Here is a 243,793-nt window from a genome sequence, read left to right as displayed (position 1 = left end):
CATCTTGATCAAGGCAGCGTGGGGCAATCCGCCTTGATAAACCTGACTTTGCAAGCATTTCTCTGGCTGCCATCCTGTGCACACTTACTTGGGAGTAAGTCCCAAGTGGGGCTTGCTTCTGAGTAAGGCTTGTGCTCTCCAGCCCCCCTTCTTTCCGGGGCGGTCACTATCACCTAACGAGGCAGGGCTGTCGAGGGTGCAGTCCTGACCACACTTTCCTAGGAGTAAGCCCTACGGCTTGTAATGGGACTGACTTCCGAGGAGACGTGCCTGGGCTCGGGCTCTGAACGGGTTGCTTTTAATTGGGAAGGAAGGGGGGCGACTTCTGCTCGCAATGCTCTGGTCCGCGTGCAGCAGCGGCAGCAGACGCTCCCAGCAGCCAGGAGCCTCCGCCCCCTCGGCGCGTTCCCTCCCCCGCCGGGTGGCAGGCAGGATGGGAGCGAGTGCATGAGCGAGCGAGCTGCGGATGAGGGTTAAAGGTGCTGCCGGCGGCTGCGGAGAAGTTGGAAGAAGGTCGCCGCCGCTGCTCAGTGCGCTCCAGCAGCATCAGTATCATGGCGGAGCCGGGCGAGTCGCCTGTCCACGTCCAGCAGCCGCCGCTTCCCGCTGCTGCTCCTCCAGCTGCTGCACCGCCTCCTCCCCCGGCGCCCGCGCCCCAAGCCGCCGGCTGGCCCATCTGCCGGGACGCCTATGAACTGCAGGAGGTGATCGGTCAGTGGCAGCCCCGGGCTGGGCTGGGCTGGGCTGGGTGGGGATGCAGCGCGCTTCGGGGCCTACCGGCGTTTTGGGTGGCTGGAGCCCAGCGGCTTGCATTGCGGCGGAGGCGCCCACACTGCAGTGCCCGCCGCCGCTGCCGCGAACTTGACTTCCTCCCGCTCCAGGCACCGGGCGGCCTGCTGCTTGGAACCTTCTCTTGCAGCGTTGGGGGGGGGGGGGCGGCGGGCGCGGCGGCGTTCTAGAGCGCTCGGGCTCGGCTCGTTCTGGAACGCGCAAGGCCACCTCCTTGGAGGGGCGCGGCGGCAGCGCTCCAGAAGTCCCCCCGCCCCCGCTCCGCTTCCTCTGCCTCCCCAGAGTTTTCTCCCAACTGCGGTGCTTGATGCTGCCATGAACCAGGTAGCCTCCAAGTGGCTGGGGGGCTTCTTTTTAATCTTGCCGGACCCCCACTCCTCTTGTTCCTGCAGGTAGGAGCATGTTGGAGTGGGATTCTTGCTGGACTCCCACTTCCCTTCTCCTGCCATCATCATCTTCATCAGTATGATTATCATGTTGGAGTGGGAATCTTGCTGAACTCCCACCTCCCTTCTCCTGCCATCATCATCTTCAGTATGATTATCATGTTGGAGTGGGAATCTTACTGGACTGCCACCTCCCTTCTCCTGCCATCATCATCATCTTCATCATCATCTTCATCAGTATGATTATCATGATGGAGTGGGAATCTTGCTGGACTCCCACCTCTCTTCTCCTGCCATCATCATCTTCATCATCATCAGTATGATTATCATGTCGGCGTGGGAAGATGTACTTGACCCCCCAGCCCTTCTTTTTTTCTATTCTCTGCCCTCACCCCTTGTAATACCATTTTTTAAAACACAGCTGCACCGTCTCGTTTATATATTAAAAAGAAAAAAAAATCCCAGATCTGTTTTAGATTACAATTTTCTGCAAATCTCCCTACCCACAGACTTCTGTTATGGCTCTCATCTCCCCCCCGCCCCATCAAATCTTTTAATCCCCACCCTGTCCTCTTGGTTTAATTTTATATTCCTACACTCTCGAATAGGATTCTCTTAACTAGATCATTGTTGCCATGTCTTAATTTACTCTTTGCAGTGCCATCTCTGCCCCCCTCCCCCAATTAAGCCATTTCTGCCCAGCAGAACACAACAGGGATCAAATATGTACACCTTTGGGCTGGGCAAAAATGGGTTAAGGTAGGGATACTGGAGTAGTCCACAACACTGATTTATGGCAAAGTGGCATTAACAAAGGACAATGTGGTTTATTTCTTGAATGTTACTTGGAGGAGGTATGATGGATGTTAAGTAAAATGACAAGTTGGGGGGGAAGGGTTATTTGGATGCAGTCTTGTTGGGCATGAATTGGTTTGCAAGCAAGCTTATAGGCAACTCAGCCAAAAACCTGCCAAGACAGCAGAAACTCAGGGCTAAATCCAGAACTCTTAATTGCTTTGCAAGCTAGGCCTCAACCACCAGCGGCAGTAACTCCGGCTGGGTCATATTGCCTTGGGTTCATCTTGCAGTTTTAATATTGATGGCTACCAACTGCTGAAGCTCTAAAAAGGCTAGACAGAAAACTGGAGCTGACTTTCCCTGCATTGCTTTGACCTGGGCACATGCAAAGTGGTATGCATTCCATGTGGTCTCCCTAGGAAGATACAGCTGTTCTTATTCTCAGACTAACAGCTATTAAAGCAAAACCCCATCTTGCCCTACCTTGTACTCCTTAGCATTTTATCATGCTGTCTCATTATTCTCTTTATTTGCCTTTCCACAGTGACATTAAAATAGCTGGAGGATGCTATGTGAGGTGTCTAAACCATCCCATTTTCTGCAGTGATAGAGATCTGCAGCACACTTCTTACTTGGAGTGTGGTGTTCTGTAGATGCACCTGTGGATTGGCAGCAGCTGCAGGATTGTAAAGGGACAATGACAGCAGAACACCTTGGAGAATGGTTTGCTGGCTTGTGTGTTCATCTTCACATTTAATTCACAAAATTGGTCTTTCTGATGCAGCTGTACTGCACTCTGTTTTTTACAGTTAGGTTAGAACTTAAGAACTGAGCATTTTATTGAAGTCCTTTTGTTGAAGCACAGGGAGGAGCCCCCTTTGGAAATGCAAAATCAGAAATCTCTGGTCTCTAGTTACAGTTTTTTTGTAGGGTAGACAGTTGAGTTTGTACATTAAGAGTTGGCAAACTACGTACATTAATGGTTGTACAATTTGCAGCCATTGGATTGCACACTCCAAAGGACTAACCGACACCTTGCAGCACAATTAAGTATGCTAACTTAGAAATAAGTTTCACTGTGGTCAATTATTCATTCTCTAAATCAGTAGTTCTCAAACTTCCTGGGAATTTTACTCCTGGGGTAAGTCCTTGTGGGGGAAGGAGTGAGGGCAGCAACGCAACAGAGCAACGGTCTCCAGGATAATGGGTGTGGAAGGGAAGTTTCTTACAGGTGGCTGCAGGACTGTGTGGAGCTCTGCAGCCCTCCACAGGCTCCCTGATACTTAAAACATTAAAAAAAGGGGGCACAAGCACTTCCTCTTTGCGTTTGCAAAGGGCTTTGTGCCCACATTTTTCAACATTCTAAGCATCAGGGAGCTCTGTGGAGAGCTCCCTGCACCGTCCTGCAGTCATGTGTAAGTAAAAGCACTCCCCTTCCACCCCTGTAGCTGCCCTCGCCCCCTCCCCATCCCTTAAAGGGGATGGGGGACCTTTTACATGAACTGGTGGGTTGCAACCCACCAGTTTGTGAACCACTGCTCTAGATCAGGAATGCCCAAACCCTGGCCCTGGGACCACATGCGGCCCTTGAGGCCTCTCAATGAGGCCCTCAGGGAGCCCCTAGTCTCCAATGAGCCTCTGGCCCTTTGGAGATTTGTTGGAACCCGAACTGGCTCAATGCAACTGCTCTCAGTGTGCGGGTGACTGTTTGACCTCTCGCGTGAGCTGTGGGATGAGGGCTCCCTCCACTGCTTGCTGTTTCACTGCTTGCTTGCATCAGGAAAGGCCGGCCTCTCTTTGTGCAAGGTCTTTTATAGGCCTTGAGCTATTGCAAGACCTTCATTCATTCGTATAAGTTCATCTTTAATATATTCATTTATGTAAACTTATGTAAACTTATTCAAATTTTAAATGTAAATTAATTTTTTTCCCCACCACAGTGTCAGAGAGCTGACTTTGCCCTCCTGCCAAAAACTTTGAACGCCCTTGCTCTAGATAGACAATGTGCTTGGGATTGCAACTCCTCACTGATAATACTTGCAGAACTTTATGAATTAAGTCAGCATAAGGCTGACTGAAGTTCATTGGTACAGCATATACTTTGCATGAAAATGGTCCCATGCTCAGACCCTGGTATCTCCAGCTACCACTGGGAAAGAGCTTTGGAGAGTTGGTGCCACTTGGCACCGATATCTGAGCTAGACGATTTTAATGATTGAACTTGGATTTCTCTGTTCCTATAGCTAAGCATTCCTAAGTCTTTATGGGACTTATTTTACAGACAAGGAAGGGCCTACCTAGACTTTCAGTCTGACAAGTTTCAACTTTTCTGACACAAGGAGTTTTTAGTGCTGAATGTATTCAATTCTTAAAGGAGAAGAACCTAGTGCAAGAAATCCTGAGCCTCCTGAAATAGATCAGCTCCTGTTGATCTCTTGTTGGCCTAGCCCTAGGAGATTCCATAATGATATTTCTTCTAATGCTTCATGAATTGCATTGTACCATACTGATGTTACGATAGACATTGAAGCTGAAAGCATTAATTGGTGTGATTAATCAGTTCATTAATTGCAGATCAGACACGTGACTTTTAATTGGAGCTTAATTGAAGCAGCATCTTGTGAAAGGATGCTTGGTGCTAATGGAATTATCTTAAATGATCCATGTATATCTCCTTAGGTTTGTGTTTGAAAGGATTTTCCAGAACGATCTTAATTGAATTCAGAAGGATAGTCCTTTGAAGTAGCCTTGCACACATTACAAAGCACTGACCAGCCCAAAAAGCTTAAATAAAAGGCCTCTTAACTAGTGCAAACTTATGCATAGCAAAATAGTTAAAGCAGTTAGTCTAGTGAATTGTTTTTCTCCCAGGCCAAAATAGCTGCAAGTTGGCATTCAAAGCATGATTAAATTGCATAGAACAGTCCTGTTTCTTAACAGGAGCACATTTAAAATGTGCATATATAAGAAGTATGAAATTTTAACTGCTGCAGGTTATAACCAGGTAGTACTTGCTATCATTGCAGTCTTATGTTTATGTAATGACTGGGCATGGACATAGCCTTCTGTTTCTGGGGATGATGTTGAGAGGAGATGATGTTGATTGGCACCTGGATTGGGTCTTCAAAAATCAACCAATGAAAATAATTGTGTGTGTGTGTGTAAATGTAAAAATATGCAGCATATGCACACTGTAGTGGAGGACAACTTACCCTGGCCATACGTTTTCCCTGGGCAGCATTAGCTATGACAGTGGCACACATGCCTACTGGTACAGACTTTTGAAGTCTCAAAACCTGTACAAGTGCTTGTCTTATTGAGACTGAACTGGAATTGGGCAGGGGTGGGAAGCAGATAAGGGAGCTCAGTCTTGGTTCCACAACTCTTTACATTTTAAAGTACTTCCGGAAGCTGCTAAGCACTGTATAGGAGATTCAGCAGAACAGCCCAATTATATCCCCTTCTGGCTTAGAGTGTGTAGCACTGCTGATGCAACCTCCACTGCATGCTATGGGCCAGCACTTTGGCTGGTGTCTGAAGGGCCTTGGAGAGGGGAGTGCAGATCCAGGATGGGAAAGGGGGAGAAATCCAGTGTGTGGGGCTGAAGCTAAGGTCCATCCATCCTGCTCCAGGCCCAGTCCAATCTTTGATCTGTCCCTGCTGCTGACCTACATGCCCTGGTGGAGGTTCTATGCAGAGGTGTCAAACATGTCTCATACAGTGGGCCGAATAGCATTTACCTTGCCTGCTGAGGGCCAGAAGTGATGTCATTAAGCAGTTGACCAAAAGTAAGTACTTTTTCCACTTAAGAACTCATTAGCTGCAAATGACAAGATATGGGAGAGCTCAATTATCATGTGGACTGCCCTTTCAGTGATGACAGCTCAGCATCTGAGAGTGGCTGATGGTGGTGCTGGGAGAGCCTGAGGACCAAATAAGGAGTTTCCATAGGCTGCATTTGGCTCATGGGCCTTATAATTGACACTCCTGAACTATACCATGCTGCTGCCAACACAAGCTTACTGGCTTCTGTGATGTCCGAAGAACAGGCCAAAGAACAACGGAGTGGCAACGGTGCCAGCAGCCCTTGTTTTATGCTGGCAGATTGTGAGGCCCGCCTAGGATTGGGGCCGAATGCTCCTAAAACCAGAAAGGTGTTTCTTGTGGCTAGTGCCTTGCTTGAGAGATCAGTAATGGCAAAGAAGACTGTAGCACTTAGGAGTCTGTGCCCCTGGCTGCATGCTAAAGTTCTGTAACTTGTTTTTCCCTCTGCCCCTATAGTAGTCTGGAAAATGTATATGGTTTCTAAAATGCCATGGTCAGCTGTACTCCAGATGCCAGGAGTTGGCTGTACAACAGAATTCTGTGCTATTGTATCCAACTTGAGCCCAGGCACACAGAAGGCTTTCTTTCATAAGTTATATTAGAATGGCTGCTTGTAGTTCACTATAGTTACTTGAAGAGTTGGTGATTTCTCTTGCGGATTAAAATGTGTCTCCTTGGGAGCTGTTAATACAGTTAGCAGACTGGTAGGTTACTTACAGCTTAAATAAGAGGTAACTGCACTTTGCTATTTTTGGCTTTGGTTGAACACACGGGAATGACATGGGGAGGGGGGGGAAATGATTCAGCCACCTGTGTTCAAGCTGAGGCTAGAAGCTTCCCTCTTCACCAGTATGTTACGACTTGCATGTATATCCCAGGCAACCTGCTTGATAACTATCATTAGGATTTCAGCCCTGAAAGTACCATCTGCTTAAACTTTTACACAAGTGAATATCCATTGGAGTTCTTCGCATGCAGGTAACATCAATCCAGTTACTTTTTACGAGTGTGCAGTTCAGGTGGACTTCTTGAAAAAGTTGGCTTGTTTGCTAGTATGAAATGTGTTGCTATAACTAACGGTGTTTTTATGTTTGCAGATATCTTCTAGCTGGAGTCTTTCTGTAGTGTTTTCTCAAGTTGTTGAGGCTGTGTTCATAGAAACAAAGGGATATGGCATTATGTACCTCTATAGGAGCTATTCAGGAGAGATTTTTCTTACCATTGTGTGCTCTGGTGCTACTTTTGGACAAGAATAAATTTCCTAGCTTCCTCCAAGGGAGGCTTCTGTTTCATTATGAAGCCATATAAAGAGGTTCCAGAATTCTTCTCTGCTTTCTGTAGAGGATGTATTCTTTCTTTTGTAAATGACAGAGGCATCCAAGGAATGGAGCAAGTCCTATTCTTGTAAACATGTCATATGAAGTAGAGATGTGTTTCTCTCTCTCTCCCTCCCCCCCTTAGCAATTTATGAGATTGCAAGCATGGTTGGAGGATTGTAGTACGTTACCTTGGTGTAATTATTTGCATGGGCTGCAAATCTTGCGATGTCTGATGTAACCATTAAGGACCCAATTCTTTGGTGCCTTAGTTAAACAATGGCCTTTAAAATCTGGTTTTGCAGATACTTGTATAGAATTTTGCTACTTAACTTTGCTTAGAGCAGTGTTTATCAAACTGAGTTGGGAACCATGCGGTGGGTTGCGAGCCAATTTCCGGTGGCTCCCCATTCATTTCAGTATTTTATTTTCAAAGTGTGTTAGACTTGATACTACCCTGTTATGTGACTACATTTGGGGAAATGTTATAGACCTGTACTTTTAACAAGCTACTATGTATATTTTAACAATGATAGTAAATGTGGCTTACTCCTGGGTAAGTGTGAGTAGGATTGCAGCCTAGGATTGTAAAAAATGGTCCTGCTTAATGATGTCACTTCTGGGCATGACATCAATGACATCACTTCTGGGGGGTCCTGACAGATTCTCATTCTAAAAAGTGGGCCCTGGTGCTAAAAGTGTGAGAACCACTGCCTTAGAGGTTTGTAGGGCCCCACTGTGCTCCTGTTATTTCCTTTGCCATTTAGAGCTGATTGAGGGAAGGGAGTCATGGAGCAGTTATCACAATACTGCAAATTCTCTTGCTAGCAGAAATGGTACTGATTAGCTTGAAGTGACATAGAGGATAGCATAGTTGTAAAAAGGTGAGTCAGTACAGTCTAAGTACAGTTTTGATCTCTGTTTCAGGCACACATTGTGGCTGTGCTGCATCTACAGCTCACATCGTTTGTGAAGAAAAATTGGATGTGTATTTGAGAGATTGAAATAGTAGGAAGATGATCCTGCTGTATACTTGAGATGCAATATTTTGTTCGTCAGTTGGATGCAACTTCTTTCAAAAGGGATTGTTGCAGTAATACCGCCAATAATACGGGTTCATTAAAGCGTTCTTTGTCCTGGGTTCGTTGGCTATAATCACTGTCAATGAGAGCAGTGCATTCTGGTCTGTTGGCACCAGTTTCCTTAAATGTTGTCTCCTGTAGCTCTTTAAGACAGTGCTCAGCTTTTTAGGAACAGACCTCTAGCATTATTGGAAGTACGTATTTCAGTTGGATGCTGGTATCAGCAGATTTGACTTACCACAGATGCCAGTGGATACTGGGGTCCAAGTTCAAATACCTTTAAAAACAAAAAAGAGATGAAAATCGGGTTTTCTACCTTTTTCCAGCCACTGTGCTATTTCCAAGTCTGAGGAGTTGGAAACTGAAAGTACTGAAAGGCCCAATTCCAGATCACTTTGAGGTTCCTTTCTTTTTCATGGCTTGCTCCAGATTGCATCACAATTTTTGTTTTTAAAGGCATTTAAACTTGGACCCCCTTATCAGTGTATTTCAGTGTCTGACTGTACTGTATTTTATAATGCCTTCTAACTTTATTGAGAAGTTTAATTGGAATACAACTTCTCTCTTTCACTCAGTGTTGAAAAAGAAATGTCATTTGTAGTTTTCAGATGGTGATCCTTTAGCAAGCCAACCTACAGTAAGTTTGCTAAATCATAATGTGGAGAAGCAGGCAGTGGAATTGTTCCCTTAGTAACTTGTAATAATGCGGCTTTCTGTAATGGCTCTCAATATACTGCCCAAGACCAAGTGTTCTTTTCTTTCCTGAGAGTAACTGTGTTTTTTTTGGTGTTTTTTTTTTTTTTTTGCCCTGTGTAACTTGGTCAGTTTGGATTGAGTTGGTTTAGGGGAATTTGTAGTGTGAGGACTATCAAAATTACAAGAGTTCCCCTTCCCTTTTGGTTGGCAACCTTCAGTCTTGAAAGACTGTGGTATAAGCCTACAGCCCCCAGTATTCCCAGGCAGTCTCCCATCCAAGTAGTAACCAGGCCTGACCCTGCTTAGCTTCCAAGATCAGATGAATTTGGGCATGTGCAAGGTAATAGTTGCTGTTCTTCCCTATAGCTTGTGAATCTCAGTAGAAACTGAAACTGATAGGTAGCTGGAATCCTCTTCCCAGGTTCGCTTAGGAAAATACATGCTGTACATACTAGAGGTTTGTGTAAAAACCAAAGAGAAATATACTGCATGAAGTAGTAGATTCCACCTTAAGTAAGTGTGCGCTTTAAGTAACGCAGCACAATTTTAACACGAGCCACTGCTGGTGCAGCAGTCCCTACGCCGGCTGAAGGTGTTGCAAACATACTGTAAAGCATGTTCACGACACTGTGTGAGTAGGTAGCACTGTATCCAGAGCCCTGCTGGTGGTGAAGGTAAATATGCTGCTGAGCTGTGCTGGGATCGGGAAAGGGTGATGGGAGGGTGGACTGGAGGTGGGGAGGGGGTGTTTTGGGGGTAGGGGAGGGTGGAATGGGGACAGACTGGGCCTGGGAGGGGGCAGGATCGGTGAACGCCTCCTCTGCCACTTCTTAACCCCCTCCTGGCCCAGCTGGCAATACATGGTGCTGCTTGAACTTCCACTAGCTATATAGCTTGTGGGGGGGGGGATATCAGCATAGTCCCACAGGGCAGGCTGGAACATTATTCAGGGTACGGGGGAAAATATCCCATTATGCTGAAGAGACTTCCAGTCACCTCCTAGCCTGCTCTGGATACATTGCAGGCCACACAGCCTGGCTTCGTCAGTGTAGGTGAGGATCCGGCTGCCAAGTCCATAGTTTCCAAGGACCAGTGCCTGAGACAGTAATTAATAGTACTGAAATATAATTATTTAACGAAAGCCTTGGTTTTTGCTTTGGTATACTTTTCAGTGTAGGCTTGGTCAGTGCTGGCTTTGCAAGGTGTAGCACTGGGCAGCACGACAAGATTTGTCTTCCGGACAGCTGCATTTGTAACCAGCTGCAGAATCCTTACTGATTGCATTGTTTGAGGAAACTGTGGCCAGATGGCACTGGCTTTGGACAGACAATTGAATATCCAGCGACACAGTGGGCAGGAAGGGTCAGCTCTCTTAGGATAATGGCTTTCCTGGATGCTTTTTGCCTCAAAATGCTTGTGTTTTCTTGGCATTTTATATGCAGTAGTGCTTCAGATGATTCAAAAGAGCTTTACAAGTAGTATCCTGGAAGTTCTTGCAACAGGCCTGCAGACCAGGCCAGTGAGTCACAAATGAGCACAGAGGAAGTCTGAAGTGGCTTGCTGAGGTGAATTCATAGCAGAGGTGTGATTGGAACCAGGAATCCGTAACTCAGTCAGTTAACCTCTGTGCTCCGTGACTAAGTTGATGGTGCATACGGGTGTCACTGGAACGGGAGGAAGTGCAGCCTCAAACTGCCCACGTAACTTTCTCTGGACTGAATGCTACTTTCTAATTTCCTCCACTTCAGGTTGGGACAGTTAAAAAGGAAAAAAAAAACTACCCTGCATGTTCATCTGATTGAGAAGTTGCGTTGATGCCATGCTCAAAAGTGATCTTTAACCTTTGAACATCTGCTCAATGAAGGGATCATGCCAGTGGTTAGGGCCAATCAGCGTGCCAGTGAGCTCTGCCCACTGGCCCTTTAGCTGCAAACTGAATGAGCAGGTTTTGCACTGAGCTCAATTGGATGGGTTGGACAGAGACTATATCTCTGACACGCAAGTCATGCTCCTTGCTAAACATGCAAGTGGGCTCCTCACTAAAATGATGTACTGTATGTCTTTATGCACCTTGAATTTAGGTTGACGTTCTCTGTAAGATAGGTGCACTTTTCTCGTCTCTTTGTTTCTCCCTTGTTCAAAACGGCAATTGGTAGTTTGTAGGTGGAAGTCACAGTGTAAACCAAAGAAACACAATGATTTAAAATGGTTGGTTTTAATCAACCAAGTGGTTTTAATCACTTGGTTTAATCACAAGTGGTTTTAATCACTTGGTTCTTGTGAAACAGTTTATACTTGTGCATGGGTACCAAAGTGCAAAATATGTGCACTTCATGTCTGTGTCTAGCATGCATATGTTTACATTTAATGCTTTTCTCAGTAATGCACAGGGGTCAGGCACTAAGTGCCCTTGCCCATCAGAAGGCCCAACTGGTCAGACAGGCACTGAATTCTTTGCACTGGTGGGTAGTACTCAGTGCACCATCAGGAGATATTGGGTAGGGACCCAGTGCAGAGTTTGTCTTCAATTACCAGGGCCTTATAGAAAGCCCAGTTATTACTGCTGTATTTTTTTTGAGAGAAGCAGTGATTTAAATACAGTTATGCAATACTATTTGCCTGTTGTGCAAGGAGAAATCTATGTGTGTATATCTCACAAGATATAAATTTGTGATTTGTGTATTTAAAATCTATATCTCTTTTATTTTCACATTTTTATACCACTCTTCCTCCAAGGAGCTCAGGGTGGTGTACATAGTTCCTCCCTTCCTTTTGTTCTCACTGCAACCCTATGACTTAGGTGAGGCTTAGAGATAGCGACTGATCCAGTCACCCAGGAAGCTTCATGGCAAAGCTGGAATTTGAACCTGGGTTTTCCAGATCTTAAGTCCAACTCCCAAACCACCCTGGCGTTCGACCCTAGATATTCATGTACAGCTGTAAAATAAAAAATCATTTGATAAAGAGCCCTAGAATTCAATGTAGGCAGAAGTTGCTATCTCAGAATTAGTTATTATCTTAATGGTGTTGTAAATGGCTTAATAAGCCCTTGCTGGAGTGGAATGTGTTGTGAATCGCAGTGTTTAGGTAAGAGATAAAAGTGAACTTTTAACTGGGCAGTGGTGAAGTTGAAGTTCTGTGATCTTATGAGGAAGCCAGTGGGGTTGATAGGTAGAGGCAACTGCAGATTCAGGATGGGAGCAAAGATCTTAGGCTTCAGAAAAGCTCATCTAGTTTCAAATAACTGTTCAAAGTGATGCAAGGATCACAACACATTGTCTGCACTGAGGTATTGATGTAAATGAGTATAGCCATTTGGCTGTCAGGTAGCTTTGGTGATGGCCGTGTCCAGCATAGGACTTTGCTTGTGAAGGGGAAATTGCAAAGTTTGTATGAGGTCCACCTTGCTGCTCTTTAAAATGCCAACCTTGTAACTGAAACACCTGAACGCTTTTTACAGGGGCAGAAAGGTTTGTCCAGAACACCCTGGAAGTGGTAAACTCTGAATCTGAGTGAAGATTTCCATAATCAATTACTCATTAATGAGATGGTAGATTAATCTTTATGGCATCAATGGGGTTAACATTTCCACACTTGATTCCCTGGGTGTTTGATCTGACATGAGTCGTTGGAGCATCCTGTATGCTGAATTAATATTGTTTTTATTCCTGTTGGATGATGATTAGTGCCAACCTGTGAATAATCTCATTAGATTAATTATGCTTAGTTCTCTGTGGACAGATGCTGCCTTGTGAACTTTCTGATCGTATATGAAAAGCAGTGAATTCAGGAGAAATGTGCTTGATGCCAGGAGGGAAGCTTATCTCAAGGGCCTCTTCCAGGCAATGATAAAATGGTCTCTGAGTTGCCGTAGATGCAATTCACCTTCCTGCCAAAAAACCCACCATCTTGTGTCCCTGTCTTTTGTGCTTGCGCTGATCTAATGCCAGTAGCACATAATTCCCATATAACAGGGGGTGGAAGAAAAGCAACTTGCAAAGTGAGACATTGACATTACTGTATGCAATCTCTGGGTTTTGGCGTTAGCCAATCTCTGAATGCAAGATGCAAGGGAGTGGGAACAGGATGCCTGTATCCTGTTGAGTGTTCCCAGAGGCATCTGGTGGGCCACTGTGAGATAACAGGAAGTGGAACTAGATGGACCCTTGACCTGATCCAGATGGGCTGCTCTTAAGGTTGTCCAGCATCTTACAGTATCTTAAATATGGTTAAGGATGGCAGTAGGGTGGCACCATGAAATTCTTCTCTTCAAACATCACTTGAATGAATGAGCAGTACTGTACTGCTTTTTCCACTGCTCTCATTCATTTCACAAGGACTTGCTCAGGAGTAATTTGTTCTTGTTAACTAGCAAACTTGTAAAGTGACTTGGATCTGTCCTGTGCTGGTGCAACTTCACTACTGTTACCTTTTCCCCTTCTCCCACCATCTAGCTTGGATTGTAGGCAGGAACTCTATTGCTCCACTATTGTTTTTCATAGTGTCTGCGATACTGTTTACATTAACTAGTAGCTGCTACAAGTAGAACTTGCATGAGGATATGAGGCAGTACCCATGTATGGCCATAAAACATGTGATCGGGTTTTGTCTTTGGTGTCACTATAAAGATACAGGTTTAAGCATATAAGTCACATATATATTTACATCATACTTTGAATAGTATGATCTTGTTTAGATTTACTCAGAAGTGTGCACAGGATTGCATTCTAGGCAGTTGAAGATAGCATGTTGAAATCTTTTGCTGAAAATTGTCTCATTGTAACTTTCTTTGTGGGCTGTTTTCTCTCCCCCCCCCTTTTAAATTAAAAATGCTTCTTAACATAGGTATAGTTGAGCTTAAAATTCTCCTTTTAAGAGAATGAGAACCAAATGGCTATAGTTTCTATGGAACTTTTATTTAGGATATCTTCTAGATATCTGTATCTCCAGCATTTTAATAAATGAATATACTGTGCTGTCTAAAATTTTGATATTTCTTGATTATCTGAATGTAACTTAATAAGTCCCCAGAATGCAAAGGAGTCTGTTTGTTATGCTTAGTTTAAGATCAACTATGGTAGAATATCTCCTGGTTTAAGAGCACAATCCTATGCATGCCTACTGTAAAGTCCCACTGAATTAAATAGCATTTACTCTTAAGTAAGTGTGCATAGGATTGCAGCCTAAAGGCCCAATTGTATTCAACTTTCCAGAGCTGATGCAGCCCCAAAGAAGGGAACATTTACTTGCTTTGAGGAGGCCTCTGTGACTGCTTCCTTGCAGGATGCAGCACATGTCCCATAGGATTGGGCCCTAAGTGTCTTCAACTTTCCTGTCATGATTGAGTGCCTTTGTGTTGTGGCCTGCAAGCTTTGAGTTTGAATGGAAATGAAGTAAACAGTGATTGGTTTCAATACTTTGGTGGTTTTCCTTTTGGTTCCCTTTCCTCTTTTACTAAAGTCTTTTAACTCTTGCTCGGTTACATGGTAGAAAAGTTCTTATTCACATGTTCACTTGCAGGTTTGAAAGCATGCCTGAGTGTGTAATTCCTGTGCATAAAGACCTCATGTTTCATGTAGGACTGAACACTGCCTGGATGGGTGAATTAGCCCTCAGGCCGGATTTTGAGTTGGAGTGCCTGTGTTCTCTTCAGCAGAGGACAGGATCAGAGTGGCAGCACAGACAGCATTAAGTGCTGACCTGAAATGCTGGCAAACGGGGAGATGATGTTGCATTGTGCTGGTAGATGCATGCCTGCTAGCAAATGTTTTGCCACAGCTGCATAGAGAAGGAAGCACTTGTGCTGGAAGAGATGGCAGTTGTGGGGCTGTAGTGGTGCCCCTCTGTTGTACCCTCTTATGCCAGGAAAACATCACTAGCAAAGGGGTAGGAAAGTCACTTTTAAGAAGTGAGGTATGCCACAATAATCTCTGCTTACAAACTGTGTACTGGGCGCAAAGTGTGAGGTGCTGAGCCTTGAGTCCGCTTGGGAGTTGCACCCTCTGCCCCTGGAAACTTTCCATCATTCTAAGCTTGTGCATATGAGCTGCAGTTGCTCAGTACTGTGAAACTAGAATTGCATTGTGCGCCATCCTTTTTATTAACTACTTATTCTGAAATTTACCTTTGGTACTCTGATCCCAGACCCAACCCTGCTAGTGCTATGAGTTACAGGAAGGAGTAAGTTCAGACTACTCTTGCATCACTTTCAGTATTGGGATTATTCATGCCTTTTTTCCCCCCTCCCTAGGTTTGCTTGTCTCTGTTTAGCAGCTTATGCTCTCCGCTTTGTATCTTATGTGAAAATGTTAGCCATTAGTGGGGAAGGGAAGAGACTTTTAGGGCTTAAATGATCTATTTAGGCAGTTCTGAATTTTTAATGATAACTAATGTTTGTCTCGATGTTTCCCTCCCAGAAAACTCACATCTGTGGCTGTGTTGCATAAAGTAACTTGGGGTAAGAGTGATAAATTTTGATATTTATACCCCTCTGTATGATTCTGTGTGTTCCTTCCCTCAATTGGGAAGTGAAGGCAAACCTATTTGTTGGGGGAGATAATTTTTTAAGACGAACAGAAAATAAGGTAACATTTCTAGAAAATGCTGTTCCTTACCTCCTTAATGGTGCGTTTTATAACCTATAAGCCAAGACAGTGGAAAAAAAAGACAGGAGGTTTCTACTGGCAGTCAGCCTGGTCAGCTAATTAACTAGAGGCGGGGCTAGTATTTTTCCAGTATATGTCTCAGGGGAGTGGGGACAGAGCTACATTTAGTAGAAAATATATAAAAGAAACATTATTTCAAGATGGCTTTCCCAATAAAGCTTCTCTTCCTCATTCCATTTAGTGAACAGACTTTATAGCAAATAAGTGAGGCATGGATGTTTAATCTCCTAAAGAGATGAGAGTTTACTTTTTAATATGTATTTTTTTTATTCAGCTTTCATAACATTTGAGTGTATCTGTTTGATAGGTACAGTACTTCCTTAGTACTCTGTGTTCTTGTCTTGTACCTGTTACTGAAGCATGTTCAAAATTTAAATATCAGATATTTTTTTGGCATGAGACTTTTTGGCATGAGACTAATAACTTAGCTGTAATGCACTGAGGCTCGACAACTGGAAAATCATAAGTGTTGGGAGTTAATTCTGTATCATGGGCTGAAAATATGGGCACTTATTTATTTATTTTTTCTCCCCCAAAGTGCTAGGGCAATTTCTGGAAGCCAAGGTTTTGGAATAGGCCAGTTGTTGGAACTTGTGGAACTACAAAGCAAGAGGTTGTTTGTGCCTCTTGCTTTGTAGGTGACTTGGAGAAGTTGACTTAATGCCACCCCTTTCCAGAAGTTCTTTGTCTGACCAATGCTGGATGGTATGAGACTTAAAAGCACCTCCCTAAAATCTTGGGTAGTTAATAAGCTGGAACAGATATTTGGAATATAACAAGATCAAACACTGCTGTAAAAGACGAATGATAAGAGCTAACCCAGATGACCATGTCATTTCCATATTTTGACATCAAGGCTCTCTCCACTCCCAAAATCTTCCACTCCCCCCCCCCGTCTCTAAAGATGATTTTCCACATAAGAGCTATGTAGTGATTACTCAGAATTTTGCCAGTGCAGCTTGCATTGCCTGTCTCTCAAAAGTTGGTTGATCGTGGGGGGGGGGGGGAGTGGAAAACGTGTGTCTTGCTTGTGGGGCAGATGGTAAGAAGTATTTGTAATGGTCTGCTATACTGTTTAAAAATGAAATATGCTTATGTTACCAGCTTTCATTAGCCTTAACCTCTTTCTCATCTAATGCAATATAAATGGGCTGTGACCTTTTCTAATCTACTTGAGAACCATTAACAAGCATTGAAGAACTGTGGTGTTTAGACAGCCACAACAGGTTTAAATATGTAGAAACAGAAAGATTTTCTGTGTTTCTTTCTTCCTGCAATGCATTGCTCTATGTATTTAGCGAAATATACTTACAATCATATTTGTAGTTTTATTAAAGGATTAAATTTACCTATGTCCTTAATTGTTAAGGTATTAGAATCTCTACATCATGTTTTACTAAGATTTTTAAAAGTGAAAGGAAAATCCTGCCGTTTAATGCTCTGAAGAAATGTATTCATGCTTAGGTCATGTGGTGTAATAGCCCATTTTATACCTTAACCACCCTTTTATGCTCTTAGTGACAAAAGGTTCTGCTGGGCATTCAGTATATGGTTATGGGTTGGGTGAATGGAATTGACAAGTGAGGGTTAGAAATTATTCTGGTTGATTGCCATCTTTTAAAAAGTTGAGACTTGACCTCCTTGGATCAAGCAAAATTTTATTGGCCTGGCTTGTATGTTTGTTTGTCCCATTGCTTATAAGGAGTGAATGTGTTTGGTTTTTCTGCCACAATCAGAGAGGTGGGGGGCTTAGATATTGTCTTCCCCATTCCATTACTGTCTCTCCTATCCTACCTTGTGCCACTCTGTTGCTTGAAACATTTTTTTTTTCCATAGCAGGAACTGAGGTTGGGGAGGAAAATGCATTGAGCAGTAGGGGGGCTGTTTTGTGTTACTTCCTGTTCTGCCTTTGTTTCACCTGTTGGGCCACCCACAATATCATTCTTTAAAACAGCAATCAAGTAGAAAATCAGTGATTTTAAAAAAGCCAGGCAACCAAAACTGGAGAATCTGAGGCCATGAGAGTCCGGGGTTCCTAAGTTTTGTAGGCACCTGTAGCCACCCACCTGGATCCCTTTCTCTGTTATGTAGAGTTGGGAAAGATGGTCTGAACCTCTCAGGTCCTTCAAGATAAGAACTGATATTTCTTGAATTGCACTTGGAAACAAGCTGGTAGCAAGTGAAGTTCTCTTTAAATCCTGCAGATATGTGATCAGCTCTTTGAGATTAAGACAACAATCTGGCTGCTGATTTTTGGAGGTCTAGTATTGGGCAGCCTGTCCACAGTACACTGCAGCAGGTCTGACTGAGAAGTTAAAAAGTATGGTAGCAAGATCACTTTTCATCCACCAAGCCACCCTTTCAGAAGGATTGCACACTCACTGAAGTTTGTTGCTTCAGCAGCCTTCACCTGAGCAGACCTCTTTTTGTTTTTGTTTTTGTTATAACATTCAGACCTTTCTGCATTGTATGAACAACAAATGACCTATCATATCTAGTGTGTCCTGTAAGGCAGATTAAAACTTTCTAAGTTTAATTAGAATTTAAATTGGATCTTGGGAATTTTCTTTCACTGGGTCGTGCAATAACTGCTGGAACTGAACCATACAATAATTCTAGCTAAAAACTGACTACTAAGATTACAGATTACCATAAAACTAACTTGTAAATTGTGTTCTGTTTTAGTTAACCCATTCATTAATTTATTCACATTTTTATACCACCCTTCCTCCAACGAGCTCAGGGCAGTGTACACAGCTGCTCCCCTCCTTTTGTCCTCATAACAGCCCTGTGAGGTAGGTGAGGCTGTGAGAAAGTGCTTGTCCCAAGGTCACCCAGGAAGCTTCATGAGGGGGAATTCGAACATGGATCTTCCAGGTCTAAGTCAACCTCCCAAACCACTACACCACCCTGGTCTCCACCCCTACCCCAAGAATTAAACTGTGTCCTAGTTTTAATAAGAAATGTACAATATTGAAAAATAGTGTGATTTTTGTGACAAAATGTAGCAAGAGTTCTTGCATCTTAACTGACAAGTGAGGACTCTCCAGGATCCCACTTTCTATAAACACCTATCAACTATCCAACATTTTACTATAAACCTGCATCAGTTTGATCAGAAATTCTGACTATCTTGAAGTCTTCACCCCTTCCTTGAACTTCTGCAAATACAAGTATATGACTATTGTAGGACTGGCCTCTTGTATGTAAGAAAATCTCCAGGTACACAAAACCTAATTTTGTTTTAGCACTATGCTAATATTTCCTATATGAGTTTATGGGTCTCTCTGACACAAGAGAGAATGCTGAAAAGTCATGAGGGTAAGGAAGGTTATTGTTGTTCATGAGAACGTAAGAACAGCCCCACTGGATCAGGCCATAGGCCCATCTAGTCCAGCTTCCTGTATCTCACAGTGGCCCACCAAATGTCCCAGGGAGCACACCAGATAACAAGAGACCACATCCTGGTGCCCTCCCTTGCATCTGGCATTCTGACGTAGCCCATTTCTAAAATCAGGAGGTTGCACATACACATCATGGCTTGTAACCCATAATGGATTTTTCCTCCAGAAACTTGTCCAATCCCCTTTTAAAGGCATCCAGGCCAGACACCATCACCACATCCTGTGGCAAGGAGTTCCACAGACTAACCACACCCTGAGTAAAGAAATATTTTCTTTTGTCTGTCCTAACCCTCCCAACACTCAATTTTAGTGGATGTCCCCTGGTTCTGGTGTTATGTGACAGAGTCAGCTTCATGGCTGAGCAGGGATTTGAACTTGGGTCTTCTGGACTGAGTCCAGCAATCCAAACACTATACCACACTGCCTCTCAAACTGTATGTGAGGAGGACAATTAAAAAACAAACAAACAAAAAACCAAGCATTTGTTGACAAGCAATGGAAAATTGGAAAAGAATGTAGAACTTCAAAGACCGTGTAAATGAACAAGTAGCAAAAAATAAATGATGAGATTGAGAAGGCTTGCCTATGTTTTAAGAGCCTGATGAAATAAAATGACAAACTTTAGAAGGATTGGCAGTAGATCTGACTCAACAGATCTTGATGAAGGACTGGTTTTTTCTGTGATTTAAAACTACTCGTGTACATTTGCATGCTTCATACATTTATTCCCACCTATTATGTATTTCATGATAATGTGTATTTCGTTTCTTATGAGTAATGCAATATGTGCATGCTTCTCCACCCCTGCCCCAGTATGTGAGATTATCAGCTATAGAGATGGATGGAAGTGGAAGAAGCATACATGCTGACTTCATTGGATATTCCCTTCTTTATGTCAAACAAGACCAATTGATCTATGCTGGTGGTAGTGAAAGGATGGTAAACTGTTACACGTAAGTAGTGTGGGGAAAGTGGCACACTTGCATATTGGATCATAACATTCCTGAGAACAGAAGAATGAAGTGGTTGTAATAGTGAAGGCTTTTTTTCTTTAAGAATCCTATTTCCAAAAGTGCAGATGTGAGGGCTGGCTGTATTCTAATGCCTTCACACTTGAATACAAAGAGATGAGTGGTGAGGATTTTTAAAAATGGGTGGTTATAGGCCATGAGGGGAGTGACTAACATACTTCAAGGCTTCTAGAGGTTATCATCTCAGGTTAGCAAACCTGGAATAACCACCCCCAGCTGCACAAATGAATGGTAGTTCACGGTGTTACCCTTGCATCATTACTGACTCTTCTGAGTTGTTCACAGGTCATTGTATTTGTGTAACAATGAATTATGAAGAGCCTGCTATTAAAACAATTGTAGTATTTTTCCATCCTAGAATGATTCAAGAGCATCTCATCTCTTCTGGGTGGGTGGTTCTTTCAGCTGACTTGATTGTTTGATTCACCCCTTGAATGTATAAAGAGGCTGAGGTTCAGGTGTGGTTGTCTTGGGAAAATGGAGGTAGAAAGGAATGACTAAGAGTGGTAGCTGTTGCACTACTGGATAAGCTCTCTGGACATTCAAAGGATTTAGTTACCTCCCTGATGCATCCTGACATGCGTGTCTTGAAACTGCATTGGAGAAAAATGGGCATCCCGCCTTTGTGGCTTGCGTAGCCTAGGCCACTGTGAGTGAGTGTGGGTATGCATTATAATATCCTGCTAAGGAAGTGCAGTTGCTCTGTGTTGTTTGAGCACAATCTTTTTCCCTAGATTGCAGAAACTACTATGCACGCATGACTGTGCTTTCTCATCCCCAAAGCAGTTTTTCCACGACTTTAAAAAAAACAAAAACTTCTGCCTTAAAAGAAAGTTGTGGTAGGGGGACTAAACGTACATACAGACTCCATCTTAGGCACAGTTGACTTAAACAAATCCAACTTTGCATGGTTGACTATCCAAAAACAAAAACCAGCAGTTTACTGTAGGTGATTCTGTTTGCTATTCCTCTTACATGCCTAAGAATGAGCATGAGATCAGAGAATGAAGCTGCTGTTCCCTCCTGTTTCTGTTTTTACCTGTCTCTTGCAACTTTTAAAGAGATGGTTTGTCTTTTCCAAACATGTGGGTTTCTCATGGTAATTTTTTGTATACGCGATTTTAGCTTTATGCTCTGATTCTGGAACGTAATGCTTGCATAAGACGAGGGCAGCTGTATAGCACTCTGAAAATAAGTAAACAGCCTGCTTTAAAGCATGAGAAGAGGGGGTGAGACAGACTATTGAATTGGCATTCAAATTATTGGTCAGTTGTGTCTGTCAAAGGGTTGTGAGAGCAGGAGAACATCAACCTGAATTGCAGGAGGATAAGTCATGGTGACTCTTGATTATATTATGAACTTTTTATATGACTTCAATTGTGTTTCCAGAGCGGTTTTAGAAAATGGAGAATGAGCTATGAAGAAAATGTGTCGACAAACTATAACTGTTCAAAATGGTTATTAGAATACCTTTTTATTCTTCCAGGCTTTTGAAAGTTATCTTTGCGGTGCCAAAAAAGACAATACATATGCATATTACAGGAGTGAATTCTGCAACTGGAGTCCCTCACATAGAGAAGACCCTCTACAGACACCATTTGTCTTATTTCAAATAGAGGGCTTCTCTAGAGGAAGGCTTCTGATGAAAACATTGGTCTTCCATTGATGTGGAAGCTGTGTCAACACTTGTCATAGCAATCTCTTCCAATTTTACCCCTAAATGTGCATCTCTTCTTAGCAATAGCTTAGATTGGAGTGTGTAGAGCAGGAGTGTCAAACTAGTTTCATATGGCTGACCAGATAGCGTTAATGGTGCCTGCTGAGGGCCACAAGTGATATCATTAAGCAGGTGATGACCAGGAATATATCCTTTCCCCCCCCCTTCACTTATAAACTAGTTAGCTGCAAAAGACAAGAGAAAATACAGAAATCTTGATAATCTTTTCAGGATATAGGAGAGCCCAATTATCTTGTGGACCTCCAACTTTGCAGTGCAGAAGCAGCAGAGGCATCAATTTGCAGCTTAGCAGCTGAGAGGTGCTCTGCAAAGTAATGCGTCAGCAGAAGTAATGCTGTTGAAAGGACAGGCCATATGATAATTGGGCTCTTCCAGCACACCTGAAGCTTCTCCCTTTTCACCCTCTTGGTCAGTCTTTCCCCCCATACTGTTCTCAGCTTCTGAGGCCTCCTAAGAGCAGTTGATAGTCATGCTGGGGAGAGCTCAACTATTACACTGGCTTCCGCAAGCCAGATCCGCTCCACAGGCATTATGTTTAACACCCCTGTTATAGAGCATTATAATAACTACTTGAGGCCTGAGGTGTGGAAGTTAAAGCATATGTTCGAGCAAAATAAATTGATCCCAGTAAAATGGGAATGAGGTACAGTGTTGCATCTCCCTAACTGTAATAACAATCTAGACCAGGGGTGTCAATCGTAAGGCCCGCGGACCAAATGTGACCCCCTGGAAACAATTTATCCGTCACCTGTTATAATTGGGCTCTCCCAGTTTGATAGTTGGTCTCTCTCATATCTTGAAACTATGAACAAGATTTGCGCATTTTCTCTTCTGTCGTGTGCGGAAGAGTTTCTGTATGAGAACAAAGAGCTTACTTCTGGTCATCAACTGCTTAATGGTGTCACTTCAGGCCCTCAACAAGCATCATGAACGCAAACTTTGACCCTCTGTATGAAAAGAGTTTGACACCCCTGCTGTAGACTGAAGTACAAATAGAGCATACAGTTTACTTAAAAGAAAGTGCCAGAACTTTATTAGAGGCAACAAAAAAAGAGTGATAGATGTAAACAAGATTTTGCATTCCTCTGACGCTGTCTTCAGGCTGAATGTTAAGAAAGGCGGAAAGCAGGCCTGGTGAAATGTCCCCAAAGGTCTGAATTTTATAGAATGATGGAGATGGTTTTGTGCTTGACATTATGTCGGGATGCATCCAGGGTTTTTGGGGTGAATATTACTCTCGCCCCATTTTTAGAAAGTCTAGCAGTTTATTCTGTTCAGTTTCCAATGCTGCTTGAAGCATACAGTCCATTGTCAAGTAGGAAGCAGGAGATGCTGCCTCCTAGCTCCCTTGAGATTGGCTAGAACTAGGTTTGAGCACAAAATGTAAAACTGTCCTGAGTGGATTAACTTCCATCACAATGCAATAACTACCTTGAATGTTGGTTGATCAGAATGCATCATGTGTGTGAGAGAGATCTAATTGACTGACAGCCTAAGAAACCTGAATGCTGTGGGTAACTTTAAACTCAAAGCTTCACTTTCCAATTAACAAATAACTGGAGGCTCTGACCAATGAACAGTGTACTCATAGCCAATTCAGTGTCCTCCCAACAGGCATTTAGAACATGGAAAGTATTCGGTCCCAGCTGTCGTGAATGCTTCCTCTTCTGGACGGTGCTATGTTCATATGATTCCTGTTGCATCAAAGACTTGCATAATCTGTTACTAGATAGTGACCATGAGAAATTAAACGGTTCCCCTGCAGAGTGGAGGTCTGGAAAAAATACAGTGAACAAAGGCCTTTTGTTGCCATGATAGCAGCAGATGAAGAGTGAAATTTTGCACGTCTCAAAGCTGAAACAGGAAGGAGACATTGCAAGGAAGATGGTCAGATTGATGTTCTAACAGTAAAAGCAAATGCTTTTTGATCTCTTTACTCTCTGCTCTGTAAAATACAGGCATGTTCTGTTCTCCTTGCATGGCTGTGGATTAGCTCCAGAATAGTCCCCCATTTTAACAGTGTTGGTGTTGACTGTGTTAAGATATATATCTTTGTGCTAGGGAGTCATAATGTTCTCCCATATTTTCATCTCCCTTATGAAATTCTTGTGTCATTATCTGTGCAATCGTCCTACTTCCTCAGAGAAGAGGAAGACAGTGACTCAGCAAGCAACCAAGGGGGGTGGGGGGAGAGAGAGAGAGAGAATGTGTTGCCTCAGAAGATTGTCCTTTCTCTGTGCATGAAGCTGAAAATGACTTGGAGATAAGTGTTTGAGGGAAAGACTTCACAGGTGTATTGTTTGCACCTTAGTCACAAGCTGGCTCACTTGTGCCAGCTTCTGTGTACATAAAGCTCACCATTTTTACTAAGAGGTCAGTATTAAGACGCCTGTGCTTCCATCTGTGGAATCTGCTGTCACTTGTTGAGGGCGAGAGAGAGAAGCGTCTCTTCCCCCCTCAGAGAATAAATAAATTGCGAGAGTTGGCTCCACGTGTGTGTGGCTGTATGACAAATAGCTGGCTTGGACAAGTGTACTGGCCTAACATGTTTGTAGACCTGATAGCAAGGTGGTTGCATCCTTCCGTTTTTAGAATTCTAGTTCTTCTTATTTAGCCTCTCTGTTGCATCCTGTTGAGCATGCATTCTGGTGCATGTACTTGTTAGGAAATGCTAGCACCCATTCATGCAGAGGCTGCAGTAATCTACCCGGAGACATGCTTAGTAGTAGTATGAAGCTGTGGCTAGCCCTGCTAACAGTCTGCTATGCTTCATGTAGTGAAATTATTTACTTAGCTAGAAAAATTAGAAATGCATGTGTTTCATACAAAGTATCATTTGTTTGGCAACACCTGTTTTAAAGGTTAATCCAGTGATTTTCAACCTTTTTCATCTTACTGCACACTGACAAGGCACTAAAATGGTCAAGGCACAGTACCAGGTTTTTGACAATTGACAAGGCACACCATGCTGCCAGTGGACGTTCACATCTCTCATTGGCCCTATTAATAAATGACCTTCCCCCAAATTCCTGTGGCACAGCTGTGGACCACTCGCGGCACACCAGTGTGCCACGGCACAGTGGTTGAAAATGGCTGATCTTTCACAAAATTTGAAGAAATTGACATGTCCTCCCATTCTGAACCCTGCACTGGACAGAGGGAAAAGCTGAGATATTCCAAGAAGGGTTACTTGGACGATCCAATGTCTTGTCTTTAAATGGCTTCCCCATCCTGCCTCTCTCATCACCTTCTGGCTAAGTTTCATGTTGCAACCCACAGTAATCAGTGTTGTAGTGACTGTTTACTAGTCAAATAGCACCTTGATATGTGTGTGAACTGTTCACAAAAATGGATTCCGTGCATCTCTGCCATAATATGACCTTACAGGTGGTGGTCTTCAATACAGGAAGTATAAATGACAGGAGAGGAATGATTGAAAAAGGGAAACCTGGAATACTTGGAAATCTGTTTTATGTAAAATGCAGGGCTTAAAGTACAGCATTTGCCATTTTAGCTAGTGTTGAAAGATTAAAATCCAGCAGAATTCTTTCAGCTGAAGAGTGGCTGCAGCTTGTGATGTTGAGTTATGAGCACAGATTCTTAATTGAGTGAGGTGAAGGAAGGCATCCTTGTGGTCTATCAGAAATGGGAAATTTGCTTCAGATTTTTTATTGATAACTTTGTTTTGCATTCTATATATTGGTAAATTAATGCTCTTTTTAGGAGAACAAATCCAACAGAATATAGCACCAGAATTAAAAATGTAGCCTTGTGGCTATATAGGAAACCAGAAGCTTGCAGCTAGAGAACTTGCTGGTTAGTTCAAACTGTGTGAGACTCTTAGCTCTGTAGCTCACTGCATACTTTGTCCTATGTCTTTTGGAAATTCTGTATTGGCTTTCCTTGTACTCTTGGCTTTTCCTCAGGCCTCCCATTTCCATTGCCTACTCTGTGCCACTGGGTTTCCTCTTCTCCCCGTATTCCACATGAATATGATAGCACATGATGTTGTGCTAACTCAGGGCCCAATCCTACCCAGTTGCTGGTACAGCTGTACCAATGGGATGTGCACTGCATCCTGTGGTGGGAAGGCAGTCACAGAGGCCTCTTCAAGGTATGGGAACATTTCTTCCCTTACCTCGGGGTTGCATTGCAGCTACACTGGTGCTGGAAAGTTGGATAGGATTGGGCCCTCAGTCATTCGGTTTTAGATCAATAAAACTTGTGAATACAAGCGCAGTGCAATATCATAGACCAGGGATGTTAAACTTGTTTAATACAGAGGGTTTAACAGCATTTATGATACAGGCTGAGGGCTGGAACTGATGTCATTAGGCAGGAAGTGATGTCATTAAATAGGTCATAACCAGAAATGAGCACTTTTTTCTCACTTAGGAACACATTAGCGGCAAATAACAGAAGAGAAAATTCATAAATCGTGATCATTTCAAGATATGGGAGAGCCCAGTTATCATTCGGGCTTCCCATTAAGCAGTGACACCTCAGCACTGCTTAGTACTTGAGAGTCTGAGGACTGGATAAAAAGCTTCTGCAGGCTAAATTCAGCTTCCAGGTCTTATGTTTGACACCCCTGTCATAGATCCTGCCAACCTGTTCCTGTCTTCTGCTGCCACTCCTCTTCCCTCCCATGTCAGCTGATTGAGGCAGGGTTCAACACCCTGGACACAACAACTTTGGATCCCAACTTACTGCTCTGCTCTTGAGAGCTTCTTTGGTGGACAGAAGGTTTCTTCTGCTTTCTCATTTCTCACGTACAGAGAGCATTTGTGAGCAGAGCAGTAAGTTGGGATCCAAGCCAGTTTTATGTATTGGTCTCTGTTATAGCCCCCTTTCCCACACTTGGTGCTTCAGGATTAGATGCCAACTGACTGAGGCACTGTTGCGTCGGCTATGTCATGTCAATTCCTTTGATGTAGTAGGGAGTTTGCTTGGATCATAGTGCACTGGGCAAGCCAATACTGTTGCTGGTAGCACATGAGAGGTCCCCCTTTTCTAATGTCTCCTTGACATCTTCATTCTGCCGTTCATCTTCTTGGATGGTAGGAAAAGGCAAGTACGTATGGCATGTCTTTTGCAAGCAAAAGAAATAACTGTAAAGGGAAGCAGTGTGCATTTTAAAAAATGAAAGTGGTGAACCAAGTTAACTTCTACTTGGCAGTCAATGTAGTCCACTTCGAGTATGTGTAACTTGCAAATTGATAGGCACTATAGAAACTTGACTTGTTCATCATCCAAAACACACAAAGCTCCTTAATGTGTATCTGCAGGTTTCGCTATTCCAGTTTAATTCAACGAAGGACTGCTGCTTTGCCACTCCATGTGTAGGAAAAGGTATCCAGACCTGACCTGCTTGTCCCTCTTTTGTGAGGAGGGCCGGACTTGAAAGAAGAGACAAGAAGCGACATCCCCAGAGTGAATAAGCAGACTAATATGAACTTGAAGCAAGCTGGAACTGTGTTTTTTGTTTTCCAAAACTGATAAAGCAGCCTATTTAGGATGATTTTAGTTGTTGTTTCAAGAGCAGTAACTGTTAGACAAATGGGCTTTGTGTGCCAGCTTTAGAAGTGAAAGAACAGAATGTGACAGAATTGGAGCACCAAGTGCTCTCTGCCTCTTAGAACTTCAAAGCTTCAAGTCCTGGACCTTGTGTGACTTGCTCTGTGTGTGTGTGTGTGAGTGAAAGCTTTCACTCAGGTTGCACTGACATTTACCTGTGCTGGGGTCTATTCAGGCAAGCAGGCCTGATTATTCTTTAGGCTCTCCTGTTTTTCATGCTTTTTCTTTCTCCGATCACATCTAGTGAGCATATCCCAGACTTCTTCTTGGCCTTCCTTGCTGTCCTCTGATAATAGTACCTGCTGATGGGTAACTCCTCTCTTGCAATCAGAAGCATCCTTGGCAAGCTCAAGAGTTGTATTCATTAAAGAAGTCTTATATGTTCCTTGCTTATTTAAACATTCACTACAGAGAGCACAGTTGTAAGCATCTCGCTTGTTCATGTGAAGCTCTTATTGGTCCATCATAGTGCAGTATTGTTTTCTCCAGATAGCAGCTGGTCTGCAGGATCTTGAGCAGATGTAATTTGTTCTTTAAGGTAAAAAATACAGAGGTGTGACCTTCTGTGGTTTCAGCCTTTGATTCAAGGAGGGCAGAGGAGCAGTGACAGTGGAGAAGAGATGAGTGGCATCTGTCTGAATGGTTTATAAACTGGTGACTTACCTTGCATCTTTGTGAGAATAGGCGTGGCCTAAGAGAACATCTGTTGGCAGGATGTTGCCAACATTTTGTGGGAAGGGAAAGGACGGCAGCATCAGAAAGTCGAAACAAACCTTAAACTGGTGCCAGACAGTATTGAATTCTAATAAATTATTCCGCACAGCAATTCTTCAAGAGCAATTGTAAATGGCAATGGCTGCATCATCATAATCGATTATTATAAATAAATATCAATAGTACATAATGAATAAAATTAATAAATAAATTAGTAAATTAATACATTAAAAATAATTTAAATATTATTTCATCAAAATTTCAAAGGAAACAAAACAAAGAGCTAATGTTTGTAGTTGCCAGGACCGTTAACTTCCCTGTTCCTTGCAATTTTAGATTTCTTAGTTTGTATATACCTGAATCTCTTTTTAGAAGATTAATGGGATATGCATCCAACTAGCCTAGCCAATTGTGGTGGTGTTTTCTTGCATGCATTAATTGGGGGGGGGGGGAATAGCAACACTTCCTCACAGCTTATAGTATGTGCACCTATGTACATAGTGGTAGCAATTTTTCTGTGTTGGAAGGTAATGCAGGAGATGATTTTGGCAACTGAAATAAATGCTGAGTCGTGCAACCACTTTGGTTATTCGAAGACAACTGGCAGGATTAAATGTTGCAGTCCTGACTCTGGAAATAGTGAGCTTTGTGAGCGGAAGGTAGCCATGAGCCTTCCAATGTCCTTCACGCTCCATTTTTCCCCCTGTCTTCTAGAAGGCAAAACTGTGGGCTGCTTAATCTTGCAAGCAAATAGTGGAAAGCAAATATTGCTTGCAGGATGTTTACTTCTTAAGTGAAACTTCAAGAAACTATAGTGGCTGTTATGCCAATGTCTGAATAATGGATCACTGCAAGACAAACTTCAGTTTCAAAGAATGTTCCTCTGTGTGTGTGTGTGTGTGTGTGTGTGTGTGTGTGTGTGTGTGTGAGAGAGAGAGTAATAATGATCTATTGTTTTTGTTTGAATCTACTTAAGAGGCGGACTTGGCAAGCATTCTCTTCTGCCAGCCTTTTCCAAGGAAAGGGTCTGATGTTTTGGGGATAGAGTTACCTGTATGAATTTCTGCTGAATGGAGATGGCTGGCTGGAGCCACAGTCCTATGAACAGAGACTAAGGTTCAAAGGTTTCTGTAAGAGAGTAGTCTGGTTCAGATTGGCTATAATTCTAGACCACGGCTCTCCAAGTTCACAAGAATGTGAAATTGTGACTGACTTCCACTTTCAAGGCAAACTTTTCACTTGTCTTCATGCAGGAGGAGGATGCTTGTGAACTCATGGTTCTCTAAAGCAGTGATTTTCAGCCTGTTTCATCTCACAGCCACTGACAAGGCACTAAAATTTTCAGGGCACACTAGCCTTTTTTTTTGGGGGGGGGGTCAATTGACAAGGCACACTGCACTGCCGGTTTGTATTAGTGGGGCTCAGTCTCCCAATGGCCCTACGAATAAATGATTCTTCACTAAACTCCCATGATATACCTGCGGATCATAGTTTAGCATTTTGCTGCAGCTGGGTCAGTGTACTGAACTGTTGTTAAAAGTGCCATGTACAGGTGTGCCACTGTATCTGCAGGGGTTTTGTTCCACCCCCCCCCCAGATACCTGAATCTGCAGATAAGAGGGGATGCTTACCCCATCTTCCAGATAGGAGCTGTGCTCACTGAGGAGCACGCATGCAGAGGCCCCATGGACCCAGTCTGGGGTTCAGTGAATCTGTGGATACGGGATCCATGGATATGCCCCCCCCCAATATTTAGTTATTACCATGCCTTGACATTCATTGGTCAGCTGGTTTCAAGTATTTACTAAGCAATTGCGTACAACATTGTCTTGTACTTTCTTGTTTCTGTAAGTTAGACTGATTAAAAAAACGCACAAAAATTACTGCAGAATATCCTTAAAGTCTCTAGGCTCCACAGACACCCCTATTGCTACCACCCTGCTAATTTGCCCATGTACTTTTATTAGTATTAGATAGCCAGACTTGACTTGTGCTATGGATTATTTTCAGGTAGAGTGCAACATTTTCAGCTGTTTTTGACTATAGTTTTGTATCTCAGGCTTGCTTTTATCAAATAGAAAAGAATTATGCTTGCTTGTTTAGTTTTTGAACTCCTGGTCCTTAGTGTTGCGAGAATGTCAAACCCTGGGCTCCTGAGTTTGTCCCTCTCTTGCACATGCAGTGGATAGAACTGTGCAGTTCTGGTTAAGTGGCAAGCCATAAGTTCTGGCTTTTGCAAACCATTATATACCAGGTTCAGTTGGAACAGTAAACTGTATACATTGATTATAAAATGTGTATCCCAAATTTTTGTTATAAAATGCTTAAGATGTCTTGCTGCTAGAATAGAATTGGAAGTTCCTAATTGTTGCACAGAGAGGAAAGGACGAATGGAGTTCAGGATTCTGGAGCTTCCTGGGATTCCGTCTCATAATGCTAAGTCTGGATGTGGCCTCATTTGGTCTATGCATTGGCTGTGTCCAGGCTGGGCCATTGTAATTTCTCTGTAGAGCTGCTCTGAAGATGATTCAGAAGCCTCAACTAATATAGACTTCAACTGCCAGAATTCTGGTAGGAGCAACTGAAATGTGTTGCATTGTTTTGTTCCGGCTGCACTGGTTACCAGAATGCTTCCAGAGTCATTTTTAACGTGTTTGGCACTTGACCTCTTTGGCTAAAAACAATGTGGAATCAGGTTACCTATAGGACCATCTCCTCCTATCCAAATTTGCCTGGGATCAGCATAGGGAGCTTGTTCTCTGGCCCACTATTAACATTCATTTGCCTGGTACCAGAGATTGGGCAGGGACTTTCCTGTGATGGCACAACAATTGTGGAATTCCTTTCTCAGGAAGATTCAGACTTGTTCCCTCTCCTCATTTTTAGGCACATGATCAAAAATGTTTCAGTTCAAGAAAGCTTTTAATGCTTCTCTGATACTGTGTGTGTTTCAGTCTGCATCGCTTTGGCTATTTTATTGTGTGTTTATTATTTACAGTGGTTTCTGTAAGCCATTTTGTTACAGTTGGATTAAATGCAGGCTATAAATCAACTGGCTTAGCATTGCATCTGAATGCCATCTTCGTGTAATGTGATATCTGAAGAGAAACCTCTCTAGCTGTTGTGCTATGCTAGGCAAAGCAGGCAAGGAACTGAGAAAAAAATTAAGGTGTTGAACATTTGGTTCCTGTGGAGTTACGTTTCACCACCTCCTTGCAATAAAGAAAGTTGGCAGTCGAGAAAGTACTGACAAATGGTAAGGGGAAACTTAAGTTTTTGTGAGGGATTGTCAGAATATGATCCTTTAGTGGTGACAGGTGGAGGAAAGGTGGAGGAAAGGAGTTGGTAGTGAAACTTGGCATGTAGAATAACACTTTTTGGGGATGTTCAGAGCCTTTTACACAGTGTCTCAGCATCCTTAATCACTCTGTAAAGGAGGCTGGCATGTATTGAAATACTTGTACATCAAATTTCTTCATCCCTAGGAACACCAGTATTGACAACAATTAAAAAAAAATGCTTCAATATTGAAGGAATAAAACTCAAGCATAAGTAGCAGGTTTCATTTCAGGAAGCAGGGAATTTTAAGATGGAACAGGGGTGTTTTTGCTTGCATTGGTGCTCACTTTGATAGTGTTTTGGATTACATTCCCAGGACAGGGAGTTGCACAGTATGGATGCTATAGCAGAGCCAAAACTCTTGCATGTCCCGTGTGTGTGGAAGTCTTTGCCAGATGACCTCTAGGCTGGCAGGCGTCTGACCAAGGAGGCAATACTTTAGCTGCTTCTGGTGTCATACTGTTTAGAGGCTTTGACAGCCACAACCAGCATTTCTGAATTGAGCCTGAGAATTGCTCATTATTGTGGGAATTGAGCCTGGGAATTACTGGGAATTGTGGTATGGCAGATGTGGGTTCCTAGGCACCATGGCATGGCTAAAGCCGCTCATGGTTGAGATGAAACTGGGGGCTTTAGGTCAGCCTGGTATGGTGAAGTAGAACATATGTACAGCTTGGGAGTAGAGCATATGCTTTGCGTGCACGTCCCCAGGTTTGTGCTTGGGTTAAGAGACCAGGTAACGAGAGAGTCATCTGCCTTGGACATGTTCCTGGGCTTAGTGACCACTGATCTGACTTGGTACAAGGCAGCTTCGTATGTTCATGCAATGACTTTGCAACTCTTTTGTTGTCAAATGGAACACTTCTTTTGAAGTTTGTCTGTTTTGTTTTTAAATGTAGATAAATTTCCTTGTTCAGTTCTATTGCTGGCTTCTTCTTTTTCTTCCTTTCAAGCCAGAGAGCCGTAAGACTGTTTCCAAATCTATCTGATTCCAGATTTTAACCTATTAATATTAATCATGAACAGTTCTCTGGTGGGAGGAAGCCAGCAAGCGAATACAGGTAAATGAGAAGCAGCTTGTGTCTGTCTTTCACAGCACAGTTGTATCCTTTTACATCTAAGATCTGCTGTGTAAATACCTTTGGGATTGAACAGGAAGAACACTAGTATCTTTGTCAATGGATCATATGTTCCCCTGTCAATACTACATTCAGTTAGCAGGAAAGGAATACAGTAAACTATTGCAGAAGTTGGCTGGAGTACGCAAAATAAGAACACTGTGATGAGTGGCTGGCTTAAAGTCCATGCCATCAAATAAAGCAGTATCGGGAGATGGTCTAATGCTAACTAAGATGATTGTAGTACATCCCATTGTCACCTCAGCCCTGTAGACTTGGGCCTTGTTACTTAACCCATTTCTGCCCAGCCCACAGATGTACGCATTTGTTCCCTGTTGCATATATGCAATGTTGGGCAGAAATGGCCTAAGAGAGCCAGGATGGTGTTGGCAGGAGAGGAAGTCAGTTCTACAGTTGGGTTTGTATGTATTTAAAAAAGATATGTAAAATCTGTCCTCTTAAAGGACACTCAAAGCTTGCAAAAAAAAAAAAATACATTTTATAAAATAAGCAAAAATATAGCAGCAGAAGAGACTCCCTACACCCATACACAACAGCAAAAGCAAACAAATCAAACAGGCAAAGCAGCAAGCTAAACTAAGATGACCTAGGAAATGCCTGCTGAAAAAGCCAGTTGAAAAGCTGGCAGGGAGGTGGTGGTGGGGCATTTTTGGTGTGGGGGCCATTGCTGCGAAGGTCCTCTTGCATGTCACCTTCAGCCTAGCCTCAGAAGAACATGCAATCGAATCTTTTCTCTCAGGTCTTAATGGACGGGTAGATTCATATAGGGGAAAGTGTTCTTTCAGAAATCTAATCCTAATCTGTAAAGGGCTTTAAAGGGAGTAACCAACAACTTGAACTGAACCCAGAAACAAATAGGTAATCAATGCAGTTGATAACAAAATTATTAACTAAGACTAAATGTTCTCATAAGCCTCTCCCAAGCACCTGCTATTGGTACCAGTTAAAGCTTCTGGGGCCTTCAAGTGCAGCCATGTTTATAGCATGTACTACCACATCATATTGTAGCACCTGCTTGCAAGGCTTAACAATGTATATTGATGCAAAGACTAGGATCATTTAAAACACTTTTCAGGAATTGACCTGTCTGTTTTGTCCATCCACCACTCAGCAACTAGAGGTTGCAAGGATAATATAGTTGCAACCTCTAGTTGCTGAGTGGTGGATGGACAAAACAGACAGGTCAATTCCTGAAGGATAATATAGTCAGTTCCTGCCAACTCGCAAATCTGCTATTCAAAGGCATCAGGATTGTAATGTGCCTCTTCATTCACCTGATAGGTGTGTCATTATCAGCGGTCCCTGCAGCCTCAGAAAGGTCAAAGGTGCAGGAACCTTCAGAATGGCAGTCGTGACCAATGCAGACCCTTTAAAAATGCTGGCAGAAGCTTCACACAGGCATTTCAAAAGGTCGCAAATGCCATTTTTAAAGTCCCTTGCAGCAGGGAAGCAAAGCCCAACAGGTAAGGTACTCCTCTACCTAATCTCCTGCACCTAACCCAATTGATCCCATAGGCTCAGTGGTTTGTTATATGTGAATTCACTATCCAGTCGGGTTTCCAGGAACTTAACCCTAGTGGATAGCGAGAACTGACTGTATGCTATCCACTTGTAACAGCCTCTTAAAGTGTGTGCATGTTTAAACAAATGTCAGCTGCATTTGGAAGTATGACAAGGAAGAGGAGAAAACCTTCAGAAAATTGAAATGTGTCTTGTAACCTCTAGCTTGATCTCAAAGTTGGACAGAAGAATAAGTGGTTGACTTGTCAAATATTTGTTTCATCACTTATAAAATAGAATTTGTGTGTGTTTGTATATACATTGGCACACAGTTTGACTTTTGTTGTACAGTACTTGGTTACCCAACTTCCTCACCTTACCTACCCTTCCTTGGTTACCCAACCCAATTTCCTCCTTCTACCTTTGTCCTGGTAGCATGTAAAAGATGAAGTGAAAATCTGTTAGCAGGACACAAATTAAATATCTGCATCTTCTGATGACACTGTCTGGAGTTGAATTCCCCTTTCAGAATGAACTTTCTTTTTTGTGTGTGTTTCATGGTCCTGCATGTACATTATCTTAAAAAAAAAAAAGATTTTATACTTCTTATTCATGCAATATCAATGATTTGATTGAATTGCAATATCAAGCTACTCTTGAATTGCATATAGCTTGATTCATCTCTCCCACAGTTAATAAAACAAACAAAAAAACCCCAAACCAAAGGAGTAATTCAATAGAGCAATGGTTTTCAACCTTTTTTGTGCCACAACTCCAATAAATAAAGTATGAGACTGGGGACCCAACGCCTATCTAACCCCTTCCTGAGAGCTGATCCAACCCGTTGTCGCCCACCCTGCCTTCCCCTTTTCTCTTCACAACCTCTTTTGTCTTCACAACAATCCTGTGAGCAAGGCTGGCCTTAGGAGCTGTGGGGCAAGGCAGTGAGAAGAGGCTGTGCCAGATTAAATCAAGAACTCGGTTTCGATGAGGCAACACTATTATTGGATTGGATCCAAGCCCCCTCTTGTACAGGCTTTGAAAGGTTGCTGTGACCTCCCCCCAAATGAGTTTTTACAGCCCCCATCCCATTGTGAGCACAACCCATAAGTAGAAGAACAGTAGAGAAAAGTCTTTTATTTTGCCAGTAATTGAATACGTACATGATTTCCAGTTCTATACAAGCCTGTTACTTGCACCTTTCTTTTTTTTTTTAGTATTACAAATTTATGTAGCTTGTTTCCCCTCTCTTCTTATATTTGGTTGTTTCCAGTATTTTGCAGATTCTTGCTCTTACTATCATGAATTAGTATAGTTGTTTGTATTATTGCTGTATATATTGGAAGTAGATCATTCTATTTATTGAGATATTATCTAGAATGATAATGGAGACAATAGCTAACTTTATTCCAATATTCTTGAGTACACTGACATGTCAACCAGTTAGGAAAATAATGTCCTGTTCCTTTATAGCACTGCCAATAGTTATCATGTATTGTGTAAACTTCCGTTTATATCACTGGTGTCGTATACTACCTTATCATAACTTTGTGGCAGTAATTGTACATAATTTCTCAGTATCATCACTGAGAATGCCTTATTTCTCATCTCTGCTGGTGGTGTCACAGTCAGAAGGGATCCCTCTGATACCTTGAGAGGATGAGTAGGTTATTCAGACCATGAAGTTTTAAATGAATTTTAATCTCCCATTATGCATGCAAAATTTTGGATGCATAAATGGCACCATGTCCATAAAATTACACTTTTGAATTTCAAATGTCCCAAGTCTGTTTTCCTTCTTAAACTCCATATTGCAGATAATTGATGCAAATCCCATGCAAGACTATTCAGAAGTAAATATCGGTGAGTTCAATGGGACTTACCCCCAGGTAAGTGTGTATAGGATTGCGGCCTTAATCTTCCATATTTATCCCTTATTCTCAGTATATTCCTGCCCCAATTCTATGCCTCACCCTTGGTGCTGATGAAGCTGTGCAATGGAGGCACACACTGCATCCAGTTTCAGACCAGGAACCTTTGTTCCCTTAGCTCTGGGTAAGCCACCTGATGTCCTATGGGACTTCTCAGACCTATGCCAGCTCTATAGCTGGTATAAGTCTGAGCAGGAAAAAAGGGAGGGACTGGATGAAAGAGGGTGCTGCTGGGGTCTGCGTGCTATCCACTCACTGGATCCACCTAAAACTCCCCCTCTCCTCCCCCCCATAGCAGACCTCCCCCAGCATCTTACCAGGGCCAGCAGAGATCCAGCATCTGCAGCTGCTGTGTGTGCCGCACTGCTCACTGTTTATGGTGGCAGTGCATGACAGTGTGAAGCATTTTGTGACTTGGTAAAGCGTAGGGTGCTGCCACAATGTGAATTCTGGCAGTGCATGCAGCTCATAGGATTGGGCTGCCAGTTATATCATTCTCTTTTAAATCTCTTTTCTTTCTCTGTAAATGTCTGTAAACTTATGTCTGTATGTCATTGTCCATAAATTTGAGTTATCTGAGTTTCTATTATTGATTTTCTTTTAATTGTTCTGTTCCCCTTTGCAGATAATTAAAATACTGGTAGAACCGTAAATTTGTAGTTCCTAGAACACCTTTTTTCTTTTCATCTTGCATTAGTACTTCTTTCATTCTGGCAATTCTTTGCCCACACAATATTGCGTTATGTTCTGCGGACACCTTCTTTAATACAAGATAGATAATACAGGGGTTCCCCATATCCATGGATTCACTTATCCGTGGATCAGGTCTGTGGGGGCCCTGCAGGTTTTTTTAACCTTAAGGCTCAGTTTGAGCTGGAAAAGGCTGCTCAGAGGGTGTCATTTGCTGGGCTCCGAAGGACGGGGGGGGAGCGTTTGCTGTATCCGTAGTTTCACTTAACCATAGGGGGTTCTGAAAGGGAACCGCCACGAATACAGGGGCATACTGCTACTTGACATAGCAAATTAAACTGCAGAGGGATGGTCACTTTAACTGTGAAGAGCTTACAAAAATAGTAACTTCTGTCATTTTTCTGATTAAGTTTTATTCCTGTTTTCTCCTAATTGTTCTTTCACTTTTTATCAGAGGTACTCTGAGATATCTCAGTGATTTATCCCTACAATTATATCCTAGACTGTCTTCTGACTGATGTTGCTTTTGTTTTTGAAGATGAATAGCAATTAATTCCCTTTTTTTCTTCGTTCACTTTAAAGCCTGTCACTTTCGTGTAATCTTGTAACGCAACTTCTGCTGGCTTTAAATAATTAATTGGGTCCATCTTAGTAACCACAGCATCATCTGCATATAAATTTAGTTTACACTTTTTCCCTTTTCCTTGAACTCCTCTCAATTAGCAATTGCTAAAGATAAAGAAAAACAATTATGTTGACAAGAGACTGTCATGTTCCTTTCTGTCAATAAAAATGGGCAATATATTAAAAATATATGTAAGTCAGAGAGGGATGGTCATTTTCACTGTGAAGAGCTCCCTTCTGGGGAGAAAGGCAAGGTAAAAATACTGTAAATAAATAAAAAAGACCACTTTTGCATTGGTGCAAGTGGCCGGGGATAGGATTGGAGCACTAAACACTTAAACTGAATTTAAACTAAACAATTTAAATTCACTTTATCAACTTGGTGCTTTATAATCAGTATAACTGCGACCACTTCTGGTTTTGCAATCGAGAAACAGGAAGTGATCATGATGGCCTTCTGGAGGGGTCTGCGCTGCGTGGGGAGCCCTGCTGAGGCTGGTGCTGGGCTCCCCCAACCCCCGGGAGGCTGCTGCAGGCAGCAGTGAGTGGCAGCGCCCCCCTGCACCCCGATTAGAGACACGATGCTGGGCATTGCATCTCTGCTTTCCCCTCGCCCCCCTGCCTTCTGAGGCAAAGCCTGGCTTAGAGGACCATCCTCAAGATGGCTCATGCTCAGGTCTTACTTAGAGTTGTCATCTATGGGGGTGCAGGGCTGCTGTGTACAGAGTGCTCTGATGAGCTCCCATATCCTGGAATAATTTTGGTCATTTGGTATCACTCCTGCCAAGTGGTAAGGGGGACTTTTCTATGGGGTGGGTAAAAGCACGTAGTAAAATGCTTTCCTATGTCCGCTTGTTTGAACATGAGCCAAGTATGGTCTTCCTGAATTTGCTAATCAGCTAGGATAAAAATGTATTGGTATCTTATTCTCTGGGAACTTCCTTGTTAATTGAAATGTACTTGACAGAGGCTTTTGTGGCTTTTGGAACAATAGCCTATTGTTTATATAATGTTCTAATGACTTGCTGTTTCTGATGGTGTGCCAGGGCAGTCCCTTTGTACCCTGCAAGGTGGAATATGTAACCAGTTAAGCCTCTTGTAGCACCTGCAGGATTAGGTATGTGTTCTTTTCTGACAGTGCATTATATTGTTGCTTAAAAAAAATCTGGTGTTTTTCTCAGAAACTCTGGTATATTTCTCAGGAAAATGTCTCAAGCTGTTTAAAAATCACTCCATACCTGCTTTCTGTTTTGTCCGCTGAATCAATAAAATTGTGACGTATCTTTAAATGGCTTGGGGTGTATGCTTGTGAAATTTTTTACTTGAGCCCTTTTCTGTCATTGCTGACACCAGGTTTTGTGATCTTCTGAGCAAGATATCTGCCCCTTTGCCCATGCACTCCCCATAAGAGGCAAGACACAAATATGGGTGAATGGGCCACTTTGGTTAGTTACAGAGAGGAAACGTGAGAGCTGCAGCCATAAAGGACAGTCCATAGTGCAGAGGATGATTCAAAGAAGAGGTATTGGCTGATGCTTGGTCACTAGGCGGCGGTTCACATCCTGACTTCAAGCTGTGTCCCATGCCAGGGCCACATAAGCTTATCACAGTCAACCCCATAAGGGGGTAGAGTCAGTGGGGCTGCAAAAGCCCTACCCCAGGCTGGAAAGCATTTGAGACTGTTCCTACAATCCAGGGCAGGGACTACTCTCCAGTCCCTTGCACTGGCAGACAACTGAAGAGTGACAAGTAGGTTCCTTTGGTGACCTCAGGGTACACACCACACACAATTGTAATACAACCATTCCACCATATGAAGTCTTGCAACTTGGCAGAGAACCCTGGATTCACCAAGCAGGAGAATGTGTGACAATAAGAACATATACTGCCTGGGTTCTGATGTCATGCAAAGTCATGATTAAACCATGGCTTCCCCTGACATTTGCCAGCCCTGGGAGCATATGCTTCCCTCTACAAACTAGCTGATTGTGCCATCTAAATTTCTCAACAAGTTGTTAAGATCTTGGCTGGTTTTACAAGCCATAATAGTACGTAGGATTATTTTTCCTTTCCCTCACAGAGAGCATCTGGGCGCGTCTATTCCTGAGGCTAGTGGATGTCATGTAAAGTCATGGTTTAATTCCGGTTTTGTGTGATGTCTGAACACAACCTGTGTGTGAATTAAAGCAGACAATTGAACAACTACATAGAAGTTGCCATGTATTAAACTGTTCATCTGTACTGATGCCTTTCAACGATCTGGTATTGGTCAATGGTAGCAGGTTTTGCGCAAAAAAAAAGTGTACCAGTTCTGTTGGCAACCTTCAGTCTCGGAAGACTATGGTATCGCGCTCTGAATGGTGGTTCTGGCACAGCATCTAGTGTGGCTGAAAAGGCCGATTTGGGAGTGACAATCCCTTCCACACTGGGAGCAAGTGCAGTCTGTCCCTGGTCGGTCTCCCTGGCTATGGGCCTTCCTTCTTTGCCTATTTGCCTCAGTCTGTTGGCAAAGTGTCTCTTCAAACTGGGAAAAGCCATGCTATACAACCTGCCTCCAAGCAGAACGCTCAGAGGCCAAGGTTTCCCATCTGTTGAGGTTCATTCCTAAGGCTTTCAGATCCCTCTTGCAGATATCCTTGTAGCGCAGATGTAGTTTTCCCGTAGGGCGCTTTCCCTGCACATGTTCTCCATAGAGGAGATCCTTTGGGATCTGGCCATCATCCATTCTCACGACATGACCGAGCCAACGCAGGTGTCTCTGTTTCAACACTGTATACACGCTGGGGATTCCAGCTTGTTCCAGAACTGTGTTGTTTGGAACTTTGTCCTGCCAGGTGATGCCGAGAATGCGTCGGAGGCAGCGCATGTGGAAAGTGTTCAGCTTCTCCTGTTGCGAGCGAAGAGTCCATGACTTGCTGCAGTACAGAAGTGTACTCAAGACACAAGCACCTGGATCTTGGTATGTTCCGTCAGCTTCTTGTTGGACCAGACTCTGTGAGTCTGGAAAATGTAGCTGCTTTACCAATGTGTTTGTTTAGCTCGGTATTGAGAGAAAGAGTGTCGGAGATCGTTGAGCCAAGGTACACAAAGTCATGGACAACCTCCAGCTCATGCGCAGAGATTGCAATGCAGGGAGGCGAGTCCACATCCTGAACCATGACTTGTGTTTTCTTCAGGCTGATTGTCAGTCCAAAGTCTTGGCAGGCTTTACTAAAACAGTTCATGAGCTGCTGGAGATCTTTGGCAGAGTGGGCAGTGACAGCTGCATCGTCGGCAAAGAGGAAGTCATGCAGACATTTCAGCTGAACTTTGAACTTTGCTCTCAGTCTGGAGAGGTTGAAGAGCTTTCCGTCTGATCTGGTCCGAAGATAGATGCCTTCTGTTGCAGTTCCAAAGGCCTACTTCAGCAGGACAGCGAAGAAAATCCCAAACAAGGTCAACGTGAGAACATAGCCCTGCTTCACTCCGTTTTGGATGTTAAAGGGATCTGATGTGGAGCCATCGAAGACAACAGTGCCCTTCATGTCCTTGTGGAAGGATCTGATGATGCTGAGGAGCCTGGGTGGACATCCAATCTTGGGGAGAATCTTGAAGAGGCCATCCCTGCTGACCTGGTCGAAAACCTTCGTGAGATCTATGAAAGCTATAAAGAGTGGCTGTCATTGTTCTCTGCATTTCTCCTGCAGCTGTCTAAGGGAGAATACTATATCGGTGGTGGACCTGTTGGCTCGAACTCCGCACTGCGATTCTGGATAGACGCTCTCTGCAGGTACCTGGAGCCTCTTTAGTGCAACTCGGGCAAACAGCTTTCCTACAGCGCTAAGGAGAGAGATGCCGCGGTAGTTATTGCAGTCACCCCTGTCGCCTTTGTTCTTGTACAGCGTGACGATGTTTGCATCCCTCATGTCCTGTGGTACTCCACCTTCTCACCAGCAGAGGCAGAGGATTTCATGCAGCTCAGTGGCGATGATCTCTTTGCAGCACTTTAGGACTTCAGCAGGGATGCTGTCTTTCCCAGGTACCTTGCCAGAAACGAGGGAGTCCAGGGCCACGTGAAGTTCTTCTAGGGTTAGTTCGCTGTCAGGCTCCTCCAACACAGACAGGCACTCAATGTTGTTCAGTGCTTCCTCGGTTACTGCATTTTCTTGGGAATATAGCTCAGAGTAGTGCTGCACCCAGTGTCCCATCTGCTGCGCCTGGTGCAATACAGTACAGTTCGCCTGGTACAGTACAGCTGTACATTTAGCACAACCAGGCTCATAGTACCAGAACAGTTGGCTGACAGCATTTGCAGTGCCAAGTAATGATCCTCTACCATTCTGGGTACCGTACTAGTGAAGGTTGAAAGACAATGGACAGGCACCACATTTGAAACTAGGTCTAATACGTATATACTGTAAGAACAGCTAAGTGCTTGAATAAATGAAAATTGGTATATCGAACATCAGGGTGGTATGCCTATGTTTCCCTCAGTTGCCACTCAAAAGTAGCCAAGTCCTTTCATGAATACCTCCAACAGATTCTCCTTTGTTTTGGTTCATACTTCTGTGTAACTTTGGCAGCAATCCTGACAAAGCTGCTGCTGTTCTTGTTCTGTATGGGTGGGGATTAGGGTATATCTCACAGTCCTCTGCTTGGCTGTAAGAGGAAGGAAGTAGTGTATGGGGGGGGGGGAGATGATCAGTTAGGAATGATCAGGTAGGGCGTGTCTTCCTCTTATGGCTTGGAACTGTGAGATAAAGCAGGAGACATGAATGCTGCAAGTTTCCTGCTTTGGCTGTAGGATGATGTAATTACCACCCTTCCATCTGCAGATTTTAACTTCCCTAGTCTTGACTTCACTGCTGAAACTCAAATGCATGGTCCTAGCTTCAACTGTGGTGTGTTCAAACCATTCTGAAGTAGTTTTTCCCTTCTGGTTGCGATGAACATATGAAGCTGCCTTGTATTTATTCTGGCCCCTCTAGATCATATTGTCTGCATTGGCTGACCATCTGGAACTCTCCAACCCTACTTGGAGTTGCCAGGTATTTGCCCTTGGGAACTTTTGGTGTATGCTTCATTGCTGAGCTACTGTTCAGCACAGATCAACACATCACCTAATGTGTGGATTAGTGACATGCCTATTTTGTAGTTCATGGTTTTGGAGCAGTTCTCCTTTTGTTAAGCCTCTCTCTTTCCCTTCATAGTTACATACTTATTCCAGGGTGAGAGCCAGTGTTGTCTAAGTAAGCTATCTTGATGTTAAATTGAGAACTACTACCTTAGGTCTGTGACCCTGAATGCATTTATGTGATAGTGCCCTATTGATGTCTGTGGGACTTGTGCAAATGGTTGAGGCTTGAGATGTATGAAGTCATGCACCTGAATACAGTTGGAGCTGCAAAAAGAGTGCTCTTGAGTTGGGTTATCTATTAATCAATTTCATTTAAGATTATTGGACATTAGTTAGAGTGGACTGCAGCACTTGTTCTGATGGTGCTTTTTTTTGGTAATCTGTGTATTTTGATAATTGAGTGGATGTGCTGAGCTCAAAGCTTTGTTCTCAAAAGCATGACAGGGTGTAAATTGCATACAAAACATCCTATTCCTAAAGAAGTAAGCAAACATCAATTAAAACGCAAACAATAACTTCCAGTCATGAGGCATGGTGTCAGTTCTGTTGTCGGATGGGAGGGAAGAGCGCCCTATTGTTCTGCATTAGGCATGTAACTGTGTTCTCATTGTAAAGCTTTGTAACAAAAGGCCTTTTTGTGCACACGTTGTATTAGTCTGGGACATGCCAGTTTCACAGGCAGAGTTCAACTCCGGTATTTTGAGAAGGCCCATTGGGGTCTATAACGAGTGCATCCATTCAGTGATTTGATAGACCTTAAATCTATCTTTCTTTTTCCCCCTTTCTTTTCTTTCTTTCTAAATAAAATAAATAAAAGTGGCTTGCTGGAAACACTGCAAGATGTCATTCTGAGCCATGAATTAACCAACTGTTAAGTATGAGTATAGAAGATCATGTGCTTTTGTTAATGGCCCAATCTTATTGATCTATCCTAAAGATCTGAAACAGCCTTACTATCCTAGATCATTGATGAACCAATGCCAAATCCTATTGGGCCATTATGCTGTCGGAATGCATGTTCTGTTTATGACTTTATGGCTGTTGCAAGTGTGACTGTAACAGTGCATGCAGCCTGTCTGCCACTGAAAGCAGCTGGGTCTGCTTAAAGTTGGATGCCAGACACTTGCTGGAGCAGGTAAGCAGCACAGTGTCAGGAGGGAGGCGGGGAGATGGTGGAACAGGAATGAGATGGGTGTGGGGAGGAAGGTAGATCAGGCCTGGGAAGGCAGTGGTTGCAGCAATCCCCACTGAATCCTAACTCCCGTCTTGGGTCTAATCTGCATTCACAGGTCAACGTGGACCTGTGCCAGCTGTACAGCTGGTGCAGGTGTGGGTTGACTCATGGCAGCTGCTGGGTCTTATCCCGGGGCGAAGGAACAAATCTTCCTTTACCCTGAGGAGGCTTGCTTAAACTCCCCCGCAGGATGTAGTGGAAGTTGCATTGCCGTTGCTGCATTGCCAGGTGGCGAGTTAGGATTGGGCTGCCTGCTTTGTTTTGCTTTGTTCACAGCTGATGTAAAGAAAATGAGAAGTGCTTGCGTAGTGAGATATTCCCTTGTTTTGCTTCTGTGATGACCAACTCAAAGGGAGACATTCACTTGGAAGCCACTACTTTGGGATTTCTGCTTCTAGGGCTCACTCAGCCGAACACTGTTCCTTGGTTAATAACAAGTCCTGGATTTTAAACTCAATTAAGAGTATCTCTTGATAGCTTTATACAGTGTCTCCATATTTTACCGTTAAAGTAGTTTAAGAAGTCCACTTCTTACGCAGTATCTCAGGCTTTGAAGAGTGTGTCCTCACTGGCTCTTGAGTGTCTATTTGAAAGAATGCTTTGTCTCATCATCACCTCAAATGCCTACAATTAGGACTGTTGGTAAAACCACAGCACAGGAGTTCAGCATGTAATACTGTGCAAGAGACAGAAGTTAATACACCCTGAAGATGAGCACTTTCATTTGGGATAACCGAACAACTGTTCAGTGAGAGCCTGAAAAACTGCTGCAGAGATTAGAGCATACCAAAATACTCTCTGTGTAAACATTTCAGCTGAACTATTATTATTCTATTGTATTAGGTAGCATTTTATTGCAGCCCCCGTCTGTTTTGGAAGAAGAGTGAGACCAAACTATTTTTGGGTCTAGTGGTGGAGAAGGGTGGAAGAGCCTGAACCAACATATCAGCAGTGTGTTAGCTGTGAAACTTTCCAAATATTCCTGTTGGTTTATACTGTGTTTGAAGTGCCCCATGTATGCTTAAGTGTCTATGAAGACAAGATTCTTTAGCAGCTCTGTTGGTGTCTGATAACAAGGTTCTCAGCATTGCATATTTACAAACTATAACTCAGGGATGCTCACACTTTTTTGGCTCGAGAGCTACTTTGAAACCCAGCAAGGCCCGGAGATCTACCAGGGGGGAAGGAAGTGTCTGACAGACACCACCTTTGATGTATGGAGCCCCTGCTGGACCAGGTCAGAGGAGGCCCACCAAGTCCAGCTTCCTGTGCCCCACAGTGGCCCACCAGATGCTTCAGGAAGCACACGGGAAGCCTCTCCTCTCTCCCCACCCCACATACTTAGGGCAGCCACAGGTCCCCCCAAGAGGCACATGCCCAGCCTTGCTGCACTACGGGGGGGAGGAGCTCCCCACTCCCTGCCCCCCCAAATTCTTTGTGGCTGCGCCCCGAGACCAGCAGGGAGAGGGAGGCGTCGCAGTTCTTCCTCGGAAGGGGCGGGGGCTTCCCAGTTTCCATGGAGAGGGGCTGCGCATGCAGGCGGCAGGCGGGGGAGACACTGCTCCCACCGGCCCTTCTCCTGCAGCGGCGGGGGGGGCGGGGCGTCGTCTCACCTGTCAGCCCTGACCGAGAGCGGCAGCGGCCGCAGCACTTACCTCTGGGCTCCTACAGGGGCGGCTGGGCCGGGCATGGCCGGACCGGGCTGGGTTGGGCCGGACCTGACTGGAAGGGAAGGGGAGGGTCACTCAGGGCCTCCTGCGGCAACCGCCATCAGAGCGACTCCATCTCGAACTCCCGCCCCTCCCCCTTCCGCTACGGAGCCCCAGGAAGCGCCTCAGTCCAGTGCAGCCCAGCTCCCCCTCCCGCCGCCGCCCACTTTAGCTCCTGCTCTTCCGGCATGCAGCCCCACAAAACTGATGAAACTGACTAGAGTCTAGCCAGTTTCCTCAGTTCTGTTGCTGCATGCCTGAAGAGCAGCTAAAGTGTCAGTTTCAGTGTCAGTTTAGTGTCAGCTAAATATGTCAGTTTCCTCTAGTTGCTAGACGAAACTGACATATTAACAGTTTGGAGAGACAGGGCTCCGCCATCTACTCATTTTGCCTTGCAATCTACCGGTAGATCACGATCTACCTATTGAGCACCCCTGCTATAACTGGTTTTCAAACTTCTTAGTGTCCTGTGTAGGTCTGCAGTGAAACACTTGATTAATAGAAGTTTTGTTCTGTATTCATGAGAAGTGGGGTTGCCACTGATTTAAATATGTTGGTTGCATGAACTTCATACTGATGGTTCATGGTTTTTTCATCATGTGGAAAAAAGATCTGAAACAGCCTTACTATCCTAGATCATTGATGAACCAATGCCAAAATCTTGCATCAATTGGTTCCTGTTTTCTCCTCTTTCAAGGTGCTTATATCCAATTTCTGGTTTACCATCAGCCCAGCAAATTTTCTGTCCTTTGCTTGTTGATGATGTCCCGCTAGCCATAGTTGCAGAATGGATTGGATAATGTCCAGTGGTAGTTTTATACATAGAAGGGTGACATGAACAAACTTTACTGCTGCAAATTCAGGAACTTGACTTTCACGGTTGCTGAAAAAATGATGCTGTGTGGCTATCAGAAATTTTCTGTGGAAGTGAAGGAGGAATTGTATTGCCACTTATGACAGATGCCAGTTAACCAAGTTTTCTGGATATTGAATTGCTGGGTAAACGATGCTTGTACTGTGTATTGTAGAGGATTCTGTGAAGTTCTACACCAGGGTGTCAAACTTATTTTATAGAGGGCCAAAGTTGGCATTCATAGTGCCTGCTGAGGGCCACAAGTGACATCATTAAGCAGGAAGTGACTCATTAAGCAGATGATGGCCGGAAATAAGCACTTTGTTTTCTTGTAAAACTCATTAGTTGCAAATGACAGAAGAGAAAATGTGCAAATCTTGTTCAGATTTTCAAGATACAAGAGAGCCGAATTATCATGCTGGGAGATCCCCGTTATAATGGGGGCCAGATAAATTGCACCGGGGGGCCACATTTGGCCTTCAGGCCGTATGTTTGACATCCCTGTTCTAGGTTATGTTGTCGGTATAGGCCGGGGTGCCCAAACCCTGGCCCTGGGGCCACATGCGGCCCTCGAGGCCTCTCAATGTGGCCCTCAGGAAGCCCCCAGTCTCCAATGAGCCCCTGGCCCTCAAGAGATTTGTTGGAGCCCGCACTGGCCCGACGCAACTGCTCTCAGCGTGAGGGCGACTGTTTAACCTCTCACATGAGCTGTGGGATGAGGGCTCCCTCCATTTCTTGCTGTTTCACATCTGTGATGCAGTAGCGACAGCAAAGGAAAGGCCAGCCTTGCTTTGTGTAAGGCCTTTTATAGGCCTTGAGTGATTGCAAAACCTTCATTCATTCATATAAATTCGTCTTTAATATATTCATTTATGTAAACTTATGTAAATTTATTCAAATTTTAAATGTAAATCAATTCTTTTTTCCCCCGGCCCCTGACACAGTGTCAGAGAGCTGATGTGGCCCTCCTGCCAAAAACTTTGGACACCTCTGGTATAGGCAGAGTGCATTTCTTGCCGTAAATTCATGCACAGTTCTTATTGCTTTGTATGAACTGAGAGTGCACTATAGAGCAGGAAGAGACAGACTAACTTTATTTCTGTATGGTATTACTTTTTAAAAATTAATTTTAAGCTCCATTGTTCTAGTGTGTAAATTTATGAACCTTTATTGTGATCAGTTTAAAAGCATAGGTAATCTTTGTAGAGCAGTCCTGAATATGCAATCTTGCTTTAAAATATAAACACCTTCCTAAAAACGTCCCGCAAAGTGAGTGCTTTGCAAATATCCCAGTAACCAGTAGGAGCTAGATTGTCTGCTGGTGGATTGCCACCTGTCTTTTGCCCATCTTCATTTTGGAGCAGGGGAAAGTACACATGGAGAGCTTCCTGTTTCTTCACATTGTAGGGCAAACTGGGTAGTGATGGACAAGCCGGCTTTCAGGGAAGCTGGCTTACTGTTACTGATTTACATACAAACCCACAAGGGACCCAGATTTCTGCAACACATAATTTGTTTTCAATGTACTGCTTGCTTCTTTCTTTCAGGTAGTGGTGCCACAGCAGTAGTCCAAGCAGCGCTATGCAAACCCAGACAAGAACGTGTAGCAATAAAAAGAATCAATTTAGAAAAATGCCAGACCAGTATGGATGAATTGCTTGTAAGTAAACCAAGTGGAAAAACTTGCATGTAAATATATACATTTCTGTAGTATTTGAATTATATTCTGTTTTTAATAATCGTGCTAGTCCAATGTGCATTTGGCATTATTTCCTATTCTCAGATGTCATTTCCCTCCCACCACGTGCACATCCAAGCCATGCTGAAAAAGACTTGCAGATGACAGCATTAAAAAGGATTACAATGGGATCTATTATTTCCTTTGTTTCTCTGTATTTTATTATGAACCTGTAGGTTTCTAGCACGCTTGTCACTGTAGTTCCCACCCTGCCAAGGTTTAAATCTGAGATCGGGAAGTGGTCAGAAGATGAGGAAGTGCAACAGTGAGCACTCAAATGTTAACACTCTGGTTTCTGGAAGCCTTTTGCCCCACCCCTTCCCCAAATTTAATGACTGGATAACTCTTAGATTTCCTTTCAGCCTGCAATACTGTCTGCACATAGCTACCATATGGAGAAGGGAGAGGGCAAAGGGGATGGATATGCAGGGTATGGATAGAAGAATGTTCTTTTCCCTCTCGCACAACACCAGAACAGGGGACATACTCCCAACACTCAATTTTGGTGTATTAGAACAGACAAAAGAAAATATTTCTATACCTAGCATGTAATTAGTCTGTGGAACTCATTGCTGCAGGATGTGGCAGTTCTTTCAGTTACTAGCACAAATGGGAAAGCAAATGCAGCTTATGTTGATAACAGTGGAAGGGGAGTGTTCTTGTGATGGCTGCAGCCTAGCCTCTTTGCAAAATAGATCTCCACTATTTAAATCTCTTCCCTGCTTTGTTTGGATGGTAACCATTTGGAACTGCACCTAAAATGCCTGTCTTAAAAATTGACTAAAGTACTTTCCCCTCATCAGAAGCCCACATGGGTATCTTTGCTGGTAGATGCAACAAAAGTTTGGTTTTTAATGTGAATTTCCTCTCTGGTTTTGATTGTAATTGGGCACTGTATATCAGTTGCATGGCAGTTCAGCAGTGAGACGAAATGTATTTTTTTGAGGCTTTTGTTTGACAACAATAGTGACGAAACTTCGCAGTGTAACATTCCTGTGTTGCTAGGCTTTCTGTATACGTTGTGCAGGTGTATGGGTTTGCATTCAGTTCTGCCAACCTGTTTAAAACTCATTTTTGCTCAGCCCACAGGTGTACACATTTGGTCCCTGTTGTGTATATGCAATGTTGGGCCGAAATGGCTTCATTTGTGTGAGTTTCTGTGAAGGTTGGTTCCTGGGGAGGTTGCCCCTACTTTGTTTATGTAGATTTTTTGATGACAAGTTGTGTGTCTTTCTCAGTAGTCCTTTGCATATCAATATGCCTGTAAGCGCCAAGAATCAAGTACTCTGGCCTGATGTCTTGTTCTCTGTAAGTGAACCAGAAATTTTCTTTTTCTTTTTGTACCTCTGGCTAAGCTGTGGATTACTTGTGCTTAGTGTTTCATCTGAATGTCTTACCAAATTAATTCAAACTACCTGTCCTGCATTTTATTTCACAGCTGGGATGCCATGTGCCTGATATTGCCCTGCTAATTGGGCTCCTTTTGAAAGGGATGTTCTCTTATATTTGGAAGGGGAGCAATTATTCCACTTTATTCCAGCATGACGTCTTTACCAGTGGCTGTTACTGGTGTTGGTCTGCATCTTTTTTTTTTTTTTAATGGGTAGTGAGCCCTTTAGGGACAAGAAACATGTGTTTATCTTGGTTTTGCTGTGTAAACTGCTTCATCAACTACTTTTGTCAAAAAGTGGTATATAAATATCCTTAACATTTGGCATGATGTCTTAAAAGGAGATGCACTTGATAAGATGGCTTCTATTGAAGCTGCATGAAGAATCTAATTTGTCTATGGGGGCAAAAATGTTGTTTGCTATCAATCTCCCCCAAGTGGTTATGTAGCAACTTTTTTTTAAAAGCAATGTTTGTTTATTAGATTTATATACTGCTTTTCTAAACACCCAAAGCGGGAGTTGCCCCCTTATGCATTGATTATTCACTTTATAAAAATAAAACTTGAGAAAAAAAATCTTTCATATTGTTTTGGGGAGGGAAGGCAGGAAATTATCCTTGTGGATGTCAGTGAATCAGCACTGCATACCTTGCAGAACTGATGGTTTCAGAGCTTAATACTGGAGATGAAAAGCTGCATTCTGAATGGAATGTAGTAAGTCACTTCCAAATGGATCTTCTTCTCTCTAAATATTGTGGCTGACAATTGTCACCCTTGGAGATGTTACCAGTTCTCTGGGAGAGGATGATGTTGTGATAACTAAAGTACACTCATGGACTAGTTTTTCACCCTTCTTTGCAAGCAAAACGCAAATTGAACTTGAACTTGATTTAGTTATTTGATTTTTCTCTGTAAACCGCTTTGTGAACTTTTTGTTGAAAAGCGGTATATAAATACTGTTATAAATAATAATAATAATTTCAAAGTGTGCAAATGTTTGACTAACGTTTAGTTAGGCATACTTTGAACCAATATTTAAACCTAAATCAAAATCAAGACATTTATTGGGAAATGTGAAGGTTCTAATTAGTTGTACCACCTCAGACAGATTTATTTATGCATGTGTTGCAAAAAAAGTTAAATTTTTATATATAAAAGAATATCTTCGTAGTGTCTTAGAAATTGCTTCACCAGGAGAATGTTCAAATATTTTAAAATGACACACAAACAATTAATACTTTTGTCTGTCTTAATATGTCACAAAATTTAGAAGTCCTTTGCTCTGGCAATGGGGAGAGAATTTAAAAGTTGTCGTCATCTCCCCTTATTCATCAAACAATATTCTGTCTACTCCAGTGTTTCTCAAACTGTGGGTCGGGACTCACTAGGTGGGTCGCGAGCCAATTTCAGTTGGGTCCCCATTCATTTCAATATTTTATTTTTAATATATTAGACTTGATGCTACCATAGTATGTGACTGCATTTGGGGAAATGTTAAAGACCTGTACTTTTAGCAAGCTACTATGTATATTCTTTTAACAATGATAGTAAATTGGACTTATCTGGGTAAGTGTAGATAGGATTGCAGCCTAGGATTGTTAAAATTTTCCTGCTTGATGACATCACTTCCAGTCATGACATCACTTCTGGTGGGTCCTGACAGATTCTCATTCTAAAAAGTGGGTCCTGGTGCTAAATGTGTGAGAAGCACTGGTCTACTTGATAAAAAGTTGAGGAAAGTGATGTTCTTACACTCTTTTTTTGGTGTGGGTAAAAGCCTTTTAAAGTGCAATCCTATCCTGTGCTAGAACAGGCAAGCCAAGAGTGCAGGATAGCTGCCCAAAGGGGCTCAGCCAGAGGTACGGGGAAACATTTCCCTTACCTCCGAGTAAACCACCAATGTGTCCCCAATGTGTCTCCTTGGACTTGTGCCCGCCACCTGCTGAGGTGGCGTAAGTCCAAGGAGAGTGGAGCGGTTTGAAGCTGCTCCGAACTCCCCAGAAATGGGGGTTGGGATCCAGCATAACTGTCGGATCCCAGCCCCGCCTCCTGCTTCCCACCCCACCTCCCCTGGAGCTGCCCACCACCCACCCTCCCCCTGCCCCAGAACAGCTTCCTCCCACCTCCTCCCCGCCCACCCCAGAGTCTTTCGTCAGCCAAGCTCGGCCGATGCAAGACTCAGAGCCTTTGTTGGCACGGAGGCTTATTCCAGTCTCTGCAGGCTGGTGCATGGAGGTGCACCAGCCTAGCCAAGCCACAAGGAGGCGCCAGCCCCAGTGCAGCTCAAGTGGTGCAAGGAACTTGCACCAGCCCAAGTGCAGCTCAGGATTCCGCTGCGTGTGTGTTAGTATTTTAGATTTTAGTATTAGTTCTTCTTGGGTGATAGCCTTCCAAAAGTAAAGAGGTATGAGTTGGATGCCAGGAAGTAACAGTGAAGCTCTGCTTGTGTGTTGATGCTGCCCCCCCTTCCTTCTGCATCATCTGAAGATCTACTTTTCAATATTAATATAATAGTATTTTCACTAGTATACTAAATGTAATTTTATGTACAGCTTTTCATCCAGAGCTACAGATATGAAGCTTCTTAATGATGTCCATTGCAGACATTAGGAACCTAAGCGTGATATAGATATATAGCCTAGCTTATATATAGTAATTTGAATACTTAAATCTTTTATGGAATATTTTTTTGTTTTCATGCTCAAATACCATGTCTTATTTTACATTGCTTTATAGAAAGAAATTCAAGCAATGAGTCAGTGCAGTCACCCAAATATAGTTACATATTACACGTCTTTTGTGGTCAAGGATGAACTTTGGTTGGTTATGAAACTACTGAGTGGAGGTAAGTCTATGTAGTATAACAATGAGTTGATGTAGTACTGTGATTATTCATATTTTATATTCAACCATTTTAATTAAAGTGTTAGGTTTCCTCTGCAACTCTCTCTCTACCCCCAAGGTTGTCTTTGTGCTGCTAGCATTGCACATTTATTTGGAAATATTCAATACAGCAGTACTATAAACTCAATATTCATGGTGACCTTTTTAAAAGCTGTTCCTATGTTGAAAGAAAAGAATGTGTTACTTATTCCTATGGACGAGTTGATCTTTTCTCCTTTCAGAGTAAGAGTAGTGTTCATCCAAGGAAGTACTACCCTAATTCTTAATTGCTTTCATGACCATGCCATCTGGTTACATTTAAGCGCTGCTCATGCATTCATTACATGAATGTAGTGAACATATGGAGAAAGGACCAGGGACACCCCTGCTGGCCCCATCACCTGTTCTCTACATAGGTGTGAAAGGGGTTTCTTTGTGTAGCTCTTATGTGTAGATTTCCCAGTGTGGAAGGGATTGTCACTCCCGAATTGGACTTTTCAGCCACACCAGATGCTGTTCCAGAACTACGTTTCAGAGCACGATACCATAGTCTTCCGAGACTGAAGGAATGTGTAGATTTCATCGAAGAACCTACACATGCTCATATAGAGAGCTAGGTGGTGTTGTGGTTTGGGAGGTGGACTTAGACTGGAAGATCCAGGTTCAAATCCCCCATGAGCCATGAAGCTTCCTGGGTGACATTGGGCCAGTCACTTTCTCTCAGCCTACCTCACAGGGTTGTTGTGAGAACACAAGGAGGGGAGCAGCTGTGTACACTGCCCTGAGCTCTTTGGAGGAAGGGCAGTATAAAAATGTAAAAATATGGAAGGCCCTTTTGTTTCTATCCATATAAGTATGATGTTCAGGTGATGGCCATTCAGTGCAAACCCCCCCCCCCAACTCCTTGCATTCTGAATGAGTGAACAGTCCTATTGTTGTGGCATCCTCTTCCTTGTTCCCTGCTTGGGGCCATTCTTTCCTAGAAGAAGCAGTCCTAGTTTGTAAAAAGGGAAAAAATGGTTCAGAAGCAACTACCAAATGGGCAGCAAAAGGGTGACCCTGTATAGGTATTGGTCTGGCTTCCTCAAAGCCCCATTTTCAGACCCAAAATGTTCATGGGAGAACATTCAGCAGAGCCCTATTTTATTAAAAGTCCCTACATATTTGCAAGTTTGGATTGAGAACTGGAAAAAACCTCAAGTGTTAGTAATTGATCCTGTATTTCTGAATTGAGCACAAAGAACTGCAAGATGATTCCTGAAAGAGTACTTCCCCTTTTCTTCTGTCCTCTTTGATTTTAAATTCCAGGCTCAATGCTGGATATAATAAAGTATGTTGTCAACAGAGGAGAGCACAAAACTGGTGTCCTTGAAGAGTCGATAATAGCAACAATTCTGAAAGAGGTTTTGGAAGGCTTAGATTATCTACACAGGAATGGGCAAATTCACAGGTATGAGTATCCGTTTTGTACAAAATAGTTGTATTGCAGTATCTCATTCACACTGTAGCCCCTTTGTTTCTGGTAAGCCCCCTCCCCCCCCCGGGACTTTTTGTGGGGATGGGGAATGTTGTCAGTCTGGCATATTGGAAGGACTTGTGTTTCATATGTAGGTCACTTTGTTTTTGTACCTTTCATAAAATCTTCTGTAAAATTCTTAAGCTGGGGAAATTGCTGGGTCTGCTTCAGGATTGATTTGCTTTAGCAGGCTAGGTCCCTTGTGAAGGGCCATGGAGTCTTTCATGAATGGCAAAGAAGCTTTGTGCAAAGTTCTGTAGCATTGGAGACTTCCAATCTCTTATGTGACCTAAATGATGATGAAATAAGCTGAATAAGATCAGTGTTACACAATTTCTTTTTAAAGTGAGTATTTCTCTATTAATAAGAAATTTGTGGAATTGGCATGCTTTGAGTGGTTTTTAACTTATCCCATGGTGCATTTTCTCAATAAAAATTCCATTGAGTGTGATCATAGTCTCACCACCTGAACTTAAATGCTTTGTTTATTTTTATAGGGATTTAAAAGCTGGTAATATTCTTTTGGGTGAAGATGGCTCAGTACAAATAGCAGGTAATAACAATCAACACCTCAAAATGTACGTGGAAAATCAGAAACGTGCTGTGAAAACCAATTGAATTTTAATGTTGCTGAATGAATTTTAATGTTGCTGGATGTCAGCCTTCAAGTACATGTCAGTTAACCTTGCAAGGTGTAGAGCTGGTATAACTTAGGGTTTAAGCCTAACTCTGTTAGGCCAGCGCAAGTCCCTTGCACTGGCCCAGGAGGGTTGCAAACATGCCTTAAAGCACGTTTGCACCTCCTTGGGAGTTGGGAGCTGCATCTAGCCTCCATGGCGTCCTAGGGAGAGAGGGTTGTGTTGGCTGAGCTGTGCCAACGCAGTGGTCTGGGGAGGGCAGTGGTCTGGGGAGGGCAGGGAAGAGGTGGGAGGGAAGCGTTCTGGAGCAGGTAGAGGGCTTTCCAAGGGGCAGACGGGCAGGGAGCGGGGGGCGGGACTGGGAACCGGCAGTTAGGCTGGATCCCAACCACGTTCACTGAGCAGCATGGAGTGGCTCAAAGCTACTCCATTCTCCTTGAACTTTTGCCACCTCCTGAGGTGGTGCAAGTCTGAGGAGACCCACTGGGCCTGTGATGGCTTACCCAGGGTAAGGGGAAGAGTTTTCCCTTACCTCTGACTGAACTGATTCTGGCCCCAATCTAATGCTGGATACACCGCAGGCCTCCTGGTAGTATTGCACTGCACGCGGCTTAAAGCAGCAACTTTAGGCCCAAACTTTTTTTGACTAGTGGCTTCCTTGACCTATGGGACCATTGGTTGCAAATCCCCTTTAGGGCTATAATCCTATACATTGTATAGATCAGCAGGTTTTTGTGAGGTATCTGTGGCTCTCCTGTCTGGTTTCTGCAGCTTTCCAAAGAGCCATGGTTCACAGTTTGGGAACGACTGGCTTAAGGGTATGCACTCACAAGTACTTGGTTCCAATGATCCAAGCCATGAACTTGCAAGATCAGTGGTTCCCAAACTCCTACAGGGGAGTTGGGAACCAGGTAAGGGAGTTGGGAACAGGGGCAGGAAGGGTGGCAGAAATTAGGGCTCCATGGCCAAGGGGATTTTGGATTTTCTGGGGGGGATAGTGCTGGCTTTCTGCAGGGCACAGGGGGAACGCAGTCCCTTCTGCAGGCCCCCCACTGCTTTAAACAGTGCTTATCTCTGATCGGAAGCCACTTGTGCATGGCTGGCCAGAAACACCTATGGCAGGGACATAAGAAGAGGGGGAGGCACATCTATAACCCACACCAGCTGTTCCACAAAGCTACTCTCTGACCACCCAGCCACAGGAGAGCACAGGCAGAGAGCACTTAATCCAGCATTGAACAACTTGTTTCATCACAAATGGGCACACCTGGCTTGGAGGATGTAGCTTGTGGACTTAACAGCGGGAGCACTTCATGAGCCAATAATTGGGCTGGCATGTGTTTACTACAGTGGCGCATCCATCTAGCCACATCCACACAGACTTATGCCCTTGCAAAGAGCCAGCGAGACCCAAGAGACAGCAACAGTAAGGCTGCAATCACAGGCAGATAAGTCATTTGTGTGATAGGATTTTTGAATCACAAATAATTGGAACTGCAGTAACGGCAGGACACCAGTACACTTTGCTCTTACAAAAAACCTCCACCCTAAATTCTGTGCCAAAGTGTGTTAACTCTCCTAAGGTGAACTGAGGCGATAATTATTTACACACTGTCTTAGGAATAAATTACAGTGTATTGGATCTTGTGTCTTAAGAGATGTCATTAGTGATGCTAGTTTGGGTGTTTAAATTCTGTATGTTGCTATATAATGTGTGTGTATTTAGCATAATTTTTTTGCTGGGTAGGTAGAGTTCTAGATACATATGCTGCATTACATTGTGTGTGTGTGTGTGTGTGTGTAAATTCTGTTAAGAATTCTGAGAAATTTATTTTATTTCAAAGTCCCAAGGCTCAAATAGGAATATCTGCAACTAAGTAATTGTATGCCTTTTAAATTATCAGTAGGGCAACCCAGTCCTAAGCCACTGTGGTGCCCAGAGGAGCAGCATCATCAAAATGGCTGCCTCTGCATCTTATGGGGCCAGGGCAGCCGCTGGAGTCTCCTCAGGGTAAGGGAACATTTACTCCTTTACCCCAGGTAGAATGTAGCTGGGGGCACTGAGTTTCAGCGCTGCGCCAGCTGTTTAGCTGGGATGGAACCGAGGACGCCCATGTTGAGCTTTCAGGCCAGGGAGGAGACATAGGATTCAGCAGCAGACTCTGCCACTATCCCTGGCCTCCCAGCCCAGTTCTCCCTCTGACCTGCCCCGGAAAGCCTCACTGCCAGCCGGCACAGGGGCTTACTGCTGGAGCTACTCCAGCATCATCATCTCAGTGCTGAGGTCCAGTGCCAGCCCTTACTGGCACTGTAGGCTTACTGCTGGCACAGGAGTGCCTTACAGCACTTTTGTGACAGTGGTTGCTGGAGCAGCATGGCAGCTGCCGGTGCTGCCCCAGCATAGGATCAGGCCATTAGTTTTGTTGGTGAAAGTGTTTTGGGTTTTTTATGATTATGGGGTGCGTGGTGAGTCTTCCCCCTCCCAATCCTGGTATCTCTGGGCTTTGCTTTTTCTCCCACCATGCCAATCATTATAGCTACACTTAGAATTTTGTACTGGGCAGCACAGAAATGTGCTGGGCAGGAACTAGCTTATTTCAGTGAAATTCAGTGTCACTGTTTAAATTGTTTTTTGTTCCAAGAACCAGTGAGTTTGAACTGGTTGAAGTGGTTGCATAAGCAAAGCATTTTCGGTAGTGGAGTCTGAAAAGAAGCAGATACTGATAACAATTCAGTGCACCCAGTGAAAGTGAGTGCTGTTCTTTTAATCAGCGTCTCACAAAGAGTTTCTTGACAAAGCTGCTCTTTTTATCTTTTTGGAGGTTGCATTTTCCTCCTTTGCTATATGCTTGGAATCCCTGCATTCTCCTCTTACTGTTTTTTTGGTTCTGCTTGTAGGCTTTTTTTGGTACAAATCTCATTGAAGAAACCATGGCAGCTCAGGCAAAAATGAGGCATTCCCGTAACTTCATGTATGGTGGGATTTCCTCGTGCACACATCTTTTATGGAAACTCTCCCTAAGTTAATAGGTTTTTCTAACACTGAGCAGTGTCTGCATGCTGCACAAGCTCTGCTCACTGGGTAGTGACTTTAAACCAGTGTCCATGGTGGATGATGTTGCATTACTTGAGCAGTCAGCCAGAATTCCTGGCAGCTGTGATCTTGACCCTCCAGCAATAACATGGGGTGTGACCCTGTCGCTTTGAACTTGTGAAGTGCTTGGAATTCCCCTGAGGCACAGGGCTGCTGCAGGGATTAACTTGACCTCTCAGGTTGGCAGCCAGAAGGAAACTTGTCAATTTTCTGAGAGGTGACAAGGAGGAAAACTTCTAGAGCAGGCTGTAGGATTTTACTTGTTGGTAGCATTGTATAGTACCTTTTTCTTGTGACTGTCCAACTTCATTCTGCATGTGGGCAGTTTGTGTGATGGAGAGAGGCTTTCTAGCAAAGCCTCTTCCCTGATGCCTGTGAAAAAGCTAGTATGAAGATGTAATTCTGCATGCTACAGTCCCTGGGTTTGTACATATTATTGTGTGATAATTCTAAAAATATAGTTCAGCTCTCAGGAAAAATGTGTGGCATTTACCCCTTCAGCACTAGTTACCTTATATTGAATGGCTAGAAAGACTTTCAAGAGTGTACCCTTTTGTTGGGTAATAAAGGAAGCAGCTGTGTGTGTTTCAGCAAGACACTCTTTACTAGTCTCCTGGTTTGGTGGCAGGAATGAAAACCTGAGAATCAGTGAATGTCACAATTAATGGCTGAAAGTATTGTGGGTACATTTGTGACCAGAAAGTCGAGCCAACAGATAATAAATCCAGCCAACAGAGTTCAGTGAGACTCTCACTAGGTAAATATAGCTTCAGAGCTTCAGCATCATAGACTCGGGTTGTTGTGACAGCTTCAGTTTGGAAGTGAAAGTGTTTCCATTTTAATGAAGGGCAGCATTTCATATTATGACAGTGTCATTAGAGCTATTGAAGAAACTTCCTCTAATTTAATGAGACTAGAATTTGGGTTTATCAGGTCTGTGTGGCTGAGGTTTGATCCAAATTCCCAGATCGAAAAATGACTGGATTAAAGTGAGTGCTGCTTTAATATACTGGTAATAACAAACATACACAAAATAACTCATTAATGTATTGCACTCAGTTCATTAAAAGGTAATTGCCTCGGAAGACCATTTTAAGAATTATTGGCTTAATGCAATTCTTGTGGCAGTTCTTGTAGTAAATGGCATGCTGTTAAGACAAGGAAGTAATAAAACTTTCCTTAAGTTTAACAACAGGATGTGTTTGAGATGTACAGTTCTATTATTAATGGCTCATAATAAAGGGTTGTGAAATTACAGTTCACTTAAGATTTGTGGGTTGCACAGACTTGTAATCTGGCACATGTAGTCTTAACACGTGGGTTCACACTTGCAAGTCTCTCCTATGTTTTGAAGTGTATGTACATACAGTATAGTGTTGATGATCACATCTGTTGTCTTAAAAGGACAACTTCAGAGTTTTTTTTTTAGAGTACAGAATATGTACAGCATCAATTATGAAGGGTGCACATGTGCTCCCATCAATTTGACTGTCAAAGCCTGCTGAAGTGGGTGTCCACGCCTTGCCACGTGGACAAGAAATATCTATATTTCAAAGAGAGTGTGTTTCGAAGTACATGTGCAGCCTCCAAACTTGATTGAGTAGATGTATTTCAGGTATCTGTATCAGACTGCATTTCTCATAGTGGCCCTTACGCTTTCTTTTCAGTTGCACAGAAAGGAAAAAAGGCAAATCTGCATATTCCTGGCACTCAAGACTACAATTGAAACACAGCTGTGAATCCAAATGTATTCCAATATAAAGTGCCATATTTGTAGATTTGGGTCTGATTCAGAAATGTGTTTCTAGAACAGAATACAAATAATTACCCCTTATCTGGACATCCAAAATCTGAACTATTCTGAAATAGTCCAATACTTGTTAAAAAACTTTCTGTAGCGTGAACACTAGAAAATCTTGTGCTCCTTTCCATGTGGAGTGCAGGTACAGGCTGTAAGTTCTATTTTTCTGCCCTGTGGTGTGGATCTATACAGACGCTGGTGAAAAATGTCAGAGGCCAACCGACACCCGTATGAGTAATAATGAAAAGACCAAGAAGAAGCATTTCTCATTATAGTTATGCAATTTTTCCAAAATCCAGATAAATCCGAAATCCAGACACCTTCTCATCCCAAGCAGTCTGGATAAGGGATACTCAAACTCAGTCTGTACTTCATTGCTGAATGAATAGCAGCTGAATGTGTAAACTGGTTCAATTTGAAGAGCACTGGGGCTGAATGGAAGTTATTATTGATATAGAGGGAATATCCAAGCTCTGTCCGATTGTTTGTGTGTATCTTGGTCACCATACTACATCAGCTCTCTGCAATAATAATCAGAATTGTAAATCAGGCACTTCCCTGGTTTGAAACTTGCTTCTGTACGGAACTCATTAGGTTGATTTTATATCCTGTTTTCCATCTAATGGATGCTAAAGCATCTAACTGGCAATTCGACAAGTGCTTGTTAACATTACAATAGTTATTTTTTTTTTTAAAGCAGCCTTTCCAGTCAAAGACCATCTTAAAAACCAGGACCACAGTAAAAAAATCTCTTAAGCCATCAGTGGATTTAAAAGCCTTATGAAATGGGTTAGTTTCTACTTCATGGTAGGCCATGCACTTTCAGATACACGAGTCATTACGATGTGGAAGGGGTCTGTGGGGGCAGGAGGTCTGGTCTAGAGGGTAGAGCCTCCGTTTGCCTGAAGATAATATCCAAAGGTCGCCAGTTCGAGGCCACCGGCACCATGAACGGTGAGACCTTGAAGCAGCTGTCAAGCCTAGCTGAGTTATTCCACCTGCTCCTTGGCCGCTGTCAGTCTGTGTGGGAGGAAAATGGAGGCCAGAATGTGATACCAGATCATAAAAGATCCATCTGAAATGTTGTGGTTCTTGAAAGACAGAACCTTCTTCAATTGTAAAAAAATCCCTATAGGGATTTAGTATTGCCTGCCTATGTAAACCGCCTTGAAATAAAGTCTGAAGAGAAGTCTGACAACCAAGAAAGGTGGTATATAAATACCTGTATTATTATTGTTTTCACTTCACTTCACAACCTTTATTGGCATATAACAAATAAACAGGATAAACAAAACAAAATTATAACAATCACTAGAGAAAAACATAGTGAGGCAGGGAAGAGGGAAGTGGTCCAAAAATAGAAAAGGGAAAGAGAAAAAAAGAGATTTTTAGGAAGGGGGGGGGAATTTTAATTTGAGACAAAAAACTAGCAACTGCCTTAGTAATAGCCAATGGATGATAATAATAATAATAATAATAATAATAATATGTCATAGTTCATCACGTGATGAACATGCCTGTGTGAACCTGTGCTTGGTTTTGCTTAAATTCTTTTGAGCCCAATCCTAGCCTTGTCTACTCAGAAGTAAGCCCCATTATAGTCAATGGAGCTTACTCCCAGTTAACTGAGGATAGGATTGCAGCCCTTAGACACACAAATGGGCCACATCAAATTACTCAGACAATTCATAGAATTTTTTGTGTTTAGCATATACTGTCACTATAATAATAATAAATAATAATAATAATAATACAGGTATTTATATACCGCCTTTCTTGGTCTTTATTCAAGACTTTATTCAAGGCGGTTTACATAGGCAGGCTGATTAAATCCCCGTAGGGATTTTTACAATTGAAAGAAGGTTCTATCTTTCAAGAACCACAACAGTCCAGGTGTTTCACTCTGATCTGGTTTCACATTCTGGCCTCCATCCTCCCACGCTCAGAGCAGATGGAATAGCTCGGCTTCAGCTTGTCAGCTGCTTCAAGGTCGCACGGTGCCGGTGGCCTCGAACTGGTGACCTTGTGGATGTTATCTTCAGGCAGACGGAGGCTCTACTCTCTAGACCAGACCTCCTGCCCTATACATGAAATGTAATGTGGGCTTATGTATGGCATAGTTGATGGCCTTCCCTGAAATTGCTACATTTTTAAAGTCCTTAACTAGTTATCTCCCCCAACCCTCTTGTGGCTGTTGGCAGCTTTTCTCTGATGTTGCAAGTTCATAAGTAACTTGAAGCAGAATATGAAATAAGTTTGTGAACTGTTCCTTTCGCTCCTACTCTGAAGAATCTTTGATGCATACCTAAAATAACTTTTCTTAAATTCTCAATGGAACATGTGGAAATACTGGCTCAAAATGCCAGGTTTGAAAGAAACAGTCATCTTGTTTAGTGTCTGTGGGTATTTTACATTTTAATACTGAAGGGTAAACATTACTTTAAAGGTATGATTCATAAGGGGCAGAGGCATCTTGTGACTTATAACACTTCTATAAACTGCATAGTGCTACACCTACTAAGAAAACATTAGCTTCACAGCTTCACTTAAATAGTAGTTTTATAGTTTTAATGTAGAATTTGGTTAAAATAGCCTGACTGCCGCAATATACTAATCAAATACTAAAAGGATTTCTGTGTTGTCTCTCCCCTGTTTCTAGACTTTGGTGTTAGTGCATTTTTAGCCACAGGAGGTGATGTTACTCGTAACAAAGTGAGAAAGACATTTGTTGGTACTCCATGTTGGATGGCACCTGAAGTTATGGAACAGGTAAATGTAGGATTACATTTCTTTCCTGTGTGGAGGTAAGCATGTCAATGCTAAGTTAACTTGTTTGTGTTTTGGTTTCCTGTAGGTGAGAGGCTATGACTTCAAGGCTGATATTTGGAGCTTTGGGATAACAGCCATCGAATTAGCAACAGGAGCTGCTCCTTACCACAAATATCCTCCAATGAAAGTAATTAACAGTTGGAAAATTAAGCATATAGTCTGTTGCATTAAAAAGTAATTCAGGTCTTTTACATTGGCTTTACAACTATACAGTATTTGTGTTTTCGTTGGCTTCTTTGTTTTTTGTTTAAAGCGTGGTTCACATTTAGGCCAGGCTTCATGGGCAGGGAGAGCTGGTGTAAAAGCCAATGAAAAATAGGGAGTTTCTGATTTCTCCAACTCGAATAAGATGTCCTTTTATTCTTTTTTTAAAAAGGACTGCAAGCAAATTGCACAATCATAGTCTGTATTAAATTTCTTGCATTACCAAAAAAAGAGATCTTGTCAAGCTACCAAGCAAAACACTAGTTCTTCCTGAGGGGAGAAAAAAGAAAACAGAATGTGAAGGTTGAGCTTTGTGTTTTGTAGTTTGTATGGCATTGCTTGGTTTTTTGTTGCGTGGGACATACATGGTTGCCAAGCTTAATGCTATGCCAGCATGATGTTTGTTTTGACTTTGGTGCCAGAAAGTTATTTAAAAATAAATAAATAAGCACTGCTTTTAAAATGGCCAATGAACTCAGAGCAAATGGCTCCAGAGGCTGAACATGCCTTGTAGGTCAGCTTGGCATAGTAACTTCCTTGAGTTGGTCCCTCTTTCTTTCCAGACCCCACTTTTCACAAGGTTTCCTATGCCACTTGATGGTGTTCATTGCTGTCTCAATCCTGTGATTGTTCCAATCTATGGGGTAGACTTTAAGAGACAGCCTTGTATCATCTCAATACAAGCATCTTGAACATGTGAGTTCTATGCACACACATACAAGTAGAAACCATTAAAGATGTTCCACTAGACATCCATTATAACTGGAAGTGGAATGCCTACATAGTAACTAACTTTTTGAAATTTTTTGGAATTTATTCATCTGGGCTTCCCTACTGCATGCAGAGATGGGGTAAAAAAACCTGAAAGGATTTATTCTAAAGTCATGGATAATGCTTTAGTGGCGATTCATTGTCTAAAAGTGAGAAAGATTTATGTACTGAACTAAAAGGTAAAGTGGATCAAAGTTACATTGTTTGAAATAAAGACTAAGGCAGAATCTGCCTGTGAAGCAAAAAAATGTGGTAAGGTCATAAGAGAAGTTTGGAATTTTTTAATTCACTCATAATTGTAGAGGGGTGCTGAAAAGTCCTGCCAGGTGATGCCAAGGACGCGTCAGAAGCAGCGCATGTGGAAAGCGCTCAGTTTCCTCTCCTGTTGTGTGCGAAGAGTCCATGACTCGCTGCAGTACAGAAGTGTACTCAGGACGCAAGCTCTGTAGACCTGGATCTTGGTATGTTCCGTCAGCTTCTTGTTGGACCAGACTCCCTTTGTGAGTCTGAAAAATGTGGTAGCTGCTTTACCGATGCGCTTGGTTACAAAACCGATGTGCTTGGTTACGAAACAGTCCTGGAACGTGCTGGAATCCCTAGCATGTATTCACTGCTGAAACAGAGGCGCCTGCGTTGGCTCGGTCATGTCGTGAGAATGGATGATGGCCGGATCCCAAAGGATCTCCTCTATGGAGAACTCGTGCAAGGAAAGCGCCCTACAGGTAGACCACAGCTGCGATACAAGGACATCTGCAAGAGGGATCTGAAGGCCTTAGGGATGGACCTCAACAAGTGGGAAACCCTGGCCTCTGAGCGGCCCGCTTGGAGGCAGGCTGTGCAGCATGGCCTTTCCCAGTTTGAAGAGACACTTGGCCAACAGTCTGAGGCTAAGAGGCAAAGAAGGAAGGCCCATAGCCAGGGAGACAGACCAGGGACAGACTGCACTTGCTCCCAGTGTGGAAGGGATTGTCACTCCCGAATTGGCCTTTTCAGTCACACTAGACGCTGTGCCAGAACCACCTTTCAGAGCGCGATACCATAGTCTTTCGAGACTGAAGGTTGCCAATACAGCTGAAAAGTGCAGAAAATTATCCTGCACTTGGATTCTCTAATGAGAATAGCTGTCTATATATCACATTACAGTTGTGCTGATCTCTTGAATCAGATCTTGAAAGAATGGCAAACAAGAAAACAAAGTTAAGCCCAACTTTGCTTTGTCTTTCACAGGGCTGGGGAGAAAAGAAATTCCTAGGATCCAGTTTCAGATATTTTGAGCTGGCTCTGTAAAGAACTGAACATAGTAATTTGAAATCCTATAAGATGGCTTTAAATTTTTTGGTACCTTGAACAACCAATGTTTTCAGTCTTGGTTCTAATGGCTCATGATTTGTACGCTGGTATATATTTTTCCAAAATATCCCCGGTTTTTTCCCTGTTGCCGGGATTGCATGTATCATTTCCTCCAACCCTGTTCCACTTTGCACGAATTTTCCCCTGCTAGGTTTAAACCATGGGGAAGGTTTACATCTTCATAGACCTTAATTGGGGCCTGAAGCTGTCTTCCAAACCTTAATCAGAATTTGCTTGTTAAGTTAAATTCAGCAGGTGGCATTCACACTGGAGAAAGACTCTGCTATTCTTTGAGCCACTCCCAATTCCTGGTTAAGGGGTTAGAGCAGGGGTGTCAAACTCATTTCATACAGAGGGCCGAATAGCATTCATGATGCTGGCTGAGGGCCGGAAGTGAAGTTATTAGGCAGGAAGTGATGTCATTAAATAGGTCATGGCCAAAAATAAGCAGTTTTTCTCACCTGGGAATTCATTATCTTCAAATGATAGAAAATATACATATCTTGCTTGTATTCAAAATATGGGAAAGCTCAATTTTCAAATGGGCTGCCCTTTCAGCAGTAACACCTTAATGTGGCTCAGCAGCTGAGAGCCTGAGGGCCGGATAAAAAGCTTCCGCGGGCCACATCAGGCCCCCGGGCCTTATGTTTGACACCCCTGGATTAGAGCATTATAGTGCATTCCAGTCTTATTTTGTACACCTCCATGCTTGAGAAGGTGCTTTCTTGTGTATCTAGCTTAGGAAAATTCTTGACTGTTAATATCCACATTGCCTAATGGAACATATAATATGAGTTTTCAGCGCCTTCTTTCCCTACCCTTTCCCCATAGGTTTTATATGTATTCATGGCATAAAATTCAGTAATGGCTATCATTTTAACAATCATAATAGTATTTATATACCACCTTTCTGTTCATTCGATGGCTCCTTTGACTTTATTCAAGGCGGTTTACGCAGGCAGGCTTTCTCTAAACCCCCAAGGGTTTTTTTTACAATAAACAAAGAAGTTCTGTCTTTCAAGAACACACTACTCCCACGCTGACAAACAGCTACAACTGACTTCTTGTCTCTCACCCATCCTCAGTTTGTCAGCTTCTCAAGGTCTCACTGCACACAGAAGCTTCTGGTGATCTTGACATGGCAACCTTCAGGTGTTGTCTTAGTGCTTAACAGCAGCTTTACTCTCTAGATCAGACCTTCTGCCAGTATTTTAAAGCAGTGTTTGGTCTATTTGACAAAGATTAAAATTCTTCTCTTTTATTTTAATACAGGTGTTAATGCTGACACTGCAAAATGACCCTCCAATGTTGGAAACGGGTGTGGAAGATAAAGAAATGACAAAAAAGTATGGCAAGTCCTTTAGAAAACTAATTTCACTGTGTCTTCAGAAAGACCCTTCTAAAAGGTATGCTGTACTGTTTATTTGAGATGTCTTCCCTTTTTCTTTCTCATCAGAATTGTTTTGATTGTGCATATATAGGAAGATTGCTTCTTTAGGAACTCCCATCCATCTTGGGATCCTTTTCCCATTAAACTAATGGGAAAAGGAATCCAAGAAAAACCCATAAAATCCTACTTGACATTTCTCTGAGTTTATTATAATTAGCCTTCCTGAAATTTAAGGTACAGTTTCATAATACATTTCCTTAAGATTGAGAGTTCCAGCATTTCATGATCGCTTCTCCAAAGGTTCTTACTACTTTAGCCTCATTGACCAATTCTTCTCTATTGGTTAGGATCCAGGCAAGGATGGCCCCTCCAGTCATGCCTTCTTCCACCTTCTGTAGGAAGAAGTTATCATCCAGGCACAACAGGAATTTGTTGGAGCTCCATGCTTAGCTGAGTTAGTCTCCTAGTAGACATCCAGGTAGTTTGAAGTCCTCCATTATTGCTGACACATGTTTCATTGTAACATCTTTAAGTTGTTTCAGGAAAGCATCACTGATACCCTCCCTTTGAACTCATAGTCTGATAGATTCTGACCGCAATGGTTTTTCTAATTTCTTTTCCCCCAACTTACTCAGATGCTCTTCCCAGGGCTGCCTTGTCCATTCTGTTCGATTTCTCTGCAGGATTACACAGTATTGGAAAACACTGCTACCTCCTCCCCTTCTATCACATCTGTCCTTTTAGAAGAAGTGAAATCCTTCAATTCCTGCATTCCACTTGTGAATCATCACACCCACATTTGGTTGTACCAATCAAGTTAAATTTACCTTCATGTTGTAGAAGTTCAAGCTCATTGTGTTAACTTCCCATACACCTGCATTTATGTATATGCAATCTAAGTCTTAAAGACTATGAAACTACCTTCCTGTAGTTTGGGCGTTGCTGGGCACCTCCAAAGACTTGCTAGTTACAACCGTATCTCTAAAATTCCTATCTGGAGGGTTTACCTTTGAATTAAAGTTTCGGCTTATTTCTCCAACCCTTCCCTCGAAGCCTTCAGTTTAAAGCCCTTTTTATTAGGTTCGCTATACTTCTGCCGAAGACATTCTTCCCAGACCCTGTGCATGCAGCCCATCTCTTGCCAGTAGCCATTCATCCAGGAAGTGTTGTTGTTGTTGGCATCCTTCAGTCTCGGAAGACTATGGTGTCACGCTCTGAATGGTGGTTCTGGAACAAAGTGTCCTGTCCAGTGCGTGAAGCCTGGGTAAAGTAGGTATGGAGGATAGGCTGTTACCCATGCAGCAAATCCCCCCTCTCCACGTCGCTGAAATGGTCCAATGGAAAGGCAGAGGCCAATACGGTTGGTTCCAGCGGCGTCGCAGGAGTTGCCAGAACATGACTGTGTTCAGCCATGAACTGCCTCAGGGACTCCGGCTCCGGATTTTGCCTCGAGGTTGACTCCTGAAGCCTTTTCCATAACTGGATATAGCCACAAGGCAGTGGAGGTTTGGGATCAGAGTTTTCCTTCTCTCAGATGAGCTGCCTTCCCAGGCTGACGAGTCCCATCTACCCGGTGGCTGTTTAGTCGCCTCTTACGACAAGTACAGCCAAACTGAGGGCCTATTCTTATCCCCAGCCCCCAGGGGAAAGTGTACACAGAAAGTGTAGATCCCCAGGAAGTGTAGACCACTCTTAACAGCAAACTTCTTCAAGCTTGCTAGAAGAGATGCAGATGAGCTACCTCTCCCACATGCCTCTGCCTGCTGGTTGCTAGTGAAGAGTGAGGGGGTTGTTCAATGTATTTGTGAAAGTGTGCTAGAAACAAACTGTTAGAATTTTTGACAAGTGTGTCTGATTTTTTTTTCTCTTCCCCTCTGGGGACATTTGCAATCTCTCTTCAAAATCCTTGGCTTCTTGCAGTGTCTTATTAACTCTAAATCCCTAGGGCACATACATTAAGCTAAGGTCTGCCACTTGGCAGCAGATAAAAATTTGTTTAGTCCAAAATGCTTTAGAGGACCCATTTTTATTAAGCTGCCAACTGTGCACAAATGGCCTACTCTTCCAGTGTTGGATTAAAGTAAAGGAGGCAAGCAATTATGTCCATGAAGCACAATCAAGGCTACCTTTATCTTTTTTTTTTTTTAAAGCAGTACAGTTTTACAAATTGCTGATGTTATGGTCTTTATTTAAATGTGCAAAATTATAATCTACTGCCTTGAAAATAAGATGAAGTTTCTTCTTTACAGTCCATATTGAGCATGTTGTTGCCCAATAAGATGATATCCCTTGCCAGGAAATGGTCTTGTTTTCTCCCCAACAGTCAAGTACCTGAAAATGGTCTAGAACTTGGAACTTCTCCTGTATCTGGTTGCTGAGAATACAGCACTGATGGCTGCAATTAAAGAATGCTGCATTTATTTAACATACAAATACTCTGTCTTGCCTTTTTCCTGGAAGGTGCTCAAGTTTGGCCTGCACTATTTGTTTTTTATTCTACACCAGTGGTTCTCACATTTTTAGCATTGGGACTCACTTTTTAGAATAAGAATCTGTTGGGACCCACCAGAAGTGATGTCATGACCAGAAGTGACATGAAGCAGGAAAATTTTTAAACTATCCTAGGCTGCAATCCTACCCACATGTACCCAGGAGTAAGCCCCATTGACTATCATTGTTGAAAGCATATGCATAGTAGCCTGCTAAATGTACAGATCTGTAACATTTCCCTAAATGCAGTCACATATCATGGTAGCATCAAGTCTAAACTATTCAAAATAAAATATTGAAATGAATGGGAACCACCTGATTTGGTTTGTGACCCACCTAGTGGGTCCCGATCCACACTTTGAGAAACACTGCCCTACATATTAGTAGACTAGGTTTTTGAGTTGGTCCAGAGTTCCTCCTCTCATTCTGTCTGCAGGCTTTTGTCTTGTTGCTTTTAGTGATTTGCTGAAGACATGTAGATCCAAATAAGAAGAGTCTTTTGTATCTGATATATTCTGACTTTTTTCCTTTTAGGCCTACAGCAGCAGAACTTCTAAAAAGCAAATTCTTTCAAAAAGCAAAGGTAAAATCCTTAATTTGATAAGTAAGTCTGCTTATATGAATCATTCTGCTTCTTTGGGACGAGACTTAATTATAATAATGTTGGTTTTACAGACTAGAGAATTCTTGATTGAAAAGCTTCTTACAAAGACACCAGACATAGCACAAAGAGCAAAAAAGGTAAGTTTCTTCCCACTTTCCTATTCTTGGACAACGTAGGCTTACGTTCAGAGTCACAAATGCTAGTATGATTAGGGTTGATGTCTTAAATGCTGCTTTTAATTGGTGGTGGTAGTGTGGGGTCTTTAGATGGAGTTTCCTACCAGTAAAACTAGAAAACAAGTTTTTTGAAGTCTAAATCAGGGGTGGGCAAACTTGCTTAATGTAAGAGCCACATACAATAAACTTCAGATGTTGAGAGCTACAATATTTAAGAAGCATTTAAATCTAATACTTGCTCACCATGAACATTAAACTTGCATTTTAATCTGGTGAACTCTCAGTTTATACCTAGTAATAAAGACTAGTAATTATGAAACTTAATAACTTTTATTTACCTTATTATAATAATTGTTATACAAAAAGGAGCTTAGCTAACATATTTCCCACAAGCCACACAATATATGTCTGAGAGCTGCATGTGACTTGTGAGCTGCCATTTGGCCACTCCTGGTCTATAAAAAAGACACACTTTTTTCCTTTTCTGTTGAGATATTAAGCTTTTCTGTTAAGTAGATATTTTAAAAATGGAGCAAGTCTCTCTTGCCTTTTGTTGTCAGTTGCAAATCTCTCATGGGTTAGGAAATATGTTCTAGAGACTAGATCAACAAATTTTTACCTGACTTTACTAGCCGTTACTAGAGATTTCAACCAATTCTTTCTTCTTTCCAAGTTCTGTGCTATATGCAGAGCCCAGGAGGGTCTGCATTCTCTGCCCTTGTGCTGGGCTTCTGTAGAAGAGGTGTTACTACCATAAGCCCCACTGGATCAGGCCATAGGCCCATCTAGTCCAGCTTTCTGTATCGCACAGCAGCCCACCAAATGCCCCAGGGAGCACACCAGATAACAAGCGACCTGCATCCTGGTGCCCTCCCTTGCATCTGGCATTCTGACATAGCCCATTTCTAAAATCAGGAGGTTGCACATACACATCATGGCTTGTAACCCATAATGGATTTTTCCTCCAGAAACTTGTCCAATCCCCTTTTAAAGGCATCCAGGCCAGATGCCGTCACCACATCCTGCGGCAAGGAGTTCCACAGACTGACCACACACTGAGTAAAGAAATACTTTCTTTTATCTGTCCTAACTCTCCCAACACTCAATTTTAGTGGATGTCCCCTGGTTCTGGTGTTATGTACAGAAGCTCAACAGAAAGGAAGAAGAACTTGTTCTCCTAAGTTCCAAGCTCTCAAGTGAACTGAAGAAAACTGGGGAAAGGGAACTAATATCATCGGGGCTTAAGAATACGTGTAGCTACCATTAGGCATGATGCCTGATGTCTATAATTCATCAGTGACTGCAGCTTGTGACAGGTCTTGGTTACACAGCAGCTCAACCTGCCTCCTATCTACAGTGTGTAAGATTAATTTGCTTCATTGCATGCGCTCTTGACTTCTGTATCATTTATGCTTCAACCCTACTTATCTTGCATGACCTCATTTCTCTTCCTTCCCCCCCCTTAATTTAAATTTCCTTCTCATCAGACCATGTACTTGTGATGATTAAAGAAAATTCTAATTGGTCTTTAAAGACCTTTACTGATCTGCTGGTGATCAGACTTTCTGATTTTAGAAGTCCTGGTTGCTTCTCCCAATAACACACAATATGCTGGCTAGTCAGAGATGATTCTGCAATTCTTTGGAAATATTCAGAGAGGCAAATATAGGTGGAGTTGAGGGGTCTAATTTTAGATTAGTGAGAAAGTTTGTGTCTTCAGTAATTGTGATAGCAGATAATTTTTTTTTCTAAAATGGGGACAGCAATAATAATGGAATTATTGTGCTTATCTATATTGCTCCCTCATACCAGGATGATCAGAAAACAGCTTATTCTGAGTGTCTCCCCTGCTTCAAGGGTCTGTTACTTGTTCTGCTGTTCCCCTGACTTTTATACCTTGCTGTATGCTTGAACCTGGCCTGTTTAAACTTGGCACAGAGATGTTTGAGGGTGCTGCTTACCTGGCCTAATGCTCATCTTTGGAAATAGGTTTCTATATGGCAACTTAAATCTTACGGGTGCTGCATAGAGGCAATAAGAAGTACTAGTCTGTTTATGTACTTAAGTTAATAACAGATGAAAACACACCCTTTATCACATGGCAGTTATATAATTGGGAAGGCTGTTAGCTTGCCGACTGGCCCATAACACATGCAGGATTGGTGTGCCAGAATTCTGTGGCCTGGGCAGCACCTGTACTAGCATGCAAAAGCTTTACATATGCAGGATGGGGCAGGGACGGAGAACCTCAAACACTACTTCTGCCATGAGGCGCACCTGTGCTGGCACAAGCTAACTGGTAGCAATGACATTTTAAATTGAGTTCTGGTTGCATAATGTGAGACTGCAGCCTCCATCACCAGCATCACCTTGAATTAAACATCGTTGTAGTCGGAAATGTATTTATACAGGTGTTCTTAATCCCAGTGCTTTTTATCTTTTGTGACCCAAATCCTCCTAAATTTACTATGGTTTGAAAACCATTTGTTCTGCTGTAAGGAATTCTAAATGGCTATCCTTCCTCATCTTAGAAGGTTTTGTATTTCAGGGAGTGGGCTGGAGGAAATTGAAGTGACCAAGGCTAAGCCTAGCAAACAAGGCTTTGATTCTTTCTCAAATTGTCCTTATTTTTCAGGTTTTGGTTTCTTATCAGGCAACTATAGCTGCCTCAGTTTAAATTAAATTTCATGACAGTTAAAGTGTTCGTGTTTTACTGCTAGTGCTGATTTGGGCTAGGGATTTTATTTTTGGGCATAATTTACTATGAAGCACCTAACTTGTTATGAACTGCAAAACACCTTACTCAGTATTAATATAATACTGATTGTGTTGGTACAGGATCCAGAGGCACTCCAAGAGTGATGGTCCTCGTATTTAATGGAGGGATCCCTACTGATTCCAACATAGATCCCAGATCCCTGTTGATCTTTTTCAGCAGCTGTTTGCTGAAGTATCATTTTTTTTTAATAGTAAGCCCTTTCCCTAAAGGATTCTGCTGTATTATAGCACTTTGAAATTTCTTTGTGGAAAAGTGGTATATAAAAATTGTAATTAACCTAGTGATTGTGCTTTGTGTATTTCAATTATTGCTGACACAGTCTAAATGAACAGTCAATGTTTTATGTTGCATTGTATTTCTAGATTGCACTATTGATGCAATCACTTGTATTAAGAATATTTACATCAGCCATTTTCAACCACTGTGCCGTGGCACACTAGCGTGCCGCAAGTGATCCACAGGTGTGCCACAGGAATTTGGGGGAAGATCATTTCTTTGTAGGGCCAATGGGGATGTGAGCCCCCACTGGCAGCATGGTGTGCCTTGTCAATTGTCAAAAAGCTGGTGGTGTGCCTTGACAATTTTAGTGTCTTGTCAGTGTGCCGTGAGATGAAAAAGGTTGAAAAATGCTAATTTACATGCTACTTTTTAATAGGTCACAAGGTGATTTAGAGATAAAATAAATACATACGTGCCCCCTTATCCTGACCCAGAGACACTGACCTTCTTGGTCAATTTTTTACTAATGCCATTCCCTAGCATACAAAGGCTCTGTGAGACCTTGTAGGAGTTGGGGATGTTTTGCTTCTGGGTTCTCACCCCCTGAGTCTAGCTTGTCCTCTGATAATCTGGTGCACTTCCAAAATTTGAATTGGGAACAAAACAGTCAACACAGATTCTCAAACAAAACTGGGATTACTTACTAGGACAGGTTTGGCAGCAGTGTTTCTCTGTTGGTTCAGTAATGCGATCTGGCAATCATACAGCATTGTGCTATTATAGCTCTTCTCTTCCAACTCCGTCTTGCCACACAGAATGGCTAGGAGCTGGCCCATATTTACTGTTTGGGCTGCTTAGCTCCTCCCCCTTTTCAAGTGACCATTTGAGAGGGAATTTCAAACTGATCTGCCCTTCCTGCACTCTTTTAACTTAAAGGGCAGGAGATGTGGTCTGGAGGTTAAGCTGCTGCCTTGCATGAAGAAGCTAAACAAGGTCAACCTTGGCCTTGCTTTGGGTAGGCGACTGGAATGCCACTGAAAATATATGGTTGGTAACCTTCAGTTTCGAAAGATTATGGTATAAGCCTACAGCACCCGGTATTCCCAAACGGTCTCCCATCCAAGTACTAACCAGGCCTGACCCTGCTTAGCTTCCAAGATCAGACGAGATCAGGCATGTGCAGGGCAACAGTTGCTGCCAATGCCACTGACAAAGCTCCAGAATGGAGGATGTGGATAGTAGAGGTGCAGGCAGCAGGCGATAAATGGATAACGTCATGAGAACCCGTCTGAGACGTGATTTGCGGCTACCTGTGGAAGCTTGGAAGGCGAGAGCTGTGCAATCAGGATGAGACTGCACTGTGAAGAGAAACATTGAAGAAATGGAATGCGTTTCTCTCGTAGAAAAGAAAAAAAAGAATAGAATAGAAATAGAAAATAGAAATAGAATAGAAAATGTTTCCTTTACTTTTCACGTCAAGTTGGATTGCTGCAGGGCAGTCTATGGTGCTCTGGGAAGCCATTTTCTGATGGCGCCAACTTGAGGCTTTTCCCTATCCCTTGGCTCAGTTTCAAAGCATTCACACTGGACCTGGGGGAAAGTTGGCTGTTGCCTGCAATTGCTGCTGAAGGAAAGGAGAGAGGAGTGGTCAGATTTGGCATCCCCCTCCTTTGAGGAACTAGGTTTCATTGGATGTCTCCTGGTGATCTGTGGAAGCAAGGACAGGCCTGAAGCGCATGGCCTTTGCTTCTTCCATGTGGCCTTAGCAGCGCCACTTGGGGATGGGTATTTAAAGCACCCAGAGAGAGAGGAGAGTGAGGCAGAGGCAGGCCAGAGTAGGGAGGCAACTGATGCTGGAGTTCGATGTGTTTGCCCGTCTGCCCAGCCCACCCATTTTCTTCATTCTCGCCTCCAGGTTGTCCTTGTTTCACATCCTTGCTCCAGGGAAGCTGAAGCACTGCATGTGAGGGCAACTGGGACGGAGGATTTGATTTGAACTGGAAATGACGGAAAATGTCATTTCCGGTTCCGATTTGGGCATCCACAATGTGGGCGATTTGTGCATCCACTAATTTTCTCAGCCTTGGGTGTTTGGGGAACTAAACCCCTGTTGATAATCAAATTTGACCTGTAAATGGTTTAGGAAGGAAACTTGTAGTTTGAATTCTAATAGATGTCACACAAATGGAAAAGGAACCAGGAACCATGACACATCTGAGCTGGCTGATCGTCATTTTTTTTTTTTTTTTTGGTAATCCATTTTAGGGCAGTGTGTCTGGAAAGTGCAGCATTTAGACTTTGACTGTTTAGTCAATCTAGTAATGGCAGCTGGTTTAAACATGCATTGGACTCAGTTGAAATAGTAAATCCTCCATTCCAATCCTGTTTTGCCAGGCATGGTTGGAATGCAGAACAGTGAGATAGTAACATTGACCGTCTTCTCATTTGGCCACCACTCCATGGTGCACTTCAGTTTTGGTGTCTGACTCCTGAAAGTTTCAACTTTTTCCCATGTCAAATAGTTGTCAGCAGGCATTCTGAATGTTCAAAATGAGGGCCTAGCCTTACGTGTTTTCCACCAGTACTTGTAAACATAGGCGTATGTGACGGGTATTGGCTAGCATAGATAATTTAATGGACTAAAGCAGTGGTTCTCACACATTTAGCACCGGGACTCACTTTTTAGAATGAGAATCTTGTCAGGACCCACCGGAAGTGATGTCATGACCAGAAGTGACTCATCAAGCAGGAAAATTTTTAACAATCCTAGGCTAATTCCTACCCACACTTACACAGGAGCAAGTCCCATTTACTATAATTATTAAAAGAATATACATAGTAGCTTGTTAAAAGTACAGGTCTGTAACATTTTCCCAAATGCAGTCACATACCATGGTAGCATCAAGTCTAATATAAAATACTGAAATGAATGGGGACCCACCTGAAATTGGCTTGTGACCCACCTAGTGGGTCCTGACCCACAGTTTGAGAAACACTGGACTGAAGTGAACTCAGTTAATCTCAGATCACAAAAACCAATTTTGATTTGGCTGTGACTTACTGTTTTTCATACAGAGAAGCAATAGTAAAGTATGCCTTTCCCCCTGTGTTTTGGTCTTGAAACAGCAGAGGGCAGCAGTGTACTTTAGTGCTCTTTGGAGTGAATAAAGGATAAATAATAAAAGATTGCATTTTCTACACTGGAACTTAATTTTGTACCAATAACCTTTCCTTTGAAGTTTTTTAAATTCCCCCGTTCAAATTCTGGTTTATTGTATTCTGTTGAGCCTGCCACAATAAAGGCTATTCATATAGATAATTTAAAGGCACATTTAATTTGTTTAAATGAGTGCTGTGCAATATTGCAACAAAGCTTTCATTATAGGCTAAAAAATAAAGGCTGAGAAATCCTTTTTTAATTACAAACCACATTGATAAGCGCAGCTGTGTAGCTTGAAGGGCATCTCTAAGCGCGAGGAATCTGGTTGGTTGGTTTGCTTTTGTTCTGTCAGGAAAGCAGGAGATTTCCAAGTGCACGGGTTGCTTTAGTGCAGAATTTTTCTCCTGCCCTTGATGCATATGGTTGCATTTAGTCATTCGTAGTTGACCTGAGCCTAGAACTCTCTTCAACTTCTACTAGAGTAGTAGTTTTCAAACTGAGGGTCAGGACCCGCTGGTGGGTCTCAACCTGATTTTTGGTGTGTTACCAAAGGGTGATGGAAAGATCAGGTAATTGCCTTAATCTCTGAGGCTCTTGGAAAATCAGGTACTATAGCTACTCATGACCCTGCAATGAGCTCAACTGCTACAGTTTGCAAGATAGCTGCTAACTGCCCTGCAAGGAGCTGAGCTTCTAGATGTCCTTTTTAAAAAAGTCTGGTAAACCTGGCTGGGTCTCGATAGACTGTTTTTAAAAAGTGAGTCCTGGTGCTAAAAAGTTTGGGAACCACTGCTCTAGAGTTAAATGGAATATTATTTAAGTATTACCACAATACTTGGTTTCATAGCAGAGTGCTTTTATGTTCAATAGCTTGCTGAAATGTTCTTCAAAGATCAAACAGGTTTTAATAGTGTGACTTGGGCTGTGAGACTATATTAAGCATCTATATTTTAAATTTTCAAACCGCAGCACTGATCTTTACTGATGTAAGTTAGAGCAAATACTATTAATAGGGAATTCTAAAGAGTTTTGTTGTGGTGCTCTACTTTAGGTGAAGGAGAAATTATTAGGATATAATAATGCTGACCACTAGAGGGAGCAGTCAGAATGGATAATTTCAGACTCATGTTTGTACACTGTATGTTGTTCATTCTTTTCAGTTTTTGAGAACTTGCTGATACTGTATAGATGGAAAGTCTGATTCTCTGCGTATGTTCTGTTTCGGGTTCAGTGATTTCACCCAGACTTTGTGGGCTCCATTTAAAATTAATATTTTGTGGGCTGGTTTATTATGCATGCACAGTAATCCCTGTGAGGCATGTACATACCCACATACAGAGAGTGCCAGAAAGATAAATGGATAGACAGTTAAGGTCATTTTTATTCTATCTAATGGTGTGAGTGAAAAGGAGTCTTGGACAGAATCTCTGTTGAACGATAAATTCTTCTGCATACCTTGATATTGGAGTAAGTTATTTGTCAGACCTAACATTCAAGAGAATGAACACGTTAAGCTTTTGACTGCAGATATATCCAGGCTATTGAGCTTTGAGTCTGGCTCCCAACACAGAATTGCTGCCAGAAACACACCAGTGCTTCCTGCCTGCCCCCTTTTTGGAGGTATTTCACCCCACAGTTTGTGTTATTTTAAAAATTTGTCATGTTATGAATGAAACTTGCAGCATCTTGCACTAAGCCTGTGACCTGTGCACATTTACCTGGAAATAATCCTTATTGACTATAATTGAACTTAACTTCTAAGTAGACATGGCTAGGATTGGGCTGCAGAGAATTTAAGGTGGAAAAGCAGCAGCTTCCCAGTTGTGGAATTCCTTCTCTCAAAAGGCCCAGCTGACCCTGCCTATCTTCAATTAAGCAGTAAGAACCAGCTTGTTTTGCTTGACTATCCCCGGGCTTCCTTCTTAGTTTGCTTGCTTTTCTGTTTTGCCCAGTCTGCATGTGTTTGCTCATTTCTCTGTTTGTGATTGTTTCTAAACTGTTTCTTTTAGAACTGTTTTGCTGAAGTGTTATAAATTGCCTTGATAGTCTTGTCTTGCCTTCAGTGGGATCAAAAGATGGCCCAAGATTAAATATATCAAAACGGGGATATTCCTTGCACAGTCAGGCACCTCCTGTAGCTTGAGCAGGGCACTGTTGTCTATAATGATTCATTTCTCACTTTTTGGAGGTTTTCAGCTGACTGATGAAACTTGGTTGAGCTAATGGTTTGGAAACAGTCAAGAGGAAGAAGCTGGTAAAGTGAGGCTTCCTGTCCTGTAGCTAGGGGGAGTGCTGCACTGAGGCCTGAGTCATGAACGACTTCCATTTCCAGTTTCTCTGTCTAAAGTGAATTCCTTTATGTAATGCAGGTGTGCTAAATGTATATCTTTGGTTGTTGAATTGGCATTGTCCCCTTGAACAAAGCATCTTGATAGGTGCTTTCTTGTGACCTCATGACAGGCTATGCTCTTTTTGTTTGCTTGGATTATGGTGTACTGGCAATTGGTTATGAGATTGTCCTTATGAAGACTTCTCAGCTTGAAAGTGTTGACAGGATTCTAGGAGTGTGAGGTCAACCACCTGTATGTTTCGCACCTTATTCTGCATTGGGCTGTTGGTCTGTATAGCTAGCCTGTTATTGTCTCCACTTAATTGAGTAGCTCTCTGGCAGAGATTTTTGAACCCCGCTTTGTTTGAGTTCAGAAATATGAGCATACCACATCTGAACACCAAGAAAGAAACAAAATGCATGAAAGGTAGAGAAGCTGGTTTTGATCTTTTCAGACCTCAAGTTCTCTGAAACCTGTGGCGAGAAATATGAAAGTTCAGAATCGGAAGTGGTTTCTTAAGAAATGGATTCTAATTATGTGGCTTCAGATGGTAGTGTTCTTAGTTGTTTAAATAACAAGATGCAGGTTTCATGTGGCTAACTTTTATTTGCAGTTACTGAGAGAGATTTTCTGGGGTGATGGTTGATACATGACTGAAGAGTTTAGTGTCATTAAATTCTCACTTGACTTTTTAGAGGGAGTCGAAGCAGTTTGAAAGAGGGATTGTTACTTGTGGGATGCACACTCCTCCCACGGCTGTCTCTGGTCAATTCATGTTGCAGTGTTTTGAATTGTCTCTGGATGAAGATGACATTTTTTTTGAGAAGATTATTTCTCAGTCCAGATAAAATAGTTCATTTTGTTTATTGCAGTATTCACCGCCTCCCTTTTTACACCTGAAAAAACCTAAGATTTTGAGTACTTGATGTTGCATCCTGATTCTCTCTGAGTATATAGACAGTATTTGATGGTATTGTTTTATGTGAAGGCATTTAGTCTTGTATTGCATACAGATACATGCATGTAAAATTTTATGGGTTGTCTCCCAAGTGGTACTCAAGAAACTTCTGTTCATTTGAGGAGGGTACAGCTTTGTTTCTCTCTCAGTCCTGCTGCAACCCTCTACTTCGTACAGCCTTCTACTTCTACATGCTGTCCTGTTCTGCAGGGTCCCCAAGTAGCAGTTTTTCAGGTGCAAAGGGAGCCAAAGAGGGAACTGGCAAAATTCCCCCCTCCCAGCCCCAATCAAACCAAATGCCTTCCAATTGCAGAACAACTTCAGGTTCGGCCTTATGATGTCAACAAGTTTTTAGACATAGTAGGAAGTCAATCTATTGCATATGTTTCCCTTCCCCCATTGCTTCAACATTTTCTGGAAACTTTGCATCTCTAGACTAGACTACTTTTTTCTATAGCTAGTATTACTTAATTTCCAGCTCAGCATTTATGGTTCATTAAATTTTTTTTCTGTTTTGCTGGCTATTCTGCTATGACAGACATTTCTATGTATTTCTATCTTTGAAAAGGTCTTTGAAAAGGTCGACAGGCATGTGGATGCAGGACATTATATATCTGGACTTTCAGAAGGCGTTTGACACGGTCCCTCACCAAAGGCTACTGAAAAAACTCCACAGTCAGGGAATTAGAGGGCAGGTCCTCACCTGAATTGAGACCTGGTTGAAGACAAGGGAACAGAGAGTGGGTGTCAATGGGCAATTTTCACAATGGAGAGAGGTGAAATGCGGTGTGCCCCAAGGAACTGTCCTGGGACCGGTGCTTTTCAACCTCTTCATAAATGACCTGGAGACAGGGGTGAGCAGTGAGGTGGCAAAGTTTGCAGACGACACCAAACTTTTCGGAGTGGTGAAGACCAGGCGTGATTGTGAGAAACTCCAGAAGGATCTCTCCAAACTGGCAGAATGGACAACAAAATGGCAGATGCGTTTCAATGTCAGTAAGTGTAAGGTCATGCACATTGGGGCAAAAAATCAAAACTTCACATATAGGCTAATGGGTTCTGAGCTGTCTGTGACAGATCAGGAGAGAGATCTTGGGGTAGTGGTGAATAGGTTGATGAAAGTGTCGACCCAATGTGTGGCGGCAGTAAAGAAGGCCAATTCTATGCTTGGGATCATTAGAAAAGGTATTGAGAGCAGCTAATATTATAATGCCGTTGTACAAATCGATGGTAAGGCCACACCTGGAGTATTGTGTCCAGTTCTGGTCGCCATATCTCAAAAAGGACATAGTGGAAATGGAAAAGGTGCAAAAGAGAGCGACTAAGATCATTACTGGGCTGGGGCACCTTCCTTATGAGGAAAGGTTATGGCATTTGGGCCTTTTCAGCCTAGAAAAGAGACGCCTGAAGTGGGAACATGATTGAGACATACAAAATTATGCATGGAAAGGATAAAGTGGATAGGGAGATGCTCTTTACACTCTCACATAACACCAGAACCAGGGGACATCCACTAAAATTGAGTGTTGGGAGAGTTAGGACAGACGAAAGAAAATATTTCTTTACTTGGCGTGTGGTCAGTCTGTGGAACTCCTTGCCACAGGATATGGTGATGGCATCTGGCCTGGATGCCTTTAAAAGGGGATTGGACAAGTTTCTGGAGAAAAAATCCATTATGGGTTACAAGCCATGATGTGTATGTGCAACCTTCTGATTTTAGAAATGGGCTATGTATTAGAGTGCCAGATGCAAGGGAGGGCACCAGGATGCAGGTCTCTTGTTGTCTGGTGTGCTCCCTGGGGCATTTGGTGGGCCGCTGTGAGATATAGGAAGCTGGACTAGATGGGCCTATGGCATGATCCAGTGGGGCCATTCTTATATTCTTATGTTCTATGATTGTTGGCTGCCTTCTTAAGATTCATAGCAGATGGAAAAGTGGAACAGAAATATTGTAATAGTCCTTGGGGTAATGACTTATTAATTTTGGCAGTTCAGAGAGGGTACTATTTAATGAATATTATATTAGAATTGAATTCTTGCTCCCGGAGAACTAGGTTCAAGTCACACCTCATACTCAAACTTACTCAGGTTCCTTGAATTCTCCATTTCTTAACTGGAGATGTAATAACTTAACAGGTTGAAAGTGAATGTAACGAAGAATACTTCTTTCCTCTTTAATTTTTGGCCCATGGGATTTCGCTTAATGCTATGAGGCTGTTGTGACAGCAGATCTTGTGACAGCTGTTGTAGAGGCTGCAGCAGTGCTGTAAGTAGTGTGCTGCTGCTGCATCTGTCGAAGCCACCTGTGCAATCAGCTGGCAACTCATTGTGCCTGCCACTGATGGGCCCAGTTTGCCCCAGAACAGGTGGAGAAGGGAGAAGGTGGGCATGGTTTGGGGGATTGGAGGTGGTGGATCTCAGCAGCAATAGCATGAGCCAGGACCCTATCCTCACTTTCCCAGCGTGATACATCCCTTAATTCTTCTTGGACTTATGCCTGCACATAATAGTTAACACATGTCAGAGGACACCCATTAGTGATTTAGGTGGCTACTGTGAGGTAGATAAATAATTTTTGATACCTTTGTCAGACACTCTGATCACCCATCCACCATTTAATGCAGCATGCACTCCCGTCAGTGTGGCTGCATGATGGAAGATGATGAGGGATGGAATTGGGCTGTTAGGTGGCATTTTTTCATTCCCAAATTGAAAACCAAATTAGCGTGTTCAGATTATTAAATTCAATTTCACAATAAGGATTGCCAAATCAAGACTGTGAAATAGCAATTTGTATTTGTTCAGCTATTACTCTCCTTCTCTAGCACCTCCCCCCCCCTTTTTTTTTTAAAAAACTGCTGTTTGCAAGCAACCTATAACCCAATTCTGTCCAGGCCTTGTGCTGACAGAATTTGCATTGCATCAGCGCAAGTCCTAGAGTGACCCATAGGCCAAGGCTGCCAGCATAATCAGTTAGTGGCTGCGGGCACATGCCAATGACTTCCAGAGCCCCTGCTGGAGCGCGTAACTGATGGAGGGAGTGTTACAGGGGAAGATTAAGTTGGGGATCTGGACTTGCCAGGAGCACATGGGTGGGCTAGGGCTGGATATCCTCTGTCCCTGGCCCAGGCTCAACACACCCCTTTTGACCCACGGGTTTGCACCAGCCGAGGAGCTGGCACAGATCCAAGGAGGCCCATTGGGAAGAAGGCAGTGGTGGAGTTGGTAAGTAAAGTTTTTTTTTTACGTACCTCTCCACTGCTGCCTGGTCCCTGGCTGGGCCATAACATGTAGCAGAGGTGGCACCAGCACTACTATGTACTCTGGGCCGGCCCAGGATAGGATTGGACTGTAATCGACATAATCAGTAAAAGTGAAAATAGCTTTTTAAAGTACTTTTACCTCCTTCCCATAAATCCTCCTAATTGACTTAATTAAAAAGGACGCTATTCATTTTTTATAAACATCTTTTATGGTAATTAAATGTATTTAATTATAACTGAACAATGAATATTTGATGAGTTGCTTGTAGTGCAACAATGGCTCCAATTTGGGTATATTCTGAATTAAATTGCGGGGGTGTAAATTGAAATGAACCATGTTGTATAATCTCAATTGGTTTTTTTTAAATTAGAGATTATCCATCAAATTGCAGTATTCCTAGTCATGCACATTTAAAAAGAAATATATTGCCTGATACTCTTGAGCTGCTATTTTAGAATTCACAGTTTTATACTCTTTAATGGAGATAGGAAAATCTGAGTATTGGTTGACCTCTGTATCTGCAGATTCAGTTATGCATGTATCAGGTCCATGGGGCCCCTGCACAGGTGTTCTGAGCCCAAAAGAGGCCTGGGCCTCCTAATGCCTTATAAGACATTAAAAAATCACTTCTAGTTTCTCCTTGAAACCAGAAGTTTTGTTGTTTTACCTTCCGAGCTCAATCTGAGCCTGACAGAGGCTGCTGATGGATGTCCGCAGCCTCTCTTGGGCTCAGAGGACCCTCTGGTGGGTGGGGGAAGCAGGCATTTGCCTATATCCACAGTTTCAGGTAACCGTGGGGAGGGGGCATTCTGGATCAGAACTCCCACGGATATGGGGATACCCTTGTACTTATTTAGCCAGATACTGGAGATCAGCATTAAAAATAAGTAAGTATAGGTGTGTATTACTTAATGACAGGGATTACGTTCTCCTATCCCCGTTATGTGATTTGGTCATTAAGTAAGCATTCAGTCCAATCTAGTACCTTTGTGTAAACAGACACTCCCTGCCAGACACTAGCTGGCTACGTAGGCTACTGGAGATAGATTGCCTCTTCTTTGCATTAAGAGCCTCTCTGTTGTGTAAACAGACACTCTGCTGCAGGCTATGGGAGATGGGATTGCCTCATTAAGAGCATCTTTATTGTGCTTTGACCACCGTCATATATGTGGTCCATTGTTAAGTGAATGGTGAAGCGGCGCACGCCTATAAATAAATAAACTCCAAACACTGAAGAAATGTCTATGCCAAGGGCTTCTACCGAAAATGTGGCATGGACTCCTATCAGTTTTGTATTATGTAGACATATGGAATATTGCTTTACTGAACTTGGAGTGCCTGATTATTTTGCTTGTATACTTTAGGCAGGGTGAAAAAACAGCACTCTACCATTATAAACCCTGAACATTCGGCACACTATAAAATCAGGTCAATTTGCCATGCCCATAAAACATTTGGCTTGGAGAATCAACCGCATGAGGAATATAACCCAAAACATCCTTTTGTAACTTGCTGTCCTTTCTCTGGAAAGATCAGTGGATTTTGTCTCTGAGAATGTGCCTGAATTCTTTGTAGAAACTCATGCTGGAACACATGTGCTGAAGGGGACCTAAGCAGGTACTTGGTAAGAGGCAATATGTCATTCCTTGATGGACTGGACTCTGAGTTTGTAGTCTAGAATTTGTCTATTTTGCATTTGAGTGGTTTTACTGGTGTGTTCAGCCATGCTGGCAACAATGTGCCAGTTGAGAATACTGGATATACCTGGCTATTTTACTATAGCACATGGCATTTTGCAAATCACTATCCCTTCTAAAGAAGCATCAGGTATTCATATTGATCAGGTGCATCTCTAGCTAGTGGCTGGCAAAGCTTCATCCTTGGTTCAGGTGGGAGGGATGGACTGGAGATTGAGCTATTGCCTTGCCCAGAAAAGTTAAGCAAGATCAGTTCCTTGGATGGGAGATGGATTCCACTGTCTGTGCAGAGGAATGAAGTGTGGAGAAGACAACTGGCAAAAAAAACACAAAATTGATAATATCCTTGAAAAGGGTCTGAAGCTTGGTTTGCAGCTGCCTGTGAGAGTTTGGAAAGTGCCAGAACCAGAAGCCATGATGACAACTGTACTATGAAGGGAAACATCTGGAAATGGAGGGTTCTATGAGTTTCTCACATGGAATGATACCTGTGAAAACCTCATTGAAAAATGGATATATGTTCAGCCTGCTTATATAAACCACCTTGAGTCTATGGAGAAAGGCAGTATATAAATATTGTAATAAATAAATAAATCTTTGCCTGGATGCATCTTTCCCCAGTCCAGTGTTGAACTGAAAGATGAGTCAAGTGTGGGTGCATGGGGTAAATTAGTAAAGCCAACAGAACGTGCAAAGTCTTAGGTAGCAGGAAAATTAAGGCGACCACACTAAAAATTTCATTTTCTACAGTTTTGGGGAGAATGAGTGAAAATTGAAAGCACCTTCAATGTCATCTTAAACCTAAGGGTTTTTCTTGATGTTTCAATGTGAACAAATTTGAACCTGAAACCCTTATAACAAGCTTTGCTGCAGTGAGCGTCCCTGTTGTATTTCTCTTCAAGATGACAAGCCAGAACCATGTTTTTATGCATGTCTTGTCTCATTGGTTCCTGATAGCTTGCTGCATTGTTGTCTTGCATTTCTGGGTTAGTTTCTGACAGGCTGCCTAATGCTAAAGGTAAGACCACCTGTGGTATTCCTGCTGCCTGGAATTGTCTTCTCTTCATATTAGCAGGAGTCATCCAGTACCAGGTCTTCAAAAATGACCTTTTGGTTTAGAAATGTTCTGGTACCTTCTGGCACAAATGGCTTGTATACCAGCTGGGAGGCGGAAGCCACAAAAAATGGCCAGCCCTGTTCAGAGGCCTGTGTGTTGTATGGGTAACTTGCTTTTTGCCGTTTTCTGTCGTGGTGGTGTGTGTGCGTGTTCATGTCTTCCACCCTCTAATTTGTCCTGCATTCTCTGTTCCAGCTGACATTCATATTGTCTTTCACAGCTGTGGCAGTGTTGGCAATAGCTTGTTAGTTTTCTTTTTTCCTCCCCCTTTTTCCACAAACAGCTTTCTGTTTGCAGATTACAATGTGCTGAACTGCTTTAGCGCTAGATACAGTTTTAAATGCCAGCCATTCAGAGTTGGTTTTTATCACCTGTACAGGCTTTCTGATTCATGGGAATTGTATCCTCTAAGAGGTGTTAATTTGTCCTTGTGGAAAGATTGAAGGTTCTCATTGTTTTGTTCACGTTGCAAATAAGTTTGGCTTTCATGTTGGAAGCAGCCTTTGTTGGAACAGAATAGGACCAAAATTAGAAACTCTTTTTCTCCCCCTCTGCCAAAGTTGGGCTAATTATGCTGCATGGAATTAAGCAACATGTACATTTTCCAATACCAGAAGTACCTAAAATACGATATATGGAAAGGGTAACAAGTTTTCTAAGTGGTCCTAAGGTGTACAGTTGGACTTTGTGGAGACCTTAGCAATCTCAACAATCTGAGAGTCTGGAATTATCTAATGGAATTGTCAGCTTCTCGCCTTCCTCAACAGCCACTGGTGCCCTTTGAAGCAGTATGGTGTCTGAAATCACTGCAGGGTGAGACAAACAGCTTTTTGGGAGACTGAGAGGTGTGGCAAACACATGGTAGTTGTGTAATGACCACTGAATGTTGTTTTGTAGCAGTGCTTGGAGGAAAAAAGAGGTATTGGTGGTATGAGGGAAACCTGCTAAAGCCTGCTGTTTTCCCCTGACTAGATTTTCTTAGTGTTGTCCAAAGCAGTGGAGATCTGTAGATTCCTTAATCCATCCTGAACTATCCCTGGATGGGAGATGGCACACTATTTCTCATCTTTGGTCTCCAGGAAGATTGGTCATCTCAACTCTCCACATTGTTTACTTCCCCCCCCCTTTCTCCCCTTTGTCAGTGACCCCTTATTTAGACACTTCTGTCTCTCCTGTAAGGAGCTCCTAGTGGCACATGTCATCTCTCCTAATCTTTATAACAACCTTGTGAAGTAGTTGGGCTAGGGGAGAGTGAGTTGGCTCAAGGCTACCTGGTGAGCTTCATGACTGAATAGGCATTTGAACCCTTGACACTGTCCTGTACTATAGCTACTGTGCTACACTGGCTCACCCTTTGTTTACCTTGGAATTCTGTTTTGGAATTGTAATGCTTGCTCACTCAGGAGACTGGATGTTTGGCGGGGGGCAGTCAGAGAACAGAAAGCCCCTCTCCCCACTGCATTTGTTTCCCATAGAAGACATCTCGGTCCAGTCAGAGAGAGAAAAGGGGAAGGATGCTGTACAACCTTGTTTGTTCCTCTTCTCCTTAGTGGCTCTCATGGAACTTTACCCACTGAAGCAAGTCTATCAATACCTTTGCCAGCTATCTCCCTAACACCACTGCATTTGGCAACTGGTTTTTCAAACCTGCCACTGCAATCTTCGCATGCAGGTTCCCTCCTGGATGATGTTTGCATTACCATGGCAACATGGTTGTCAATTGCTGTCAAGCACCTTCGGATTGGCAAAGGAAGGCTGGGGTCTCGACTTTGAGCAGGCAATGCCAAGTCAGGGTCTTGTTGCGTGGTTGGGTTTGACCCAATGTTGGGGATCCCTGGCAGGTATCTAGCGTCAAACATACAAGGCTAGATATTTATTGCAACATATAATACTCTGCACAGTTGTTGTACAGTATTTCAGGAACACATGATCTTCCCTGTCATTCCCCAACCCCATGACATTTATTTATTATCTATTTATTCAATTTGTACCCACCTACCTGGAGGGCACGCAAGGCAGCTGTTGTCCCATTGTATTCATGTTCATCTTGCACATTCCACTTCCTAAGCATCTTTTATCTTGGTGATCTACAGTCCTTTCTCTGGTCTTGCCTGCAAGTTCAATTTGGAAGAGATTGAATCTTCCCAGACAGAGAAGGAAAAGAGTAGTTAAATTCAAAAAGTAAAATATTAAGATTTTATGCCTTTAATATTAATTGGGAGAAGGAGGAGAAGTGACACACCAGAGGAATGAATCTTGGGGCATGCAGATAGCATAGGGGTTTAGTGTGAAAAGAATATGTCCTTTGAAAACTAGATGGATATTTATATTGTATACTTGTTTTAGTTCTAGTTTGTAAATCTGAAAAAGTATCATTTTTGAAGATGATGGCTTTGTATCATTATGTGTGTCATGATGATGACTACCACTACCCTAAGTTTCTGAGTATACTTTCTTTGGTAATCTGAACAAGTTTTTAAATAAAATTTAGACCTTGGTATATCTGCTGATCCTTGAGCAATGTTCAGTCGCCTCATAAATGTTTGAATCCTTGTCTAGAAGTGCCAAGCACATCCTGGTGCTGTTTTGATTCAAGCGGGCTAAGTCATAAACCATGGGAGATTTTAATATGATTCTGAAACGATGTTGTGGCTTCAAAAGAGTGCTTCTTCACTCATTTTTCATATGTCCTGTATATGTTAGCCTGTGTGGTCTCCATGTGTTTGCCCAGTCGGCAGTGTGTTTCTTTGAAGCCTTCTTGTTAACATGAATGAATCCATTTAAATGGGGCTTGTCATGTGCAGCTATTTATAAAGATACAAATTTGACTGGAAAGGTCAAATCTCTATTGACTCGGTCTTATCGCTCTCTTGAGCGGCTTGTTTTTCTTGCTTTCATTTTCCCTTTTTATAACAAATGTGTTCAATTCAAGATACAAATACTTTATGTGAAAACTGGGAGGCAAACAGAACTTTATTTAGCCCAGTAGATACCTGTGAAATCACAAGGACAGTTGAAAATGCTTCAATCTGAAGTCTTTGGGGAGGGGGGAGGAAAAGGAGAAAAATTAAATGACCTCATGTTTAATGGCCTCACACTCTGGTGGTGTCATCCTTTGTGCTGAAAAGGGTGCCTGCACTTGAAGAGTGTTTAGATGTTATTTACAATTAGAGTTCATTTACATTTCAAGTTTTTTACATATCCATGGAGCTAATGGACACTTCAGGCAACGGGTGGGTCTGAGGAGGTTCAGGGTGCTGAGTTTGCTTAACCCAGTGGTTCTCAAACTCTCAGGGAGAGATGAGCCGCAGTAAGTGTGTGCAGGAGTGGGGAGAAGGTGATCTGTTGGATCACGCTGCTTTGGAGGGGCGCAACAACTTGCTGCCACTTACCAGAGCCTGCAGCAGCCTCCCAGGCGTGCGGGGAACTGCCACGCCAGCCTCCACAGGGCTTCCCAAGCTGCAGAGACCCTCAAAATCGCAATTGCGAGTTTGTGTTTTGCGTTCACGAAACCAGAAGTGGCTTTATACTGACTCTGCAGCGTGAGGAGCCCTGTGGAATCTGGCAAGGGGACTCCTTGCACCCCTGGGAGGCTGCTGCAGGCTCTGGTAAGTGGCAGCAAGCCCCTGTGCCCCTCCAAAGCGGTGCAATCCAGCGAATCATGTTGCTGCTTTCCCTGCTTCCCACCCTTAAGAGGGCAGAGGCCAGGGCTCGCTGGGTGGGGTGTCATGACATCCCAGTTTGAGAACCACTGGCTTAACCCTGCATACCCCATATGATACACAAACTAAGATTTCTTTGGAGGATCAGATCTCTTTAAATCTCCAAAGAACACAGAGGTGGTTAGTGAGCTGACAGGTGTGCATAGAAGTACTCAGGTGGTGATTGCTGGGTCTTTTGCTGGATCTGAAGAGGGTCTGATGCTGGGTCTGCATCCAACAGAAAGGGTTATCTGGAACTGGGGCTCATTTGAACTTGGCTCCAAGCCAGCCATGGCAGAGACCACTCATTTCAAGAACACAGTGCTTCTTAAAATTCTGCTTTGTAGGATCAACTTCTTGGTCTTTCTGTCCCATGTCCAACTCAATAACATTTATCTTCAAGAAGTCTGAGACTATGACTAACTTATCTCCTTGAAAAATAATAATCTGGGGATAAAAATGGTTAGAACAGCTGCTTATCCTGTCCTCCAGAACCTATTAGATTTGTACTGACATTTTACTTTTGACTCTTTTGGCTGAATGTATTCCTAGGGCTTTACAGTATGCATTTGACCAACACTACTTCGGATTACCCTACAAGTGGTGTAGATAGTTCAGAAGCAGTGGGCACCTACTTCTGTAGGTAGAGGCAATAGACCAGGGTTTCTCAAACTGTGGGTTGCGACCCACTTCGTGGGTTGCAACCTGAGGTCAGGTGGGTCGCGCAAACATGCGGGCCACCATCTTGGAAACCGGAAAATTAGGCAGCCGGCACCATCTTGGAAGCTGGAACTGCGTTTGCCTATGCATGCTCTGTGTGTGTGTGTGGCCATCTTGGAGGCTAGCAAACAGGGCAAGCAGCCATCTTTGAAGTGCCTTTGAACTGCCTTTGCCCCAGCTTGCCTGTGTGTACTCAAAGCTCCTCCCAGGAGCAAGAGAGCGGCTTGCACAGGTGCACAGGAGTGGGTGTGGCTGCTGAGTGTCTCAGGGAGCGTTGCTGGATCTTGAGGTGGGCTGTGGCCTCTACCTGCAAATGGGGGGCATGTTTGTTTGTTTTGCTTTCTCTTTCACCACCTCCTTCCAGCTCAAGCTCTGCCCTGTGATCCAGCCCCCCTCTCTCCCCACTTGCATCCAGCCCAAGCCCTGCCCTTCCCACCCCCTCCAGGCACTTAAACCTCAGCAGATCCCTGAAGTGGGGGGAGGGGGGTTAAATAGGTTTAAATATGTGTCAAGGTTTAAATAGGTTTTTTCTCCTTATACTTTCCTATTGGAAAATGGCTGAGAAATAACCCAATAAAAGCGAATAAAACACCATTAGATACTCTCCCTTTAATTCAGTGAACAGATGGGATGCTTGGTAGCAATGGGGGGATGCAGTGAGAATTGAAAGAAGCTTCTGAGCTGGACTATTTTCTCTTGTCGTTTGCAGTTTATGAACTACTAGGTGAAAACAGTGATGTCACTTCCTGCTTGATGATGTCACTTGTGGCCACGACATCACTTCCAGGTTGATGACATCACTTCCGGTGGGTCCTGGACAGATTGTCATTCTGAAAAGTGGGTCCTGGTCTAAAAGTTGTGAGAACCACTTCTATAGACATTGAACAGAGTGCCCATTTCACAAGCTGCATCCTCAATGGCTTTATCATTGTAGACATTTCTAAAGATCTGTTCTTAGTATGCTTTTAAACTGACTTTTAACATCTTGTATTGTTGCTGTGTGATGTGCTGAAATAGATACCTCAAATATATTTGATACATAAAGGAAGGATATAAACTACTCAGTGCAAGTAAATATGAATAGCTTGTCCATCCATTTATACCCTGATTCAAAGAACGTGCGACCTTGCCAACCACTATCAGGTCAATGAGAACGTAAAGTGATGAGTGTGACAGGGCAAACCTAAGCATGTCTACTCAGAAGTAAGCCCCACTGAGATCAATGGGACTTACTCCTAGGTAATTGTGGATAGGAATGTGGCCTGAGACTTCGCAGTTGCCTGCCAGTTTGGAAAGCAAAGTATTTCAGGTTTGCAAATCCATAGAATGGGCGTGTTTCTCTCTTTGCCCCCTCTAATTAGCCTGCCTACCCAGAAATATATGAACTTTAAAAAGATGATCCCAGGAATAAGCTGCCTTCAGAAAAGCCTGTCTGTTTGTTTCTTCTCCAGACAGCTCTTCCTTTAGAGAAAAACTGCTAATGATCTGCTAAACTTCCTTGGTGCTTCACTTATTTTGCCAGTGTTATGCAGTGTGGGGCAGAAGGCAACAGAGGCTAAGACCTAAACTACTAATCACCTGATCGCCTGCTACTGTGTTTGTTTTCCATTTAGAAACAGGAACTTGGGGAGGGGGAAGGATGATCCTGATTAGAATTGTAGCATGGGGAGTTATCCTTCCCCCTTCCATCATAGTTTGGACTGTGGCAGGGGAAGCTGCAATAGTTGTTCATCTTATGAGCAGACAGTTAACGAGTATGAGCAGACAGTTTCATCACAAGTCTAGCTTTGATCTGAGTCTTTGTGGCAATCATTGAGCCTCAAATAGAAGTGAGCAGCTATACAAATGCAGCAGGAGTTTTCTGGCACAGAACAGAAGCACTCAGCAGTATGCTGATCATATGTATTTAAATCATTTTTTCAAAGAACCAGCCGCTCATTGGGTTTGGAATTCTCTCAGTGCTGGCTCATTTTGAAGGTGATTGTAGCTACCCGCCCTGTAAGTGTTTCTTACCAACCATTATATTTACTGTCCTAGTGAAAACATGCATAGATTGGCAGTTCTTCCATTTTTATGCACTTAGTAGAGGCACATGGTACATCTTAAAAGTCTGGTAGTAGGATGGTAACAGGTCTTATGAAATGGCACTATTGTAGTAAGATTTTAGTCTCCCAGACAAATAATCTCGTAAGCTGTTGAGAGCCTTTCAGGCTAAGAATTGTGGGGGTATATTTATCAATCTGACTTTCTGCAGTGCTTTGGCACAGACTAAAACAAAACAAGGCTTCAGAAGGTAAGGGTAATAAACAGTTTTTGTTCCTTCATTAGGTTAGAAGAGTACCGGGTTCCAGTGGCCACCTCCACAAGACAGAAGATGGGGATTGGGAATGGAGTGATGATGAAATGGATGAAAAGAGTGAAGAGGGAAAAGCTTTTTTCCAAGAAAAGGTGACTGTTGAAAACATACCTGTTATACTTTATGTAAACATTCTTTATTTTGACCTTTTGGCATGCAAATAGTAACTGTGGATTTTTGTCTTCTAGTCACGAAGAGTGAAGGAAGAGGAGAATACAGAGGTAAATAGTTGTGTTTACTTATCTTGTATGTACGGTTGGTGGGTGTTCATGGATCTAACTTCATGTCTGATCCTGCTAGAAGTTATCTATGTATGTTAATTTTATCTTAATTAGTAAGAAGTAAGTAAAGTATGGGCAAGGTGTAGACTTCAGTCAGAATCAAAGAACAATACCAAAATGCCTTTCTGAAATGGAGGATTTTGCTAATCATAAATGTCTAAGGTGTGCTGTGGGTTAAACACAAGCTGGCCTCTTCTGGGAGGGAAGGTCCATTTGATCTGCCCAGGGCTGGGCTGGTCAATTGGGTACCCATGTAAATTCATCTTTGCAGGAGGAAATGATGCTTAGCATCCTTAAGATTGCAATTGTGTGCCTGCTCCTGAAAAAAACCATCCCTTGATTCCACCAATCTAAATAACTAATGTCCAGTATGTAATCTTCCTTTCTTGAGTGAGGTGGTTGAGCAGGTGTTGGCATCTTGATTCTAGGCAATCCTGGATTATCTGGACCTCTTCCAATCTGGCTTCAGGCCAGGCTTTGGGGCAGTGTTGGTCACAGTGCTGGATGATCTTCACTAAGGACTAGACGGGGGAGTGAGTTCCTGTGGCTCTGCTGGACCTTTCAGCAGCTTTCGATACCATTGACCATGGTATCCTTCTGGGCCAGCTGGCCGAGCTAAGGATTGGGGGTACTGCTTTGCAGTGGTTCTGCTCCTTCTTGGCTGACAGGTCCCAGATGATGATGTTGGGGGACTCCTGTTCACTGCCCTAGCCTTTTCAGTGTGGGTACTACGGGGTTCTATCCTCCATGCTTTTTAACATCGACATGAAACCATTGGGGGAGATCATCTGGGGATTTGGAGTGGGGTGTCACTAATATACTGATGACTCCCGGCTCTATCTCTCCTTACCATCTCATTCCAGGGAGGTTGTGGAAGTCCTACAGTGCTGTCTGGAGTCATTTGGGGTCTAGATGAGGGCCGATAGGTTGCAACTGAATCCAGAAAAGACAGAGGTCTTCCTGGTCAGGAAATCCTCGATGCAGGTGCTGAGGGCCAAATCCTATCCAATTTTTCAAGGCTGGTGCAGCGATGCCAAGGGGGTATGCATTGCATCCTATGGTAAGGAGGCAGTCACAAAGCCCTCCTCAAGGTAAAGGACTATTTGTTCCCTTATTTTAGGGCTGCATTGCAGCTGCACCAGCACTGGAAAGTTGGATAGGATTGGGCCCTGAGTCATCTATGTGCTCTGAATGGGGTTCCACTCACCCTGCAGGAGCAAATGTGCGGTTTGGGAGTGCACCTGGAATCACAGCTTTTGCTGGAGAACCAAGTGGCGGCAGTGCCCAGCTTTGGCCATACTTGAATCAATCGGACCTGACCGTGGTGGTCCATGCTGTGACTTCAAGATTGGATTACTGCAACATGCTGCACACAGGGCTGCCCTTGAAGATGGTTTTGAAGCTGCAACTTGTGCAGGTGGCAGAGGCCAGGGTGATTACTGGAGTTAGGCGGTTTGATTCTGTCAGAACGCTTTCGATCTGCGAGTTTTTCGGTGCGCGAGGCATTCGTTATGCGAGGTGCCACTGTATTTTTCCCTCCTCCAAATGGTATGACTTATATTTTGTGATTTTTATTTTTAATGTATTTTTCAGTGTAAATAAGCTGCCATGGGCATCCTCCCTGGCAGAGGAAAGGGGGAGTAAAAAAACTTTTAAATAAAAAAATTGCTGATTACTGGAAATGTTAAACTTAAGGCTTCACTTGCACCAAAACGGTTAATGTTTCTGCTTTGATTGTCTTACCTTTAAAACCATCTTCTTCGAAGTCATGTATATAAAAATGCACTGTTTTCTTCTAAAAGATTTAAATTTTTTAAACAGATTTCCATGAATTCCAGCAACATCCCCGATCAAATACAGAATCTATCTATAAAAGGTCCTCAGGTACTGTCACAATTAAAATTGCCTACGTGTGGATGGATTTATGAGCCAATTTACAATCAGATTGGCATGGTGAGTGTATGGTCTGAGTAGACCCAGGCTGCTGAAGTAGATTCATGATAGCTTCCTCACCAACACAGCTTGCAACTTGTCTCACATTTACCATGCCACTGATGTACCATCTATAGATTCCTTGTGCTATCAAATCCCATAAGGACATATGAAACTGTCTTCTACTGAATCAGACTATTGGCCCATCTAGCTCAGTAATCTGCACAGGTTAGCAGCGGCTCTCCAGGCTTTCAGAGAGGGGCCTTTCCAAGCCCTTTCTGGGGATGCCAGGAATTAAACCTGGGACTTTCTGCATGCAGAAAAGGTGCTGTGAGCCACCACACTTATGTCAACAAATATGCCAGATAATCTGATCACATATTAACCATGCAAAATTAGTTTTGTCAACCAACCTTGAGAAAAATGGGTAATATAGCAAAAGTAGAAACTTTTACATCTGCCCTTAGTTGTCCATCCCTCCCCATTTTTATCATCACTGCTAGCTGTGGTGGTTTTTCAGCTCTTAACCTTATCTTCTGTGAAATGGAAAAACAATGTATGTAACCAGGCAGACCAATGGACTGCCTATTTACCATTAAACAGTGAGTGGGTTTATAGCCCTTAAACATTTAAGTCTGCATTTATCAGGCTTATCTTGGAACAAGATTTGAAGTGGCTGCACCCTCTGGAGTCTTAATTTATACTACTTTGTTTTAACATGTTCTTTTGTCAGATTGGCAGATACTTCAGTCACACAGGATACAAACTGAAATACATATTCAACATCAGCCTATAAAATGTAACTCCTTCAGCAATTATATGTTGCAGCTCTTAGAAATATGTATTGCTCTTTCTTTTTAAATAGACGCAACCTGTTGTTAGAAATGAATATAGTGAAGGTCCATGTGCTGTGAATCTTGTTTTAAGACTAAGGTAAGAAGCTTCACCTCTCTCTCTCTCTCTCTCTCTCTCTCTCTCTCAGCTGTGTTATCCTTTCTTCTCTCATTAAACTTTCATAATATTAGCAGAAAAAAAGTGTTATCATAAGTCAGTCTCCCAGTATGACCAATATGAATGGTGTTCCTGTAACTAATTGCTCTCTTCTAATTGCTCACTGAAATAGAAAGGGGGGAGGGCAGAAATACGGAATATAAAAGTAGCTTGAGGCTAAGAGTACCCTTCATTAAGTATTTTCTTTTTTCCCTCTTTTTTCATTCCATTGCAGGATCACAGTGAGAGATTTTTAATGAGTTTCTTTCACGCTTCAGCAGTCAACCTCTGACGGAAATAAACCGTGGCTGTATTACAACTTGCCTGTTCAGAACATTTTTACAGGGCAGGTTTGATCAGCAGCTGAGGGGAAAAAAATGACTGATAGTTTTTCAAAGAACACTCAGCCTTTTAGGAAATGCTACAACTATGGTGTCAGACTTCATAGCTCTTTGGCAGCAGACAAAAGTTGATTTCCATTTTAATAAAATGAGTTTATACCTTATTAATTGCTTCTTAATATCAGGATTTTCAGAGGCCCAATTAATTTTCCCCAAACAAGCTTAACATGCTTTTCATGTAGGCCTAACCTAGTTTTTCTCTTCTGATGGCTAGCTAAATTAAAATACACTTTGAAGAAGTTTTCTTTTTCTAAGTTATCTGCCTCTTATTCCGGCTTTCATTGCAAGGCGTTGGGTAACATCCCACACCAATATCCTAATTGATTACTGTAAGAAAGTGGAGTACTCATCTCCTTGTAGTTCTGTTCTGGTGCTAACATGCTATTGTAGATCTGAAAGTTCTCATGATTGCCATTGCCCAGCTCCTTTACATATCTAAAGATCTGTCTGCTAGTTTTTCATACAGCATGGCCCCATATGAGTTGCCTTAATTCAGCTTGTTCAACAGGTGTCAACACAAGAGCTTCTTGTTTACTGTGCACATTTTGAAGAGTTGGATGTTTCTCCTGTTGAAGGACATGCAAGAGTTCAGGAGGAGGTTGGGCAGCTTGCTATATGTATGACTCTTCCTTTGCATGTTACACACACAAAAAAAGGAAGCAGAAATCACTTGGGCTATGTCTCCCTCTTCCTCCTCTGGGAGCATGCAGCGGATTGGCTCCCTTCTCCCAATTCTCATTGGTATCCATAGGTCATCTGACTACAGTTTGCATGATAGCTTGCCTACCCAGTTCTCTTGGCAACAAAACAAAATGACACCTTTGAGACATACCATTCACTAGTTCCAACTCCTTATCATTCATTTCTATAAATATAGTCATCTGCCTCTATTCAAACCTTTATGGCCCTTCACCAACTAGAGGATTAAGTTCTTCTACCTTCCACAATTTTTCCCGTGTAAAATTTTAGGATTTTTGTAGTGCTGCATGCTGTGGTGTGTGAGTGTGAGTGACTGACCAAATAGGCAGTCTAGTCATCAATGGTCTCCTTTGACCCATGCCAGATAGTTTGCTGGTATAACTCTGAGGAGAGGCGAGGGGCATGTTGGACCAGGAAGACCAGCATAGCTTTCTTGTGTGCACTGGATCCACTCTTCTCCCTGCACCGCTCCTCCCCCACTCTCCTTCAATGCTCCTGCCGCCACCTTACCTGCTCTGTTGCGGCATTTGGCAGCCATTGCGACACGCAGCCCTGAAGCGTATGGTAGGAGCACACTTTTTACAACACCGAAGCTGTGCTTATAGCGGTGGATCTGCCACTGTAAGTGGCCCATCACACTGGGCTATTAATTTTATTATAACTCTTTTCTGGCTGTTATGAATTGTGGATTCCATTTTTCTAGTAGGAAAAGGCAAGCAATATTTATATTCCTGCAGAATTTACAACAGCTGTACAAGTTAACAGATTTTATTTGTGCTCCTTTCCTATATGTTGAAGAAAACTGCTTCAGTGAATGTAGAAACTGCATACCTATTATGTTGTTCACATATTATGGTGTCTGGCTGATACTTTTTTTAATAGAAGAAACCCACAGATAATCTATTTTGCCATGAACAAAAAACTGAGAACATAAGCGATAACGGAATACATTTTATGGAATGGTCTTGCCCTTACTTTCATCACCTTCATTCCATGTAGAGAGAAGCACTTTATGTTTTGTGCCTACACTGGTATGATCTTTTGGGTTTTATGCGACTTACTTTGTGGTGTGGCGCATTGAGTTGGTATTAACACACGTTCCTTGTTGGCAACCTTCAGTCTCGAAAGACTGTGGTATCACGCTCTGAATGGTGGTTCTGGAACAGCGTCTAGTGTGGCTGAAAAGGCCGATTCGGGAGTGACAGTCCCTTCCACACTGGGAGCAAATATAGTGTGTCCCTGGTCTGTCTCCCTGGCTATGGGCCTTCCTTCTTTGCCTCAGTCTGTTGGCCAAGTGTCTCTTCAAACTGGAAGAGGCCATGCTGCTCAGCTTGCCTCCAAGCGGGCAGCTCAGAGGCCAGGGTTTCCCACCAGTTGAGGTTCATTCCTAAGGCCTTCAGATCCCTCTTGCAGATGTCCTTGTATCACAGCTGTGGTCTACCTGTAGGGCACTTTCCCTGCACGAGTTCTCCATAGAGGAGATCCTTTGGGATGCGGCCATCATCCATTCTCACAACATGACCGAGCCAACGCAGGCGTCTCTGTTTCAGCAGTGCATACATGCTAGTGATTCTAGCTCATTCCAGGACTGTGTTGTTTGGAACTTTGTCCTGCCAGGTGATGCCGAGGATGCGTCGGAGGCAGCGCATGTGGAAATCATTCAGTTTCCTCTCCTGTTGTGAGCAAAGAGTCCATGACTCGCTGCAGTACAGAAGTGTACTCAGGACGCAAGCTCTGTAGACCTGGATCTTGGTTTGTTCCATCAGCTTCTTGTTGGACCAGACTCTCTCTGAAGTCTGGAAAACGTGGTAGCTGCTTTACTGATGCATTTGTTTAGCTCGGTATTGAGAGAAAAAGTGTCGGAGATCGTTGAGCCAAGGTACACAAAGTCATTGTACACAAAGTCGTTGTACAACCTCCAGTTCATGTGCAGAGATTGTAATGCAGGGAGGTGAGTCCACATCCTGAACCACGACCTGTGTTTTCTTCAGGCTGATTGTCAGTCCAAAGTCTTGGCAGGCCTTGCTAAAACGATCCATGAGCTGCTGGAGATCTTTGGCAGAGTGGGCGGTGACAGCTGCATCGTCGGCAAAGAGGAAGTCATGCAAACAGACACGCATTCAAGTGCCTACAATCTTAGCATTTCAGGCTTTTTCTATCTGTGCTACTTTTATTATTCTTTCCGAATAAATCTCTTAGTACCACCTGCTGAACTGATTGTTAAATCTGGTTGTCGATGTGTCCTCGAGCACACCAGAGAGTTCCAGTTCAAATTGCTAGTGTCTGTGAAGATGAGAAGTTTGGAATGCCAAAGTCTTAAAAATTAGAGGTTTTTTGAATGCTTTTAAAAATACTAGCTAATTCTTCAAAAATTAAAAGTGACAAACTCCCTCTAAAGATGTGTCTAAGGCTCAAAGTAAAGCACTGCAGATACTCGAGTATGTTGATCTCACTGATAGGTTGAGGGTTTGTTTTGAGCAAAAATCAAGGGGCGGGGGTTTAAACCTAGGGAGGGTATCTGAGTATAGTTTTGTCTGATTTTACCTGAGGCCAGATCCTGAAAAATAACTTACCAATTATTGCTACCTAAGAACTGTACAGTCTTTATTAAAAATACAGTAAAAGATGTTACCTTATTAATTTTTTTTAAATTCCGGTCTTCACAACCTTTTTTGTAAACACCATCAAAGTGCACTGTAAAGAACATATCACTTGACCCAGTAATCAGATCCTTCTTTATGGTGCCTGGTGTGTTAAGCCAGAGGCTCTACATATAACATACCAGTTTTAACACATAACTGGCAGTATGCAATTCAATTCACAGCAGAGATTTACTCGCTATACCCAAATTACTCAGAGGTAGACCCATTGTTTTCCATGATGGTGTTCTTAAGTAATGGTGCACTGAATTATTGCCTTGGACTTTTGTTTCAGATGGAAATAATAATAATAAAAATACAGGTATTTCTATACTGCCTTTCTTGGTCCTCAGATTTCTCCTTAGACTTTATTCAAGGCGGTTTACATATGCAGGCAATTTTTAAAATCCCCATAGGGATTTTTACAATTTGAAAGAAGGTTTCTATCTTTCAAGAAACCACAACATTCATATGTTTCTTTCTTGGTCTGGTCTCACATTCTGGCCTCCATCCTTCCATGCTCAGAGCAGATGGAATAGCCCAGCTCAGCTTGTCAGCTGCTTCAAGGTTGCACGGTGCCGGTGGCTTCGAACTGGCAACCTTCAGATGTTATCTTCAGGCAAATGGAGGCTCAAACCTCTAGACCAGACCTCCTGCCCAATTATGAGGATTATATCCTGGTGTTCTAAAAACCGGACCTCTGCCAAACATCTGCAAAATGGAAAGAGGTTGCAGAAGGATTGGGTGTGGCCCTGCCAAAGAGAACAAGACTTGCTTGATTTAAATGGAACTTTTTTGTCAGGAGGAGTGAAAAGCTTAACATTGGCTACAGCTTGCAGCCTCGTTGCCCTGGAGAATGATTGCCCTCTAATTATCTCTACATTGTCCTCTTGCTCTTCTCTGGGCTTCTTCTGGCTGCTGAGATGTGCCTGAACAGCCCTGAACCCTGAGTAACCTCATCAGTAGCCCTGATGAGGAGATGATTTACACTTAATTTATTGGCAGAAATTTCTCACCTTATAGATGAGTATCTATGGTAGTTCCTCTGGGATCCTTAGAAAGTAACAGTCCTGTGTTTGCAGCTTACGCTAATGTTCTTGACACATAGGATCCTAGGAAGCTTCCTTATAAAGAATGAAACTATTGGTCCATTTTGATCAATACAGGTGGGTCCTCTATATCCATGGATCCGAACGCAAGCAGAGGACCCACTGAATCTCTCTGACACAACTGGAATCTTCTTCTGGTTGCATCTGGGAGCCTTTCAGAGGCCTCTGGAGGGCCTTCCAAAGTTCTGTACACATCTGGAGCCCCTATGAACTGCAACCCTCAGGTTTTGGTATCTACAGGGGTCCAAGAACAGATCCTCTGCAGATACTGAGGTCCAACCTGTATTGTCTACAAAGGCTGGCATTGTCTAGGATTTCAGGCAGGAATTTTTCTCTGCCCTATCTGGAAATGCCAGCGATTTGCTCTACCTCTAAATAGCTTCTCTCCTATAAGTACCAATTCCCTAGACCAACAAGCCTGACTAAAATTCTCCTGTTCAATTGGATGGTTTGGTTTCTTGTGCTGTAGAACTTATAATTCTGTGTAAGTGAGGCAGGCATATAGCTGAGAGGACTATTGGAGCTCCTTTGCTGTGACTGGAAAGAAGCTCAGATAGAAAAAACTAGTTAGCTAGATTTAAGTGAAAATAAAATCAGGCCTTTGTAACTAATTGCATGCTGGAATCCAGCACCAAGCCATAGGTGCCTCACACCACTGCAGTATAGTTGAGTGCAGTGTATGACTTCTTTGAGGGAAGACAGATTGAAAAAAGAGAGACAGAGCAGAGGGAGACAATCCTACTTGGTTACATTTAAAAATACATTAGGCTTAAAGGTTGACTTCAGACCTGAAGACCTTGATGACCACTAATTGTTACATGACTGGCTGATATATTTGGCTTTTTTTAATATGCCAAGTATGGCCCCTCTCAAGATCTGAGAGTGGATTGGAAATAGGCTTTGATCAGTGGGATGTGTGGAAAATCTTTTAAAGCTGAGGACTAAGATACCTGTTCCAGTTTTCAGCAACTCATTATCTGGTACACCTTCATGTTGCATTTGCCTACGTCTTCCCCTTAACATGCTGTTTCATTTATGTATGGCATCATTGAATCATGAGGTTTTTTTGCCCCTGTTCCACATCATTGGTGGGAGACATCAGTGGGGAAATGTATGATGTGTGTAAGTTCATGTTGTGGAGAGACATGGGTAAATCAACATTCCTGCTAATGGGTTTGTGCTTCGTGGCAGCTCTTTGCATCCAGACACACTGTGATGGCATCATTGCTGAACTTCCTGGAAAGCAGAGCTGCAAGGAGCTAGGTTTAGGAGGACTTTGAGCTATGCACTTTAAAAGGAACAGTGGGGAGAAGGTGATGTCAACATATTGCTTAAAAGTTGTATTTTTACATAAAGTTGCACCAGAGCGTTCATGATGATGGTTTGTTCACAAGCCCCCTTGTAACTTCTCCATCAAACTTGCTATAGCACAAACTTTTAGCAACTTGATAAATGTGTTGCCAAGTTATTTTCAATATACTTTCATTTGACTTCTGCAGACTTCCCTCACCCGCTCCCCTTCCAATTCAGGTATATTGCATCATTTTTATCAAGGTTTCCCTGAACAGTAAAACTTAAATCAAACCATGATAACATATCTTATAGTAAAATTGACTTTGTGACACTCTATCAGTAAATCACCATCCATAGAGACAGTGAACTCATTATAATAGCCTTGAAATAGAAGTTGGAAGAACTGTAAAAGATTAATTTTATATTTTCCCATCTTTGTTCTTGAGAGGGAAAAAGTTTCCTTGTGCATCCATTTAAAATATTAGTCTGCCTCTGAATGTGTTATGTAATAATGAGGACTGTATTTAACTTGAGCAATTTTGTTTCTAGAATGAGGAACAGAATGAAATGAGAGTGAGTAATACAGTTATAAAATAGACTTAGGAACAATTAAAAGAGAGGTAGAATATGGAAGAACAATAACTTTTTAACAAAACCTGTGGTGCTTCTTTACCATGGTTAAAACTGCTGTTTGAACAAAATACAGAAAAAAATGATGCAGCCAAAGTAGAGGATGGGGGAAACGAGGTGGATGAGTAGAAGGAGTTAAAGTTGGGGATGGGTACTAGAGCTGATTTTCCTTTTACAGGTTTTGCAGGAAACCTTATTCAGCTCTATCTATACAAAGCTATTTTTTAGGCTGTTGGTTGGTCACTTAACAGCAGGTTTCTGGGTCTGGGTCTGTCTCAGCCCTATTGAGATGCCAGGGACTGAACTTTGGGTCCTTCTGTCTGTGAAGCCAGGCCTCTTGAGCAGAGTTGTGGCCCCTTTCTGAATGGAGCCTTTTTCAACTTCATGTTTGACTTTCTGAATTTTCGGTCATGCTTGTGGTGAAGCTGGTGAGCTTCAGTCTCTTCCCTCCTTGCTACCATCTTTGTCAGTCAGCATTTTGCCTCTTGACCTTTCAGGTTTGTTTCAAAGAGGACCAAAACCAACTACTCATTAGTGTATAGAGTAGAGCATGAATGATGGGCAACTACTAGTGGGACCTCTTCGTTTCCTGTGTGTGTAATATGCCTTGTCTGCATTGCAGAGGAATTTGCTACATACTGCACCAGTTTGCTCAAACCTTGAACATAAGTTGCCACAAAAATGCCATAGATAGACAATAGACATAATATTCTCAATTACAGTTCTTGCATAGCTTCCATCCATTGATGCAGGAATCTGAGATTCAGCAGAAGCTAAAATAATTCTGTTTTATTGGGCACAGTGTGACATTCCAGAATTGGAGAATTTGTACAGCAAAAACCAGGTTGGTGGCTCCAAGATCTGTAGTGTCAGTCGAGAGAGCCAGGACAAGATGAAGGCTTTACTTGGGGCTGAGGGTTGATGCTCTGTTGGCTAGGGGTAGGCAAGATGCAAGACCCTGTGGGAAGAGGGTACTTAATAATGGAATGTGTGTTTCTGGTAGAAAGAATGCATTCCTGATTCTTCAGTTTGCCTTGGTGCATTGTTGGAAACAGGGCCAGGTAGCTAAAATGACTTCCCTGTGGTGAGGCACCCAACTCGCCCAGACCAGTTCTTCCTCATGGCTAGAAAACAAAGTTTTGACTGAGCTGGCTGGATCTTTGCCTAGCTAGCATTGATTAGCAACTTTTTAAAAATAACATTTTTGTCCCCGTCCCCCCCTTTTCTTCCCAAATAAATAGGATGCCCAAGGTGGCCTGCAACAGTGAATTAAAGTAGCATAATTGCACAGTAAAATGCAATGTGAAGTACAAGCAGCTAATAAAGCAGTCATAACAGTGGTGACAGTAAAACACTTTTTCCACTCTTGTCACTTGTTTCATCCAGAATCTTTTCCTTTCAGTCACTCCATCCAGTTCCCTGCTGCTGTGGGTAGTCTCTGTAACATAGCATTTGTTAGTGAGGGAAGAGTGTTGGTGTTGAAAAATCAAGGCAAAGTGTGAATGCAGGGAACCTTAAAATGCAAACCCAACCCATCTGTTGGGTTATATCACACTGCAGTCTTCATAAGGATCTTTAACTTCCTAATTCTGTTCTTTTCTCACATGTGAGTGATTTGTAAAAGCTGTATATCTTTTTAAAGATTTCTTTTGGTCTTGAGTACATTTTAAAGTGGATAAGTTTGTTTAGTGGAGATTTCAGAAAGAAAGGCATTGATTAATGGCAAAGTAACAAAAAGGATGTGTACAAATCACTGTCTGCTCATGTACAGTTGGGCTGGTTGAGATCTTGGAGTACATTTTTTTAAATGTGCATTGGGATTCATCTTCCCTTTGTCTAGCATGGTGTATTTTTGTATGAATTGCCCTGCTTCACTGCAAGGAAGGAGGATACTGCTTTTATCTGACACCCTGATATTATGGGTGTGTTGATTGCAGACAAGTAGGTTCTCACTTCTTGCAATTATCCATGAGAAGGTCACTTCTGCTAGAACACACTCAGCGGGTTTTTGTTTTTTTTTTGAAGGTGAAAAGATTCCCATCATGTGCACAATGAAGAGCAGGAGTTCTTTACACAGTCAAGTCATTCCATAAGTTTCCTTCTGTGTGAAGTGTGAACAAGCTCACTTGGCTGCTTTAGATTAATGAAGTGTTAGGCTGTGTATCCCACAGCCTGTACAGTTCTTTTAAGGTTGGAGGAAAGGAGTACACCAAGCTAAGTGCATTAATAGTTTTATTAAAATGCACAAAATAAAATAGACTTGCGTATTTTGTAGAATGGTGCAGGGGTTTGGAGAAGGTCGACGATCATGAGTGTATTGGGCTAGAATAGGGAGGTTATATCGGGGTTGCGGTGTGCTAATTGGCCTGGACATATCAATCATCCGCCAATGAGGGGCACTCTCAGGCTGTTGCCGAAGGACACAGCTGGCAATAATCAGCCGGGCAGCGAGATGCCTCCCCATAGCAGAGATAGCATGAGATGGGCCTGGCCTTTCCATTTTTGCTTGGTCCCAAGTTCTCATCGTGGAGGCCAAGCGCTAACCTCGGCTGTTACAGGCTGCTTGGATGCTTCCTTGCTCAAAATGCTGGTGGCAAGTTGACAACATTGTTTTATCACAGATACTCCTACTGCTCTTAGAAATGATGCATATTGGACAGGGTATAGAACAGACTTACCCCTCTCCAAATAGTGTAGCCTCAGAGCTTGAAAGATGGCATGGGGCCCCAAGAACAGCATTTCTCAAAGTGTGCTCTTTAGGAGTCCAGGAGCTCCCTGAGACCTCTTCTGGAGCTTCATAAGCACACCATAAGTGACTTTCACCTGCCCCCTGCCCAGTTTGCTTGTTCATCCCTCCCAACTGTCCTGTTCCTGGTTCTCCTTCCTTATTCCCTTTCTAGCTTTTTGGCATTTGGCATCGTGCAGAGTGGCATAGCGCTGAGCCCATGCGCTAGCATTCTGGGTCTCCCTGAGACTTCATGCATGTCTTGGCAGAGCTCTAGGAGACTCATTAGTATAAAGGGCTCCAGAGACCAAAATTTTTGAGAACTTCTGCCTTAGAACAACATTTGGAAATATTCAAGACATTTGGTGCACTCTAATCTTTCTTCGTAACAAACCATGCATGTTGAGAATACTTGGGCAATGACCATGAAAAATTAGAGTGACCTGATTTAAAATGACATTTTTAAAAATTAGCAGGACTAAATGATAGTGAAACCAGCATTATTGAATCTCAGAGCTGTTGAGCAAGTCTTCATAATATCTACAGGCAATCTGACACCTTCAATCATAGAGAACAGCCATCATCGTAAGTGATAATTTAGTGAAATTAGAGTTCCTAGGTGGAAGGGTTTTTTTTCTTTTCAATAGTCAGAATAGTCCTGCAAGGGCCCAGTGAGAAGAAGACAGAGAATGCATTTGCAAAACCTTGTGTTTGTGCAAGAGCTTTTGTATAAATAAGCAAAAAAAGGCATAAACAATGTGTAATTTTTAATTTTGAGAATATGGCAGAATATGGTGGTCTATGTAGTGTACAAGTGTAAACTATGGATTATGGAACTAATGATTTGTTTTATTTTTTGTTTGTTCCGATGGAAGGTATATTGCTTTAATTCACCATAGCCTTATCCTTATGGTATTCTGGAGAAGTCTTCAGAGGACAGTGGCTCTGGAGGGTTTTTTGGAAATGCACCTTAGCTTACCAATTTGATTATGTCTGTTCAGCATTTTGGGAATTTATATATGAGAAGCCAACTTTGTGCATTTGCCTAGTTCTTTGTTGTGTTGGTACTAGGTAGCTTGGCTTCCATTCCCATATCTTTCAAGCTTTTCAAGGCTTCCGCTTAGAGCAGAAAAAGCTCATTTAGTACATGGTGCAGGTTGGTATCCCCATGTATCTACAATTTGCACTAAGGGCTTCAAACAGTTATGCTGTTGATCTAACTGGCACTGGCAGCTAGAGACCTGTTGGAAGCTTCCATCAATAAATTTGTTGTGAGGAGTTTGTTATATTAAATGTTAAATATGTTTGTTTTTAAAAAGCCTATCCTTTTCCCCCTTGTTGATTCAGCCAGAACTAAATAGGAAGGTATAACATTGCATTCCCATTAGCTTCACAGAAAAGTCTGCATACTGGGAGAAATTTACCGCAGACCAGAAGTGCTGGGGCTACTATTACTGATGGCTTCAATCACAGCAGTCCAAGAATCATTTCCAGCTGGGTGAGAGAGTTAACAAGTAGCGGATTCATGCCAAGTGAAAACATATCTTTAGATTTAATGCCATATTTCCCCAACTTCTTTCACTCTAAGTTCTTTAAAATGGGCAATAAAGGCACAGACAGTAAATGCTGGCTATCTGATAGAAGTGAAGTGTTGAATTAACCTATTGGGAAACCTTGTTGCTTTTGTATATGGTTTGGTGGCATTTGCTAGCTGCTGTGTCCAGTCTTGATCCGTATGCTTCTCGTGCAGAGAAGTCAGCACTGCAAGTGTAAAGTCGTTTATTGTGTTATGTGGTCAATTGGTCCTTTAAACATACTCGTCACCTTCATATATAGCCCAGCCATTTTTAACCGCTGTGCCGTGGCACACTGATGTGCTGCGAATGGTCTGCAGGTGTGCCATGGGAGTTTGGGGGAGGGTCATCTATTAGTGGGACTCCTGCTGGCAGTACAGTGTTCCTCGTCAATCAAAAGACTGATGGTGTGCCTTGACAATTTTAGTACTTTGCCACTGTGCTGTGAAAAAGGTTGAAAATCACTGATAAAGAGGGGGTGGAAAGAGTGCAGTGTTTAGTGCGCAATGTTATGCATTAGCCTAGTTACTCCTATTCCATAAGTGCTCTGGGCTGAAACATGGCCCATGTTGGACTTGAGGCAGGCAACACGTTTTTAAGGGAGTTGAAGGTGGTCTGATAGAGGCATTTTTGCCTGTGGCTGCACATTCTTTTCTCCCGCATCGGTCTGTGTCTTAACAAGTTCTCAGTTTTTTGGGGTCATTGCAAAGCCCTGCAGGTATGTGCGAGATCAGAATCAGTAAAAGCCCATGGTACACATTCAGTGCAATATCTGATTAATTTTTCAGCAAGTTGAAGGTATTCAGCCATGCAGTCAAATCCAAAGTACATTTGCCCAGACTCATGTCCCATAGAGTTAAATGCAGTTTACCTTCTGGCAAGTGTGCTTGGTATTGCAGCAGTGCAGAACCTTGCTAGGTGTTGAAGTAACTCAGAAACAACTCCCACTGTGTCCAGTGGGGCTTACTGTCTGGGAAGGGTGCATAGGATTGGAGCCTTAGTCTGTACAAGCTCTATGCATGTTTCTTGTGCCAGATGCGCAGTGGGATATATGACCTTTTTGAAAGCAGTATCGCTCCCAGAAAGAGAGAGTGCTCATATCCGTCATTATCAATCTGCCCTCGTTTGTGTTTTATTTATCCTGGAAGACAAACACATGGCATGCAAAGAGTCCCTATGTGTATGAGAAGCTGCTTCATTGCATAAGGCAGTGGTTCTCACTCCTTGAGCACTGGGACCCACTTTTTAGAATTAGAATCTGTCAGGACCCACCAGAAGTGATGTCATTACCGGAAGTGACATCATAAAGCAGGAATATTTTTAACAATCATAGGCTGTAAATCTACCCATACTTACCCAGGAGTAAGTTCCATTTATTATCATTGTTAAAAGCATCTTCATAGCAGCCTGTTAAACATACAAATCTGTGACATTTCTCCAAATGCAGTCACTTACCAGGGTAACATTAAGTCAAATATATTTAAAATATTGAAATGCATGGGGACCCACTTGAAATTGGCTCGTGACCCACCTAGTGGGTCCCACAGTTTGAGAAACACTGGTAAGGAGTTGTTTAGGGAATCTCTGTGCTCTGGAATAATAGGGCTTTTTCCAGTTGGGAGACCACTGTTTTAAACAATTGCAGTAAGACAGTCAGAGGAGAACTCCTGATGTGCTGCTGTATGAAAGATTATATTACATTGAGACATGATTGTGAGCTCCAGATGTTTTTGAATATAAAGACTCTACTCAATCTATTTTCAAAATGGGAATGAATGAGCCAGTCTAAATAAAGCCAAGCCATCAGAAGCCATTAGGTTCTTGATACTAAACTGAAATGAGAAATCTTAGTGCAGCTATCTACTCGGCAGGGTGTTATGATATGAATGTGAGACTATTCCAGTAATATTTTCCTCGTGCTGGTAATATTCTTGGATGAATTAAGTGTAGTCTGAGAGTCTTCATTCCTTACCAGCGTATCTAATACAGGAGGGGAGAGTTAAGGTCAGCTTTGATCTTCTGACAGAGAGAAGTTACTTATTTTCTATATATTTTCTATATCTCCCCCCCCCCCCAATACTTTCCCAAGGGGTAACAAATCCAGGTTTGTAATCATGTTGCTTCTTTAACAATACAACTCTGTCTTCATTCTCGCCCAATAATAATAATAATAACTAGGTATTTATATACCGCCTTTCTGGTCATCGGATTACTCCTCTGACTTTATTCAAGGCGGTTTATATAGGCAGGCGTTTCTAAATCCCTCAAGGGGATTTTTACAATCATAGAGGTTCTCTCTTTCAAGAACCAACAACATTTCAGAATGGATCTTCCTGGTTTGGTCTCACTTCTGGCCTCTAGTTCTCCCACGCAAGCTGACAAGCAGCTCCATCTCTCACATGGAGGGCAGCCAAAGGAACGGTTTTGGAGAACAGGTTTCACAGATGATAAGTTTCATTTTAAGGTTCAATTAAACTTAAAGTCCATAGAAAAGGAGAGGGGAAATAAGTATATCAAAATGTTGCTCTTCCAACATTACAGTTATGTTATTTCAGCACATTTTTCTTCTCAGCTGCTAAAATGTGCTCAAAAACCACAGAGTTCTGTGTTTTTATTGATTTCTGAACACCAGCCCTAAGGTGTGGTTTCAGAGCTCTGCATATAATTAACCAATTTCTTCCCTGCTCACAGGTGTACACATTTGATCCCTGTTGCGTATATGCAATGTTGGGCAGAAACGGCTTTTAATTAATGACTTCTCTGATGTAGCCAATGTGCATGGAGAACAACAGTGTGCTGATGTTTCATCTGAAGTCTGTAGAGAGGCAGAATATTCCAACATGGTCAATGTACATGAAATCCATCACCAGACGCCCATTCCACACACTTCATTTCCAGCGCAAAATTTGGTGATTAGGCTCTTCTCAGTCAGTTGAGAATCTGTTCCTTTACACATAGACTGTATTTGAAGATTATACTTGAACACGGATATCTTAAGGATTACTGATGTGTGCCAGGGACACTCTTGCTCCCCTCCCCATGTACAGGGCCATGTCTTGATTTTTCTCATTTCAAATTTTGTAAACAGAGTTTGAGGTCCTTGGAATGCATACTAGTAAACTTCTAATTTTGTTCCATCTCTTCTCTGACTACTTGAGAAAATAGGATTGAGAAAGGAAAATAGGGTTGTTACATAGACTGTCTCAAACTGCTTATATAGTAGTTGCATGTGCTGGTTTACCATATATGTTGGCTTCAGCTGTGTAACTGAGGTCTGTGTTACAAACTGTGTAATTTGTTGTGTTGCCAGGCAGTTTCAGGGGTCAGGTCACCTTCAACTACATGGTGAGCATCCATTTTTCAAGAAGCGTTTCTGAGTCTGTGAATAACTTAAGTACTTACTGCACAGTATACTGACCACTGTACCTGTGAAATGTCAGCCAACTAAAAGTGGCTGGGGTGAAAGAACACTCCTCCTTGAGTGTATTCATTCTGGTTTATAGGGCAGGAAAGCAGGTCCATTTTCTGACCAAGTAAGCATGCTCATAGTTTTCAAGAGCAAAGTGCAACAAGCGGTGTTCACTTTTTGATTAGTAACAGCTTCTATCTCTGTGGGAAGACTGACCTTCAAGATCTCAAGTATTTCAAGAACTCCTGTCTCTGATTCTGCCACAGGATACTTTAGGCATCTGATTAATGTGCTTTAGGAGGCTGGTTCAGATCTGTCTATTCAATTTGTATTTGTTTATATTTATCAGTCCCTTAAAGGGTTTAGTTATATAGACTTTGGGGAAGGAGGGAATATAACAAAAAGCTTTCCACACACAGAGAATGATTTGATTTCCCTCTCCACCATGTACAGAGGGATTATTTTATTCCCCCCCCCCATACAGAGGGATAGTTCCTAGCTGACTTAGAGCAGGTGTCCCTGGTAACTATATTTGCTCCCTTTCTTAATCTTGGATCTCTTACAAGACACTTGATACTACATGGCTATCAAAGGTGGGGGGAAGAGAGGAGGGTTCAGTCCATCTGCTCTAGAAACAGGTGTGTAAATGGTGTCTCTGCCTCCCTTCATCTCAGTTCTTATACAGGACTGATGTTGCCTTTTAGGAGAGGTGAACAACTTCTAGAAACTTCTGGAAGTTGGCTGCTTTCCATCCAGAATAGGAGAAACTCCAGTTTACACTTAGTGGATCTGTGCTAGATGCAAATATGTTCCGTTTAATGGTTTGATCTGCTGAAGAAAGGAAATGAACAAATCCAGGTTTGAACCCATTGTACGCTTAATAGTTAACATGGTTTTGCATGATTGTTTTTTTCACATGACGTTGTGCTACATAAATTCCCTTAGATCCAAATAAAAAAAACCTAGCTTTATTGACCTATAAAACTAATTCACCTTTTGCATTTTCCCAGCACTAGTTAGTTAGCAGCTGGATACTTCCTTCGCTATGCTCATTTTTATGAAAGTTGTATCTGTTGCCTTGCCAATCAGTTTCTGTCCTTGCACGATCCTGTTTCTGTGACTGTGTGACATTTTCTTAATATGTGTTTAGCAAGTGATAATAGTTCTGAGTCATGCTTGAAGGTGCCTGGCTGTTGGATTTAGTTTTCCCACAGCAAGACTTCATGGCCTGGTACACTGAAATATGAGTCTGCTTATAGTTTCCATGCTGAGGAACAGAAGAATAATGGACCGCAAAACACATTTCACTGCTATTAGCTTTTCAAGTATATTGAGCTATTCACCGAAGGTGGGGGGTGGGGAAGGGTGTTACGGCAATTATGTTTGTATCTGATCTTTGCCCACTTGCTCTTTCCAAAAATGAGATGGTGTGCGCGCTGTCTCCCTCTCTTCTTTCCTCCCCCCCCCCCCCGCAACCTCCCCCCATCCTTGGGCAAAGGAACTTGTTTTATCAAGGGTGGACTGCATCAAGAAACACTAAAGTGGACATGTAGTTTGGCCATATTGTTGGATGTTAAAGAAATGGTTTATGAAGTATGGAAAACTTACCAGTTGTGCTCCATTACACATGGCGCAAAACTTTGAACTGGACAAAGATAGTAACAAAGATTACCAAATCAGAAAGTACTTAACTACCTGTCCACCTGGAGGTTGTATTCTAGAAGGGATTGCCAATATTAATGTAAACATGTGAAATATATGCGTTATAATGCATATATTATATATTGAGAGACAGGATGGTGTGGTGTATCGGGAGTTAGACCTGGAAGCTTCGGATCAAATTCCCACTCAGCCATGAAGTTTCCTGGGTGACCTTGGACCAGTCACACACTCTCAGCTCACCTATCTTACAGGGTTGTTGTGCAGACAAAAAGAGGGAGGAACTCTGTACACCACTCAGAACTCCTTGGAGGAATAGTGGTGTTAAAAAAATGTGAAAAATTTTAAAAAATGCAGCATTGGAAATGATTCAAAGTCTAGTGTGCTACCAAATATTTTATCCTGTACTATACTTCCAAAATACCCATCACCATGAATTGAAGGACAGGGGAAGAAATGGACCCTGTTTTTCACTGGTCCATGTGTGTATCTGTGCATAATGCAATTACCTTTTGATAAACATGCAAAGGTTTTCACAGCTGGAATCCATACTGAACTCACCAGTTTTTTGGGCTAGGTGCCTTGGTCTAGCTTTTTTGTCTAATGAGCCTAAACCAATCCTAAAAGGGGGGGGGGCTAACTATTAGCCTTTGGTTTTTAGTTTTTGGAGTTTTTAGCTTGGTTTTAGTTTTAGCTTTTTAGGTTGAATTTTAGGTTGTTTTTTGTTTTCAGTTTTTAACTTAGTTTAGTGTTGGTAATAGTTAGCTCCCCCTTCCCTTTTAGGATTGGTTTAAGCTCATTAGACAAAAAGCTAGACCACTGCACCTAGCCCGAAAAACTGTTAAGTTCAACTTCCTTTTGAACTTAATGGCAGAGGATGGTGGGCAGAGGAGAAGGCAGGTTGTCCTCTCTCAATGCAGTGTGTTCCCAAGAGCAGAGCAGTGCTTTACACATTCTCTTATATTAAGAGTATTTCTGGAGTCTGGGGAAAGATAGAAATATAGGGCACTATTGGAAAGGAGTATAAATCCCGTAACTCTACTTTTTCCAAACAAGTCGGTTTTGGACACCCCCCCCCATTGTGGATTCTGGAATTCTACATAAGAATAATAAACAATTTCAAAGCCATTTCCCTACTTCATATCCTAAATATGCTATTGAAACAAAAAGAACTTCTCAATGGATATGGAGACCAATTTAGCAGCTTCATTTGAAAGTCTGCTTAATAATGCATCCTTTATTTTTATAAGCACAATGTTCATCCAATAAATATAACTTATTTACAGGCTCTATTTCCTAGTTGATCAACTGCTAGCTGGTGTGAGGGAAAGACAACTGCAAGATTAAGATCAATTGCAAACCTCAAAATCAAGGTTTCAGTCATTTGATCCTGTGGTACCCAAGCTCTGTTTTATTTTTACTGAAATGTTCATTCTTCTCAATTCAGCCATGATGATTAAGAATACCTTAAAACTTTGCACCTTTGATCTGGGGTGTAAAAAAGAGTTCTGACTGCAACCATAGGGAATTATTCAGGGAAGAGTGTATTGAGCTATATGTTACAAAATTAAGCTGAATTCTTGCTCTTTTTAATTTAGATATTGCTTTCCTTCTTAAAACTGCGTGTAAAAGTGTGCAATTGCAAATGCATTGTAAAAGTGCAGTTCAGTTAAACTTTCAGGATTTTTCTTTGCATTGGTACCCTTGTGTGCTTGGAATGCACTTGGGGAATGGCAGGAACATAAAACTATAAAATACTGCCTACATATTAACGACAACTTATTTATGAAGCTTGAATACATTTAGAGTGCACAAGGCACAGTTCATTACATTTTGATGTGTTTACCGTGGCTGTTCTCTCTCCCTCTCTCTCTCTCCCCCTCCAGGAATTCCAGAAAGGAACTTAATGACATACGATTTGAGTTTACTCCAGGCAGAGGTAAGATTTTTAATTGAAATTATACATTTTATGTCTCCTAATGGTATTTTGGAAATTGATTTCTGTTTATAGTTTAATATAAATTAGTAGTATGAATTCACTTGTACCAACCAACTGTTTTATATTCTACTGTATTTCATATTTACCAAAATAGTGTCAACTGGTGTAAATTGTTAGTGACAAAGAGTGTTTGGCCCATGGTTGGGGTAATGCAATGTGTGTGTATGTGGAGAGAGAGAGAGTGCACACATGTGCCTATTCTCACTTTTTCTAGACCTTAACCTAGTGAAATATGCAATTCCAAACAATCTTGCTGATACTGACCTAAAGAGGAGTTGTAGAGTGTGAGTTATTGTAGCATACTAGTAAGTAGTTGCTTTGTAAAAATTGTAATTGCAGGCAGGAAGTGTGTGGAAGCCTTGGTATTGAGGAATTATATCAAATTACTTTAGAGCACTAAAGTGCTTCCAATTACAGGGAGTTCCAGCATTTCTAATCTCTGGGGAGTTAAGGTGATCCTGGTTCCTCATCCATTTGCACAAAAGATGCTGGGATATGAATTGTCTTGTGTCCTTAATTAGGCAACAACTAGCTTCACATATTGGGCACAGTAGAGACCCAGAGGATAAGAAATTGGCCTTTTCCTGAGCTACTGCTTATACTCCTTGTTCGTGTGTGTTTACAGGGTTGATTCATGAGTATGAGATGCTGGCCTTGTGACTTTTCCCTTCATATAATGGTCATTTGTTGGTCCGTTACTATCTTCTTGAAGACAGTTGCTTATTTCAAGAACAGTTGCTTACTTTTCTTGTTAAGGAAATGAATTGAGCATGGTAAAGTGGTAGAGGAATTCACACTTAAGGGTGTCGTTTAGTGTGGTGTTCTGCTTTGTTTTTAAAGACCAGTGTTCTCCTACTATCTTTTTCATGTTTTCCATTTTCTGCTTCCTCATTAAGATATTTAAACCATTCAGTCTGAGTTAGTTTCTGAGAGAAGTCTAGCTACTATTCTGTTTGTCTTTGACCTCCTGATCCACAGGAATGAGATATAGTTGGATGGGATGTGGACCTGCAGTTTTGAACAGACCATGTTCTTCTCCAGTAATATGTTACCTAAATGTACTTACTGCATATAGGAAAGGGCAGATTGTATCTTAACTTGCCCTTTTTCCTATTCTCCTATGAAGGAAAGAGGGTGTTCTTTATCCTTCTGGAATTACCACTCCCTTCAATTGCACTCTGTGGAACCTCACTTTGCAGCTTAGGCTTTTCTGTGTCTTCTTATCCTCACCCTTCCTGACATCCTAGGTAAAGGATGGACTCTTGATGCTTTGAGGAAGCTGTTCTGTGGGGCCATGTGGCCTGGCTTATTAGGTCTTTTTTTCTAATGCTAAATGCTGCTAGAAAAATGTCTTTTTGTGCTTCCTCCTATCCACACCTTCTCGGCTGGGGAGGCATGGAAGAGCTGAGATGCAGGAAGCTGGTGCTATCAGTTCCTACCACCTCCTCCTGGCTGTCATTTTGGTATAGGCCTGGCTGTAAAGGGCAGAGGAAGAAAGCAAACTATGGAATAACATTCCTGCTTCTGGACAAGTCTGTCTGTCTGTAGAGGGGGAGTAGAGTCAGTGTCCATGGAAGAACTTGGGTACTAACTACTATCCCTGCCTCATTTCTAAGTCACTCAGTAGAAATGGAACCTAGCTCTTGTTGGAGGATGCTGTCCAGTGGAATGGATCTGAGATGGACCACATGGCTGGTACATTCTTTCCTTGCTCTGTTTCCCTTTTGTCTATCTAGCTTAAGCCCCTTGTGGTGTCTTCTCACTCCACTTAAAATGCAATGCACATGGGGGGCATTATGTAAGTAATTATAATGGGCTACAGAATTATGCCAAGGCTGAAACAGCGACCCAAATGAGCTGGCTGTTTTAGAAACTTATGGCGATATGAGAGAAAACAGTCATCCTAAAGAAAAAACTGAATACTCTGCATTTAGATGATGCCCATGTTTTGCAGCTGCAGCATCTCGGAAGAGGTGCTCCCCAATATTTATCCTGCAGGAGGGAATCTGTCTCTTAATATAAAGCTTGCCTTCAGCTGTTCCTTTAAGTACTTGTATTAAACATTTTCTCCATCCATTAATTGAATACAGTGTCTTAGATGATTGAGATATTTAAACATTTATCAATTGAGCTATCTAACACATCAGTCCACAGAGAACTGCAACCTTAGAATTTACAGTACAGACATTTTATTTGTGAATAACAAGCTACAGTTACTGACGTGTGCATCTTAATGTGCTCATTCTTGCTGTTTCTAGCTTTGGCTTATGAGAGGATCTTATATTGTCATAGATGTAGCAATCTAAACAGAGAGAGAACCTGACAGGGGGCAGGTCCTTTTGGCTCATAGAACTTATTTAACCCCAGGCGTGACACTTGAAGTTTTAGCCCTTTGCATTCCTTCAGAGCAATTGACACTCTAAACAGCAATCCCATTGGCTGAAGTAACACTGGTGTGCACCAAGCAAAATTGTCCTGTATCCTCCTATTATAAGGTTTCTGGTGGGGTTTAAAAACATCTATTTCATTTAGTGTTTGAGGTAGAATTATCCCCTGGATACCCATGTTTAGTCATTACTTACAGGTTCTGTTTTACTTAATGCTGTTTTTATTTATCCTGTGGCTGTTAGGTGTGTTAATCTACTCCTATGACAGTGGTTCCCAACTTTTAGCACAAGGACTCACTTTTAAAATGCCACTCTATCAGGACCCACCTAAGTTTACCAGACTTGAAAAAAGGAGAACTCGAAAGAGATATTTTATTTATTTTTAAATAATAATCAGAAAAAAGACCCTCAAACATTTATCTCCCTTTATTTACCCAAGCTTGAAAACTGCAAGAGCTCAGCTCCTTGCAGGGTAATTAGCTACAGTACAGGCATGCCCCAGCATCCTTGGATTTGGTATCCACAGTTTCAGTTATCCATGGATACCAGGGGCAGCTCTTAAAAAGATAGGGGAACGTATTCAAAAAACCTTATTTTACCAAGATTTTAAAAACTTTCCCCTATCTTTTTAAAGGTATCCACAGTTTCAGGTATCCACAGGAAGGGCCTATGAGAAGAATTTTAGCAGGAGGTACAAAGTTTCTTCTGAGCCCCTTCCTAAACAGGAAGGGAGGCAATGGGGGCAGGCAGAACAGGAGGCAAAATAGGGCGGGGGAGGGTGCTGACAGCTACAATAGTCTTTGGAGCTCAGGTCTACTAGGCTTCTTGATGGAGAGTCCAGGTCTGCCCAACCATGCAGTATTGGCAGCTAGATAAAGTAATATTGAAAACCAAACACACTCTTAAGCCTCTCTAAAATCTTTGAAATATAGAAAATGCATTGCAGAAAATTAGCATCATCGTATTTAGGTTCACACTAGAATGGGCCAAAATGAACCTCTGCAGCAGCTGTAGCCCCACAGCTAGGTCCCTGAGCTTCTATACACTCCTTCATGGTTATGGGATCCACAAGCCAAAGAGCTACTGTGTCAGGCCAGGTTCCTTCCAGATCAACACTGAGCTAAGGAGGGTCATGGATGCTTTCCTTAACACTGCATGCACATGGTTGTGCCCCAGCATTATGCGCTGGCAGCAAGTTCAGGTGAGAAAGGAAAATGTCAGGTCCCAGGAACTTTCTGGGCCCCCTCCTTTGGCTCCTGGGTCCCCTTTCTGAACCTAGGTGTGGGTACAAATTACCTCCTTTATCCCCCCTCTCCTAGGCCCTGTTCACAGGGGAGTCCGGAACAGAACTCCAGCAGATCCCGGGCACACTTGTATCTATTTTTTGAATAGCCTCAGGGCTGGAGGCAATTAGTTATCTGATCTTTCCATCACCTTTTGGCAACCCACCAAAAATCAGGGCATGACCCACAGTTTGGAAACCACTGTCCTATGGTTTTGTTCATTGCCAGTTTAAATGCTACTTGCCTATTTGTAGTGTGTGTGTGTGTGTGTGTGTGTGTGTGTGTGTGTGTGTGTGTGTGTGTGTGTGTGTGTGTTGATTTTCTACATAAGAACATAAGAACAGCCCCACTGGATCAGGCCATAGGCCCATCTAGTCCAGCTTCCTGTATCTCACAGCGGCCCACCAAATGCCCCAGGGAGCACACCAGATAACAAGAGACCTCGTCCTGGTGCTCTCCCCTACATCTGGCATTCTGACTTAACCCATTCCTAAAATCAGGAGGTTGCGCATACACATCATGGCTTGTACCCCATAATGGATTTTTCCTCCAGAAACTCGTCCAATCCCCTTTTAAAGGCGTCTAGGCTAGACGCCAGCACCACATCCTGTGGCAAGGAGTTCCACAGACTGACCACGCGCTGAGTAAAGAAATATTTTCTTTTGTCTGTCCTAACCCGCCCAACACTCAATTTTAGTGGATGTCCCCTGGTTCTGGTATTATGTGAGAGTGTAAAGAGCATCTCCCTATCCACTCTGTCCATCCCCTGCATAATTTTGTATGTCTCAATCATGTCCCCCCTCAAGCGTCTCTTTTCTAGGCTGAAGAGGCCCAAACGCCGTAGCCTTTCCTCATAAGGAAGGTGCCCCAGCCCCGTAATCAGCTTAGTCGCTCTCTTTTGCACCTTTTCCATTTCCACTATGTCTTTTTTGAGATGCGGCGACCAGAACTGGACACAATACTCCAGGTGTGGCCTTACCATCGATTTGTACAACGGCATTATAATATTAGCCGTTTTGTTCTCAATACCCTTCCTAATGATCCCAAGCATAGAATTGGCCTTCTTCACTGCCGCCGCACATTGGGTCGACACTTTCATCGACCTGTCCACCACCACCCCAAGATCTCTCTCCTGATCTGTCACAGACAGCTCAGAACCCATCAGCCTATATCTAAAGTTTTGATTTTTTGCCCCAATGTGCATGACTTTACACTTACCGACATTGAAGCGCATCTGCCATTTTGCTGCCCATTCTGCCAGTCTGGAGAGATCCTTCTGGAGCTCCTCACAATCACTTCTGGTCTTTACCACTCGGAAAAGTTTGGTGTCGTCTGCAAACTTAGCCACTTCACTGCTCAACCCTGTCTCCAGGTCATTTATGAAGAGGTTGAAAAGCACCGGTCCCAGGACAGATCCTTGGGGCACACCGCTTTTCACCTCTCTCCATTGTGAAAATTGCCCATTGACACCCACTCTCTGCTTCCTGGCCTCCAACCAGTTCTCAATCCACGAGAGGACCTGTCCTCTAATTCCCTGACTGTGGAGTTTTTTCAGTAGCCTTTGGTGAGGGACCGTGTCAAACGCCTTCTGAAAGTCCAGATATATAATGTCCACGGGTTCTCCCGCATCCACATGCCTGTTGACCTTTTCAAAGAATTCTATAAGGTTCGTGAGGCAAGACTTACCCTTACAGAAGCCATGCTGACTCTCCCTCAGCAAGGCCTGTTCGTCTATGTGTTTTGAGATCCTATCTTTGATGAGGCATTCCACCATCTTACCCGGTATGGATGTTAGGCTGACCGGCCTATAGTTTCCCGGGTCCCCCCTCTTTCCCTTTTTAAAAATAGGCGTGACATTTGCTATCCTCCAATCTTCTGGTACCGTGGCCGTTTTGAGGGACAAGTTGCATACCTTAGTCAAGAGATCTGCAACTTCATTCTTCAATTCCTTAATAACCCTTGGGTGTATGCCATCAGGGCCCGGTGACTTATTGATCTTTAATTTATCAATGAGGTCTGAAACATCTTCTCTTTTAACCTCTATCTGACTTAACTCCTTGATTAGGAGGGGCCGTTCGGGCAGCAGTATCTGCCCGAGGTCTTCTGCCGTGAAGACAGATGCAAAGAACTCATTTAATTTCTCTGCCATCTCTAAGTCTCCTTTTATCTCCCCTTTCCCTCCCTCACCATCCAGAGGGCCAACCGCTTCTCTGGCGGGTTTCCTGCTTCTAACATATTTGAAGAAGCTTTTATTATTCCCCTTAATGTTGCTGGCCATGCGTTCCTCATAGTCTCGCTTGGCCTCCCCTATCACCTTCTTACATTTCTTTTGCCACAGTTTATGTTCCTTTTTATTCTCTTCATTAGGGCAAGACTTCCATTTACGGAAGGAAGCTTCCTTGCCCTTCACAGCCTCTCTAACTTGGCTGGTTAGCCATGCGGGCACTCTCCTGGATTTAGTGGAACCCTTCTTTCTTTGCGGTATACACCTCTGCTGGGCCTCTATTACTGTTGTTTTAAGCAGCCTCCATGCACTCTGGAGAGATTGGACTCTTTTTACCCTCCCTTTCAACCTCCTTCTAACCAGCCTCCTCATTTGAGGGAAGTCCGCCCGTCGGAAGTCAAGGGTTTTTGTTAGAGATTTGCCTGGTATTCTTCCCCCAACGTGCATGTCAAAACAGATCGCAGCATGATCACTGTTCCCCAATGGCTCAGTAACATTTACATCTCTAACCAGGTCCTGCGTACCGCACAAAATTAAATCCAGAGTCACCTGTCCTCTGGTGGGCTCCGTGACTAGCTGATCTAAGCCACAGTCATTCAGCACGTCAAGAAATCCGGTTTCCTTATCGTGACCAGAACACAAATTGACCCAGTCAATATGAGGATAATTGAAGTCCCCCATGATTACAACCCTGTCCTTCCTTGTCACCTCCCTGATCTGTTTCCTCATTTCAAGGTCCCCATCAGATTTCTGGTCTGGAGGACGATAGCACGCCCCCAGTATTACATTGCTGCACAAGCCTGGTAATTTAACCCACAGAGATTCTACGGTGGAGTCAGACCCACCTTCAATCTCTACTTTGCTGGATTCTATCCCTTCCTTAACATAAAGGGCCACCCCACCTCCAACACGCCCCTGCCTGTCCTTCCTGTAGAGTTTATAGCCCGGGATTGCGGTATCCCACTGATTCTCCGCATTCCATAGTATGTTTTGTGCTACTTTGAGCTTTGGTAATAAATCTTTTAAATAAATACGTAGAAACCAAATGTGAGGGCTGTTCTAGGCTTTACACGGCAAGCACAATTGTGGATACTTTCCTGGCCTATTTATACATGGATTTTTTTATACACAGATTTGACTAAACACGAATGGCCCCTGCAAATGAGAAGGAATGTGCTGATCCCCGGAGAAGGGGAAAAATTTATCCCTTTAAAATCAGTTTAAAAAACTGAGCAGTCCTTTAACAATAACCTCGTTAATGAGAGGGGGGGAGAGAGAGAGAGAGAGAGAGGGCAGCTGGCTGACAATCCATCAATCCTTCTTTCTCCAGGCGACCCCTTCCTTCCCCCTGAGCAGGTGAAAGAAAGGTGATCGCTTTGCATTGATGAAGGGAGGGGCTGAGTGAAGTTCCTTTCTAAGCTCTTGGAGAACAACTGATTGATGGATTGTCTTGTTACTGACTCTTATCTTACATCACAAAGCTCAGCAAGGCTGTTTTTCAATCACCAGAGCAAAAAAACTTGTTTTTTAAATGGATTTGCTATAGTGCGTTTTTTGCCATCCATGTGAGTGCTTGGAACGGAACCCACACGAATAATGAGGCTCAACCTGTACACTGATGTTTTCATGGAAAGTTTGGCTATTGCAAAACTATGAATCCACTTCTTGGTGTCACATTTGTGGTCTAGAACAGCACTTCCCAAAGTGTGGTTTGTGACCCTCTGATGGGTTACGAGCTCAAGCACAGTGGGTCACAATCTGAGCCCGCCTGTCAGCCCTTGCAGCGGTTTGGGTCCACATAGGAGCCATTCCTGAAGCGGCATTACTTACTGGAGCCTCTGGAGGCCTCTTCCAGCTCAGCAACCCATTCTACAAGCCTCTGCAGGCCTCAGAATGGTCCTCAGAAGTCACTTCTGGCTTGGCACTGGTGCTGTCATATTAAAGTGGGTGTCGTATCACAGGAATTTGTTACTTCCGGATAAGATTCCTGAAGTTTCCTAGCTGTGGAAGGATCAAACAAACCTGGGAAAAAATTAACAAGCCCTAAATATATAGCAACTTCATACACTAATCAGCACCTATAGGCAAATTTGCATATTTCTCTTTCCAAGATGAGAATGCCCAAAGGCTATTCTTCCCTTGAAAATGTTATGTAATTTATTCATGTAGGACCAAGAACCAGTATTTATTTACTTTGCAAACTGTTTGTGATCTTGGGTCGAGATATTCCATTGCCTTTTATTCAGAATCTTAGAAGGCCTTATGGCAGCGATTTTCAGCCATTGTGCCATGGCACACTGTTGTGCCAGGAATGGTCTGCAGGTGTGCCACAGGACTTTGGGGGGGGGGGGTTGATACATTAGTAAGGCCATTGGGGGATATGAACCCCAGGTGTGGTGTACCTTGTCAATTGTCCAAAAACTGATGGTGTGCCTTGACCTTTTTAGCACTTTCTCAGTGTGCCTTGAGAGGAAAAAGGTTGAAAATCTCTGCCTTATGGTATCCAGCCCTTGTCCTTTTGTATTTGTGCATTCAATCAATAAGGATATTCATTTATGTAGCTAAGCAGAAATTCCAGTGATCAAGAATCAAGAAGAAAAGCATAATTAACCTATGGGTCCTACTTTGTAGAGCAGTGGTTCTCACACATTTAGCACCAGGACCCACTTTTTAGAATAAGAATCTGTCAGGACCCACTGGATGTGATGTCATGACTTGAAGTGGCATCATCAAGCAGGAAAATTTTTAACAATCCTGGGCTGCAATCCTACCCACACTTACCCAGGAGTAAGTCCCATTTACTATCATTGTTAAAAGAATATACATAGTAGCTTGTTCAAAATACAGGTTCGTAACATGTCCCCAGATGCAGTCACATATCATGGGAGCATCAAGTCTAACATATTAAAAAATAAAATATTGAAATGGGGACCCCCCTGAAAATGGCTCAGGGTCAGGCCTGGTTAGTACTTGGATGGGAGACTGCCTAGGAATTCCAGGTGCTGTAGGCTTATACCATAGTCTTTCGAGACTGAAGGTTGCCAACCAGGAGCCACCTAGTGGCTTCCGACCCACAGTTTGAGAAACACTGATGTAGAGAACAACAGATATCAATAGCGGAGCCATATGTTTGGTCTAATGACAAAAGTTTTTTGTTTAAGCACATTTCGTTAATAGATGTTCATAGATTAACGATACTGTTGAACTTTCACATATTGATTTCTTTTTTTGTTTTGTTTTGTTTTTCCTTTTACTGTGACTTATACATATTCATTTCATATTCTTTGTACAGACACAGCAGATGGCGTATCTCAAGAGCTGTTCTCTGCAGGCCTGGTTGATGGCCACGATGTAGTTATAGGTAAATTACTTTTTCATTTTGAAATTATGCTGTTGCTACAACTCAATGCAGTGAATGGATAAGGGCCCATTTGCAATGACTCTTGCCTTCCACTTTCTACAAAAGGTCCTTGTTAGCAAAATCTTCCTTTTCTTCCAGCTACTCACAAGAGAATTGGCAACACGTTCTGACATAAATTGACAATACGCTTAAACACTTTAATGCAGCTGCTACACAGATATTCTTTTTCAGCTCTGATAATTGTCTCTGCCTTCTGGTGGGATTTCTGCTATTCACTAATATCTTTTATATAAGCCACAGGTTCTGTTTCACTTTAAAATGCTTTTGAATCTTGTGGAACTACATTTTGTGGCAGGGTCTATTTTTGGCCCCACTATTCAATAAGCTCTGCCAAAATGAAGTTTTCTTCATGCTTGTCATCGCCTTTCACCATACTAGCATTTGTCCAATTGATGTCTGGAGAGCAAGTCACAGAAAAAAGAAGATTCCCAGTATGTTTCAGACTGAGCCTGCCCAGGGAACTTGGAACTTTGCTTAATCCTAGCCTGAAAGGAAGAGTTCCCAGCTTCATTTTAACTGGGGTAGGAGTCTTATTACCCCAAGGGGCCTGTGCCTCCAGTAATTCGCCTTTGGTTGCTGCATGGCAGCGCAGTGACATCATATGTCATCACCAATTCCCAGGTCAGCCAAGATCCAAGCTGTGTGGAGCTCGGCTTCTAGCTGTGCAAGTGCACAGCGTACTGGGTACACTAGAGTGTGTGATCTTTGGCCTATTCTGATCCTTAACCCCAGAAAACATTGTTTTTCGTGATATGGTGGGGATTGACCAGGCCCATGATTTTCATCTCCTTAAATGCATTTTCTTTGTGTGTACCCTGCTTCTCGCCTGAGCTGGTGTTAAGAGTCACCTAATAACTGGCTCTCTCTCTCCCTCTTCTACATGGGTTTAGATAGATCATGCCATATGAAGGACAAAATTCTTGTGCTGAACACCAAACATCTTCAGAACCTGAGAAGCAGTGTTGTATCATTTGGCTAAATTATAAAAGCTTTGGCTCTTAAACAGGTCAACACTCACTCATTCCTTTGGACTGGAATGACTGCATTTTCATTGGACTGGAAAACTAGAAGTCATGTCAAGTGGGGAGAGACTATATCAAATACGCAAGCCCAGGCCACTTCTTCACTGTGTGTATATCCTGATTTCTTGACACTCTCTCTTCCTCCAGCCCTCTAAATCGTGCCCTAGGTGTTTCACATAGGAAAAAGGTCAAGAGATTAGTTTGCTCACCCTTATTTTTCAAAAAGGAACCCATTCCAGTAGATCCCTTTGTGTCCCAATTTGAAAGCAAATGACAAATTAGATTCCACTTTTCAGCTGAAGCAGGCAGAATTTCAGCCTGTACATAATGCAAGTCAAAACAAAGCTGTGTGTTCTCTGAAAGCCTTGTGAGATTTGATCTTGCCATAGTGCTTTTTAATAAGCCTTGAGCTACATAAGTGGGAAGGTGGAGGTAACGTAATGGCAGGTAACATTTACTGCTGGCACTCTTCTTCATGTTGTTGTATAAAGCATTTTATTGAAGAAATCTGGAAACATGCCCCCACAACATATGCACACTGTCCTGTGGAGAGTCTAGTCTGTGCACCTGGTTAAGGGCTATTGAGAGAGAGACTGTGTGTTCTCTGTGCAGTGCTCATCAGCAGAGTTTGTGCCTTGAATAGTGGAAGTTTGATTCAGATTGCCTGGGTTCAAATATGAAATTGCTTGAAGATCAAAATAACAGTAGTACCTGGCTGTTCAGGAAAAAAAAAATACAGTCTTTTGCATGTTTTCTATCGCTTGTCATTCTCCCGAGAAAATAACATCACAAGGTGCAAATTTACGTCTGCTTCTCCTGTCCATCTAAATTTCTATTATGTTCCTACTCTTGTGAGCTTATCTTTTACTTATGATGACCCATAAAGCAGTATGTAAACTGACGGCAATACTATATAAAAATGATTTCCAGTCTTCCTCCTAAGACAGGACAATCCACATGTTGACCTAACTCATGAATTCCTTTGTGGATTACCTGATTCAGTAGCAGTAAAAGTTTCTGGGAATGGATGGTTGTCCAGTGTTAACAGTGCAAAGGGGGGAAAAAATGTAAATCGCTCAAGAATGTGAGCCAAGATTTATGCTACGGGTAGTAGAGAAGAAGGTAGAATGCTTCTTTTTTTCCCCCTCAAAAGAAAAAAGTCACCAGCCAACCAGACACTTTAAAAAAATGTTGTGATCACCTTCTTTTTAAGAAGCTCCTCTGAAGCAGAGCAATTACTTTCGAAAGGTCTTTTTGGAAGCTTAGGTGGGCAAACTGAAGATTGACCCTAGAGAATGGCATTCCCCACATGTCTCATGCTGGGATATCAGGCTCCTGGCTTTGCTCTTAACTACAGTCAGTGGGGTGGGGGGAGACAAAGAGAGAACAACAACTCAGTAGCAGTCCACTTGGGTTCTCTACTTCAGGCTTGTTCCCATAACCAGTGCCTGCATGAATGAAACCCCATTAGCCTTCAGTAAATGTGATCACAACTTGACAGCCTTCTTGAAAGGCAGCTCCATAGTGGGGACTAAGCATGCTGTGAGGATCAAATTTAGCTATATGTGGTAGCTGTGGAACCACTGCTGAAAATGCAACTATGCAACTAGGGCTGCAGTCCTGTACACACTTATCTGAGAGTAAGGCCCATTGAATACAATGGGATTTACTTTTGAATAAACATGCACAGAATTGTACTGTAATGGCCCAATTCTATCTGCCACCAGTTTACCCTATGCAGCCGCATTGCTAGACTCCAGGAGAAGTGAGTAAAAATAGTTTTTACTTCCTGGTTGGCCACCAATAAATCTCCTTGGACCTATGCCAGCTATTTAGCTTGTGTCTGAAGAGCATCAAGGGGGCAGGTTTGGGCTGGAAAAATGGAAATAGGATATTGGCATGAGATCCTCACCTCTGAATCTCTCCCACTCCCCCAGTTTGGCCTCCCTGCTCCGATCCTCTTCCAAACTGCCCCTTCTGTGACATTATCTGCTCCCATAGGGCATCTGGGAGCCACTGGGGTGTGCATGGTGGCTTCTTAGCACATAACATGCTATGGGAGGACTTCTGTGGCAGTGGATCACTAGATCTGCTGCCATAGACCCTCCATAGGATTGGGTCACCGTCCTTCTGTGGAACATCCCTACCTCCCAACAATGTCTATGTTTTTTCCCTGCCCCACATCATTGGTGGCTGCTTGTGGGGGAAATGCAAGATGGCATGAAGTCGGGGTTTGCGTAGGTTCCACTAGGCATTTCTGAGAGGTCAAAATTAAATGAATGACTATTTCTTTATATATAATTTTTTTAAAAGCAGGCTCTTACCCTATAGAAAGTTTCTCCATACAATAAAAGGTCTTCCGTGTACAAAATTAGATCCAAGATCAGCAAAAATCTTTTGTCCTGACTTCTAATTTGCTATGTGGAGGAAATATTTTTTCCCATGATGAACCATTCAATTAAAACAAGCCCCTTTCTGCAGTCTCAAATGCGTATTTCAGACATGGGTTTATCACCTTCTCCTCTAGATCCCAAAGGAAACTTTCTGTTGTGCTTACAACCCTTCTGTCATTTTGAGGAAAGAGAAGAAAAGAACTGCTTTATATAAGCTGTCTCTGTCAATACAGATAAGGGGAAATGAAGAACGCAATTGCAGTTGGTATTGACAAATGGAATATGAAATCTCCAGTGTAAAATAAATGTAAATACTGCTGAGGAAAAATTCTCTAGTGTCCTGTTTGACCCATGGAATTAGAGAGCAGGCTTTGATTTAACCCTGAATATATATTCAGGCTGTGGGTTGGGTTTATGCCTTGATAAGCAAGAGGTGCCAAACTATTCCATGAAACGGATTTCTGGGGAAACGGAGCCAAGAGGAATGGTTCTTTAATCATTTTGCAGCATGCTTTAAAAAGAAAAACCTATAAGGTGAACTGATACAGCGCGCTATAACATGATTTCTCAGTGTTGCAGAAAGACCACCTTTTGTCCTTTAGTCAGGTTGGTCACCCACCTTGGAGTAAACTTGCTTAGGGATTTAAAAAAAAACAAAACTTTTCTTTTGAAGAATTTCACGGTGACTTATTTTGTGACTTGGTTTGCTTTTATATGTAAAAGTTGCTGCTTCAGTTTATATTAAAAGAGAGATCAAAGTGTCTGCATACAGTCTCTCACTAATTTGCAATGGCATTGGTAGTTTAAGCACAAGAGAATATCATAAGGCTTCTGAAGACTTGCCATTTTTACTTTCATTATTTTGCTCTGCGTGTTTATTCCCCAGTCTTGCACACCTTTGTCTCCCAGTGCGTTCATCTAGTTGAAGATGTCTTTGTGCCACTTTCCATCCTGTTCTTTAGTGTACTGTGGTTCATGAGATGTATGGAAGCCATGAAACCTAAGACCTAGTCAGACTTAGTGGAAAGTACACCATGGCTGGATGTACAAAACTTATAGCCCAACCTTAACAAACTTTCCAATCCCAGTACAACCCTGAAGTAAGGGAACAAGCATTCTCATACATTGAAGAGGCCTCTCTCTGCCCCGCACCATCACAAATGCAGTATGTGCCCTGTTGGCACAGCTGCATTGTTGCCAGATACCTTGTAAGCAACAGGAAGCAAATTTCCAGTTTGGGGGGGGGGTCTTGTGCTGATAGTGGTGTGCAGTGTTTTTTTCTGCTTGGCAGGTAGGGGAGCCTTCAAAAATTTTGAAGAGACTGAGGGCCAAATCCTGTCCAGCTTTCCAGGGCCAATGCAGGCACAACACAGCCCAGAGATAAAGGATTAAACTCTCCACTACCTTGAGGAGGTCTCCATGACTGCTCCCCCACCACAGGATGCAGCACACATCCCGTTGTCATGGCTGCATCAGCACTGGAAAGTTGGATAGGATTGGGCCCTGAGGCGGGCTGCTCTCATGTGGGAAGCGCAGCATTTAACCTGGGTCCTTAGTCTTCCTGCTGCCCAAGGTTTCATATCAGCAATACATGGTTTTGTTCTTATCATGTGTCTTTTGGATATCATGAAACCAATGTTGCCTAGTTTTAATATTCTGTCTGAGATGATCGGTTTATCATAATAAAAAATAAAAGATAATTATATAAATGTATAAAAAAGGAGAAACAGAATTACTATCATAAATGACTACTAACAAGCTGCAATGTTTTCTTAATAACTGGAAGACATTAAGATTAATATTGCATCACTGAAAGCAAATGGACTTTGCTTTCAAACGCTGCTTTCAAATGCTTCCCCCTCCCCTCCCCTCCCCCCCAAAGTGGTGATTCTTTGATTATGGGGACGCTTTTAGATTATAGTCCTTCATTTATATCAACTCTTGGGGTAGAGAACATGCATTTAACACTGAGATGCTGCCACAAACCATGTTGTGGCTGCAAGTCCCACACTATGGTTATACTGTAATATCTGCAGATACCCCAGGTACCCCCACCAGATGATTGAGTACTACCATTTTGTTGAAAGAAGTATTTGTAAATTTGATGTGGGGTGGGAGGAAGATGGATGGTCAACTCCACACTGGGATTCCGTTTCTGCCATCATCCCAGGCCTTAATGCAGTCATGCATGATTTTGAAATCCTGCAGGCCAGATGCAGCCCCACTGGCCACCAGGTGCTTGACAAGCCTACACCTCAATATTTGCAGTTCCAGACAGGCAGGCCCAACAGGAGTTTTATCGTGTTCCCTGGTAGGTCATGCTATGTGGTGGGACACATTGGGCAGATTGGCCTTTGTTATCCAAATGGAGTTTACTTCCCCGAGTTAGCACTGTATAGGAAAAAGCTGTAATTTCAAGAGTCAGCTACACTGTCAACTGATCACACACACACACACCCCGGTGAAGGTCACATAAAGTTCCATCCTTTTAATTAAAAAAATTACATGTTAAGGTTCTTTATTTTTAAAATGTCTGTTTTCTACTGTGTACTAAGAATATTTTCTCTGACCTAATATTCCTGACTTGCATACCTACAATGGAGGTTAGTTTTCTAGGTTATGTGTTCTAATTACTACCTTGCTATGTTGACCAGGCTAGGTGAAATCTGAATATGTGTTATAAATAATGTTCTGTTATCCTCTGAATATATAGAGTAGAAATACTAATTCTAGTTTCTTAGGAGTGGTTAGTAGTTACAAGTATACCACAAATACAAAGTTTTCTCAGTTCCCTATAACTAGAATATCTTTGAAAATGTTGCCATCAGAATACAAAATCAATTTGACATTCAAATTTCATTCCAATGTATTTGAATATTTTTCTGTGGAGGAAAAACATACATTAAGGAATCCAAGAAAGTAAGCTGCATTCTTCCCATACTTCACATCCACTGAAGTGTGACTTGTAATTCTTTGGGATACAACTTTTTACAAGAACTTTTAAAATTCTTCTGCTTTGTGGATAAATGCCTTCAAGTGTGAACTGTATATAATGTCACTTCCTCTGTACTCCTTTTCTTTATGCTTTGTTTTCCATAGTTGCTGCTAATTTACAAAAAATAGTAGATGACCCCAGGGCCTTGAAAACGTTAACCTTTAAGCTGGTAAGTACAATCGCTGTTGATGACTATGTAAGTAAATAGAAAATATCGCCTACTCCTTTTAAGCTAGGTTTTCTTAATTTCTGGTGTTCGATTAGTCATCTTTCTGCATTGAACACTGACCTTTTCAGCATTTTATTACACTACACAAACTGAAACAAGAAATTGTTTTAATGACCTTTTTAAAAATTCACTAGCTGGAAATGATGATTTGCAAAAATGGCAATATTCCAGTGTGTGGTGAGCTTTTAAAGACTGCTGTATATCATATATTCCCAGTCTCAGCAGCTGCTCTTTATGTTGATGCCTCAAGTTTTATTGGATAGCAAGGGGCTTAACAGTCAGAATTGGACCAACTGGACCAAATGTGTCTTTATATCAAGACACATATATATGTGTATGTAGAGGGGACTTGGCATGTGAACCTATTTTCTATGTAAACAATTTGGTGTCTGGGATTGAAGAAAGTACTGTGCATTCCTTGAGGTCTAATTGTAATAAGCATCTTTAGCATCTTCAATATTATTTTTCCATCATTAAACCTTATTGGTTAGAGACTTTATCTGTGAACAAGAGGAAACCTCACATTTGATCATTTGAACCAAGGAAAGTGTTTATGACATCCTTGTGTCATGACATATCATACAGAGCTTGTAGCTTCTTTAAGAGTCTTCGGCCTATGAGTGCAACATACGGGTGAGGCGCATCCATGGTTTCACTTATCCACAGATACAAGGAAGCCCCCCCCCCCATGAGTCCAATCCTGAGTTGCCCAGCGTGCAGAACTGCTGAGGCAGTATCCTGTGCACAACCAGGCAGCCCACGGCGGCTCCTCTGAAGAAGGAGACTTTTGTTCCCTTCCCTGGGTAAAGGAAGTAGCGCTGCAATGGATCTATTTGATTCTACAGCAGCTCTGAAGCTGTTGTAGAATTGGAGAGCCGGACTGTGTGGTCCCACATGGGGCTTAGGATCCGGTGGAGCCGATCTCCACCTGTCCTGTCCGCTCCCTCCTCTACCATGCCTCCTCCCTGCCTGCCTTCCCCGTCTCCTCCCCTTCCCTCCACAACCCCTCCCCTTCCCGCTGCCAGGCGATCCAGGTGATTGCCTGGCAGTGGAACATAGGCCCGGCGGTGGAGATGGCCAAGTGCATGCTCGCACTGGGCTAGCTCCAGCACTGGGCCCGAGGTAAGGGCTCGCAAACATGCCTTACTGCACGTTTGCAAAAGTGCGTGCTTGCAGTGGTCCGGCACACATGGTCTGGATTGGGCCCTTAGTTATTTACCATGCTGAGAGAACCTTCCTTATAAGCCTACAGGCTTATAGTGCTTTTCAAGCTACCTTCTGGCAGGAAGAACACTTTTAAAAAAAACTGGAAGGAGATCAACAGGAAGCAACATTGACATTCTGTGAGTTTTTTCAAGTGCTCCTGCTGTGTTTTAAGTGTTCTGGCTGCCAGGAGGCAGCTTGAAAAGCACTGTAAGCCTATAGGCTTATAAGCCTATAGGCTTACAGTGCTGGGTTTAAGGAAGACACAGCACAGTAAGCTTTTAAATTACTAAATGAGCACACGGGGAGTCCTTGTATCCACAGTTTCCGGTATCCGGGGTGGGGGCAGGAACACATCCCCTGTGGATACTGGCACACTCCTGGATACTGGGTATCCATATTAATACCATGAACTAATTTGTGAATTTAATTTTCTGGGAAACAAGTTGATTTGAAATAGGAGGATCATAAAGTTGCATGCCACCAAAGTTCAATATGGATGTCTGGGGTATTGAAAGAAGTATAGGGGAATATACAATACTGTTCAATAGTGAAGGAAGTATAGGGTAATTGAGTAGACAATCTAGCAGATTTTTGGAAGGAAAGACTATTTTTAATTTTTTTCCTGTTACAAAAACATACCAGAGCCAAGATTCTTTCAAAGAAAAACAAACATGCCCTTAATTCACGGCTCTACAAATTAAAAATTCAACCATATTGCTTAAAGTTGTCTCTTGCTGTAATTGGTTTACATGTTCTAATTTTAGCAGGTTTTTTGTTGCTCTACCCCTGAATACTTGTGACTATGAAACATGAAGTTTCATATGTTAAAAATAGTAAGTTTGAAAACAAAGTAGTAAAAAGAGGTAGGATTTCTTCCTGTTGGTCATTGTAGTATTGGAAATATTTGTCCTTTTAACAAGCATAATTCTAAAGTCATTAATAGCAGCATTGATATTAGCTTATAGTACAGACAAAGCTGTTCAGTTGCACCTGTGCATTTTACCTTGGCCCTGACCTATCAATGCTGTGGTGAAGGTTGAGGTCAATGTGTTTTGCTCTGTTTCAGGAGGGAAGTCTAGAAGCAATTGGAACTTTTTTTCCCAACAAAAATTGAGAATTCACATGGCACTCCTTGTTCCTAGAGACTGCTCCTTTTGCAGCAGCTACTTTAGGATCACGGACTGCCATGTGAATGTTGTGTAGGTGAAGATTCCTGCTGCAATGGTACCTTTTTTTTTTTTTTAATGGTTCATTTTATAGGAACCAAATTGGAGAGCTTGCTGAGAACTGTTTTACTTCCCTCTGGCAATGTAACCTTAATGCTTCAATGAATTCGAAATTGATCCAAGCAGTGTTGTTCTGATGAAGCTTTCCTGTAGAGCCAAGTTACATGATCTGTGTGTGGGGGTGGAAGGAGTAAGGGGAAGAGCATGAATTGTGAAAGATAAATGTGTAAATATGTAATGTGATGGGGACACAACTGCAGAATGGCTAAAGTGAGGGACTATCAAACAAAGCCATCAAGTCACAATAATTGCCTTCTGGCTAGGCTGTATTTCTTCGGAGCGACAGAGCCAGTGAACACGAAATGTAATTGGTGTGTCAGGAAATCACTTGATATGAATGGCATTCAGGTTACTCAAAACAAACATGAAGCCGAAAGTTGGCTTAGCAATTACCGATAATGCAAAATGAGCGCAGAGCATTTCCTCAGGTACTGAAGGAGATTATGGTGTTGTGACCACACTTGTGGCTTGTAGAGAGTAAACAGAAAAAGTGATTTTCCTTCTGTTACTGGCTGCAAACTTCAGGTAGTTTGTGTGCTAAATTCTGCATGCCGGAGGAGCCTCTTTCTGCTCTTAGAGCCAATAGTGTGCTCTGGCATAAATGGCATACCATTGCATAAATATTGCATTGAGATTTAGATACTTACGTATTGGTATTTCCTTTATGATAAATTTTCATGGTGGAAAATTGTATTGACCCATTAGTGAATTAGTATTTGGGAGGGCCTCTTGCAAATGGAATCCTGTCAAGTCTACTCCTATGTACTCTGGAGCGATCTGTTAAGTAGCAGTGCCCCACATGGATAACCCAGTGCTGCCTGAACTTACTTCCGTTGCAACACCCTCCTTGCTGCAGATGTAGCAGTCAGAACCTGGAAGTAAGTGGCAATGATGCAAAGACATCATCTCCAGTTACTTCCAGGTTGGAGACCCCAGAGCAATCTTGAAAATGGAGGTAAGAGGCTCAAGGTGGGTGGGCCCTTCCAGCAGCAAAAACCTTGCACACAGAGTTTTGCCTGCTGATCCAAGCCTCTTACCATTTTCAGTGTCACTTTGAGTGTTCGCTGTTGGGCAGAGTGCATCCTGCAATACCCCTGTGTATTTGTCATGCTGTCGCCAGGAGCCAAACTTCATTGATTGGGGACCACTGGTATAGCTCCTCCTGACAGATTCACTATAAGACTGTCGGGGTGCCCCTCCTCCCACGGGTCCCCAACTTACCCAGGGAGAAGACTTCTGTGCCAGAGGGTGAGGGAGGAAGCTGGTGCACATGGGGCCACCGCCCCACAGGCTGCCTGGGCACTCCTGTGGGCGGCAAGGCACAGCAGAGAAACACTGTGCATCGAACCCCCCTCCACAGAGGACGGGGGGGAGACAGAACATAGGCCGTTCGGCTGCTGGGCAGCTACCCCTCCCCCATCATGGGGGAGAGGGAAGCACTGCCCCGCCCAGCCAGCCGGGACGTGCCATGCCGGGTGGGGCACCTGGCTATGTTGTTGGGAGCCCACAACTGGTTTGCCCGACATTGTCTACAGAGCTGCAGGACCCAGGTGGGCAGGGCCAGCCCACCCCCCAGAGGCAGAGCCCAGGGCAGAGGCAGCACTCTCACCAGCCACCTCAAGAACAACCCTGGCAGCTCCTGTTGAGAGGAGGAGGGAGGGAGACAGAGAGGAAGAAGAGAAGTTGTGGTAGTCCCAGGGGAGGGCAGACCCAGAGACACACCCTTTTTGTGCCACCCCTGTGAGAGAAGAGGAAGGGCCAAAGGGGGGGGGCCTGCCCTACATAAACCAGGAGGCCAGGGATGACAAGGTAGTTGGGAGAGCAGGCAAGAGGATCTGCTGACAGCAGCCCCTGCTCCTGACCCTGGCAAATGCTGCCAACCCAAAGAGGGGGAGCCAGGTGACACAACCCACCACCCCCCGTTTCTTCTGGTGAACTAGTCTGAGGCCTCCACAAGGGGGTTCCCCTTGGAAAGGCTGGGTGGGCCAGCCACCTTCCCTCTCCCTGCCGGGAGGCCTCACAAAGACTTTATCTTGTAATAAACAGACTTGACTCCACTTTTTTTTTTTTACATTGAAGGAATTCAGGTACCAAAAAGGTAAAGAATTTCTGCTGCTGTGATCACCAAGCATACTGTAACAAAACATTTAGCTTTAAATGGGATGCAGCTGAAAAGAAAAAAACCATTTCTTTATTTTCCACCTCTTAAGATGAGCAGTAAACATGACTACCAAAATTGTTGGTTTAAGCAAAATAGAACTATGAACACAAAGCTTTTTGAATGCTGTGTAAACTGCACACATAGAGCAGTTCTTTGGTGAAGGCCAGGGATCTAGCAGGATCCCTCATGTCTTGAAGCTGAGCCTGCTTCTAACATGGACAGTTTCTTCAAAAAACTTTTTCTGCCTGCAGCAGAAGTCATCTGTATGAGAATGTCTTAAGACATGTATTTACAAAGTAATTAGGACAGGTTACAGCTTCTGGGATCTTTGACCCAGGGTCGTTAATTGCAGAAGTGGTGCATTTTATGTGCTTGACAAATGTATCAGTGTTGAACAATTCCACTTTTTTACAAAGCTAGCCTCCACTTCAAATAGGGAGAGGGAAGTGTGTGTGTGTCTTCAAGCTGTTGGTTTAATTAGTAATATTGATGGAAAAATCTGACTTCCGGATGTAATAATAAATGTGAACCTCCGTGAATGAAGGTCAGTCACATTAACACAGTTGTCTTCACCAGGAAATTGCTGAGGCCAGACTCGGGAGGGGAAAGGTGTCTCATATTGGTAAAGATACAACCTAACATTCTAAAATAGAAGTAGGATGGTTTTATACTTCTGTGTGTTTTTTGAGTCAGGTCAAAATCTCCATTAACAGGTATCCTTGCTGTTATCTTACTTATACGTTTATCTTGATATGGAACCTTTATTGCATTCTTGGAGACATGCCTGCACCCTCATGCTATGCATTCAGATCTTATTTTGTCTTTCATATAAGCAAAAAAAAAAATGCTCTCACATAATGATAAATTCCAATTCCAACTCTTGGAATGCAGAGATGTCTTCAGCAGCAGCACCCAATGTGTCTAGTGGGGATTCACAGATAGCCTATATGAACAACCTTCCAGCAGTAATGGAAAACCCCCCGGTGCAAATATCTCTTGTAGTTGAACCATGTTTTATGGTTCAAAAGATGTTTAGTTGCTAGATCTGTATTATTATACAATGCATATACTGGCTTACACATACTGAATGTCTTGGGGAGGGAGGTCCCTTTCCTTTCCTTTCCTCCATTCTTGTCTTTGTTCTCTCCCAGGCTTCTGGCTGTGATGGTACCGAGATCCCTGATGAGGTAAAACTGATTGGGTTTGCTCAGTTGAGTGTCAGCTGATACCGATCATTGGACCCCCCAGCAAAAACAGTGAGGTTGCAAAGAGGCCAGCTTTACATTGCGAAGGAAACCGTTCAAAGCACCACACACTGAGTTCTGCTTCATTCTATAGCAATTCACCAAGTTGGAACAAGCCAAGACCCACAGCTACACTGCTCCTGCTAACATTCCAAAAGCTACTAAATGTGTCTCTAGCAATCAGTTTGGATTTCCCAGAAGTCAGAAAAGAAGGCTTGGAAATGCCCTCAGTTGGCTGTCTCCATGGTTTCCGAAAGGAATTTTCGATCAGAGCTATTTCTTCTTTCATTAAACAAAGAAATCCAGTAATAACTATGTTAGTGGATGATACTGACTCTCTTCTCTTGTATGTAAAAAATGATTATAAATGGATTTATTAGCCAAACTTGAATTCTAGTTTTAAAACCAACTGTGAATTTTATTTCTCCATCCTTATATTTATGCATTATACATGCTAGCTATAAGAAATTGATTTTTGTTTTTGTTTCTTCATTTACGAGCAGTTACAGTTAAAACATGTTTGTTTAAAAAGTTTCAGGCTTATCTTTGAAGTATTGGTCACTATCTCTAGTTTTGGAACTGATATAGGCATTTTAGTTTTTGATTATGTTTTGTTTGTGTGTCCTTTAAAAATACAAAGTTCCATGATCAGATTAAGGGTGTGGGAGGTGCCTTGCATATATTGATGTTGAAGACTGTGCCTAAAGCTTTGAGAATCTGAAACTCATCTCATTTTCTAGACCCACCGTGTCTGGATCTCCATGTAACAGAAGAGAGATTTACTGTAGCAGACAAATATGGCCTACGTTCTGCTTTGTTGGGGGCGGGAAAAGGAGTCTACAAGCTGAAACTTCTGATAAACAATTGCCATTAAACTAAAATGCCTTTACTTTGCCCATCTCTGATTTGGCTTATCTTTAAGGGGTAGGGATTGTTTTATCATGTTGAAACTTGAAGAGAATCTGAGCTTTACTTGAAATTCTGCAGAACACCAAGGAAGAGTGCAAATAATAAGAAGGGGCTTTGTGCAATGACTTAAAGGTAAAAGAAACAGAATTGTGTTACTCAAAAAAAAAAAAAATTTAAAATACTTCCAACTGAAGTAGTCATACGCTTAACCTGTGGCATAGATATTTTGGAGCTAGTCGGTGTTAGAAGGATTCTCTAACCTGAAGCATACTTTCAAGGAAGTGGTTCCCTGGATTTATCCTGTGAAACTGCTTCCTTGCTAAACGTAGATAACGGCAGCTCTCTAACATACATACAAAAAAAGAAATGGCAAATGTGTTATTTAAAAGTTATTTATAATGCCTTGTCATAAATGTTTGAGGTGTTCTAGAACCATTTGCATACAACTCAATGTAATTTCATTCTATTCTATTGTTTACACAAATACTCAAAGACTGACTGCAGAGGTAAAAGGAAAATAAAAGTGTATTGCACAGACAGATGGTTGAGTTTCCTTCTGTGATGGTTTACAGTACCTTAAGACAAAATTGCAAGTGATTGTTTGCCTACGGTTGAATGGCAATTGCTCCAGGTGACGAACTGCTCAACTCTACTGCTGTTCCTACCAGATGTATAACCATGTCAAACAAATGCACTCATTGCACATGCACAGTAAAAGGATTAATCAGCTTTCATTTCACAGTATTTTCAGCTCACAGTGCTGGTTTTGAATCTAATTGTGATAGGCGTACTTGCTGCTGTCTGTTTACCTTTTTCTGCTTCACCAGAAGTTGAATTATTGCTAGATGGTGAATAATTAGCTCAATTCTGTGCATGTTTCTTTGGAAGTCCTTCTGCATGGAATAGAGCTTACTCCCAATAGGATTTCAGCTGTTATGCAAAGAACCTGCTCAAACATGGTGGATTGACAGGGGTAGGGAGGGAAGATGGAACATTGTCTTCCAGGGTTTTTTGCTTCCTTGTTCCAATTGTGATAGAGAACATCTAGTTTAGGGCTGTACCCTGGAATTGAGAAGAAGAGCTGCCCAAAAGCTTGTAAACCCTCATTCAAATTCAGCCCTGGATGTTGGGCTAAGGAAGAAGAAAGCTCACCTTCTGTTGCAAAGCGTGCCACTTACTTTCACAGTCTGGGCTTGATTGCAACTCCCAACTTCTCTCCTGACCTTCCACAATCTGTTTCTGCTGATGAAACTCCTTGTCAAAATTGCTATTGATTTTTTTTTTCCTTGCTGAATCCACCCATGAAACCTTTGGTGTGAAAGGATTCAAACCAGAAAAGATAACTACCAAGAGATAACAGAGTTAGGGTGGATTTCCAGGAATCTGTCCACACCTGGTTTTCTTACTACTTCTCTCCTGCACTGAAACATTGAAACATTCTTTTCTTTGACTTTCCATTCTCACACCTTGGTCCTTACACCTCTGCCTAAACACAACCACCAAACTAGTTCACTTTCATCATCACTCAGACCATACCACACTCCTTAAATCTCTGTTCCAGCTTCCTGTTAGTACCTGGGTCTTGCCCAAATTCCTTCTCCCTACCTTCAAAGCTCTCTCTGGCCTTGTCCTCCCTTACAGCTTCACTTGTCTATCCCAGTATGTCCCTTTCCATGACCTTAGCTCCCTCAGCCTGTTCCCTTTAGACATGTCTGCTGTTTCTTCTTTGCTTGCAACTTCCTTGCAGACCCTTAAGTGCCACTGCATCTCTCCCTCCTTTCAATGTCCTCAAAATCCACCTTTTTCATGAAGCCTTTGACACAGTTCCTGCTGGAACTAAGCCCAACATCATGTGAACTACTCACATACTCTTCCCCGATTTACCTTCTGTTCCATTTACTTCCTTTCCTCTGCTGCTTCAGATTTTAAATTGTAAGATCCTTGAAGCAAGTACAGGTAATAGTGATTGTCTAAAAGGTCATTCACATTAATGGGGCTAAAGAAGTAGTAACCCAGAAGTTCTTCTGGGTTGATTTGCAGGAGAACAAAACAAGGTGCGTTAAAATAGTTTGTCAATGGATCGCAGCAGTGGAAGCCCTCACTGGTGTTGCAGTGCTCCTTTTGTTGCTTTCAGCTGTCTTCTAGGTACCTGAAACTAGAGGCTTGAGCCCTGGCAACTGGTGTGAATCCTAGCAGGCCTGGCTCAAAAGAAACAAATGCCTTTGTGGGAATGGGGATATCCACCCACACAAGTAGAGGGAGCAGCATCAGCAGAGGTGAAATATGAAAGGTGAATTTAAATGTGAGCATTGGATGAGAATGCAGATGCTGCCAGCTACCTCAGAAGGAGATGAAAAGCTGCCATCTGACACCAACCAATGATCAAGGAGCAATAAAATAAGCTTAGCTGATGTATGTTTGCGCCTAGGAAATCTACACATTTGATTTTTTTTCAGAAACCATTTGACAAGCTTGTGATCCCACTATCGGGAGTTTTCTTTCAAAACAAAAACACCACCAACAAACCCAGCTGGAAGAATTCAGAATCATAACCAGCACTTATATTACTGGGATGTGACACACAAACAGTACTGTAGTAGAAGATCTCTCCCAACTGCAGCTCCACTTCTATTATGACAGCAATTGACCAAATTAAGGGATTCAACCTACTTTGAGGCACACTTACTCCAAAGCAAGTGTTCTGTTCAAATTAACTCTCTGTGTTCCTGTTCATGTGCACATAGTACAAAAACCAGGTGTCCCTATTAGTAGTCACTCCTGGCTATGAGCTCTAAACTCTTCAAGTTTGCTCTGTGTTCTAGAGAAGGTCCTATGTTAGCAGCTCACAGTTGAGAATTTCTTTCCTCGTAGTAATGGGCCTGTAGCCCAGACCAGACACCCCCAACCCCATATTTGGGCTGAGCATCTAGCTGTCAAATTTCACTCTCATTTTTATCTCCTTCAGCAGTAGATTATCTTTCCCATATTATGTACAACTATGCACTGAAAAATTCTTGATTTTACTTTCATTCACTGCTCGCTACTGACCATAGAAGGGAAAGAGGCAGTGAACTCATTGTAGCTAATCTTCAGTATGTGTCCCAGGGATGTGCGGTTATTGGAGGCAGGTGAGGCTCTGAAGATTTTCTCCTCCAGTGTACTAGTCAGCATGGGATGATCTTGCGTAGGAAATTCAAGCGGCCTTGATTTGATTAACTTTGGAAGAAGAAACTAAAATGGGACATATATGCAGCTTAACTCAAAACCTTAAGAGCATAAGAAGAGCTCTACTGGATCAGGCCTAGGGCCCATCTAGTCCAGCTTCTTGTATCTCACAGCGGCCCACCAGGTGCCTCAAGGAGCACATACAAGACCACAAGATACTTTCATCTTGCAGCCACCTCCCTGCATCCAGCATTCTGTTTACCCTAATCTTACAAAAGCATGAGGCTGAGAATGTGAGAGGCTCCTGGACAGCCATGTAATATATACAACAAGGCAAAGCTAATGTTAGCAGGCTGGCATTCTGAAGTGGAGGACCTTTCAAATGCCAAATTTACATATCTCAACTGTGAAGTGGAATATCAGTGAGATCACTTGTGTGACAATCAAACCTAAAATGTGGACAGTAGCTCAGTTGGATAATTGCAAGTCTGCTTCTGGTTCAGCTGGGGCTAATGAGCCTGTGGTGCAATTAGTATAAAATGTTGCCCTGCTGCTTTGCATAAGCATTTAATCAATCAAGAGCTGGATAAAGGTCAAAAGGAAAGTGCCAAACCTTTGATGCTGTGAATGTATTATCCTTTCTCGGATAAGGTCTGTCTTGCATCTGATCAGGTTGTGCAAACTTTAGCCAATGTGGACAAACAGCCATGTGGGGTTTGGCGTTAACACCTGTTCAACATCTTGTGTTATGTTAACTGATCCCTTATGAGGTTCCACAATAAAGTTGGTTGGTTGGTTGGCAACCTTCAGTCTCGAAAGACTATGGTATAAGCCTACAGCACCTGGTATTCCCAGGCAGTCTCCCATCCAAGTACTAACCAAGCCTGACTCTGCTTAGCTTCCGAGTTGCAATAAAGTTAGTGCAAGGGCAAGTGTGCTCACATCCCTGTGCCCCATTTGGGGGGGGGGCAAGTTTGATCATTCTTAGCTGCTCTCTAATCTTTTCACTTCTTTCCAATTAAACTTTTCTGGCACCAAGTTCATTGTGAAACCTGATTTCCTTGTAAGGAGGTCCAGAATGGGTGGCACAAGATGCTCGATACCAGAAATATGTAATAGCCTGCCACGCACAACTTGTCCAGCTGTGCCATTTTGGCTATTTTTCACAATGTGAGTGTGCTTGTATGGTCCTCCAAAGAAGGGGGAGCTGCCAAAGGGTCTCCCCCTTCTTGCATTCTCTACACATCCTGCTATTCATGCAATAGTCTTATCTCTATGCTTCTTCGTTTTTGTTAATTTTATTTTTTAAACTAGTTTTGCAGAGAGGAATGATTACCCTCGACCAGTGGTTCCCAAACTTCTGCTTGGAAATTGGGAACTACAGAGGTATTTGTGGCGGCAAGGGATGGTGATGCAGAGCAGCGATTGCACTACCACCATGATCAAGGGGCTTTTTAACATACCTGGGGGGTAACACCAGCCATCTGGAGGGTGTGGGGGTCTCCCTGCCCCCTCTGCAGGCTTCCCCACTGTTCAGAAAGGCTCCTTGCTGTAATCGTGACCCAATTCCGGATTCACAATTACAAACCGGAAGTCAGTTGCAATAGCAGCTGTGGGAGCCTTCCTGAGCCGTGGGGAGGCCTGCAGAGGGGACTGTGGGCCTACTGCACCCTCCAGATGGCCAGTACTACCTCCCAAGTATGTTAAAAAGTCCTTTGAGCATGGTGGCAGAGCTGTTGCTAGAGAGCCAACACCACCACATCGTCCTTATGGGCGACTGGTCTCCTTCCGTTTCCCCTGGTGGATCATGACCCATCAGCTTGGGAACCTCTGCCCTAGACTGTATCCCAAACAGAATTTGTTGGAAAAGTTTCCTGTGCTCACTTCTCATCTTCAGGAAGTAGGAGGTATTAGAATACTAGCAGTATGAAGATCTGCTTATGTACAACATTGTCCCCAACATTGTCTCCTAGTGCAGAAACATTTTTTTACAAGTTCGTGTCCCACTTTATCTCCCTAATGGGCATTCAAAGCGGCCTATGTTAGTCCTGTTGTTGACTACTAAAGAGATCCTGTACATATCTAACTAGCTCAGGGGTGTCCAAAGTTTTTGGCAGGAGGGCCACATTGTCTCTCTGATACTGTGTCAGGGGCCGGGGGAAAAAAGAATTAATTTACATTTCAAATTTGAATAAATTTACATATGTTTACATAAATGAATATATTAAAGATGAACTTATGAATGAATGAAGGTCTTGCAATAGCTCAAGGCCTATAAAAGGCCTTGCACAAAGCAAGGCTGGCCTTTCCTTTGCTGCCGCTGCTGCATCACAGATGTGAAACAGCAAGCAGTGGAGGAAGTCCTCATCCCACAGCTCACCGAGAGGTCATACAGTTGCCCTCATGCTGAGAGCAGTTGTGTCGGGCCAGTGTGACTCCAACAAATCACTGGAGGGCCAGAGGCTCATTGGAGACTGGGAGCTCCCTGAGGGCCACATTGAGAGGCCTCGAGGGCCACAAGCGGCCCCAGGGCCAGGGTTTGGGCACCCCTGAACTAGCTAAGCACAGATTATTACTATTATTAAAGATATGCATATATAGTATAGTTTTTTAATGAGAAATAACTCCTAAAGCAGTCTACTTGGCAAAATAACTCTTAAGGTTCTCTATTCTCAAATCTAAAAAAGATGCAAAAGAGACACCAGCAATAGCCACTGGAAAAGGTGCCATGCAGGGGTGAAGAGGGTCACTTGCTCTTCCTCTGCTAAGAGGACACCACTTCAAAAGGTCTGAATGGTCTCTATTCTTTCTGGTTTTTAGGGTGGAAACTGGCAATTTCAGCAAGGGATAAGTTATCCCTGAAAAACACTTGATCTTTCAGTTTTTAAATTCTGTCTGCCAATTTTGTTTTCTTGACTCTTGCTGCTGCTTACTCCTTACCGGATTAGTCACATACAGGGTCCTGCCCAAAAGGGGATTTATGTGCTGTGAATGGCGTATAAATATAAGGATTTTGTTAAGCAGTTTCATTATGTAAGATCTATTTCTTACTGAATTTGTTTATGTGAAAGTAACTTTATTTATGCACCCTTAGTTCTCTGCTAATGAACTGCAGGATTTTGCCCACATAAGCGGGAAACAACCTTTTTCCAATGTGAGAAAATTCTTTTGTTTTTGTCCTTCATTTACATGATGGCTCAACTGATTAGATACAATCCAGATTTAATAGCTGAACATTGTGACACTTCTGTAATTCATGTTGCCACTGTGAATAAACTCAACCCTATAGCAGACATAAAAGCGGTGGTTTTACAGCTGTTTTTATGATTGCTAGATTGCAACTTGTCAAGCTTATATGCCAAGCTCAGGCAATCAGACCTGCTGAATCAAACCAAGTTAACGGAGAACTCCACAATTATGGGAAGCCAGGGCAATGCTGGATCATCATGCAGATGAGATGCTAAGGACGTTTGTTCCGAAAAGCTACTTGCACAACAAGGAGAGTGCATTTCTGTCATCCTCCCCCTGAGAAGCCACAGATGGCTTCTACGATATGAATATGTCTTTGAAAATGGAAGTGTCCTGTTATCTCAGTAGGGCACAGAAGGCCATCATGACAGCTTATGTGAAGATACAGAATTATGAGGCCATTGTGTTCTGCTAGGATTTGCACTCCTTCCTCCCACCCACCTGTTTCCTTGTCCACCTTTTCACATGAACAAATGTTGATTGCTCTCCTTTTCTTTACGGCTGTGAAATCCACTGAGCTCCAAAAGGGGATTAGGAAGTCAACATGATTCAAACTAGTGTTTCCCACTGGGGATACAGATGGTCATGCCTCACATCTTCACCTGATGTGGGGAAATCCTCTTTGCCACTTGATGCAGATGATCAAGCCCCTTTTGGGCAAGAAAGCACATTCCTGGGTAGCTCGGTATGTATGATGGAATGGAATTCGTACTTAAATAAGTAGCAGCAACTGTTATCTTCATTTAAATTATTTCAAAAGTCTTTATAGTCCTGTAATCAATTGCACCTGTTCATGAGAAAAATGCAGAATTTCAGTCCATATTTCTGGATTTGTTTTTCATCCCTGCTTTCCTGGATAATGATAATGGAAATGGGTTTAAGGTAAATCAGGAAAGTATCCAGTTTTGGCTAACACCACACTTGGCTTTTCATCTGAAATATTCCAGCTAATTCAGAGGTAATGAACTGGGCCGAGTCATGATTTATAGGAGAGATCTTAAGTTATTTTAAAGATTAATAGGGACAAATGATAAATCATGATTCCTGCTTGCAAAACACTGTGTGGGAGTTGGGACAAATTAATGACTCGAGAAGAAACTAAAGAGCCTGTTTCTGACAATTTTGAGAGCGGACTCGTGCTGGCTCCAGCAATTTGGTCTGCTTTGCCAAAAGGCAGCTTCATAATCATTCTGCTGCCTTTAACTTAGTATGTTTTACTTTGATATAGAAAGTCCTACCAGCTGAAATCTGTGTGTGTGTATCTATATATACACAGATATATATATGTATGTGTGTGTGTGTGTGTGTGTGTATATATATAATACATGTATTTTACGTGTGTGTGTATCTGTATATACACAGATATATATATATCATTTTTATATATTTTATTTTTAAAATATTAAAAGCTTCAGTCTCAAAAGACTATGGTATCGTGCTCTGAATGGTGGTTCTGGAACAGCGTCTAGTGTGGCTGAAAAGGCCGATTCGGGAGTGACAATCCCTTCCACACCGGGAGCAAGTGCAGCCTGTCCCTGGTCTGTCTCCCTGGCTATGGGCCTTCCTTCTTTGCCTCTTTGCCTCAGACTGTTGGCCAAGTGTCTCTTCAAACTGGGAAAGGCCATGCTGCACAGCCTGCCTCCAAGCGGGCCGCTCAGAGGCCAGGGTTTCCCACCTGTTGAGGTCCACTCCTAAGGCCTTCAGAACCCTCTTGCAGATGTCCTTGTATCGCAGCTGTGGTCTACCTGTAGGGCGCTTTCCTTGCACGAGTTCTCCATAGAACTCTATGGAACTCCATAGAACTCATAGAACTTTTTTTTTCTCTCCTCTATGGAGAAAAAATACTCTGGTTTCCTGCTATTAAAAAAATCTACATATTCCATAGTCCAAAATTAACACTGAACCTTGTATTTGAGGCGTGTAGGGCACAATGGCCAACTCATGGGCAGGGGTCACAATGTTCAGTTCAAACTTTAGTCTTGTAATGTGATGGAGGCCTTGATCTGAAGTAAGCCACTGCTGCTAACTCTAGTTTTCATTTGGAAATTCAATTGATTGAACCAAGAAGGTTACAACTGTCAGGTACCTGATGACAATGGATTCCTGCAGGTGTGCTCATATCCTCCAACGCTGTTAGCAACTTAAGGATGACTCCTCCACTGTCAGCAACTCTTCTTCCTACCTGTTTCCTTTCTCCCCCTCCCTTAATAAGATGGATGGCTGAGAAGGAGACAGGAAAGCTAGCAGAGGAGGACTGGTGTGGAGTTTCCCAAGATTTGGGAACTGTCTTGAAGAATTCTCACAACTCTGACTGAACCAGGCCTGAAAGGAGCAACAGGAACTTGCCCATCACTAATGAACGTTGTGTCATATATTGTCTCATTTTAGTTTTCAGGTGGAAACTACCTCAAAACCCACTTATCTACTTTGATCCTGTTTATGGCAAGGCCTTGTCATATGGTATAGTCCTCAGTTGTTGTCACACACAAGAATGTTTGGCAAGAAAAAAACAGATTCCACTTTTGCAGTACTACAGAAGACCCCGCAACCACATCACTGCGTGTATTAGATGTGACTATGAACTGGAGAAAGGTGAACATTTCAAGCTGGAGAGTTTCTTGGCAGAGAAGATTACTTCCTGCAGCTGTTTCTACAGCAGCTAGAAAGGAATTGGCTGTGAAGACACCAGTCCCACCCTCATTACATGATATCTGACTTAGGGCGCAATCCTAACCAACTTTCCAGCACTGGTGTAGCAGTGCCAGTGGGGTGTGTGCTGCATCCTGCAGTTGGGGGGCAGTCGTGGAGGCCTTCTCAAGGTAAGGCAATGTTTGTTCCCTAACCTAAGGATTGCATTGTCCTCATTGTTCAAAAGTTGGTTAGGATTGTGGCCTTAAATGCATCAGCAGGTGAGGTGCTTTCTTACTCGCTGAACTTTCTAGAACAGTGTTTCTCAAACTTTGGGACCCACTAAGTCAGTGTTTCTCAAACTGTGGGTCTCACTAGGTGGGTCGTGAGCCCATTTCAAGTGGGTCCCCATTCATTTCAATATTTTATTTTTAATATATTGATGATGCTACCATGATATGTGACTGCATTTTAGGAAATGTTACAGACCTGTACTTTTAACAGGCTGCTATGAAGATGCTTTCAACAATGTTAGTAAATGGGACTTACTCCTGGGTAAGTGTGGGTAGGATTGCAGCCTAGGATTGTCAGTTCAGTTCAGTAAGACCTTTATTGGCATAAAATAGGATTGTCATTCTAAAAAGGGTCTAAAAAAAAAAAATGTCCCTGGGCATGTGTGAGAACCACTGCACTAAGTGGGTTGCAAGCCAATTTCAGGTGAGTTCCCATTCATTTCAGTATTTTATTTTAATAGATTAGATTTAATAGATTAGACTTGATGCTGCCATGGGATGTGACTGCATTTGAGGAAATGTTACAGATCTGTACTTTTAACAAGCTACTATGTATATACTTTTAATAATGATAGTAAATGGGACCTACTCCTGGGTAAGCGTGGGTAGCACTGCAGCCTAGGGTTGTTAAAAATGGTCTTGCTTGATGATGTCACTTCCGGTCATGACATCACTTCCAGTGGGTCCTGACAGGTTCTCATTCTAAAACGTGGGTTTTAGTGCTAAATGTGTGCGAACCACTGTTCTAGAAGGTTCTGTTCTGTTTGTAGTTTAGGTAGACAATTCTCAAATGTAAGACTATAGAACACCTTGAAAAATAGCAGTTATAAATAAGCAGCTTGGGTTTTTCTGATATGAATGAAATACGACTCATATTGTTATGTTTGGGTTAGAACATGGTCTGGCATTGACAAATGTGCACTCTGCTCTCTAGTTCTGCAGCCTGGTGATTTTATATAATATATAAACATATAAACATATATATATGTTTTCTTGTATCTTAGCTGTAAATGTGTGTGTGTGTGTGTGTGTGTGTGTGTGTTTTCTTGTATCTTAGCTGTAAATAGCCAGGCCCACAGAATATGTCCTCTAGATTTCAACAGTGAGAGCATAACATTTTTACAGTCGTTTATTGCAAAATGAATATCTTGGCATGTTTTGCAAATCCATATATATATATAGAAAGGTAACTGCTTATGGCATAAAAGTGACATCAGTTGAGAGCTATTAATGAGAACCTGAAACGAAGCATGGAAGCATAGGTGAAGGCATGCCTAAAAATGCTCAGTCACACAAAAATATCATAAATCATTTCTTTTCCATCTCAAGCAACTATATTATACACCTGGCACTTTTTGTCACTCCATGCTGTTGCCCACCAGAAAGTAAACTAGCCTCTCCAGCAGCACACTATGTTCTTTGCATGCTAATATTCATAGTACAGTGGTAAAACTTAGTTCCACATAACTGTAGCAATGGATAGATGGAAAGCTTCCATCCTATGAGCTTCAGGCAGGTTCAGTGATGCTTCTTGCAAATTTCTAGAAGCATCTGGACTGCCTCTTCACTGTGCTTAAAATTACAGCCCAAGCTTGTATGAGTTGTTGTTGTTGTTGTTGTTATTAACAGTATTTATATACCGCTTTTCAACTAAAAGTTCACAAAGCGGTTTACAGAGAAAAATCAAATAACTAAATGGCTCCCTGTCCCAAAAGGGCTCACAATCTAAAAAGATGCAAATGAATACCAGCAGACAGCCACTAGAACAGACACTGCTGGGGTGAGGTGGGCCAGTTACTCTCCCCCTGCTAAAAAAAAGGAGCACCCACTTGAAAAAGTGCCTCTTACCCAATTAGCAGGGGTTCTTTGCACTCCTTTGTTCTGTTCATCTCATCATATTCATGGGGCTTCATGTTCTGGAGCCATGTTCTCCATGGCTCTCCATGTGCCAGAACCACCATTCAGAGCGCGATACCATAGTCTTTCGAGACTGAAGGTTGCCAACAACATTCATGGGGGGCGGGGGCTTGACTATTCTGCATGGACTGTGCCAGCTTCAAAAGGTACACTTCAATGAAGATAAGCAAGAACTGCCACAATGCTCATGTATTTCCAATTTCAGCAACGTCTATTAGAGACATCAATGCGCAGTTGGGTCAGGTTTTTAAAAAATCACAATATGCTCAAAAATAACTTGGAAGCCCAGCTTCTGAAGCAATTAGGCCTTAGTGAAAACGACACAACTAAAGAAAATTTATTTTAACGTATTTGCTATTTCACTTACAAGCTGAATATTGCCATGACATTTTGGTCACTGCTGTGAGCTATTGGATTAGGTAGTACAAAAGTGCAATAAACAAGGAAATTAAATTTGATTTGCAGTGTTTCAGCTGTAGTACCATTTTGTTCTCCAAGGCATTTTCATTTGTTAGGCCTATATATATATATATATATATATATATATATATATATATATATATATATATATATATATATATATATATATATATATATAAGTTCCTCTTTGTGAGAGGCTCAGTAATAATTTCTTCCATTTTCCCTTTGCTCTGAATTACAGAACATCTATATTCGCTTGGTGGTGCTTAACTTTGTTTTTCTGTGAGAGCTGTGACTTGCCCGACTTTAATCCCTGTCAGGTTTTCTTCTTTTCCCTGCTACCTTATTCTCCATAATGACCAATTTAATGTACTCATTAGAGCCTTTGTATTTTATTAGAATCCCCCAGCACTTCATTTACTAGCTCCTGTGGAGATATAAACAATCAGTATGAATTCTTTCTCAAAATTAAAACTACCCACATCTTGGTACCATTCTCCACTTGTATCCCCAGAGCTTTTGCATATTCTCCATAGTGAGTGACTAAATTCTTGTTTCCTTTTGTTTTTGTTTAAGCTTCCGAGGGTGAGATTCAGTCGCAATTACTGTGAAGATTTTTTATGTTTAAAAAAATTTCTTTGCTTTTTACGATGTACATTAACATTTTGCTCTCAATAGTACTTGTAGTTTGGCATAAGAGATTGTGGACTTCTCTTCTTTGGAAGCCATCAAGGTGAGTTTGGCCAAATCAGCCCCTATGTGGTGGTTATCTTTCCTTAGGGTACTGGATTCAGTAATCTGTTGCAGTCCTTTCAACTCTATATTTCTGTGATTCAGTTATTCACTTCCTGTTAACAGAGAACAACTACAAAAGTGGTAGTAGAACCCTCCTTGAGTAATACTTTACAAGCAGTGTTTCTTAAACTGTGGGTCAGGAGCCCATTTCAGGTGGGTCCCCGTTCATTTCAATATTTTATTTTTAGTATATTAGACTTGATGCTACCCTGGTAAGTGACTGCATTTGGGGAAATGTTACAGACCTGTACTTTTAACAGGCTACTATGTATATGCTTTTAACAATGATAGTAAATGGGACTTACTCTGGTCTGATAACCACGAACAAAGAAGTGGTGAGGTGTGACTAGATCAGAATGTGTATACAGATACATGGCATCCATTCATGATTTGGATCAGCAAATAGGAATGTGTTTTCACAGCTACAGTCTCACACCTCACCATTGTGTATACCCATATTCTGAATTGTATTTTAACTTAAATTATTTTTGCCAAAAATATTTTGTCCAAATTATTTTTGAATTGGTGCAAATTGGCTTTGAGGGCCTGTTGTTAGAACAGTGGGTGAAATCTAAGAATTCCATACCTCCTCTCTCTCTCTCTCTCTCATTCATGCATGGATGCCTATTTCCACATATGACTTGATAGCATACTTGGCTTTCATGAATATGAAAAACAGAATGCTTGTGTCTCTTTTATTTACCTGACACATCCATTGGCAGACAAAACTGATAGGAAAACTGCTGTTAAATGACCTTGGTTTCTACTATTAGATTATCTTTTGTTTGGAAGTCTTACACATTTAGCCATTTTAAGTTTGAAGTCTTCACAGTGGTGTTTAAAACTGCCTCAGGAGGTGCTCGACTCTCCATCATTGGAGGTCTTTAGGCAGAGACTGGATAGCCGTCTATAGGGGATGTTGTAATGGTAGAAGCTTGTGTTGGCAGGAGCTTGAACTTGATGATCTTGTAGGTCCCTTCTGTCTGATTCTATGAACAATTGCACAGTGGTTTTAGTTGTGTGTGGAAACATTGTTACGCTATCCCTACAAATGCCAACAAAGCATAAGGGAGGAGGCAGACAAGAATGCACATTATCTGCTAACTACTACTCAATTTTTAAACTGTATTTGCTATATGTATTTCCCCCATATAGACTATATGATAAAAATACATATTTCTATCTTCAGTAAGATGCAATGCTATATTTAACTGAAAGAACTGGATTTCCTACTGTGCCATTTGTATACTACCTGGAGTTAAGAGGGTATAACCCTAAAGGGGAAAGGCTTATATACAAGGCAAATCCTGATCATGGTGGCTGCCTTGACTAGTTGTTGAAGAATAGTGATTCAGTTCAGACATGACAACAGGTGTAACAATGCAGTTTGTCATTACTGGATATGCACAAGTAAGGGTGAGTCTTGGGTTCCCGCACTCCCCTGTTCTGTCTTTGGACATAAGGGAAGCTCAAAATTCCTGGTCTTAGTTTGAAACAAAACACAGTTTCCTGTGTCATTTGCAATGGAGAAACTGTAGAAATGGGTGCTTTTAAAAGGGGATTAGACAGATTTCTGGAGGAAAAATCCATTATGGGTTACAAGCCATGATGTGTAAGTGCAACCTCCTGGTTTTAGAAATGGACTATGTCAGATTGCCAGATGCAAGGGAGGGCACCAAGATGCAGGTCTCTTGTCTTGTGTGCTTCCTGGGGCATTTGTAGGTCACTGTGAGAGACAGGTAGCTGGATTAGATGGGTCTATGGCCTGATCCAGTGGGGCTGTTCTTACGTAGATTGTACAAACCACAATTAGTTAACAAACAATGATATCACCCAGGATTGGGACCAGGCATTTAATGACAAACCATGATTTGTTCCATCTGAACCACTATCTGCTTCACTGTTCCGTCTTTTACTAAGGGAATCATCCATTTGGCTCATCTTTCAATATTCAGTGGCTGCTGTGCACTTTTTCAACAAGTGCTGTGCGTACTAGCAGGTCAATGGAAATTGACTTCTTTGCCTCAAGTTAAATGTGATATTTATACGACTCTTGAGTCTATTCATTACATTGCCACGGATATTTTTGCAGCAAAACCATATTAATGGCTTCCAGTAATGTCAACAGTATGTGTAAATATTTATACACAGTATTTTGCATAGAAGCCAAGAGACAAATGCAAAATGTATGTGCTACATACACATGCGGTTGCAGGTTACAATGCAACAAAGAGTTAGGTGCGTTTAAGCCTGCTGAAATCAACCAGGACCAAAAGCATTCATTGTCTCTCCAGGTATATGTTATAGTTCTTGTCTTTGCCATCTTTGCCATCTTGTCTTTGCTAAGATTGAGCAGGATTCTAAGACGGAAATGTTTAAATCAGTCCCTGCATACCAAGGAGGTGTGGGGGACAGATTTCTAAGCTGTTACCTGTTTCATTAAGTATCTTAGAGCCCAATCCCATCCAACTTTCAGTGCTGATGCAGCAGCAAGAGTTACCTGACCTTGAGGTGGACTCTGTGACCCCCCCCCCACTGCAGAATGTAGCAGACACCTAAGCTGGATAGGATTGGGCCCTTATTCTCTTTATGCTGCACTATTATTATGTCTGAATGTCCTCAATGGTGTAAGTGTACATTGTTTTTAATAAGTGTAACAAAGACGAATTATAAATGAACTTTGAATGAAAACTGAGGGACATTTTATTTTAAAATTCATTGTTAGATGGAAGAGCTACTCGTTGAATGCTATATTTCATTGGAGTATGAGAAGTTCAAAGAAAACCTGTTTCTGCATGAGTGTATTGTGAAGTACTGTTGATATGCTTTTGGTGAATTACCAGCTACAAATGTGGATATCTATAATTCCGTAACATTATCCAGATGTATGTTCTAGAAGTATTGTGATATGAATCGAAACAAATGGTCAAGGGTGCATATCTGAGCATGCACTAAATTGAAAGTAATGCACAATCTGCAATCTAGCTTATCAGATTTTATGCTCCAAAATTTCTCACCCAACTCTTTTACACAGGGTGACTCTGCCTATCTACTTATTTCTAATCTTGTCATACAGTGTTTTGTAAGTTGGACATTGTTTGTAATGTACACACATGTGCCCACACCCCATATTAATAACACAGGCCAACACACATTTTGTTTCCTTAAACGTTACACCAATTCCTGGGGGTGCCAATTCCAAAAATGGCATCCGTTTTGCCCTATCATGTCTAGTTTTGGAGATATAGTACAGCCTCATTAGTGAATGGTTCAAGCAGCTTCCTCATGAGGAAGTCATAGTGTATGCTTCATGAGGAAGCTGCTTGAACCATTCACTAATGAGGCTGTACTATATCTCCAAAACTAGACGTGATCGGGCAAAACGGATGCCATTTTTGGAATCAGCACCCCAAATTCATATCAAACCACCATAAAGTTTGGGAAAAACTTTTCTGACCGTCAATTTTGTAGGCCTGTGTAATACAAGATTGACCAAACCCTGGTTATGCTGTTTGACATCATTCAGAACAATAAGTAAACCTGTCATATGTCACATGAGGGCAATCCTGTTGTGTGATTAAGAGCATGCAAAATGCCACTAGCATAGAATCTTTTGATGTCCACTGAAGACATTTGGAATAATTGAGTCCAATTCACTGGAGGTTTCTGACAACTGCAGGGACTGCAGTGCACATGAAAAACTCTGCAAAAGTCGGTTTGCACTTCAGCTTTTCAGCTTGCAGGAAAGCAGATTTTTGCATATAGGTTTAGACAGACTCGGTCAGAGGGCAAAATCTCCCTCTAGTACATATTCAATGTTGAAATGTAACATGTTATTGAATGTAGATTCCAAAGGATGGGAACAGTATTGTGCTACTAAAAATAGGGAAGGGTGGTTGGTTAACTCTGAATGAATGTTGGCAACCTTCAGTCTCGAAAGACTATGGTATCGCGCTCTGAATGGTGGTTCTGGAACAGCGTCTATTGTGGCTGAAAAGGCCGATTCGGGAGTGACAATCCCTTCCACACCGGGAGCAAGTGCAGCCTGTCCCTGGTCTGTCTCCCTGGCTATGGGCCTTCCTTCTTTGCCTCTTTGCCTCAGACTGTTGGCCAAGTGTCTCTTCAAACTGGGAAAGGCCATGCTGCATAGCCTGCCTCCAAGCAGGCCGCTCAGAGGCCAGGGTTTCCCACCTGTTGAGGTCCACTCCTAAGGCCTTCAGAACCCTCTTGCAGATGTCCTTGTATCGCAGCTGTGGTCTACCTGTAGGGCGCTTTCCTTGCACGAGTTCTCCATAGAGGAGATCCTTTGGGATCCGGCCATCATCCATTCTCACGACATGACCGAGCCAACGCAGGCGTCTCTGTTTCAGCAGTGAATACATGCTAGGGATTCCAGCACGTTCCAGGACTGTGTTGTTTGGAACTTTGTCCTGCCAGGTGATGCCGAGGATGCGTCGGAGGCAGCGCATGTGGAAAGCGCTCAGTTTCCTCTCCTGTTGTGAGCGAAGAGTCCATGACTCGCTGCAGTACAGAAGTGTACTCAGGACACAAGCTCTGTAGACTTGGATCTTGGTATGTTCCATCAGCTTCTTGTTGGACCAGATTCTCTTTGTGAGTCTGGAAAACGTGGTAGCTGCTTTACCGATGCGCTTGTTTAGCTCGATATCAAGAGAAAGAGTGTCGGAGATCATTGAGCCAAGGCACACAAAGTCATGGACAACCTCCAGTTCATGCGCAGAGATTGTAATGCAGGGAGGTGAGTCCACATCCTGAACCATGACCTGTGCTTTCTTCAGGCTGATTGTCAGTCCAAAATCTTGGCAGGCCTTGCTAAAACGATCCATGAGCTGCTGGCGATCTTTGGCAGAGTGGGTAGTGGGAGATCTTTTGCATCGGTGGCAAAGAGGAAGTCACGCAGACATTTCAGCTGAACTTTGGACTTTGCTCTCAGTCTGGAGAGGTTGAAAAGCTTTCCATCTGATCTGGTCTGGAGATAGATGCCTTCTGTTGTAGTTCCAAAGGCCTGCTTCAGCAGGACAGTGAAGAAAATCCCAAACAAGGTTGGCGCAAGAACACAGCCCTGCTTCACTCCGCTTCGGATGTCAAAAGGGTCTGATGTGGAGCCATCAAAGACAACAGTGCCCTTCATGTCCTTGTGGAAAGATCTGATGATGCTGAGGAGCCTGGGTGGACATCCGATCTTGGGGAGAATCTTGAAAAGGCCGTCTCTGCTGACCAGGTCGAAAGCCTTTGTGAGATCTATGAAGGCTATAAAGAGTGGCTGTCGTTGTTCCCTGTATTTCTCCTGCAGTTGTCTAAGGGAGAATACCATATCAGTGGTGGACCTGTTGGCTCGGAATCTACACTGCGATTCTGGATAGACGCTCTCTGCAAGTACCTGGAGCCTCTTTAGTGCAACTCGGGCAAACAGCTTTCCTACAACGCTAAGGAGAGAGATGCCGTGGTAGTTGTTGCAGTCACCCCTGTCACCTTTGTTCTTGTACAGCGTGATGATGTTTGCATCCCTCATGTCTTGAGGTACTCCACCTTCTCTCCAGCTCAGACAGAGGACACTCCAACTGGTTAACTCTAGTGTAGGAGGAACAGGAAAAATTAGATACTGATCTATGGTTGGCAACTTTCAGTCTTGAAAGACTATGGTATAAGCCTACAGCACCCGGTATTCCCAGGCGGTCTCCCATCCAAGTACTAACCAGGCCTGACCCTGCTTAGCTTCCGAGATCAGACAAGATCAGGCATCTGCAGGGTAATGCAATGAATGCTGATCTATGGTACTGAATATGAATTTTATGATCAAATATTTACTTTTATATTACAGCTTAAAATGCATACATGAGTAATCATCTGGCAGTTTATTTACATTAGAATATGCTCGGCTATTTTCAAAACCACTTATTAATGGAAAATCCATCTATAATATTTTCTTTAAAATTCCCTGCTACAAGAACACTCCAGAGCCAAAACAGCCTTGAAAATAAATCTGTCCTTAACTCCTTAGGCCAACTAATAGAAACATTGTGGTTGGTGATTAGAATTGTGCCCCAAAATGAGCCGTCTAAGGGATCCTGAATGAAGCATGCCAGCCCACCGCCAGGGTGCACTGTCGCAAATGTGCCATAAGGCATGCCTGCGACAGTCTCCGCCTGAACCAGGGCTGGCCAGCGGACAGAGGACCACCGCCTGGAGCTCTGGGCAAACACTGGGTGGTGGAGAGGTAAGTCAGGGTGGGGGGAAGGGTTCCGGGGCAGGAAGAAGGCTTGTCAGGTGACGGAGTGTGGCAGGAGGGGGGCAGAGATGGCAGCAGGCCTTGCCATCATACCCTGGCCCACCCCTCCCAGTCTGGGACACCCAACATGGGTCTCCTCGAATCTGCGCCCGCTCAACAGCAGGTGCAGATCCGAGGAGACCCATTGGGGCCACCTGGGGCTTACATGGGATAAGGCAGCATAAGCTTCCTTACTCTGACTAGCCCCAGCAGTTCTTCCCAGCCCCTTGGGATGCAGCGGTCGCCATTTCGGCGCCACTGCAGCGCCAGGCGCTGGGAAGCTCAGGATTGGGCTGTAAGTCTATTAAAACCAATTTACGGACTGTAAACCTACTATTTATTAAATATAGAGGATTTATTACAGATAATATTTGTGTACCAAATGGCCCTGAAATAAAGGAAAGCAGTTGAGTTGTGACCCACAGGTGGCAAGAGGCAGAAGTGATTTGTGGAGCAGATGACATCGGGCTCCATGAACCAATGATCTGAATCAGTGTAATGTGGCTTCATAAGAGGTTTCCAGAGAAGCCCAATGAGCTGGTTCTGGAGAAGTATAGCTAGCTGAGGGGAAGACTTGGACAAAGAGGACCAGTTTTGTGAACTTTTTTGCTTGCACAGCGATATTCTGTCATTGAGAGAACTCAGTCTGGGCTGCTTTCCATACCTATATTCCATGTACACATGTATCTTCAGCTTCCACATTTTAAATTTCCTTCTTGTTGCTATTCAAAAATGTGTTGATGTTTATGTGTTGTTGTTGTTTTTTCAGTAACAAACCAACCCTAGAAAGCCTTCTTACTTTTCTGCTTCTCTAGGGAGTAAAATCAGCGTTATCCATCAAGGTTCATCATGCACTGCCATCTCAAAGTCTGGCTTGGATACATAAAGCTTGGGCCACTGCATAACTAAGAAATGATACCTTTGTGGTACCCTGATCTCCAAAATCAGCCAAGAATTTAGCCCCACTGGGTTGAGGCTGTACCACAACTGTGTGCAGAAAGTTTTTTTTTTTCTGTATTCATGGAACTCCAACCCTTTCCTCTTAATTTCTTTCCCAGCAGCCTACATGACAGTTTTGCAAGTGGTGATGTAATGTGGTCTGCATTCTGCCCAATGAGGAGTCAATTGTCTGTTGTATCCGCCCATGTGGTGATGGAGGTTTCACCCCACTATCACTCAAAAATGCAGGGATGTGGGGTTGTGATTACATTCAGCTCCCCATATGAACGGATAACACAGGCAGCAAACTGCACACACTCTTGGCAAATGGTGGTCTGCAGTCATCACATAAGATCTTTGTAGGTTGAACCACTTTTGCAGCTAAGTCTAGCCAGATGTTTGTGGTGTAAAGCTAATGAAATGTTTTAATAAGATGCTGTTACACATTTTTTACTTAAAAAAAACCAAACCAACAAGTCCAGAGCAGACTAAAACAACCTTCAGAAGTTTGGGATGATTTTTTTTTAAGTTTTCATAGTCTTCATTGTGTTTATTCAATCTGTAAGACATCAAATAAATTGCATTTGCTGTATCATCTGCAAGAAGGCTTATAGTAGAATCTCTGAACCATTATGTAATTTATTGAACTTAATTAACACAAGCCAATATTTTACATAAGTAATTAAATGAGTTGAAAGTGTTCCACGACTCTCCCATCTGTTGGAAGCAACAACTAAATTACAGTACAAATTAAAACACATAGTGTACGTATTCAGCGTGTAACTATATACCATTTTTGACTGTGTGTCTATTTACATATAAATTACACAATTTAAATGGCTTGCAGTATATATTCCTTATCTTGGGCCATTAGGTTTATACCCAACTGTAGAAATGCTGAATCCATATAATAAGGTGGTAAACAATACAGTTTTAACGGCTGGTTTCTCCAGCCTCTCCTCACCCTTGAGATGCTTAGCAGATCAAGGGTGATCATAGTCTTTTGAAGACTTGGCATTTAGCAGATGTCAAGGGTGATCGTAGTCTTCTGAAGGTGCACCTGCAAATGGATCCTTCAGATATATGCGTGACATAACAGGTCCAAACAAGTTTTAACAAACAACCAGTCAATCTCCAAATGAGTACAGGTGGAGCCTCTTTATCTGCAGATTCACCTCACTGGATACCAAACCCCCTGGATAGCTGAACTGAAGACCTCTCAAACATGACTGAAACCTCATTCCGGTCACGTCTGGGAGGTTTTCTGAGACTTGGAAAAGATGTGCCCCACTGCGCATGGCCTGTCTGAGGCTCAGAATGCCTCCCAGGGCCTTTTTTTTGTTGACTTCCACTTTTTGCCAAAAATCAAAAAGTACTCCAAGGCTGAGTACAGTTCCAATTGTGTCTGGAGCTCAAGTGGGCTCCAAAAACCACAGATTTCTTTATCCACTGTTTTCTTTATCTGCTGCGGGGGGGGGGGGTGTCCAGGAACAAAACTCCAACAGATAAACAAACTTCACATGTATATAGAAAATCTAGTATTACTGCAACTTTATTGATTTAGTGATCAGTAGAATCCCACAGAATGCCACCAGCTTTCCAGCAGGGTACCACCAGTTCACTTGGAATGAAATTAGGACAAATTCATTTTTCCTTCTGCATTCATCTTCTTGTAGAAAATGATCAAAATGTCAACTATTATATTTGTATTCTGTCATCCTTCAGAAGCTCCTCAGAGCAGCCTACATTGAAATTATCCCAAAATGGAATGAAAACTAAGAGCCCAATCCTAACCAGACTGCCTGCTCCGTGATACAGCTGTGCTGAAACAGCCACTGCTGTATCCAGCATAGGCTAAAGGTCAACTGGAGGTCTCTTTGAGGTAAGGGAACATTTGTTTCCTTAACCCTTGTTGAGCCCCAGCAGCTGCTATGGGTCTACCGGGATCTGCACCAGCTAAATTGCTGGCGCAGAATCAAGTAGCCTTGTGTAGGGCTTTCAAGCCCGGGAGAGGGGATAGGATCAGGTGGTAGCCTCTGTCATTGTTCCCACTCCCTCCAGCTCCTGGTCCACCAACCCCCTGCTCCCACGCCACCCTCCCCCTGCCCAGTTTCATCCCTCTGTGTCTTTCCCCCACCCCGTCCCTGGTCTAGGACAGCATTTCTAAAACTGTAAGTCAGATCCCACTAGGTGGGTCACAAGCCAATTTCAGGTGGTTTCCCATTCATTTCAATGTGTATTTTATTTTTAATATATTAGACTTTACGGCACCATGGTAAGTAACTGCATTTGGGAAACAGGCTACAATGTATATGCTTTTAATAGTGATAATGAAAGGGCCTTACTCCCTGGTAAGTGTGGTTTAGGATTGCAGCCTTTGAGAAAACTCTAAACTCTATTTTGGTCTACAGAATCAGTCAGTGTTGCTGCCTTGTTGCTGATGTCATTGCTTTAACCACAACTGGCTTAAACACAACAGGGCTATGGTGAGTTTCATTCATGCTGAGTGACTGATGATGATGACACTCTTATTTTCTAGAAGGTGTATAGTATAAGTGCCATGATTGCAATGTTAAATAAGATACAACTAATCAGGAATTAGAAGATAGTGGTGCTGGAGCACAATTAAAGTTGGGAGAGATGAAAGGAGATCGCAGCTGGATTTCTAGTGGCTATGGCAGTAACAAAAGAAAAGAAAATGGGGAAAAAACACAAACAACCCAAGAAAGCTATGAGAAGCTGGACTCAGGCATGCCAGATAGGGAGATAACAGCTTGCACATTGAAGCAGCACATTAGCAGCACACAAACGAGGAGTTAATAAGGCATTTCCAGTTCTTCACTGCAAGGGAGTTGATAGTAATATCAGGCTTGGAACACCCTGTGGCTTGCACTGTTTCTAACTGAAGAAAACACTGGCAGGCTTTAAAGTAATATAGTAGGGATGGCCAAACTTGCTTAACGTATGAGCCATGTGCAATAAACATCAGATGCTTGAAAGCTGTGAAAGAGATGTAAGAAGGTCTATCTCGGGAAGTTGTTAAGTAGCTCCTTTATGTTGTGGTTGTTTGACTAGGGTTTGTTTTGTGTGTGCCTGTGTATGAGAGAGAGAGAGAGAGAGAGAGAGAGAGAGAGAGAGAGTGCTTCCATCAGATGAGACCCCTCTCCCCACAAACTGGTACAGCCCAGACACAGGTTGGTTTGTTTCTAATGTCTTTATTTAGAATATATAATGCTATTTATATACCATACCTATACCTGGTATACCTCCCATATAAGTGGTATAACTCCCATAGCCAGGGAGACAGACCAGGGACAGACTGCACTTGCTCCCGGTGTGGAAGGGATTGTCACTCCCAGATTGGCCTTTTCAGCCACACTAGACGCTGTTCCAGAACCACTTTTCAGAGCGCGATACCAGAGTCTTTCGAGACTGAAGGTTGCCAACATGATAATGCTATTAAATTTTAAATTCCTAAAGTGGCGGACACAGCAAATGAATGAGAAGGTGGTTCCCTGTCCTGAACAAATTCCTAATCTAAGAAGTGATACAAGAGAGGAAAAAGCAGGACAAAATGGGGTGGTGGTGGTGGAATATGACGCATCTGTGGTTAGGCTTAGTGACAAGATCCTACTGCTCTATGCCAGGTCAGTGGACTTGCGCTACTGCTTCTCCCTATGTTGCTGCCTGAAGAACTAGGTGCAGAAGGACACTCACCATTCTTGGAAGGAAAGACCAAGTGGTAATTGGTCCGCACCAGGCCTCTCCCTCAGCTGCAACCCTGTGGCAACTGCTGGTGGTTTACTGCTTCTGTGAGAACTAAGGCCTCCCAACCAGGTTTTATGAGTGGGTGCATAAATTTCTCCAATAAATGACGTAAATAGTAAGAAAAGGCACAGAAATAATTTCAAGTGGGGTGTGTGTGTGTGTGTGTGTGTGTGTGTGTGTGTGTGAGAGAGAGAGAGAGAGAGAGAGAGAGAGAGAGAGAGATCTTCAAAACTGAAGGATAATAGTTTTTATTGTTAAGGCAGGGTGCTCAGATCAACCAATGAGAATTTGTGGCTTTTAATTGAGGACATTGTAGTTATACTTTTTCCACATTTCTATACCACCACGTCCAAAAGTCCATTTCTATACTATCAACAAGTCACTCAGGATGGTGTTTGCAGCTCCTCCCTCTTTTCTTACCCTAACTTCAACCCTGTAAGGTAGATTAAGCTGAGAAATAGTGACTGGCCCAAGGTCACCCAGTGAGCTTCAAAGCTGAGTTGGGATTTAAACTCAGGTCTTCCCAGGCCAAGTCCAACTCTCCCACCACTACATCAAATCACGTTATTATGTAAAAATAATATTTTTTTAAAACTGAATTTTCATATGTATAGCTTGACCTATCACAGTGCTGTAGAGCAGGGGTGTCCAAAGTTTTTGGTAGGAAGGCCACATCATCTCCCTGACACTGTGTCGGGGGCCGGGGGGGGAGAATTAATTTACATTTAAAATTTGAATAAATTTACATAAGTTTACATAAATGAATATATTAAAGATGAACTTATATAAATGAATGAAGGTCTTGCAATAGCTCAAGGCCTGTAAAAGTCCTTGCACAAAGCAAGGCTGGCCATTCCTTTGCTGCCGCTGCTGCATCACAGATGTGAAACAGCAAGCAGTGGAGGGAGCTCTCATCCCACAGCTCATGCGATAAGTCAAATAGTCGCCCTCATACTGAGAGCAGTTGCATCAGGCCAGTGAGGGCTCCATTAAATCTCCGGAGAGCCAGAGGCTCATTGGAGACAGGGGGCTCCCTGAGGGCCACATTGAGAGTCCTCAAGGGCCGCAAGTGGCCCCAGGGCCGGGGTTTGGGCACCCCTGCTGTAGAGGTATGGTAAGCGACCCCTGTGGAAGGACAAACTTGCCATGACTCTGATTATGTTGTTGATCCTCAGAGCACTTGTGCATTTTGTTTTTCATAAATGGCAACTGCAGGGGCTCTTGGTCTAGATTGGAACTGGACAACTCTTTACACATGCTGTGTCCCAATCTGATGCTTATTGAGACAAGGCTATGGAAGCAAGTCATTTATGCTAAGACTAATCATTTATGCAAATGTTAATGAATCAAATGTTTATGGGTGTTTATGGTTAAATTAGTTTTACTAATTTCTATGTTTAAGAAATAGGGAGTATGTTTGGAACAAATCACATTTTTTGTTTGGTCTCAGTCTGATGTAGAAAGTGCAGGCTAGCAGACGGGCTGTAAATCAAGGGATGCTAAGCTGTCAAAGCATCAGATAAGGAAAGCACTGTTTGTAAAAAGGGAGTGAAAAGCTGGAATTTCATCTCAGCTCAATTAATTGGGACAGATGGAAACTAAAACAGAGAACCATGAAGCCGTGGCAGGAAAAGGCTTTTTGAATTCTAAGCAATGTTTATTTAGGCTTCTCTTTAAATCAAAAAGAGTCTTGTATATGCATTTTACCAAAGCAACACCATGGTATGTGACTGCATTTGGGAAAATGTTACAAATCTGTACTATTGACAGGCTACTATGTATGTGCTTTTAATGCTTAATAGTTAGTGTTTTTAAGAGTGTAAATTAATGTTAGTAGCAATGTAATAGTTTAAGAGTGAATTTTAGCTGTCAGAATAGTTAGATCAAAGCATGAAATACACCGAAAGGGGGAAATTATTAAGTTTTACTTAAAGCCACAAGTCTGAGGCAGAAGTCTGGCAAAGTCAATTAATTAGATTCTAACAAGGAGACTGGAATGTGGTATGAGGTTACTCCTCAGATAAGAACTCTGTATATCTCTGTAGACTCAAGGTCCTGCTTAATTGGAACTCAGAGACAGATTTACAACATACAGGAAAGACAGATAAGGAGTAGTCACGATACACTTGCACCGTTAATTAGGAAGAATTATAGCAGATAACTAAGAGTTTATACACAGGTCAGAGCCATTTTAACGAGGAACAAGGCCTTGGCTAAGACAGTAAATATGTTGCTAATTAAAACAGAGTTTGGCAAATACCGACATCAGCAGAAACAGACAGGAACAGATAAGCAGAAATGGACAGGAACAAGATAATATGAAAAAGCCCCTAATTGGCAGAACATTCCAGAGGACCTCTGTCAGAGCCTCTAAGCTGACAGAGAAAGCTAAATTTAATTGAAATAAAGAGAAATGTTTCTTAAAATCCTTATTTACAATAAGAAGTTAGTTTGTCTTGTATTAAATATATGTTTACACATAGAATAGAAGATACTACTATACATCACAAATAGAGAATCACACATAGAATAAAGGGCAAACCAAAAGCTTGGTTTAAACATAGTTTAGCAGAAGACTCACAGTGATTAATAAGCCCAGACAGAAAGAATGTTGAATAGATAAGCAGGTGGCTTTTGTGAAGGTCAGGGGATAATTGCAAAAGACATATCCAAACCTAGTACTGTGTGCCACCTAGTGGTTTTTGAGATATGTATGTATTTGCCTTTTGGGAACTTGTAACTTGAAACTGACCAATCCTGAGAAAGCCTCCATCTCTGATGTCATAACCCCAGGCAATGACAGTGTGAGATTCTCAGACAAAGGAGCCAGAATTGAATATAAGCAAGTGGCACACACTGGAACATTGCTTTTCTCTGAGAGTTCTGGGAGTTCCCACATAGCTCCCATTGCTCTCTCCTTTTGGACAGGAGTCCCTGAGAAGCCCGTTGCTGGCAATGGAATAAAGCTTGCAAACGATCACCACTCTTGCCTACTGAGTTTGCTTTTGAACTTTGCTGCTGACCTTGCAACATTTATAACGATGCAAACATGCAGGGCCAAATGATCTCTTCAAAGTCATATCTAGCTTGGCCTTTGGGCACCTGGCTTCCAGTAACAATTAAAGGTACAGGAGTCCTGGCCCCCAATGCATTTTGCCAACCTGCAGCGCTTTGAGGCCAGTAGCTGCTCATCCTTCCTGTCGCTTTTTTTGCGCTCTCCACTGCTCTTTATCAAGACAACTGTAAGGGTTGCAGGTTCAAGTGCGGCCATCTCTAGCCACTGCATTGAACTTTTGGAAGAAACCTCTAGGAATAATTTGTTAACTCAGTGCTTCCCAGAGTGTGAGTCAAGAGCCACTGGTGGGTCACAAGCCCAAGCACAGTGGGTTGTGATCTGGGCCCTCCTGCCTGCTCTTGTAGTGGTTGGCTACAAATAGGAGCCATTCCAGAAGCCCCATTACATTCCAGAGCCTCCAGAGGCCTTTCCTGGCCCGGTGACCCACTCTGCAGGCCTCTGTGGAGCTCAGGATGGTCCTCAGAAGTCTCTTTAAACCTAGTTTGCTTTTGAAAACCAGATGTTTTCCAAAACCAAAATCAAAACAGAGGCTTCTGAGGGGCCATTCTGAGGTTTGCAGAGGCCTGTAGAGTGGGTTGCCAGGCCAGTAAAGGCCTCCAGCACCACTAGTTGTGTTGTGACCCAACACAGAGCATGAGGTGGGCTGCAAAGTTCAGGAACCCCTGCGTTAACTGTTCCCAAAACCCAAGAGGTGGGAGGATCGGGTCACTGCAATCAGCATGATACTTGCGTAATTAAGAACAATAGAGGAATGCTGCCTGATTCCAACTTGGGTTCACCACCTCAGGTCCATCACCTCTGCACAAATAACAAAAAAGAAGCAGTTGCTTATCACAGTCCTTGTGCAGTTTCTTCAATTGCAGAAATGCAGAACATCCAGTTTGATTTAATGGGACTGTGTAAATGAAGGAGCTCCTTCGGTGCCACAGTACCTGTAAATCAGCCCTTCTATGATTGAAGAAATCACACAAGGAGCAATCTCCTTAAGGAGGTGGGTGATAATTTTCTGTTCTCTTTTAGTGGGAGAAAAGCAGATTGATGTGGGTTCAATCTGTAGCAGGCTGGAGGGAGATCATGGCAGTGGCAGACTTGGGATGAAGGACCCTCTCACTCCTCCTCAATCTGCCACTGATATAATTCTCATCACCTCGCCTAACAGATGGGCAGCCCCTGGAAACTAGCAGTGCTATCCTGGGTATGCAAAAAATAATAAGCCCTATTGAGTTTAATTGGAACTTATTCCCAGATGAGTGTGTGCATAGGATTACAGCCCAAACGGCATTTCTCTCCTGCAGAAGTACACAGCTGTGCAGACTTGATTGTCGGATGCCACTAAATTGATAAGGCTGCCTTTCTTGTCCCATGTGCAACAAGTCTTCTTTCACTCTAGATACATCTTCTTTTAAAGGAAGCTGATATTATTCAGGGCAAAGTTTTCCATTCAACACATCTTTGTTTTAGGCCCGTGTTCTTGAATGGCCTCATTCCGGTGCGTTAAAAATTATTCATTGGCTGCTCTCACAGTGCTGTGGATACATTGGGAGATCTATGACAATTAACTAAATGAGAAAATAGACTGCTTGTAATTAAGATAATCAAGCTCCAAGAAACCCACCCTGCTAATACTAATAGTCATGCCGCTTTAAACTGTACATTAATTAAACCCTGGATAACTGTTATAGTCACTCTCAGGCAATTTGGGAGGGGGGGAATTGGAGATACGGAATCTGTGGCAATGAGACAAAAATTGTTTGCAAAGCTGCTGCTGGCTTTATTTTCAAAATGTTCTCAATCAATGTTAATGGCCAAGGACTGCCAACAGTATTTCTAATGTGCCTTGACCTTAAGGCCTTGATCCTGCAAGATTCCTGAATGTGCTCAAGGCTGATCTCTGACTTTCAATTTTATTGGAACTGACATGGCACAATCCAGCAACATTTCATGGGCTGGAGGCTCTGATTTACTTGTGGTGGTGGGGCAGTGAAATGGGATAGGAGGCTATTCTCATTCCTGTGCCACAAGAATGTGCTTATATTGCCCAAGTCAACATTCCAATCTCTACTAAGGAAGGAAGGGACCAAATGCAAAATGGGACCGGACACAATACGATGTCTTGCTTTCATTGCTTCACTTTCACTTCTGACTGGAAACTGACATAGGCATCTCCGAATGAGAGAGGAAATGCATAATAAAAATGTAGTAAATTAATACATGTAGTGGCAGACTTAAACAAAGGAGATCCAAGTTTAATTCTCTGCTGAGATATGCGCCAAAAAAGTTCACTGGGTGACCTCTGACCAGTCACCACTTCTCCATCTCATCTCTCTCACAGAAGCTGACACACCACACACGGCCCGAAGCTCCTAGGAAGCAATATTTATAGGATGAGGCCAAAGACTGGAGGCAGAGCACATGTACATGCAGATTGTCCTGGGTTCCGTTCTTGGCATCTCCCTACAAAAGGGTCAGGGAACAAGTGCTGGGGAGTTCTTTGGAGAGTAGCCACCAGTTAGATGAGACAGCCTTGTAGGTATGTTCAGTACTTACATAGAAAAAGGTTTGAAGCAGATCTAGTTTTTTAAGCATAACAGTGGAATCTTATGAACATTTACCTGTGAGTAACTGAACAAAACCGTTTTCTAAGTAAATATTTGTAGGATTGTGCTGTGAAAAAAACTGTGCTTGAAGAAAAAAATTATTTTCCCATAACAATAAAGGCATACAGGCTCTGTCCATTCTAAGAAGAATCCTCATTCCTCTCTTGCTTCCGAACATACCAGTATGCACAAATCTCCCACCTGTAACAACACCGCCAGCCATGTCAAGAGAAGGGGCCACTCTGCACTGAGATGCCATATCCCATGACTAAATGGAAAAAACCTGCTTGGGCAGGAGATCTGTGTGCACACTGGGACTCATGCTGGCTTCTGAATGTAAAGATAGTTTGCAGCAGTGAGTATTACATGGAAATCCAGGAAGTGGGTGCATCACACGGAATTGGCAATCTCTTACTGGGGATAAATATGATCATTGTCGAAATGCAGGAAAAACGGAATGAACACCAATAATAAGTCGAAAAATATACTTCCTGATATGGCACACTCCAAATCATGATAAATGTGTGCAAATTGCTCATTACAGCTGTTGCAAAAGAGCCAACTGCCAGGGGGAGGAAAAGGTAAACAGACAGTCTGAGCAGCCGTTTAAAACCTGTGGCAGCTGCTTTTGTCATTGTTAAAGAACACCCCCCCCCCCCGGCCAGAAGCAAGTTTATTATTGGAAAAGCAAGACTGAAAAAGGTGACAAGGTAAGGAAGCTGGATCTTTTCTTCTTTTCTGAGACAGAATAAAAAATTGTTCAAAAAGATGCTGACCAAAGAGAACTTGGAGTGCATATTTCTGGGGTCCAAGTTCATGAGAGGGGGTTATTCTGAAGCCAAGGACCTCTATTCAGATAATGAGTTTTTCTGAGCAGGGAAGGAAGAGATGATTCATTGGAGATGTGTCAAAAAGACTTGGTGTGTAGCCAGCACAAGAAGGTACAACGCTACAGGATCTAACAGTGTGATGTAAATAATGTGTGCATCAGAATAACAATCTTGCAACGGTAGGATCTGGTGTATAGCAGAATAATGGTCTATATGCAGCTTGGCCACAAAATCTACTTAAAGCCCAATCCTATGTCTACTCAAGAAGCAAGTCACTAGGGCCTACTCCCAGGAAAGCGTGCATAGAACTGTAGCCTTACTTGTGTTAGCAATGGGATACCTAAGGCTATCAAATTCCAGTCTTTTTCTATTTAGGATCACATTGTGAAGGGATTCTGGTCATGCCTAGCAATGGAAAGATTGGGGTGAAATCTTAATATCCAAAACGGATGGAAGCTTAGATGCTCTGACAGGTTCAGTCACACTGATATCTGTCACCAAGCCTACAGGCGGAATCAGAATGAAACTAACATGCAGCAGATGTACCTTAGGATTTTATTCCTCTCTGCAAAAAACAAACAAACACCACTCTTTGGTTTGTTTTACATTTCACTCTTAAATCCAAGTTGTTGGTCAAAATGGAAAGAAAAGGGCTCAGGAAAGAAAAGGACTGCAGAAAGACTTTTAGGCCAAAAAAAATGATCGACAGTTGGCACTACACACAGAGAGAATACTATTAGGAGATGGAAATAATCACAGCGGGGAAAAATTCCATCTAGTCCGGCTTCCTGCAGGATACTGCAGCAAGTCAGATGTGCTTGTTCAGTCATCGGTTGAAAACTTTTCAAGGAGGTTGTAGCTTCCCCACAGGAGCTGGTTGAGAGACTCTTAGGTTTTTCCTTCTTCTGATGAACGTGGCCTTCCATTAATTTAAACCTATTTCTTATTGCCCCAATACCTAATTGCATCCAACGTGGCTTCTCTAAGTGTCTCGTTTCTGGGCTAAACTGTGTCTTCATAAGTTTCAATTATCCTCACATCTTCCTCAGAGCTGTTCGCTGAATCCTTCCCCATCAATCAATACTTTGCTTTCTTTTTCCCAGAATTTCTATCTTGCCTTCTCACTCCAGAATGAAGTGCCCATGGCAACTAACAATGCAGGTTTAAAAAACAGAAACAACACTATAACAGTAGGAAAAAAAAATGTGTGAATATACTGTACTTTGAAAGTTCAGTGTGCAAATACCAAGCAGTGGACTCCATAATGAACTCTAATTAGCTGCTTGATTTACATGACTTCTGCTTAGTTAACATGAGAGCCTTTCTGTTAAATAAATGCTCGCCAGGAATAATTGAATGGAACGTGTGCTCCCTATGGCTAAATTCATCATGAACCGCTAGATGGACCTCTCTGTATGCTTACAATATTGCCTAATTATAGTTTAATATTCTAGAACAGTGGTTCTCAAACCTTTTAGAGGCCCCAGAGCAGTGATTTTCAACCTTTTTCATTGTGGCACACTGGCCAGGCACTAAAATGGTCAAGACACACCATCAGTTTTTTATAATTGACAAGGCACACTGTGCTGCCAATGGGGGGACACACTCACATCTCCCAATGGCCCTGCTAATAATTGATCCACTCTCAAATTTCCATGGCACACCTGGGACCATTTGAGGCACACCAATGTGTCACGGCACAGTCGTTGAAAATGGCTGCCTTAGAGGCTGCTGCCTGATTAATAAATGCAAAGGGGTGTGGCTATAATGGTGATTGAGCAGCCGTGTTCCCCCACATGTAGCAGCTTGTTTAACCCTTGATGCACATGACCTAATCTGCCCTGTCAGTTTTGCAGCAGGGACATGAAGTCGTTAGAGGCAGGGGAGGCACAGCGTCACCTGACCCTGAGTCCTCAAAAGGACCTGTCAAGTTAGAAAAAAAAAAAAATAAGGTCCAGAGGCCTCCTGAAACCTCTGGAAGGCCTTTTAACCAATTTCTACACAGCCCACAGGCATACACAATTGATCCCTGTTGTGTATATGCAATGTTGGGCAGAAATGACTTAAAGGTACTTCTGGTTTTTCAAAAAAAATGTTTTCCAAAAAAGGAAGTACCTTTCTAAAGTAGAAGAGACCTTGAAGCTTCTCTGGCCCTCAGAACACATCCAGATGCAACCAAAGGGGCTGCATCTAGAGGTGATGCAGAAGTGACATTATTTCCAGGCCGTGGGGCAACATGACATTTGTGCCTCACTGGTACAAGAAGTCACGACACGTCCCTGTTTTGCGACCCACCCAAAATTGTGTCACAATTCACTGGCGGGTTCCGGACCCACAGTTTGTGAACTGCTGTTCAAGAACATAATTTCTAGAAAAATCACAGTAGGCTGCATTTCTGAAGATAGCATTTAAGAAATGACAACTAAATACATCAAGTTTTTTCCCCCCTTAATTTATTTTCCCAATGTTTAAAAACAATCAGCAAAACAATACTCCTTCATCATGACAGATGTGACTGTAGCTTAGCTTCGTGCTGTCGGAGACTAGTTGATATTTCAGGAAAGAGTGACCAAAACTAAAATAGACTGTACAGGACTCCTGCCATTTTCTTGCTTTTTTTTGGAATATGGATATAAAAAGAAAACTTTATTAGCAGCTTGGCTGGCACCCCCACAGACCCCTAGATAATACTTTTTTCAACTAGAAGAAAGCACTTTTAGACAATTACGCTAGATAAAACAATATATACAATTTCTGACAAATAAATACAGCCATTTGTATATAATGGTACACTTCATGTTCAGATAATGCTGATAATTTTGCTTAGTTAATTGCCTCTTTCCTTTGTGAACTGGCCTTCTCTATGTGTATCTGTGATGGTTTAATCACAACAAGGGATTGACTTCTTGCTGAATCTTAATGACTCTGGAATCCTCCTAAGGTGCCCACTAGGAAAATCCATCATGAAATAGTTTTTCAGAAGATAATACAAAAGTGTTTTGACAACACGCGCTTTGTCCATTTATATTTCAACAAATAATCAAACATGATTTTCTCCCCCCAGATTATGGGTATAATGGTATAAAGTGGCTCATTCAATTATTTTTTTCTGCTCTGAACAAATCCAATATTTTTTTTAAATAACACAAGCACTTGTTTTACTCAAATAAAATTTAAAACAAATACTGGCTATTTGTTCCTTACAATCTTAATGAGCACAAACATTTTCAGGTGAAGGAACGTATGTACAGGTTTAACATCCCAATGTCCAATGCCCGTAGCACTTTCATGTTGTTGTTCTGTTTGCTTAAAATAATTAAGAAAAGTATAAAAATCATTTAATTTTCTTAAAAAAATGTTTTGTACATTCAAAAATCAGGGCACTCATGCTTAAGGCTCTTGAAACACTGACAGATAGAAAGCCTGAAGCCGCTCCATGCACGACAAAATGTTACAACGCAAGCTGACTCTACAGATATACGCCATGGGATAGAGAACAAATTGAGTTAAAATATATACAACACATTCTATGTGGAATATCTACAGAGATCTGTCCGAGACAGAGAGAAAGAGCAAAAGACAGAGAAGAGAGGGATAATGTCAAACATTAATGCAATGCTGAAGGAAGTTTTAAAATCTGTGGGCAGATGTTCAGCTTTCAAGACTGAAAATGTTTTCCCCTCCCCTGGCTGTACTGCCGTAGTTTGCCATTTTGAATGACTGGGTCTTGTTTGCCAGATGTTAAGTTTTAGTATGTTGTCTTGTACTGATTTCCTAACACCGTTCATTGATTACATTTCTTTATATTGCTATGTGTTCTGATCCAATACTGTACTGAACTCAGTATTCTTTGCCTGGATTCCAGCAATAATCTGTAAGAAAAAGTCAAGGAAATTGGACATCTTACAAAGTCAACAACCAGCTTCTCTATGAATGTGATACAAACGCCTAAGATATATCAAACGACTGCACTGACTGTTGGTTTTGGTATGATGGCCACCCTAGTATTGTAAGGTCTACACACACTCTCCATTCGATGTGATAGTGTCATGTTGTGTTCATTTCCTAACCCACTCCATGTCAATATTGGCCACTGGCAAGTGTGGAGAAGGAACAGAAAATGAAACTCTCCAAGTGATGACATCACATCATGTTGACAGTGATTTTGTGGGCATTACAGGTCAGGGACTGAGTGTGGAGTGATGGAGGCACAAGGAAGTAACATCTAGATACAGTATGATTTTATCTCCAGTGGGCCACTTGTTTGCAAACTGCGATCCACCACTGAAAGTCTGTCCACCAGTGAAAAAGAGGTGCTTATAAGAGAAAACTACTAAGAGATGCCAGCAAATGTTAACACGTTTTTAAACTTCTGTGCAAACTGTTAATACTATCTTATCCAAGTAGTGGATGCGATGAAATGTAGTGACTTGTATAGCTCCCACAAATAAACCGCACTTGTTTCTTTACATTTTTATCCCACCCTTCCTCCAAGGAATTTAGTGAGGCAGACAAGATCCCATTTTGTCCTCATAAGAACCCTGTAAAATAGATTAGTCTGTAAGGGCGCAATCCTAACCCCTTATGTCAGTGCTTTCCAGCACTGACATAAGAACAATGCAGCTCTGAGATCAGAGAATAAACATTCTGTTACTTTAAGGAGGCCTCCATGAGTGACACCCAACTGCAGGATGCAGCACACGTCCCATTGGCACCACTATGCATTTTATGAAAATTATGGATTATGTTAAACAAAATAATCTGATTAATTTGCCTGCTTTTGTTTGTTGTTTGGTCTACAGCAGGAGGAAGGGGGGAGAAAATGGCAGGGGGAATATGGAGAAGTTCTGAGGGGGGGAGCTACCGTATGGGTTGCTGCAGGGATGGATAGTAGTAGCCTGGCTGATTTGGGTGTGAGGGAGACGAGGTGCGCCAGCCTGTGATTTAGAGTAGATAAAGTCACTCTGCTGGCCTCAGAGGTACCTACAAATAGCAGTGGTTTGGGTGTTCCAGGGACAAACCAGACATGAGACTCCTATACTGGGAACTTCCAATGTCTTTTTAAAAAAGCAGCTGGAGTATGGGGGTAGTGTAATTTGGATTGGGGTGATCATGTGGCCCTCCTCTGAATTGCTATTAGCCATGGAGAAGAAAATTGTACCTGTAGATATTTCCCTTCATAGCTAATAGGAGCCTTGGGGGAGGGAGAAATCTCAACCAAGAAATTGGTGCAGGGGCAAAGGATAAACTGCCTTTCCCACACACACCCCAGCCCTGGTTCAAACGGTACACCCCCCCCAATGGCTCTTTCTGGAAAAAGAAAAAAACATCGGAAATTCCAGACACAGAACTGCCACAGAATCTTTAATTAAACCCAGAAACTGCTGCCAACTTGATGTTGTGACTTTAAAAAAAATGATGGATATTGTTGTTTATATTGATCTTACTGAGGTTTGTGTTTCATTCTTAGACACTTGTCAATGTTTCTGTCATCCAATTGTCATGGCTACTGGCTTCAACAAATAAGATAAATCTAATCACTGTTAGCATCAGTGGGAATAATGAAGAGAAGATTTGAATTAACGTGCAACCCTTCTTTTTTGATTGCCTCTCCATTTAGCTCATGGGTCTCTTAATTATCAAAAAAGCTAATTATGCTGATCTCTGCTGAATATAATTGTGGGAAGCCCTTTATAGTTGAAAATATACTTGGGCTCTTTAAAATGCAAAATACTGTAACGAACAATGATGTATTTAACACTATACTAGGTAAAGTTTTGGCTGTGGATTTTGTTTAACTCAGTAGTTCCAGATGTTGTTCAGTTAGCATTTTGTTGATTATTGCATATTCTTAGCAATGATATGAAATTTGTATTGATTATCAATGCTGTCTCTACTCATTACACTAAAATGGCACAATTGATTTTTAATGAATAAGCTGTTCTTAAAAAAATAGATATTTCACATTCTATAAAAGGAAATTGATTCCCTTTCGTACCTTTACCATCTTAATACAAGTGAAATTTTATCCTTGTAATATAGATATATATTTTTGGCACATGCTTTCTCTTCTGTCTTAATATTATCAGCGTCTTTCTGAGGCCTTGTTTTGCCTTTGGTGTGAAGAACTGAAGATAAGGTGTGTTTTGTTTTAAAAACCAATACATGGAACATCACATTTTGGGGGCATGTGCCTTCATGCCTGAGAATACAACCCTATTCATGTCTACTTAGAAGTAAGTACAATGGAGTTTACTCCCAAGAAAGTGTGTATAGGATTGCAGCCTGAGACTGGTAAGATTTGATTAAAGGCTGGGACCCAAAGTGCTCCTTGCATGCACCGAAAAGGACTTCCACCCATCCACCCAAATCCTGATTTTCATTTACAATGGCAGCCACTTTCATTATTTCAGATGCTGGCCAGAGACACTTCCTCATGTGTGAGAAGATGCTGTGGAAAGGGAAGCCAGAAGAGTCCTTGTATATACATAGAAACCTACATGAGCTGTTCTCCCTTTGGAATCCAGTCCTAAAAACTGAAATGCTTATTGTTCTATTTCTGCTAGCAGTAAACTCTGTATCTGAGATTGATCTTCTGTAATATCTTACATAGGCACCTAATTGAAAAACAGAAGACAGTGATAAAACTGCTTAGCTTTGCACATTCAAATTTATCACAGCCAGCAGGAAAATCCTCTCTCTCTCTCTTTTTTTAAATGAAAGCTGGGCTTCTCAGGATCTTAACAAGAGCTAGCAAATTACACAGAAGAGCCCTAGGGACCCTCAAACTGCCCACCTAGAGTAAGGTTCCTATTCCAGATGTGTAATGGAAATAGAATCTACAACTTCTAGTAGACATTTGTCCTTGTATGTATACAGTTGTGAGACAGATGTGACTCAAGACAGATGCAACTCAAGTCTTTCTGACGGGTATAAATAAGACCATCATGAATAGAATCCATCTGTAACCAGAAGCAAAAGCCGTAAAGAACAACCAAACAAAAAACATATTTAAAGGCCTTCCCCTCCTGGAAGTTAATTGTCCAATTATAATCAGGTTACTCTCTACTGAGAGAACAGAGAACCAAAGTATTTACATCTGTGAAATGTCCTAACATCTGAGATGTTTCTTGCTCGACATGTCGTTCCAAATCCTGTGCATCTCTTCAGGTGAGATTTGATGCACTGTGATGACCCGCCGATACCTACACAGGCTGTAGGCCATCTTCCAGTGATTAAAGCCACTGTTTTGAAAAGGATGGATGCCAAGCTTCCGCAGACAGAGTCCCACGTATACATCTTCAAGATGAAGAAGTCTAGTATGGAGGGAGGTTTTGTAAATCATCTCTGCTACGTCTGCTGAAAAAATGTAGCCAGTGCCTGAGCAAAATGGTGGGTAGTTGCTGTCAGGATACAAGTCTCTAGGCATGTACCATTTACTGCGAACATCCCTTATTGGGCCTCCATTGATGACATAACCTGTGAAGTATCTACGCCTTGGCTTGGTGTTGGGTTTGAGCAATTTGTAAATCAGGTTGTCCATGTTTACAAAAATGTCGCTGTCTGTTTTCATGATGTACTTGGCTTTTGAACAAAATGTGGCCACCCACCTCATTCCCATTAATGTCTTCAGAGTCAGGTTATGGTACGAGTCAATGAAGTCCTCCACAATGATGTCATGGAAAATTTGGCTTTCTTGCTCGACCATCTGGTTGAGCACAGGGTCTGTGTTTTTCCCCAGCAGAAAGAGAGTGGAAATCTTAATGCCTTTGAAGTTGTTCTCGTCTCCCCAAGTCTCTCGAATGGCTTGTCTTGCATCAAATTCTTTGTGAGTCGTGCTGATGAGAATAACCAGAAAAGGGGGATTCTTCTCGCATTTTTCAGGTTCATTGATGAGAAAATCAAAAGAATGGGGATTGATTGGTCGAGTCCTTATATTGCCAAAGGTGACGTTTTTTCTTGCCATTGAGATGCTTTCGTAAGTTCTGGGGACGGTGTAAGATGAGGTGGGACGTGTTATACTTAAGTACCAAAGAGCACTGGCCCAGCAAACAACTGTCAGGACGTACAAACATGAGACTTTTGAAGCCATTGTTTCTAGTGCTCTTCTATTTGGCAGAGTGAATAAATAGTCTTCTTACCATAAGCATCTTTTTCTCCCGCAGAAGCAGCATGTTATTTTTCAAACCTTAAAAGTCTGACATGGAAAAGGAACTTGGCTCATGGTGAAAATGTTTTAAGCCTGAAGTCCATTTGTTCTGGTGTATAGAGGTCCCCTCCATTTCCTGTGATGGACTGTAATTTCTGAAAAACAGGAGTGAAAAGATGTGCTATTTTAAATGACAAGGAGTGGTGGCATCACACTTTAAAAGTATTTTAATTCTACCAATTACAGGAGCAGGGAGTACTATTTTCCCTTGTTACAGCACTGCAGTTGCCACTTGGGTTGGCAGTGGTGATTGTTACAAAGGTGGAATTTGCACACACACACAAAAAATCTGTTTTAAACAAGTGGAGTACAGAAGTGGATACAGGAAGGGAAGGGGAAGCATACAGCCTGAGGAGCATTTGGGTCATGTTCACCCCTACCAAGTTACTCTTTGTTGTGTTATCTGAACCAGCCCATTTACTTAACAAAGGAAGGTAGTGCAAGTGTTTATAAAGGTACTTTTGTGATTCCAATACAGGCTTACAATGAAATCAGTGCTAATCCATACAATGGTAAACAGACGGAAATCAGTCCTTTTCTAAGATCTTCAGCAACTCACCACATATTTCCACCAATGGGGTGATAATGGCCTGTTCTAGTTGGCTTTTGTACAGCCCCTTTTGGATTTATAGGCGCAAAGTGAAAAGGACGTTTTCATAGGTTAATAAAGTACAGAATGTTATCCTACTTTTGGTTCAGTTATGCCCAGTCAAATAGATAGTCCAATCCTGTGGGCTCTGGCCAGCAGCGGAACAACAGTACCAAAGTAGCTGCCAGTGGCGCAAAGCACATGCTACCAAAAGCCATTTTAAGACAGCGGAAGTCTTCTGCTGTTATAAGGGGCTGTGAAGCTCTAGTTAGGATTGGGCTGCCCATTTATTTAAATTTCTCTTTTAAAAAAATGATATTAAGTGGTCCTCAACATTTTCACGTTGTTTTCTACCTGAACAGTCTGCCTGAACAGTCGAATTTATATTGCCACTCCTTCATCCAGCCATCTGTAAATGACTGTGGGCCCAATCCTATCCAGTTTTCCAGTGCCGGTGCAGCTGTGCCCATGGGGCATGCGCTGCATCCTGTGGTGGGGAGGCAGTCACAGAGGCCTCTTCAAGGTATGGGGACAGTTGTTCACTTACCTCGGGGCTACATTGTGGCTGCACTAGTGCTGGAAAGTTGGATGGGATTGGGCCCTCAGTGTGCAACCCTTCTCTCAGACTCCTGGTTCCAGGAAGGACCAAGTCTTAGTTGCCCTTTGCCCACCCGAAGATAGTGCTTCTCCAGTGTTTCTTGCTGTTGTAAATGGTGGCAGCACCAGAGGCACACTCTTGTAGTTGGCTATTTCTGGCAGGGCAGGTATGCCAGCAGGTGGTACAGGGAGGGGAACGGGGGAGTTTCCAGGGGGGAGGGAGCAGAATAAGGCAGACACTAGCAGCAGTGACTCAAGCCAGTATCCTTGTCCCCTCCCCAATTCTTTCTTCTTTACACACCTCAAACCTGCACCAGCAAAGCAGCTGGTGCAGATCTGGAGTGACCCATTGGGGTAACAGTTAAGGAACAAATGTTCCTTTATCTGGAGGTGACTTCCATGACATCCCTCCCCTGGAGAATGCAGCACACATCCTGTTAGTGTGGCCACATCAGCAAGGGTGGCGGTGGCGGTTAGGTTTGGGCAGTAAATTTGTCCAATAGGATCAGAAACCAAATTTTCTCATGTCTCATTCTCATGAAGATTATCTTCTTGCTATGCTATCTAGTGGCTTTAAGTTCAAAAATCATAGTCATCGAGGCTTTTTTATTTTCTGAAGCCTTGGACTTAATTACAATTGTATAGATCGGTTTTCTCTAGAATGCAATTATATGCATGCAATTATATGACATGTCATCATAAATGAGGAAAATCTGCTCATGGTTGTTACAGCCATTCTCAACCTGTTTTGGGCTATGGCCCCTTAGAAGCTCTTCTCATGTATCCCTGTAAAACAAGAATATGATACAAACAGATAAACATGGAATCATGATTGTGCTGTAGGTCATTCAAATATGACTAGTTTTGAGTCTGTGGCCCCCTTCAAATGTGCCAGGTCTCCCCAAGGGGCCCATATGGCACCCGTTGAAAATGGACAGTTTATACCACCACAGTTACTGCAGATCTTAAGTTTTCTCCAACGTTGATGCATGGAGAATATGTGGATGGTTGGCAAAACAGATAGAACCAGACATTTACATCTCCAGCTATTTGGCCCACTGCCTCCTGAAACAGTTGTTCTTTCCCTGATCTAGGAATAACTGCATGTCATATTTCTGAGATAAAAGAGCTTTCCATTCCTTCTTGCCATAAATTGCAGGCTCAAAAAGGGAGAGCTTACAGCTGATTGCCTTGTCTCTAATGCTTCATTCTATGGATGCTCTTAACTGAAAGTATTGCAGCCGCAGAGCAGCTCCATTAAGTAGAGGGGTTATTTTGCTCAGCTGCCTGCTACTGTATTGGTGTACAGTATCAATAAACCTGATACTCCACATCTTACCTAGAGTGAAAGATCTTCTCTGAATCCAAATTTTTTACTGTATGTAAAAGAGGACAGTAGAAAGGAATTAGACAATAGAGTCTTAAATCGATCCCATTCCATAAGTCGTTCAAGTACTGGTCTTTTCAAATTTCGGTAATTTTTTTGTACTTTACTATCCTTCCCCCTTGTTGGTGCAGCAACTGTTACCCTGCACATGCCCGATCTCGTCTGATCTCGGAAGCTAAGCAGGGTCAGACCTGGTTAGTACTTGGATGGGAGACTGCTTGGGACTACTGGGTGCTGTAGGCTTATACCATAGTCTTTCGAGACTGAAGGTTGCCCACCATGAGTTGAAAACAGGTGTGCTGTATCCAGTGGGGTGGGGGTGGGAAACTTTGGAGGGGAAAGGGAATTTAAATGGGTTTGCTTGGACCTGCACCAGCTCTTTAGTTGGCGCAAGTCTGGGGAGAGAAAGGGGGTGGGGAGTCTGCTTACAGATCAGACAAGGATCCAGGATGCGCCATTGCGCCTGGATCCACCCCTCTTGTAGCCCCTCATGCATAGGATTGTGCTGTAGGTCATTCAAATCTGAAGATTATACTAAAATACTACATGGAATGCCTCAATTGAACATCAAAATCACTTGCAAACTGATCTTTTAACTTGTGAAATATTAAACGCAGGGAATTCTGATTTTTGGACATTAACGTTGTACCTTGAGATAATAAACTGCTTTATGTATGTAAAAATTGCTTGTAATGAAACTCTAGGCTTTCGTGTTATTGTTGGCATACAAGTCTGATTTGCATCCATTATGACCGATTTTTACTCCAGAGATTGAATTACTGCTTCTGGCAAACATGGCAAACAGCAAGGTTCCATGAGCAATAAGAGGCAGTTAGTGTCATCCAGGAAGCTTCAGGGCTGAGTGGGGATTTGAACCTGGATCTTCCAGGTCTAACTCCAGAACTGCTACAAGCCCAACAGGTTAAATAAATAAAGAAGAAAAAGTGATAGAAAAAAACCCTTAACACCATCATAATAATTTGAACTACATCTACTAATATAATAACTCAACTCTTTGTAAAGGTTTAACCCATTTCTGCCCAGCCCACAGGTGTAAACATTTTATCCCTGTTGTGTATACGCAAGGTTGGGCAGAAATGGCTTAAGGAAAGTCGATGAAACCAAAGATGCACAGAGAAAAAAGATGTTTAAAAAAATTAGAAGCTTGGTTTAACAAACCATTACACGTCCAATACAGCAAAAGCAACACTGACAAGAAAACCAAGTTAGGAAGCTTTTATATTTTCTGTACAAGAGCAGGCAGGTGAAGATGCTGTGGGATTTCAGAGTTCAAATAGTTAAGAAGAGAGAGCATAATAACAACTGTGGTTTAAAAAAAAAGAAGCAAGTAAACATTTATTGATGTGGCAGTCCTTGGAGACAGCATAACTGAAGAAACAAGAGCAGGAAAAGATCATGAAAGACAAAGCTTTAGAAATTATTCTGCATCTCTGGTGAAAGAGCAACAACAATCCCAGTTGGGATTGAAGCTCTAGGGGCAATTCCGAGGGCCCTAAACCACCCACCTGGCCAAAGCTGGCATAATAGGATATCAACTGGACAGCGGCAAAAACCCACACTACTGGGAACATGCCACATATTACTGTGTTACCTCATTAGCTCCTGAATTCTTGGCTAGAATTTGAAATAGTGAGAATCCAAAAAGATGCCAGTCCAAGCACCTGGTGGATTGTGACAGCTCATATAATAACCGCAAAAACAGACTCCTAGTTGAATATTGGGTCCTCAGCAAGAACAGTGCTGCAAATTCAAAGAGGCTCATCTGAATTGTATTTACATTTGAATCTGGATCTGAAGCTCTCAGAAAAAAACAACAACAATAGGATAGGACAGATACAGCTCACTGTTTTTCAACCACTGCGCTGTGGCACACTGGTGTGCCATGAATGATCTGCAGGTGTACTGTATGATTTTGAGACAGGGTCATATAGGTCCATTGGGGGATGTGAACTCCCAGGCATCAGTGCAGTGTGCCTTGTCAATTGTCAAAAAAACTGATGGTGTACCTTGACAAGGGCCTTCTCAGTGTGCCCTGAGATTAAAATGGTTGAAAACTGCTGATCTAAAGGCTTGTAGTCCAATCTTATCTAAATCCTCCCCACAGTTGCAGCAGTACACAAGACCACATGCTGCATCTTGCAACGTGGCGGGGGTACAGTCCCAGAGGTTTCCTTTGGATGAGGAAACATTGATCCCTTGACTGGGAGTAAACCCTTGGTGCCCCACTGGGTCTATTTGGATCTGCATCAGCTACTTTGCTGGCACAGGTCTGAGAGAACTTGGAAAGCCTGATCAAGGCTGGGAAGGGGGATAGGATATTGGTGGTGCCTTTGTTGGTGGTATCACCGCCTTCCTGGCCTTGATCTGCCCCTGCCCCCACTCTCCATCCCATCCCATTCCTCCCTCTCCCTTCCTTGTTCAGTCCTATCCTGCCTCCCACTCGTCTCCTGTGCTGACTTACTAGCGCTGCTAGTTGTTGATGGTCATTCACAGCAGCCCAGGATGAATGGTGTGCCCCATTTACACCAACTGTAAAGGACCTTATGCTGCCAGAATGCTAGTTCCAGCAGCACAAGGTCCCTATAGGATTGGGTCATTAATTAATAATGAAAAGGCCAACCAAAATAAAAATAGCAAAGTCTCACTACGAAAGTCAGAACTGCACCTAGATTATGGACTCTTAGTATGAAAAATTAATTCAAGATCTGTTAAATATAAACAGTCTGTGTTACATAAACTGAAAAAAATAATTAAATCAGAGTCATAGCTGATTAGCAAATATTGTAGCAACAAAAAATCTTAAAGCTGAGCATCAGAATCACTTAATTATATTCAATAATTTTATAATCTAATAAATAGAAAATGTTCAATTTAATATTAGCAGGATAACATTAAACCTTAACAGGCTCATTCATATAGAAACTAATAAATGAGAAGCTATTGGTCCTTAGATAACAGTTATTGTATCATTTACATGTTTGGACTGGTGATAACTTCATCCAATAACACAGGCCTACAAAATTAACATAAGAACAGCCTCACTGGATCAGGCCATAGGCCCATCTAGTCCAACTTGCTGTATCTCACAGCGGCCCACCAAATGTCCCAGGGAGCACACCAGATAACAAGAGACCTCATCCTGGTGCCCTCCCTTGCATCTGGCACTCTAATACATAGCCCATTTCTAAAATCAGGAGGTTGCACATACACATCACGGCTTGTAACCCATAATGGATTTTTTTCTCCAGAAACTTGACCAATCCACTTTTAAAGGCGTCCAGGCCAGACGCCATCACCATATCCTGCGGCAAGGAGTTCCACAGACCAACCACACGCTGAGTAAAGAAATATTTTCTTTTGTCTGTTCTAACTCTCCCAACACTCAATTTTAGTGGATGTCCCCTGGTTCTGGTGTTATGTGAGAGTTAAACAACATCTCTCTATCCACTCTGTCCATCCGCTGCATAATTTTGTATGTCTCAATCATGTCCTCCCTCAGGCGTGTCTTTTCTAGGCTGAAGAGGCCCAAACTCTGTAGCCTTTCCTCATAAGGAAGATGCCCCAGCCCAGTAATCACCTTAGTCGCTCTCTTTTGCACCTTTTCCATTTCTACTATGTCTTTTTTGAGATGTGGCAACCAGAACTGGACACAATACTCCAGGTGTGGCCTTACCATCGATCTGTACAACGGCCGTTTTGTTCTCAATACCTTTCTTAATGATCCCAAGCATAGATTTGGCCTTCTTCACTGCCGCCACACACTGGGTCAACACTTTCATCGACCTGTCCACCACCACCCCAAGATCTCTCTCCTGATCTGTCACAGACAGCTCAGAACCCATCAGCCTATATGTGAAGTTTTGATTTTTTGCCCCAATGTGCATGTATTGGCAACCTTCAGTCTCGAAAGACTATGGTATCGCGCTCTGAAAGGTGGTTCTGGCACAGCGTCTAGTGTGGCTGAAAAGGCCAATCCGGGAGTGACAATCCCTTCCACACCGGGAGCAAGTGCAGTCTGTCCCTGGTCTGTCTCCCTGGCTATGGGCCTTCCTTCTTTGCCTCTTAGCCTCAGACTGTTGGCAAAGTGTCTCTTCAAACTGGGAAAGGCCATGCTGCACAGCCTGCCTCCAAGCGGGCCGCTCAGAGGCCAGGGTTTCCCACTTGTTGAGGTCTATCCCTAAGGCCTTCAGATCCCTCTTGCAGATGTCCTTGTATCGCAGCTGTGGTCTACCTGTAGGGCGCTTTCCTTGCACGAGTTCTCCATAGAGGAGATCCTTTGGGATCCGGCCATCATCCATTCTCACGACATGACCGAGCCAACGCAGGCGTCTCTGTTTCAGCAGTGAATACATGCTAGGGATTCCAGCACGTTCCAGGACTGTGTTGTTTGGAACTTTGTCCTGCCAGGTGATGCCGAGGATGCGTCGGAGGCAGCGCATGTGGAAAGCGCTCAGTTTCCTCTCCTGTTGTGAGCGAAGAGTCCATGACTCGCTGCAGTACAGAAGTGTACTCAGGACGCATGCTCTGTAGACTTGGATCTTGGTATGTTCCATCAGCTTCTTGTTGGACCAGACTCTCTTTGTGAGTCTGGAAAACGTGGTAGCTGCTTTACCGATGCGCTTGTTTAGCTCGGTATCGAGAGAAAGAGTGTCGGAGATTGTTGAGCCAAGGTACACAAAGTCATGGACAACCTCCAGTTCATGCTCAGAGATTGTAATGCAGGGAGGTGAGTCCACATCCTGAACCATGACCTGTGTTTTCTTCAGGCTGATTGTCAGTCCAAAATCTTGGCAGGCCTTGCTAAAACGATCCATGAGCTGCTGGAGATCTTTGGCAGAGTGGGTAGTGACAGCTGCATCGTCGGCAAAGAGGAAGTCACACAGACATTTCAGCTGGACTTTGGATTTTGCTCTCAGTCTGGAGAGGTTGAAGAGCTTTCCGTCTGATCTGGTCCAGAGATAGATGCCTTCTGTTGCAGTTCCAAAGGCCTGCTTCAGCAGGACAGTGAAGAAAATCCCAAACAAGGTTGGTGCAAGAACACAGCCCTGCTTCACTCCGCTTCGGATGTCAAAAGGGTCTGATGTGGAGCCATCAAAGACAACAGTGCCCTTCATGTCCTTGTGGAAAGATCTGATGATGCTGAGGAGCCTGGGTGGACATCCAATCTTGGGGAGAATCTTGAAGAGGCCGTCTCTGCTGACCAGGTCGAAAGCCTTTGTGAGATCTATGAAGGCTATAAAGAGTGGCTGTCGTTGTTCCCTGCATTTCTCCTGCAGTTGTCTAAGGGAGAATACCATATCAGTGGTGGACCTGTTGGCTCGGAATCCACACTGCGATTCTGGATAGACGCTCTCTGCAAGTACCTGGAGCCTCTTTAGTACAACTCGGGCAAACAGCTTTCCTACAGCGCTAAGGAGAGAGATGCCGCGGTAGTTGTTGCAGTCACCCCTGTCACCTTTGTTCTTGTACAGCGTGATGATGTGCATGACCTTACACTTACTGAGATTGAAGCACATCTGCCATTTTGCTGCCCATTTTGCCAGTCTGGAGAGATCCTTCTGGAGCTCCTCACAATCACTTCTGGTCTTCACCACTTGGAAAAGTTTGGTGTTGTCTGCAAACTTTGCCATCTCACTGCTCAACCCTGTCTCCAGGTCATTTATGAAGAGGTTGAAGAGCACCGGTCCCAGAACAGATTCTTGGGGCACACCGCTTTTCACTTCTCTTCATTGTGAAAATTGCCTATTGACACCCACTCTCTGTTTCCTGGTCTTCAACCAGTTCTCAATCCATGAGAGGACCTGTCCTCTAATTCCCTGACTGTGGAGTTTTTTCAGTAGCCTTTGGTGAGGGACCGTGTCGAACGCCTTCTGAAAATCCAGAGATATCATGCCCACGGGTTCTCCCGCATCCACATGCCTGTTGACCTTTTCAAAGAATTCTAAAAGGTTTGTGAGGCAAGACTTACCCTTACAGAAGCCATGCTGATTCTCCCTTAGCAAGGCCTGTTAGTCTATGTGTTTTGAGATTCTTTCTTTGATGAGGCATTCCATCATCTTACCCGGTATAGATGTTAGGCTGACCGGTCTATAGTTAACCGGGTCCTCCCTCTTTCCCTTTTTAAAGATAGGTGTTACATTTGCTATCCTCCAATCTTCTTGCACTGTGGCCGTTTTGAGGGACAAGTTGCATATTTTAGTCAAGAGATCAGCAACTTCATTCTTCAATTCCTTAATAACTCTTGGGTGGATGCCATCAGGGCCCGGTGACTTATTGATCTTTAATTTGTCAATGAGGTCTGAAACATTTTCTCTATTAACCTCTATCTGACTTGATTCCAATGTCAGGAGGGTCCGTTTGGGCAGCGGTATCTGCCCAAGGTCTTCTGTCGTGAAGACAGATGCAAAGAACTCATTTAATTTCTCTGCCATCTCTAAGTCCCCTTTTATCTCCCCTTTCCCTCCCTCACCATCCAGAGGGCCAACCACTTCTCTGGCGGGTTTCCTGCTTCTAACAAATTTGATGAAGCTTTTATTATTCCCCTTAATGTTGCTGGCCATGCGTTCCTAGTCTCGCTTGGCCTCCCGTATCACCTTCTTACATTTCTTTTGCCACAGTTTATGTTCCTTTTTATTCTCCTCATTAGGGCAAGACTTCCATTTACAGAAGGAAGCTTCCTCGCCCTTTACAGCCTCTCTAACTTGGCTCATAAGCCATGCGGGCACCCTCCTGGATTTAGTGGAACTCTTCTTTCTTTGTGGTATACACCTCTGCTGGGCCTCTATTACTGTTGTTTTAAGCCACCTCCATGCACTATGGAGAGATTGGACTCTTCCCTCTCAACCTCCTCATTCGAGAGAAGACCGCCCGTCGGAAGTCAAGGGTTTTAGTGAGAGATTTGCCTGGTATTTTCCCCTCAACATGCATGTCAAAATGGATTGCAGCATGATCACTGTTCCCCAGTGGCTCCGTAACATTGACATCTCTAACCAATATTGTGTAACGCACAATATTAAATCCAGAGTCACCTGTCCTCTGGTGGGCTCCATGACTAGCTGCTCTAAGGCACAGTCATTTAACATGTCAAGGAATTTGGTCTCCTTTTCGTGACCGGAACACAAATTGACCCAGTCTATATGAGGATAATTGAAATCCCCCATGACTACAACCCTGTCCCTCCTTGTCACCAACCTGATCTGTTTCCTCATTTCAAGGTCCCCATCCGATTTCTGGTCTGGAGGATGATAGTACGCCCCCAGTATTACCTCGCTCCTGAGGCCTCACTACCTTCTTAACGATGTCTTTCTGCCAGCTCATGGAGCTGTCTGGCTTCTTCCTCCTCACTCTGTTGCTGTTTTGAAACAGCAGAAAGGAACAGAACAAAGAAGCCGGGAGAAACAGAAGTGGGGCGGTGCTTCCTTGGTCCACCCTGCTTGGTTGCTCTATTTCAAACCATACAGCAGCCTAGAAAGGGGAAAGGGTCAGAGGCATAATGAGGCTGATGAGGTTGGTGAGGCCGCCCTGGGTGTGGCGCTCTGGGAAGGCAACACTGCAAGGTCTGGGGGACGGTGCCATCACCGCCCAAGTCTTCAGCCCTCACTGTGTTGTTGGCGACGAGACCTGGAGTGGTGAGTGGCGCTCTGTGCTTGTATGTTTCTCCGTGCACTGGGCCCTCCAGCCCATCCCTGTCTCTGTTTGGCTCCAGACTGGGGCACTCCAGAAGCAGTTGGTGGTATCTTCATCACATCACCCCTAAACATCCGGAATGCCAAGTCTCTGTGAAGTAAGCTCCAGGCTGGGTGCCAGCCAGTCCAGTAACGCCGCTGGGAGGCAGGGTAGTTGGCAAAGCACTTAAGACATACTCTCAAGGTGGGGTCTCTGCTGCCTTACTATTTCCTAGAATCTTATTATTAGTCAACCATATCAGTGGGCACCTGATCACCTGCATTTTGCATGTATTTACGGCTCTTTCTGGGAGTTGTTATCTTCTTGGGCACCTTCACTAAAGATGCACACATGTTCCTTAATGTGTGCAATGGGATCTGCCTAACCGTGTGCCTTTAATATGCTTTAAATTGCAAGGAGCACAATACCATCTGCTAATTACCTTGTAAGTAATGTTAATGCTGACAGATTTCACCGTTTGACCATCTGCCATTCTAAACTTAGAAAGCTAAGTGTTTTGTGGTCTGCACTGAATGTTTTGGTGGGAACTAAGGCTGCAGTCCTTTCTTGAGAGGAAGCCACATTGTATGCTGTGGGACTTACTTACGAGTAACACAGGCAGGAATGGGCTCTATATATCATAGAGGGAGATTCACTTTCATAGTAACTTCGTTTGTTGTCTCAATCTTTTTTCCTTGGCTTTCAAGAGAAGCTTTTTAAAACTGGAAGAGTGCCAGGGAGGGGCATAACTGGGATCGGAGCACTAACTAAGCACTAACATCTTCTGCCCCTCCACCATGGTTTTTGATGTTTTGCATGGCCAGGCCTATGTACTCTTCAGAATCTGTAGTTTAGCTGTTATTCCCTGTGCTACCCTGATAACTTGTTAGACGAGAGAATTCTTTGCTTTCCCTCTGCTCCATCAATCCAAATAGCAAGTATTGCTGCTGCCAGCTTATCAGAGGTCAAGTGACAATTGGAGCCAACAGAGTTTCACCGGATCCTGTACATCTCTGGTTTCTGTTCTAGCTTCTCTGCTATGTGGGCCCCTTAGCTGGCTTCTTAATGAAGTAAACTGAGGCAGTTCCTTCAAGTGGAGGATGATCAGAGGGTGCTGACTGCACATGATAGGAAGTTAAGAAGAAGAGTGGGGAGGTCATCTAGTCCATTACTCTCCTCTCCTATACTTCCTTGACCAGATGTTCTAGCCCATTACTCTCCTCTCCTCCACTTTCTCGTCTAATCCACTGCCTCCTTTTTTCAAATTCAACAAGGGGTTGAGGAGGAAGAGCAGCAACTCTTCAAGCCAGCTGGCTAGGCTCATCCGATTGCTGCTGTGTACTGCTTGCTAAGTGTGCAGCATTTAATACCTCACTTTGGGCACTCAAAGTGTCTTGGTTTTTCCCTGATTACTCAATGCCTTGCCTGAGGAAGCCTCCGTGACTCTGACTCTCTCCCCACAACAGGATGCCACACGCATGCCATTGCCACAGCTGCATCTGCGCTGGAAAGTTGGATAGGATTGGGCCCATAATGCATGGTTTTCAAAATGGAGTATCTTTGAAATGTTTTCCTTTGCAAAGGTTCCAGGTATTTTTTCCCCCCTGTCACTGATGTTCAGAAATCATTTTTAGAAAATTCTCCAACTCCGTGTTGCGCTAGGTGGTCTGCGATTAAATCAATCACATTCCGTAAGAGCAGTAACATGCAAATTGCATCCCGGTGGGGTTATAAACAGATGCAAATAACACATTTCACCTTCAGTTACCATAGCCACTGTGATTACTTTCCACTGCTTTTGTACCACACTCTCCTGCAAACTCTCTTAGGATGTCTCCTTTCCTCCGGGTCTCTATTAAATCCGTTACAGTGTTTTTCATCTAATGAAAACTTTAGGGCAGCAACTGAGAGGGGACCCCCTTATGAGTCCTTTCTTTTCAGGCAGGAACATCTGTCATTTAACAAAGTCTCTATTATCTGTACAATAACTCCACTGACAATATTTGTCACCAGAGCCCCCTGAATTATCTCACAGTAATAGTTAGCATTTCAGATTAACCATTGCTGTACTACTTGTAATTTTCGTCACATTCTTTCTTTTAACATGCATAATGATGCTTGTGATGTGGCAGCTTGTATGGTGATTTTCAGAACAGATGACAATGGCCTTGACTACAGAAAGGCCTCTCTTCTCAGTAGCCTGGTTTTTCTATTAATCTGTGTCAGAATGAGGACCAGTACTCATGTGCAAACATCTGAAATCATACTCAGAATGTTGGAGGGGTGGTGATAACTCCCTGAATTTGGGTAATGAATTGGCCTCCAATAATTCAGTACATTATCACAAGCTACAAACAATTAAAACTTTGGCATGTACTAGACAAAAATTCTACTAGAGTTTTCAAGCTGTCCCTTCAACTGACTAGGCCAGCAATTTTCAGTCTTTTTCATCTCATGGCACACTGTCAAGGTGCTGAAATTGTCAAGGTAGACTATCAGTTTTTTGTCATTTGGCAAGGCACACCATGCTGTTAGTGGGGGAGTTCACAACCCCCAGTGGCTGTACTAATAAATGACCCTCCCCCAAACTCTTGTGGCACACCAATGTGCCATGACATAGTGGTTGAAAATTGCTGGACTTGGTTCTTCAGTGCCTTCCTCTCCAAATCCCAGACAAATCCCATTTGGAGTAGCTGAATGCTGGCATAGTATAAACCGTTATCATAGATGGGTTACTTCTAATACCCTGACAAAAGGCACACAAGCCAATGAAGGTTGTCAAGAGTGAGTATAAAGAATGGCAAATGTGGTTCAACATTACTAAATATAAAGTGATGTATGTTGAGTCAAAAAATCCCAGATTCCCATACATGCTGATGGAGATCTGAACTATCAGTAGTAACCAGGAATGAGATCTTGCATGGCTCAACTAAAACGCTGGACCAGTGTGTGTGGCAGCTGTGAAGAAGGCAAATTCATGCTAGAGGGCATGGAATCAAGAATAGGATTGCTAATATTATAACAAGCTCTCACACAAGTCTATGGTGCAGCCACTCACTTTTGGAATACAGATGGAACTGCATTGTCCATGGGTTCGATACCCATGGATTTCTTCACCCACAGGTTCCAAACCTGTTGGGGAGGGCCCACCTAGACCCTCTGAACGTGATCAGAGCTGTGCTTTGGTTCTGTTTTGAGGCCTGCAGAAGGCACGCAAGTCCCTGTTGCCTCTGCGGGCCTCAGAATATCAGTTTGGGGCAAAATAACACTACTTCCAGTTTCTCTTGGAAACAGAAGTGACATTTATGTGCCTTTAAAAAGGCATTCTGAGGGCTGGGGAAGCCCTCAATGGTGTCAGAAATTTTAAGGGGTCCAAATTAGCTGATTTCAACATCCACAGATTTTGGCATTCAAGGGGTTTCCAGGAACAGAACCTACATGGATACAGAGGATCACCTATACTGTGTAAAGTTTCAGTTCCCATTTTGCAAGGAGGACATTGTGGATCTGAAAAAGGTGGGAAACCAAAAGGATCAGAGGCCTGGAGCACCTTCCTTTATGAGGAAAGGCTACAAAGTTTGGGGTTTTTTAGCATGGCAAAAGGGGATTGATGTTTGAAACATAAAATTATGCACTATGTGGAGAAAGTGGAGAGAATGTTTTCTCTTTTCTGAGAATAACAGAACAAGGAGGCATCCAATGAAATTGGTTGGCAACTGATTTAGGAAGACAAAAAGGGCACTTTTCCCACATAGCACTTAATTAATATGTGGGATTTGTTGCTTCAAGTTGTGGTGACGACCACTGCTTGGCTGGGGACTAGTGAAGTTCGAGAGCAGTGGTCCCCAACTATGTGCCACGGTGCACTCAGAGGGGTATCATGAGATGTCCCAACAGTCCCTCCTACTTGTTCTCTCGGGTGCTGCCATCTTGGATCTTGTGAAATCTCATGAGATTTTGATGCTCATCTTGGCTCTGGCAAGATTTCATGAGATTCAAGATAGAAGTGCCTGGCTGAGCCAGGAAGAAGAGGCTGTGGTGGCACCATGACCCTATTAAATTTGAGAACCACTGTCCAAGAGGAAAGCTCTGTCAGTGGTTACTAGTCATGATGGCTATGCTCTATCTACAGGTTCAACAGCAGTATGCCTCTGAACACATCACAAGGGAACAAAGGCGGGAGAGAAGCACACTGTTGGGCCACCGCAGAAAACAGGAAGTCAAAAGAAGTGGGCCTTTGACCTGATCCATCAGGACTTTTCTTAGGCTGTTACGCAAATAAAATGGCAGTCTTGTGTTGAGGTTGGCCTGCCTGTAATGCATTGTGTCACTGTCATACTCTGTTTTCTCTTGCACCACGTAACTGGCTGGCAGGGACATGGAAACTATCAGACATCAGAACATAAGGTAAGTTTTATTTTGACTGTAAGATGCCGGAGTTTCCCCCAGGCAAGAAAAGCAGGGTGAAAATATTTGCTTGTTTTTTTAAAATGAATTATGTTTGGGGAAAACCTGAACTGGGGCTGCCTTTTTGGGAGGCGGTCCTGTTTTTCTCAGAGTTCCATTTGTTTCAACAAGACATAGTGTGCATGTCTTATTGTGAAAATAAGTGAAAAGTGCTAAGTGAAAAGTGCTTATTCTTGCATTTTAAGACATTCATCTGGAATCAGCTTCTTTTACTGGATTGTGCCTGGTAAAAACAAATACATCCTTCTTCAGTACTGTAAAGAGAAGATGGGCTTCAGTCATACATGGTGCCAAGTGAACGGTTTAGATTTATTTTGCAAGTAAGATGGTACACAGAGATGACTCGAGCACTGTGTATTACACAGGCCTACAAAATTGAGGGTCAGAAAAGTTTTGCCCAAACTTTATGGTGGTTTGATATGAATTTGGGGTGCTGATTCCAAAAATGGCATCCGTTTTGCCCTATCATGTCTTGTTTTGGAGATATAGTATAACCTCATTAGTGAATGGTTCAAGCAGCTTCCTCATGAGGAAGCCTACACCATGGCTTCCTCATGAGGAAGCTGCTTGAACCATTGACTACAGAGGCTATGTCGTGTCTCCAAAACTAGATGTGATAGGGTAAAATAGATGCCATTTTTGGAATCAGCACCCCAAATATACCTAGGAATTGGTGTAATGTTTAAGGAAGCAAAATGTGCGTTGGCCTGTGTTGGCCTGTGCCCAATTCTATGCATGTCTACTCAAACGTAAATCCCATTATAGTCAATAGGGATTACTCCCAAGGAAGTGTGGGTAGGATTGCACCCTTTCTCACTTCTGATCACTCTGAGCAGTTCAGACACACATGCTATAGCTACAGTTCGGACACACTACTTACCACTTACAACTGTATTTTTGGACAACTTGTGTTGGCTCAAGTCATGGATGTCACTGACCCCGAGTCATGACTTGGGGCCAGCGACTCTAAAAACAAGTTGGAACTCAAAATGACTCAAGTCCCTATCTCGTGTGTGTGTTCTTGTTTACATCTTTTACTCACTGTTTCTGCATTGTGCTAAAAGACCTTGAGGGTGACTGGGAAGCTGGCATACAGAAGGACGGCAGCAGCATGGCAGGTTGGTTCCAGGATGCGGGGGCTGGGATGGGTTGAGGGGAGGAGGAAGCCTTAAATATCTCTCTTTTTGGGGCTGCACAAGATTTGTTTCTTGAAATGACTCATGACTTGACTTGAAAGACTCAAAATTTTTCACAAGTCAATGGCCACCTGTTATGACTTGCAAGTCTGCACTGATTTGGTCACTAAATTGGGACTCGACTTGTGACATGGGCTCATTCCTGCTGCTTACCCATAGAACATGGTTCCAGTGTGAGGACACAGCTCTGGAGGGATATGAAGCAATAGCAAAAAACAAAAACGAGAGCTTCTCATATCTTTTCCTCTTTACTGAATAACCACAACCAGTAATTGTATAACATTATTTCAGACATCTGGAAGCAAGATGATGCATTTCTCCTCATGGGGAGAACACCTGGCTTATCATCATCTGGAGTGCATGCATCTCTCCACAGGGATAGACTTCGCCATTCACTTGAGAAATTCAGCCAAGCCCACACAGATTCTCACCTACTGGTCCACTTGGTTGATAAACAAGGACTAGTATTGTGTTCTGCAGGACTGGCTGCCAGCCATCACCATCAAAAAGCCCTTCTTTCCCTTGCACCACTTGGCACAACAGTGCCCAACTGGGACTGGGGAAAGTTCCTTGAAAGAGGGTTTTATACGTTCATCATTCAGGAATTTCTAAAGAGACAGAGTTATGATTTGTAGTAATAAATGGATGCTTCAAGTCTTTTTTTGTGGAGGCTAGCTATTCAGCTCAACACATCTAAATCTAGCTTCCAAATTCTGTTCCTGGGTTTAACAGCTACACTGACAGCAGTTGTAAATTTTGTTAATCAGCCAGCTGTGCATTTACGGAGATACATATTTTTGCCTAGAAAATGTCATGTTTAACTAACACACCGTATTTCCTGCATTGAGACCTAGTAACCAAGTTCTGCAATGAATGAGAATAATGGTTCTAAATGAGAGAGAGAGAGAGAGAGAGAGAGAGAGAGAGAGAGATTCTAAGGGTGTCTTGCAGGACTTTTTTTTTTCTTTTTGCTGCTATAGAAACAGGAAACAGAAAGGAATATTACAAGTTAAAATCCTTCTCTAGCAGATTTGTCCACAAACCCTTTGGCAAATTGCATTTTAAAGATATGTCCCAGCCCCAATCCAGCAGCAGGAAAAGGGTATTTTTTTTGTGGGAGGAGGGTGGAGGAGCCATAGGTCAGTGTTACAGCCCCTGTTTAGCATGCAGAAGATCCCAGATTCAATCTCTGGCTTCTCCAGGGAGAGCTGACAAAGGTCTTCTGCTCTTTCTCTCCTGTCTTTCAAAACGAAGAGACTGCATATTTGTGTTCTCTCACCAAAACAGGGCAATGGGCTTTGCAAGAAAGAGAGACATGCAACTGGTCAGGATCTAAAGAACTGCACAACTAGTTCTGTGTGAGCACAGGGGCCTTGGGCTTATGTTCCACGCACAGCCACCTCTCCCGTTGCACGATAAACCACCTAGTAAATGAAAAGACAGTTACACAGCAGCATGGAATATCCTATGTGCATTTGCTATTTAAAGATGTCAAAAATTCCATGCACGAGCCTGGAGGCTCTCTTAAAACAGCTCTTGAATTCCAACCAATATAATGTAACAGCACTTTTAACTGTTTGTGGGCATTTTTGCCAAGATAGTATCCTCTACTGTTGTTTATACAGCATCATCAATGGCACTTCTTGGGGTCTGAGAAGCATACAATACAGGTCCCTGCTGAAAGAAGTTTGCGATCCAGGTTTGTAGTCCTTACTTCTGCATTTCTCTTGAAAGCCCCAAAGCAGCTTGCAGCAAATAAAATATCTAAAGCATACATTCACAGAATTCAAAGATACAATTAAAATGTGTATCTTTGTAAAGGAAGTCCTGAGTACTGGCGTTTGCCAGTTCAGCAGATGTGCTCCAAGCTCCTATGATCCCTTGCTCTGCTGCATGGAGAAATCCCTTTCTGGGTATACATATCACCCATATCGATGAATGGGTTCATAGAGTGTTTCAGTTGTTAGTTGTTCATTAAGTGCAGCGTTGTAGTCGCACACCTGCATGTGTGAGTGAGCCATTGAGCAGATTACTACCACAGACAGAACTTCTACAAGTGCAATACTTTTTCATGGGAATCATACACTGAGCGGCCATTCAAATGCTGAACAAGCAGGTATTTACATGCATATGTGAACCAGTCCTAAGTGAGCTCATATCTGTGATGAGGAAGCAGGCTTAGAGGATAGAAAACTTATGGCCCAATCCTATCCCCAATCAGCCTATGTTATGCAGTGGCACCAACAGTGCATGGACTGCATCCTCTAGTGGAAGGAGGACTGACCAGATGGCACAGGAAAGGTAAGTAAACATATTTTTATTTTCCTGCCTGTGAGCTGCCTAGATGCCAGTGGGTATCCTTGAACACATGCCATTCCAGTTATTTAGCTAACATAAGTCCTGGGACCCTCAGAGGGCATGTAGGGCTGGGAAAAAGTGGATAGGATCCTGGCATGCACAATGGCTGCCAAGATCCACCCCTTCCCTTCCCACTTCCTCACTCTGATCCTCCCTTGAACCGTTCCAAGAATCCCCCCCCCATATTACCTGACTCAGACTAGCTTAGCCATTGGCACATGCACAAGGCCTCCAGACATCTGCACAAGCAGTCCCACAGTGCACAACAGCAGTGTGCTGTTTGTGACACTGGACCAGGATTTCAGATGGCAGCTGATGGAGAGATCCGCAGCTGTAAGCCCCAGATGATTATTTATTTATTTATTTATTTATTTATTTATTTATTTATTTATTTTATTGATTTATACCCCACCTTTTTGCCCAGCGGGCACACAAGGCGGCTTACAAACACCATTAAAAATACATTAAAAAACAATTTACAATAATTAAAAAAAAACTAAAAACAAACAAGCCCATGGATTTTCATATAAAAAGCAAGAACGCCAGCCAGCCTGTCAACAATTAAAAGCTTTTTGAAATAAAAAGGTCTTCAGTCCACGCCGAAATGTTAGCAACGAGGGAGCAGTTCTCAGTTCTAAGGGGAGGGTATTCCACAGTTTGGGGGCCACCACCGAGAAGGCTCTCTTCCTGGCCGCCGCCCCTCTCACATCTCTTAGTGGCGGCACAGTCAAAAGGGCCCCCCCAGATGATCTAAGAGCATGGGCAGGATTGTAGGGAAGGAGGCAGTCCCTCAAATACCCCGGATGGGATGGGGTTACCTATTTCCATGCTGGCTTGCTCCTGACATGACCCGTTTTGGTTGTTTTTTGTTTTAGAGATGTAAGCTTTGTTTGTGTATGTGATACATCGTTCAGTCAGGTGGCCTCAGGCAGTTCCTTGTAGTTTATGCCTGCATCTACTTTTGGTGAATAACTGGAAATTCAGAAACCTTCTGTTGTGCACATTCAGTTGGGTCTACAATTATATTTACAATTATATTTATTTATAATAAATTTAAAAAATATTTTAGATTTGTTGAAGCATCTGAACATCCTGTGGATGTTCAGTGCCTTGAATCATCTAGATCAGCAGTTTTCAACCGCTGTGTGTCCTGAGGCTGCCTCAGGTGTGCCACAGGATCAGAGGAGGCAGGCAGCAGCTGCCTGTCCGCATGTGGGAGAAGCAGCTGCTTTGAGCCTCCCGCGGCAGGCAGCACAAGCAAGCAAGCAGGGAAGGGGCTGGTCGCGGCTGCTTTGCATCCCACGCAGCAGCTGAAGAGTCTGCTTGGAGCTTGCTCCTTCTACTGAGCACAACTCAGGCTGCAACCTTATCCTCACTTTCCTGGGAGTAAGCCCTGTTGGCTACTATGGAGCTTACTTCTGAGTAGACATGCATAGGGTTGGGCACAAAGGAGGTTGCTGCCTGCCTGCATGCTGATTGGCCAACAAGAGAAGCCTGGAGAAGCCAGGAGGTGGGAGCTGCGGAGTGAGTGAGAAGAGGGAGCCAGAAGCAGGCAAGCAGGTACACAGCAAGCAAGTCTGCTGAGGCCCCCAACCTAAGGTTTCAGGGTCCCTGAAAGTCCCTTTTCCTTGCCAGCTTGCCTACAACTCCCCAAAGTGACCCTCCCTGCACTTTGGGGTTTTTAGAGGAAGGGCGCTGGGCCACAATCCTATCTATGCTTTCCTAGGAGTAAGCCCCATTGACTATAATGGGGCTTTCTTCTGAGCAGGCATGCATAGGGTTGGGCTTTTGGTTGCACTCTTTTTTCTCAAATACACAAGCAGGCAATTGGCACTTCTCTCTCCTCTTCTCCCCCACCCCACCCCCTTCCCCAGGAATATCCCCCCCCAAATCTCACAATCACAGTTAGCCACTCTCTTACTGTCCCTCCCCTCACTTGTCAGCACCTTCCAAAGATACAGAATCACTGCCTCACATTCTCTCTCTCTCTCCCCCAGCCCCAGTTTAATCCTGCACTTGTTTCAATCATGTCTCCTCACTGCCCCTCTCCCACATTCTCCACTATGTGATCAACCTGCCCTGTCTTTGTCAACACTTTCTGGCACTTTTGATAAGAATTTGAACATTTGTTCAATTTGTTTCCTCCTTTTCAGAAACCACATATACTTCCCTCTCCATGCTTCTTGTCAATTTTTTTTGTCATGTAATGATTTAATTGTATTAATTTTATTAATTCAAGATTAACTGTAATGTAGTAATTTAATGTAAGGAAAAAACTGGTAGTGTGCCTTGACAATTTTAGTGCCTTGTCAGTGTGCCGTGAGCTGAAAAAGTTTGAAAATGGCTGATCTAGATCTACGCAAGTATTTCATAAATGGAGCATCTGTTTTCCTTACAAAAAGGTAGAATTCCAAGGGGATGAATCCAATACCTTTCTTTCCTACTTGGATTCATAAAGCAGGAATCGGACAATAGCAAGAATGTATAATAAGGATTAATGAAAATCTGACCACCAGCTGTCTTGTACCTCTCCAAAAGAAAGGCTTGTACCTTGGTCTCTTCTGCACGTTGTTAGGACTGAACATTGTAATGGATTAAGTGAAATGATTGATTAATCACTGGCTTTTAAAAGCTGAACTTGTTAAACCAAATTGAATCAGAGAGGTCTCTGGTGGAAAGTGTTCAGTGCTGATGACCTTTCATTGTAAGCAATCTCGTACAAGTTTTGCTCAAAAGAGAGGGCGTTCAAAATGGTGCTATTCAAAACCGTACATGCTTTTTCTTTTGTTCCCTAGTCCAGAGAACCAATTAAATATCCCCCATAACACATATATTGAAATGGTATTATGATCTGTGAATTTCATTATCAATTATTTGCAAAGCAAAGAGGTTAATAGAGTAAAAAAAAAAGTTGTCTGCTTCTTTGCTTCATGTTCATTGTTATAGTCATCACCCAGATCATGCCTGAAGTTCTCCTGGTATTACAAATGTGATTGGGGCTTCTTTGATAGCCATTTCTTTGTATTTGGCAGCTGCCTTTGTTCTCAGATATGTTCCCTGCTATGCGCTAAACATTATATTGCTTTGTACTTAGGGCTTACCTAAGGCATTTGGGAATGTGCGGCTAACTCCCAGTTTGAGTTTTGCTTGGTAGTTCCACTAAAGCAGCGCTTCTCAAACCTTTCAGTTTCCAGAGCCCTTGACACCTGTAAAAGGAATCTCTGGGAGGCCTGTTGGCACATGTGCAGAATCTTGGGAAGCTCCAGAGCGCCAATGAATGTGCAGACTGGTGCAGCACCAGCAGGCTTTGTGGAGAGTAGAGGTGGACTCGTGTGGCACAATTACAGGATTCTGCCCCCAGGGAGCTGCTAAATGGGGCTGGAAATGCTGAATGTGAAGTGGAGTGGGACAGCAGGGGACATTTTGTTGCCTCGATAATGTTGCTGCTCAAAGTGAGTGCTTCAGCTCATGCTACCTCATCATAAGGTTGCCCAGATGGCTAGAACATGGTTTCCCCCTTCTTCTATGGCAGCATGGTTAATGCCTCTTCTCAGTCTCCCTGTAGCTTGTCAAAGGTTCTACCCCTAAGATTTGTGTCCTAAGGACAGAGGAATGCTGTAGATGCAAATTGGCTGAGTGCCTTTCCTCCAAACATTTCCCAGTGCAACAACAATGTGGTGTAACTGTGTCCATGTGGTGAAAATCCTCAGTGTCCTCCTATTCTTTTGGTCAATTTGCCCCCACTATTTTGGACCCTCAGTGGCTTCTGCAATGCCTCAGCATTTTTAAAAAGGCACTTGGGCCATCCTGCTGCAGTCAGCCAGTGGTCCTGTCCTGCATTGTTCTCCCTGGAACTCTTTGAAATCAGTGCCATTGCAGAAAGAGCACATGACAGAACCAACATGTTTTGTCGACTGTTGGTCTTCCTGGTCCTAGGACAGCTATCTAACCCACCTGCTGGAGTTAGTATGTGTCAGCTGATCAAGAAAGCACTGTTAAGGGCACCCATCCTGCCCATCCCAGCATGCAGGGCACCATTGCCTAATTCAGCGTGGAAGGGCTCATCCAAGCGCATCGCTCTATGCATGAATCGGATGAGCCCTTCCACGCTGAATTAGGCAATGGTGCCCTCCATGCTGGGATGGGGCAGGATGGGTGCCCTTAACAGTGCTTTCTCATCCTGATCACATGTGAAGGGGTCAATTGTGTATATATATAATTAGAGTCAGTCCTTTGTTGAATAATCTAGACAAGGTTCTCAAACTGGTGGGTCACGACCCACCAGTTCGTGTAACGCTTCCCCTGTCCCTTTAAGGGGCGGAGAAAGGGAGGAAGGCAGTGATGCAATCTCCAGGATCGCATCACTAAGGGGGGGTGAGGGGGGTACTTTGCATGTACTTTAAGAAGACAGGGCTGCAGCAGTTTGCAGGAGGTGCAGGGAGCCCTGCGCAGCACTCCCCGAGGCTTGGAACTTTCACTAAAAGCGGGCGGAAAGCACTTCCTACAGCACCTCCTACAGCCTGCTGCAGCCCTGCCTTCTTGAAGTAAGTGCAAAGTACTCCCCTGGCCCCCTAGCACCTCCCCTGCAAGAACTTACAGAGGGAGTAAAGCTCCCTAAAAGTGTGAGAAACGCTGATCTAGAGCAAAGGTTCCAAAACTTTTTAGAGCTCCTAGAGACTGCTGACTGATTTATAAATGCCGTGGGGTGTGGCTAGAATCAGGTAGCTCCTCCCCACTGTTGCAGCATGTTTCACCCTTGATGCACATAGCCCCTACTCTGCCCAGTCAGTTTCACAAACCATCCAAAATAGGGTCATGACCCACTAGTGGGTCCCAGGCCCACAGTATGAGAATGGCTGAAATAATCAGTACCATAAATTATGATCCACATTTTATTCTTAAGCATGCTTTTAAATGGAAAGAATAATTCATATGAAATCCTTTAGGCTCCCTCCAAATTCTGCAGATGACTTTTCTCAGCAGGGCCTTCCAAATTCATATTGAAATCTGGTTTTCGACAGAACTGGTGGCAGCTCTACCCCTAGCTTCCTAGGTCCAGTTTATGTGTACTCATTCTTAGCTGAATGAGCCAGGAAGGAGACAGGCAGCCTGATCCACATGAGGAGCTAATGTAGGGTGTCAAACTTGTTTCATGCAGTGGGCTGAAGTTAACATTCATGGTGCCTGCTGAGGGCCAGAAGTGACATCATTAAGCAGATGATGGCCAGAAATAAGATATGAGAGGCAAATTATCAATAGAGGAGAGCCCAACTATAAGGGGGCGCTGGATAAATTGATAAATTGATTCTTGAGGCCTCATTCAGCTTACAGGCCTTAAGTTTGACACCCCTGATCTAATGCATACCCAGAAGGAAGCCATGCCACTGTTTAGCTGACATATTCAAACTGGCCTTTCAAGCAGTGGGAGCAGGAGTGCACAGAGCTCCAAATGCAAGTTGCACCTCTTAGTTAATGCTTAGAGAGCACCATCCTTGGGGGGTGAAGCAGTGGTGACTTACCCTGCTCCGCTCCTGGGGCAAAGGTCTGAGATGCAGCCCCCAGAAGATGCTGCTCCCCCACATGTAAAGCCGCCCCCAACCTTTCTAGCGCACGACTGCTTCTCGCGCGACCCTTAGACCGACTGGGGAAGCGTTAGAAAGCTTCCCCGTGGAAGTGCGGGGAACCACGTCCAACCACATTGGCAGCCTCAATGGGGCTTCCTGCACGGTTCTAGAGGTGCGTGGACTTAGTGCCTGGGGCATTTGCCCCATTCTACCAGTGTTAGGTCCACTGCTGAGGGAAGCTTACTTCACAAAAGCTTTAAAAATAGACACTTTCAGAGCACCTCTAATGCCTCCGAGAGGCTCATAAAAGCTGCTAGGGAGAAATACTGTTCAGGAGGTGGATTTTGAACATGTAGCTTTTAAGGATGGAAACATTCAATGGGATGCTTTTGTAAAGAGCTGTTCTTGCTCCTTAGCAAGAGGCTTGGGGTGAGGTAGCCATTTCTGAATAATTCACACTGCTTTAGGGGCACCAAGGACATCTGCTCAAACAGCAGTGGTTTGAATATAATTACCTTGAACCAGACCCGCTCAGAGGGAAGGCAGCTACTTCTGGAAACAGATGGACTCAACAGTGGAAATCTTAAATGCTGTACACCTCACCTTTGACGATTCTTTGGCCTATTTCTGACACCCTTCTGGAAGCTCCTTGCTCTTTCAATCTGAGAGCCACCTTGAAGAAAAGATCTGCCTGTCCTCAGCTTCCCCTTTGAACCTCCCCCCTTCTCTCTACCTATTCATTTCTCTGCCACTCTGAAATCAAGAGCAGCAGGAGGTAGAAGCAACACAAAATTCAGCAAAGCATCTGGCGAGCCAACTGGTGTGGCGGCTCGTTGAGCCTGGAAGAAAAATAACAGAAGTGGCAGCTTTGCTATCTGCGCTCTGACAGAAATGTGTGGAAGCCGGAAAGGTGTGAGCTAGAAATCAGCGTCTCACTCAGTAGCTCCCTAAACATGGTGGAAAAATGGGAACAATGAAAAAATCATACCTAAAATGGGAGAAAAGCCACTCTCTTTTCAGGATGTGTCAATGCTTTCGAACCGCTGAGTTTTATTTCTGGTTTTCTACCTCCTAACTCCCTCGCACTCTGATTTGGTTATATACAGCACATCAAATTTATGACACTATCATTCACACCTATACTATGATGTTATAGTCCACACATGTACTGCATATTAACAGTATTAATTAACAGTATTTATATACCGCTTTTCAACTAAAAGTTCACAAAGCGGTTTACAGAGAAAAATCAAATAACTAAATGGCTCCCTGTTCCAAAAGGGCTCACAATCTAAAAAGATGCAAATGAATACCAGCAGACAGCCACTAGAACAGACAGTGCTGGGGTGAGGTGGGCCAGTTACTCTCCCCCTGCTAAAAAAAGGAGCACCCACTTGAAAAAGTGCCTCTTACCCAATTAGCAGGGGTTATTAGCAGGTGCATATGGTGTTGTTTGACCAGGTTATTAATCAATCAATCCATTAGACCAAGTTCTCAAAATGTTCCCCACTGGCGTCTACACACCGCTGACATAGTTGACTAAGGGATCTGCTGGTAGCAACCAAAGTGTCTCCTGGGGTGGTTCTGTACATCTCTTCAATGACTTTCCTTAGATGTTTGAGTGTTGCAGGTTTTCTATAAGGAGGTACTATATACAGTGGTGCCTCGCAAGACGAATGCCTCGCACACCGAAAAACTCACAAGACGAAAGTGTTTTTGCGATTTTTTCTGGTGACTCGCAAGACGAATTTTTCTATGCTGTGCTTCGCAAGATGAATTTTTTCTATGGCCGTGCTTCGCAAGATGAATTTTTAAAATTAAAAAGTTGAAGTTTTGTGCTTGAAATTTTTGAAATCCTCTGTACAGTATGTATGCCTTTAAAGAGCACTTAATAAACACTTTGTAAACCAAATTTGACTTTGTTCTGACTTTTTTTGCCCATAGGAACGCATTAATTAAATTTCAATGCATTCCTATGGGAAACTGCGCTGCGCAAGACGAAATTTTCGCAATACGAAACGATTTGCGGAACGAATTAATTTCGTCTTGCGAGGCACCACTGTATATGAATGAGAGCTCATTAAAGTGTGTGTCCATTTTTCTTTTTCTTTTTTGAAACAGCTTGTAGAAGCTGCCATAGCATGATGTGGGAAACCCAGCTGGCAATATCTGTGGCTTTCAGGGAAGATCCAGAGGGTGAGGCAGATCCCGCCAGCTGAGAGAAGCTGGAGCACATGGCCACTTTGCAAGGTGGAGTGGAGAATTCAGGTCAAATAAGCCATTACATGAACAGGTTTGTATTTTTTGGCCAGAAAGATCCACCCCTAATTTGACTGCAGCACAGGAAAGGTGGGTGTAGTCCTGCCCCTAGGTGGCATTTCTTGTTTTCCCATGCCCTATGAAACTGATGCTTTCCTCATTGACAGAAATTAGCAATGTCAGTGGGAAAGAACTTTATGGGGAGGGGGAAATTTTCAGCAGCAGAAAAGCAGCATGGGGAAAGTGTTAACTTCCTGCATCATGCTCCCAATCCAGATTGGGGCCCTCTCATGGCCTAGTAGTAGTATTGGTGGTTCGTCACCCAGGCTTGAAAAACTGGGAAGCAGATGGCTTAAGAACTTTATGAAGACAGAAAAAACTGTTTGAATAACTTTAACAGTAGAAAATTGCTTATGTAGTAGGCATACCCCCAATGTATGCACTGCATTCAGTGGTGGGAGGGGAAGTCACAGAGGCTGGCTTTTTGCTATTGAGAAAATTTACAAAACATTGCCTTCCCTCCACATTGTCAGGTTAGCTCTTGTTGGGAAGGGTGAGAGGTTAGGGCAATACAATTGCAAATGAGATGTAGTGAACAAAGAGAAACCACCTTTCAGAAAACGCCAAGCCTCTGCAACAGCATTACAAAAACAAAACAACATTTTCTGAGTGGGCGGAAAGAGCCTTGGGAGCCTCTTACAAAACACCATTGTCCAAAATGGCTTTGAAACCGTTTGGAAAATGCTAAATTAGTTTCTTACTAGGAAGATCAGAGCTGGCTCTTCTGTAACTCTTCTGGACTGACTGTAGAATTGCACCCACTGTCAACTGCAAAAAGTAAAAAGAAACAATTTTTCGCTGCTTAATGTGCCCTGAACCCACTCCCTTTCGAGAAGGTAAACCAAGCGGCAGATGGTAGTAGTCCTACAAAAGGTATTTTCATTGAGCTAATAAATAAATAAATAAATAAATAAATAAATAAATAATAGTCCAGTCCTATCCTCTGCAGGGCCAAAATGGTGATCACTCCACAAGATATTGTGGCCCTGCAGAGTTTCCTCCCTGAGTAAGGGTGCAGACCCCGCAATGGGGCTACTTGAATCTGCGCTGGTTGTTTTGCCAGTGCAGACTGAAGAACCTCTGTGTCAGGCTTTGCAGCCCAACATGGAGGATAGGATCTGGTGGACCCTGCTCTGCTGGTCCTACCCTCCTCCTGAACCAGTCACTCCCCCCCACCCCAGAACACCTCCCCAAACACTGAAAGCCTGCACCGCCGCAAAGGAACTCCTGTGGGGTCTCCACTTGGTGCTGAGCAGACTGGCGTCCTGAGCCCAGCACTGGACGCCCCTCCTCCCTGGATGCCATGAACATGCCTCATGGCACACTTGCAACACCCAGTGCTTGACACTGGAGCCCAATGTCGGCACTCAGGGAGGATAGGATTAGGACCTAAATGGTGCAAACCCCCCCCCCCCAAACAGAATAAAAACTTGAAATTGTATTTCAAGCACAGCAAAAGAAGAAATTTTTTTTTTAAAGTCAGACTTATCAGGTTTATTTGGTTTTCATCTGAATATCAGAACATATATACAAAGTATTATGAAAGCAATTGGATGTAATCAACCTCCACATGACTTTTATTATGTTCTGTATTTAATTTATTATGACTCTAGTCACTACACCGCAATGTCTCTTTTATGCAAAGCTACCTGATTGTTGGATGCAGGTATCATTATTCTCTTGGTATAAACAGTCAATCAGGACAAACAGATTTGCACATTGCCAATAATAGCCCCGTTCCCTTTCTGGGAATCACTTGATGTTACCTGAAAACATCAAAGGGCTTTGAATATTTGCATAGTTGCAATTAGTATTGCCGCCTCCTGCTGTAAGCCAACCTTCTAAATTTCCTTTTTAAATTACTGTAATGGTTTATTTACAGGGCATAAGGATATTTGGATACTTAAAACACCTCTTGGGAGCACAGATCCAAGGCTGGGTCTGAAAAATTCCTTAAACTGTAGCAAGTTCTCTACTTGGCATTGTCAGCCTCCAAGCAAACAGTGCTAAGAGTTCAATGGAGTGTCTCTGTCCAATTCTTTGGCCACAGTGCAACAGCATAGTACACAGGCAGCTCAATTCTGGCCAGCTTCCTGCACAGCAATGCAATGACACCAATGCAACTTCCACTGTATCCTGTGGGGGAGTTTTGGCACACTGAGGCCTCCTGAAGGTAGGGAAACATTTGTTGCCTTGCCCTGGGGTAAGCCCCTGCAGCTGCCATGGCTTAATTTGGACGTGTGCCAGCTCTGCAATTGGCACAACGTGTTAACCCATGAAAGCGGATCAGGCCCAGGAAAGGGATTAGGATTCAGCGGGCACCACTGCCCACCAAACCCATCCCCTTCCTGGGCCCAGTCTGTCCCCCTCCCCTTCTCCATCTTCCCCCCTTCTGCCCACCACATCCCATTCCACCCTCTCACTACCTCCCTCCTGAGAGGGTGTGTGTTAGAATAATGAATCCCACTGAAATTCCTTTGTTTGTTTCTTGAGAGCTTTCAGTGAGCTTTGGTGCACCTTGCCTCAGCCATCCTTTCATTATTGAATTACATTTCCTTCAACATAGGATCCCTGCACACAAATGCTCCTCTCCTTATGTGCGGTGTTAGCACGTGTTTTAAAAAAGTACTGCCCGTGATACAATATGATACAACCTTAAGATTAAAAAAAAAAAAAAAGCAAAACTGCTTATATAGTAGGCAAACGCCAACTGTTGCAGTGCTTTCCTGCCAAGCGTGCCACACTGCCAACAGAGCACTGCCAATCCAGAGCATGCTATGGATTGGGCCCTCAATATCTGTAGCTGAAATGTTGTTGCATTGTCTGTATTTTATTTATCATTGCATTGGGACTGATGTTTAGAATGCTTCTATTCTGGAAACTGCTTGGAAGCTTTTGCAGAACTCGGCAGATGCATTCATGAATCAATAAACCTTGCAGCAGCTTTGGTTTCTTGGCAGATGACTTAGCTGGTGAGTGTTGTTTTTAAAAGGCTGCCCTCTTACAGTAAGTTGGGTACAACACAATGATTTCCAAGGGAGGGGGGGAGACTGTCTCCTGAAGAGTTGAAGGGTCTACCCAGCAACTGAAAAAAAATGCCTGAATTATTAAAGTAGGAAAGGATGTCCTATGGTCAAACTCAGACAATGACATGCATTTTACCCTGCACATGCCCAATCTCATTTGATCCTGGAAGCTAAGCAGGGTCAGGCCTGGTTAGTACTTGGATGGGAGACTGCCTGGGAATACCAGGTGCTGTAGGCTTATACCATAGTCTTTCGAGACCGAAGGTTGCCAACCAAGTTATTTAGACATGGTGGGCCCAATTCTAGGAAGGACACCTTCTGCTGATGGAACTAGTGTTCCATCAGCAGAAGACCCTCCCAGCACTGCAGATGATGAGCACAACAGGTAATTCATTATTAACCTCTGTCCAAAAGGATGTTTTGATGGTGTGTCAGTGATGAATTAAGTAGGCAAATCTTGCAACATTTCTCAGATGCAAATGGGAACACCCCTGGGCATGAGTGGGTTAAACTAGGGGAAGATCTGACAGCCCATTCACATGTCCTGGGGAACAACGGTGTGCTAACACAGTCGAGTCTCAAAATGTGCCACATATCAGGAAGGAAAGTGTATGGGAGTCCACTGATTCAGACAGCACAAGCACTGAGCATGCCACAGATGTCAAATCAAATGTGTACAAGGCGTGTGCTGTGTGGCATTTATACCATTTCGAAGGCACTGGCCATATCTTACAGATGATGAACACAGATGGATAGCAACTCACCCAAAATTAGTCAACAAATCTATGACAGATCATTCTTAAGCACAAAACAGTGTTAAGGAATAAGGAAAACTGCACCTCTGTGCATATGTGGAGTGTTTTCCCGTCACTGCTGAGAAACAGCAGCCTTTCCTTCCCCACACGCTTGGAAGCATTGCAGAGTGATGACATGTCACCCACACAGATTAGAGTCTCGGCAGCTTTCTTGAGAAGTTCCTGATACTGTCTCCATTGCCAGCAATTCCCAACCCAAGACACATTCTGTTCCCCTCCATGCAACAATCAATTCCTAGTTGTCCTTGATTCCCCCCCCCCTCAGAAAACCTTGGTGGGTTGCCTCTATGCTTAGAGGATAAACTTTTGTTTCTGCAAAATCACTCACTCTTGGCTTTTAATCCCCCCCTCCATTTTTCAGCAGCCCAATTCATTAAATAAGAAAATCTTTAGACAACTTACCAGCACGGTAGAAGGAGGAAGTTTTATCTTCACTATTTATCTTCACTATCAGTCTTTAACTGTTGTAGCTGATCAGTGTTATAAAGGAGGAGGTAGATGGCTGAACCAAGTATTTCCTTGCCCAAGAAAGTCCTACTATTCACCTCTCACTCTTGCAACTTCAATCACAGGTCCAGCTGGCTCCCCCTCAGCCTATCTCACCCCCCCCCCCATATCAATGCAAAGACCAACCAATAGCAAAAGATCTAATTTGCCTTCAGCATCAAGGCTTTGGGGAGGAAAGTTTGGAGAGTGGACAAAAACACAATCAGCAATTAATTTTAAAAGAATATATTTCATTCCAATGTCTTTGCTTCCCTTGGTGAGAACTTGTAATTATTTAGCTATATGATCCAAAGTTAAAGCTTTGGGCTTCATCATAAGCTATATATAAATCCGGTATTCTTTAAATACCTGGAAGGCAGCTTGTTTGTGGTGCCTGCTGCACAAAAAAAAAAAAAAAGATATGTACCTTTTTCAGATCTGGACAATTGGAGGGTGAGGTTTTTCTAGAGATGGGACACTGAAAAGTGTGGCTGTTCTGGCTGAACTGGAGGGTATGAAATGTGCTAGTTGTTGCGGAGAGGTTGTGCTATTGCTACTAGAGATTTTTTTCTTCCATAGTGAAGTGGTAGCTCCTTATATCTGGTAACAGCCGCTACATGTGGAGGAAAAACATTTTCTGAATGCAGTTCACAGAATCAATTGCTCATGAGTAATGGATCTGGAAGTTCCTGTCCAGTCATGGCTATTTTTGTCTAGTAGGCTCTTCTCTAGTTACAGTATTTTAAATCGTTCAGGAAGGATAACTGTCAGTAACAGATTTCATGCAATGTTGTAAGAATGTTTACAGGATGGATATGGTGTCACTGAACATGGAGATGCGTTTCAGTGCAGACAGCGATGGATTTTCAGCCTGCTTTGACCAGGACTCAAAGAACCATAAAACAAAGAACTAGTTCTTAGACCAACAGGGTGCTTTTTCTCCACAAACACCCCCCACCCCGTGGCACATGGTAAACTAATTTCGAACCTTCAAGAAGTTTCTAATAGAGTTTGTGATATGCCATATGGAGGCAGGAGGTGTGTGTGTGTGTGTGTGGGGGGGAGGGTTTGCATGCATGCATGTATATGCACATGTGTGCCAGATCAAAGTCCAGATTGATCTGTGCAGGTGGATTGGGCCTGTGCACTGAGATGGCGAAGACACCAGCAAACAGCCAAAGAAGCTCTGCCCCCAGCAAAGAAAGCACCCAGTAGAATTTTCCCACTATTGCCTTGCATGATGGAGGGACTGTGCAATGAATGACCACCCCCCATGTGAAATGGCAGCAGCAGAAGGGTGGCCTTATCCCCATATTGCAGATGTAGGATTGAGCATGTTAGAGAGTGACACCTAGTAAGACACGTGACTGAGAGATATCCTTATGCATAGCTCATTTTCACGGCTCTGATCCTACATTAGTTGTCTGAGATTTCTGTCCTGTATACACAATGGGACTTACTTTTCAGTATATATACATAAGAATTTACTATAAAAGTCTTATCTATTATATTTTTCTTTTCATCTTCCTTCAAGGAGCTCAGGGTGGTATATAAGGCTTTCCCCCTTGCTTCCCCTGTTTATCCTCCAAACAGCCCTGTGAGGTCGTTTACTCTGAGAAACAGAGATTGGTCAAGGGTCATCCTGTGAGTTGTATATACCTGAGAAAGACTGTGAACCCTGCTCTCTCTGGTGCAAACCTGACCATTACACCTCACTTGTTATTATAATTTTATATGGACTGTATACAGTAGCAGCACCCATCTCTCCCTAGAACTGCAAAACAGTCATCAACCTAGGAGTGGTATCTAACTTTAATGTTGAAATGTTTAAAGGTTACTGATATGACAATAAACCTAGCAGTAGACCTGCCAGGTTTCCAGGAGTGATTACATTCCCATATCACATCCTTTGTTACTCCCCTATGTGATTTCCAAGATAAGTGTTCCAAAGAACAGTAATTTTTTTTCTTTTTCACTGGCAGCCAGATGAATCTCGTGATTTCACAGACATGAATTTTGAATTGCGTTATTCCCGTTTTTTTTTTTAACATGGCCAACAATGACTATTCTGGGAGATGTAACATGAGTCAGGAAGCTGCGTGTACATTAATGTGGAAGAAGATATTATAAACTGAGGTTCCCAACTTCATCAGTTGGTTAGACCATAAACTCTGAGTGTTCGGAGTCAGTCGCATTCCTTATGCTTTCTGCCATGTTCATCTGCCAGCCCACTCAAATGCCCTGTTCATACTTTCTCCCTCCAGGGGTTCAGTGAACAGGTGGAGAGTAAGTGGCGTTGCACCTGCTGGCCCTCACCTTCCTGATCCCCACATGGGAGGGTCGAAAGTCTGAAAGTGAGCATAATCCCACCTGCCCCCATGAGCTCAGTGAACCTACAGAAGGGTACGAAGATCTGATCAGCTTTAATGTTTGCTACATTAATTGTAAAATTACTAGGTATCTTTATGTGTGAATGGAAATGGAATAGAACAAGGAAAGGATTTGGAATTACAGAGATGAAAGAGGGTGGAACTGGTGAATGGGTACAAGGAATTATGATGGAGTTAGAAATTTGAGTCTCAGAAATGAAGGGGTGAGATTCTATCTCCCTTTCCCAGCCTGGACCCATCCCCAGTCTCCTCAGACTTACAACAGCTAAAGAGCTAGCATAAGTCTGAGGAGACCCACTGGAGACCAAGTGGCCTATGGAAAGGTAAGTAAAAATGTTCTTTATTTACCTCTCCTGGGCTATCTGGTCTCTTGCGAGCACATGAAGCATGTGCTAGTGCTGTATCCTCTGGACTTGTCTGTACAGACAAGATTGCGCTGTAGGAGTCCATTTTGAAAATAATCCATGCAATTATTTGCATTACGTTACCTACATTAAATTGAGTTACTTCTCTGAATGTTCTCATGCAACTGTTTTTTGTCTAGATATGTAGGACTAAGGTCGAGAGCTGTGTGTGGCTTGAATGGCCTGCATTAATTCTGAGACAGTCTCTGTCCCAAAGCAAGTGCTGCTGGTGCGATACTAAAAAAATGGCTAATTAAGAACCACTAAGGGTGAAAGAGCATTCCATGGAGGAAGGACCCGCCGTCCCAGAAACAGAAAGGCCTCCAGCAAGAGCATAGTGGAGTCAGTCAAGTGAAAGGAAAAGAGAGGTCAGGCAATGCTTTGTTTTGAAAATCAGAGTTCCCAGTGCTGAATTGTATGGGGAAGCCATGTCTTCTTGCCTGCCTCCAGCCCTTCTGTTCTGAAAACATTCAATTTCAGAAGCAGGGTTGGGCCTACTTAGCACTTACATGACAGATGGCCTGGGAATGTCAGATGTTAGCGAATTTTGATTTGGAAAGATGGCATAACTGTTGGACAAGGACCAGGGAGACTAAATTGAAATCCCCACTCGGCCATGAAGGTGAGTATTCTGGACTATCAGCTTAACCTACTTCACAGGTCATTATGAGGATGAAAAAGGGAGAGGACCTTGTATATGGTTCTGAGCTCCTTGGAGGAATGGTGGATAGCACATTTTATTATTATTTCACATGTTGCGAAGTTAGGAATTGTGTCTCAAGTGTGCTGTTGTACCTTTAAAATGATCCCTCAATGAGAACAGATTTGTGCAGAAAGCAAGTTGTGGCTGAATGCCTGAAAATTAACATGCTTGTTTTTTTTGTTTTTCTTCTGAGGGGGAGATGACTGAGGGATCAGGCCCTCAGCAAAAACCTGCTTTCTGCCAGAATCTGATTTTGTTGGCCATGTTAAGGGTGCAAAACACACTGGGAGACAGTCACTTGTGCAACCTGCCAAGATGCAGATAGCAAAATATTCTAGTAACATCACTGTGAATGTTTCAGACTAAACCTTCGCCTGTACATTCTTAGAGAGAACGGATGGCTATGTAGATGGTGTGTGAAAATGTATGATTGAATCAGTCTAATAAACCTGTTCTTCATCAGCTCTGGGAAATGAAGTGGTTTTAATCATGTCCGTACATGGTCCTTAAATTAGAACTCTAATGGGAATTAATACCTCATTAATTCCTTACAATGATGAGCCCTGGTCTCGAAAATGGATTGCAGTCCTGGTGAGTCCTGGGACAAATTAAGCCTCAGGAGAAGGCACAGAAATAACTAATTGTGGTCAGGTTCTTCAGATGGAAAATAGGGAAGACAGTTGGAGAGGGGAAACTTTTGGAAAGGTGTAAAACCTTTTGCATCCCCTCTGGTTCAGTGCTCCAGGACGAAATCAATCAAGGCAGAAGTTTAGTGTGTATTTTAAAATGCCCTTTACCTGGAGACTGATGGTGGAAAATCATTATGACCTCTTGTTAGAAAGCAAGTGTTCAAGGTGTCCCATACACCACTTTGGATTCCAGAATACTTTTTTAAAGCAGGATCCCAAGCCTCACATCACAGCTTTCAGTCAGTCAGGAGACAGCCTGTCACTGCATTTCTGAACACTTGGTGCTGTCATTACAGTCACCAGATGAAAAGTCTGCTTGTCTTGCATGTCCTGGCCCGGGAGCTGTCGTCTCATGCTTCTGGTGCCATATGTGTGTGATTACTTGGCAGTACGTTCTATATTGGGAGAACTAGAGGATGATCGAAGGCCTGCAGTTAGTGCAGATGGTGAAAGAACAGTTGTCTACTCTGAGGGGTCAGCTCAGGAGAGTCTTTGTGTCTGCTGTATCACTCCATGCTCTGAGAGCTGGTCTTGCAGCATAGATTAATCATACACTGCATGCAGAAGTATTTTCATTTTTCTGTCTGAATCTCACTGGATGTCATCCTGATTCTAATGTTGGAAGAAAGGGAGAAGAACTTCTCTGTCTCCACAACATGAATATTTTTATGTCTCAGTTGTGTCTGCATTAGCTGACCCCCCCCCCAAACTATTAAAACCCCACATGCAGCAGCCTTTCCTTTTAGGAAAAGTGGTCCCACCCCCAATCACGTTGATTGCCCCTTTTGTTATCAATTGATACGTAAAATCATTGATGACTTTGTTATCATTGATGACTGCCGCAAGGTAACCCAGTGAGTTTCATGGCTGACTGATGATTTCAACTCAAGTCTTCCTGGTCCTAGTCCAAACACAAAAATGACTGCACCATGCTATGTCCCATTCAGGTTCCATTCAAAATGCTCTGTTGCCTGATAACCCTTTAATTTTGGGTGCATGATGCATGACGCAGGTATGTGGTGCTTAGGGTGGTGCTTGCTAAGACTGCATAACCCAGACAAACTGCCAATTGAACTGATGGTAGGAGGAGTCAAGGGAGGCCACGGTTTGGTTTGCCAGAGCAAATCACCCTCCCACACTGTACCTGGGTGCCTTGGGAGATGGTTTGCCTGTTTCTTAGATGAGCGGTCACACATTGCACATTTAAAGCTCTGAACATAAACCCTATTCTGGCAGCTTCCTGACTTGGTGTAAACAAAGTTGTCAGTGACACAAAAGAAGGCTCTCCAACACCAGCTGCCCTCACCAACTCCATAGCTAAGGCCCAATCCTATCACCCACCATGTTATAGCATGCAGGTACACCAATGGAGGTTGCGCTGCATGCTATAGTGGAGAGGGCAATGGGACAGCCTACAGGAGGTATTTTTTACAGTAGGCTGCCTGATTGCCTGTGGGTCTCAGACATACACCAGCTATCTTGCCAGGGGGTGGGATGGGTAGAGAAATGAGGAATTATATATTATGCATCTATTACATGTGTTCTAAATAGCATGCCCAGTAACAACTATTTGCTAGGCTCTTTCCAAAAGCCCTTAAAAAGAGATTATCTGGATGTTTATTGAGTTTTTTTTAAAATTCAGTCTTTTCAGGTGTTGCCAGGAAAGTACAGATGTGACCTTTATATTCGTGGATCCAGTATCCACGAATTTAACTCACCTCAGATGCCAACGAATATAGGAGTTGCCATTTAAATACCTTTAAAATGAAAAAGCATGCCAAATCTCATTTCTTACCTTTGCACGATCAAACCACACAGTTTCCAAGCCTCTATGGGCTAAAAATAGCTCAGAAGACCTGCTTTATGATATTTTCTGGGTGATGCTTTTGATTTGAGCTATTTTTAGCCCACAGAGGCTTGAAAACAGTATGGTTTGACTGAGTGAAGGTAAGAATTTTAGCCTGCATTAGTAGAACCATTGCTTCCAAGTTGCAAGAAGTTGCGGTTCTGCTTCACTCTGCTTTGGTCAGACGTCACCTGGAGAACTGTGTCCAATTCTGGGCATCTTGCTTTAAGAAGGATGCAGCCAAACTGGAGAGGGCTTAGAGGAGAGCAATGAGGCTGATTAGAGGGCTGGAGAACAAGCCCTACTAGGAAAGGTTGAGGGAACTTGGTATGTTTTGCTTGGAGAAGAGAAGGCTGAGAGGGGATATGATAGCACTCTTCAAATACCTGAAGAGCTGTCATATGGAAAAAAAGGGACAAATTTTTTCTCAGTTGCCTCTGAGAGTAGACCTAGATCCAATGGATACAAACTGCAATAGAAGAGATTTTAATTGGATATCAGGAAAAAATTCCTGGCAGTAAGGGTGGTTCGGCAGTGGAACAGATTGCCAAGGGAGGTGGGGGATTCTTCCTCCCTGGAGACCTTCAAGCAGAGACTTGACAAGCACCTGCTGGAGATGCTCTAGAATGATTTCCTGCTTTGGCAGGGGGTTGGACTAGATGACCTTGTAGGTCCCTTCCAATTCTATGATTCTACGAAATACAATTTTGGCACACTTTTTCATTTTAAAGGCATTTAAATGGCAACCTTAGTATCCACGGATTTCTCCATGGGGGGGTTGTTCCAGATCAGAACCCCTGTGAATCCCGAGGTTGGACTATACACATTTTTATAAAAACTTGAAGCAATTTAGTAAATATTGATGGAAGAAATAAGATCTTTTTAGAGAAAACACACACACACACACACACACACACACACACACACGATAGCAGCACCTTGTAAGCTGGAGGAGAGTGGACACCTACAACATCTACAAGTTAATTTTAAAACCACTGAAGAATCAGAGGCAGGCAGGAAATGCAGAGTTCTGGCATTCAAAAGTTTAAAGGCGATAAGCAGTGAGCTTTGCTTGCAACTTTTTTGTGCAGTGCTCCAGCGTAACACTCCAGGGGTTTTGCTCTTGCCAATTAAATGTCTCTCTTCCTCTTGCTTTGTTTGACAGCTGGCATTGCTGAGTGCATGCAGACTAGAATGAGCAGGTGATGCTTTCAGAGACACACGCAAGTGCCCTGCACTGACCTTGCAACCATAACATGGGTGTCGATGAAGAATTTGTCCACCAGATGGTGCTCTTCTGACCACACAATCCTGTCAAGTTCCCTGTATTTAAAGGCAGCGTGGCAATTCCCACTGTTACGCTGCATTCCCTTGGTGACACTGCACTAGCAGGCATTCTGGAATGTTCAGCACGGCCAGGGACGGTGGCGCCACAGGGTCTCCTTCCTCAACTGGCTCAGGCTAGGCCTGAGAGATTCTTTCCTTTGTCCTCCTTTCCCTGATAGTTGTACTTTTCGTATCCATGGGCTAGCCTCCTGTAACATCCTAGCCTTTGGGGTTCGTCAGTATAGCAATCACGGTATTTCTGTGAATTTATGCATTCCTGCATTTATGTAATTTATGGAAAAGACTATAAAAAGAAAGTTTTTAAAACCACTTTTTTCTTTAATGACAATTGTGCACTTTTCTCATCACTTTGGCACTATATACAAAAAAAAACCCTACAAATAAGATACATTATGAAACTAAATAAGAAAGTCAAGACTTCATTGGGCAAATATGTTAGTGACATGCAGTTAGGAGAGGAAGGGCTTCACCAGACCCAACAAGTCAAAAACAAAGCACAAGAATCTAACCAGTTGTGTTTTTTTTTAAAGTATCTTGCCTTTCTGCGCCAGGCACAGTTGCCTCACAGCCCAATCCTAAAGCTGGCACTGAGCCTTTGGGCTCTGGGTGCCCAAAATGTGCTGTAAGCATGTTTGAGGTGCCCAGCAAGCAGTGAGTGCTGGCACTGGGCCAGCGCCAGTTGGCGCTGAACCTCAGCACCATGAAGAGGATGCCATGCTGCTGCCAGAAGTAAGCGACGCTGCTGGGCAGTGGGGCAGCATTTAGGGGCTGGGGACAGCGGAAGGAAGGCAGGGGAGGGTAAAACTGGGTGGTGGAGGGGAGACTGGTTCTGTGAGAGGGGTGGAGAGAGTAGCAGTGTCTGCCACAACATCCTGAACCCCGCCCCCCATGAGCTGAGTGGCCCGACACAGGCCTCCTTGACTCTGTGCTCATTAAACACTGGCACAGAGCCATGGAGACTGACTGCTTCTGGCTGCTGTCTGGCCGGAGGAAGGGAGTGAATGGGGTCTGCTCCCTTCCCCTGAGGAGATCCCTGTGGTAGCTGGGATGCCCACAGGATCCTGTGGTAGCCATTTGGTGCTGCTGGAGCACAAGCCACCAGCAACTTCAGGACTGGGGCCTCAGTCAGGTTGCATTCATGGCTGATTTCCAATCAAAAACAGACAGGACAGCTGGCTTCCAATAAAAAAGGCAAAGAACCTCCTGGAATGGCAGCAGGCAGAGTTGCCTCAGTTTGGTTCAAAAAGAGCCATGAAAATAGTAGGGAGCCTGCACAAAAGCACCGGCTCTCTAAAGCACAAGGGGAGGCAGCTATCGAACTGCCTCAAGGGGCTGACCTGGGCATATTGCTGACCTCTTTCTAGGTCTGCATGGGGGAAGAAGAGGTGAATTTAAAAAAAAAAAAAATTTCTGGGGGAAGGAGGAACAGGGAGTCTTTCAAGGAAAGTAAGATCCACTGAGACTGACCTAGGGGGGGTGGGAGGGCAGAAGGGAGTTTCATATGGCTGTGCCTACCGAAGCCTGGACTTCACCGCACATCACTGCGTTATATTCCACTGTGACTCCAAAAGATGTAAAACATTTAAACCTTATTAGTTGCTTCCCTTCTTTCCCTAAATCAGCGGTTCTCAAACTTTTTAGCACTAGGACCCACTTTTTAAAATGACAATCTGTTGGGACCCACTGGAAGTGATGTCATGACCAGAAGTGGTATCATCAATTTAAGCCTCAAACCAAAGTCATGATCAACCAAAGGTCCCATTACATCATGCGCTCATGCTGTTATTTTGCATAGCTTGGAATTCAAACGTTTCAGCTCAGAAGTCAAAGCAGAATGCAGATTTGGACCCTTCTCCAACCACACAACCCTCCCCCCTTTCCATTGTCCCATCTTCCCACCTATTCAAGGCAACTAGGTGGGAAATAGGTGGCAAATAGGTACCGCTCCCCCACTGGGAGCTCACCCTGCCCAGCAGCTCTGTACCCTGTATTTTCAGTTCTGTATTTTCAATAATGGTTGAGCTAAGTGCTACACCACCTGAAATTGGCTCGTGAACCACCTAGTGGGTCCCAACCCACAGTTTGAGAAATGCCGCCCTAAATCCTTATCCAGTGTGTAAGTTGAATGACAATCAATGTACAGTACTCCACATTTATTTTAACCAATCTGCAAGCTTAGATCTTTCTATTTTTCCATTTGTATGCTAGTTCTGCCCTAGCTGTAACGATTACATTTGACCTTGAATGTACATTGTGGCTGATCCTTCACTGTATCTTTTACTAGTAACAGTAAATAAATCAAAAGCCCTAAAGGGACCTTCATGAAGTACTGTCATCAAGAGTTTCAACTTTCAACCTGTATTTTTTTGTTGACGGAGCAGTCCTGCCAAATATGGTAATGATTCATCAGCTTTACTTTTGCATCTGCCTTGGAAGACTATGGGACTTCCTTCCAAGTAAACATACAGACAAATCTGATTTAAGTACAGGAGGGCCCCTGTATCAGTGGAGTCACTTATTTCCCCTCCACATCCCCCCCTCCTTGTGCACCTCACATGTTTTTGACTGTAAGAGTCAGTCTGAGTCTGGGTGAGGCTGCAGATAACATGTGATCCTCCAGCCTTCTGAGCCCAGCAGAGGCTGCACATGTCCGTGGCCTCTCCTGGGTTCAGATTGACTCGTACAGTCAAAAACATGTGACTTTCAGTTTCCCCTGAGGGCTTTCCCTGGTCTCCTAATGCCTTTTAAGGCATCAAAAAGCCACTTCTGGAGTTACGTGTTTCTGCCACTATGGTTCAGTCTGAGCCCAGCAGAGGCTGCAGATGGTCGTGCACTGCCTCTACTGGGCTCAGAAAACCCTTCGGAGGTGATGGGAGCAGATCTCCTTTCAGATGGGGGGCATGTGCCTGTATCTGTGATTTTGCTTGACCATGGGGGGTTACGGAATGGAACCCCCATGGATATGGGGACATGCCTGCGCTAGGTGAATGGTGGGTACAATGCAAATGGTGCTCCTGAATATGTGGGAATGGCCAGCAGATGTGGCACCACCAAACACACCTTGCATGACCCTCTGTGGCCGAGAGGAGTCACTATTGCTGTTGCTTGCCATGGTAGGAGGGTGGTGGGAGTGTTGAGAATGTCGGTGATAAGAACAATAACAAGGAGGAAATCCCCTGCATGATTTGTGGCTTGCCTGCGGAAAGCTTAGAACGTCCCTGCAGCTAAGAGAAAGTTGACTACACCATAACAGCTGGAGTTTGATGGGTTCTATATCCATAGGGTTACATTGTAAAGACTCTTATTGGGTCTAGGAAGCCTGCCTATGTAAACCACCTTGAGCAAAATCTGAAGAGTGAGTACTCTGAGGAGGAGAAAAGGTGGTGATATAAATACAGTAATAGATAAAATAAATTAACTGGAGCGGTGGGAGGGTGGGGGAGGACAGGACAGGACTAAACTGGATGGGGAGGGTGGAGGGAGCTGGGCAAATTGGGTCCAGGAGGAGATGGGTTTGATGGCAGATGTGTCCACCAAATCCTATCCTCCATCCTGAACCTGATCCTAATGCATCAGTCCATGCGGACCTGCACCAGCTATTTAGCTAGTGCACGTCCAAGTAGACCCTCCCCATATTGGGTAAGGGAACAATTGTCCTTCCACAATGCCCCCCCCCACGATGCATCAGTCACCATTCTGGCACCGCTGCTTGGGGGGGGGGAAATGGAAAGGATTGGGTGGCTTGAGATGCAGTTGATTATGCACTGGACGTGGATATATGATGTATTTTGAGCTCTGCTATTCATACGGAGTCCGCCGCTCACAGCAGAAAAATACCAGAACCGTATCAGCTGCCTCTTGTACTCTGTTTTCCTGTCCTATAGAATAAATTGACTAGTTTGCCTTCTTTGGCCTGAATAATGTCATTGCTTCAGGGGGAGGGCAAGACAACAGCTGCAAATCTGAGCTAATGTATGTTTATTGTTTGGGATATATTTCTCCACTGAAACTCTAAAAAAACAACAACCACAAACGATTCCTCCTTGATCTTGAAATGTGGCTCGTGATATATGACTATGGGTATTTTTAATCATCCTAGATTTATTATTTTCTGTTCTATCTTTCTACCAGAATGCAATGAATTTCACAAATCCTAGATGTACTTTCTCTCTCTTTGCAATGTGTAAATAAAATAAAATAAAATCCAATGTTTAACTCTCAACTACCCATTTACTCATGAAATACACCGCCCAGCAGCACTTCTTATGCTTCTCCCACTCACTGAAGCAACAACCCCCAAAATGGAAACCACTATATCCTGCAGAGTGGGGCAATTGCAGAAGTCTTTTCTAGGTAAGGGAACATTCATTTCCTTATGCAGGGATAAGCCTCTGCAGTACAGGGGGAGGGTTTCTACTTGGACCTGTTCTAGCAAAATATCTGGTCCAAGAGAGATTTGGTCCAGGAGAGGGGCTAGGATTTGGCGACCACTGCCATTGAACTCACCCCCTTCCTGGAACCCGATCCACCTTGCCCCACCTCAGTCACCACCTGCCCTCCCCTCCCCCTCCCATCACTCCAGCAGTGCCCACTTTCATGCACTGTCAGAGTGCATTTTACAACTGCCGGTACAACCAACTACCATTCTGCCAGCAGTAAGAGTCTATAGCAGGGGTGCCCAAACCCTGGCCCTGGGGCCACTTGTGGCTCTCAAGGTCTCTCAATGTGGCCCTCAGGGAATCCCCAGTCTCCAATGAGCCTCTGGCCCTCCGGAGATTTGTTGGAGCCCGCACTGGCCCGACACAACTGCTCTCAGCGTGAGGGTGACTGTTTGAGCTCTCGTGTGAGCTGTGGGATGAGGGCTTCCTCCACTGCCTGTTGTTTCACATCTGTGATGCAGTAGCAGCAGCAAAGGAAAGGCCAGCGTTGCTTTGTGCAAGGCCTTTTATAAGCCTTGAGCTATTGCTAGACCTTCATTCATTCATATAAGTTCATCTTTAATATATTGATTTATGTAAACTTATGTAAATTTATTCAAATTTTAAATGTAAATTATTCTTTTTTTCCCCTGGCCCCCGACACAGTGTCAGAGAGACGATGTGGCCCTCCTGCCAAAACCTTTGGACACCCCTGGTCTATAGGATTGGGCAGACAGCTAATGACCATAAGCCTTCTGTCTTGTGTAATGGTTTTTCTTGATCATCCCCCTCTGGTTGGCACTCGTACCTCTCAAACATTTTGTGTATTTGAGTGCTCTTTAGCATGCAGCCCCTTTAGGCCATGCACAATTTTTTCCTGACTGAATTGACATCCTTTTCCTCTCCATTACAGTTTCAACAATCCATGACTGACTCTTCCCCTTTTGAAGTTAGAATGTTTGACAACATTCTGTATCATCAATCTGCATTAATAGAATACAACTGACAGTAGCTGCAACTGACAGAAAATTGACAGCTAGTGTTTAACCTTCTATATTATGCAAGATTTGGAGCTAGAATAAATGGATCCTAGAGAAGTGTTTTGTTGTAGCAGTGTGAAAAAAAAAAGATTTCCCCCCCCCCCCAAGGTCTACCTTGTCTTATACACCACTTGGTACATTTTGCAGAAAAGATAGTCTATAAGCTATATCAAGGGTACCCAAACCCTGGCCCTGGGGCCACTTGCGGCCCTCAAGGACTTCCAATCCAGCCCGCTGGGAGGCCCCAGTCTCCAATGAGCCTCTGGCCCTCTGGAGACTTGCTGGAGCCTGTGCTGGCCTGACGCAACTGCTCTCAGTGTGAGGGCAACTGTTCGACCTCTCACATGAGCTGTGGGATGAGGGCTCCCTCCACTGCTTGTTGTTTCATGTCTGTGAAGCAGCAGTGGCAGCAAAGGAAAGGCCATCCTTGCTTTGTGCAAGGACTTTTACAGGCCTTGAGCTATTGCAAGACCCTCATTCATTCATATACAAGTTCCATTTCTATTATATTCATTTATGTAAATTTTTCATATTTTAAAAGTAAATTAATTCTATTTTTCCTGGCTCCCAACACAGTGTCAGAGAGATGATGCGGCCCTCCTGCCAAAAAGTTTGGACACCCCTGAGCTATATGAATACCTAAGTATTAAACCTTAGGACATGTTGGTGTGAAGTTCCCATGGCAGTGGGCCCATGTCAATGGAGGGGTCCCCAATGGCAGCAGCCTTACTCAGGGATTTGGGTGCCCTAACCTAGGGCCTCAGAGATTTGAGTGGGGAGGGGATTGTTCCACCCCACGTCCTCTTGGCCAATTTGTTCCCTCCTTGGGCTGTGGGTCAGGTTTGTGTATCGTTGGTTTTGCCCTCTTTTTTTGTCTTCATGCTCCATTTCTGGCCAACTAACCTCATCATTGGCCTGGGCCGGCTCTAAATAGCCTTTCCCCAGGGATCGTGCCCTCCCCCTCTGGCCCAGCCCGCCCTCATTCCCCATAAAGTTCCCTGCCTCTGTGAGCTGCTCATAAGAACATAAGAGTCCTGCTGGGTCAGGCCATAGGCCCATCTAGTCCAGCTTCCTGTATCTCACAGTGGCCCACCAGATTGTTAGCTCTGTGTTCTGTGAGAGCCAGAAACACAGCTAACGAACTGGTTCAGGGACAGGTGCAGGCTGCTGAGTCAGCTGAATCAACCAGCACCTGTGACTGCCAGACCCTGGGTGTAACCAAGACTACACTGATTGGCTGTTCAAACTACTTAAGGGTTAGTATGCTGAACCTCCAGCGCAGTAGTAGGAGTGTAGTTGGAGACAACTGTGGAACTGCTGCCAGAGACTGTGGAGGCTGGATATATGTATGTATATGTGTTGTTATCACTGAACTGCTTGCTCATCGTGCTGACTTGAACTGTTTACTGTCTACTCTACTTGTGATATCCCTTGCTCTGAAATACAACTGCTGCATTTAAAGTACTCTGCTGTGTACGCTGTTTTGTGCACCCTGCTCAAACTGGGAAGAAAGTTTCCTCCACCACCACTATATCCTCCTTAACGTTAACACAGATGTCTCAGGAAGCACACAAGACAACAAGAGAGCTGTATCCTGGTGCCCTCCCTTGGATCTGGCATTCTGAGGCTCTTCCTCTCCAGGCCTGCACAGCTCTCTGCAGTTCCCCCAGCTACTCCCTCCATCTTTGGTCTGTGGTGTGATGTTCGCCGTGTCAAGCATTCCTTCTGCTGGGTCAGGATTGCATCACAGCACCAGAAGCATCTTGTGACAGCAGTTACGAGGCTCTCACAGGGTCTGCTGGCCGGCAGCATTGCTTGCAGTTCGCTTTTCCTGTCCACTTGGATGATTAGTAATACTAATGTGTGTCAAGAAATGTAGACTATTTGATTGTCAGTCATGCCATAAAATTCGGTTTTGCGGGAAAGAGGGAAGCCCAAAAATGATCATAGCTGTAACTTGATCTATATTCTATGTTTTTCCATCATGAAACTCGAGGCAGCGTGCAAGGCCATCAAGGCATTGACCAAGCTTCGACCTGCTTAGCTGTAGCAAGGTGGCTACATCATATCACGTGTGTTCAGAACAAACCCTGGAACTTTATTACCCATGCCTTCTGTTGTGATAGTACTGAGATTTTTGAACAATTCAGGCTGTGATCCTATACACACGTTCCTCAGAGTAAGTTCCATTGAAATCACTGGGGCTTATTTCTGCTTGGACGTGCATAGGCTTGCTTTGTACTGTTAGGTGGTGACATAGATTTGGAATTGGGACTAGATCTGAGAACTCTTGATCAAGGGCAATTGACAAGTAACTGGAACCACTACCAAATGGTGCAGTGGTAAAAAGATGTGGCCTGTGGCTGAAATGACGAAACTAACTTATTTGATAAGACGATGCCCAATGAGAATAATAACCAATGATTTTCAGAGAAAATGGGACTTGTACGCAAATCCTATTATGGGAAATCCTAATCTTACTTTCTGCTGGTGCAGCAGCTGCTGTGCCAGTCTAGGATGCCTTAAAGCATGTTTGCGGTTCCCATTGAGTAGGCTGTGCTAGCAGGAAGACCTGCACCATCCTGCTGGCGCTGAATCCCAGAGATGCACCCAATGGAGCAGGTAAGCTTCTAATAGGCGGTGTGTGGGGGGGGAGAGGGCAGAACAGGGATGAGGAGCAGGTGTAACAGAGTGGGGGAGGACAGGGAGGGGGTGGTAAAGGCCCGAGAGGGAGGGATAGGCAGCGCTGGCCTACATTGTATCCTATTGCCCTCTTCTGGGTCTGAAAGCCCAACATGGAGTTTTTCCTTACCCCAAGTAATGTTCCCTTGCCCCGAGGAGTCCTCCATCCTGCTCAATCCCAGTGTTGGATACAGCATGGGCTGTGTGGCCCTGCTGACCCATGCAGGTTAGGATCAAACTGTTAATCTTTGAAAGGTTTTTTTTTTTCTATTAAATAAAACATTACTTTGTATTGTTCCTCAACTGTGATGATGAATGATTTTAAATCAATAAATACTGCACAGAAAAAAAAGAGGTTTAGAGTGAGAATTCTAGCAGAAGAATATGCTGCTCCCATCACGTTTATTCATACAGCTTTTCTGCTCAGGGAACCCTTGAAGCCAAGCACCTGAAGTTCCAGTGCTGCCAAGGGATCAGGGTGAGAGACACTTGCAAGGAAAGGTCAAAGCGATCATTTTGCTACTGGCTACTAATCTGATAAAAACCACACTTAAGACAGAAGCAAGGGAATCATTGTCATGTTAACGTCCAAGCCTCAGACGCCCTTTCTGCTGCATGAGATTTCAACCCTGGGGTTCCTCACTGCCAATCATGGGTTGTGTCCCAAACTTGATATAGTTAAAAAATAAGGATATTCTGAAATCTCCATGAAGAACATAATTTTTAAAAAAATCACTACCCTTAAGCAGAATATTAAAGAGGGCACATCAGTATCTGTAGCAAAAATAAAAAAAAAGAACTGGAGATTCAAGCACCTTGGAAACTGGGCCATTGTAATAAAGAAGGAATTGTGCTTCTCAAAGCAAAATGTCAATTCCTGACAGCAGCCTTGCATGGAAATCATTCTTTTTATAATATGACACATTTAGAAAGTGCTGCGGGAAACTTTGCCCCGTCTCGAAGTACGGTTTGCGCTGTGCTTCCAAGAGAAAATGACCTTGGGAAGGTCAGCTGGACAAACATGAAATCTGAAGATGGGACTGTAGCAGCCCAGTCCTGTGCATCTTTAATTCAACTGGATTTGCTTATCGGTACATATGTAAAGGAGCGTGGCCTAAATATGTTTTTGCAGAGCGGTGCTCCGTAAAGCGGTTCCATTTTCAAAGGAATGCTTTTATTAGAGAGGTAGAAATGACGGTGCATACAGCCCATGTCAAGTAAATTAAGACTTCTGGCTCCTGTTGCATGAGTAGAAAGCACTGACTGTGTGGATGGGGTGGGCTTTTAAGGGCACAAGGGGTTGTGGCAGGAAATGGGAGATGGGAAAACTTTTTTCTATGAGTGGAATTCCTCTCACAGATGTTACATGTTGGCAACCTTCAGTCTCGAAAGACTATGGTATCGCGCTCTGAAAGGTGGTTCTGGCACAGCGTCTAGTGTGGCTGAAAAGGCCGATTCGGGAGTGACAATCCCTTCCACACCAGAAGCAAGTGCAGTCTGTCCCTGGTCTGTCTCCCTGGCTATGGGCCTTCCTTCTTTGCCTCTTTGCCTCAGACTGTTGGCCAAGTGTCTCTTCAAACTGGGAAAGGCCATGCTGCACAGCCTGCCTCCGAGCAGGCCACTCAGAGGCCAGGGTTTCCCACCTGTTGAGGTCCACTCAACAGTTGAGGTCCAGATGTTAAGGTCTTTGTTTATAACTGAACAGGACAAACTGCTTGCAAAATAGCAGAGGAAATGATCCTCTGCGTTGTGTGCCATTTCAGGAAGGAGACACATTATTTCCTTGCAACCTTTTGTACCGGCATACTCAATGTGTGTGGTGGGCCCCGTCTCCCCCATCTCTTCCTATGGAGGGTCGCTCAACGTCAAGGGGTAACGTACGGCATAACGGAGGCCATCCAGGGTGAAGGGACTAGCACAACCATGGAGTTTGTTGCAGCGAAAAGAGTTTTATTTTATTGTAGCCATATGAAACAAAAGTCTCTTACATCAGCTTAGTCCTCTGTCCTTTCTCAGGCTCCCCTAGTTCCCTTCACTGTAAGCCTTTAATAAGTAGTTCACCAGAAACTTCTAGTCACAGGTGAGGGGTTACACAGCAGGAAGGGCCTTCTCCAGTGGGGAGCACCTGTGAGGCTGGACTGGGCAGGCCCACTTCCTCTGTGGGTTTCTGGGTCATTGGGGCAGCCAACTCTGATCCCTACATGCTGGCCCTATATGCTGGGATAGGTGTCTTGAAGGAGGTGCCCAGAGTAGGGCATCTCCTTCCACTCATCCTCTTGCTATCCTTCCCTACCCCCCCCCCAGACACCTTCCCTCCACCCCTTCCCTTTCTCCCCTGTCTCCAGTCCTCTCATGGTCCTAGAGCCTTCTCACAGGTACTACCCATTTGTTTCCCTCTCCCACACATCTCCTGCTTCCATGCTCTTCCTCACTTCTGGCCTTCTCCTCTTGGTTCATGCCTTCTCTTTCCTAATGCTCCCTGTTCCAGGCCTTCTTGCTCTTCCATACTCTCCTCACCACCTGCCTCTTCCTTCCCCTTTCAACCCACCACCTCCCTGAGCTTCACCCCTCTGCTATCACCTGGCTCACCCAGCCCCTTAGTCTCTGCCTTGTTTGGCAAAGACATTACCGCAGGTCACACTGAGAACTCCTAGGTGGTCCTGATAGCAGTGTGCCTGCTGTTTGTGGTCATGGCATGGGGTTGGACACCACAAGAGGATAATGTGGCCTTTGGAGAGATTGTGCCTACTGAGGAAATCTGGGCACCAAGCAGACAAACCACTTTGTATATGAACTCCTCAGTAAGGATGGGGTGTATAAATGTAAAATAAATATGTTCTCCAATTTGGCTCCATAAATTTACTGTGCTTCCATACTTCAGCATCCCATGATGCATAAGGACTTCCTTTTGAAGTCACTGTAGTTCTTTGAAACTTCACATTCACAAACCAATTCAAAGAGTGAATGCCACTTAACCCTGCATCTATCAGGAGGAGAGACTGTTTAATTACAGCTTTCGTCCCTACACAATAAGCGGACAGTGACACCCATTCACAGAACAGGTACACTGCAATAATCTCACTGCAATCCTATGCACACTTTCCTGGGAGTAAGTCCAATTTAACACAAATGGGCTTACTTCTGAGTAGACCTGCTTAGAATTGTGCTGTGACTCCAGCTGTTTCAAGCCAGAACTGATGGTTTGTAACAGATATTTCTCTTGCAGAACAATGTTGAAAATAAATTGCAGACAAACTGACATTTTCTCCAAAGAGTAGCAGCAAAGGAAATAAGATTTCTAAGAGTTGCTTTGCCCACTGGTTAGAAAAGAAGCTGGTGATATTTTTAGAAGACCTGGATCTTTAAATAGATCAGATTGTGAAGTAATGGACTGCACAATTTCTGCAACAGACTTTGCAGGGAAAACATTTAAAATGGTGATATTCTCGGTAATATTCTTATGCCAACTCAATGGAGTTTGGAGGGGAATTGTTCGTTTTTTTTGCAGATGAGCTGAATCTGGTTCTGCCTACCCATTATTAGAGTTCCTTTTAAGGTTTTAAAATAGACACATTAAAGCTATTTTCTCCTTTTGAGAACATGGACTCATCCAGTGGCATAGCTAGAGGGGGTGCAAAGCACTAAGTTTTGCAGGGGGCCTCACTGGGGCGTGCAAGCAGCCCCTCCCCCTCCCTTTCAAAGCCATTCTGGGCGGTGGGAGCAAAATGGAAGTGTATGCCCAGGAATGCTCCCTTAAGGCGTATGGTTTGCTGCCACTGCCCAGAATGGCTCTGAAGGGGAGGAGCCACTTGCATGCCACAGTGAGGCTCCCTGAAAAACTTTGTGCCCCCTCTAGCTATGCCACTGGGCTCAGTTTGCTTCTTGCTGTAGGTAGTGTCTACCTACTTCTGATACTCCAGTCTCTCTCTCTCCCTCTTTCCTTCTCCCTCCCTGAAGCCAAAATTTTTTTTAAATGTAAGCTCCTTGGTACGGACCTCTTTTTTGCTTATGTTATTCTGTAGAGTACCACACCGATGAATGGTGCTATATGAACATTTTGGTTAAATAATTGTCGTTGGTCAATACTGTGTGTGCTTCCCAGAAAGTATGAAGAAATAGATAACATGAAATGTTCCACTTTATTTTTTATATTAGGAATAGGTCTTCTGTGACCAGTAGCAACAAATAGTATACTTTGGAAAGTGAGCACATGCACCAACTACTCTTTTCTTATGGAGTGGACATGCAGTGGATGGGAAATAGTCCTCCTTCACAGCCAAAATAAACTCACAGGTGCTTCTGATGCTTGCTTCATGTAAAATCCCAATCCTATGTAAAAGCCCAATCCTATTCAACTTTCCAGCACTGATGTAACCATAGTGCAGACCCGAGATAAGAGAACAAATGTTCCCTTACCTTGAAGAGGCCTTTGTGACTGCCCTTCCCAACTGCAGGACACAGTACACACATACCCTCATTGGCACGGCTGCATCAGCTCTGGAAAGCTGGATGGAATTGGGCCCTATGTCTCTTTGTTAGGTCCAGTGCCATTGGCTGGTTTACCAAGCAGTGGTAGGGAGCAGAGGTAGCAGGATTTTCATGAGAAGAGCCCTGCTGGATCGGTCCCATCTAGTCCAGCTTCCTGTGTCTCACTGTGGCGCACCAGACAATTCTGGGACCATACAAGACAATAAGATACATGTATCCTGTTTGCCACTCCCTTGCACCTGGCTTTCAGAGAGATGCTACCTATAAAACCCAGAGGTTGCATACAATCATTATGACTTTTAACATTTGATAGACTTTTCCTCCATAAATCTGTCCAATCCTATTTTAAAATCATGTAGGCCAGATGCCATCATAACACCCAGTGGTGAGGAGTTTCACTGATTAATTACGTGCTGGGTAGAGAAATATTTCCTTTTCTCTGTTCTGACTCTTCCGCCAGTCAATTTTAGTGAATGCCCCCTAGTTCTTGTATCATGTGAGAGGGTATAGAATTCCCTTCTATCCATCCCATGCATAATTCTATATGTTTCACTTCTATCTCCTGCTGCACCATAGGAATCAGCCATGCCAATGGAGGAATGCTTAAAAGCATTCTTAAAAGCATAAAAGGGGAATAATAAAAGCTTCTTCAAATATGTTAGAAGCAGGAAACCCGCCAGAGAAGCGGTTGGCCCTCTGGATGGTGAGGGAGGGAAAGGGGAGATAAAAGGAGACTTAGAGATGGCAGAGAAATTAAATGAGTTCTTTGCATTTGTCTTCAAGGCAGAAGACCTCGGGCAGATACCGCTGCCCGAACGGCCCCTCCTGACAGAGGAGTTAAGTCAGATAGAGGTTAAAAGAGAAGATGTTTCAGACCTCATTGATAAATTAAAGATCAATAAGTCACTGGGCCCTGATGGCATCCACCCAAGAGTTATTAAGGAATTGAAGAATGAAGTTGCAGATCTCTTGACTAAGGTATGCAACTTGTCCCTCAAAACGGCCATGGTGCCAGAAGATTGGAGGATAGCAAATGTCATGCCTATTTTTAAAAAGGGAAAGAGGGGGGACCCGGGAAACTATAGGCCGGTCAGCCTAACATCCATACCGGGTAAGATGGTGGAATGCCTCATCAAAGATAGGATCTCAAGACACATAGACGAACAGGCCTTGCTGAGGGAGAGTCAGCATGGCTTCTGTAAGGGTAAGTCTTGCCTCACGAACCTTATAGAATTATTTGAAAAGGTCAACAGGCATGTGGATGCGGGAGAACCCGTGGACATTATATATCTGGACTTTCAGAAGGCATTTGACACGGTCCCTCACCAAAGGCTACTGAAAAAACTCCACAATCAGGGAATTAGAGGACAGGTCCTCTCGTGGATTGAGAACTGGTTGGAGGCCAGGAAGCAGAGAGTGGGTGTCAATGGGCAGTTTTCACAATGGAGAGAGGTGAAAAGCGGTGTGCCCCAAGGATCTGTCCTGGGACCGGTGCTTTTCAACCTCTTCATAAATGACCTGGAGACAGGGTTGAGCAGTGAAGTGGCTAAGTTTGCAGACGACACCAAACTTTTCCAAGTGGTGAAGACCAGAAGTGATTGTGAGGAGCTCCAGAAGGATCTCTCCAGACTGGCAGAATGGGCAGCAAAATGGCAGATGTGCTTCAATGTCAGTAAGTGTAAAGTCATGCACATTGGGGCAAAAAATCAAAACTTTAGATATAGGCTGATGGGTTCTGAGCTGTCTGTGACAGATCAGGAGAGAGATCTTGGGGTGGTGGTGGACAGGTCGATGAAAGTGTCGACCCAATGTGCGGCGGCAGTGAAGAAGGCCAATTCTATGCTTGGGATCATTAGGAAGGGTATTGAGAACAAAACGGCTAGTATTATAATGCCGTTGTACAAATCTATGGTAAGGCCACACCTGGAGTATTGTGTCCAGTTCTGGTCGCCGCATCTCAAAAAAGACATAGTGGAAATGGAAAAGGTGCAAAAGAGAGCGACTAAGATGATTACGGGGCTGGGGCACCTTCCTTATGAGGAAAGGCTACGGCGTTTGGGCCTCTTCAGCCTAGAAAAGAGACGCCTGAGGGGGGACATGATTGAGACATACAAAATTATGCAGGGGATGGACAGAGTGGATAGGGAGATGCTCTTTACACTCTCACATAATACCAGAACCAGGGGACATCCACTAAAATTGAGTGTTGGGCGGGTTAGGACAGACAAAAGAAAATATTTCTTTACTCAGCGTGTGGTTGGTCTGTGGAACTCCTTGCCACAGGATGTGGTGATGGCGTCTAGCCTGGACGCCTTTAAAAGGGGATTAGACAAGTTTCTGGAGGAAAAATCCATTATGGGGTACAAGCCATGATGTGCATGCGCAACCTCCTGATTTTAGAAATGGGTTATGTCAGAATGCCAGATGCAAGGGAGGGCACCAGGATGAGGTCTCTTGTTATCTGGTGTGCTCCCTGGGGCATTTGGTGGGCCACTGTGAGATACAGGAAGCTGGACTAGATGGGCCTATGGCCTGATCCAGTGGGGCTGTTCTTATGTTCTTATGTTATGCTATGGGGGAGCGATCAAAAGGTGAACTGGAGTAAAAGACTTTATACCATTTTCCAACCCACTTTCCCCAGTATGGAAAGATCATTCTGGAGCTCTTTCCAATCCATTCCAGACTCACCACCCAGAAAAGTTTAGTGTCATACACAAACTTGGCCATCTTCCTGTTTATTCCCCAACTTTGTACAATGGTGCTTGAGGATGATCTGTTGTTGCTTCTCTCCACTACTTCCCAGTAAGCCAACTAGGGATGCAGAACAAAGTGGAGAGGCTTACTATGAAGGGAGCAGGTAGCAGCAGCAGACTGTCTTCTGTCTTTCCCTGGTACTAGTTAACAATTCTCAAGTCCCCAGGCCCCTGATGTAGCCATGTCAGTAACTTATTAAATAATCTCCACTGGGAAACCGGAGTTGTCCAGACATGATTTGTTTTGTTTTGTGATAAAGCGATGGCCAATTATGTTAGGAGAAACAGAGCAGTCACTCGAAGCTAAAACAAGCTAGACATCCTCCTAAAGAATGGTGGCTATGAATCAAAACGGCCAGGTCATCTGTAGCTATTCTTAGAAGTTCGCTGACTCTTCAAGTACTATATATATATAAGCTAAAAGTGAATAACTGAGAATGGAGAACTCCAAAGTGGTCTATATTTAGACACACTGTAGAATTCAATGTATGTCCCTCTCAGACAAAATATACTAAGCTTTGTCTCATAAGGTTAACGTTACAGTATGCTGCATGCTTACTTGAATCTTGGCCCCTTTGAAGTATAGGACTTATGACTAAACGTGCATAGGAAGTGCCAATGCCCTGCTTCCAAGCTATGGTCTGAAGGCAAATGATAGGGTCAGTTGGCTGAAGCTCAGCAGGCTCTGGTCAGTGTCTGCATGGGAGACCACCTAGGGACCGCAAGTATTCCACTTTGAATTCAAATTATGCCCTGCAAAAAAGGACTCTTATTATGACTGCAAAACCTTCCCATGAATTGGTTACTAATGGTACCGTAAAATATCTGTGTGCATTGGGGAGAAATCATAGTTGGAAATATCACATGACCACTACAATGCACATCCAAACACAGCTCACATACTGACATTCTAATAATTCACATTTCATTGCACTTTTGTGGTCATGTGAAATTGGCCCATGATCAAGAGAAAAGTGAGGCAGGCATGCACAAAATCCCCAACACTATAGTGGGAGCAGAACTGGGTCCCCTCATGCAAATGGGTAAGATGGGTATAAATAATTTCCAGCCAGAGGTTTTGTCTTGATTCTCAGAGCGTTTATATTGGATGAGCTCCTACTGAAATATAGATGCCTTGAATAATGAGCCAATGTGTGTTTGCGTAAGTGATCATTAATCAATATCAGCTCCCAGCTAGTGTGTCATGACTGATTGTGTATCTTTGACTACGGAGAAATTGAAGCTGGTCACTGTTGGATACAGGATGGCAAGCTTCACTTTTGTGTTTCCTATGAGGGATTTTATTTCCAAATCATGTACTAAATTAAATTAAATTAAATCTTCTTTGAAAGCTCCAAAGAAGATTCCCTATCTATCTTGTTGCATCACTAAACTAGTCTTAGGCCTGATCCATGCACATATCCTGTTGCATGTGTGGTTTCCTGAACCATGTGGACACAGTTCCATATGTCCACTATGGTGGAAGAAAAGGTTAAAATTTCTTTCCTCCCCACCGCAGGCCTGATCAGTTTTGCACCAATGGCTGATATTTAAAAAAAAACAAGAACAAAAACTATTGATTACACTGTATTCTCCCACTACATTCAAAGCCTAGGACAGTGGTCTTCAACCTTTTTTGTGCTGCAACCCCAATAAGACAGACAGGCAGGCAGATGGTGGACCCCACTCTTGATCTAACACCCCACCTCCATCCCCACCCTATCCACACACCCCATCCCCATTGCAGCTCACTCTCTGCCCTCATAATGCTCTCCCAGCACTGTTCACTTAACCAAATATAAAAACAATAAAGTTACTGTGAAACCAAAAAAAATACTGTTTTAGCACAATTGCTAAGAACCTGGACTGGGACACAATCTCTTGGTACCTGAAGGGTTACATCAAATGCCTTTCCCTTTATCTGGTGTGCTCTAGTTCAGTGGTCTTAAACCTTTTTCATTGAGATGCCACAACTGAGGCTTCCTGACCTGACCCCAGGGCAGAAGACCACTGGCCTAGAATATAATCTTTGCACCTAGGACTACAGTTCACAGGTACAGCGTTAAAATGACTGTTGACTATATATCCTGAAAATCCTATTCAAATTTTGCTCAATATTTTGGATATACTTCTAATATTGACATGTACAAAAATGGCAAAATAGCACCATAAGCCATACCCAAGTGCAGCTCACAGACCATCACCCAAGAAATGTGCACAGACATCACCTCAATCCAGAGCTGGGCAGCTGCTGCAATGCACAAATGGAGCTCCTTCTAACAGGACTTTTTCATTCACTTCTGTGGGGTGGGGGTGGGGGGAAACCAAAGGCAACCGTGCCTGGATGTGTCTGAATAGTAGTGGTACACAGGATACCAAAAAGACCTTCACAGCTAAGGCCTATTTCTCATCTGAAATACAGCCATTACAGCAGCTAGAAGAATAATTTTCCCCTTTGCCTTTGTGAAACAAAATAAGGATGTTCAGCATGTGCCTTATAAATTTTCTAAATAAAGTGGTTCTGTAAGTGTTACATTAAATTGGATTTGTTTGAATAGGGCGTGAATTCATTACTTTCACTGCAAGGCTTCAGTTTGCTTTGTGGTAGTAAAGCTGAAAAATAATTGAACTAGGCTGGTATTAAATGCAAGAGAACTAAACCCATGTTCCAGGAGCAAGTTTGGGATGCACAAATTAAAGATTGGGTGTGTGTGATTTAGGGAAGATGCATAAAGATCACATTCTGCATGTGTCTCACATTTTTCAAGATGTTCCACAGTGCACAGACCTTCACCTCAAGCCAGAGCCTGGCAATTGCTGCAATGCGCAAATGGAGCCCCTTCTAACTGGACTTTTTCATTCACTTCCGTGGTGGGGGAGGGGCGGCAGAAGAAGATCAAGTGGTTATCATGTTGTAAATGAAGCCAGGCCTGACACAAAACAGTTCCCTGAAGTTCTTAGTCTGCTTTGCAAGCTGTGAAAATAGCCATTTCACGGAAAGAGGGCAAACATTCTCAAGAGGCATATATGCGGAGCAGTTACTGCTCAGGTGGCAGTTACTGTTCAGGTGGCTCATGCCAAATTCCAACCTCCTTCCTGGGCCTGATCTGTCCCAACGAATCAATGTGGACTTGTGTGAGCAATACTGATGGCTGGAGTCAGAGTAGACCTGTTGTGGCTGCTGGGGCTTACTTCAGGGCCGCCCTCCAGAATTGCCTCTGCAAACAGGCAGAACCAGGGCTGACCAGGTGAGAAAATACTTTGCCCTCCAGAGACAGACAGGTGGTGCTACGTGGCTTCTAGACAGAATGCTTCAGGATGGGGGTTATTCTCCCCTATGGTTACAAGAGCAACATTTCAGCATGAAGTCTGGGGAGTGGCATTTTCCATCATTCCCCAGTGCTTTCCCCAAAACTCTGACTTTCCCCCCCAATTCAATAATTTCCTATTGCCATTTTAAAAATCTTATTTTTTAAAACTGTTTTTTTAATAATTTCTTATTATAAACTGTGCATCCTGAGATTAGCTGACTGAAGTTCCCAGAGTTCTATGAGGTTTGGAGGGCTGGTTGGAATCCCTGTGAGCAAAGATTTCTGAGTCAGCCCCAGAGGTCTCACAGCTTGGGGCAGACTCTGCAGTTCTCAGCTTCCTCAACCCCCAATTTTATTTTGGGAGGGGGTAGACAGTGAGAAGCTGGGAGTCATCAGTTGAAGAGCTTTCCATTAGTCATCAGTCTTTACTGGTGTCCATTAGAGTGGAACAGACAGACGTTGTTTCCCCCAGTTTAGGAAACCACATCATTTGGGCGTTAGATTAGGAAGTTCCACTGCAAATTCTGTATGCTTGTGTTGCCAATAAACTGTGGCCTATTTAACCCACACACCTTTTCTGTGTTTTAACTGGGTGTGCGGCAATGTAGACTTTGTGGTATTAATATACCCAGTAAACTGTATCCCTCTTACTTTGGTTGTTGGCTGAGCAAAGTTTGGTTATTGGTTCAACTTATCCGCTTGCATATTTGCACATTTATGACATAAGGTTTCCCTTGAACACTGATATATTGAAATAAAATGTAATATTGAAATAAAATGTGGTGTGCATGTTCAGGAGACAAAGCTGTATTTTAAGTCCGAATTCTGTCTCAGCACCTAGGTCCATCTTTAAGAGGGAGGGTGCAGCTCAGTGGTACAGCACCTGCTTTTGCATACAGAAGGTCCCATGTGCAACTTCTAAGTAGGGCTGGGAAATATCCCTTGGGAAGCCACTGCCAGCAATGATCAACAATACTGAACTAAATGGACCGAAGATCTGATCTGGTAGAAGGCGCTTTCTCAGTTTAGGGAGGTAGAAAAATGCCAAATACATTGTAATGCAGTACCTGGTGGGAACTATTGAGCACAGTGCTTGTCATTCTTGATGTACAAAGTATACAATGACATTTTACTGGCGTGGTGTAAAAGGAAACTGTCTTGTTCATCTCAGAATGATTTGCAGGACGTGGAAGCATCTTCTCTTCAGACGAAGATGTCTTTCGTGGAAGACTCAAGATCACTGAGGCCATTTCGCACTATTCAACACCCACACTGCAGCCATATAAAGTCTAGGAAAAACATCACAACTTCTAGCCCCTCTTTCCTTCTGCTTAAACTGAATTCCAGTACTGGCGTACAATTGAGATCCAACCCTTTGCCCAGGACTTCATTCTGCAGTTGCCAGAATCAATATAATTTTATGAGACGTTTAAAATGACCATTCAAGACCTCCAAAAGTGAACTAATCCGTGTGTGCTCCCAAAGCTGTAGTTCTCCCATTCAAGATTTTATGGATGCTGTAGACAACATGAGCTCATCTTAAGAGGCACTCATACTAAATGTCAATTTAAAATGGTAGAACAACCACTCAAAACCAGTCACAACTGAGCTTTGTTACATCTCTTTTGTTGTTCCTCAGTCTTAAGGTAATAATGGTCCTTTCTTTGTTTGTCTTTGCCAAATGCTGAGTTCATGAATGGTGGGAACTGCACCTGCAATCCATTATAGATGGCGTGAACAGTACCAATGTGAGAAACGACTGCATAAATAATGAAAATTGACATTATTATAATGTGCCAAAAAGCAGCTAAATCAGGAGTTCATCAATGTATATCATACTAATAATGCCTGGAGCGAAGGAAATAATTCATACTGAATAATTTATTTGATGAATTTAGCCTCTCTGTTTCGCCGCTGCTGTAATGCGAGTAATTAGGCTGTGATTTCCCAACATCATTCACATTTATTTGACTTTTGTTATGGATTGGTGGCAGTTAGTGAAAAACAGAGCCCACAATACTTGGCGATCGTTCACTTTCCGTAATTCCAAATTCATTCTTTCAGCTCCGTAACCAAACAGACAGCCATTGGTTATTGGTACTCATGGGGACTCCGCCCCTTTGTTCCTTTCTTCAGGAAGGAAGCACATAGTAGCCCCTTTCCATTTCTTGACTCAAAGGAAAGGTTTGGTAGGACAGGGTCAAATCAAGGGGGAGGAAAAATGCCATCCAACTGTATGTCTTTTTCATAATACTTAGCATTTGTACAGTGTGCTAAGCACTCCCCAGATATTATCTTAATGTAATTACTACCATGACACACAAGGTAAGTATTATGGTTGCAGGTGGAGTCCTGCTCCGACGGATTCTATGCTCCACTGAAAAGCCCAACATGGAGTCCCTCCAGTCTGCACCGGCAAAATAGCTGTGCCTTACTTGGGGGAAGGCACAAAAGTTCCCTTCCTCCAAGGAGGCCTCTGGCAGCCCCAGCGGTGCAGCTGGATGCAGCGGTGGCCATTTTGGCACTGCTGCACCCGGCAGAGATGCCGGGGATAGGATTGGACTGTTAGGCATGCTGTTCCATCTCAGCCTTGGCTACAATATGGCAGTCATGATATTTACAATGTATTAGATCAGATTGAAACAAAAGCAAAACAAAAGTTGCCAAAGATCCAAATTGCCTGGTGCTTATTTGGGCACACACTGTTCATTTCAAATAGAAGTGGAGAGGAGGGGGCAAGTCTGCGCACAGAGCTCCAGGAAGTTAAAATAAAGGAGTCTGGGGAGTCACTCTCTCCCTCCCCAGTCATGGGGGTACTCACTCCCCCACATTCTTACTGTGAGAATATGGGCCACCTCTGCCTTCACAGACATAACATGGTGCTTGTCAATTTGCATTCCCCCCAAATTTATTTATTGAAAGTGGGAGGGGAAATCACGCAGACCTTAACCCCAACAACATTTTCCTCTTTAACTTTATTCCTTTTAAAAAAGTCACTTTTCTCAGTCGTAGTTTTAGATCATTGGGTTCTGTTTTCTGTAAGCTTGTAAGATGTCATGTGCTGAGAAGGGTTACATAAATAATAACAATCACTATTGTGATAAAACCTTCAGAAAACCTACGACTGTGTCCAGCCAGATACAAACTCGGTATAACAATTCTGAATGCTTTCATTATATGTTGGCCAAAATGGCAGTTGTCAGGTATATATATACATGGTGTCAGTTTAGAATTCTGTTTGCATGAAAACAGACCTATACATCAGTTTGCAAGGTGATAACTTCCATTTTTACAAAAAAGCCCAGAATTTTTGGGGTTCGGTTAGGAGGAAATTGTTCTGAAATAACAGATTTCTTGCATCACTAACAAAAACTTCATTGAGCAAAATGAGGAATGTCATCGATTTGTGGACTTTAGAAACTGGCATATATAGATGTCAAAACAAATGATTTGTCTACAAAACTGCAAACCAAGACAATCCATCAGTCGTCCTCCAAGCGCTTACAAAGGCCCTTCACTCAGCCCCTCCCTTCACCAATGCAAAGTGATCACCTTTCTTGCTCACGGGGAAGGGAGGGGCCCCTGGAGAGAGAAGGACTGATGGATTGTCAGCCAGCTGCCCCCCCTCTCATTAAGGAGGCTATTGTTAAAGGACTGTTCAGTTTTTTAAACTGATTTTAAAGGGATGCATTTTCCCCTTCTCCAGGGATCAGCACATTCCTTCTCATTTGCAGTGGCCATTCATGTTGAGTCAAATCCGTGTATAAAAAATTTGTGTATAAAATGGCTGGACCTGTATCCTCGATGCTCTATTCAGTAGAGAACTGAGGTCTCCCCAGGCTACAACCATCACAGTTCCCCTGCATGGCATAGTTTCGTGTTTATTTTCCAGATTTTTATACTGCCCTTTCCCCAAGGAGCTCAGGGTGGTGTACATAGCTTCTCCTCTCCTTTTGTCCTTACAGCAACTGTGAGGTAGGTGAGGCTGGGAGAGAGTGACTGGGCCAAGATCACCCAGAAAGCTTTATGGCTGAGCAAGGATTTGAACCTGGCACTTCCAGGTCTAAGTTCAACTCCCAAACTGCTACACCATCCTGGCTCCCATTGCCTCACATTGTGGCACGCTCTTGGTAGGACTCCTGTCTGAATGCCTGGAGAGTTGCTGCCAATCGGGGTGCACAACAGTGAACTAGATGGGTGAGTGACCTGAATTGGTATGTGGCAGTTTTATATGTTCAATTTTAAGATACCAATGCCATAAGTAGTTGCTGGCACACTGTTCCCACTGTTCTTCATCCCTGGAAGACCATCTCTCTCTCTCTCTCTCTCTCTCTCTCTCTCTCTCTCTCTCTCTCTCTGTGTGTGTGTGTGTGTGTGTCCCAGTATTGGACACTTGCATCCCTTCTTTCTCTGACCTGGACATTTGTACCAGTATATGTATATTTATATTAGATGCAGTTTTTTTTAAAACATTTTTTAAATGAAAAGGCAGGATTAGGACTGGGATAAGAGGTTTAGGATATATAACATGTTTCCCAGTTATAGTTTCTTGTTATAGTGGAATGCAAATGAGCAGGATGCAAAAACAAACAAACAAAAACACCATGGACACCAGTGACACATTTGACCAAGACACAATCATTCAGAACACAAATACCCTACTACCCTACTTCACATGTGATTCTTCCTTGCTGGAATGGGGAGGTTCAATTTACAAGTTCTAGAAAAATCCTATGATATGCAGGTAAATTAACTTGGAGCAATGAACTTTTTTCCAGAAACCACTTTGCTGAGAGCCAGGCTTGGACTGAAAGCTCCAAAGGGCCGAGGAGACATTTAAGGGAAGGGCCTTGGCATTGTCTAATGATTTAGGCAGAGCTTTATTTCACACTTCATTTAGTGAGATGATTGCGAATGGAAATGAAGAGTGGGGGAAATGTGCCAATCTCTTCTAAATGACTTACTGTGTGTGGCTTTATTGTCATCTCCCCTTTTGGGGGGTAGTACAAGTTCATAGCAGCCTCTGGACGTCTTGCCAGATCATCTCCATAATCCATTATGGCTAGTTGTTGTTGCTCATTTCCAATCCGTGTCAGATGAGGTAGCCTCAGTAACAAAATTCAACGGCCTGTTTTTTGTTTTAATTTTAAAGTGGTAGATTGCCAAGTGAATACTGCCAGATAAAGAAATGGAGGTTTTCAGAAGACGCTCAGAAGTATAGAAAGACAGATTGTGGAGATACTGAGGCACTTTTTCCCCTAGTATACAGCAAGTTCTCTCTTAAAATTGTCAATAGGTTCTTGGAAACTGCAACTGTAAGTGAAATGACTCAGCAGCGGACCTAGTGCTGGGCATGTGAGGCAAATGCCCCAGGCGCTAAGTTCACATACCTTAGGACCACATGGAAAACCCCATTGAGGCTCTTAATGCGGTCATGAACTTCACTTCTGATTTTCCAGAAGTGCAGTTTAAGAATGTGGAGAAGAGTTAGAACCTTCCCCAGCTGGTTTGAAGGTTGCACGAGGCTCCGTTGCGCTAGAAATGTTAGGGGATAGTGGCTTACCACGGGGGACGGGGGTAGCGTCTCCGGGGGGGGCAGTATCTTGAACCTTTGCCCCAGTAATAGGGCAGGGTAAGTTCACCACTGAAATGAATGATAATGAAACCATTTTTACTGTAGCCAAATTGATATATGTGAATAAGAGTTAAGTTCCTACAGCGTATTTCTGGTCACAAAAAACAACACCAAACTTCTAAATAAAGACCAAAACACTTCTAATATTAAACACTAAAATAAATGTGAGCTTTCTGAGCTGGGGAAAACCCATGCAGAACATGCAAACTCCACACAGACAGTGACCCTGGCAGGGAATCAATATTTTTCAACTTTATAACAAAATTTTCAGCCACACTAGACACTGTTCCAGAACCACCATCCAGAGCGCAATACCATAGTCTCTCGAGACTGAAGGTTGCCAACATAACAAAATGACTTTAAATGAAATGACTTCAAGTGAGTATATCGAAAGATGAGATAAAATCCCAGAAGGAAAATGAACAAAGTACTGTTTTAACATGCAATCCTGTCCAATCCTATCCATGTTTACTCAGAAATAAGTTCAAATGAGGACTACTTCCCACCCCCTATGGCTTTTCGGAGAGGACTTAGAACATATCTGTCTGGTCTTTGGTTTGAGGCGTGGCTAGTTGCCCTCTCCCTGCACATGCCTGATCTCGTCTGATCACAGAAGCTAAGCAGGGTCAGGCCTGGTTAGTACTTGGATGGGAGACCGCCTGGGAATACCGGGTGCTGTAGGCTTATACCATAGTCTTTCGAGACTGAAGGTTGCCAACCTATAGTTGCCTTCTGGGCCTCTGCTATACTGCTGTGGCTTGACTGCTTCCCTGGACCCAATGACTCAGCGATAGGACTCAATGAACCCAATGACTCAGCGATATGTGTTGAGTCTTGCTTTGTTTTAGTGTTTCATGTTAGAAGTAGGGTTTTAATGTTGTTTGCCATTTTTTCTACTTTTTAATGATACATTGTACATTTATTATGGAGCTCTGTAAGCAGCTTTGGGTATTTGCTTAAGCATGGGATAGCCGGGATATAAATTTTTCAAATAAATAAAAATAGATTCATGATGCTTGCATGAATCAAATTGCAGCCTTATACTCCTCTAGCAAAAAATGGGTAGCCCATGTCCCAGTCCATTGTTTCTAGTGAGATTCATTTACAACCAAATGCTAAGGGTGTAATTTTGTGTGTGTGTGTATGATATTTTTTCCAAAATTACTTGATTAAATAGCAAATTGTGGTGTTATGTGTTTTTATCCAAATTCTTTTTCAAAATTGTACAAACAGCGCAATAAAGCACAATAAGCATTTCAGCTGTGAACTCTGTATCATTTTAGACTATTATCAAATATATATACATACATATTCAATTCCAAATTCTTCAGAAGTGCACCGCCACACAGACAAGCAGAATTTTTTTAAATCACAGTATTCCCCCCCCCCTTTGCAAACCAAAATGGCATAAAATGTGCAAAAAAGTGATCATAGAAAGTGATCAGATCAAGGTACAGTACAATACAGAAAAAGGAAAATCAGAGAAAGGCTTCACTGAGCCATGCTTAGTTTTCCACGCTTCTCAAAAGTGCACCACCACACAAACAAGCACTACAGAGACAAGCCCCAGAAAAGGCATTTACAGCTAGTGGCTTGGGGCAGAGGGGAAATCCAGATCCAAGCACATTCATCTGATCACAGATCACAGTTTAGAACCCAATCACCACCTCCAGATTACAGTATGGTGCTGGTGCCTTTCCTGGGCATCCTACCCATTCCTCACCCACTCAAGTGTCTTCCCCCAAGCTGCCACCCACTTGCACATCCTCTAGTACAAAGGTGCCCTAACTCTGGGCTGGGGGCCATTTGCAGCTTCAGGGACCCCCAATCAGGCCCTCGGGGAGCCCCCAGTCTCCAATGAGCCTCTGGCCCTCTGGAGAATGCTGGAGCTCGTGTTGGCCGGACGCAACTGCTCTCAGTGTGAGAGCGACTGTTCAACCTCTCGCATGAGCTGTGGGCTGAGGGCTCCCTCCACTGCTTGCTGTTTCATGTCTGTGATGCAGCACTGGCAGCGAACGAAAGGCCAGCCTTGCTTTGTGCAAGGCCTTTTATAGGCCTTGAGCTATTGCAAGACCTTTATTCATTCATATAAGTTCTACCTCTAATATATTCATTTATGTAAATTTATTCAAATTTTAAATGTAAATTAATTCTTTTTTCCCCCAGCTCCCAACACAATGTCAGAGAGATGATGTGGCTCTCCTGCCAAAAAGTTTGGACATCCCTGCTCTAGCCTATACTTTTACTCAGCCCCTATACTATCGGAAACGCTTTAGGGGCGTGCTGCTTTAGTCAAAACTACTTATGGATTCCTCAAAAGTCAGCAAAAGTTGTGTTATTTTGCAAAAGGAGTGGCTTTTCATGTTTTGATCTTAATATCAATTTTATCGTTAATTGAGTAGAAATTTTCATTATTTAGCATTCTGTGTTGGTCACAAAAAGAAAAAAAAACCCCTACAGATTGCTTCAGACATGCACCTTTGTCAGTTGTGATTGCTGCAACATGAAGTGATGCCCTGCATGCCCAAATAGATGATCACAGATATAATACTATAAACAGAACTTTTTCCATAACCTCATATTACCTCCAATTTAGTGTTTTCCAGTGGAATCAGCTCACCAGGGCTCACAAACCGAGGCATCAGTGTGAACATGTGTGAACCAGACTTTTCTTTTCCGGATTATATAACATGTGATCAGATTCATGGCTGCCTCCTTCCTTTCTCTACGCTCAGTATTGTTGACAGGCTACAACTAAACAAGGTTCTCAAACTAACAGTCTGTTATAATCTCACTGATTTCGGTTAAATGGAGTTAGAGGGTTGTACAGTTCCTGAATGACACTCTTCATTACAAGATGTGTCCTCTGGCCTACATCCTCTCACTGCAGTTAATCCTCAGACACTACAGATATCATCTCAGACTGCATCCAGAATCTATTATCTGGGGGAGGGGGGAGTTTAGAGTCTCCTCTATTCTTAGAAAAATATAATCATGACTTCAAGATTGTGCACTCCATGAGACCTGCTTGTTTAAGCAGCGGATTTTGCAGAGAACGAGAAAGCTCAGTGTCACTGCCACCACCACTTCACTCAGGCGAAATTATTTTATAGTGGAAGAGCAGCCAATGTGCAAGACCCACCGTTTCGCGCAGAACTGGTGAAACAGCAAGCGTTCATTATTCAGCCTTATCAGATTTAATCCCACCTCAGCTCTGCCAAGTAACCTTGGGGAAGCAGAACTGCAAGCAGCTGATTCTTTTGTGACTCAGAAGACAGTGACCAAGGTGCAGCCGATATATGCGGCAGAATGAGAAAATTGGATTCTGAATCGGTGGTGGGAGATGAAGAATGGGGACGCTGCAGGGAGGAGATGCCATTTTGAATGCTCCTATGGAGAAACTCCCTGTGCATAAATTAATATATTATAGAGAAAGGTTCTAGATCAGCCCACTTCTGTCTGAATTAAATTTCTTCCTGCATTGTGTTTTTTTTTAAACATAATGGAGCATTCCTAACTATGAGATCTCACCTGAATTCCCACAGGTACAGCATGTGCCAGATCCTAATCCCGTTCCCTGTCCCCTTCCCTTTCTCAGACTTGCACCAGCAAAGTAGAATACCCTCTGGACGTGACCAGAGCACAGCACAGCTCTGGTTGTGTTCGGAGGGTACACATCAGGCCTCAACACAGGTTGGAGGACCCTTGTGGAGTCAAATCTGTGAATGCAAAACCTGCGGATGATGAGGTTCGACCTGTACCTATTCTTCCCATTTACACTAATACCATTCTTTGCCCCCTCTAGTCCATTCATGTGCTCTAAGGCACCAAGTGCATTGATGGTGTCATATAAATAAGAAAAAAACAAAATGAAGATCAGGCCTGCAGTGAATAACGAGCCCACCACCATAGGAGCGGTATAGTGGCACTCCTATACCACTTGAGTACCATCTTCTCCTGCCATAGTCAATAGTAGAGCTCCCATATATTTTAATGGAGCAGAATTGGAACCCTTGTATGTCTCTTAAAACTGTGAGCAGGAGATGAAACACAAATAGGGGAAAGCACAGCTCGGAAACTATACAGCCACAGCTGTTTGATAACCCTTTCCCTTATCGCTTCCATGACTGTGCAATGCTCCTATTGTTGCTATAACCCCAATTAGCTGTTGCCAGTTTAGGCCCCAATCCTATCCAATTTTCCAATGTCGGTGCAGCTGTGCCAATGGGGTTGCATTACATCCTGTGGTGGGGAGGCAGTCACAGCGGCCTTCTCAAGGTAAGGGAACAAATGTTCCCTTACCTCAAGGCTGCATTGTAGTTGCACCAGTGCTGGAAAGTTGGGTAGGATTGGGCTCTTATTTATCTTTCAACTGTTTGAAATTATTTTGCGTGTGCAGATAATTTGATTAAGTAAAATGTATCGGCCGCTTATTTTTTGTGTTCAGAGAAAAGAAAGTGAAGGAAGGTCTGCAATAATTACACATTTACCTTTGAAAAGTTTTTGAAGTTCAGACATACTATGATTAATGCTAGATACAATTCTTATAATCTGCAAAGCTCTCTCTTGCTTTCTGCAAGAACTACAAAATTTGCATTTCTAGGGCTCTGACTTGAGAGTGTTTTTAAAAAATTGGTATGTTGCTGCAATAGAGATATATACAATCAAGATGCATAATCTATAGTATTGGGTATAGTATAGTATAAGGATTTTATGTCCTTATCTTAATACAATAGCTTCTTTTTATATTCATAGCAATGTAGAATGAACTACCAATGAATCTATATTCCAAATATGCTAACTGTGAAGTTTCCTCAAACTTGGCCTGCTGAGATAGCGAATAAAATATTTGCATTCAGATTCATACCAATACATAATGCAAGGAAAAATGCAAATAATGTTGAATGCAGGGAGTATTACGTTTAAAAAGTGTTATGGAGTGTTATGATATTCTCAGTATTTTAGTGTTTCAGGCTACAGAGGTGATGTTTATACATCCATCTCCAGTTGTTCACATATTCTAGTGAGCCACTACATTCACCCAGTTAAATAGCCAGGGCACAGAGCAGGACACAGATCCTTTCATGTTAGGAATGGATCCGGTATTTCCAGGGGAATCGCATTGCATTGATACTCTGAACGATGTGATTCAAGGCTGAACTGGTCCATTTGGTTTGGGGACCCACAAGCACAGGTCCTCTCTCTCCCTGTCCTCATGTTACCTGGCTGACTGCTAACTGAGACAGTTTTTCTGCCTCCCAAGCTTGGTTGGGGAAGACATGATGATGTCTTTACGTCACCCATGAACTTCTGGAATGCTGAGCTCATGCAGGTAACTGCTGCACCGGGTTATGCGCACCCTTGGGACGCTTGCCAATAGCAACTGTGGGGTGGGGACGATCTGGCTTGGTTAAAATTCCTTCCCTTGCATGCTACAGTCCCAATCTGGATTGGGGCCTCATGATGTGCTGTTTTTGTTTGAACAGTCAAACATGCAAGCCCCAGATAATGAGAAAGCATACCATCTACCTTGGTATTCACAAGTTAAGCTTTCCTTTCATAATAAATAAAGCAATTTCTAGTCCTTCTGGCAGCGGAGAAATGCTTGACTACAGCTCATGTCATCTTTCCCCCTATCTTTCGCTGCACCATGCAAAAACACAAAAATCCCTATTTACTGAAAACCTGTGTCTTGGACGTTGAACGAATTATGAACGACTAACAGGTATGTACTCCGCTGATATGGCTGCATTAAGATGTCTAATTCTTCTACAGATTAAGGAAGTCTGTCTGGCTGAGCAATCTGAGAAAATTAAACAAAAGAACAGCCATGTTTTTCCAACCCGTGAGCTCAGCAGATGGAAGGAGAAGACCCAGTACAGAGTGCAGAATGGGGAGTGCAGATTTGAATTTATATTAACATATGTATCTCCTTTTCTTTCAGTAGATTTTCTACTTTGGATGTTTGTAATAGGGATGAATACTTATGTCTTGGTTGTATAATGCAGGTTGAAAATGGCTGAGCATCAATTTTAAAGAAAAATGTCAGAAAGTAATAACCATTGTGACTGTGTTTATAGGAATTTTTGTCCTATTGAAGGTGTTACTAAGGTTGCAATCCTTACTAACTTTCCAGCACTGATCTAGCCACAATGGAGCCCCAAGGTAAGGTAACAAACATGTCCTTACCTTGAGGAGGCCTCCTTGACTGCCTCCCCACTGCAGAATGCAGCGCACACCACACTGGCACAGCTATGTCAGTGCTGGAAAGTTGGTTAGGATTGCACCCTAAGGCCTTTACAACTCCAGTTGCTGCCCTCATTGAGGCAATAGACTGGCATCCTCTGGCAAGGGTGGTGAATGAGCTTTGGTTTTGCTCTGTGGAGGTGCCCTGGATGCCTCTGCTGAATGCAGTTGAACCCAGGGCTGTTCCAGGAGAGGGAGGAACAGGGGAGTGTTGTTGACCATAATCAACTGAGGTGCCCAGGCCAAGCATGACTTATGAGCCCAACTCCTGTGCTTCTCTCTCCTGGTCCACAGCGGGAGGGGTTAGCATGGGGTCATGGGGTGGTCATTGGCTTTGCTTAGCCGGTGAATGCAACCAAACACCAAAGCTTTACACCTTAGAAGAAGGAAGCTTATGGAGGTGTGTTGTTGATTATGCTCAGCAAAGGCAGAAAAGGGTACCTTGGCCAAGTCAATCAACCCCTAAACTTCCCTCTCCTGTGCCAGAGTAGGAGAGGAAAGTGTAAGGAGAAGCTGGCTTGGTGGTGACCATAGTTGTGGGTTGGCACGGAAAGCCCATCTATAATTGTGGAACGCTGGTGTTATTGTACCATTGTTTCAGTGAGATGTCCTGAATTGCACTATGTACTGTTACCCTAAACCAGGTGCCAAGAAAACCAAGTTTTCTGTTAGTGTCTAATATGAGACTTGCAGCCTTGCTAGATGTATGATTTCTGCGGATAGTCCCACTTCTGAATTTTATTATTTATCATTTCATTTAGAAGATTTATGCACACTTTTCCACCCTTCCAGGAGCTCAGGGCAGGTTTCAAAGAAAGTAACGCAGGACCAGCTCTATAATTGGCCCCAGTGTTTTCACAGGAGGCTATTGGGAGGGCCAATCAGGCCACTCCCCCAATGGGTTGCTGTGGACCCATGGGCCACTCTTGAGTCTCTGCTGCTTCTTTGGTGGGCAAACTGGGGTGGTGATGGTAATGGTAATCTGGTAATCTGAGAGCTGGGGGTGGTAGAAGAGTGTTTGGGAGGTGGCTGGGTGATCAAGAGTGTTGTGGGCCTTTTGGGGGCAGGGACAATGCAGAGGACATTGAGGGGATAGGAGAAATTGGTGGAATGTGCTTCGCATGCTGAAAGGAGGAAAGGGCAACACCAGACCTCAGTTTTAGGTGTTAGGGGAACTTGGGCCAAGCCTGAAGTCACCTAATTTCACCATGGATTCTGAGCTGGAAGTTCTCCAACAGTGGAAATTAAAAGTAGTATAGTGGTTAAGAGTGTCAGACTATTAACAGGGAGAGTCTTGACTTCAGATCTGTGTATTCCATCCTAAGCATCTTGGCAGAAAGATGGGACAAAAATATAATTTATTAATCTATAGGTCTCCTCAGGCCTTTGCTGAGAGCTTTCATATATGTTTCTATGTTTAACCAACATTTTATGTAACAAATAACAACCCAATCCTATGCACACTTTCCTGGAGTAAGCCCCATTGACTCGAATGCGATTTACTTCTGAGTAGACATGCATAGGATTGGGCTGTTAGTCTCTAATTCTACAGGGCTTTGTCCAGTACTCTTCTCTGTTGATGTTTTCGGAGATATGTGTTATTGTCTTCTAGTAGCACTGGATGCATCTTTTACTTTTGGCGGGTCACTGTAATGTCACAGGCTCATTCTAGACTAATGGCCACACTCTTAACTGATCTGTTCATGGGTCATGGTTCACACAATTTATGTGTTCCTTCAATCTTGTTT

The 243,793-nt window shown here is 43.1% G+C and overlaps 2 protein-coding genes and 4 pseudogenes across 2 annotated transcripts; 3 read left to right on the top strand and 3 right to left on the bottom strand.

Annotated features, from left to right (window-relative positions):
- Nucleotides 1–431: 431 nt before the first annotated feature.
- Nucleotides 432–135,968, top strand: STK39 (serine/threonine kinase 39). The gene is made up of 18 exons (XM_066634709.1): nucleotides 432–711; nucleotides 47,704–47,816; nucleotides 52,021–52,129; nucleotides 53,476–53,617; nucleotides 54,181–54,236; nucleotides 61,876–61,985; nucleotides 62,071–62,172; nucleotides 65,643–65,776; nucleotides 68,785–68,833; nucleotides 68,926–68,991; nucleotides 91,304–91,423; nucleotides 91,520–91,552; nucleotides 93,434–93,496; nucleotides 94,410–94,477; nucleotides 112,559–112,611; nucleotides 121,858–121,926; nucleotides 128,501–128,565; nucleotides 134,430–135,968. The coding sequence occupies exons 1-18, from the start codon at nucleotides 555–557 to the stop codon at nucleotides 134,502–134,504; spliced, it is 1,584 nt and encodes a 527-aa protein (XP_066490806.1). The 5' UTR covers nucleotides 432–554; the 3' UTR covers nucleotides 134,505–135,968.
- LOC136637456 (5S ribosomal RNA) lies at nucleotides 73,111–73,227 on the bottom strand (annotated as a pseudogene).
- A 17,595-nt stretch (nucleotides 135,969–153,563) lies between the features above and the next one.
- Nucleotides 153,564–153,681, bottom strand: LOC136637489 (5S ribosomal RNA; annotated as a pseudogene).
- Nucleotides 153,682–172,505: 18,824 nt separating this feature from the next.
- B3GALT1 (beta-1,3-galactosyltransferase 1) lies at nucleotides 172,506–173,501 on the bottom strand. Its single transcript, XM_066611130.1, has one exon. The coding sequence runs from the start codon at nucleotides 173,484–173,486 to the stop codon at nucleotides 172,506–172,508; it is 981 nt and encodes a 326-aa protein (XP_066467227.1). The 5' UTR covers nucleotides 173,487–173,501.
- A 29,410-nt stretch (nucleotides 173,502–202,911) lies between these two features.
- On the top strand, nucleotides 202,912–203,030 carry LOC136637478 (5S ribosomal RNA; annotated as a pseudogene).
- A 33,336-nt stretch (nucleotides 203,031–236,366) lies between these two features.
- LOC136637401 (5S ribosomal RNA) lies at nucleotides 236,367–236,483 on the top strand (annotated as a pseudogene).
- Nucleotides 236,484–243,793: the final 7,310 nt, after the last annotated feature.

Source organism: Tiliqua scincoides, chromosome 1 (assembly GCF_035046505.1).
Source record: "Tiliqua scincoides isolate rTilSci1 chromosome 1, rTilSci1.hap2, whole genome shotgun sequence".
Classification (NCBI taxonomy): domain Eukaryota; kingdom Metazoa; phylum Chordata; class Lepidosauria; order Squamata; family Scincidae; genus Tiliqua; species Tiliqua scincoides.
The sequence above is the reverse complement of the archived record's forward strand: the minus strand, read 5'-3'. Positions and strand labels throughout refer to the sequence as shown.

Bases quoted from the DNA above. Each gene is read 5' to 3' on its own strand.
- STK39 (XM_066634709.1), top strand. From the start codon at position 555: ATGGCGGAGCCGGGCGAGTCGCCTGTCCACGTCCAGCAGCCGCCGCTT. The intron at 712-47,703 runs GTCAGTGGCAGC...TCTTTCTTTCAG, and splicing joins TGAACTGCAGGAGGTGATCG to GTAGTGGTGCCACAGCAGTA. The intron at 53,618-54,180 runs GTATGAGTATCC...TTATTTTTATAG, and splicing joins AGGAATGGGCAAATTCACAG to GGATTTAAAAGCTGGTAATA.
- B3GALT1 (XM_066611130.1), bottom strand. From the start codon at position 173,486: ATGGCTTCAAAAGTCTCATGTTTGTACGTCCTGACAGTTGTTTGCTGG.